This window comes from Lethenteron reissneri, chromosome 17 (genome assembly GCF_015708825.2).
Source record: "Lethenteron reissneri isolate LAM-NWPU_2019-01 chromosome 17, ASM1570882v1, whole genome shotgun sequence".
Taxonomy (NCBI): domain Eukaryota; kingdom Metazoa; phylum Chordata; class Hyperoartia; order Petromyzontiformes; family Petromyzontidae; genus Lethenteron; species Lethenteron reissneri.
In genome coordinates, this window is record NC_083795.1 from 7,649,200 (window position 1) to 7,921,962 (window position 272,763).

At 44.5% G+C, this 272,763-nt stretch overlaps 4 protein-coding genes and 1 non-coding gene across 11 annotated transcripts; 1 reads left to right on the forward strand and 4 right to left on the reverse strand.

Annotated features, from left to right (window-relative positions):
- The first annotated feature begins 7,976 nt into the window (after positions 1-7,976).
- Positions 7,977-55,752, forward strand: LOC133343418 (heat shock 70 kDa protein 12B-like). Its single transcript, XM_061553001.1, has 14 exons — positions 7,977-8,687; positions 19,383-19,471; positions 22,858-22,982; positions 24,690-24,876; positions 33,783-33,887; positions 34,497-34,613; positions 35,405-35,576; positions 41,127-41,219; positions 41,822-41,926; positions 43,866-44,124; positions 45,003-45,106; positions 45,722-45,962; positions 50,209-50,404; positions 52,403-55,752. Exons 1-14 carry the CDS (start codon positions 8,645-8,647, stop codon positions 52,616-52,618), a joined length of 2,052 nt encoding a protein of 683 aa, XP_061408985.1. The 5' UTR covers positions 7,977-8,644; the 3' UTR covers positions 52,619-55,752.
- Positions 55,753-56,240: 488 nt separating this feature from the next.
- Positions 56,241-105,546, reverse strand: ADISSP (adipose secreted signaling protein). 2 transcript variants are annotated; one of them, XM_061553003.1, is made up of 6 exons: positions 105,521-105,546; positions 90,858-90,980; positions 89,637-89,779; positions 88,740-88,878; positions 69,100-69,222; positions 56,241-58,171 (listed from the first exon to the last, which is right to left on the reverse strand). In XM_061553003.1, the coding sequence occupies exons 2-6, from the start codon at positions 90,874-90,876 to the stop codon at positions 58,071-58,073; spliced, it is 525 nt and encodes a 174-aa protein (XP_061408987.1). In that variant the 5' UTR covers positions 90,877-90,980; positions 105,521-105,546; the 3' UTR covers positions 56,241-58,070. The 2 variants fall into 2 exon arrangements, with proteins under 2 accessions (XP_061408987.1, XP_061408986.1); XM_061553002.1 differs by lacking the exon at positions 105,521-105,546 and adding an exon at positions 100,670-101,000.
- Positions 105,547-106,775: 1,229 nt separating this feature from the next.
- On the reverse strand, positions 106,776-109,967 carry ATP5MK (ATP synthase membrane subunit k). Its single transcript, XM_061553004.1, has 4 exons — positions 109,811-109,967; positions 107,984-108,078; positions 107,781-107,872; positions 106,776-107,393 (listed from the first exon to the last, which is right to left on the reverse strand). The coding sequence occupies exons 2-3, from the start codon at positions 108,068-108,070 to the stop codon at positions 107,783-107,785; spliced, it is 177 nt and encodes a 58-aa protein (XP_061408988.1). The 5' UTR covers positions 108,071-108,078; positions 109,811-109,967; the 3' UTR covers positions 106,776-107,393; positions 107,781-107,782.
- Positions 109,968-113,107: 3,140 nt separating this feature from the next.
- On the reverse strand, positions 113,108-113,211 carry LOC133343569 (small nucleolar RNA U13). Its single transcript, XR_009755260.1, has one exon. It is a non-coding gene; the product is annotated as a small nucleolar RNA U13 (small nucleolar RNA).
- Positions 113,212-119,461: 6,250 nt separating this feature from the next.
- Positions 119,462-190,247, reverse strand: LOC133343422 (RING finger protein 122-like). 6 transcript variants are annotated; one of them, XM_061553009.1, is made up of 7 exons: positions 182,369-183,145; positions 168,243-168,371; positions 142,947-143,103; positions 139,967-140,009; positions 138,737-138,778; positions 126,355-126,437; positions 119,462-124,571 (listed from the first exon to the last, which is right to left on the reverse strand). In XM_061553009.1, the coding sequence occupies exons 3-7, from the start codon at positions 143,054-143,056 to the stop codon at positions 124,457-124,459; spliced, it is 393 nt and encodes a 130-aa protein (XP_061408993.1). In that variant the 5' UTR covers positions 143,057-143,103; positions 168,243-168,371; positions 182,369-183,145; the 3' UTR covers positions 119,462-124,456. The 6 variants fall into 6 exon arrangements, with proteins under 6 accessions (XP_061408993.1, XP_061408991.1, XP_061408995.1 ...); XM_061553007.1 differs by lacking the exons at positions 168,243-168,371; positions 182,369-183,145 and adding an exon at positions 189,642-190,247 and having other exon boundaries at positions 126,355-126,434; XM_061553011.1 differs by lacking the exons at positions 168,243-168,371; positions 182,369-183,145 and adding an exon at positions 189,656-190,243.
- Between the last annotated feature and the right edge of the window lie 82,516 nt (positions 190,248-272,763).

Below are 272,763 nucleotides of genomic sequence, written 5' to 3' on the forward strand. Positions count from 1 at the left end.
TTCTATGTTTTCTCTCTCTCTCATCATATTGATGCTGGCAAAAAGTTCCCATAGATATAACTGCTCAACCTGAGATATGAATACGTTTATAACTACATTGCCTTTGTTCTGTTCGCCTTTTGGCGTTCGCTGGTCTCACACTGGTGAGACAACGCCATACAGAAGGCTGTCTCTGCTGTAGGCCAATCAGTCTCCAAGACATGAGGGCATATATTGTAAGAGCATGTTTCGTTTGCATGTTTTGCCACAAGTGTGTGTGGTTAATAACAGACTTTTTGCCTTTCAATAGGTATCTGTTTTGTGTTTGAACATCTTAACACCTCTTGTTTAATTTCCAGATAGGGTGAAGCAAATGCTTATATGTTCAGAAACTTAGTTCTAGATATTATTATCGCTTGTAGCTACGCTGTGTACACACACAGTTTTTCACTTCAGCTGGAACCATCCAGAACACTGCATCTGTGAATGATTCTGTCCACACCACATTCATCTCTCCCTGTTTGGCTCTAAACCTGGTCATAGGATAATGTGAATAGAGGGTACGGTAATGTAGGATCATTATGTCCAGGCGTTGTACTCGAGTGGTAGTGCCTCGATATCGAATAATGCCTCCTCCAAGGCAGCCAAGTCCCCGTTCTGGAAAATATTTAGTGAGCAGTTAAGTCCGACTATGCGTATACTTCTGCTTGGTTCTTTCGGTAAAGTCACGTAGAAGAAAATAATAAAATAAATTAAACATAATAATTTTACGTGACTTTACCGAAAGAACTAAGAAGATGAATTCCTGCAGTCACGAAAGCTTTAAATCGAAATTTATGCGTATACTGTTCCCAATGTAAATACTTTAGATGCTATTACTGTATTGTGTCCGAGAGTAAATTGTCATTTAAAAAGTGGAATGTATTCATCGCAACATATAGACAAAATAACATTCCTCAGTCCACGATCGATAAATATTTCCTCCTGTTGCTGTACAGCGACTTGAGAATGTGGTCGCATTTAGATACCATTTACATGCCAGTCGATGTGTATACAGCTTCGCAGAGACCCATAGACTCACGTAGAGGCTCATCGACTTACATAGAGACTCATATATATCTTAATTTTGGAGCTTTCGCAGAGTGAGTTATAAACTCCCAGAGACCTGTCACCGATTGCCTATACAAAAGGGCTTCCTCATGCCATGCCAGTTCGGTGGGGTTCTTCGACTTTTCTTCAGCATGCCAGTCGCTGTCGGGTTTGTTAGCGTGGATGCCCGGTTCATTTTCCGCTCGCCACTGATGTTAGCCCTGGCTGGGTTTCAAACTCGGGTTATTTGCGGCACGCGCGACCCACCGTGCCACCACCACTCCGCCCCTTGTGGAATGTTTATTTTTTTTTAACGAGAAGCACTAGAAGAATGTAAGATAGGTGAACATTTCAGCCAAGGTGGTGTCAATAGACGTTAAAATGGTAACGGGTGTGTTTTGGAAACCCTCACAATTTGTAAGACCTATGAGCAAATAATATTTGCATTCCCTTTGGCTGCCTCAATGTTAGTGCCAGTGTAGGGGTTGGCCCGGTATCAGGAATGCACAAATTTCGTCTCTGTTATTTTTTTATGACCTCAATAGGGAGTGACCTATTATGATCAGTCCCATGTGTGTTATAGACACGTACGTACACACACGCGGGCGCGCGCGTGCGCGCAGATGCAGAGTACGCGTATACACACTTAAGAATGTTATCAGATTAATACAATACTAGAGGGGGGATTGTAAGCGCGGTGACTTTTTTTCACTGCATGCTGAAACCAGCCGAACTAAGTTCAATTCGAGGCTACCACCCTCCACTGACCCATACTGATCCGTGTGGTGAAGTAGCAGACTGTTGGAGAAAGCGCTGTTAGCGAGCACCTATGAAGGCTGGCACGGTACACGAGGGGGTGAGTGGCCAACACCACGCCCGACGGCCTTTGTCTCCCCAGTGGCGATGTTTTTATACACCGCACCAGGTACTAATGTTTGAGGCTGAGCCGACCTAGGTGTGGCCCAGGACCAGTTCAGATAATCGTCGCTGGTGTTGGCCGTGAATGGGAGTCGAACTCTGGTCACCGGGTTCGTAGCGCAGCGCGCGAACCGCTACACAACAACTCTTATAACGCAGCATTATATTGACAAAGAGCTCTACGTTTTTTATTTATGTTTACGACACTAAACAAAATGCGAAGTAAAAGTGAAACCGATGAAACATTAATGCTAACGGTGTAAACCCATGCGTAAGGAAGTCATAGCAAAGTAATTGCATGAGTCATGAGCCATGATCTATCCACTGCTGGCTGATGGCCTCTCCCCCACACAGTCTCATGATGATGCCACTATCCATCTCACTCGAGCGGATAAACCGATATCATTGCTCAATCTCCCGATTAATCAGCACTCCCTCCTTGGGCTCGTCTGGCGATGTGCGTCCTGCCAGCCCACTCGCATCTCTGATCTCATTGATGCCTCTAATTTGCAATTATTCTCCGATCCATGTGCTGATCTTTCTGTCTTTCAACGTAAATCCAAGTGTACACGCGAGTGTGTGTGTGTGTGCACGCGTGTGTGTGTGTGCACGCGTGTGTGTGTGTGTGCACGCGTGTGTGTGTGTGTGCACGCGTGTGTGTGTGTGTGCACGCGTGTGTGTGTGTGTGCACGCGTGTGTATGCACGTGAGTGTGTGTGTGCACGTGAGTGTGTGTGCGAGTGTGTGTGCACACGTGTGTGCGTGCGTGAGTGTGTGTGTGCACGTGTATGGGTGCGGTGGTGTAGCAGTTAGCGCGCTGCGCTTCGAACCCGGCCACCCGAGTTCTATTTCCGCTGATCTTTCTGTCTTTCAGCGTAAATCCAAGCATGAACCTCTCCTTGCTTCTTCACATTTCAACTTGTGTTGTATGTATGTTGAACTTCTTTCGCACCATACATAGCCAACAGTGCTACTCGGAGGTGCGGGGAAGGAAAACAGACTAAACACGAGAAGCGTTTCTAATTAAATGAGTTTTCAATCTAGATTTAAAAGTGCATAGCTCAAGTGGCTTCCTAATATCGGAAGGAAGAGCGTTCCAGACGGCCGCAGAAGTGCATCTGTAAGCACGCGATGCGGTGACCGTCTTTGTTCGATGGTTTTACCCATTAATATTTCTAAAAAATGAACAAGTTGGTTTGCGTGTAATTTGAATCGCTCCGAATCCAACACGACGGTGGCCAACTTAATAGATTCTAGATTTGAAGCTTTCGTGACTGCAAGGATTCATACTCTTAGTTCTTTCGGTAAATTCACGTAGGTAAAACATGAAATTAAAATAAATAAATAAATTAAATTAAAAAATCACGACGATTTGGAGGCAACACAAGCTTTCGTCTTCAGGTGAAACTGTCACAGCAAAAAATCGGTATCAAGTGACGAAACGTCGTGCTTTTATTGTTTTTATTTTTTTATAAATTTTAATTTCATTTTTTACCTACGTGACTTTACCGAAAGAACTTAATAGCTGCCTCAGTCCCCCTACCAGTGGCGTAGCGATCGAGTGCACAGCTGGTGCAGGTGCACGAAGGCCCCACAAGGCCGCAGGGGGCCCAGGTGCTGGGCCATGAAGAGGCATTGGACAAAGAGGGCCCCTATTTAATCCCTTGCACCAGGACCCATGCCAACCACGCAAAGCCCTACTGGGCAAGACACAGCAATGCGGCGCACAACGATGCCGGTCAGCTTGTCCTAATACGTTACAGGCGCCAGAGGAGCTGGCGTGCTTGGCAGTTCGAGGTGTAAGTGCTGTTTGTGTGTTTGCCACAGCAACAACAACAACAGCAGCAAAACTTGCGCTTGTTGACGCGAACGGTTATTTAGATCGTTCGTGATGTTGCTTACGCAGTTTAACACGTAGGCTTTCGCGACCAATGTTATTCATAATCAACGTTTTGGGTTTAGATCGCGTTATTTATAAATGTGTCATAACCCTCCACCACCCGACACGGCCAATCAGTAAAAAAGTGTCACGTTGACAAAAGACAATTAGTTCACTGCTTTAGCCCACCGATGTGTTGAAGCCACAACATTTACAATTTGAGTACGTTGTGATGGAGCCCTCCGATGGTTTTGCAACGTCCGCTCTGATGTCCACGCGGGGTGTCAACAAAAGGGGCAACTTTCTCAAGCGGAGCGGCGATTTAGAAAGCGGTGCACCTCGTGTAGCCGCGTGGCCGCAGCGCGGCGAGATGGATCGAGCGTCCGATTTGTTCTCGTTTTGAAGCCGCGCGAGAGATTTGAATCTGCAATGAAAACGACTGTTAAAGGTCTCCCAACTCTGTCCTAAGTTCTCGTTGAAGGAGACTTGCAAAGAAAGGTTTGTTACCAATTGCAAGAGCAGAGTGGGGTTTTTTCTTCTTCACGTTTGAGCCCGCTCGCCTGCTCAGTGCGGAGCGGATCGAAAGAAGCAACCAGCCGTTTCGATTTAAAGCTTTCGTGACTGCAGGGATTCACCGACAGACCTGTTCTCCACCTGAAGACGGCTGCTTGCGTTGTGGCCGAAACGTCGTGAGAATTATTTTATTACGCTTTATTTTTATTATTTTATTATTTTCCTTCTACGTGACTTTACCGAAAGAACCAAGAAGATGAACCAGCCGTTTGTTGGTGGCGAGGGATAACGAAACGTCTGTCGAGAAGGCAACAAACAAACAACGACCAGCAATATAAAAACCTGCGGCAAAGACCATTATGCAAAGAGAAAAACTAAAGAGCGGGCAGGAAAGTGACACGCGAATTGGAAGTTGAGAAAGCTGAGGCGATGGGTTGCGTGAGTGCGCGTGTGCACGCGTGTGTGTGTGCACGTGTGTGTGTGCACGTGTGTGTGTGTGTGTGCACGCGTGTGTGCACGTGTGTGTGTGTGTGTGCACGTGTGTGTGTGTGCACGCGTGTGTGGGTGTGCACGTGAGTGTGTGTGCACGTGTGTGTGTGTGTGTGCACGCGTGTGTGTGTGTGCACGCGTGAGTGCGTGTGCACGTGAGGGTGTGTGCACGTGTGTGTGCACGTGAGTGTGTGTGCACGTGTGTGTGTGTGCACGTGTGTGTGCACGTGTGTGTGTGTGCACGCGTGTGTGCACATGAGTGTATGTACACGCGTGTGTGTGTGTACGTGTGCGTGTGCACGTGAGTGTGTGTGCACGTGTGTGTGTGCACGCGTGAGTGCGTGTGCACGTGAGTGTGTGTGCACGTGTGTGTGCACGTATGTGTGTGCACGCGTGTGTGCGTGTGCACGTGAGTGTGTGTGCACGTGTGTGTGCACGTGAGTGTGTGTGCACGCTGTGTATGGGGAGCGGTAGTGTAGCGGTTAGCGCGCTGCGCTTCGAACCCGGCGACCCAAGTTCGATTCCCGCGCACGGCCAACATCAGTGATGATTCTTTGAACCGGGCAAGGGCCTCCCCTAGGTCGACTCAGCCTCAAATGAGTACATCGCCACTAGCGTGAGACAAAGACGGTCGGGTGTGGTGCTAGCCACCCACCCCCTCATGTACCGTTGTGGCCTTCATAGGTGCTCGCTGACAGCACTTTTCCCGACAGTATGTTAAGGCTATACGGGGGATCGTTGTCTTTGTGTGTGTGCACTGAGTGAGTGCACGTGCGTGGCGCTAGTGAAGTGGTTCGCGAACCCAGCGACCCGAGTTCAATTCCCGCACACTGCCAACATCTAAACTGGTCCTGGGCTTCCCCTGTGTCGACTCAGCCTTAAGCGAGTACCTGGTTTCGATGTGTGAACATAGTCACGAGGGAGACATGGTGTTGGCCACGCAGCTCCTCGTGGGCCATGCCGGCCTTCGTGGGTGCAAGTCGCTCACAGCACTTGCCCTAAAAGTGTGGGGGGGTGGTGATGCTTCGTGTTTTGCATGTGTGTGCGAGCTGGTGCGTGCGTGTGTATTTTGAGAAGGAGGGGTGTGGTCGTGCGGGGAAATGAGGAGGGAGCGAGGGAGGGAGGGAGGCGGAGAGGGAGGCAGGGAAAAGTTTTACTGTGAAATGCAGAGGAAAGGGGAACACAAAGGGGAGTCTTGACTTTTGGTCGCGGCCGCATTTACGCACCTTCTGCAATTCGAACGCCTCTCCGGTGAACGGAATCGCGCCTCTCAAAAATTATTTTTTTTCTTCTGAGTGGCACAGCAATGCGCTGACCCGAATCTAACCCCGACGTCATCCGAAAAAAAATTTGCCGTGCCATTTAAAAATAAAATAAACCTTCTAAAGAGAAACTACTTGCGGTGAGTTTTGCTCAAAATAATATTAATTCGCACGTGTACGCTTGTTATGCATTGTTGGTTTATAATAATAATAAAAAAACACTAAAATGTACGATGAAAATTGTCCTGGCTTCAGTTCTTGAGTTTTGATCCAAAGTCTTTGTTCATGAAAGCCGGGCTGCACTTAATTGGATGAGGTCATGTCACAAGTATTACATTGCAAGATCGTGAGTTATGGCGATAGCTTAGGGAGGCTTTCATCCAGCGGTGGATTGATCATTGCTAATGATGCTGACGATGACAATGATGATGTCACAGATGGCACAGTGTTTGCAAGAAAGTAAATCCAAGCGGGGTCTCGATTATGTATGGATGACGTAATGGCTCACAAGTTTTCTTGGCACAGCTCCTGACTTTGAAGTAGAGAGAGGGGAAAAGGCAAAGAAATATGATCACGGAGAAAAATAAATATGAGTTATTGTAGGAAATACTGAGTCCGTGCTTGGGGCTGACTCCACACTGTGCATGCATAATCAAAACAAACTGTGTCTGTACATTACTGTTCAACAGCCGTGCAAAAGTTTCTAACAAGACACACAAGCGCGTAAAGAGCACACAGCCGTTGTGCATAATTTATTATGCAAAAAAAAAACCCCATCAGAACCGTAAAAATAAAAAAAAACTATTTTATTTGATGATTATCTAAGACAATATGACCACAATGTGCTTCTTCATGAAATTCCGATGGCCTTTTGCACAGTTCTTTTGACGCATGTTCGCGTCCTGCTTCAAAGTTGTGGTTTTACAACCGGCACCACGAAGCCCTTTTGATGCCTCCCTCATCATTTACAGCTTTGAGTTGTGCAAAAGAAGACAGCTTACTGTATGCGAAATGCAGTGAATTCTATACAACGCTCACATTTTTCTCATCAACTCACAGACAGAATTGTAATCAGTACGAACTTTGTTGAATGCACGTGTTATAACTGATATCGTTACTTGTTAAATGGTGCTAAGTGGATCGTTGCATCACGTGACCGTGATATATTGGTTTGCGACTCGAGGAGGCTTTCATCCAACAGCGGAGTATTGCCGATGGCTGATGAGGATTGATGACGACGATAGGTTTCACAAGAACATTTCCAAACGTACAATGTTTGGTGGAAGTAATACATCATCTTAAGAGCAGAGGAACAAAAAAAATCATGCGAAGCGGCAACGTCGCGTAAAGCTTTCCTGTAAATCAACATAAAACATCTGCCGGGAAGTTTTTTTTTTTGCACAGCATAAACAATGGCTCCTGAGACTATAACCGCCCTGTCGGTTATGATGCAGCGCTCAGCTGGGACAGACAGAGGAGCAGACCTGGGGGAGAGAGCGCGCAACGAGAGAGGTGTTTGTGCGGCTCTACTCGGGGGCTGCTGCAAGGATCCGTAAATAATGAGAGCCATCTGTACGTGGAGTTCAGGGAGCACAGAGCTTGGAATGCAAGACCACCCTTTTCCTCCCGCAGTGTGGAGCCAGCTCTCAAACCCCCTCCTGCCTCCCCCAGATGGCTTCCTCGTGTTTATAGTGGTGGTGGTAGTGGCCAATGCCCGATTCTACTGCACCCTTCCTTCTACCCAAAGTACCCCCACCCACCGACCCACCACCATCCCACCCATCACAATCCCTCTTCCTCTGCCCCTTCGTACCCTCTCCCCTCTCTCTCTCCCCTCTGCAGTCATCCCATCGCTAACCACCACCCTCATATCCCTTGCGTTCCCCACCCCTTCACTTGTTAAACACACAGGCGGCTCTGGGCATAAGTGTCACTGACATTATTATAGGTCTGCCCGGAGGTGGGGGGGGGGCGGGAAACTAAAATCAGGTGACGCGGTCGGTCATAGAGGAGGAGGAGGAGGCCCTGAGTAACGGAGAGAGGTTCTTGTTTTTAAGTGAACCACAATACACCCGACGCTACTACGTGTGCCGCGACACCGAACGGTGCGCTTTGAAAGCGACCCGTGACCAACAGCGGTTCCAAGACAAAGCGGGCAGCTGCGTTTAATCTGTACAGGAAGTTTGAGACCCATTTTTTCTCTCTCTTCTCTCTCTCTCTCTCTCCATTTTTCGTCATTTTTTTGGGAGGGGGGGGGGAGTTTGTAAACGTCTTGGAGTGGTCGGCTCACTTCCTGCCTCGGAGAGAGAGTTGGGGAGGGGGGAAAGGGAGCGTTTGCTGCTACTACTCGCGTCACACACACTCACACACACACACGCGCGCGCGTGCGCTGGTCTCTCTACAGCTAAGAGTAGCGCTTCTCTCGTCTGTCTGTCCACACCTCGGCACAAGTTCGAGATTAATCTCGGAGCTCCCCCCCCCCCGCCGCCCTGCACCCCCATTCTCCGACAGACGACATGAGCGAGCCTGAGGACGCCGCTTTAAAGAACATGACGTTGGGTAAGAAGTTTTGTCTTCAAGATTTTAATCAATTAATGACACAGCTATTATTGTGGGAAGTGGTAACAGTTTAATATATTTGTTTTTTGGTTTGTTGTATATTCATTCTCTGGAAATTCTGGCCAGATTGTGGTGTCCAACCCTCCCAACGATGAAGCAAACTTTTTTGTTGACCAAATTTTTGACGAATAATTATCAGCAAGGCGCAGATTAGCGCGGCATTCGTGCTCAACGCAGTAAATTTGTCGCCATCAAATCGTTTGTTGGACTTCAAAGAACTTTTGTTGATGAATTCTTGCGATACTTTTAAGAGCACGCGCAGGACTACGAGCGGCCACGTCCTGCACGGGGAAACACGTGGGAGGAGTCCATCCGCCCTGTCGGCTTGCGAGATGTTTACAATCTCAGAGGCCTTTTAAGGAATGCGGCCATGTAGATGGATGTCTTGTGTTTTCAGAGTTGTTTAGCAATTTGCCATCATCTAAAATAAGTCCTGTGCTTTTGAACGTCTTGCAATCAATGGGCTCAAAGCGTATTGAGATTCTAAATAGCATGGCTGTTTTTCTGTTGGGTTTTTTTGTTTTACAATCAAGCAGTTCCACGAATTAGGCAAACTCACAGTCAAATTGCATTAATCATGCAAATAATACATACTGGGTGTTATTTTCAAGGTAATTAACTCGCGTTTAAGAAAATATGGCTTATTTACGGAACACATCTATTATGAAACTCAATGGACCATTACCATCCTAGCGAAGGTGAAATAGTATTTCGCACGATTACGTCTGAAACCCGTGGTGCTTTATGAGCGTTTCTCCCTCATCAAGAGAGGTGGATAAGTTTTTTTCTATCCGAACCACAGTCCTGATTGGTCGACATACTAATACCCCGGTAGAAGAAGCAAATTGATGGTCAAACTCACGATTACCCACATCTCTGAAGTGTCTGAAATGTACGTCCAACTCTCGTAAGTGTCCAATTATGGAATTTGCAATCTGTTCCCAGTTGGGTTGTAGCTATTGATCCCGTCCCCCTGGTTTATCCAATGAACTGTCAATATTCAGGGGCTGAGCTTTTTGGTGGGAAATGTAGTGGACACTCGTGTCTACACGAAGCCCATTGCATCCAACACATACGCATCTAAAAAACATTGATTTTGACGCACTATTCCATTGCATGTATCATGACCATAAATATTCATTGTTAATCGATCAATCGATGGCTCATTATACCTTTTACTTCGTTGTGTTTCGATGATTGGCAGCTGTATTCGTTTGCTACATCAGTTAGCCTTGTTTTGATGTGCATTATTCATAAACAGATGATGCAATAATTAAGCCATTTTTCAGTCCATTGCAGGATTAAGTCTTTCCCACGCTATAGCGGCCATTGGGGTTCATTTGACTTTACCACGCTGGTCATTGCACATTGGCGAAGACCAGTTCAGATATCACTCGCCACTGACGATAGAGATGGTCAGGCAATTGAACTTAGGTCGCTGGGTTCATAGTGCGGTGTGTTAACCCACTGCGTCACTACTCCTCACTGATGTGCATTCACAGGAGTCATTGCGCCATCAATTGGAACGCGTCTGTTGTGAGGCTTCATTTAAACGATTGGGATTAAGCAAGAACTTCAGCTGATAGATTAGGGTCATGTTGACTTTTGCTATTGTTATACGCACACTGGTCATGTTGACTTTTTCCATTGTTATTCGTACCTTTCAACATGTCTAGCGCATTAAATATACTTGAAAATAATTATCGTTAGCAATGGTCCCACCAGTTCATAGCGGACAGCTCTTCTGTCAACCCACTGCTTGACAAGGCCTCGGCACGCCGTGTCGGTCACGGGGGATTGTTTGACCATACTTCACCACGTGGCTTAATGCGGGTTGGTTAAAGGCTTCAGATATCACCGGGCGCCGATGTTAGCTGTGTTCAGGAGTCAAACTCAGGTGGCCAGGTTCACAAGCACAGTGGATTGACACAAGGTCTGTACAAGTATTTGCTGGTCTTACGTTCCAAAGTTTTCCCAGCTGCTAGCGACAAGAGAAGTTGGGTCTTATTAACCACTGAGTAAATTGGCAGGCCTATTTGGTTGCATAAGCGCGTGCAGCCCTTTTGTCAATCCATTGTTGGCTAAGGGCCTCCTCATGCCGTGCAGGCTATGGGCTGTTTAACCATACTTCACCCAGCTGGTAAGTGTGAGTTGATGAGACCGGTGGGCATGCATGTGGTAGCATAGACATACGGTACAATCAGTGGAGTTTGCTGCACTGCGCTCAACATAGCACCACAGCCTATACCACCTATTACGCACAATGGTCGTTTATATACACAAGCACTCTGCAGGCTCCAGTGGGCTTGGCTTCTGATAGCTGATGATATCGCGTGCATTGTGGGCAGTGTCGTAACGACATTGTTAGCTCAGGGGGTGCGGCAATCGGTCAGGTGGGGCCCCAATATTTGATTTGTGCAATTTGCGGAAGCCGAACGTCACTGCTCTAATGAAATTGAAATAAAACGTAAAACGTAAATGAAAGCATTTTCATGAAAATACATTTAAATTCGTATTTTGTTGTTGTTGTTCTTTTACACTCTTGTTGAAAATTAAAATCTCATAGCTTTGGCGACCAGGGGGTGGGGGGGGGGGCAAGGCACGACATGCCCCCACGATCGTTACGCTCCTGGGAAGGGTTCATTTTGTCAAATTCTACATTGGTTGTGTGGCTGTAAAAATATATATATATATTTGGAAGACCCTCTTACAATTTTTTTACGGCAATAGGCGTGATTGGTTAATTATATCCCATTAATAAGGTCTCTTGTTCTCAAATGTCACTCAAGGAGAGGCTTTAATTGCGCTCGCAAAAAAAAAACCGGCGGCTTCAGTAAACACAAAACCCCAAACGGAACTGCAATTACGCTAGGATTTCCAAGGCCGGGGTGGCACTGTTAAACAAAGGTTACGTGTTTAGTTGTTTACAGCCCAGAGGCATTATAAACACGTGGAGAAGGTCAATTGTAATGATGCCGTATTCTCCGGATTACGACGTACTCTCTTCCACGTGCAAGTTGGTGGTTGCGTCTTATAATCCAGTCGGTGTTTGTGTGTGTTTTTGTCTTTTGGACAACTTTATTGACACCTGGCACATGTTTTTGGGGTCGGGTGTTTTTTTTTTACTTTTTGGAGCATCTTATACTCTGGAGAATACGGTACTTCAAATTGTGATTAATTGCTAATTCTGGTCAAAGCTAAGACGCCGTGGTCCTCAACGCCAGTGTCTGCGGGGACAAATGTGAATCGGGCAAAGATCTCTCGTGCCAAAACAGCACATGTTTTCCCAATTTGTGCACATCACATGCTACGTTGCAGAGACACTGCTTCTCGCAGTTGAAACGAGCGAAACACAAGCGCCTCATTGTGGCCACGTGGACTCGATTGTGGCTACGACGATGCCCTTAAATATTCCTTGTAAATACAATGGAGCACTTGTAATCGGGTACTTATCAAGTCATTGGATCCAATATAATGCAATCAACAGAATACACGTTTCCCCTGCAAAAGAGGAAATTATTCACATGAGCCTGGATTTTGATTTACTTTGTTAAATAAAGGATAATTAAGGGGTCGTAGCGGTGGCACTTTGGTTCGCGCAACGCACTACACACCTGGAAGCTTGAGTTCAGTTCCCTGCCATGGCTTACATTACACACATCCCTCCACCAGTCCTCACTGACCAGCCCTTTGAAATATTGTAAAAAAAAACTGCGAATTACCGACACTGCAGGGGAAGGTTTTCATCCAGCAGTGGATTGATGACAAATCGTGTTTGACAAGACTTTAATCTGTCCCAGATATTATGGGAATCATTGATAACATTTACATTTTTCGCACAATGTCATTTTATTAATTATTTTGAATTGTATATTTAAATATTTTAAAATTGTGCATTTTTAAACATGTAATTGTGGTTATGGAAACGAGTCAAGAAATATACAATGTGTACTCTCCAATTGCCTGGGTAAAAAGTGTCCTTGCCCAATCCTGGCCAACTGGCTCAAAAACTCAACAAACAAAAACGATTTTAACTCTTGTTATTATGACCATCATAGGCAAGCAGTGGGTGATGCGCACGCAGTGTCTGCATGTGACATGAGCCTTGTCTTGATTGATTCAAGGGATGCTGCGACCGGCTCGTAGCTCGCGACGGCCTGCGATTGACCCTTGCTTGGCACTCCGTGATCGCGCCTGCGCACGCACACACGCACGCACACGTACAAAAATAAAGATCCCCCGTATAGCCTTAACAGACTGTAGGGGAAAGTGCTGTTAGCGAGCACCTATGAAGGCCGGAACGGTACACGAGGGGGTGAGTGGCCAGCACCACGCCCGACCGCCTTTGTCTCCCTAGCGGCGATGTTTACACACCGCACCAGGTACTCATTTGAGGCCCAGGACCGGTTCAGATAATCGTCACTGGTGTTTGTCGTGAGCGGGAATCGAACCCGGGTCGCCAAGTTCGTAGTGCAGTGCGCTAACCGCTACACTAACCGCTACACTACCACGTACACACACACTCACACGCACACACACACACGCACACACACATACATACACACACACACATACACACACGTACACACACACGCACACCCACACACGCACACCTTGTCACCGATGCTTGGCTGGATCACATCAAGGCTCAGAGCCGAGCTCTCACTCCTCTTGTGCGCTCGGCTACATGTCCACAGTCCAGCATCATCCTTTACGAGACATGATTTCCTCCGCCCACGCGGCAGAGATCTCAGTCTCTGTGTCTCGCTGCCTTCTTTTTGCTCGCTTCGTGTTTTTTGACGTGTTCAGTTGCATGTGCATAACAACACCACCACCACCACCAACTACCACCACCACCACCAGCACGCATTGCCACGGCTCCCCAGGGCGGGACCCGCGCGAGGGGGCTGATGCTGCGCGAGGGGCCACACAATCCATCGATGTGTGCTCTGTTTACTGCCAAACTTCCAGGCCAATGCTCTCCGGACCGCCTTCACTAAACCCGCACAGACTCGCACGGTGAAATATATCACCAAATGATCAAATCGCCCCCGCAAAAGCGCGCACGATGTGTGGCGAGGCACTCATCCACCCTGCAGCGGATTGACAAGAAGGTTGTCCGTACGAGTCCACGCGCGGGGCAGGTCGGTTGAACCTTTTGTTCTGGCTGCGTCCGCGCCACCACAGCTGGAGAAGGGAAGCGAGCAGAATCAGTATCACCGCTCAACTCCACGTAACCCCCGAAGCTGCGAGCACCGCGCGCTGGGGATGAGTTCTGTGGTGTAACTGATACGGCTGTCATGTGTGAGCACGTGGCGCGTCCAATAACAACAACAACAGTGACCCATGTGCCTGTGCACATGGGGCGATGACAAAAGAAAGGCGCGGGGGAAAACAATCGAGCAGTGCTGACTAAATAAATATCCTTAAAGTGTCTTTTCAGCAGCGGCGTATGTCGACGTGATCCGTTTCAATCCCAGGTATCGTATCGTGGCGGCTTTAGTCCGAGCTGTTGTATCGTAGGGTCGCTAGCTCTGCTCGCGCGCGCTCTCTCATTCACTCTCTCTCTCTCTTGGTTCAGCGGGAAATGATTGCGGCACGGCGGTTTCGACTCGAGCAATCGTAGCACGGCGGATTTCGTCCATGGCTCCATCAAGAAATAAACCCGTCGTTGGGGCACCTCCTCTGCTGCCGATTCACAAGAACGAGAGGTGTCACTCAAAGTTCGAGTTCTGGTTGCGCGTCTGCGCATGGCCCTGCCCATAACCTCGGTGGCCCTCCGGAGAAATTTTTTTTTTCAGGACGTGGCTTTTTCAGAAGTTTCCTGTGGCCAAGGGAACAGGAGAACCGGTGGAACAAAAAAAATATGTATTCCCAAGCGTCGTGGCCGTCATCCGGTTCACTATGTGCTGTTACGGGCATCCGAGGCCTCACCCCTCCATTGTGTTTTGATTGCGATTGCCGTTGGAACAAAACAAAAAAGTAGTGTCCCGTGGAATTGGGATGGCCCTGCAGAAGCCGATAAAGAACGCGGATCGGAAATGAGCTGACGCTTTAACTTTTAAGAGAGCCGTTCGGAAATGTTTCTGAGCGAGCAACCTTGCCTGGGAGTTCACGGCCGTTGAGCAAAAATTAAGCTGCAATTGTGGAGTGCAGAAGTGAAAATTGCTTTTAAGTAAAGTGAAGTAACCCACTTTCTGCTGATTTCATTTTCTTGGGTGCTTTTATTCCACAGGAGGGGAGGGGGGAGTTTGTTATGATTAAACCATTCTACTTAAACTGGTCTGATGTTGCTTTATTTAAAGCAACAAATGCATGGCATCTGGAAAAATAAGCAAAAATAAGCAAAATGTGCAATTTCATTTTATTAGCAAAAATGCCATGCGCAAAACACATTACTCAAACAGTTTTTTTTATGAAATTAAATATATATTTTTAAATGATGGATTGAATTTTATGTACGCTTTTTTTGGCAGCCTTAAGAATATTGTTTTTTTCCTGCAAAAAAGATTTAAACATTAAATTAACAGCTGCTTTCGCATTAAATCCACATTCCATTTTCTGACGCAGTCACTTTCAGTAGGCGATTCATCGACGACTCGTGTTTTGCATAAACATACTCAAGCAATGAAGCGACTCGCAACATGCAGAATGATCAGCAACGTGTCTATATATACACACACACACATATTTATTTATATAAAGATTTTATTCAAATATTTCAGCTCATTCTTTCGCAGATCTTCGTAACAATAATAACAATTATTGCGTCGCATGCAGTTGAAGCAAACACGGTTTCTTTTACATCTCCATTCGGACGCGACGTGATTCAGAGACTGCACGATTAGAGAAGCCCATGGCCCAAAGATTGTCGCTGTTTAGCGTTAAAACGCTAGATCTTATTTTAATGCATCAATGCCGAGCGGATCGTATGAGTGCCCGGTTTATTAAAGGTTCAATCGGACCTGGCGGTGCTTTCGAGATACATTCCAGTATGATTGGCTGACAATTTACATGATTGGGCTTCTGGTCGTAAATTGTGGTAATTGCCGTGCGCTGTGATTTTCATCCACAGACTCTTTTTTTTTTGTGTGGAATATATGAGAGAGACCGTTATGGAATTCAGATGTGGTTTCCTGTTACCGAGGCCGCTCGTGAAAACTTTCACATTTCAACCTATAGCTTTTTGCCCTATTTAATGCGGCTAATCATTATCTAAGAAAAAAATATCTTCAAGGTATATTATTATTATTAAAACACACTTACGATACATGCTCTTTGTGGGTTTTATGCTGTGTGCGTTCCCAATATCTCTGACAGCTCTATGCCCAACCGAAGGGTTTCACCGTACTCTGATGTTTGCATTGTTGCTTGAGTTTGGCTGCTGTGCTATTGTTTTCCTGGCCGTGAACCAAAGGGGAAATGAAAGTGTAATGAGTTCCATACGCGCGTGAACGGGAGAGACTGAGTTTTTCATGCGATGGGATGCGAGGAACTGCTCTGCACGCGGTGGCGTCGTCAACTCGGCAGAGCGAGTGTCAACGTCATGTGGTCCTTAATCATCTTTCCTTTGAGGAGCTTATTTTCGCAATGAAAAAACAATGTTGGCTTCTACATGAGTAAATGCCTTCATTTTCTGGGCTTAAGTACAAAAAATCATATTGACACTCAAATTACAAGCGAAACTGGGATTTCATTCGAAACGATATTCGCTTTAGAACCTGGGTTGTAATTAAGTGGAAAGAATAGCATCCGTAGCATTCAATGAAGTGGAAAGTAATGGACATCTATTTCTCGCAGAAACATTAATTGTAGCATTGTAAGTTAAAACCACATTTAAGTGAAACGCATTAATGTTTCTAAGTACATGTTACAATATTGTTGGGTTTTTAAAAAAATATTCATCTCAATCATGAGAGCGCATCACATTCATTAAATGTGTTTTGCATGAAAGTGATACTTTACCAAATTGTGCATCAATGCCAACATCATTCAATATAGATGACAATACGCAGCATGGTGTCGCCGTGCAATACTATTTTGTGCGTCGCTACATCAGAATAAGAGCGCACACGAGATACCACCCACAGTAGAGACAGAGCAGCGAAATCAGCTGGCACGGAGGTGCCAGCTTGATTGTGGCATGGCTTTCGAAAGCCTTTGTGCAGCAGTGGATTGAACATGGCTGATGATGGTGAATAGGTCTGGGTGATTCCCGCAGACATTATATTCCGTTTTCACAATTCCTCAATGGGTGAGTCCCATTGATGCCGATTATGATGATGGTCGATATAATACTGATCATCGCAGTTATTGTGTTTGTTACCACTAAAGCCAATGTTTTCATAGTAATTATTATCCTCATCATAAATAATTGGTGTTTTTTTATTGAAGTACAGCCGTCGCCCAGACAAAGCACGATCATCCACCGTGATGTGTTTCATTTTTAAAGCAAAGCTTTGCGGGTTTTATTTTTTTAATCAGAGTTAATAAATCATTGCATGAAGTGCATGAATTGGAAATTGTCTTTGAGCCAGCTACACTTGTTTACATCAGCGAATGTAATGTCAGCCAATTTTAAATGCGCAAATATCAAGTGGAAATAGTCGAAAATATATGACAATTTTTTTCTGTCATTAAATCTTTTGCATACACTCACAGGGCTTAATTTCGCACTGACTATTTACGAGTCGTTTGCAGACTGATGCAGGCGAGTGACTGGTCGTAGCCATGGCTATAGCGAGACGTCGACTTGGATGTGATACGCCGTGTTGGAAAATATTTCTTGGGTCGCCGAGCCGGACAGATTCAGCTTGAAATTGAAGCCGTGTACACTCGTGACTCCACGTGACATGCGTTTCGGGATGTAATTACACGTAAAGCGCTTACATGCAACACATGGGACGTGTCTTCAACACATTACGTCGACTCACATCTCATCGACATTCACAAATGGATGCTTGCGACACAGCCTGATCGCGACATTCCACACTCCGCGTGATAATTCTCGACAACCGTTGATCCGGAACCAGAATCATTACTGATGCCGGAGAAATCCGATGAGCCATGAAGCTCTTCTTCACAGCTGGCCCAGTAGTCTCTCGTAGCTCGATTCCGGGGAACTCATCGCGGTCCCGTTTGGCACGCAAGCCTTCGAAACGTCCAAGTCGGTATCCTTGCAAATCGGGATTGTTGTTTAAATTTTGTATCGCGAATTTTCGCGAGAAATTGACGCCGAGTGCCGCCATGGAAAGCGACACCCCCCCCCCCCCCCATCTCTCACAGATGAACTCACGCGCGCGCAAACCGCCAGACGTGCAAACTCCTCGCAGGGAACGCGGGCGAGTGAGCCTGGAAGAGATTGTTTATTTGATATTGGTCAGTAATCTGAACAGCACAGTGGGTGTTTGGCCAATACGGATACCACCCACTGTGATCCCCGGGTCAGCCAACACCGTGGGATGTGGAAAGTTCAACAAAATGCCACTTTGAAGAATGTATGTGCAGGTGCATACATAGTCGAGATTAAGTTGACATTCCACGTATTTCTTTTCCCTTTTAAACACTTTAACCTATCTTATTTTCTCAATTGCTTGTACGAAACAATAAAAGGATATATATCTTTTTTTTCTGTTTTCCTCGACTCAAAACACAGGTGGAGCAGCAATGAGGCACGTGTATTGCATGTCGACACACATTATCTAGATCCAAATGTCTGCTCAATTTCTGACCCAACAGTAAAGATTGAAATCCAGGCGTGGGTGGAAATTGCTTGGCGTTTGACAGAGTGGATAACCATCGAGTCAAGACTCGTGGCGCATTCTCAACGTGATAACGTTGCTCTTTTTTTTTTCCTCGTCATTTTACTCTTGCAAAATGACTCCGCTCGCGCTGGCCCTCTTTGTGTGTAAAATGAGTTTGCTTTGTAAATGCCGCGTTCCCCCCTCTCAGTCTCTCTATACATTGTTCTATGGATGGTTCTATCTGTAAGAGTGGCGGTACAGTGGTTAGCGCACTGCACCACTAACGCCAGCCCCCTGGGTTCGATTCCCGTCAGCGGCGAGTTGCATCCGAACTCATCCTAAGCATTTCCTAGGTCGACTTAGCCTTAAATGAGTACCTCCCGCGGTAGGTACACGTCAGCGCTGGGGGAATCAAAGGCGACCGTGCGTGGTGCTACACCAATCCCTTTCATGCTGATCGTGCCCTTAATAGGTGCTCGCTAGCATGACTTGCCCGCACGAATTGTTAAAGAGTACATTGGGATCTTTGTCAATTCTAGATTTGAAGCTTTCGTGACTGCAAGGATTTATAGTCTTAGGTTTTTTCGGTAAAGTCACGTAGGTAAAAAATTTAAATTAATAAAATTTAAAAAAAATCACGACGTTTCGGACGCAACACAAGCTCCCGTCTTCAGGTGGAACCGTCACAGCACGATAGCTGTATCAAGTAACTTTACCGAAAAAACCTAACAATATTAATCTTTGTCAATGCGTCTATCTGCCTACTTACCCGCTTGCCTGTTTGCCTATCCGTCCGTTCATTCATCCACCTCTAGGTTTGTGCGCAGTTTCCCTTCCGCTATTTGCTTGGCACGGCGCCTCCTCGCTCACCTGCTCGTCTTCCCATTTGCAGGCGCTGAAGAACCCGAGCCGCAAACCCAGAGTCACCCGGGCAGCCCCGCCGGATGTGGCATCGCGCCTCTCACCCCGTCGATGCCCGCGGTGAGCTCAGCGATCTCCCAGCCCTCGTCGCTGGCGGTGGCACTGGGTGGTGTTGTTTCGTTTTAACGCCCTGGAGAAAGGGCGACAGTTTTGGGACCGAACACCAACATCCCAGATAATTATCGAGGGAGAACGTAAACTGCCAGCAGTCAGTGCCCGCAGAGGCTCCCAGCATGTGCAGCGAAACGTCGGACATCACTCCGGACGACGCGCGGCGTAACCGCAGGGCAACTGGGCAAAGCTACGCGGAGGCAGCTGCTGATCACCGACCACACTAACAGAAGCCCGGGTTTGAATCTACCTCGAAAAAACTGGGCCACTTGGAATCGAATCTGCACGCCTCGCGGCAGATCTGCCCCTAGACCACTTTGATAATATCCAATTGTGTCACTGCAGAAACAACGAGCAAGACCATCGACCCCACAGCAGTGAACCAAAGTTATACTCTATTCTTTGTAGGACTATGTATTCAGGGAAACCTCACCGAGTATCAATGCTCTTTTTTCAGTAGGGTCCTGTCAAGTTCTATTCGTAGTAGGGAAGCGATGTTTCGAAGTGTAAAATCCCAATTGAGGAATGTGCGTGTCACTTTTCAGCATTGGGATGACTGGCCAATGCTGACGTGAACACTGTGCGAGTCTGCGCGTCTCCAAGTGAGTCTATGGGCTCTCTATGTGAGTCCATGGATCTGCGTGTGTCAGTCACCGTGCGAGCCCACGAGCGAACTGGGCCACCGTGAGCTCAGAAAAGCCAACGCAGGGCTGCGAAGCAATCGACCGGCTCATCGACTGAAGCAATTTCCCGGCTAAACTCATCCGTAGACGTAGACTTTGTTGCGATGCGTTGTTGTCCATCCAGCCGTACGAAAGAGATTGGCGGCGGTGCAATTGGTGATGCTGCAAACCCCGCGGTGTGATTACACCCTGGGAGTGCCGGCTTTCTCTCCACTTTGCTTCCCGAGGACAATAACATCGGAAGGGAGTGGGGGGGTGAGTAAGTGGGGGCGGGGGGTGATGGCGGAGGTGGCGATGGGTCGGGCCGCGTCTTTCAGCCGCCGCGCATGTGCTGAGCTCATGGGGGTTGACGGTGCCGCGCCGAGGGAGGGGAGATTTGTCACTGCGATGTTTGCGACGTGCTGGGAAACGTCAGCGACAGTCTCAATCTGTGACCTGAATGTCCCCTGGCGGCCGGACGCGAACGCGCGAGGATGCAACAGCAACGGCGTGCGAGGAAGCGCGCACGCACGCACACACAGGCACACACGCACACACACGCACGCACACGCGCACGCACACACACCGGTACACACGCACGCGTTGCACGGGCACACACGCGGATACCCGCACACACACAGGCACACACGCACACACACACACGCACGCAATACAGGCACACACGCACGCGCACACAGGCACCCACGCACGCACACACAGGCTCACACGCACGCACACACAGGCACACACGCACGCACACACAGGCACACACGCACACACAGGCACGCACGCACACACACACAGGCACACACGCACACACACAGGCACGCACGCACACACACAGGCACACACGCACGCACACACCGGCACACACGCAGGCGTTGCACGGGCACACACGCGAATACCCCCACGCCCACACTCGCACGCACGCAAATGCACACACCCGCACGTACACGCGGATACACGCACACACCCACACGCATGCACAAAACAACATTTACTTTCCGATAGATGCATTTGTTTAATCTTCACCGATTTGCACTGCCCAGGGGAAGTGGGACGGGAGGGGGGAGTACGGTTGGGATGCGTTCATCCAATAGCGGATAGATCATGCCCACAATTGCTGCCGCTGATTGATGACGACGAAATGCATTTATGTTGGTATGCCCTGATCCGTTCGTGCAATTACTAACCTCAAAACTATTTCGAACTAAGCGAGAAAATACAAACTTTTCCCGCTGTATATCCTTGTTTTGTGTCTTCTATCAGTGGTTAGTTGTGGGGGGGGCGGGGGAGGATGAAATATGTATTCCCAATTCCATTCCATTTCCAGCCGGCTTACTCCTCACATCTGACAGAGATTATAACTTTGCCTATCCATCATCGCGAAATGCACGCAACAGGCACACCAGTTGAACGCGGCAATCAACGCGAATTGCCTCGCCAATTGCTACCTGCCAGTCGGACGCCCGCGAATGTGTATAACCACCAATTACTGGGAATAAATTGAAAACAGATTACCCTGACATTTGCAATGCATTGTTCCGTGCAATTTGCTGCATGCGCTGACAATAAAATGGCACTTAATGCTAGTGTTTGGCAATAACACGCAGGACATTTGCAACATCACTGTAATTCAGTGTTCTCGTACCTTGTATTAATTATGCGTGCTATGTCCCCCCCCCACCCGCCTTTTTTAATTGTAGAAAATGGCTTTGTATAAACACAAAACACATGCACGCGCGCGTAATCACATTCTCGTCGTCTCTCCTCCGTCTGCGTAATGGATTCGCTCGTTGTTTTCCTTCCGCTACTCTCTCTCTCTGTCTCGCTCAGAAGGTGCCCTGTTCGTCTGTCTGTCTGTCCGCTTGTCTGCCTCTGGTTGTCTTGTATGCCTGTCGGTCTGCCTGCTTGCCTCTCTACTTACCCATCTGTTTGTCTGGCTTTCTGTTTGCGTCTCTGTCCGTTTGCTCGTCCATTTGTCTGCCTGTCACTCTGTGTCTGATCCGTCTTTCTGTTTAACTCCCTGCCCATCTGCCCAGGTGTTCACTGTCTCACTCGCTCTCTCTCCCTGCCCGCTCACCTGCCCAGGTGTTCACCGTCTCACTCGCTCTCCATCCCTGCCAGCTCACCTGTCCAGGTGTTCACCGTCTCACTCGCTCTCTCTCCCTGCCTGCTCACCTGCCCAGGTGTTCACTCTCTCACTCGCTCTCTCTCCCTGCTCACCTGCCCAGGTGTTCACTCTCTCACTCGCTCTCTCTCCCTGCCCGCTCACCTGTCCAGGTGTTCACCGTCTCACTCGCTCTCTCCCTGCCAGCTCACCTGCCCAGGTGTTCACCGTCTCACTCGCTCTCTCCCTGCCTGCTCACCTGCCCAGGTGTTCACTCTCTCACTCGCTCTCTCTCCCTGCCAGCTCACCTGCCCAGGTGTTCACCGTCTCACTCGCTCTCTCCCTGCCTGCTCACCTGCCCAGGTGTTCACCGTCTCACTCGCTCTCTCCCTGCCTGCTCACCTGCCCAGGTGTTCACCATCTCACTCGCTCTCTCTCCCTGCCAGCTCACCTGCCCAGGTGTTCACCGTCTCACTCGCTCTCTCCCTGCCTGCTCACCTGCCCAGGTGTTCACCGTTTCACTCGCTCGCTCTCCCCCTGCCTGTCCGCTTGTCTGCGCGCAGAAGCGCGGCGAAGAGCAGCCGCCGGCTCGAGGCTTCTCGGTGGTGGTCGCCATCGACTTCGGGACGACCTCGAGTGGCTACGCCTACAGCTTCACGAGCGAGCCGTCCGCCATCCACATGATGAGGTCCCCAGACGTCACCGCGCGCTCGCCCCTCTTGTGCCGCCGGCGCGCGCGCGCGCGCGGGATGAGCAGAGGCGTATCGATCCGGGCGATGCCGACGGGCGCTTTAATTCACGAGGAAACAACCGGCCCTCTCGGCCGCCGACGCCGCGTTTCACAATCACGGCCTCGAGCGAGCTGAAGCGTCTCTCGCATAAGATCCTATTTCACCTCGAGCCCTCTGCTGGGCTTCTGTTGGCTCTCATCCATCATCAGCCAAGTGGACGCCCGCGTGAGAGTGCGCGTGTGTGGACGTGCGCTCTATTGACGCATCGGGTCGTAGCACTGCCCTGTAAATCCTGCAACCTGAGTTCTATTCTCGACGACAGCGAACATCGGTGATAAGGGATATTTGAAACCGGTCCTTGCCCCCACCACCACCCCCCCAATCTCTTCCCACACCTCAACTTCACCTTCCCACATTGATGAGCATGGTGAAGTTTGGTCAGTCAACTCCCATGACCGCCCCAACATGGAGAGGCCTTCATCCAGCAGTACATTATCAAAGGGCAGTACACTCTTAATAATCATTACCATTTGTTTTGTTGTCACAATTACAGCCGATGTTGTCACCAGCCACGGCTAACGTCAATGGCGAGTGATATCAGAAACTGTTCCGGTTCACCCCCTAGGTCGACTCGGCCTTAAACGAGTACCACCCGATGCTGTTTGTGGACATCAGCACCGGGGAGACAAAGGCAGCTAGGCATGGTTCCTGCCACACCACCCTATCCTTGGCCATGCTAGGTTTAATAGGCGGTCATGAAACAGTTCGAACGCAAAGGCTTTTGTTGCTGTTTGTTTCCACGGGAGATTCCCATATACACATTTCACTTTAATTGAATTTTAACAGCGTGCCATTCCCCCGGCTCTCCATGAGAAGCCATTACAGCAAGTGGACTAATTGACATATGGTTCCATCTGTACGGGGATAGAGTGTTGCCACTTTGTGCGCGTGGGTTTTCTCTGGATGCTCCGGTTCTGCTCTCACGCGTAAAGTAAACTCTCATTAATTGTCAAAAAAAATTATAATATAACAACAAGCCAATAAACGTAGCAGGACCCTCCTGAGAAACAGTCCTACAACTCAACGTTGCCCTCCTGGATAAATCACAGATTCGTCATATTTTGGATGTTTGAGCCACCGTGTATTGGCTGTTCTGGCGACGGGATTCCGTGAACCAGAGGTCGCAAACGGGTTTTGATTCCTTACCCGTACCCGGCCGCACCAGGGTCGCAAACGGGTACCCGTACCCGGCCGTACCCGTACCTTATCTGTACCCGGCTGGGTACGGGTAGGGTACGGGTATCGGGTACCTGATTGCGACCTCTGGGATGAAGCCATGTTGCAGGCGCGGATGGGTTGATTCTAGGAACTTGAATTGTGAAAAGAGACAAGACGTTGGGAAATGAGTAACAAACAGTTACTCACCAGTGACTCACGGTCCAACCGTACCCGTACCCGGCCGCACCAGGGTCGCAAACGGGTACCCGTACCCGTACCCGGCCGCACCAGGGTCGCAAACGGGTACCCGTACCCGTACCCGGCCGGGTACGGGTAGCCGGGTATCGAGTAGGGTACGGGTATCGGGTACCCGGTTGCGACCTCTGCCGTGAACGTGATGCCGTGCCTGCCGTTGACCGCGTGACCACCGCGTGACCACTCGGCAGGCGCTGGGAGGGTGGCGACCCGGGGGTGTCGAGCCAGAAGACGCCCACGGCGCTGCTGCTCACTCCGGACGGGCGCTTCCACAGCCTGGGCTTCTCCGCTCGCGACTTCTTCCACGACCTGGAGCCGAGCGAGGCGACGTCCTGGCTCTACTTCGACAAGTTCAAGATGAAGCTCCACGACATGAACGTAATGAGTGGTTTCATTGGGGGGGCAGGGGTTGCGTGCTAGACGCACGCACGATAAGCACGGTTGGCTACGTACGGTGCAAAAGAAGTTCAGCATGCATACAGACAGGGGTCATTGTCTGGGCAACCGTGGTTGATCTGTGGGACACGTGGCAAAAATCTGCAGGTCTGTCGGAAAGACAGCATCAGACGCTTCACCTGAGGACGGCTGCTTGCGTTGTGGCCGAAACGTCGTGAGAATTATTTAATTATGTTTTATTTTTATTATTTTATTATTTCCCTTCTACGTGACTTTACCGAAAAAACCAAGAAGATGAATCCCTGCAGTCACGAAAGCTTTAAATCGAAATGTTGTCACTTTTGTTCACAGCCAATATATGGATGGTGTCCCTGATTTGTGTGCGCTCTCTGAACCCACTGAGACAAGAAATGTCCTTTTTTTTAAGGGAGCGTTGGAGACCTGGTTTATACGCAGGTTTTGCTTAATCGTTCGCTGGAGCAGCCTTGTACACTATGGTCAATGGCCATATGATATTGTCCAGTGCGAATGGCAAGCAATTGTGCAGACGTTGACGGAAAGCGAGTGATGGTGCAGGCTCAGCGAGGACTAGCGTTCAATGTTTATTGTACTTTCTTTCCTGATTATCGTGCTTCCCCTTGGAAACACTGCGCACAAAATGGCCCGCGAGGATGTTTTTTTTTATTTGTTCCAAAGCTATCGTACCATCAGAGAGACTCTACAAACAGCGATTGTTAAAACCAGGGATTTATTTATCACTCGGTATTTTCGGGAACACCCTTGGGCTGGCTAGAAGTAAGGATAATTGTCGATGCACTGGTACTAAAGTACACGGTGTGCCTATTCAGAATAATACTATTGTTTTGCACCCTGTATTCCTGTAATCCTCCGATCAGCACGGTTGGCTATGTACAGCGCGAAAGAGGTTTAACATACACACAAAAGGCTTAGGACCAAATAAGGCGAGAGATGGACTGTCGCTCGCCAAAATGGTTCCTGGAACAGTGTTCCGGTTGAAATTGAGCTCTGGTTACAACCGTGACCCATGTTGTCTGCTTAAAGCCAAAGAACGTCCCTGCCTGCGACACTGGCCGGCACTGCAAACGCAGCGCTCCTGACCAGTGGCGTAGTGGCAGTTTGGGAGGGAGGGGGGGCCTCTCCCCGGGTAAAAATGTATACATTAAGAAACGTTCCCATTGTTTCACCCGCCACGACCTCTGGATTGTTTGCGAGTTCCGTGCGCTCAGCATTGTCCTCGAGAATCATCCCTCTTTGGAGATATTTTTTTTTTACTTTTAGTACGAACGCCGCGTTCACCACCGGACCGTTGAGATCGCTCGCCGTTGGCGTTCGAGGGGACGGACTGTGTCCAACGCCGCCAGTTTCTTCTCGAGATGGGGCTCCGTAGCGTGCCGTTTAAAGCATTCGAGCCGGAGTGGAAGAGAGAGGGAGTAGCGAGAGCAATTTGTTGCCCGGAGCTTCATTGGTCCTTCGCGGTCGCTTTTATAAAGACCCACGCTACGACCGCGGTCGATGCGCCGTGCGTGCGCACGCGCTCTCGCGAGCGAGGGACTCTGCAATTCCACACGAGGTGGGGAGCGGCGGTTGGCAGGGGTGGAGGGGGGTGGATGAGAAATGCAGTTGTAATGTTTTCTCCTCTTGTCAAACATAAGAAGGTGAAAATTATTCCCTGCTCAAATGAGCGTTGAGGCACTGGTGCTCATCTCCTGTTGACAACCCTGCAGGGCCAGTGGTGGAAATTCCACATCCATATGGCGGGAGCGAGTCTATCCATAGGATAACCGAGAAACAGTCACAAAAGGGGAAGGTCTTGAGCCAGGACTAAAAAGGGGCATACGGAGTCGACAGGCACCGGTGGCTGGGGCAAGGCAGTTCCAGACTGCGAGATGGTGGCTGGGGCAAGGCAGTTCCAGACTGCAAGATGGTGGCTGGGGCAAGGCAGTTCCAGACTGCGAGATGGTGGCTGGGGCAAGGCAGTTCCAGACTGCGAGATGGTGGCTGGGGCAAGGCAGTTCCAGACTGCGAGATGGTGGCTGGGGCAAGGCAGTTCCAGACTGCGAGATGGTGGCTGGGGCAAGGCAGTTCCAGACTGCGAGATGGTGGCTGGGGCAAGGCAGTTCCAGACTGCGAGATGGTGGCTGGGGCAAGGCAGTTCCAGACTGCGAGATGGTGGCTGGGGCAAGGCAGTTCCAGACTGCGAGATGGTGGCTGGGGCAAGGCAGTTCCAGACTGCGAGATGGTGGCTGGGTCAAGGCAGTTCCAGACTGCGAGATGGTGGCTGGGGCAAGGCAGTTCCAGACTGCGAGATGGTGGCTGGGGCAAGGCAGTTCCAGACTGCGAGATGGTGGCTGGGGCAAGGCAGTTCCAGACTGCGAGGGCAGGAGAGGAAAATGGGTGACCTCCCACTCAACAAAGTTTGACCCTTTGCTTCAACAGAAAGCATTGCTTGCTGGAGCGGAGAGTGGGTCGGAAAATTACAAAACAGCTCGTATCTACGGAAGCCCGAGTCCTCGGGGCGGCCAACTGCAGCTCAGGAGCCTATGCGACTCTTGAAGGACTGCGACGTGATGTTAGTTACTTAGCATCACCGTCTCATATTCACGTGCATTGCAGCTCTTGAAATCATGAGGTTTTTTTTTACCGAGCTCGAAAAAAATGGCTCTTTTTGTTATTTCGGTTAGCGACCCCTGCCCTCACCTAACGAATGCTTGCGTTAAGCGTTACTTTAAGAGCATTTTTGTTACTTTACGACAATAGAAATTTGTCATCGCAGAACAGAACCTGGGGGCAGCCAGCAATGGCACCGATGCAGCACGAGCAGAGTCAGATGTGGCACAGCAACAGCCGAGAAGGCCAAGGGATTAGAGACGAGAGGAGAACGAGAAGAAGAGGGCGGCCCCGTGGCTGATGGAGCGTGAGGACTCGCGCTCGATTCCTGCCGTTCATTCCCGGGCTAACGAGCCAGCTTAGCGATGGCCGTGGGGACGCAGTAGCGTCATGTTTCGAATCTTTATCAGATTTGTGAATTAGATTGGAGGAACTCGATGAGCGATGAAGCTCATCTGCGGCAACAGCAGCAGCAGCGTTCGTCTTCTGGTAGCGAGGCAGTGCAGCGAGGCTGGCGCGGTTGGGACTAAGCGACGGTCATTATTTCTCGATTTGAAGCTTCTTTCGTGACTGCAGGGATTCATCTTCTTGGTTCTTTCGGTAAAGTCACGTAGAAGGAAAGTAATAAAATAATAAATAATAAAACACATGAAGACGGCTGCTTGCGTTCTAGCCGAAACGTCGTGAGAATTATTGTATTATGTTTTATTTTTATTATTTTATTACTTCCCTTCTACGTGACTTTACCGAAAGAACCAAGAAGAGGGGTCATTTTTCGATTTAAAGCTTTCGTGACTGCAGGGATTCATCTTCTTGGTTCTTTCGGTAAAGTCACGTAGAAGGTAAATAATAAAATAATAAAAATGAAACATAATACAATAATTCTCACGACGTTTCGGCCACACCTGAGGACGGCTGCTTGCGTTGTGGCCGAAACGTCGTGAGAATTATTTTATTATGTTTTATTTTTATTATTTTATTACTTCCCTTCTACGTGACTTTACCGAAAGAACCAAGAAGAGGGGTCATTTTTTCATCGCCGAGTGCCGCATCTGTCAGCTCGGCGGTGCCGGCCATGCGGAGATGGATGCCGCCATCTGCAGCGGAGCAGCTGTCTGTCCCCCTCTCTCTCTCTCTCTTCCGCGATGCCAGCTATTGTAGGACGCTTTAACGACCGCTGTGCAACGTCAAAGCAGAAAAAGGCACACTCGCAACTCACATGGTAACCGGTGATGAAATTAGTGACGGGAATATTCGTCAATTGAGAGTGGTTTTTTTAGTCATTTTTATTTAGTCATTGATGACTTCGAGTGGATGTAAATGATCGAGCGTTGCAAAAACTAACGACTGCCCACTGTGACGAGACGAAATTGTTGAGTCTGAAACGAAGACGCAGACTAAGATAACGTCTCTGTGCGTCTATGTTGTGTGTCTCTCTCTCTCTCTGTGTCTCTCTCTCTGCTTGTGTGTCTGTCTGTGTGTGTCTGTGTTTTGTCTCTCTGTCAAATTTAGTTCGACCTGATGACGACTGTTTGTGTTGCAATCGAAACGTCGTATTCTATTATTTGATTTATTTTCTTTCTACGTGACTTTACCGAACGAACCAAAGAGTAATCCCTGCAGTCACGAAAGATTCAAATCAACTTTAAGATAACTTCGTCACGTGACGAGAAACTGCAGTGAGCCCAGAAAAGACCAAACAGAGCATTTGCCAATATTGACGTCTACGAATGAAATGTGCCTTACAAATGCACGTTATTATAATATGTATATAAAGAGGTTCATGAAGTACAATGAGTGTTTAACCTGATCAATAATGCTGGGTGGGAAATTTCACAAACCCTTTAACCAAAATCTTAATAACCACTACATTTGTGGACTAACTGTTCAACTGCCGTTTGTCGACTAGACCTTAAGATAATGCTTCGATGAAATGCGCAGAGTAGGACTTGACTAAAGCTCCACGGGTTGTCGACGACTCGTCTGAGACTGCGACTTCACGCCGAATCAGAATCGCTATTGAGACCGGAGGAATCCGAAGAGTTATGAAGCTCTTTTTCACAGAAGTCCAGTGATGACCGCATTCGCGCTTGCAGCGACCGACGCACGCGGCCCGGCTCGTTGAACGTGGTTCCGTGCCAAGAAAGTAAACCCAGCATGCAGTTGGAGTGTTCTAAACGCTCGGGCAAGGCTCAGCGTCCCGCATCAATCAATCAATCAATCGTTTTTCTTACGTGCCAATATCGCCCTCGCTAAAGTCGGCATCAGTGCGCATCGTAGCGGAATGGGACCGGTACACGGGGGCCAGAGAGTAGCAACAGGGAATGAAGAAAGAAACCCGTCACCACCCCAGCGGCAAACACCGGCTGAGCAACCGCGCACAAAAGAAAGTGCAAACGTGCGCAACGAATAGCGTAAGAGCTGTAAGAAGCACTAAGCAATTAAAAGTAGAGAGAGAGACAGCTTTAATGAGATTTTTTTTTGTGATGGGAAGCTTAGTCAGAATAGATGCTTCTTACACAGACCACGGAATTGAGAGACATTTGGCACGTTTCGGATGTCCGGTGGCAGGCAGATGCGGGAGGGGGGGGGGTCCAGATTGGTGGGGGCTGCGCTCCAGAAGGCTCCGTCTCCCCTGCGTCGTGTGAAGGATCCTGGGCTCAGCCACGTGTTGACTTGCGTTGTTAAGCGACTTGAACTTTGGCCCAGGCGAACGTACGATTATTTGAGTGCAATGGCCACAGAGCGTGGTTGACGGCCCAGCCGACGCAGGTTTGTACACAGGCAATGTGCAGAGATTACAGGTGACAATCATGTTAACGTATTCGTTGAGAGTTTATAGTTACGTCCGTTAATATTACCTGCTTCAAGTGTAATTCCCCCGGAATTAAATCAATATGTATTTGGAAAGTTAAGGTTGTGTTGAAGCAATTTTGTCTAAATTGTGATGATATTTTTTTCGTTGACCAATCTTTTGAGATAACAATTTTTCCTTCTACAAAACACCGAGTTACATCGGGAGAGAAGGTCGGTATTTTTACCTATCTCGATTTATAAGTTGGTGAAATTGTTTTTAATCATGGGCGAGCATGCTAGGAATTACGCTGAGAAACAAGAAAATGAGCATACGGTTCAGAGACCCAACTCCCCTTAAAGATATCATATTGCCTGTTAAGATTAGTACATTGACCAAGGCAGAACATGTCACTCGATGGAATGATGGCCATTGGTGGAGACAAATTGCAGAGTGGCAGCCAAGGACGGAAAGCGTCTGAACGGACATTCATTGCGAGTTGTAGTGATGAAATCGACTCAAGTGCATGATATAGATAGTTTTTGCATCACGGGACGGTAAGAAATGGCAGCGACTTGGGGAGGTCTTCATCCAGAATTGGATAAATCATGACTAATGATGATTGATGATGAACATTTGTAAAGACTGCATCTTAAGATGTTCCACGTGAGAAAACCTCACTTCTTGGAATACACGCGCCTCGATAGAGTGTTACATGCGGTAACAATTTCAGTCAGTGGGCTAAACACCCCCGTTTCGGGGGAGAGTGGGTTTTCGCCGCTCTAATGAACCAAGCGCACGGCTCATTGGGCAGAGGCCAATTTTACACGCGGTTCACTTTCAAATTGTGCGTTGGTTCCAGGCGAATCTGATGCTTCGAGGGTGCGTGTCAACATCAGCATCGCCATTATGCGTTTTTCTTTTCAAATTCCATCGAAAGGACACCTTACCCACTTTTGGGTAAAGGTACAGCCCTGCAATTCGCTTGCTCATGCCACTGCTGGCAGAGGGCCTTCCACTAGTGGGACCTCTCTCTCGACAGAGTCCCATATAGAGAGTATTTTTGGCCTACTCTTTAATGCTGATCAGAGGTCTTGGAAAAGGCGGTAGTAACCACGCGTTACTCCACTCCCTGTATACGTGACTTGCTGATCGACTGTGGTGTTCCGATTTGTACTGCTGGGTGGATAGAGGTGAGGGTGGTGGGGGGTTAAACAAAAATGTGTACATTGAGACTGAACTGGCAATCTCTGGGTTGCAAGTCCAACGTGCTAACCAGGACACAGCGGCAGTGTCTCCCTTATGTTTTAACACGTGGTTTATCGAAAACAAAGTTTCGGAGGTATGAGCGGCTTTGAACCCTTTGTGTTCACTTCTGGTGAAGGCCCAGCAGCTCTCCCCTACCCGACTGCCGCCCCTGGAGCACCTTGAGATGTTAGCCTGCAAGCAAGATTTTGACTTGCAACTTTCGTGACTGCAAGAATTCATACTCTTTGGTTCTTTGGGTAAAGTCGCGTAGATAGAAAAACAATAATAACAATTTTTATTATTTGATGATATTAAAAAAAAAATTGTATTCACTTTATTTTTATTTATTTTTCTATCTACGTGACTTTAACGAAAGATCCAAGGAATAGGAAGCAAGATGTGTAGGTTTAGTGTTATAGGCAGCTCAGGGGACTTGCATGAAAGACTTTGTTATTTTTTCATTATTCTACATTTGCAAAATCTCAATTCGTGTCAGGCCATACAAATAAATAAATAGCCATAATAATACCTTTTTTTTTATAAAATACATCGAAGCCTCAGGAAGAATGGTTTAGACAGCTGTGACAGATTGCATTGAATAGTAACCACAGTTGGACGCATGTTCCAGAGAGGGTGTATTCGCATTTTGACGTCTCGACTTGCCAAAACGTAAATGGGTAATTTTCATACGACCTAGTAAGCAAAGATAATCCCATAATACTTCATTCTTTTGTGTGTGTCGAGATCAAAAACACACGGGAAATTATGTTCCCTTCTTCGCTGCATTTTTTTTGTACATAATTTCTCAACACCTCCGTAAAAAATTACATTTCACGTTTACCGACCGCTTACGATGTTTTGCATTTGTTTATTCAATGCCATGAAATGGAAAATGAAGGGTGGTTCCTCACTCAAGTGTCGGCCTATGCTCAGCTAAGTCATCTATTTTACAGGTTATTTGGCAGAGTCCGTTGAACAATGGATAGCCACTGCTGAATTTCCACTTAGTGTTTCTCACCTTAGGATGATGCTCATGATTGGAGTGAGTTGACATGGGTACTTGAGCTCTGATGCTCGTGAATGGGAACGTTGCTGCTGCTGCACGAGTAACTTCATTTGTTGTCATTTTGAAATCGATAAACATGACGCATGGATTGGAGACATGGACACTGGCCAATACAACGAATGTTCAAAAGTGTGCTAAGGAGCGCAGAGATGTGCATGCTTGAAATTACACTGACATGCGGGAAGAGGAACGCATGGATCAGAGAACGTATGGAACGAAGTAAATAGACGTTAGAATTGACTGTTAATAAAATGAAGTGGGCTTGAGCAGCGCAAGCCGCGAGAAAGGGATGATGACCGGCGGTTGAGACCAACGACAGTGGAAGCCGAAAGAGAGAGCACACCCAAGAGGGGGTGTCCACCGTGGAGGTGGAGATGACATGTGTTCAAGTGGTGCCACGGTGATGTTAACTACCTCTCCTGGTATTCATATTCTTGGTTCTTTCGGTAAACAACTTCCCCTACTTCTCTCCTGCCCCCATCCTCTTCTCGACAAGGTGGTGTCAGTCAGGTATCTGTTTCACGTTGTGTATTTGCATGATTTGCTTGTGTTGCAGTCGAAACGTCGTGAAAATTTGTATTGTTTTATATTTTTATTATTGTATTATTTCCCTTCTACGTGACTTTACCGAAAGAACCAAGAATATGAATCCCTGCAGTCACGAAAGCTTTAAATCAAAATTTACCTCTCCTGGTATTCAGGAGGTCGTGGGTTCGATCTCGACCTTGACACCTGTATATTTGGAGTGCGCATGCTCTCGCTGTGGTCGCGTGAACGTTTTCTCCGGGTCCTTTTTTTACCCCTGGTAAAATTAAACGTAGTTTAGTTTAGTTCGTTCAGAAGCTATCCTGGATTGTAGCATCACGATACTGTGGTAGATGGTGACAGCTTGGGGAAGGCCTTAATCCAGCAGTGGATAGTTCAAGGCTGATCATGGTCATGATGAAGAATTCTAAAGATTAAGAGAAGCAAAGCTACTGCGTCATCTTATTACTCCTTGCCCATAACTCTTCTCGCAAATGTGGCCAACATGTGGGAGAGTTAGTTTTTACACATAACAATGACCGCTTTGTGGGAGGGCAGCTGTTACCCTAATTAAAGCTGTATATTAAAGAAAAGCAAGCTTTAAAACATCATCACTCCCTTCTGCAGGTCATCTCCTTGGACACCGAGCTGGAGGCAACCAACGGGAAGATGGTGAAAGCCCTCGAGGTGTTTGCCCATGCGTTGCGCTTCTTCAAGGAGAGAGCCTTGCAGGTAAAACAAACGCTTGTGCTGCTAAACAATTGAGCAAATCACCATTTTGAGAAGGCTGGGTGCAAGAGCATTGCATCGTTGCCATGGGCTATAGTGCAAGGAATTCCTAAGAGCCTCGGCCAGTGTTTCCCAAACCCAAGCGGAGCACAGGCTGTGGCGTGCATACTGTGCAGGAAAATGGCAGACAAGGTCGGCGCAGCATTGCAGCGGCAAATCACGCAAATACACAACGTGAAACAGATACCCGACTGACACCACGTTGTCGAGAAGAGGATGGGGGGAGGAGAGGAGGAGAGGAGGTTGTGGGGGGTGGGGTAAGGAGGATGGAGTGCTTGTGGGAAGTGGCCACCATAATCAAAAACATTGAAAACCATTGATCTGGGCAATCTTAAATTTTACCTTTTGACTCCTCCAGTAATCTTCTTTACTCCATTGACGAGCCCTATCATTTGAGGGTGACCTCTGAGCTAATTTCCTTCGTATGACAAATTTCTCCAGGTTGTGTTTTTTGAGTGCCGATGTCCAAATCCTTATTTTGAGAACCGCTCAAGCGTGACTCCTGCTGCTGCGCCGCTCTGCCGGATTTCCACCCATCTCCGGAACTCGCAGGAACTCTCGGATCAGACGGGCTTGCCGTACAACCCCGATGAGATCCGATGGGTGATCACGGTCCCCGCCATCTGGAAGCAGCCGGCCAAGCAGTTCATGAGGGAGGCGGCCTACGCGGTGAGTTGGGGAGGGCGACTGCTTGCAGATGGTCCTTTTTGGGTAATGTTTTTTTCAGTTTTTCTGCTTGGCATTTATGCACAGGAAGCTTTTACATCTTCTTTCTTCACCGGCATTCTCCTTACTCGTTTTATTCTTCATTCATGTTGTTTGTTATGATACATGGCTCAGGATTACCGCATCGCATCCATTCTGTCTTGGGCCATAGCTATGGAAAGATGGATGGAGGTGGTTTCCCTCTTGCCTTCTACAACAGTATCTTTTTTTTATGTCACACCATCACCAGATGTAGCTGAATGCCATACCCAGGACACATTTGATTTGACAGCCAGATCATGTCAAGTGTACTCTGCAGTGCTCTAAACTCCAGTCGTCACATTCCACCACAACCCAGGTTTACATTTTTATGAAACGCTTGCGTACAATGGATGGCAGTGGTTGACATCATGGCATTGGGCTGTGAAAGCCTGCATGCAGCTGGAGCAGTTGGGAGCAAATCACCGACAGTGAACATTGAGACAATTCTAACGTGGTTATGATTCTGGCACCTCAAAATTAAAGAGCACTAGACATGTTACACATTTAAGATCGTTTCATTATCCAAAGCCAGTCGTCCCTAACCAAAGTGAGGTCATTATAAATTGATTCAACCAGGAAAGTCTCACATCATCTCAGTAGATTTTAAAGCACAAGGCATTAGGATGTTTGGCTTTTTTTGCCTAACTCTCAGTAGGCCCGAAGGTGTCGCACCGATCTTCATTCTTTCTTTGTTCGTGCCTCTGCCCCGCCAGGCAGGGATAGCGACCCCACAGGCCCCCGAGGGCCTTCTCATTGCCCTCGAGCCCGAGGCTGCGTCCATCTACTGCCGCAAGTTGCGCCTCAACCAGCTCACGGAGCTCGCGGCTTCAACCCACGTCTCCAACGGCCACGGCGACTCGGCCTCCCCAACAGGCTTCTCCAATGGTGCGCGTGCGGCCTCAGTGGCAGGCTTGTCACTAGCTGGGCCAACGGTAGGGTTGCCACCTGTTTTGGGGGTGTTTTTTTCCAGGAATTGTCCTCTCTTTTGAAGTAGCTGCCCAGGGATTCTGTAAGTTTTTACCGTGACTTTAAAGGACTCGTTTTTTTGTTGTTTCGTCAGTCTATGGGACTCTTTTTGACAGTGCGTTGGTTCCAGGTGAAGCTGATGCTTCGAGGGTGGGTGTCAACACCAGCATCTCCGTTTCAGCAATAATACAGGAGGTTTTAAGATGTTCAAACACCAAATAGACACATATTCCAAGGCATTTAGTCTGTATTAACCACACATGCTTGAGGTAAAACATGCAAACAAATATGCTTTGATCATATATGCATTGTCTTTGAAACTGATTGTCTTATATTAGGAACAGCCTCCTTTATGCCCTTGTCTCACCAGTGTTAGGCAACCGGATGCCTTGCAATAGGTGTCTATTTGGTGTTTGGATATCTGAACACCTGCTTTATTGTTGTAAAGGGTAAAGCCTAGTATTCCCTTTTTATCATCTCCGTGTCGGTCTTTGCCCCTTTTGATACTGAATTATTATTCTTCCCATAATATTGCCCAGGTCTTTTTTGTATACCTCAGAGGTGGCAACCATAACAGTCAACCATTCCAGAATGTTGTGGCTTTCACGAAAAGAAACGGAAGCTGAATTTGATAATGAAAAGTAAACATATCAATGCATTATAAATACGTATGACGCGTGATTCAGAATCCTCGCCATTAACGAAAAATACAGAAAACCTTAACAGTTTGCAAAGAAGCACAGGGAGATGCATGCTTCCTCGTGGCACTGAGATAGAAGTAGGAACACATGGATTAGAGAACACAGGTTAATGACATTGTCCAAACCGTGCATAAAAGTTAGTGGGCTTGGACAGGACGCGTCATGGCTAGATGGGTTGATGGCTGATGGTCAAAAATAGAGTGGCAACCAAAGAATAGAGTGGGTCCAGTAGGACGTCCAATGAGATGGAGCCATGAAAAATCGATTTGTATGCAGAAGATAGGAGGACTACACTGCAGAATCATAAGAGTTGGTCGCAACCTAAAGAGGCCTGCATCTATCAGTGGATTAATCATGGCTGATTATGATTATCTAAAGGCTAAACACATCTAAAGCCAATCCCCGTATATGTGCACCTGTGGGTATTAGAATGTCCTGCACGAGATGGAGTGATGTGGTACAAGAGGATGTGTAGCTGAGTGGACTTGCGGATAACTGGCACCAGTGGTGTCAAGATCGTCCTCGGTGGAGGAGGCTCGTGAAGGGCGCTACTGGGCAGTCTGAGGCAGTCGCCCTCCAACTACAACGGAGGGCAGAGGAGCGACGCTCACAACAACGAGCGGAGAACCGGGTGGCATTTACCGCGTGCAGTGAGAAGGTCCGTGCAGGGGTCAATTGGATAGGGCGGGTCAAATGCAAATAAGTCCTGAGTGATGGCTTGTGATTGGTCAGAATTAACCTGAGATCGCCCCCCTAGACTACACCTTTAACAGTCAAATCGGCCAATGGATTTCTGACCAAGCATTTGCATATGATGACGCCCTCTACGAATAATTTCTTAAATATTGATTATTTTTCAATGGATCCCATTTGTCGATCAAATAGTTACTGAAAACAATTCTAGTTGAAGAGCAAATTTGTAGGTGGGGCACCACCCCAACGCTCCATATAAGCATAAGGAGAGTGTTTTTGTGGAGAGTATTTCAATGAGTGTTCGTGGTTTATTTTTCCGTAAAGCTCAGTCAGGTACACCAGGTTCAACACCCGAGTCGGAATCTTACTTAACACGTGGGGAAACCTCTGTGATGTTATCACTTCTCTGTAACTGAGCAGAGAGCTGATATTGCTAATGATATATAAGGTCAACGATTCGAATCCTGTATTTTTCATCGAATATAATTTCACAAATAAATAACCGCAACTACAAGTAACAATCAAAGCGAACGGTGATATGTATTTAATCATTATGAAACAATGCATTTAAAACAGGCACGGCAATCATCTCTCGTTTGCCAGAATGGAAAAGCAACAGTTGTGAAACGTAATGTAGTAGAATGCTACGTTTTTTTCCACCAATCCAAGAAGGCAGTCGACGCTGTGGAGGATCGCAGCGACACCACCAGGATGTGCATGTAAAATGATTTAATAACCGGAACATTCAACGACCTTCATCAAGGTTGTGAAGTGTATATATTCTTAGGTTGTTTCGGTAAAGTCACGTAGGTAATTTTTTTTTTAAATTAATGAAAGTAAAATAAAATAAAAATCACGACGTCACGGAGGCAACACAAGCTTCCGTCTTCAGGTGGAACCGTCACAGCCACGCTTGCTGTATCAAGTAAAAAAAAAAGCGTAGTGGATGATAGCACGGCAGATTCTGGAGCGAACATCCTGGGTGTAAATCCCGTGTATATGTTTTTGCGCCATACTTTAACAATACGGTACATGACACCGCGGTGATGTCTCGTGCACACTTCACGTGATGGCATCATCACTTCTCTATAGCCAAGTGGAGGGTGCACAGCAATGCCAAATCGCAGGGTCGCAGATTCCAAATCGGTAGAGCTTTAATTTAATATTATTTTGCAAGTGAACGCAATCACAAGTATTTAAAGGAAAGGGTAACATTTATTATTTCGTTTTACCACATTTAAAATAGCAATTTTTAATGAGGCAATTATTTATAAAGTAGAGCATTAACTGTAGCCACAAAAGGTATCTAGTATAATGGACATGTGTGCTGTCTCTGAAGCAAATAGCCCATAGCACAGAGCCCAGCAACGTTTAATGCAAAATCACAGCGAAGTCCGGCAAAAACAATCAAAACCTGTGCTGTGGAAACGGTAGAATAGTGGCATCCAGTCACAAGGGTGCTCATTTTCGTTGGAAAAACGACTTGAACATCGCAATTTTTTTCCATAAAATTGTTTTTATTTTTGCACATTCAAGCATTAACACGCGGGGTAAGAACGACAGGGAATTGCATGCTGATAGACTATGGGGGAAATTAAAGACACATTTGCTATTTTTAAATCCTTTATATTAAGTTCGCTTGCTTGCTTGCGTGCTTGCGTGCTTGCTTACGACCGTGCAAATCTTTCGGTCGTTTTTTAACCCACTTCCCGTGATCCAATCGAGCTGACATTTTGCACACAGACTCGTTGTGCGAGACAATTAATGTTCGTGAAATTTTTTCCCAAAAATTTACACTGTTTAGGGAAAAATAAATAAATATTTAATTGCCAATTGCTTAATGCTGCCAGGCAATCATCTGACTCAAAGGTGGCAGCCATCTCAAGCCAGAGGACGAGAGGACTCTAGCCGCCACGCATATAAAGGATTTATAGTGAAAAACTTTGTTTTTACGGGTTAATTTTTTTATTTTTAAAATGCTAATATAGGGGTTACCAATGGCAAAACAAAATGTCCAGAGACTAGCAATGATAAAACGGTTCAGGAAGATGATCAACAACAAAAGTATATAAAAGTGCACAAAGACGCATTGGGAGACGCATGGTCGCAATAACACGGAGAACTCAAAGAGGAACACATGGATCAGAGAACGTGCAGAGGATTCGTGACATCGTTCTGTTCATACAAGTGAGTGGGCTTAGACAGGATGATTCATGGCTGAACGGGGTGACAACCTCAAGAATGGTCCAAGACGACGTCATGTGCAGTTGCTAGGTCGACTATAATGTCGAGGGGGAGGGGGGGGGTGCCTGCATCCAGCAGTGGAGTAAGCATGGCTGATTATGATAATCTAAATGCACGTAAATTTCGAATTAAAGCTTTCGTGACTGCAGGGATTCATCTTCTTGGTTCTTTCGGTAAAGTCACGTAGAAGGGAAGTAATAAAATAATAAAAATAAAACATAATAAAATAATTCTCACGACGCAAGCAGCGTTGTGGCCGAAACGTCGTGAGAATTATTTTATTATGTTTTATTTTTATTATTTTATTACTTCCCTTCGACGTGACTTTACCGATAGAACCAAGAAGATGAATGCACGTAGCCAACCGTGCTAATCGGAGGTGCAACAAAAATGTCGAACGCTTACAAACCCGGTGGCGTATGTGTGTGTGTTTGAAAGTACCACGTGTTACTACTGATGAGTGCCGTGCAGCGGCGAAGGTGTCCCCGTGTGGCCATGGCTGGTGCCCGACTCTTTGGGGCGAGGGGACATGGGAAGGGGAGGGAACGGGAACGTTGCTCAGGCCTGGATTTTGCTGTAGGTGGTGTTAGTCTGCCACCTGCTGTCAGCTGCACGCCATCACACGCAAGCTGGTAAATACGCAGAGGCGTAAATGTTGCCCCAGAATTCGGAAAGGGGAAAAACGTTGAAGAGTGCGCAAATAAAGCGTGGAGAGGTACACGCTTGGAATTACACCCAGAGACGGAGAAACGCGTGGATTGGAGAGGGAATTTAATGCACCCATTTTAGTGACCGTTCAGAAAAATGGGCTTGTGCAAGACACGTCGCTAAATGGGTAACAAAAATCATCATTAGGAGCCGTCCATAAATGACGTCACGCACCTGGGAGGGGGGGGGGGGCAGACATTTGTGACGATGTGTGACGAGGGGGGGGGGGGTTTGAGAAATGTGACGTCGCATCAAAATGCGCAACTTTAAATAAATATAGACAACGCGTTCTACTTAATTAAATAGACTTTTTAATACATGTTTTCTCCTACAACATCAGAGTGCAGCGCCACATTAAATACGCACTACAATGACAATAGTTTAAAGCGATTTTAAGCATATTTTATTTTGGGGGGGGCAAGGGGGGGGCAGAGCTTTGTGACGTCATATTTGTGGGGGGGGGGTGTCTGACTTTTTGTGACGCCGTGTGACGAAGGGGGGGGGATTTAATAAATCGTCCAAATCGCGTGACGTCATTTATGGACGGCCCCTTACGTGTACCACTACCGTCTGAATAACTCGTGTTAAACAGGAGCGACGAAAGCCAATCACAACACGTTACCCACGAGCCGTGAGATACCACCAGCTATTTCGTCGAAATGATTGAAATCGTAACCAGATCCACTTCACAACAGAGGTCGCAAACGGGTTTTGATTCCTTACCCGTACCCGTACCCGGCCGCACCAGGGTCGCAAATGGGTACCCGTACCCTACCCGATACCCGGCTACCCGTACCCGGCCGGGTACGGGTAGGGTACGGGTATCGGGTACCCGATTGCGATCTCAGGGATGAAGCCATGTTGCAGGCGCGGGTGGGTTGATTCTAGTAACTTGAATTGTGAGAAGAGACAAGACGTTGGGAAATGAGTGACAAACGGTGACTCACCAGTGACTCACGGCCTACCCGTACCCGGCCGCACCAGGGTCGCAAACGGGTACCCGGGCGGGTACGGGTAGCCGGGTATCGGGTAGGGTACGGGTATCGGGTACCCGGTTGCGACCTCTGCTTCACAATCGATCGGCCTGTGCCACCGTTGCGATCATTCTCCCTTCTGCCCGCAGGTTGGGACGTGCCGCGCCGCTCCCGACACAGCCAGAAAGCAACCTTCGTCGTGGAGAGCAGCGTCGGGGAGCTGTGGTCAGAGCTGCAAGCTGGTGCGGCCCCCCCTCCCTGCCCCATCCCCCCCGCTAACCCCCCCACGTCTCCATCACCACTGCTCATCTCGAACATATCCAGCAGAGTTTCTCAAACACGTGTCTCATCACCGTCGTCAGCAATATCAATCGTCATTCATCATCAATAATCATCATCCGTTGTCTTCGTCATCATCGTCATCATCCGTACCTCCGATTAGCACGGTTGGCTATGTACGGTGCGAAAGAAGTTCAACATGTTCGTCAACATGTTTATGATCGTCGTAAACATGTGACTAGTAAATTGAAAATATATTTCTTTAGAACTGCTTTTAGTGTTTCGTTTGTTGTCATTCCACTGCACCTCCGAATAGTACGGGTTGCTACGTACGGTGCGAAAGAAGTTCAACACACATACATAGTAGCCGCAGCCAAAGCAAGATGAACACTCGATGTGGTATGCCAGGTGGGGAAATATCGTCTCGGTCTCCAAACCCAGACAGACCCGGCTGGTATTAATCCATGTTTACACGACATTTACCACCCAATATCTCCTGCCACCCTACATTTGTATGATGAAGTCTATATTTTTTTGCATCTTGGCCCGTCGTCCCCTTGCGCAGGGGACAAGTACCTGGTGGCCGACTGCGGTGGCGGCACCGTGGACTTGACCGTACACCAGATCGAGCACCCACAGGGCACACTCAAGGAGCTGCACAAGGCCTCAGGTAACGAGCTGCGGGGCGGTACCAGCCAGTCACGGCAGCCTGCATGGCATGGGCCATGGCCCAAGCAATGATACGGGGGCGCCCTGTCAAATATCCCCGTCCCGCTCCACCATCCGTCATCCCAGCGCTTGAGTCCCGGGAGCAGGGCCGAGTCTGCCTGGGCTCACGTCCGCGCAAATGGAGCGTGATGGGGTGGCGGTGGGAGCAGAGGCGTAGCTAGGGGGGGGCAGGGGGGTACATGTGTCCCCGGGCGCCAAGGTAAAGGGGCGCCAAAATGAGGCTTACAACGTCACATTATAACTTATTGCGGCGGGCGCGGCAGCCTGAAACTACTGCACAAATGTACACCTCAACCTAAGCGTTTATATATCCCACCACACACAGCCTACATGTCATGTAATTACATTTTGGTATGTGATTAAACGGGGGGGGGGGGGGGGGGCGCCAAGTTTATAGTTCGTCCCCGGGCGCAAAATATCCTAGCTACGCCACTGGGTGGGAGATGTGTTTTGGCGAGAGAGCGCCCAGATTAGCACTCTCACCCGGCACTGCCTTGGCACTCTTCTTGCCAAATGTCACGCCGACTGTTACCCTCCTCTTGTGAAAGCTTGCCACCCTCTCTCACCGACGCTGGCCATTCTCTTGCCAAACCTCACCACCCCCTCGCTAAATCTCACTACACTTGCCACCACTCACCCTCTCGCCAAAAACTCTCACGAAATCTTGCTAACTTGTCTCTCCAAATGTTTCCCCAACTCTCGTCACTCTCTCTCCGCTCTTTCGTCAATTGTCGCCACTCAAGTGTCATTCTATCGCCAAGCTTATGCAGCTTTTGGTTGAAACGGGTCCCTGTGTGCGAGTATGTGGATGTGCGAAGGTGTATGCGTGCGAGTTATGAGTAGTGGCGCAGTGGTTAGCCCACTACGCTTGGAATCAGGCGACTTGAGTTTGATTCCTAGGTGTAGTTAACTTTAACGGAGAGTGGTATTTGGATTTAAAGCTTTCGTGACTGCAGGGATTCATCTTCTTGGTTCTTTCGGTAAAGTCGCGTAGAAGGGAAATAATAAAATAATAGAAGACGCTGTCTTGCCGACAGACCTGTTCTTCACCTGAGGACGGCTGCTTGCGTTGTGGCCGAAACGTCGTGAGAATTGTATTTTATTATGTTTTATTTTATTATTTCCCTTCTACGTGACTTTACCGAAAGAACCAAGAAGGTGAGTGGTATCTGAACCAGTCTGGGGGGGTCCCGTAAGTTGACTTCAATGAGTACCTGGTGCGGTGTGTAAACATCAGCACCAGGGACAGATCCTGAGATGTCCGGGTGTGCTTCTGAGCACACGCTCCTGTCATGCGCCACGCCAACCTTCATAGCTACTCGCAGCGTGTGTGGCTATGAAGGCATCTTTGGGGCACACACAGCCCGTGGTGAAACAATTCACTATGTAACACAATTTTTGTCCCTGGGTACTAAGTGTTATTTTTGTATTGCTTATGCCTAAAAAGTATAGAAAATGGCTATTCATAATGAAGGCTATTGTTCCCCACAAACTTTACTTTTGTGACCAGGACTTTACGTGAACGAAAGACACAAATCCACACGTTTTCTAATTGGTCACAAAAGCAAAGTGTGTGGGGAGTAATAGCCATCATCTGTACTTTTGAGGCATAAGCAATTAGGAAATAACACTTACTACCCAGGAACATTTTTTTTTTTACACAGTGAATTAATGGGAGCAGCGATTCACTCCCTGCCACCGTAACCGCGACCACCCGAGTTAAATCCCTCACCACGACGAACGTGAGCGGTTCGAGCGGTACCAAAACCCGATCCCAGGCATCCCCCCCCACCCCCCGCCACACCGCCCGCTTCAACCGGCACGGCGGAGGCCTTCGTCCTGCGGTTGTGCGTGACGCGCCGCGTGCGTTACGGGCGCAGGTGGGCCTTACGGCTCTCTGGCCGTGGACCAGGCCTTCGAGCGGCTGCTGGGCCGGATCTTCAGCGCCGAGTTCATCGTGCAGTTCCGGCGGAACCGCCCGGCCGCCTGGGTGGACCTGACGATCGCCTTCGAGTCGCGCAAGCGCACGGCGGCGCCGGGCCGGGCAGGCCCGCTCAACATCTCGCTGCCCTTCTCCTTCGTGGACTACTACAAGAAGGTGCGCGGCCACAGCGTGGAGACCGCCCTTCGCAAGAGCGGGTGAGCGAGCCAGGGGCCTCTTCGATGCTTTGCGTCGCCGCGCGACCATTTCGCACAAGCGATCGTTTCCGCACCGTTGACGTCGCCGTCAGTGCCATTGCCAGTGTTGTCATCGACATCACCATCTTCATTGTTGGCAAAATAAAAGCATTGTTACCAGCAGCAGCATCATCATCATCACGGCCGCCATCATCATTATCATTGTTGTCGTGTTCGTCATCACAGTCGTCATCATGGTCATCGTCATCTGGACTTACAGGTCAGCGCTGGTTCGGTTCACTGAAAAGTCCGACGAGCTGCAAATGATCCAAATATAAAGAAAACCCTGTAAACCCTTGCACAAGTAAATAGTATTTAAAGCGCACGTTGTATGAAATTACATTTTTCCAAACACTTTGAAATCTACACGTGTCGAATACAAACTAAAAACTCAACGTGCCGTATCTGCACAGTGCGCTGCAACGTGTACTCACTGTTGAGCTGCGTAGCAATTCTCCGAGAAATAAAACAAAAAAACAAACAAGAGGCGCAGAAAAAAGGTGAGACACATGTGCAAGCAAGCTCCGTATTCTCGTCTAATCAAGAGACGTGAACACACGCGAATCGGGAAACAAAGAGAGAGCAACGTATTGTGAGAGCAAGTGGTGTCAGAAACAGTTGGGTCTAGGTGCAAGTAAGCACCTGTGGTAGGAACTGGAGGGTAAATTAGATTTTAGGTGGGGCTAAACGTGAAATCAAGACAAACCAGGGTTGTGGAATTAAAATACGTGAATAACTATAAAGTGAAATGCTTATTTTCCACTTGCTTATAACATTGAAATAACAGTACACTTTTTGAAACTCGTTCTAACGCCTACTCAATCATTTCTACGTACCAGGGTTGAGTTCGTGAAGTGGTCGTCCCAGGGCATGCTGAGATTAAGCGCCGAGGCCATGAACGACCTCTTCCAGCCGACCATCCAGAAGATCGTGCAGTGCATAGGTAGGTGGTGGTGGCGGTGGTGGCGATGGTGGTGGTGGTGGTGACGACTCCAGCACTGGGACCTTTAAACCTCGCGGGTGAGGAGTGAGTGGGTGAGCTGTCTGCTTCGTGTCATTTCTATCAAACAGTCCCCGAGAGATGTAAAAGGTGAATTCAAATGCAAGAACAAATTGTCCATCATGTGGTGGCGTCGCGTGGTTGGGATGGGCCCTGGTGCAAGAAATGACACGGGGGGACCCCCTGTCCAATTTCACCTTCTTTTCGTAGCTCGAGGCCTTGGCTCTACCAGCCCATGGGCCTCGGTGCAGGTGCACCGCCTGCACACTCAATAGCTGCACCACGGATGTGATGCGTCTTTTCACAGGCTTTGGTTAAGACCATCAAACCGGGTGTAAGTGATAATCCAGTTTGTGCTCACGTAGCAGCCAAGAGCTGAAAGGCGGATGTTAAGCATTGATGCGACAGTGCTAATGGTTGCAATGATTATGGCAGTGATGTTGTTGGTGATGGTTACAGCAGTGTTGCTGGCTGCTGCTGCTGCTGCTACTGCTGCTGGTTCTGCCGGTGGACATGCTGGTGCGTGCGTGCGTGTGGTGCGGTGCGGTGACCCCCCAGGCGACGTGCTCTCCAGGCCGGGCGTCGAGGGCGTGAAGATCCTGTTCCTGGTGGGCGGCTTCGCCGAGTCGCGCCTGCTCCAGCGCGCCGTGCAGGAGGCGTTCGCGCCGGAGTGCCGCGTGATCGTGCCGCACGGCGTGGGCCTCGCCATTCTCAAGGGCGCCGTGCTCTTTGGCCTCGACCCCACGGTGGTGCGGGTTCGACGCTCGGCCGTGGCGTACGGGGTCGGCGTTCTCAACCGGTACGCCGCGAGCGGGGTGGGCCCCGGGGTCCGGGTTCTGGCACGGCCGTCGCCGATCGAACCGTGGCTCGCGCGACCACAGCCGGAGCGAGCGGAGTGTTTTTTCCACGCGTTTTGGAATTTGTTCCGCCGGGTCGGTAGAACTCGTAGTGGACACTGAACGATCGGGGCTTCATTTCTCACCGAGTATTTTCCCGGGTTGCTGGGAGACTGCAGTAGGTGGCACGCGACTATTAGTAACCACAGCCATAGCAAGACGTATACTGGATGTGGTGTTCTGGGTGCGGAAGTATTTTCTGGATTGATGAGCTCTGGCAGACTCGACTGAAGTTCAGACCTGCGCATAGTGGCCGGTGCTGCTGCTACTTCAAATGTGCATTTACAGAAATCGATGATTGGCTCGGGCATTAAACAGAAGCAAAGCCACAAAATTGCCTGGTTGTTGTGTACAGTTGGTGACACCTTGCAACGGCTGACAATAAAATAGGGCATCCAAGGTGCATTTTTCTGGGTTAGGCTGCAGGTTCAGCATTTATTTTCCCAGGCTGTTGCCACGCGCCACTGCGAGCATCTTCAAAGCACACTTGGATTACAAGCGGATTCCAAAATCCCCCACGCGTGTTAAAACGGAATATTATTCAGCGCGTGCATCGGAGTCGCCTGTGGTCAGCAACGTCACCTGAAATAGATGACTCCGGAATCCTGCTTGAAATGCTGCGGGTTGCCTCTCCAACACACAAGCGGTGTGCTGAACTAGTAACTAATTGGCACGTTTTGTTTACGTGGCAAACTTTATTAATTGGCTGCGTTGGGTGGTGGCGGGTTTCACGACGCATTTGTGTTTAAGAGATCTAACCCAAAAACCTCTATTATGGATAATACTGGTCGCGAAAGCCTCCGTGTTAAATCCTACTTAAATGCAAAATACGCCACATGCCGCCGATCAACTGACCAACGATTGTCAGACGCGACTTAACATTTGCAGAAGAGGATTTGTGAAATTACTGTTGCAAGCAATTTAAGTTTGCACGAACATCTCCTTGATGATCAAATCACCCCGAACGAGCGTGAGAGAAGCAGGGCTGGGCCTGCTGACGAGTTGGATGGGAGACTGCCGGGAGAAGTCTGGTGATGCAGGATCTAGTTGCGGTGTGGCCAAGTAGAAGTGCAATGCGGCAATGGATCCTTGAACCTATCTCTGCGCAGGGGTTTCTCTAGCTAATCCGGTTTCCTTCCACATATGTCACTCATTTGTGGAAGTGGCTAAGAGAGTGAGTTTCGAAACCTCCTTTTTAAAAAAGACCGCTGTGCAAAGCACTTACGTGTCAGGGTTGAAGCTAAACAGGGCCGTGGCAAAAACCCAATGTCACGTTCACTTTAACGACAAAATACATTTTGGATTTATAAAACGACAAAATGTAGCCGCAGCTCAGAGAAGCTGTACAGACAAGAAAAATGGACGCGTTTATTTTTTAGAGAGGGGCAGTCAATCAAACAAACAAGTTCGGTCTCGAGCCTGGTTTTGAACAGGGGCAGGGAGTCAACAGCACGAATGTCTGTGGGACGGCAGTGGCAGACGAAAAGGCAGCAGAGGAGAGCGAGCGACCTTCCACTGAGCGAAGGTCGTCTGGGGACTTCGACATAAAGCCTTGGTTGCTTGAGCAGAGAGAGAGAGAGTGCTTGGAGGGAGAGTGGAGCGAGTTGAGAGGAGGGAGGTAAGGATACGGGGAGGGGGGGAGTGCATGGAGGCATCTTGAAGACGGAGAGTGCGACCTTGAACATGACCTGAGTTTTAATTGGGAGGCAGCTGTGGGATTTGAGTATTGTTGCGATGCGGTCTCGATTATGGGTGCAGGTAAGGGGTCCGGCAACGGCGCATGAAAACGTAATAAAAAAAAAAACTCAGGATGCCAATTACTAAATTTAGCAGAAATGTAAAATAATCATTTTGTCTCCATCCCCCAGAAGGAAATTGGAATAATTGCAACGTGCAATAAATCGGTAAAAAAAAATGCATTTCATTGAGTTGCGCTCCATGCTTCCTGTCGCGTCAATACGTACTGCTTCGAGTTGGCGACTGATGATGCGATAATTGACCTCTGAGAGGTTGACTCCGTACAATTTGAGAGCCTAATTGGGGGAGTGCAGGATTAAGTTTAAAACGTAACCCGTTCTGATCCACTCATGATCCCTGCTCAGACTGACTGTGCAGACGTCCATTTGTCTTTTTGATTCAAATCAATACGCAATGCAGCCCAGGCTATGAATCGCCCAGGGGGTTTATTTGCTCAGCTGTTTCCAAGGGGGTGCCCGAGCGGAATGAAAAATTGTGATTGTCGGGGACTGTGTCGTGAGCTGGAGTAAACACCAGACTCTTGAGTTTGTTGACAATTTTTTTTTCTTTAACAAAAAGAATATAGCCACAGGATGTAATGACCGCCTCCCCTTTATTGTAAGCCAGGGCAAACTTGGCAGCATCGCAACCTGCGAAACCATCTGCTTGTATTCTGATGGAAATGAATTTCAAATAGTTTCAACCACAACACTGAGTGCTCATTGCTTTGTTGCATTCTGTGTCACTTTTCCTACAAGGCCGGCATGGTTTTGGCAAAACTGTTTATCTTTAAATATTTTTTTACCAACACATATACGGAAAACAATCACAGCCCTTTGCCAATCATCAGCTGGTTGAAGGCCTCACCATACAGTATCGGCCCTGTGGGTTGTTTTTTATAATACTTCACCACCCTGGTGAGTGCAGCTGAAGTGCTTGGTCAGGACAGATTCAGATATCAATCACAAAGTAATGTATAATGTAATACAAATATACGAAACGTCAGATATATGCATACACATGTTGTAAATCCATTTTTTTTATTGCTATATAGTTTTCCACTAACGAACGTAAGTATTCATGGTGAACTTCTTTCGCACCGTACGTAGCCAACCGTTGCTAATTGGAGGTGCGGGGGAAGGACAACAAACTAAACACAAAAAGCAGAAGCGTTATTGACGAGGTGTGAGATCCCAAGAGCTGTTTAATCAAAATTATTTAAATCCTAACCAGATCCAGTTCATAATTGGCCCGTGCCACTGTGCAATCTCTCACTTCTGCCCGCAGTGTTTTCCATAAAACTTCAAACATTGAGCCATGCAATTTAGCTCAATTGCTCTTACACTCACCGGTAGCAATAGGACTATGTGCCCTCTTCCATTAGCTCACCGACTCTCTTGCACATACAACTACAGCACGTGTACAAACGTACACATTTCATGAATGGAACTACAGTACCGTATATATATGTTTTGTGCTTAGGAATAATAAGCCATATAAGGAGTGAGTCAGTGGCAGCTGGGCTCAGCTGTGTTGATCTGCGATAACCTCTGCATATGGCCTCATCCCAGTTCTCGTTGAAAGTAGCAACGTTGCTCAGAGTCCTTGGCAATTTAATAGATGGCCAAGATCCACGATAGGCAAAGTTGACTGGTAAGGCAGCCGAAATCTTGGATTTCTCCTCACTTGATACAGTAAATTTAGCTGTGACGGTCCCACCTGAAGACGGAGACTTGTGCTGCCTCCGAAACGTCGTGATTCTATTGATTTATTTTCATTTTTTTATTATTATTATTTTTTTTTTTACCTACATGACTTTACCGAAGCAACCTAAGAGTATGAATCCTTGCAGTGACGAAAGCTTCAAATCTAGAATTAGGGCAGCAGAGTTGGAAGGGTCGTGGGGGGTGGGGGGTGGGGGGTGGTGGAGCATGGTGGAGAAATGTGAACTACCTCACCTGGTATACAGGAGGTTGTGGGTTCGATCCCGACCCTGACGCCTGCTGTATATTTGGAGTTTGCGTGTTGTCCCCATTGTCGCGTGGATTTTTTCCCTGGGTCCTCTCGTTTTCCTTTCACATTTATAAACATGCGTTTACATTATTTGTCTGAGATACATGTCCACATGATAAGCCACTTCGTTGAGCTATCATTTGTGCCCGGGTCACTTCTGAAAAAGATCTGTATAGCTCAGTGGGCTTTTCCGTGGTCAAATACAGATAGTTTATCGGTGGATGAGTTAACCCCGGGGCCTCAGATTCGGAAGGGGCCTCAGAGAAGACGGGCAAGGGGGGGGGCCTTAGCTGTCAATTCTCACCGGGCCACCAAAAACCTTTTTTTGGCCCTCCTGGTGACTGCAAAGACTTGACCGGGCCGTTGAGGGGGACGTCCGGCTGATCCGTTGCCCCGCAGGTTTGTCGAGAGCAAGCACCCCGAGGAGAAGCTGCTGGTGAAGGACGGCGCCCGCTGGTGCACCGACGTGTTCGACCGCTTCGTGAGCGCCGACCAGTCGGTGTCGCTGGGCGAGACGGTGACGCGCAGCTACACGCCGGCGCGCCTCGCGCAGACCAAGATCATCATCAACGTCTACTGCTCGTCCAACGACGAGGTCCCTGCCTCCCTCCGGAACCTGGTCCCTCACTCCTCTCTCTCTCTCTTTACCTCTCTCGACCTCTTCCCTTTGTCTCTCCTCCTCACCCTCTACCTCTTGTCTCCCCCTCTGTCTCAATCTCTCTCACGCTCTTTCTCTGTACCTCACGTTCTCTTTTTGCCTCTCCTCCTCACTCTCTTCCTTCGTCTCTTCACTTTGTATTAATCCACTGCTGGACGATGGCCTCGCCACGTCATAGAAGTCAGTGGTTGGTATTTGACCATACCTCATGCTGGCCTTCGTGGGTCGGTGAAAGTGTTGAAAACTCAGATGTGGGAGCGTAGCACAGTGCTGCACTGCTCTGTGCTGCCCCACCACGTAGCCCCACAGACCTATGACAACCTGCTTGTGCATGCCGGTCACCCATCCAAGCACTGTCCAGGCTCAACCCTGCTTAGCTCCTGAGAAATGGGCACATTCCAGGCGACTGGATCGCGCATCCGACATGCTTCCACATCGTGCCGAGCTGCGACGACTTGACAGATGCACGGGAGATCAGATAAGACATTCATGTTATCCGTCAATGCGCACCAGATGCCATTTGAGAGCAATTAAACAGCATTCGCGAGGTTAGTTCACAGGTCTTTTTCACGGTGAATGTGGAGTCGTAAACAGAATTGCCAATAAGGCATTGGATTGCAAAGCTTCAGCGGTTACACGTCCAGCATTCATAAACACTGCGATGATCAAACAGCAACATGCACGCGCACGTTTATGTTCTCATCACACCATACGTAAGAGGTTACAGCGTACACGTTGCTCCGCCAAGGCAAAATCTGGACAATTACTCAAAACACTGTCGCGTACACGTGCAGCCCCTTGCGTCACTCCACTGCTGGATGCGTCGCCTCCCCCAGACCGTGCAGGTCAGTGCGGGTCGACTAAAACTACCACGACAAGATAGTCGACATTCCTCGTCGTTATCAGAAATCATCAAAGTTAAATGTATAAGCAGTTGAGACTAAAAGTGTCTTTTTGGAGACCTGGGTTAGAATAAAATAACGGAAAGGCAATGTACAAGGTAATGTAAACAAATGTGAATCTTTGGAATGTAATAAGACGAATGCTCTTCACCGAGGAAAGCCCCACGGAGCCTCGTGACTCTTCGTCAGGAGGACCCTGCAGCATTGGGTTGTTCCACCAAGTCCCGATAATCGAGCTTGGCACTTTGGGAGGAGATCGACGCATCCAGAGAAAACCCATACATGAAGCGAGGGGGTCACACTTAAAAAATCTGAGTCTCCCAACCGAGTACTAACCAAAGTTAATCCTGCTTACATTCCCAGATCCGGTCCATTCAGGGGGATTTTGGTAAATGTTTACGTTTGGTTACTTGTTCTATGTGTAAATATGTGCAGGCTAAGGAATGGAATTGACTTAAAATAAGTGGCCTTGGGCAGGACACGTCAAGGCGAGACTAACCACGGAGTGGCAGGCTGTCAGAGGGAGCGTGCCCGAGAGAGAGAGAGAACGTACACCACGGAGAAGGAACGCCGAAATCAGCTGTTGTGTAGCAGCAAGATCGATTATTGCATTGCGACACCCTGGGGAGGGGCCCTTTGTCCAGCAGTTGATAGATTATGGGTGATGTTGGCGATCAATAGAAGTTGCACAAACAACTCAATCTCCTTACTCTCTGCGAGGCAAGCGATCCTGCCAGAATAACAATGATAAAACTAAATTTGGGTTAGGTCGCGTCAATATAAATGTTTTTTTTAGCCCACCACTAATCTGACACAGCCAATTAGTAAGTTTCGTCACTTCAGCACCACCGGTGCGTTGGAGGGTAAACCCACAACATTTACAATTTTAGTTCGACGTTTTACAACATTTCTCCGGTGCTTACAAACCAGCTTCATCGGGCGAACTTTGCCAGAATTGCGTGTCGTAAGAACGCGTCGGCTGACAACGACGACGATGACAAAAGCGAAATCGGTGCCCGTCTCCGCCACACAGGCGCGGTTCATCACGGACGAGGGCGTGCACAAGTGCGGCACGCTGTGCCTCGACCTGGGCGCGGAGAGCGCCACGACCCCGGGCCAGGCCCCCCCCCGCCGCCGCCGTGAGATCCAGACCCACATGCTGTTCGGGGACACCGAGGTGCGCGTCACCGCCGTGGACGTGCGCAGCGCCAAGAGCGTCAAGTCCAGCGTCGACTTCCTCAGCGTCTGAGGCCACCACCTCCCCCACCACCACCCACCACCAACGCGTCGACCGTGGGTGCCCAGCCCAGGGGGTCGGGGGGGGGGAGAATCGCGCGCACGGATTGTGTCGCTCGCGGCTCTCCGGCACGCGCGCGTGGTGTCGTCGTAGGGGGTGTTTCGTTAGCGGTGTAGAAGCCGACGGGAAGCTAGCCGTCAGGGCGAAATGCGAGTGTGTATTTGCAGAAAGTCGGGTTTTTATATACGGATTGTGTCTTCAAGCTTTGGGCAACCGTAGGATCAATTTGGCTGGTTTTCGATGGGGTAAATGTCTGATAGCAACGCAAGTTTATACTATGGATTTGTTTATACTGACTGGATCGTCTTAATGAGAGTTATCGTGTCCCCTGTTGCGGATGGATGGACAGGTGGAGTTACCGCATGAACACTTTCAACGTTAGTTGGAAAGCGTTGAAAAGAAGAACATTTTTCTCAACTTGTAGATACATCGGCTGTGTGATCTCAGGCTGTCTCACATGAGCCTGCAGCTCTCGTAGTGAATACAATACTTTCAAGTATTTCATTTGTTTTTAGGAAAGTGGCATCATTAGAATGCCATAGTAGTGAGCTTGACAGTACATTTAAAATATTATTATAAACTACGTTTCTATAAAAGCTAATTGTTGAGTATGTATTGTGTCTTCTTTAAACGCAAGTGCTGTATGTATGAAGGGCTTTTTCATTTTACAATATACATAAAAAATATATATCAAGTAACACACTGGTATCAAACAGCCATGATCAGACGTGGCTCAAGATTGTTCTTTATAAATAAAACAACGTATCGTCGGAGGGGGTGGACCAGTGGCGCAGTGGTTTTGCGCACAGACTATGCAGCGGGAGACCTGAGTTCGATTCCCAGCCAAGACTGACATCAGCGACGAGAGATATATGAACCAGACCTGAACCAGACCTGGACATCCGAGTCTAGTCAAACAACCCCAAAAGCTTGTGGATGCCTTCGTCCAACAGCGGTTTGACAAAGGGCTGTATATCGTTTGAGGAATTAATTACAAAATAAAACGAACGCTTCATTAAAACCAGACTTTAGTTTCAGCCGGGATAGATTCGTATCCGTGGTTTTTCCCATGCAATGCCTGATCACTCTCTATCATGCCTTGTGTGGGAAGTTTCCCGCAAGAGATGACGGTTCTCTACGTGTGAATTTAATTGGCCATTGTCAAGAGGATCAATCATTGCTATAAGCAGACAGTAGGCAATTAAAAATGTGGCCAATGGCGATACGCGTGGACAATCTTGGCACAGCGTTCAAAGCAAGGCCATTGTTTGATAAAACTAAAGGCTTGAACTTGCACGATGGTGATGGTGTATGGAATGCCATGTTTCATTTTAAAGCGATCACAGATTCATTTCGGGTAGAGTTGGCAAGGATGGTGGGTGGTGCAGCAGTGGCGACAGCGGTTGAAGCACTGCGCTACCAACTCGGAGTCCCGAGTTCGATATCTGAACATCTGCGCTGACCATCGCGGGTGATGTTTGGTCAAATAACCCCGATAGACAAACGAGGCGACAGGGGAAGCCTTCGTTCAGCAGTGGAGATTGACGAAATGGCTGCAACACGATTACACTGGTCAACACACTTTTTCTGGCATAAGGTATTCCAACGGTTTTAATGTAATTTTTGGGGTGCTGATTCCAAATCTGGCATCAGTTTTTGTATATCACATCAGGTTTTTGAGATATCAAATATTGCATTTTCAATAAAAACTGCAGAAGAAAAAGATTAAATAAATGTGGATATCTACATAAAATGATATTATAAACACACTATCCTAAAAATACAGCACCATATTTTAACACTAAAGCAGTCATTGACTCGCAACAACTTGCACTCATAAGTGACAGAGTTAATTTCGGGTAAAATAAATGAAAATGGGGTATGCCGATAGCATAAAATTGAGATGTGATAGAGCAAATCTGAGATCAGATTTGGAATCAGCACCCTGAAATTAGTCTAAAACAGCTGCAAAAGTCCAGGCCAGAAATAGTTTTTTTGTTGTTGACCAGTGTTATTTTAGCAAGGGCTAAAAGGGGGGGGGGGGGGCGAGTCGCACAGCTTGAAACAACGAGACGATGAGAAGGCACAGGCAGAGCCATCTGCCGTAACCGAAGCGATATTGATCACACAACACCTTGGGTTGTGAAGGAGCCGAGTGGAACGTGAGTGATGAGCCAAGTACTTGCTCTGGGAGGGTGCAGAGAGGTGTGATTTGACGTCGCGCGATTTCCCCAGTTGTGCTTAGCCACTTGTCACCGTGTAATTGTGGTAAGCCACTCCACCCCACCACGACCCCCCCCCCCCCACCCCCCTTCTCATCCCAGACTCAATAATTCTGCACGCAACCTCATTTTACAAAAACCTCAGCGACACACAATGCCACTCGGCCTCACAAACGTCTTCTTTGCCACGTCAAGGCTGTGAGCCCAGTGACTAATGGGCCGTCCATAAATGACGTCATGCACCTAGGGGACGGGGGGGGGGTCAGACATTTGTGACGATGTGTGACGAGGGGAGGGGAAGGTTTGAGAAATGTGACGTCACATCAAAATGCGCAACTTTAAATAGACAACACGTTCTACTTAATTAAATAGACTTTTTAATACATGTTTTCTCCTACAACATCAGAGTGCAGCGCCACTTTAAATACGCACTACAATGACAATAGTTTAAAGCGATTTGAAGCATGTTTAATATTAGGGGGGGGGCAGAGCTTTGTGACGTTATATTTGAGGGGGGGTCTGACTTTTTGTGACGCCGTGTGACGAGGGGGGGGGGGTCAAAAATCGTCCAAAATCGCGTGACGTCATTTATGGACGGCCCCGAAGTGTGATAGCGCCGTCTGTATAGTGCCATTTATCAAAGTGTAAAGTTTCTCTACTATTTTTATACGTTTCAAAAGCTAACTCTAACATTGTATCAAAAAATTGCATATACGTTGACTATATATTTTAACGAGCAACGCCTTGTATTTTATGTCGACAAGTTGGTGGTAATTTGAAAAAATGAGCATTAGTGTTTATATGTTTTTTGCTTATTTTGTGTAGCAATTGAAACAATAGAAATAAAAATACTGACAATGGAAACCTGCTGTCCTCATGAAGTGTTCATTTATTACGCACAACTGTCTCTAACTGTATCATTTCCGAATATGTTAAGGCGTTCAGTTTTTTTTTGCTTGAGCACTACTGCCAATTAAGTATCACCAAATCATATTAACCGAATTCTCGACAGACCTGTTCTCCACCTGAGGACGGCTGCTTGCGTTGTGGCCGAAACGTCGTGAGAATTATTTTATTATGTTTTATATTTATTATTTTATTATTTCCATTCTACGTGACTTTACCGAAAGAACCAAGAAGACGTTTTCAATCTGTCGCGGGTGACAGATGCAGTCACGAACTGCCAATAATAATCGGCAAATTACAGGTATTCACCGATTATATTGCATGATTGATTATAATTATTGGCCTTCTGCTGTAAACTACTTTATTAAATGATTCGATACATGCTTACATAAAGCGAGTGATGATGAAAACACATTCTACTCGAGGAAGAAGTCACCAAATAGAGCTTTCAAGTCAGGACATTTATTAGCGGTAACATTCAGCAAAACGAGTGAACGAATTCTTACAGCACGTGACCGCAGCCCATTACCACACAACCAACGCGTGCGCGGAACCTCGACGACGCAAGCGGTTTGTTGCAGCCAACAAAGCGGACAGCCAAGCACACCCTTCATGGGGTTGCAAAATTGGAACCACAATGTGCCGTTAACTGAAAGGGTTGAACTCTAGCCAGAACTGCTTTGCCAATAAAACTGAAATTTTTGAGTTGACATGAATGCAAATGTTATCTAAATGCATCTTCACACCCACATAGCAATGTTTGTTGTAACCCTGAGGAATAGCAATCGGACGTACAACAATAATTTTTTTTTTAAAGACAATAGCATAGTATAGATGGACGGGAAACAGACTACTTTAAGGCAAGTGATTTCAGCAGTGCAATGCAATTCATTTGGCCTAAATACACAAAACAAGGTTGTATATGCAATTATAAAGCTTTGGACCTTTTGGGTCAAATCCTTGCTGGCTAATTGTTTGAATGCACAAGGCCGCCGAGCTACTCTTTAAAGCCAACAGTGATGGTCGAGGTTTTTTCTTTTTGAAGAAGTCAAAAGAGCATGCCATTTGCCTTGTCATCTGAAAGACGTACCCCATGCATGGATGTTGAACTTCTTTAGGTGAGGGATGTGGCATCGCGACTTGGCAGATGGGAGTGTGGGTAGGTTCTTTTAGCAGAACATATATCAAACGTTATGCACATGTGTGTGGGGGGGGGGGGGGAAATCCAAACTAAAAACAAATACCATTCAATGTGCATGCACACACTGCTCAAATAGAGCGGTTGCGACAAATATTTTTTCTTTAAAATAGCAAAAACAAAATTTCACGACAGAAATGAATTACTGAAATTGGTTAATTCAAGGCATTTCGAGAGGATGGTTGAGAGTCTCCTGTGCCCAGTGTTCTACAGCCTAAATAGGCCATCTTGGAACCGATAAAAAACGATTTCTTGGAAAGTGCGATGAATAATATATATCAATAAGATACATTTCCATGGCAGTAAAAACAGAAACAACTTACACACGCCGCACACATTAGTAGCCAACAATGTTCCTCAAGAGGAGAGGCCCTATGTGTGTAAACTGGTAAGTGGCAATTTCAACTTTACCCCAACAGTAAGTCGCTACTTTCACCAAGTAAAACGGACGCACGTTCAAAACAACACCAATTCTCACCCCACCGGCACGTGTAAATGTCATGTCTTGATTTGTGGAGTAATATTCAATTGGACCGATGAGCAGACTCGACATTGATCCGAGGCAAGTTTTTTTAAAGAGAGCAGACCAGGGGAAGGCCAACTCAAGCACGGCAAACTGGCTCAAATGTTTTATTTTAAAACAATTAAGTAGTGCCACACATTTCGGAGTTACAATCATTTGAAAATGGCCAGGACATGTAGACTCGAATATTTCTGCTAAATGTTAATATGAATTAAATGTCCCCGTTTATTGTTAAACGATAAAAAAAAAACAAATCTATTAACATCACCCACCCAGTTGTTAGTGATATGACCTAATTAGGTCAACGCCTGCTGTTACGAGCCCTAAAAAAAAAACAGGTGCGGTTTTTCAAAGAAAGCGTGGCCGACCTGCTTTGACAACAAGATGAGACTGATGGTTCAGCGTTGAAACAAGCTGCGACAGTTGTAGGTGGTAGAACGCCCCAGATGCACACCATCTGCTGCTTTGCATCTCCCCCCCCGCCCCCGAAAACTCCCCCTAGCTGCTCTCTCCCAGCAACCCCTAGACCCAGCAAACCCCGTCGCGAGCTGCCACTCAGTCAAATCCGTGCCAGTCGCTTTGCTCCGAGTCGTACTCGGCCTCCATGCCCACGCATTTCACTCCTTCCAGCAGCATGGGGGTTCCCTGGTGGCGCCCTGCAAGGCACCGACGTCAAAAAAACACAGACACCACGACATGAGCCACGCACAAGTACTGGTAACAAACGAGGAGGGCCCCCCCCCCCTTTAATCTGCTGCTGCACACTTTGTGGCTCGTGAAAATCAGCCGCTTCAAAAGGCAGGCAACAAAGCGTGCTACATATACGCTGTTAAGTATTGCTGTGAAAAGAAATATCAGTAAAGTATAGTTTGGCCACATGCTGCACAAGGCCACCACCCGCTTACATAACGATTCTGAAAATCATCGCTGCGATGAAAAAAAATTGTGCAGGGTCCCCCACCAGGGTCCCCCCTAAGGGACTCCCACAGGGACGTGGGCACACGCAGAAAGAACTGCACACAGACTCAAGCGTCGTGTGCGGATTAAGGCACACGGAGGCATGCGCGTCTCCTTACAAAAGGTCTTACAGAAATACATTTCACAATCAAAGACACGTCTGTGTACTGGCAGTAACAAGCTTACACAAGTACAGCGCCCATATTTGATACGCATGAGCCACGTACATCTATTTTGTATTTGGCCAATCCGCTATTGGATGAGGGACTTCCCACAGTGTGCAGGTTGTAGGGGTTATTTGACCATACTTCACCATGCTGGTCAGTGCGGGTTGGTAGATAGTACAGTATATAAATGCATTGTTCTGCACTGCTCTTTGCTGCCTACCCTGTAGCTTACCCACAGACAAATGCACATCTGAATGGCTTGCATGGACTTGTGTTACAATAAAAAATAATCAATTCACATACAATTACTCTATTTACAAAATACACAGTTCAATGATATGTTCTTTGTAGCTTGGTGACAATACGCTGTCAATTAACTCGAAATTTATTTGCATTTATAAACGTTATTTCACACTGCAGACCGCACGCCATGGCATGCCGATGAGCCACCATGCGAGCCAGGCCAGTCGCACAGACTTTGAAGTCTCGCCGAGTGACCTTTGTAAGTGAGACTGATATTTTATGAAAGCCACACTGCACACAAAGTCGATCATTGAAAGGAAACCAGAGGTGAGGGAAAGGTTCAAGCACGTTTTTTTAAAGCGTTTAATCTTTCTGACGTTAACTGATCAGCTAAAGCAGACACGTTTTTTATTTTCTTTTTTTGCGCGTCCCATTCTGTCGTGAAAGAGCCATGGCCCAGTGCGGCGCAGCAGTCACCAAAATAAAAAAAAAATGCTCTCAACAACTGAAGGATGAATTTCGATTTAAAGCTTTCGTGACTGCAGGGATTCATCTTCTTGGTTCTTTAGGTAAAGTCACGTAGAAAGGAAATAATAAAATAAAAATAAAACATAATAAAATTCTCACGACGTTTCGGCCACAACACCTGAGGACGGCTGCTTGTGTTGTGGCCGAAACGTCGTGAGAATTTTATTTTATCATGTTTTGTTTTTATTATTTTATTAGTTCCCTTCTACGTTACTTTACCGAAAGAACCAAGAAAACTGAAGGATGATTATCCGAACCAGACAATCATTTATTGCCAGCTCAGAGGTATTCGCTCTTTTTAAGACGTGAACCTTGCCATACATAATAGCGCGTTGAAGTGGCTTACATCACACGTGGGAATTTATAGCGGCGGCCGAATAATCTAAATGCATGTTTTATAAATGTGGAGGGCTAAACGGGAGGAAGTGGAGGAAACCCCACGTGATCACGGGGAGAGAGATCATATGAACTCCAAAAATAGAGGCGTCTGAATCGAGATGGGACCCACAACTTCCTGCGTATTAGGCAAGGGAGATAACATCTTACCACCGTGGCACCCCATCGAATTCACAACACATCGTGGAATTCACCAGTATTGGTTCATGCAAAACCTGACTGCTGCTGGGGCACTGATCGTCAAAAACCGGTCCAATGTTTTCTCATATTGAACCGAAGCTGCTGATCAGATGCACTCCCAGAATGCCATGCTGTCGATGGGTTGATTAAAAAATATATATTTGCAGACATAAATATGGGAAGGTTTTTGTTTTGTAATTCATGATACGAGTTCATCACCTTGCTAACACCCATCCTCCATTCATAACTGCCTCAGAACGGGCCTTAGTTTATCATAAAGCATCAAAGGTTTTGCATTGTATGATGGCTATGACCATATTGAGACTAGAGCCATCTGGTATGCTTATGCTTCTTATGAAAGTTACATGGATTGAATAAACAAATTAGAATTATGTCAATACTGTAATTTTACTGTTCGAGATAACAATGTAACACAATCTTTTTAAAATCCACCAATGTGATAATCGTTTAAAATTAATCCAGATGTACCTGTGTTCCACTTGATGGTTGGCCTTAAATGAGTATCTGGAGCAATATGTAAAGAACGGGAATAGGGAACTAAAAGCGGGCGGGTGTGGTGCTGGCCATCCACCCCCCTGTGTGCCGTGCCACTTATGGTACTTGTCCCAAAAGTCTGTTGAGGCAGTACAGGGGATCTTTGCCTGTGTCCTTCAATAACTTCATAACCCACAAAATCTCATTGTCAAGAAGTAGAGCTTATCAAGTGGATGGAAAAGTGAATTAATAAGTTAATTGTGTGGCCATCTGCGGGGAGATGATACAATTGAAGCTATCAAGTGGACTGCAATGAGCTCCTAACAAGCTAGCATAGGTTATCTGAAGCAAAAAGAAAAATCTGAAAAAAATATAAATGTGAATTATCAGGTTTTTCCAGGACACCCTTCAATTAGACTACACAGATGCTTCCACGCTCGTGGGCGAGTTATCGGGACGTGTCTGGACGTGCATGTGTGAACCTCGACCACAGAACACAGTGCGCAAGTGAGTGCATGTGTGTGTGTCACGGTCGTGTAGTGGTTCGCGAGTTGCGCCACGAAGCCGCTGACCCGGGTTCGATTCCCGCTCACGGCCAACACCAGTGACGATAATCTGTACTCGTCCTGGGACCTCCCCGGAGGTCGACTCAGCCTCAAATTAGTACTTGGTGTGTAAACAACGCCACTGGGGAGACAAAGGCGGCCGGACTTGATGCTGGCCACCCACCCCCTCATGTGCCGTGAAGACCTTCATAGGTACTCGTTAACAGCAATTGCCCCAGCGGTCTGTTCAAGGGGGGTCTCTTTGTTCTATGATTAACTTACACAAGCGTCATTCGCTTGCACCCAGCACAGGCGTCTGTCCAAGTGCGTACATCTCAACAGTTGCGTCTACGTGTCTCGTTTCGGGTTTGTGTTTTCCGATGTGTTTGCGTGCGTGTGGGTGTGTCTGCACGTAGGCATTGGTTAATTCGTAGCGGGCTATGTTAGAGAGTGGGTGGTATTCAGGAGGCCCTTGGGGTATTGTCCATAATGTTGCTCTAACTATACAAACCTTCTTCATCATCGTCATCATTATCTCTCCCTTGACCGCAGTGGTCGTGGGGGCACCCACTTATACCTCAGCTGTAAAACCTTTCCACTTTTGCCCATCCCTGTGCAATCTCTGTCGAGTGTCGTGTCTGCTTACAATCACGATACAATACCAACAATGCGAGCTATATTATTTGCACGGGTTTATTATGAAAAGCGCACACTATTTGTTCAGCTTAAGCTCACATGCTTAAAAAGCATGGGTTGTACGTAGAGAATGTGATGGGTAGGTCTCTTCGGCCGTTCAAAATTAGTTTTTTTTTTATATATAGTCAGGTTTAAATTGTGCATGCATAATGGAATCTTAAGTGCTACTCCAATAAAGCATTACAAATTCCAAGCCTACAGCTATTCAAGGAGGGCAAATACCTGCCCTTACAACCGCCCACATGCAGCTGTTTGTTTAAAGTGCCACACTGCTCAGGACAAGCTGGTTTAGTGTGCATTTATGGGAACCTTTGGAAAGCAAAATAACAAATACCAAAAGTATTAAAAAAAGCAGAATTTATGAAAATAAATGTTACCCACAATGCATTACAGACGTCCCGCTACTTTCTTTACCAAAGCACACATTCTTGGCTAAGTTACTCTTCAAAAAAATCAGTTTGGGGCAAGTGCTAACCTTCACTGACCTGCACTGACCAACGTGGTGAAGTATGGTCAAACAACCCCCATGACTGACAACAGCATGGGAAGGATATCATCCAGCGGTCAATTGAGAAAAGACTGAAAATGAGTACTGCAGTATTATGATTTGATGACAAGAGTGGTGGGATATGGTATATCTGGTCTGCCAAAGTAGCTCCTAAGTTTTATTTGAAAACTATTAAAAAAAGGCAGAATGGAAATATGTACAACAGTAGACCTAGATGTACAACAGTAGACACAAAATTATCACATATCAACTTGGCATCATTACTGCCTAGAGAGAAGCAAGTTGTTTCATTTATATTTACAAATGCAACTTGTCTTCCACAATAGCCATGAACCATCCATTGTTGGATGATGGTCTCGCCAAGCCGTCACCATTTCTCAGTCTTGCGCTGCAACAATAAATGTACTAACTGCACACAAGCTGATCTCAAATCTCCATATCTGCGGTGGATGTCTTTTCTGGCGTGTTCCCTTCTTTGACTTCCACTCAGTCGTTCGTTTTGACCATTAGCCGCCATCCGCTTCGAACGACATGTCCAGCTTAAGTCTGTTTACTTTCTTCATAGTCAATAGGTCTCCATAAATGTTCTCCAAGTCACGTGTTCTTCCTTCTGTCTCTCAGTGTAAATTCAAGCACGCATCACGCTTTACTTGTTTGCGCACATTTCAGCTTGTGCTCCATTTTCATTGTCTACGACCCACGTGACATCGTAAGTAACATGCAGTTGGGAAAACTGAACTTCATGATGAAAAGCAGAATACTAATGTGCCACCCGATATGCCAAATCAAATCAAAATAACTACCAAAAGTGGACTCAACATGCCCCCTTTGAGCACGGTGCCCTTAATTATACCTCTGACGTCTGGCGCTCACCTGTGCCGCCGTGTGCTCAAATCGGCGCGGTGGAAATTACCATCGAACAGACGCGAGTGGGGCCGCGCGACAAATCAGATTACGCCCTCCAGGCCGCACGTACGACTCGCTCGATGAAACGCAAACTGTGAGGAGCACAGGATTCACCGTTCAGAGGGGATGCAACTGCCGGTTTTTTAAAGCTGCCTTGTTACACAGCCCGTCACCATATTATCCGGCACACATCCGATCTCGCCAGATCTCCGAATCTAACCACAGGGTTGAGAGCCAGGACAGTGCTTGGATAGGCAACCAACGTGAATAAAAACTGGGACGCCGTTGTGTGGGCAGCAGAAGGCAGAGCTGCAAAATCCATCATTGCGCATACTTCTATGCTCCCACATATATATATGCTGCCAGCCGTTATCAACCAACACTGACCAGTGTGGTGAAGTAGAGTCAAATAACCCCCAAGACCAGTGAATAATCCCCGTGATGGGGAGGCCTTTATCCAGCATGTTATAAAGCATTATACACACTACTGACCTACCCAAGCAATAAGCCTGCTTAACCCGAGTGCCGACTACATTATCACAACGCAGCACAACCAACAGCGCTGATAAGATGCCCCAGGGAATGCCCATTACTGCTGTTGCAACTTTCGGCAAGGACATTGGCCTTCCTATCAAGGGAAGGTACCTTTTGTGAGGCTCACATATTTAAATGTGTCGGCACATTGCAGGGTACACATCCATCACCATCAATTAACTACTACTGCCACTGGCGGCGGCAGCAGCAAGAGGAGGAGCACGTGAATTACGGAACACAAGCATGTAAGAAACATCACATTGAACGTTGAGAATAGTGAGCATGCTTGAGTCGGACACGTTGCGGGAAGGGACGAGACGGTGGGTTGGTCGTCACTAATGAAGGAGTGGCATATTCTTAGGTTTTTTTGGAAAAGTCACGTAGGTAAAAAATTTAAATTAATAAAAGTAAAAATAAAATAAAAATCACGACGTTTCGGAGGCAACACAAGCTTCCGTCTTCAGGTGGAACCGTCACAGCCCGACAGCTGTATCAAGTAAATGAGAGATTACAAGAAATACCACTCCGTATATATAATGGTTGAGGGGGGAAGGGCCAGGAACGGCCCACTTTTTATTATTATGGTAAGGTGCGGCTTGAGACTATGAATGGACTGCATAACAAATGACTGAGCCTTTATTATGGAGAGGTGCGGTTTGTGACGGAAGCTTGTGTTGCCTCCGAAACATCGTGATTTTTATTTTATTTTAATTTTATTTTTACTTTTATTAATTTAATTTTTTTACCTACGTGACTTTACCAAAAAAACCTAAAAATATGAATCCTTGCAGTCACGAAAGCTTCAAATCTAGAAGGAGTGGCAGCCAAAGAAAGGACCATGCCTGAGAGGGCATCCACTGTGGCAATGGAGCGATGGCATCAGCTTGTGTCCTGGTGCTATATGGATTGTTGCATAGCTAGACTGTGAGAGATGGTGATAGCTTGGGGAGATAAATCTCATGTCCTGTAAGAAAAGCAAATTTATTTTCTCACAGGACATGAGATTTGCTTTTCTTACAGTGAACGCCATGGTAACTGAAAAAGTCACTAATTGTATAATGACCTGTAGAGTAAATAAATCACGGGATTATAAACACGTGTACAATAATTACCCTGTAGTGTATATAAAACTGTTTACATGACATACAAAAAAAAAGATGTTACTACTGCCCATGGGCTGACAGGTCAAAAGTTCATATTCATTAAATAAACACAAAAGCCACAGGACTGCAAGGCATAATTACAGCATCGGACTTGTGTTCATGACCCGTGGCCTTTTGAAAATTGCTCAAAGGACGTCCCCCGAGGCAGTGCATTGTTGGCTTATGGAATTGATCGACGCTCAGCCGTGAGGATTTTCAAGTCCTGCGCAAAAGAACCCCAATTGCCTTTAGCCCGTGACGATGTATGTTATCATCCAGTGTTATCAGGTGGATGATGGCAGGTTAGCTGGAGAGGTGTGGAGCTTTCATGTGAGCTCACCACGGCACCGGTCCGTACAGTGGTTGGTTTTGTTTTTGACGCTGCGCTGTGATCAGTGCGGGTAACAACTGAAGCACTCCGCTCTTGATGAAGTGGTGATTAAGTACCGTGACACCATTGGCCAAGAAGTGATGGTGGGCAAGATGTGTTGGTTTCCATGACCAAAATATCAAATTTGGACACAATGTGCAATTAGGCTGTCATATTTAAATGATTTTATCAACATAAACGGATACTTTATCAACATAACACCAACTACTTAGGTTTTCCTTGCAAAGTAAAGGAAAAAAACTACATTTATGGACATTAATCAATTGAAGACTGGATGAAGGCCACCCAGAGCCATGTTGGCCATGGGGGTTGTTTGACCATACTTCACCACGGTGGTCGGTGTAAGTTTGTGAAGGGGGCACCCATGATTGGTTCAGATATCCCTCGCCACTGATGTTAGCAGTGGCCAGAAATCGAACCCAGGTCACTGGGTTCATAGCGCAGCGTGTAAACCACGAGGCCAACTCCGGCAAAATAAAAACTGAATTTTAATAAGCTCTCTCACCTGCCTTTCGACATTAATTTAACAACAACCTAGTGATTGCCATGGAGGTCGGATACTGCTGTGATGTAATGATTAACACACGGGACTTGTAATCCAGATGTTACTAGTTCAATCTCACAGCACGGCAGTTGAAGCAGTAGGCAATTTTTATTTTTAAAATCTCCCTGCTTCTGTCCTCCCAGCAGTATAAATAGGTCCACCGCAAGTTATTCGACTGACATCTTGCGTGTGGGTAGGGTAAAGTGTTGGCAATGCCAACTCTGAAAGTATGGAAGAGTCGGTCAAAAATACCCCACAGAGAGAGGGTCTCTTTATAGCACCCTTAAGTGGAGGCCCTTCCACCTCTACATAACAAAAGGCTCAGTCCCTTTTACACGCCCCTTTACATCATCCGCACCTAGTTTACACAACAAAGGCTCATTCCTAACAGCGTGCTTCAGCCGCACCGAACCTCACAAAAATAATGTTCAGGGCCTACCTTGGCTCCTCCCACCCTCAACCAGTATATATACAAGGACTGTTTTCTTGGAATTTCTCTCACTTGATACGGCTATCGTGCTGTGACGGTTCCACCTGAAGACGGAAGCTTGTGTTGCCTCTGAAACGTCGTGATTTTTTATTTTATTTTTATTTTACTTTTATTAATTTTAATTTCTTACCTACGTGACTTTACCGAAAAAAAACCTAAGAATATGAATCCTTGCAGTCACGAAAGCTTCAAATCTAGAATTGAGTGAGGAAGTTTACCTTTTACTACGGAGGTGTTAAGCGCTTTCTACTATTCAGAAAAAAACGGCACTCACACACAACTGCAGTAGTATCATATATGAATAAAATGATTAACAGCACAGGAAATTAAAAATCATTCTTTTCAAACAAATCTTGTTTGGCAGTGCCGTTTAAAGGATGAGACAGATAAACCATTTGAGATGGTGAAAAACACGTCATATATCATTTGAGGCTCTTACATTTTCAATATACTGCAATGTCAATGCCATTTAGTCTCAAATTGAACATGCCATACCCACGAGACAGCCCTTTCCATTATAAATTGGCACAACTTGCCTTTTAGAGTGTGCTGTGCTGTGCAACCGACACTAACAAAAGTACACACAAATACAAGTTCACCAACAGAGGCACAAAAACACAATATTCATACGGTGCCTTTCAGGATCAACACCCGCACCAAGCATTTAGCAATCTAACCCTCATCAACACGCATTAAAATTTGAAGGGATTTTTTTTTTACCCTACAGAGATTTCCAATCAGCTAGCTGCCATTTAGTTGTGCACCACAAAAAACAAATGTCAGCGGTATTTATGCTCAAAATAACACGGGTCAATGCAATCCAATAGAATGTGGATTCATATAGCAGTTAAATAGCACTGCATTACAAGATGTTGTACAGAAGCATTGCGAGTATTTACGTTTATAGAGATATAGGCAGTGAGCCATAGTGAGAGACAAACAGGATAGGTTTTGAGCCTCAACTTGAACAGGGAGTAGATGGCACGAAGGACTGGGGGAAGTCAGCAGAGTGCAGCACAATGGTCATATCCCGTTTCCAGTCGTTGAGTTAAAGCTTTCGTGACTGCAGGGATTCATCTTCTTGGTTCTTTCGGTAAAGTCACGTAAAAGGGAAATGATAAAATAATAAAAATAACAAATAAAACATAATAAAAGAATTATCTTTTCTTTGTATTACTTTATTATTTCCCTTCTACGTGACTTTACCGAAAGAACCAAGAAGATATGTAGAGCCCTTTTGCCAGTCCACTGCTGGATGAGGGCCTCCCCTCATGCCACGCAGGCTTGCAGGGCCAGCATCGGTTGGTCAACGTGGGGAGCGCACATACGTGGGAGCCTAGAAGCACAGTTCAATGGATTTTGCTACACTGCCCCCTGCTGCCCACTACATTGCAGTTGCACAGCAACCTATGACAACCTGCTGTACATGGTGGTCACCCATCCAGGCACAACACCCGCTTAGCTTTTGTTCATTCTTCTTCTTCGACCTTTACATGAAACCAGCCGAGAACTAGTTGTTTATTAGGAAGCCAATGGAGCTAAGCACTTTTCAATATAGATTGAAAACTCATTTCTTTAGAACTGCTTTTTTGTGTTTAGTTTGTTGTCATTTCCCCGCACCTCCAATGAGCACGGTTGGCTATGTTGGGTGTGGAAAAAAGTTAAACATGCATTATAAAAACCGTAACTGCAACACACTGGCCACATGCTGATATTTGTGTGTAAACAGGAAACAAAATAACTAGAGCTCAAAGACATTTGTTTAAGTCCTGAATAGTGTGTTGTCTGTGGTGCACAAACATAAATAACAAACAAAAAACCTCACATTCATTAATAACATTGCTTTAAAGAGGAAAAAATACACCATAGGTGATGTAATGGGCAATAGACCTCAAGTCATAAGTACTATGAACCATTGCCCAAAACGTCAACCATTCTAGAAACTTTTCCTGTTATTGAAGTGTTAATGATGAACGTGGAGGTTTTTTTGTCGAATCAATTTATCTCTTGCATAGACACATTGCATTTGCACTGTGCAATTTAGCAGCAATTGTGCAGCACAAAGAGGCAGCGTGTAAAGGAATAAAAAATGATTACCACGAAATCTAATTGACTAGAAATGTAGGCTGCTTAAGTGGATGAAAAAACTGATTTATAAAATGCATTGTGGCACTGTAGGGAAATGAAACAATAAAAATGAATAAAGTTGAATTGTAAATTATTTTAATGAAGCTTGCATGGGTTATCCTCAAAAATATATACATGTGGTTTATCGGTAGAACAGTGGGTAGCTCAGCGGGTGGCACACTGCACTATGCACTCAGCAACGCGAGTTCAATTCCTGGCCATAGAAAATTCTGAGGGGCTCTGAGGGGTATCCGAGCCATTCCTGGGCACCCCGCAATACGAACCTGCACTGGCCAGCCACTGAAAGCATCGTCAAACAACCCCCAAAAACCTGAAAGGCCTCCATTATAAGGCCTTCACTCGAGGTATTTTGGCCCACTCTTCCATGATGAACAAACATTTTAAAATATGGCAGTACCGACGGTTTACACTTCCACACACAATCTTATTTGAGGTGGATTATGACTGGGCAATAAATACTCATTTCCCACGGAAGACCTGGTTACACCATAGAAACCTGTCATGTGGATGGAGCGCCTCTCATCTGAATGTATGCATGTAAGTTGAACTTATTCCGCACCGTACGTAGCAAACCGCGCTAATCAAAGGTGCGGCGGGGGGATACAACAAACCGAACACAAAAAACAGTGGATTGACAAAGTGGCCGCGCACGTACACGAGTGCTGTCAAGATGTGTTTGTCCAGGACACCCCCTGGAATGTGAAATGGGCTTACCCATGACGCGGGCTTGCACGGCGACGCGCGCACAGGTGCGGTCGTTTGTCTCGCTGGCCAGCGTGAACTCCTCCCGCAGGACCCCCTCCTTGTGAGCTATGTATAGGCACTCGATGACGTGACCTAGGAAGACCAAAGGTGGACACAGCACACATGCCTGTCACTGGAGGTGCAATCGGGGTGGGGGGGAAAGGGGCCAGTTCCACCACCACACCCCCCACCTAACATTTGTTGATGGTTGTTCCAAGTCATCTGTGGTGGAAGTGGTGGTTAAGCACGTGCAACAAATCATAATCAGAATCGTTATTTAGACTGGAGGAATTCCATAGGCTGTGAAGCTCTCTTTTCCCACCCAATGTCCACTAGCTACTCGGCAAGTGTGTCAATACCACTGCTCATTGAACCATGCATACCCTGGTGAAATGCAACTTTTAATTTGGGACAACAACAAAAACGATTTCACTGTATACAGCGTCGATATGCAACCACAACACCTCCGATTAGCATGGTTGGCTAAGTACGATGCGAAAGAAGTTAAACACAACATACGCACGCTTTACATCCGCCAAGAATAATATGAAGGTTAAATAGGAAAGCGGTGGGGGGAGGGTTGGGGGAGGGCTGGGACACATTGGGAGAGGGGACCGAGAAAGAGACACCGCGGGTGGCCCAGGACCAACGAGGCCAAGCACAGGGAGGGGGGCTCAGCAAACGGGGAAGGGGGGGGGGAAGATGGAACAACAACTTCCAGACCCAGAGGGGTTGGGGAACATCAACAACAAGTCGTAGGGGGCAGCCGCTACATTTATCACGAAGGTCGACACTTTATTTTGTATTGATCTGGCTACAGGCTTGTGACAAATGCCGCTCCCCCTTCCACAAAATAACAAAAATACAAAAAAAAGTATGGCGATCTTATAAATGCATCTACAGCCTCGCTTCTGAGTCTACCTTATGTCAGAGTCCACTCCGCTCTCTGTTGATAGAACTCATCACTGCAATCTGTACATTAACTCAAATCTATATCCACTGGATATCCGGACTTAGCATAACTTGGCTGTCTTCATACTAAAAGGTCCTTTTAAACAAATCTGACAATTATGTAAATTACTACTTAGTCAATCTAACTCCCTCTCACGGCCTCAGAAGTGCCTCCTTATTCCTACAAAAAAAATCCATTTGCGAAAACGTTGTTTGGTAAAGTATTTCTGTGTTGCTGCTCCAGTTTCTGGAATACTATTGCCACTCGGCTTCAGCTTAGTCCCCTCCCTTCACTCCATCTCCCCAGTAAATCAAAACACAAGAGCATGTATATGTATGTTTAACTTCCTTTGCACCGTACACAGCCAACCGTGCTAATCGGTTGCACCAAACTTGTTTTCTGGCACCTCTTGGTCCCACGTGTGCGCAGTCTGTTTCGATGTGCGTGTGTTTGTGTCATATGAGACTAAAATGTAGGGCTTACTTGCACCTTGTGCCTCTTGCTCTCATATTACATTTGCACAGTTTTTTTTATTCGCATGTTTGATTTACAACAGCTAAATACCTCGTTTTTGTTGTTGTGTAATACTCCTTAAGGATCCCGTACTCATCTGTAATGTTGATGTATTGGTCATTGTATTGTTTTTGCTGTGCTCATGCACCACAGATCTCTCTTGTAAAAATAGCAGGGTAATTGGATAAATGTTTTCATTTGTGTAACAAATAAAATAAACTCAAATGCAGATGTACAAAAACTGAACACTACTTGCATGGACCTACGAAGCAAGAAACCCTTTCAGATCTTCCGCTGAAAGGTAATGTAGCAAATGACAGATCAGTGTTATCAACGCTGCATTCAATCAACAAGCAGATATAAATATGATTTGTTCGTGTTATTTAAATGGTGCACGTTTTTCAGTTTTCTATTATTTCCATGCTACAATTCCACAACAGCGATGGAGCAGTGGCACTGTGATTAGCGCACTGCACTATGAATCGAGGGACCTGTGTTAGATTCCAGACCATGGTAAACATCAGCGATCAGTGATGTTGAACCAATCCTAGTCCCCCTCGTCACTAACCCACACTGACCAGTGTGATGAAGTATGGTCAAACAAACCCCCGCGACCGAGAGACGTCATAGGGAGGGGCCCTACATCCAGCAGTGCATTGACAATGAGATGTCCATTATTATTAATCATTATAGCTAAACCCTCCGTACAGTATGTGGCAGAGGGCTCTGTTGTATGGAATTCGTCGTGGTCAGAGGTCAAACTAACATGATATGTTATCAGTAAAACCCTAACACTCACAGGGTAAGAGTGCCGAACTGTGAATTGTAATCACAATTGCCACACAGCTGCCAGTGATGATTAACTGCGAGGCAGACAGAACGGCAGGAAAAAAAAATCTATATTAATGTGTTGATTCTAGATTTGAAGCTTTCGTGACTGCATGGATTCATACTCTTAGGGGTTTTTTTCGGTAAAGTCACGTAGGTAAAAAATTTTAAATAAAAAATAATAAAAATAAAATAATAAATCACGACGTTTCGGAGGCAACACAAGTCTCCGTCATCAGGTGGGACCGTCACAGCTAAATTTACTGTATCAGTAAATTTTTGTAAATTTTATTGATATAGTAAAATTTTACTGATACAGTAAAATTTACTGATACAGTAAATCTAGCTGTGACGGTCCCACCTGATGACGGAGACTTGTGTTGCCTCCGAAACGTCGTGATTTATTATTTAACTTCTATTATTACTTCTATTTTTTTCTACCTACGTGACTTTACCGAAAAAACCTAAGAGTATTAATGTGTTGCTCCTTGCGCCAGTTAAGTCCATGGTGTGCGACATCTTTTTACTTCACAACGAGCAGCAGACGTAACTATCATTACAGTAACATTTAAATTTTTTGTATTCTATGCTTATGCTCAATATTTAAATTCGGAGTGCCTTGCGCAGCAATCACGTGTGCAATAGCACACAGGAGACAGAATAAAAAAAATAACCTTGAGGATTCTTCAGGTTCAGTGTGAATGTCCGAGGCTTAAAACTTCAGACTAAGGCACAATTAAAACGTGTGCGATGATAATGTACAGCTCTTTGTCAACCCACTCCATGCCTTAATGGTCGTGGGAGTTGTTTGAACGTATTTCACTTCCCTGGTCATTGCATGTTGGTGAAGGACTGGTTTGGAAATCACTCGCCACTTGTGTTTGCCTTGGGCAGAATCAAACGCAGCTTTTTGGGTTCAAGGCGCAATTAAGATAACGGTTTTCTAAATGAAACTGCTTTTGCCCTAGGCTCACAGTTAACCTAATGCACCCTTAAGATTCTTAGGGTAAAATATTAACAGCGACAACTCAAAAATCCGTTATCTCGAGCGTAAACCCATGCATCTGAAACACCCTCCTGAAACACACTGCATTAATACTCTGCTACCAGAGGTCGGCAAAGTGCATATACCCAGTGGCATATGATGACAGAGAATGATCTCACAAGGCAAAGTAAAGCAACCGTCTGGGCAGTGTGTCACATGCACACGTGAAACAGCTGTGAGGATTTTATTAGCCAAGTCAAAAGAAGTCAGCTTGGTGACCTTGCCAAACGCATCTCAACGCCCATGCCAGCTGACAAGAGCATGTAAACCTGGCTCGAACCCGCCATGCGATGCAGAGTAAAGTTTTGCTTCTTGTAAACTCTGCGTGCTCGAACCCGCCATACGATGCAGAGTAAAGCTGTGCTTCTTGTAAACTCTGCGTGTAATGTATACATTTGGGGCCGAAATACAGCTCCATTGACAGGCAGAACCTAAGCTGTTATGTACACAGATGTTTCTTCTTGGTTCTTTCGGTAAAGTCACGTAGAAGGGAAATAATAATATAATAAAAATAAAACATAATAAAATAATTCTCACGTTTCGGCCACAACGCAAGCAGCCGTCCTCAGTTGAAGACCAGGTCTGTCGGGGAGACAGCGTCAAACGCGTCTGACTATGTTTTATTTTTATTATATTATTATTTCCCTTCTACGTGACTTTACCGAAAGAACCAAGAAGATGAATCCCTGCAGTCACGAAAGCTTTAAATCGAAATTTACACAGATGTTAATTATAGCAAGAATTATTGGCTGTGTATTATAATTAAAATGAATGGTGTAGAGGTAAGCACGGATATGCAATGTTGTGGGTAAGAAAACAAACGAACGGATGAATGTATGCATATAACACCAACTCAGGGAAGCAGTAAGCAATGAAGCCAGTCACCCGAGTTCCAATCATGAGCAGGGCATCGCCACTTCACCAACCCAAAGTGGCAAGCGTGGTAAAGTTTAAATCACAAACAACCCCAATCACCGACGGCACGTGGAAGCCCTCAATTAGCAGTGGATTAACAGAAGACTGTGAATTATTAATGACTATCTACTACTATAATGAGCCAAGAATGTCTGTGTGTCCTGCGCGTGACGTCACTCCATGTCGGCCAGCCCCCCTCATTAATAATCATGAACAGGTGACGTCCTCCACATGGACCCCCCTCATTAATAATCATGAAGGGTGACGTCTTCCAAATGGACACCCCCCCCCCCCATGAATATAAATTAGCGGGTGACGTCACTCCACATGGGGGGGCGAGGTGCCTTCTCCCCCCTCCTCGGCGTCAACTTACAACCCTCACTACAAAGGCAGAACCCTCACGTCACGCGATCTCCGTAACGCTGTTGAGACATCAAAGTAAAAAGGACGTCATGATGAACAAGGGATTATAACCTTTAGATTAAATAAGTCTGTGTCACCACGGCCTTACAAATTGCACGCGAATTGATGCAATATCACGTCGCGATCTGCTTTTCACTTGCAAGTTTCAGATTTACTGAAATACACCCGTCCTTGGATGGGCAAAAGGCGAGTTGATATGACAGTCTTGCATACGCAGTGGTCAAAATGGGCTGGTATATGATGGGTACGCCATATCGGCACTTTTGAATACACAAAACGTGCCTACGGGCACATTTTAAGACGGTTTCTCTTCTCACATTATGCTTCCTAAGTGGGGAAACGACAGCGAACACGGGTTGCAAGACAAATAGATTTCAGTGGCACCTACATTTCCACTTCGACCATTGTGTACACGTATACGATAGGGGCTTTATGCATTATGTTCGATGAGCGATGCTACACAATAATAAATCAGATACAAAAGCGTTCTTGGATGACAGTATCAATATTTATAGCGCACTACCTTAAGCGTGCACACTGCATCTCTTCAAGCATAAGTGTGGCATCAAACAAACATGATGTCAAAACAACATCGAAACCTGGCTTGAACCTTCTTTTATGGTGCAATCTAAGTTTAGATAAACTTTGCACAACCACTTAAGCATTTGGAATAAAAATGAAATACGGCTTCTATGAAAGGCAGAACTGAAGCAGTTTTTATAGTTAGCGTCTGAGAAAAAATTATAGCAGGAAGTTTTATTGCAAGTGCATTATAATGAAAGCGAATGGAGTATTAGTATGCACCGTTTTGGAAAGAGGCAATCTCGTATATGCAATGTTATGGGTAATCAAAACAAATGAACTGCTGAGTGTGTGCCTATAACTTCCTTTCTGTAATCACGTAAAAATGTTAATCATTGTATTTCATACACCATACTGGGTGGTGCATTGATGCAGTGGGAAACCCATTTTGCTGCAAACCTGGCAAATAGAGTTTGATTCCTATACCACGACTATCAACATTTTTAGTCATAGCAGAACTGATTCTGGGCCCTATCCTCAACCTCCCTGATTCACCATCCTGCACGAACTAGCATGGCGAAGTCGGATTAGACAACTTCAAAGATGGACTCATTGTGCGAAGGCATTCATCCAGTAGCGGATTAACACAGCGTAGTGAATTATTAATTGTAATTTATGAGATAAATCCTCTATGCATGTATGAGTTTAATGCATTTTATATTTGACAAGCACAGTAGACAACGGTACAGCCCTGAAATTGTTTGCTCAGGACACTGCTGGCGGAAGAGGCTCCATTAGAGGGAGCTCGAAAGGGTATTTTGGCCACCTCTTTCATGCTGGTCAATCATATTGGATGAGGTTGGCGTATCCCCCCACTTGACACCACTATACACGACCTGCCGATCGATTAACTGTGGTCTTTCCAGTGTTGCCGCTGGTTCGAAGTGGAGAGACCAAGTACTACGAAAGCACTTGCAAATGGCAACATCGCCCCTCGCACTTTCCTGTTTTTTCGCCAGCCAGCCCAGGCCTCCCGGCATACTGCAGCTGGCTTCTCATTATTGCTGGGAACGTCGAATTGAATCCAGGCCCCGTTTTTCCCTTCTGGCGGCTGCGGCAAGAACGTCACTGCAAATTCTATCCAATACAACGGTTGTGAAGCTTGGTACCACAAACGCTGCACTACTTTAGCCTGCATCCCCAGTTTAAATCCGGCTGGTTCTGCAAATATTGTACATCATCCACTCCAACAAATCCATCGTGCACAACCACACTAGCATCACCACCTCAGCCATCGCAACCACCGTTTCAACCACAACAAAACGTCCACAACAAAAACGACCTAAAAATCCTTCAACTAAACATCAACGGCATCAACAACAAATCTCTTCAACTCAGCACCTTCCTCCAACAAAACTCCATTAACATAGCTGCCATCCAAGAAACAAAATTAAAATCCACTTCTCGCCCACTCAACTTTAAAATTTTCACTTTCCTCCGTCGAGACCGACCAACAGCTGGTGGCGGTCTAGCTTTCCTTATCCATAACAGCATTCAATTTGAAGAAATTCAAATCCCAATGCCTCCTTCTGATATCACCACAGAAGTCTTAAGCGTCCGTATCAAATTCCATCTAGGCCCACTCACTATCATCAACATTTACATCCCACCGACCAATTCTTGCCCTCGCAACTATCAATTAAATATAAATGGACTCTTACCAAACAACTCAACTGTTATTGGAGATTTCAACGCCCACAACAAACTTTTGCACTCTTCCCTTTCAGATGCACGTGGTGACCTCATTGCCGATATCTTGAACGGCTCCCTCTATGGGGTACTCAATGAAAAGAATCGAACCAGAGTTCCGTCACCTGACCCTTCATTCTCACCAGATATCTCAATAGCGTCAGGAAACATCCTTTCATCAATCAATATTGAGATCACAAAGCTAATCAATCAAGCCAAAACAGAATGCTGACACGAGTTTGTTAAATCTTTTGACCACCGCCAAAACTAATCAAAACTTTGGAAGATCATCAAAGCCTTAGACAGACACTCCAAACCGCCACCCAATTGTGCAATCACTTTCAACAACAAATGCGTCATAAACAACAATAACATCGCCAACCACTTCAACAAACTTTTCTCATCAGCCGTCCCACACTCTTCCAATAAATCCACCCGTCAAAAAATCCGTTAAATCAAGGAACTACCTCTGAACGACGCCCCCAAATTTAGCCTGGAAGAGGTGAAACTAGCTATCAAAAAAGCCAAACATCACCACCAACTTACCTCCATCATCTCACCAACATGGCTTTTGCCCTGCACACTCAACAACAGCTCTTCTCAACCTAACCACCCAAATTGCAAACGGTTTCAATGAGCAAAAGCCCCCATCTCACACTATTGTCGCTTCCCTTGACCTTACAAAGGCTTTCGACACCGATAAGCACCTCACGCTCATCATCATCCAGGGTTCTACACTTCCATCAGGCCTTGTTTGCTGGCATACAAATTACCTAAGAGGCTGTCAATCATGCACTCTCTTTCGTGATATTCAATCCTCCTCACGAAACAATCATGCAGGAGTACCACAAGGTTCCATAATACCCCCAGGGCTGTTCAACGCCTACCTCCACAATCTACCAACTCCTCCAAAAGGAGTACAAGTAGTCAGCTATGCCGGACGACATCACAGTTTACACTTCTAATCAAAATATACACAAAATGGAAAACTCCATCAACTCCTATCTAAAACGGCTCGGCACTTTCCTAGCTAATAGATCGCTTCAACTCTCAACATCCAAATCAACAGTCACCCTTTTCACACCTGATCCTCATCAAGCCAACTTACATCTCAACGTCATAATAAACATCCAACGCCTCCCACTGACAAAACCCCCAAAAATTATAGGTGTAACCTTTGACACCATGTTCAGCTTCGCTCAACACGGCAGAAACGTCCATGCAAAAGTTAACAAACGAAATAACATCTTACGAGCTTTAGCCGGCACATCTTGGGGTCAACAAAAGGAGACTTTACTCCTAACCTACAAAGCCATTGAACGTCCCATCATCAACCGTGCCAGTCCCATTTGGTGCCCAAACCTCTCCTCTGGAGGTTACCAAAGCTCCAAACCGCCAAAACCAGGCACTTGACCTAGCTACAGGATGCCACCTCATGGCGCCCATTGACCATCTCCACCAAGAAACCAAAGTCTTCCGATTCAAGAACACTGCAAGCTTCTCACTGATCAATATCTGGCTTCATGCCACTCAACAACGCATCCTTGCACAAAGCTACTCAAAGCCCCTGCACCTGCTAGGAAAATGAAATTCACTTTACTATCCTGCAGCTCTGCCAACGTGCAATCTACTTTAAATGCTCTTCCATCAAATAGCACCACCAAATAAATGTTGAACCACTTGCACTCCGCTGCCACCTTGCACTGCCTGAACGCCTACAAGCCCAATGTCGTGCTAGGGGGTTGGTCCCCACCCATATCAGACAACGAAAAATCCCTGACCCGGGCAACTCGCACAAAACTGGCTCAACTCCGTTCAGGTTACTGCTCCATGCTAGCCGATTACCAAAATCGAATCGACCCAAACGCCCCAAACTGCTGCCCTTTGTGCCAAGCAATTCCAGAAGACGTCTCTCATTTTCTCAGTTGCCTTAAACGAGGACCAAAAATGTAATCGATTGATCTCTGGCTAAACCATTCCAAAGTGGCGACACAACGCCACCTATAAACAGAAAGTGCGAGGAAAACAACAACAACATTAACTGTGGTGTTCCCATTTAAACTGCCGAGTAGATAGAGCTTGGTGGATTTAAGAAACGTGCAGCATTGTTTTAACTGCCGTGCCAGGAGTTCAGTGTTCTTACTGTGACATCGTGGCAGCATAGAAATCGGATAGATTGTTGGATAATGTCCGTATCAATATTTAACATGCACTGCCACGCCTTCGCCGTTTTAAGTGTACACAGTGCAACCTCTTCATGCCAAAGTGCGGTGTCAAAACAACTGCCTAACGTTGCCCATGTCCACATACAAACGAGAGGTGGATGCAGTTCGCTGCAACAAACACCGCGAAACGTGCGGCAGGGGGGGGGGGGGTTATATTAAAAATATCATCGTTCGTGGCACCACCACCGAAGGCAACCACCTCTCACTCGGTATCACATGATCGTGCGGTAATTTGACAATTTAAGAAGCTAAATCCAGCTGGAGTCTATTAGCGGTTTATGCTTTGAGCAAGGGGGCTTAGAAAAAAACAGACGCACTGCAATAAGCACAGAGACCCATCACATGCAATGTCAGCAGTCAAACCCATTTTTACAATTATAGATTTTTACGAAATAAGAAAGTTAAAAATATGCCTCTTTCACATATCTGTGCCTCTAGGCAATACAATGTTTCTGCAGCAATGATTCGACAAAGCAAACTATGGATTAGTTTCAATTTTCATTGTCTCATCAGCAGAGATGAGGGGCCTTCCATTGAACTGGCAGGTGTTTATCGGCAAGGACCCCAGCTGTTAGCTATGGGTCCTAATTTTACACAAAACTATGCAATGCCCGAAACATTTTGCCACAATGACGCCCATGATTATTTTGCGTCGTGCATTTGTAAGCAATGGGTTTTCAACTCGTAGCTTTGTAGAAACACAACTGTGGATAGTGATATTTAAATGTGAACCCAGGAAAATGCATGCAGCAAGATGGGAAGTAGAGGTCATGTAGAAATAAGCCCTCCCTTCGGTTAGGAATTGCTGGAGGGATGCAATTAGTCTGGAACGTTTCTACTGTACCCCACACTGTTGCGTGTCTTCGCTAGGGCTTCGAGCTCTGCTGCTTGCAGCAGCACACTTTACTGGCTTTCACTTGTGTCCATCTCTCTCAGCTGCTGTTTTTCACGAGGCGATACTATTTTTTTCCAAAATGTTTATAACACAACTCCACATCCGTAAACTTTACAACTTACTTACAAAAATAAAAATCTATTCTTATTCGGTGTCATGTCGCGAGACGAGGAAGCGCATACCACAGAGGTATCTCAGAGATCCCTTCGAGTGACCCCTGGTACAGAATAGAGGGCAGAATTTTGTGACCAGCTCTGCCACCAAAAATAATCATGTTCGCTGAATGACACATAGGCCAATATGTTTTGTTAATTTTCAGCTAGAAAGTAGCCAAATTAGGATCAGAAGAATACGAAATGTCACGATTCTTTTTCAGTGATTGGTAACCGAGCTGAGCGTATACATCATCTATACCCAGTTTTAATCACAGGCGGATATCAAGATTGAAACTCAGGTTATCAGTGGTGCTAGCTTGGCCCTCTGACCTCTGAGCCACATGGTCTTTGCAATTTCACAATTGTCACAGAATGCAAGCATTGAGGTTGGAACAATGAATGGATTAATTGATTATTAATCTCTCGATATATGCACCAAATTGAGTGTATAGCTGATAATGCTCCCGTATCCACTTTCCCGCACCTCCGATGAGGATGGTTGGCGACGTACGGCGCAAAAGAAATTCAACATTCATAGCGATGCTAACATATACTGCAATTTGCTATGCCTAGCAAGCATAATATCTTGATTAAGGCTGACACCCCCAGAGGTACAAAAAGCCAGGACATATCACCGTAAGACAAATACTATCTCACGATACTAGAAAACGAGAGAATTACGTGGACAGGCATTGCCTTGAGTGGTGAATCATCATTATTATTATGATTGCACAACTGATCAAAGAAACGAGACTTTTCATGTCCTAGGAAGACTTACAAATGTCCCAGGACAGCTGCTTCAAAAACAGGATAATCCTGGGAAAATCAAGACAGATGGAAACCCTGATCCGAACATTACAATCAAGGTTTCCATATAATGAATACATATGGGATGAAAAATCGTCAAATTAAACTTCATGACATTCGCAAGGAAGGTAAAAGAGCACGGAATATAAGGTTGTATCATCATCATCATACATGGCTGGGAATGATTTAACAGATGTTCTCATCGCAGGGACACTTCATTATGTCACCCACGTTGGCCTGCTAGACAACCAATTGCTACAATACGTTATAAAACTTCGGAGGATTTAAATGTATTTAATCGTACAAGAGATTAAGGGATGCCTGGGCTACCGTTTCAAAAATAGAAAGGACCAACTTCTTTTCAAAGGATTTTCCGTGAAGAGTGAAGCATGCATGGCCAGGCAAATGCAACTGCAGTCCGCACTTTTCAGCGGTGAAAATTCTTCTGAAATTGAATTCCTATGTGCATCAACTTTAAACTATCCCCGAGCAGGGACAGCGACACATCTTAAACACACACAAAGACAGACACACAGACAACTCGTAATAAAAGAAACATTCCCCATATGTAGCCTAGACAACCTCCTGTTAGGGAAAGTGCTGTTCGTGAGCACCATTTTAAGGGTGGCACAGTCTAGAAGGGAGCAATGCAGCCAGCACCACGCCCGCCCGTCTTTGTCTCCCCGAGCGATTAAGGACACACTGCACACCAGGTACTCATTTAAGTCGAGCTAAGGCCGGCCCAGAATCGATTCAAATGGCTCTTACCACTCACGTTAGCCGTGAGTGCAAATCGTACCGGTTGACCATCTTCATAGCGTGGTGCGCTAACGGCTCTGCGCGCATGCACAAAGACACGAGTGTAAGGTGCACACGCTCAAACAAATCATGCAGGAGTTGCAGAAAACGACACCAATGCAACTTATCTCAAATGCTTCCAATCAATAAAATGCACACCTCGCATGATGCGACAAACGCTGTGGTATCGCCTGCTCTGGCTAGACAAGCCAAAATAAGCCTTGTAAAACATTTTTGGCGCCAGTGAAAACATATCGTTTGGTATTCTTGTCAATGTTTTTTTGTAAAAACGAAAATTTTGACTTAGTTGCCCATAAGAGGTTTTTAGGTTAGATGTCGTAAAAATAAATGTGTCATTAAACCTGCCACCACACCACACAGCCAATTAGTAAGGTTTGTCACGTAAAAGAAACATGCAAATTCATTACTAGTCCAGGAGGTATGCGGTCAACAATGCTTGACTCAGGGAGGAGGACGCCCCTGCCACGCATAGTCCCATGGGATGTTGGCTATCTACAACAAGGCAAATCCTATGACTAATTGGGAATGGGACACAAGCGTAGGATTGATCACCCTGTCGCTGGCCGCCTTTGGGGAGGGTGTATAGTGTGAAAGGCCGAAACACCCTAGGAACCAAAGGTACACTACTGACGATGCGCTCCCCAAATTTCACCAGGCTCGCTGTTCATGAACTCTTGGAAGTGCTTGCACAAAGGATAGTAACATCTCATCCTGTGTTCTTGGAATCAGCAAACCGGTGTGTTCGAGAGTAAAGCCAACAAGATTTACAATTCGAGTACGACGTTTCGCCAGTAATTACATCTAGCATCATCAGGCGACAGCCAGAGTTGTGGAGAAATCCTCCTGTTTCGATCTTAAAGCGGGATAAATGTGATATCGACACTTGTGAGCCAATCGGTTGCGAAGGCCAGAGGGGGAGGGGGGGTTAATGTATGCATATAAATTATAATGGATACCCATTACCGGCTGGGTTATTCATCGGATATTCAACATACATTATACATGCACACCATGCATGTACATCCTGCCATTTTTGGGTGAAAGAAATCGCAATACCAGTTATTGTCTGCTCACAGTTAACCACCATCGACATATTGTGACCTGCATAGGCATGCCGTTAATCGGTTTATTACTTCATAATTCGCTCCCAAGGAGCACTAAGCCTGTAGCTATCAGAATGGTTAAAATATTTTGTATTTCTCTCACTTTCGAAATATTCTGTAATTGGTCTTGGCCAGTGGTAATTAGTTGTCTTTACATATTATTTCCATTTATTTATCATGGAACACATAACTAGTTATTATGAATAAGCTCACAAATCGTTGCATATATACCTAATAATAATATATTGATAGGTCTACAGTGGAACACATTTTGTTGACCGATTCGGAAATGTAAAAATGTGCTCATATTTACTACTATAATTAGCCAAGATTGTCTGTGTGTCCCGCGTGTGACGTCACTCCAAGTCGGCCAGCCCCCCTCATTAATAATCATGAACAGGTGACGTCCTCCACATAGACCCCCCTCATTAATATATAATCATGAGCGGGTGATGTCACTCCACATGTAGTACCCCCCCCCCTCATTAATAATCATAAACAGGTGACGTCACTCCACATCGAATAGCCCCCCTCATTAATAATCATGAACAGGTGACGTCGTCTAAATGGATACCCCCCCCTCATTAATAATCATGAAGATGTGACGTCTTCTAAATGGATACCCCCCACCCAACATTCATTAGCGGGTGACGTCACTCCACATGGGGGGGGCGAGGTGCCTCCTCCTCCCCCCTCCTCAGCGTCAACTCACAACCCTCACTACAAAGGCAGAACCCTCACGTCACGCGATCTCCATAACGCTATTGAGACATAGAAGTAAAAAGGACGTCATGATGAACAAGGGATTATAACCTTAAAATTTAATATGTCTGTGTCACCACAGCCTTACAAATTGCACGCGAATTGATGCAATGAATATCACGTCAAGGTCTGCTTTTCGCTTGCAAGTTTCAGATTTGCTGAAATACACTGGTCCTTGGAAGAGCAAAAGGCTAGTGCTTGCGAAAACAGTGGCAGTAGCAATCATAAAGGAAATGTCAATGCTAACCCTAACATCGTTAATGTTTAATCACAATACACACTGGACCTTCTGATTCCCAAGGTTTCAGATCAAGGTCACACGCGGTAATACAGCAGCAAATTGTGTCTGTGCATTAAACACGCGTCAGTAAATCGGAAGCTTTATGTACAGCAAATGCCCAGTTGTGACCAGAGACTCGGTCCTCTCATCAAGCCTTTCTGTCTGGTGAGATTCCCATCATTTTACTGTTAGAATTGGTTTAACACACAGGCTGCTTTCGTGACCAATATTATCCATGATAAAGGTTTCTTCAATTAGATCATGTGAATAGGAATGTGTCGTGAACAGAAATTGTTAGAGCTTTTCTCGGCATAAACCATCAGCTTTTGGCTAATCATCAAACAAAGACAGTCACTCTATTACCGCGCTCTTTACGATGTGCATCTGAAATGCTCTTCCTTCCGACATTAAAAAGTAAATTGGGCCATACACTTTTAAATCTAGATTGAAAACTCATGTCTTTAGAACTGCTTTTTGGGTTTAGATTGTTGTCCTTCCCCCACACCTCCAATTAGCGCGGTTGGCTACATAGTGTGCGAACGAAGTTCAACATACATAGATACACTGTGAGCAGTGCGTAATTAATCCCAGTGCAGCAGGAACCAGCAGGGCTGTTGGCCAGTGCACTCGGGCACACATCACATTTAATGGCGCCATTAATACTTCAGGATACCATCCCCTGAAAGCAACGGTGATGGTTTAACATGACAGCCAAGGATGGACCAACTGTGTTCTCATACTCAGATCGGTGAAATTTATGGTGCACGTTTGACACTGAACTCATTACGATGCTTGCACTACTGATAAATAATAATAATAAACATGCCAAGGAATAACATTTCCCTTAGAGGTTACGAAACACTTTATTGTTACAACTCTCAGTCAGTGCTATCCTTTTAGCTTGCGTCTGCAAAATACAACGATAGAACAGGCAGCATTATTTATTATAGTATGTGTGTACGTGTGGTCACGTAAACTGGTAATGGACATGATAGGCTTTTCTATCGATGGAAATGTACACCAACCATTACAGGTACAATTTTGTTCAAGAGGATCGTCATTTTTAGCCACCTTGGCCCGTAAAATTCTGCGAAATGAGTAATATATATAAATATTTTCCGAACATGACATTAATTTAAAACACTTACGCACATCAAAAATAAAACGTAACACACACAGCATATATAATTAAACATTTTACAACTTCATACATTCAAATTTTGTGCCAACCCACGACATGTTATTCACCGATTGCAAGTGAAAACAATATCAAGAATGACAAACCAGTCCATCCCTGTTCCTAGTTTCTTTGAGTAAAAATGTTTGAAAACATTGGGCAGAAAGATATTGAAGCTAAGTTTCACAGATATGGATATAAACTACTGCCAAGTGCCTAGACGCTTAATTATTATGCCAGTAATGATTCACACTCCTTGCAATTTAATTAATTGCCACAATTCTGGGTTGTGATTTCATTCCAGAATCAATGAGATTTTTGCCATTACAGTGCATGTCGGGTCTCTAGTGGCTGTCAGATTTAAATACAACCATGCCTGCAAGATCATTGCTCTAAACGCCCCATGAAACTAAGCATGTTTGAGCCTGGTTAGTACTTGGATGGGCGAACACCCGAGGTACTGCGCTTTCTTCCCACGTGAAGCCAATTGGCATTTTTATTATTACACATATGTAAGAAAATCAATTCATACGTAGATTGATGTGCCAATGAGCATAAGAATCGATTTTAATAAATGAATCAGTGCTGTATTAAGTAAAGCTTAATTTTAGTGGTGACCCAAGAATAATTTTGTTCACCGCCTGTTCTTGCTGCTGGGACAATCTTGGGAATCGATGCTCGGCGAGTGATTCACCGAATCTAACACGGTTACCGACAATCGGCACCAAGCTGCCCATAAAACTTGCCAAGTCCCTGGCCATGGGGGCGAATGACATTGACAGGTTTTCCCACCCCCGCATTATCGCTCTTACAGAACCGTTGGGGGGGCGAACGGTGAAGAAACTATTTGAAAAAAAATCCAGTGCGCAGCCTGCACATGGTTAGAGCTCGAGCAAAAAAGCACTGCAAGTCTTCTGGGAACTGAGCTATGATGTTAAGCTATTAGTATTATATTACCAAAATATACCATATTAGGCATATTGCATATATAATGTGAAAGGCTCTAAGTGGAAACAGACAGCATTACCCTTTAGGTTTTCAATACAATGTGTTTATACTTTTTTTTTGACAATGACAAACTACACATCAACCAAGACCTCACCTCACCGTCAACTAAAATCCCGATATGCTGTCACCATCCTAGAATCTCACCCAGATCCAGAATAATACTGGCGACAGTAAGCAATAAAACACGACTTTTTGTAAGCCAATTAATTTGAGAACCTTGACAGTTTAATAAACCTTCTTTCATTTAGCAACTACGAACAGGCCACATGAATGTGAACGTGTTAAAAACCGACAGCATATGGGAAGATATCGCTTAGTCAGCATTCAATCAAAAGAAAATGGCTCGTGCCGAGAGCAAACAAAACTATCAGATTTTCAGATCGGAGTTCAAACGGAAAACACAATGCCGTGATAAAATAAATGCGTACGGAAGAGAGACGGGAACACACACACACACCCATGCCAACGTTAATGGCCTTGTGCAGATGCGTGGCCATGGCTCCCACGTGGCCTGCTACGTGCCGATCACAATCACGTGTGCCACCACTCCCAGCCCCCACCACCAAGGAGGCTCCTTCGGTGCCCTGCCCCGTGGGTGGGTTTCCTGCAGTCGACGTATACGCGGCGGCGTTCTGGCAAGCGCACGAAGCCCGGCTCGGGTTGTGTTCACTGGATCAACACGAGCGTAACGTGAAACTGCCCTCATTGTAAACTGTTGAGAGGTGGTGGTCCGCCGAACGGTAGCCGGTCTCAACATCGCGTGCCTAAAATTACTTTTAAGGAGTGCCCAAATTAGGTGTGGCCACTGTGTTTAACAGCTTGATTTATATTTTCCCACGGTTTGAGGCATTATTATGGGTATATTATCCACGCTATTTCATTGGCCCCATCACGACATTTTATTAAAAGCACCAACGTTGCACAAGGCCAATGTCTCAATAACAACCACAGGGCTTATGTCCACATGTACAGCCAATTTGTTAATCCACTGCTGAATGAAGTGGTGAAAGTAGCTTTTCCCTGCAGCAAATCTGGCCTTGCAATTGACAAAGCACGACTTATACAATGTAAAGGTGGTACTTCTCTACTCTTACACATGTATATAACCACTGTCATGCTCGCCAAAAACAATTATACGCACTTGCTGTTTGGTGCACTTCTTTCCCTATGCATTGCTGTTGCCTCAACCATCTGAAAGGACGCTGTGCAAAAACTACACAACTTACTTATTACGTAAACTCTGGAAACTGACAAAAGTATAATTCATTGCAGGCTTGGTAAAAAAAAATAATCCAGTTAGAGTCTGGGGCTGTATAATATAACATAAAATATTGCAGTGCACAAAGCCATTAAGCAAATGCTTTCCTTATGAGGCTTCAAGCCAGGCTATGTTCTTTCTTGTGCGATCATTTTTAACACCAGACTTAAAATAACAAAACCTCAAACAGACCGTGTGGGGCATGTCATGAAACGCCTTGACCAAATTTAGAGATCACTTTTTATGAATTTTCTCACCTGCAGCGTTCACAGTGTTATGCACTGGGGTGACGCAAGATACACATATGCAACCAACTAAATAAACTATTTAAGATACACGGACACTGCCAAGTTAAAAATATGTTAAAGTAAAGAGCTCCTTGAATGAAATTGTAAAAAAAATGTGAAATACATCCAAATAGTGCCATGTATATATTTTTTGCTTACCGTTATGTTCTAATTGACACTAGGGATATGGCAAACTGCAGTGATATAACTCATAATTGTGGCAGACTTGATTGTTTCTTCTTAATCTGGTCCAAATCAGCCTACTGGTTTCTCTTTTCAAAGCTTGTAGACACACATTATTAAATACAACAATAATTATAATTAGAGATGGGAGGACTAGTCATTTAACTGACATATAAGTGTGGTAGAGTGCTTGGGCCCCTCTAAAAATGGCAGCCTCCCTGACAGCCTGCCCTCGAAGGTGGAAAACCCCACCAAGCAGACACCCAGTGACACGCCTAATGACGCTGTCGACTTCGCCAAGCCCTGTCCATCGCCTCCCATCCAACGGCACACGTGACACTTGTTTTTTTTTTACTTGTATTAATGTGACCAGATTAGTTGACTAATACAGCTGCCAATCGGTCGAATAATTTATCACTTAAATAATCGGAAAGCCCAACTCTGATCGTGATCAGATTCAAAGAAAAAAGAAACACCATCATATGCTTCCTTCCAACATTTGCTGCACTCAAGTGATAACAATTGCTTTTGTGAAAAAAGTGAATGTGGTCTGATTGTTGCTACAATCCCATTGAAAATGAAGCTTCATTGAAATATTCACCCTTGCTGATGTCAACAAACTGAGGACATTTCAATAAGTCCAGTGACTCATGGACTTCAAAGATCATGTAAAGCCGAACTCAAGAGTCTGATGCTCACTGGTGAATTACATTGTTAGTAGGTTTCATCTTTCAACGGAGAAAGCATTCCATAATACACATCAATGCACTGTTAGTTAATCTGAATCTCACATTATTTATCTGATACGTACAGCAAACGTGTCATGGCTTGAAGAGCCCGCGCCCAGCAAGATTGAACCCACACAGATAATCAGCCTAGCTCATGCGATATAATGACAACACTCCAGGATATAGGAACCCACCATATGTTGGATCCAAACTGTCTCTATGCAAACCAAGGCAGCACTGCCACATGGTAATTGACGTGCCAATATATATACTTTCCAACACATCTCAAATTTGATATAACCTTCCCTCCTGCCCCATCATGGTTGTCAGAAGTTATTCACCTTAATTTAAGAGCCAAATCATTTTAAGTGCTATAACATTACATATGTATCCAAATCCCATTTATTTAACATATTCTTTCGATGGAAAATGTCACTTAAATTTAAATATAGATGATATATTCACTCTCATTTTAAATAACTTAGAAGAAATGTAATTGCGCACATGTGTTTCAATGGGTCATTATTTTTATAGAAATTCAGAGGGCCTCTATTAGAGGCATAATACTACAAACAATAATTTTAAATAAATATTGACGACATCACGGGGGACCCTCTCTGTATCCTCAGGAGGCCAAATTCAAATCTTCAAAAAAAGCTCTGTAACACATGGGGGCTTAGTAAATTTGCTCCATCGTTGGCTATAGAAACATTGCAAGGTCTTCGCAAAAAGCTGACAAAAACAAACGTTCGTAAAAATGTGCTACAAAGAAGGGTCATTAACCAGAAACAACACCAATAGTTTTTTCATGTGAAGGCAGTGTTATTGACAAATGTGTTGAGGGTTTTTGTTATTCATGCTCGTGCCCCACTGCCAACACAGCATCACCACATGATTAAACAAGACGAGAATCTGGCCCTGGATGAGGAAAAGACAGTGGACAAAAATGACTCGGACACAGCGGAGAAGAACTCACCAACGGCAGTTGCCTTAATGCCAGTCACCTGCAGAAACAAATTGTGTTTGGAGACCACGCACACATCCTGGCCAAGACGCTCGCGGCTTGGAATCTCAAACGTGATCTCGTACTTGTGGCCAATCTTCAGGAAGCCAACCTGCCAGACACACGCCGCAAAAACAGAAGCATCGCCATTCAACCACGCACTGCAGGCGTCACCTTACAGCAAAGAAAAAAATCCTTCTTGAAGCCATAACAGACTGTTGGTGCAAGTGCTGTTAGCGAGCAGCTACGAAGGCCGGTACAGCACACGACGGGGTGAGCTGGCCAGCACCACGCCCAGCCGCCTTTGTCTCCCTAGTGACAATAATTTACACATTGTACCAGGTACTCATTTGAGGTCGAGTCGACCTAGGAGAGCACTAACCACTGCACCACCATTCCCCACAGGCACACTGTTACACACACATGGTATACAGTGTGATCTCGAAACACCGGGCTATTTAAGGGGTGAGGTGTCCCGATATATGTACTTTGTGAACAAAACTCCATTATTTGAATGAAGACCAGCACTTCTCATTCACATCTTGTTAAAAACAAACCACTGAAACCACGAGCCATTCCTGAATGGAACGCACGGTACAAATTGCTGCACAGTGCAGCACTGAACTGGGGTTCCCTGGTTTGTGATGTTTCTGAGCATCGTGGAGCGACAGCAAATGGCAAATCAGCATTGCTTTTCACGCTGTTCAATCATTGAGCTTCGGGAGTGCGATCTATTATTCCTTTTTTTTAAGGGTCCTCTCCAACATGTGGGACACGGTATGTAGTCGGCCACGTGGGGAGGTGAAGGGAGATATGGCCCATTGGCAGGGACGAGGCCTGCATTATGATCCAACCATCAGGGGTTCAAACCTTAGTGAGGAAGCTCCCGTCCGTCTCCTGCGTGACCATAACGATCGAGTCGTGCAGTTTATCGTCAAAGTGGACGTGCCCAGCTCCTTCGGCTCCCACCTCCTCCCCAAAGTGCACTCCTCCAGACCGATGCTTTGCTGGAGCTTGACGAGGACACACACGTACGTGTGCGAATAGTCACACAGGACACAAGTCGGTCACGGGTCTAGTTGTAAAATTTGAAATATAGCCCAATTTTAATGGAGCAGATAGTCCCTTTATTGCAATGAACGGGGGACATTTTGCCTTTCCATCTGGCCGAATGACCGAGGACGCTTTATACTTTATGCTTTCACCAAAGCTGCAAATCCCCAAAAGTAAATGCTATGAAACCTATCACACACAGCGTAATTATATAAATGCCCAGATCTTTAATACTGGCTGCGAAATACTTTCAAGAAGCATTTCAATAAACCTGTTAGGGTGCGTATCAGCGCACGTACATTACAACACAAGCGCGTGGGTGTAAGCTCACACGTCTACAATGTAAAACCACTGGCATACATGTTTGCATTTTAAGTGCAAAAAATATCTTCATCAACAAATAGCAAACCTAAACACATTAATAAAAAACACTAGTTGGAATGGAAGAAAAATATAAGTAATATTTTGAGCATTGACCCTTAATCACAGCACATTATTGCCCAAAACGTTGCCAAATATATATAGCTTTCCTTTTCAGGCACTGTTATTGACAAATGTAATGGATTATTTGTACATTTTTGCACGTGCATCACTGGCAATGCAGTATCACCAAATAATGTGTTTCATTTCATACAGTTGGATCTCCTAGCAAAATGGACGCACCCTAAATGTACCGGCGCGCTACTTATAGGTAGCAATGTTTAGTAGTAGTAATTCCTCTCAAGGCACATTCCATCTTTCACAGCATTGCCATGCACTCAATGCATTTCACCAAATATATTTTTGTGGATTTAGCGACTGTTGACATTTTATAAAGTCCATGTTACACACATTTATCGGGAGTGACATTTGAAATGCACGTCGAGAAAAAAAAAAAGCTACGACATCCTTTCCTACTGCAATTTTCACAAAACACATAAACAAACACATGCAATAAAAGTAAACAACGCAATTATCCGTAAGAAACAGATGTCATCTCTTGTTTGGTCAAATATTTACAAATAAATATTGTGAAAATCACAACACAGCCATGTATACCTTTCTTTGCAGCTGCCATGGTTATCTTTGTTCAGTCGATGCGTCGTTCCAAATGCCAAAATTCTCATCAGCCTTTAGCTCACAAGCGCATGCCTTGCAGAGGTCTCCTCACCTGAATATAGCCTAGGGAGAGGATACATCGCAGTTGACTGTACTGGAACTAGAAAAAAAACAAAGCAACATAAACCTCACTTAACAACGTGCATTGCAAAGTGAACATGTACTGATCGTAATGACAACATAGATAATTACAACAGCAACTAAAATAACATGCATGCGACGAAAAATGCAAATAAAAAAACTGATATATGTTATTGGTTATGGCTTGGGAAGGGAGGCCTTTATCCAACAGTGAATTGCTGGCAATAATATTGTATATGCATGCTGCATAAGCAGTAAGAATATGAGGTTTAACAAATAAGAAAAATTCAATTAGAATTTTGTAAAATAATTTTATAGTATATATATTTATTTTCATGTCAAAGCCATGAGTCATGCATTTTGGTTTCGCAAACGAAGACCTCTGGTGATGCATTTAATATAAACCAATTTGTCAAAGCATAAATGAAATTGCCAGCACAACAGAAGAATAATTCTAACAAAGAGCAAAGAATAATGGCTCAATGCAACATCAATGATCGAGCTGGCAATTGCTGATACGTGGCAGAGAACTGGGAAAAGTCACACCACTAACGGAAGTTAATATGCTCTTTAGCCCATCTCTCGTTGTTCATCATGTTCACGTTCTTTCTCAGAAAGCCATGACATTCTCTAAATCATGAATGGTTCATCATTAGCAATTTCCCAAATCACCCTGTAATGTAATGAAGTTTGATTGTGTTTATTGATTGGAAAACTGGCTTTCATGTTTTTTTAAACCTTGAAATTGCAGTAGCAGGTTGTATTAATATTTGCACGAGTGCAGTTGATACGGCATAAGAAATGTTTAATAAAAAATAATTCCGCATTCAAAATCATTGCAGTACAAGAAACGGTGACAAAGATACCATCTATTTTCCACTATCGGTTCGATTTTCGGATGTTCAGAAAGCCAACAAAGTTGTGCTAAGCTGGAAAGCTTGAATGCAGCATGAGATTTTTCAACAGAGGTAATTTTCCTAACGCAATTTCCTCAATTAGCAGCTGCGTTATTATAACAGTACAGCCTGACTTGTGCTTGCACCTGCCAGGACAAAAAAATATAACAATGTTTCAATGACTGCAAAACTCCACGTGAATTATTATTAATTTACCTGTGAAAAAAAGATGACAAAAAAGTTGTAAAAGTGCCTGGGTCAACATTGTAATGGTCACATATTTACCAAATAATTAATACACATGTAAATTTGCGCAACATAAATATGTTAAACTACCATTCATTAAGAAGTATTAAAATAACTCGGATGACCAAATCACCATGAATGCATCCTATCCTGCAAGATCTGTGAAGAAGGTTTGAGTAGTAGTACTTGTATGGGAGTCTGTCTGGGAACACATCGTGTTGTAGGCTTGACATGTGTTGTGGCCGGGACATAGCAGTACAGCAATCGAACCTTGAATCTATCTGTGTTAAGATTTCAATGCTAATCCCTAGCATGCATGTTAGGTTTTTTTCCTGTAAAATTCCAAACACTCATAAGTGGAAATAGCCAAACATACCAATGAAGGACTCTCTTGCAGAAAAAAGTATTGAAACTCAGTGAATATTTCCTGGTTAAAAAGGGCATCCTTTTTAAATCATTTATATTAAGTTCACTTGCTTGCTTGCGCGCTAACGACTGTGCAAATCTTTTGGTCGTTTTTTAACCCACTTCCCGTGATCCAATCGAGCTGATATTTTGCACACAGACTCGTTGTGCATGACAATTTATTTTCGTGACATTTTTTTTCAAAAATTTAACACTTTTTAGGAATTTTTTTTTATATTTAATTACCAATTGCTTAATGGTGGCAGGCAATCATCTGACCCATAGGTGGCAGCCATCTCAAGCCAGAGGACGAGAGGACTCTAGCCGCCCGTTTCAAAGACCAATGTGGGCTGGGTTGTGGCCCACTGAACACGCATATAAAGGATTTATAGTCAAAAACTTTGTTTTTACGGGTTAATTTTTTTATTATTACTTTGTATTATACACAATGTAAAACAATGGTGGAGTAGTGGCACAGTGAGTAGCACGATGCAAGCAGAGGTCAATTCCTGGCCATGGTTGACGTAAAGGGGAGTGACATATGAACCGGTCCTGGTGACCGCATTTTTACCAAACTCGAGAAGTCTCTGCCCATCGGCAAATGCCACTGACAGGTTTACCCACCCCTGCCTCATCACTCTCATAGTGCTGTGGGCTATGGTGAAAACAATCTTTGAAGATAATCCACTGTGCAGCCAGCACATGGTTAAAAGCACTGCGAGGCTTCTGGGAGCTGAGCTATGCTATTTGTATTAGATTGGCAACAGATACCTTCTTAATTTTGGAGCTTTCGTGACTGCAGGAATTATTCTTTGGTTCTTTCGGTAAAGTCACGTACAAAGATAAAATAATAAATTAAATATTTGCGTACTACGACTTTTCGATTGCAACACAAGCAATTATCATCAGGTATAAAATAAATAGCAACAAAAATCTAACCAGAAAACTATAGACAGACATATAAGCAGACAGACATCATAAACATACACAGAGAGAGAGAGAACACGTATCGGCACAAAGAGAGGGGTCGTCTCTGTGACGGGGCCTTACACAGATACCTTATTAGGTAGATTTCACTGATAATGCAAAATGTTCTTAATGTAAACAAGGGGACATTATACAATTGCTATCTCAATGTGTTCATAGAATTAACAGAAAGGTGTTAACGTTATTATCAATCATAATATGTGGAAGAAGCAATGATGCAGTGGTTAGAGCACTGGGAACTCGGTTCAATTCCCAGCCACAGCTAACGTCAGTGGCGAGTCATATTTAAACCGGTCCAGGGTGCACCCTCCACCAACGCATGCTGACCAACGTGAAGTATGGAGAAACAACCCTGATGAGTGCCATGGCGTGGAGGGGCCTTTGCCTGGAATGGTCTGACAACGTTCTGTAAAATGTATTTATTGTAAAATGCTTAGTTTATGAATTTCACTATTTTTTCAAATTTACTTTTTTTCCTGCGTGAAGGAGCTCAATTGCTTACAAATAAATTCACAGCATGCACCACAATAATCCGCAGTAATCGCAGCTTAATGCCCATCTACTTTCAGCCGACATCACATGATTTAACAATAACATAAGCAGATGAGAAGGAACGTTTTCGTTGACAAATATGTCTGAAGCAATGAAGGCTAATGGAAGAGTGTATTTGAGTTTTGTAAAACAAGACTAGTTCTTGACCACCGAATTGTCCTGTAAGCCAATAAAAATGCTGCTAAGATTAAACTTTCCAAGTTAATTTTACATGGCTACCATACACACAAATACTTCTCCACGAAATTGCTACCATACGTATAATTTTGCAGAAAGAGCCAACGGCAGTATCTAGTTGACATGTAATGATGCATCGATTCACCAATTAAAATTGATTCATAGGCTCATTATATGAATCAGACTGATTTATGGTTATTAAACAGAAACGGCATGTGCATGTTAGATTTTGATTAAATGGGGTTATAACTGTATTATGCAAGCAAGACGGAAAAAGTAGAACAAGTACAAAGGAAATTGCAGACGTGACAAGAAGAATCGATCATCGAATCCAATCGCTCCCACAAATGCTGACAATTTAATGAATCGCTCGGAAGGGTTCAATTGACCGCATGTGTTGCATCAAGCAAGTGCTATTTGCCATCTTTAATGGTCAACAGTGCCCATCTGCAAGCCCTTTCACGCGTATCCATTCAGACACACACAGCAATACTGTAGTGGCACTGCAGCCGTTAACGCTGCAGTATGTGTGAGAATATTGGCGATTCAGCCCGGCTACCACACATAAATGCATTAGACCTCTGGCAATGCAGGGAAACAAACAAACAAGCCTGCCCAGCTTTGTGAACATGGCTGAGCCAGTGGCAGCCAGATATTACAACTCTAAAGGATAGCTTAGAATGAAACTGTACAGAATGATATTACCATCCACTAAAAAAGGTGACATTCATAATATGGTACAGGTGCATACATTTTTAAGACGACAAAGCTGTCATTATAGAGCAGCGTGGGTTAACATTGATCTTAAAGCCCCTTTGCTCCCAACGATTAATCAATGTGTTGCTGTCAAATTGCTCCCCTTCCAATTGAACTGCCACTAAATGGAGATGCTGCACTTCAGGAGAATGCAGAATTCACAGCTTTTCACGAAGGACAGCTAAGCAGCTATTACTGTCATGAGTTGCCCCACCTGTTTGAGACAAAAAAAATGTAAATGTCCTTTAGGTTATAATCTAACCGAAGGGAAGGGCAACCTAAGGTAATATATATACAAGATTTATATACACAATCTGTCTACAGAACGGTGTGTGGTCATCCTCTACTGTTGACCCCTTGCTGGCTTTATCATATTTTCCCATTGTGCATCCTCTGCCAGTCAAGGTTCCTTCTATATATTTACTTATATTTCTTTTGTCTCCTCCGATTCTCTTTCCTGTGTTTTTTTTAGATCCATTCATCTATACAGGAGGCGGCAATCCAATTGTACCCTGGTTCTCATTTTCTACGTTTGCTTTTTGAAAATATAAATAATAAACAGGTATTCATTATACATCACCAGCCAATTATTTGAAATGTCCATCACAACCATGGAGAAAACACGCGTTGCATTTATCTCAGAAGGGTTTTTGTTTTATATAGAAAAACTTTCACAACGTTGAGTACCAATACAAAACCCACCATGGATCTATTAAATCCCTCTATAAATCAGTGTTTCCAGTAGGGTAAGAAGAGGCCAAACGAAAGCTACACTCAAATATTGCACGGAAGAAACACTGTCTATAATTACACAGCGTGTGAACGCTCCACATTTGAATTTTCAAAGTGCCACCATACGGTGTAAAATTGATAAAGGTCATATCGATATACATAGTGAAATAAGTTAAATAATACATACTGTCATTTAATGCAGCTCACATCACAGACATCTATTAAGGAGATGTTTGAAAAATAATGCCACTATGCTGACTGAAGCTGTCAGCTGCTCTGAGAATAACGGTTGACCTTTATGGAGCTACAGGACCTGCAAAGTGAACATTTATAGCTCTTAGATGATGTTAGAAATGTTGGAGCAACAATGCATATGCCCAAAGCATACTGAAGCCACACACTGTTATCACCATAGCTTGTTTAAACGTTAAAGTGTTATGGCCACTTAAACAGGCAAAAATGCACAATTATTCACAAGCTGTGAAGTTAGATCTGATAAGTGTTCGGATCTTAACCTCAGAGAAAAGCGGGCTTTATTCATTCAATACACTCCTATCAACATTAGCATGCCGTTTGAGATCTGAAAGGTAAAAGATTGAAAACAAAATATTTTTAATGCATGTAATTTACAAGTATAAAAAGTGTAATGTTGAACATTTCCAAGTAAAGTATTTTTATACATTTTTTTAATCCTAATAATACTGCCATGTTGGTCTGTATAGCTCTCCCTATTTTGGGAGATTTTTCTGAAACCGAATAAAATTCCTCAGGAAATGCATTCATTTCCTAAGTTCAGGTGAGATGAATATAGTCCATGACGAAGCTCCCAGCACACGTAGTGTAACATCGGACATCATGCCAAACAACACGTGGTGCAGGCCAACAACACACCGGAGAGCCATATAATGTGTTTACAATGAGAAGCATTCCAACAAACTCATGAATAGCAGGCAACAAATGGGCAGTAGCTCCGGGAACAGGTGTCACACCATGTTTCAAGATGCCACACTGCTCTAAGTAAACGTGGCTTGCTAGTGTCAGGTTTTCAGATTGCCCTTTCATGCAGAATGGACCTCAGTCAGAGAGACCACCGCTGGTATGACCTTGGGTAGCAATAGGTTGCCTTTTCTTAGCATTTTTTAAAAAGTCCTTGATTATTTGCTTTGTCGCTGACCCCGTGATGAACCTTGGGATCACCAATAAGATTGGCTCATGTTGTACAAATGTGTTGCAGCTTTTTATTAACAATACAATGCAAGGGGCTGCTTTTATTTCATTTCAATCCGACGCCAGCCACCACACAGGCTCTTCTACAACGTCCTCTAGTTGGGACTCATTCCACCAGCAAGTGTGAACAAGCAATTGCAGGACTGCGCATTTACCTTTTACATATGCCAGAGCGCACTAATTGTGACTGAATTTGCGTCTCGTTAATTTAACAAGGCTGACTGACACTTGAGAGCATTCAGCTCTGCTTTTGGCGTCCAAAACAACCGTAAGCCTAATTAAATCTAAAACACGATCCTCAAAACACGTGGCAATAAATATTGACCCAGAGTGATAATAGACTGTTAATGGGAATTTGCCAACACAGCAAACTGTGTTGGACATGTCTTGCTTACACTTTGTACGTTTGCACAGTATCTATTCGTAAGTGTGTATCCTGTGCTGTATTGTGTGTAGCAGTGTCTTGTGCAAAATGTTGTTGCACAGTTTTAAATATGAAATGAATGTAAATGTACCTAGACATGGAGTAGATTAAGTAAATGGAAACACCATGTGTGTAAAGTATACGCATATTACATATTTATCATATTCTGTGTTGTCTTGAAGGAAGTTTCACTGTTGTAAGTTATTTCTTTGTTGCCAGGTATGATCTGGCTATCTACTAATCCGCACTGACCAGGGTGATGAAGTATGGTCAAACGACTCCCACGACCAGATGTATAGACCCATCATCCAGCAGTGGATTGACAACACAGCACGTGTACACGGCACACTCTATACACTGCTGCTGCATGTATGTCACCAGTGTACGTGTCCACATCTAAAAATACATCTTGACGATAATACAGTGAAGCATTTAGGGGGGGCATGACATCATTTGGGGTTAAAATAGACTCGACAAAAACTAAAAAAAGCCAATATCGGGAAACAATGTGCGAATAAATGGGCAGCAACATCTGCATTGGTTTCCGTCGTCGATTAAACAACGAGAATGTATCACTGCTTTGGTATAACAACCGCACACACACAGATAAACTCTTGCACTATTGGTTAGGCATGTTTAACATCGGTGGTTTAAACTTTGGCACAGGGTCAAGGCCAATGCATTCCGAGAACTATAAAGTCCGAACCCGGGTCGTGGTACAAATGTCTGTTTTTATTCTTGAGAATCTTCCACCAGATCTTATGTTGTGCGCATTTACATCGCGGTCATCATCGGTCATCATCTATCCACTGCTGAATGAAGGCCTCCACAAGCCGTGACACCATCTCTCACGGTTTTTATTATGAGTGATTGATGGTTTTTTGCTGTTGTTAAATTGCATGCGCACATGTGAAATATACCGGGCTTTGACACTATGAGACCTCCTTTACCAGTGGCAAAATACTGTATAGTAATAGGTTTTTACCCTTTCAACTGGTACAAAAACTGACACCTTTATACAAGGCATCATGTTTGCAATAACCACAACACAAGCAGTCAAAATGCAAACAAAAAGAAAACACCAATAGAGACTAGGCTCTAAGAAAAGCTGTCTCGGGTGTGGACTTATCAACTTCAAGGACAGTGCATATCATTATCATCATCAGAGTTGTTTCTTTTTGTTTGCATTTTGACTGCTTGTGTTGTGGTTATTGCAAACATGGTGCCTTGTATAAAGGTGTCAGTTTTTGTACCAGTTGAAAGGGTAAAAACCTATTACTATACCGGGCTTCTTTGCCTTCGTGTGAGCATCTAAAGTATCCGTAGTATGGCCAAGTACTGTACTGTAGTCAGTTAAGGCTGAGTGGACCTAAGTTCCTGCCAGACGGGTTTAAGATGTGGTATATTTGGCAACGATGTGAATGACGGATGAAAATGAATTTCTTACAACACACTCTAAACACTATTGATGGATGTATGTCACCAGTGTACATGCCAGACATTTAAGACAATTCAAATTCAGCCATTCATTTAAGACAATTCAATCAAAACACTCTTAAGAGTATCGACTACCTTTAAAAGGCAAAACATTGCTCTCTCTCCACATTACATTGGCAACTAAAATAATACATCCGTCTCTTAAGACTACGGATAATATCCTTGGTTCTTTCAGCAAGAACATTTCCTTGCTGTGGTTTTCACACCTGGTGATGATTGCTTGTGGTGTTGCAATCGAAACGTCGTGAGAGTTGTATAGTTTTATTTTTATTATTTTATTATTTCCATTCTACGTGACTTTACCGAAAGAACATGAATCCCTGCAATCACGAAAGCTTTAAATTGAAACTATGGATAATGTCCGTAACAAAGGATCGCCTTATAATAGTAATGGTTAAGCATGCTTAGCAATCGGCCCTTCGTAAGTGAATAGACATACTGCATGAAGGCTTGCTTGACCATACTTCACCACGCTGGTCAATGTGACGGGTAAGAACTACATGATGATGATGATGATCACCCCCCTATGATGATCACCCCCCCCCCCCCATGATGATGATGAGGATCACCCCCCCATGATGATGATGATCAACCCCCATGGTGATGATGATGATCAAACCCCCTATGATGATCAAACCCCCCCCCCCCCATTGTGATGATGATCACCCCCCCCCCCCCCATGATGATGATGATGATCACCCCCCCCATGATGATGATGATCAACCCCCATGGTGATGATGATGATCAACCCCCATGGTGATGATGATGATCAAACCCCCTATGATGATGATGATCAACCCCCATGGTGATGATGATGATCAAACCCCCTATGATGATGATGATCAACCCCCATGGTGATGATGATGATCAACCCCCATGGTGATGATGATGATCAAACCCCCTATGATGATGATGATCAACCCCCATGGTGATGATGATGATCAACCCCCATGGTGATGATGATGATCAAACCCCCTATGATGATGATGATCAACCCCCATGGTGATGATGATGATCAAACCCCCTATGATGATGATGATGATCAACCCCCATGGTGATGATGATGATCAAACCCCCTATGATGATGATGATCAACCCCCATGGTGATGATGATGATGATCAAACCCCCTATGATGATGATGATCAACCCCCATGGTGATGATGATGATCAACCCCCATGGTGATGATGATGATCAAACCCCCTATGATGATGATCAACCCCCATGGTGATGATGATCAAACCCCCTATGATGATGATCAACCCCCATGGTGATGATGATGATCAACCCCCATGGTGATGATGATGATCAAACCCCATGATGATGATGATGATGATCAACCCCCATGATGATGATCACTCTCGCCGGGTTGACGGCGCACTGCACTAACCTCAGCGCCACACCACCGACTAAAGACACAACTCTGAAACACGTTACAGGACTACATATTGAATCCACGAGGACACGACGGATACTCAACTACAGACTTCACAACGAATGCTACTAACAGACCTAAAAGGAGCAACGTTAAATGCTTACGATGCTATGTATATATCCTATCGCCTAAACGCTGAATAAATTCATTCTTGCGGACAAACCCCACCGATCAATCCTACAGGCGCAACGCTGAATACTAACAACACATTCTTTAACTCAACACACGAATCACACACACATATACTGTGTGTATATATACTTCGTGGCGGAGTAACAACCAACTGTGCTACACACTAGGAACAGGAACAAGGAATGGTCTTTGTTGCATTCACTCACCACCACTCACCCACCGCCGCCGCCGCCTCGCACTCAACTCGTGAACACGCCGCGTGGTGCTGCTCCTGCTGATGCTTGTTCCCCGACGCCGTGGAAGTAGCCTCAAGTTGCCCTTCGATAAGCGCTTACAGCTACTACTTACAGCTACTACTTACAGCTACTAGCAGCTACTTACAGCTACTACTTGCAGCCAACACCACCACCGCCACCAACGCCGCCGATGCTCAATGTGATTGTCCAGCCAACACTCAACGCACCCAACGCAAAAAGCCACTCAGGCACCCCCCAACCCCCTTTAGCCGTGGCTACGTCTCTGCTCCTCCTCCTCCTGCTGCTGCTCCCTCCTCCCCCTGCTGCTGCTCCCTCCTCCTGCCCCAGCTGCTCCCTCCCCCAGCTGCTGCCTCCTCCCCCAGCTGCTGCTCCCTCCCCCTGCTGCTGCTCCCTCCCCCTGCTGCTGCTCCCTCCCCCTGCTGCTGCTCCCTCCTCCTCCTGCTGCTCCCTCCCCCTGCTGCTCCCTCCCCCTGCTGCTGCTGCTCCCTCCTCCCCCTGCTGCTCCCTCCTCCCCCTGCTGCTCCCTCCTCCCCCTGCTGCTCCCTCCCCCTGCTGCTCCCTCCCCCTGCTGCTCCCTCCCCCAGCTGCTGCCTCCTCCCCCTGCTGCTGCACCCTCCCCCTGCTGCTGCTCCCTCCCCCTGCTGCTGCTCCCTCCTCCCCCTGCTGCTCCCTCCCCCTGCTGCTCCCTCCCCCTGCTGCTCCCTCCCCCTGCTGCTCCCTCCCCCTGCTGCTCCCTCCCCCAGCTGCTGCCTCCTCCCCCTGCTGCTGCTCCCTCCCCCTGCTGCTGCTCCCTCCCCCTGCTGCTGCTCCCTCCTCCCCCTGCTGCTCCCTCCCCCTGCTGCTCCCTCCCCCTGCTGCTCCCTCCCCCTGCTGCTCCCTCCCCCAGCTGCTGCCTCCTCCCCCTGCTGCTGCTCCCTCCCCCTGCTGCTGCTCCCTCCCCCTGCTGCTGCTCCCTCCCCCTGCTGCTGCTCCCTCCTCCTCCTGCTGCTCCCTCCTCCCCCTGCTGCTCCCTCCCCCTGCTGCTCCCTCCCCCTGCTGCTGCTGCTCCCTCCTCCCCCTGCTGCTCCCTCCTCCCCCTGCTGCTCCCTCCCCCTGCTGCTCATTCCTCCTGCTGCTCCCTCCCCCTGCTGCTCCCTCCCCCTGCTGCTCCCTCCCCCTGCTGCTGCTGCCTCCCCCTGCTGCTGCTCCCTCCCCCTGCTGCTGCTCCCTCCCCCTGCTGCTGCTGCCTCCTCCCCCTGCTGCTGCTCCCTCCCCCCCCAGCTGCTCCCTCCCCCTGCTGCTGCCTCCTCCCCCAGCTGCTCCCTCCCCCAGCTGCTGCCTCCTCCCCCAGCTGCTGCTCCCTCCCCCTACTGCTGCTCCCACCCCCTGCTGCTGCTCCCTCCCCCTGCTGCTGCTCCCTCCTCCTCCTGCTGCTCCCTCCTCCCCCTGCTGCTCCCTCCCCCTGCTGCTCCCTCCCCCTGCTGCTGCTGCTCCCTCCTCCCCCTGCTGCTCCCTCCTCCCCCTGCTGCTCCCTCCCCCTGCTGCTCCCTCCCCCTGCTGCTCCCTCCCCCTGCTGCTCCCTCCCCCTGCTGCTGCTGCCTCCCCCTGCTGCTGCTCCCTCCCCCTGCTGCTGCTCCCTCCCCCTGCTGCTCCCCCCCCCTGCTGCTGCTGCTCCCTCCCCCTGCTGCTGCTCCCTCCCCCTGCTGCTGCTCCCTCCCCCTGCTGCTGCTCCCTCCCCCAGCTGCTGCTCCCTCCCCCAGCTGCTGCTCCCTCCCCCTGCTGCTCCCCCCCCTGCTGCTGCTGCTCCCTCCCCCTGCTGCTGCTCCCTCCTCCCCCTGCTGCTCCCTCCCCCTGCTGCTGCTGCTCCCCCCCCCCCTGCTGCTGCTCCCTCCCCCTGCTGCTGCTCCCCCCCCCCCCTGCTGCTGCTCCCCCCCCCCCTGCTGCTGCTGCTCCCTCCCCCTGCTGCTGCTCCCTCCCCCTGCTGCTGCTCCCTCCCCCTGCTGCTGCTCCCTCCCCCTGCTGCTGCTCCCTCCCCCTGCTGCTGCTCCCTCCCCCTGCTGCTCCTCCCTCCCCCTGCTGCTGCTGCCTCCCCCTGCTGCTGCTCCCTCCCCGTGGTCTCCTCTCAACCCTGGCGACAGCAGCAGCGAGCCAGGGGATGGCTCGGAGCGATTCCTCGACTCTCGCCACCCACCCAGCCACCACCACCCACCCCCACCACCACCAGCCACTCACCCACCACCACCACCCACCCCTACCAGCCACCACCACCCACCCACCACCACCAGCCACCACCACCACCCACCCACCACCACCAGCCACCACCGACTCACCCACCAGCCACCCACCACCACCAGCCACCCACCACCACCAGCCACCACCACCCACCCACCACCACCAGCCACCACCACCACCCACCACCACCACCAGCCACCCACCCACCACCACCCACCATCACCACCAGCCACTCACCACCACCAGCCACCGCCACCCACCACCAACCACCAGCCACCCACACCGCCCTGCCGACACGAGCACGGGCAGGGCGATTCGATTCGTTGCCATCCGCATGCCGCTTGTTTTACATTCTTAATACAAGGGGAGGTTTTGTTGTTGTTTGTGGGTTAGATCGCCTAAATGTAAGTGGCGTTAACCCACCACCACCACCCACCCGACACAGTCAATTAGCACGGGGTTGTCACGTAAACAAAACGTGGCAATTAGTTGACTACTTCAGCACAGCAAACCAACATTTCATTTGAGTACGACGTTTTTCGCTGGTGGTTGCAATCGGCTTCATCAGGTGGTTTGTCAGAACACTTGGACATCGTTACAGCTGTACACTGCGGTGCAATCGATGCCTCGTGGAGCTAAATAAGCAGTGGGAATTCAAAGGTAACATTTGCAGAATCGATAATTGGTGACAATGCTCTGCAGATGAGTTGTCCAACAAGGACGAAACGGTCTCGCTGGCTCATTGCTGCCCGTGTCAGTCGGGACACGTTTGATGAAAATGTATTTTCATGCCGACCTGTGGTCAAGGGGACCACAAAGCACTTAAGGAATTGTTGATGGTTATTGTAAAGTGCACAACAGCCACGTGCTCACGGCTCTTCACGTGGTTTGCAACTTCAGAGCCAAGGGTGGCTTCAGAAATCTGTCTCTGCTTTGCTAACCTTTCCCCAGCTTCCAATGCACTTACCATTGCAATGCTAATAATTATGTAAAGTGACATTTAATCAATTGCCCCGCTAGGAATATTAAGTTGATGCTGACGAGTTAATCTGAACGATCTATATCCGGATCTGAAATGTGTGTTAGCTTTGTTGCTATGAAGAACAGCCATATAGTACTAAACCTTTGATATACACCGTAAAACCGTGTCCTTTTTAGGGCAGCGTTGATGTGCTTTGGTTCAAGTTCATTGATTAGGTATGGCCCTGTGAGCCATTCGGCTCTTGAATCGGGTGCAACTGCAACAAACAAAAAAATTAACAAAAAAACATCTTGAAGTGAATATGCGACTTTGTGCAAACAGCAAATCCAAGAAAAGACAGCAAAATATTGCAGAAAAAGCTCCGTACACCAACACTGTGTGCAAAAATCCCAGTGGGATGCAAGTCAAAAAACAACAACCACAAGACAACTTAGATTAAGGCCATCAGTCTTACTCTGTACTACAACAAACATGGCTAAACCAAAAAACTTTTCTAAATCACCAAAATAAAGCCATGAAAGCAATGAAACAGTGGTAATGGGAACTGACGAAATTTTCACAATAAACGACATAAACAACATGTACTACCAAAACCCTGCAGCCATAGCTGGCTGCACGAGTCACTCCACAACAGCAGGAGGCGCATCAGTCGGAGTATCATAATTTTTCAATGCACCTTTAAGATCAGCACACTAAATCAAAACACAGATCATACTTTGCAGCGATCATCCGGAGCGAAACATTGTATTTTAGGCCACTGAATTGCAGTGGCAGCTAGGGGTGTACAACTCCTCTCGATCAGTTTTGAGTGAAGATCTCATAGGTAGTGATTCAAGTTGAAGTTTATTGGCAATAGCATTCCAGACCCTGGGGGCATCAATAGCAAAGGCCCTTCCTCCAGTATTTGTACGGCAATAGGGAATGTGAAGCTGGTAAATGAGCGAAAAACCCTTCAGCCATAGCTGGCTGCATGAGTCACTCCACAACAGCAGGAGGAGCATCAGTCGGAGTATCATAATTTTTCAATGCACCTTTCTAAGATCAGCACACTAAATCAAAACACAGGTCATACTTTGCAGCGATCATCCGGAACGAAACAACGCAGTGTCAACACGAAACACGTGTGCCAATGCAGTGTCAACAAGAAACACGTGTGCCAATGCAGTGTCAACAAGAAACACGTGTGCCAATGCAGTGTCAACAAGAAACACGTGTGCCAATGCAGTGTCAACAAGAAACACGTGTGCCAATGCAGTATCAACAAGAAACACGTGTGCCAATGCAGTGTCAACAAGAAACACGTGTGCTGACATCGTAAGGGAGGGCTCGCTGGATTTGCGACATTGCAAGATCTCGAGTTGGCCAAAGCTTTCATCCAGCGGTGGATAGATCCTGGCGGGTTGGTGGGAGCGGTGACCAACTTCAGTGCCGCGTCTGCAGGGATGTGAAGATTTCGTGGGTTTTTTTTAAAGAATGCACGCACGGGGTCGTTTCGTGCCCACAAATTGGTTAGTTTGGTACGTCTTGCTGAAGTTTTCGTTCGTGATGATTACGGGATGAATTGAGAAGAGTAAACACGGCGGGGGAAGTTAAAGGGCAATACGTACAGTTCAGAGAAGTGGGTAATCGATTCCCAAATCGAGGTGTGACGCGGAATAGTGAATATCGACCCTTGGGAGGGTCGAGTTGAAGATGCGCCAGTTCGATGGTTATTCATGTTTCAGCGATAAATCGTCGCAATCGCGCGCACGATTCGATCACAGAATCGATTACCTGTAACCCCTTTTCGGAGTCGCAGCAGTTTTATACCGTATAAGCGTGGAGATGTCGTGGCGTAAGACGTGCCGTATAAAACGTCGGCAACGTTTGTCAGTGATACAGGCACGATACGTAAAGTACAAATAGCATCGCTGTTGATCGATTAAATCCTTGCAACACGCCCGGCTTTGACCCACTCCATGCGGCACGTTCATGAACGGCCGCCATCTTACGTAGGGAGTAGTCTTCACATTTCCGCGTCATCAAAACGCAACGCATCTGCCGAGACTCCCTCCCCCCCCACGTAAGATGGCCACCATGGATTCGGCATGTTCATGGAACGGACGCCATCTTACGTAGGGAGTAGTCTTCACATTTCCGCGTCATCAAAACGCAACGTTTCGCCAAGACCCCCCCCCTCACGTAAGATGGCCACCATGAATTCGGCATGTTCATGGAGCGGACGCCATCTTACGTAGGGGTTGCATCACGCCACGAACGCGTCATCAAAATGCAACGCTTCCGCAGAGGACCCCCCCCACACCCTTACGAAAGATGGCCACCACGGGGGGGGGGGGGGGGGGGGCGGTCTGTCGCTTTGGTGACCTCCAGCCAATTAGAGGTGGGCAAGGCACGTGGGGTACCCAACGTTACGCTTCAGCGGACCACCACGGGTTTGAACCAATCACAGTACCGTGTCAAACAATACGGTTTACCCCGTATTCTTGCACATGGAAATGCAGTTCTGAGGTCCATACGGCGTACAGCCGTTTCAATACGGGCAAAATGACGAAAAAATGTTTTTCCTCGGTAAAGTCACGTAGGTGAAAATAATAAAGTGAATTTAGTTCACTTTTTTATTTTCACCTACGTCACTTTACCGAAAGAACCAAAGAGTATGGATCCTTGCAGTCACGAAAACTTCAAATCTATAATTGTTTTTTTCTCCCTCGTGATGAGACTCTGTAGGATGCACGTTGAGATGTATAAGGGCACGGGTAGACCAACAAGGTTTAAATTAGTCTGTAATAAGGTAGGCCCTGATAAGGGGTTGACAGGTATGAATGCCGGCGTTTAAGTTTGCTCATAGAAAAAGAAAACACGTTTCAGGTTCTGCATGGTAGCTTTTATTGTACGGTTACTAGATTGTTAAAGGTGCAGTACAGTATTATTCTATTCGGTGCCACGAGTTTAGAACATCACCAGCCACCGCTAGAGGCGGTGACGTTAATACGGTGTTTGTGCTCGGCTGTGCATCTTGGGGTGGGGGGGGGGGGTCACGTAACGCAACCCAAACCACGCTGGTAGGCCATGGGATAGACCCAGGTGAATTTACAAGCACATCTGTGTTAAACCACCGCACTTCGTTTATTCCTCTACCACACTCCCCTCCAAATAAAGTATTTTTATTAGCTTAAGGTGGTAACAATTTCTGCTTTGGCCCATTAAATAAAAACCATCGGGAGGAACCTAGTTCTACTGCAAATTCATGACACGTTTTGGCTGCAATGCAAGAGCATAAACATCAGGTAAATCCATTGGGCATGCTTACATTTAAAAACATACCACGAGTAGCAAATTAATGATCAAATGCACAGTTGTTTTAAAACTTCCTTTATTGGGGCATTACACAGCAGGATAAGAAGCTGTTACTTTAGGAACGCAAATGTCTTCACATCCAAGTGTTGAGTTGTTGGATGGTCCCCATCTTCATAAAGTTTCCTGAAAAACAAAGCATGATTTTAGATGGGATGCTGCAATACAACAGCTTGATACTACAAAACGTGTTTTTCTTGCTGTAGTTGTCCCACCTGATGAAGATTGCGATGGAAACGTGATTTATTATACTTCTACCGATGTGACTTTACTGAAAGAACCAAATAGTATGTTTAATAAACTTATTTTTAAATATGGGTCAGGACGTCATCTGTGAAAACATTTTCATAATCCATGTGAACAATTTGTACACGGCCTTCTGGAGTGAATATTAAAGCAATTAATTGTAAATCCATTTCACTAGCCTACTGATGCATGGCCATACAACCCATCATGTTTTCAAGAGGCCTTTTTCTTGCAGATCTTTTAAAATGCAGATTTACTTAACGTCACCTTTAAGAAGCTTCAATCTGCTTGGGCTTTTTTGACTTCAACTTGAAAAACAGAACGATGCCCGCAATGGTTGCATATGTGGCGAGGACGCACTGTAAAAACAAATATACCAACCAGCTCAGACACTGCATACTGTAGTCAAACAAGATACAATTTTACACAGAAACAGCCATATACAAAACATGCCACAAACATATACTTACATTGCGTCTGCCGATCAGGGTGTAAGCATTAAAGTATTTCTGGATGCCTTTGAACTGGTACTGCACACCCGAGTCGTGACCGGCCATGGCGACACCTGGGGGAGGCCAGAGGAAGAAAAGACGCAGACAAGACCCATGCCAGCGACTTTAGTACCCAATTACGGCCCTGGTGGAGCGCATTTCAGTATAACAGCATGCTCCTCTGACCAAACAGACATTAATTATAGATTTGAAGCTTTCGTGGAACCGTTACAGCCAAAGTCACTGTAACAAGTCCTCCAAAACGTCGTGATTTAATGGAGTTGTTTTCATTTAAAAAAATTTACCTACGTGACTTTACCGAAAAAAAAATACAAAAGACATTTTTCATTTCATTCTTGAAGATCGAGCAGAGTCTTAAAATTGTAATTTGGATTCGCATAACTACCAGTCAACTGTGTTCTTTGTTGGAATTTGTGCATCATTACAATTAAAAATGATCGGCACATTTGAGAGCACCACCTTTGGGGGGTCGTGAATAGTTGTTTATTGCAAGATTAATTTCACAAGACCTGCCGTGTTATACGAAAATAGAATGTAAACTCGAAATCACATAGGTCGAGAAATTAAATTTGGTGCCGTGTAATATCACTGCCCCAGGTTTATATAAAACAGGACGTACGTTTTTAAGTTGCCAAAGGATGCTGCTCTCCCATATTGAACACGGTCCTCTCAACAAGGGAAACCGAGGCGAAAGTGGTCCTTGGCTGAAGGCGCGAGGTGGTACGGATTTCCGTTGACAAGGATTCAGCGGGAAAATATATACAGCAGGTCTGGATGACAGTGGCCAATAATAACTGCAAAGATCTGCTCATTTCCTAACAAAAAGTAACTTTCAAAGGTCACCACAGCCAATTTAATGGTTAAAAAATAAGTCCATTGTTAAAATCAGAATAGCTATGTAATTCACTTAAAGTTTAGACTTATGCAACTCAAATTTCGTTAATCATCGAAAAGCTTATGGAAATGTTCACACTTCCACTTCGGACGACTCTTTTCATTCCAATGAGGCTCAAACATCTCCCAAAGCAGCTCTACACGTCCATAATTCTCCAAGGGGCTAAAAGACACACAAGTTAAACAATACTGTAGTTCCCGCCTTTCAGTACCAGCGAACACCATACCAATTGGAATTGTCACTTATTGACTCGACCACCTATGGCAAAAATCTGATTTCAAAAGTCAAACAGAATCGCATGCCCATCGTGCACTCCTTTAAGGTTGACCGTCATAGGCCACTGCGTGATGGGCATGCGGAAAACCACCACTTGCCCAACCGTCTACGCTCACAGGTCTATGTCCATCAGCATTCAAAAGCGCACAGAGCAGCGTGGAGATGGTAGAATTAACCCCCGCGACTCGCGGGGAAGAGGTCCTCACTGCCAGCAGCGGATTGAACGCACGGACTGTACGCGCGCACTGTATAGCGGCTACGACCCTGTCAGATCAGAGCAGAGCCACCACAAGGCAATTCGACACGAAAAAAATCTCACTTATAAACGCGTGCAATCGTGACAACTAAAAAAAAACTACTTAAGAAAACACACGTAGCCGATGTTGCAAAAAAAAAAAACCCCCGCAACGCTGTTTACATCACCACTAAATTAACGACGACCCGGTGACACAAGGCGCAATCCGAGCAAGGCCCGAGCGAGTCCGACGCTGAAGGTTAACGCGGGCGCGCTCGCGGCGTCTCTCGTCCTCGCGCCCGCCCCCTTGCAACACACGACTCTGGTTGCGAGCCTCGGAGGGTGACGTTGCTGCCATTGCGAGCTGAGCTCGCCTTACCGTAAGCTGCGAGGACGAGGAGGAAGGTGGCGGTGGTGGAGGCGGCAGTCGATGTCCTTCTGCTGCTGAACCAGGCGACTTACGAGGCTGACGTCACTGGTCAACCTCACCGGCGGCGCGGTTTTATTGGCTGTTCGCTGGTCACGTGACGGCAAATCTTGGACCAATCGCACGAGCCGGTCGGGTGGCGGCGGCAGCGACGGGTGCCCGCGAGGCGGCACACGGAGAACGCGATTCGAAATCAATAAAAATGGGCGAAACGTCGTAAGAATTATTTTATTACGTCTATTTTATTTTATTATTTCCCTTCTACGTGACTTTACCGAAAGAACCAAGAAGATGTGACGCGTGATAAAGGTTTTTTTTGGAGGCTTTTGCGACCAATATCAATAGAGTTTTTTTTTGGATTAGATCGCGTAAATATAAGAATGTGTCGTTAAATACGCCACCACCCGATAGCCAATGTGTACGGTGTGTCACGTTAACAGAGTAAACCCACGACATTTACACCGCGACGTGTCCATTTAGATGCACAAGAGGGGCGATGCTTTTACGAATGAAAGTTTGTCTACCACCGTGGTGTAACGATTGCTCTGTCATCGTAATCTATGCATCACTTATGGAATCGTACCTGTGACAATATCGCACACCTGTGAGACCGCGTTCATGCCGTTGTCATCCTGTTGAGTTCCTGTGATCACTGTTTCATTGCTTTCATGGCTTTATTTTGGTGATTTTCGAAAAGTTTTTTTGGTTTGGCCATGTTTGTTTGTTGTAGTACAGAGTTAGACTGATGGCCTTAATCTAAGTTGTCTTGTGGTTGTTGTTGTTTGATTTGCATCCCACTGGGATTTGTGCACACAACGTTGGTGTACGGTGCTTTTTCTACAATATTTTGCTGTCTTTTCTTGGATTTTCTGTTTGCACTTGGTCACAAAGTCACTTTAAGATGTTTTCTTGTTCATGTGTTTTGTTTGTTGCGGTTGCACCCGATTCCAGAGCCGAATGGCTCACAGGGCGATACCTAATACATGAACTGTTAACTCCAGACTGCTGAGCAAAAGACTTTAAAACCCACCATGTCCCCTCCGTTCCGTCACTCGGTCCGCTGTTTCACGTGTCAGTGGTTACTTACCTGTGGTGGCGTTGCTTTCGTGGTTCTGATGTCTTTATGTGGCCCACAATAGTGCATTTTGTGGTATTTGCGTGTTATATATTTGTAAAAATTGTAGCCCTTATCCGTATAAAAAATAAATTGGCACTACTAAGCTAGCTTAGGTGGTACCAATTTATGCTCTGACCCATTGACTTATGAGTCGTAGTCTCTAAATGTCCTGGATTCGTCTCGCCACCAGTTTTCATTATCCTCAGCTTACTTTGCTTTGTCTCTGCATCCACTCTGTAGTTAATGTGTCAATGCTGCAGTTCATAAAATTTTATAATGCATCTAAATCTTCCTTTTTCAATTTTATATTGTAACAATATAACTTTATATTGTAACAAAAAATTGACAAAGGAAGATTTAGATGCATTTTAAAATTTGATCAACTGCAGCATTGACCCATTAACTACACCTTATCACAGAGCAATTCAGAGACATTATTGGTCACCCCGTGCCCTTATACATCTCAACGTCATCCTACAAGGCACGTTTTGAAACCGCTGTACGCCGTATGGACCTGAAAACAAATTTTTTCTGTACAAGAAAACGGGCAAACCGCATGGGGTGACAGCTATGGATTTGGAATGTTGAAAGGCAACATTTTTTTTACTATTCAAGTTTTGCTAATAAACTAATACAATCTTCTTGGTTCTTTCGGTGAAGTCACGTAGAAGGGAAATCATAAAATAATTAAAATAAAACAATAAAATAATTATTTTAGAAATAAAACAATAAAATAATTCATGTTTTATATTTTTATTTTATTATTTCCCTTCTACGTCACTTTACCGAAAGAATCAAGAAGATGAATCCCTGCAGTCACGAAAGCTTTAAATCGAAAACTTTTTGCATATTTGCCCACGTGACAAATTGCTTTGATTGGCTCTGTCGGTTGGAGGAGGGTCATAGTTAATACAAAAGTGCACGTGTTAAACTGAAAATTGCATTATACCTACACGATCTCACCTAAAATAAATGAATTATGATTCATATGGGTCATGAAATCCTGCATGTAAGTTAAATGTTTACAACTCTCAGCCCTTTAAACAAAACACATGCAAATCTCGCTGTGCTGAGACTTCAATGCAACTCGCCACACTTGAAAATCCGGTTTGACCACGGGGCAAATGTGTTACATAAGATTGCAAATGACAAGATAGTGAACCCTTTGCGGTTGTGAATGATACAGAACAGAGTAATTTAGTTTTAAAGTAATGGTTGGGGCGCTTATTGCCGAACAATAATACATCTTATTCACACAGTACTCTATTCCACAATTTAGTTAATGTAACACATCTTAACCCTGAACAATTGCGCTGCTATTGTCATAGAGTGAGTTCGATTCCCGGGCGAAGTGAGTGATGTCTGAAAAGTTCCTGGACCCGACTGCACTAACCCACAGGATCTAGCTGAACTATGGTTAAATAACTATTTGGGGCCGCCTTCGTCAGCCAATGGATTTACAAAAATATAAAAACTGTACAATAAATCCACACAAATTGATAACATGTTCGTTAACCTCCCTCTCAGAGGGGATAAGAATAATAAAAATAATCAGGTAAAGGTAGATCCTATTCTATGGTTATTTCGGTAAAGTCACGTAGATAAAATAATAATAAAATAAAGTGAATAAAAATATCACGACGTTTCGATCGCAACACAAGCAATCGTCATCAGGTGAAACAATATAGCGGTAGACCTGCCTCAGCAGCTCTCCCGTTACATGTTTTTAAATTATTTTCTACCTCCGTGGCTTTACCGAAAGACCCAAACAAAATTATTTCCTCTACAGTGCATATCATAATCATCATCAGAGTTGTTTCTTTTAGTTTGCATTTTGACTGCTTGTGTTGTGGTTATTGCAAACATGATGCCTTGTATAAAAGTGTCAGTTTTGTACCAGTTGAAAGGGTAAAAAACCTAATACTATAAAATTATTTCCTACGAAAGCTTTAAGTCTAGCCGGTTGCTTGTTCATTTTTATCATTATATTTTTTTATATCTACGTGACTTTACCGAAAGAACCATAGAATATGAATTCCTGCAGTCACGAAAGTTTTAAGTCAACATTGAAATCGACCCTTTAAACACAATTCCACAAAGCTGATAATGGGAACCGAGATCCTTCCGGATTGAGTCAGACGGGTAATGTGCCATCGCGTAACAAGATTGAGGGGAGGCACATCTCACGCAGCTCGCGAGATTAACCCATTCATCATGTTCAATGACCAGGAAGGATCTAATTAAATTGGAGGACACGTCAACTACTTGTATAAAACCTTAATACATATACGCTATTGGCCAATTCTATATTTTTTTAAAGAGGAAAGAAATCATTGTTATAAACATACGTATTTGTATATACACCTTTACAGAAGTTAATCATGAACTCATTCGTAGACACAACCGTATCTTCTTATTTGCATATCGCAGATAAAATATCGTAACATTTAAACATAGTCTCGCAAAGGTTTATGGGAGCCGGATGTTTATTGTGACAATCTCAGTAACTTCCACTGGAGGGCGCCAGTCCCGCATTCTGGAGTATTAACACTTGGCAACAACGATTTAAAGTGTGGAAAATACATTAACATAACTTTGTGTAGTTGACTTAATCTACGTAAGTTCAAGTAATCCTGATTTTGCACATGCAAGCCAGGGTCTACACGAAATAGACTATTCCCTGCCTAAAAATTACCAATTTCAAAATTGGATTACGTAAGCATATTAGAGGCGCTACCAATCACTGCAATGCTATAATAGATCATCTCTACTCGTGAATTACAATGTAATGACAATTCATTACATTGTAGGGGACTGGCAGTGTGAATCGTACCACCCCTAACATAAGATAAATGTACAGTCCTTTGTCAATCTGCTGCAAGCTGCAATCCTCTCCATGCAGTGTCGGTCAGGGTATTGTTCGATCTTACTAGGGAGGGTTTAAGGGATCGAACATTGTTCAGATATCACTCGCCACTGATGTTAGCTGTGATTGGGGATCCAACTGGGGTGGCCGGGTCCACAGCGTAGTGCTGCATCATATGCCACTGCTCCGAGAATGCATGTGTACAGGGTGGTCCAGATGTCTTGCGACCCCCGTTTGAGATGTATTAAACACATTCCTGCGGAGGGGGCTGGTGGGAACGTTGGGTTGCTCGGTCAATGGTTAGGGTCAACGGCGGCGTGGTGTATTCCGCAAAAATGGCCGACTGTGAGGGTGGGCACAAGCCGGCGTGAGTAGGTTAAACGTTGAGTTTTATAAGGGCACCACGGGGTGACCAGCCCCTCCCCTCGCAGCCCCACCCCTCCCACCACCCAGCCCCATCCTCCCCACCCAGCCCCTCCCCTCCCCACCCAGACCCTCCCCACCCAGATCCTCCCCACCCAGCCCCTCCCCACCCTCCCCTCTCCACCCAGCCCCACTCCTCCCCTTTTTTGATTCACGACGGACGGACACAATAATCCCCTGTGGGCTGCTGTAACCAGGAGGTTCCTACCAGTACAAGACAAATGAATATTTCAAAGTTAAAAAAACTTCGGGGTCAATAAATTGGGGGTCACAAGACATCTGGACCACCATGTACGTGAATTTGCATGAATAGTGTGCACGTGTTCCACATGGAACACGTGACGCCGATAGCGGAAATTACGTAGCGCGTCACGTGGGATGTTTAACAATCATCAGGCGCGTGCGGCGTGAAACGAGTAAATTTCTATTTGAATGGGGGGTGAATTGGTAAGCGCGGAAAGACGGAGCGTGGTGAGTTGCGACGACTCGGGTCCGTAAACCCTGGCTGCTGCAGGTTTCACACGCCTTGCAAACGGCTCATTGCTCCGATACAACACCTGCGCATTTGTGCCACCAGCAAAACAATAAGTAAATTATTGTGTAGCGAAAGGTGGCTGCTCTCACACGCCTCCATTGTTGTATTACCAACAAAAATTACAATCGTGATTGCCAATACGTGCAGCATGAGGCAACAACATCTATAGAAGATTAATGACATTTTGCATTCACTTTCCGAACAGGATGGAGGAATTATGAAGCACGCCTCTCATTGCTAAGTTTCCCTGTGTAATGAGCGACTCTGAATGCATAAGTCATGACAACTCCACTGCTGGATGAAGGCTTTACCACAATGTCACCATCCCTCTCGATGCCATGATACAATCCATTTTGTTCCTACACATGAGGTCATCTTGTAGCTCCACCGATACCTCCTTTGTCTGGCATTCTGCCTCTTCGTCTTGTCAATTTGCCCTGCCCAAGTCTACTTAGTTTTTTGTTTTTAAACATACTGCAACGATTTACCAAAGTGTCCAGTGAGTGCTTTTCTCGACATATATTGTCAACATCATTTTAAACCATAGCCTGCCAGCAGTATTTTTACTCTCTTGCCAGAGACCAATCTTCAAAGGAAAATCTGCATTCAAATTTCTCCAAAAACATAGCTTTGAATATCGATATGTTGAACTTCTTTCGCACGAAATGTAGCCAACCGTTCGAATCGCAAGTATGCGGTTTAAATAGTTTAAAATCGACAGCAGACTAATTAAATCCGTTGGGTGTGCAAATATGTCCAGGTACATCATCAACAAAAGTCGAGACACGAAAGAAAAACAAGCTGTTTATTAATATTTTCATATTTATTTGTATTTATGTCATGTACATTTTAGTCTGTAACAATAATCGATTGCATTTGTATCAAATACCATAATAGGGCTTGTAGTGCCTGGGAAACGTCCTACGCACTACAAAGCAATCTAGTTTATGGGCACACACACAGAACGATTAGGTGGGTTATGTACAAATGTATGAACTCCGAGCACTTTGAATAGTCGGCACTAACTCTACAACAGTACAACTGTTTATCCTAGATACAAGCCGATGGGAATGCACGTGTAATAATCATCATTCAAGCTACAGGAAGTGCTAGAATTGTATTTATGACCACACACAGGGCAGCAATAATGTTAAAGGTAACACATTAAAAGCAAACTTTGTCTTAAACTTTACGTTGCAACTCTGATTCCAAAGAACACAGGATGAGATGTTACTATCCTTTGTGCAAGCACTTCCAAGAGTTCATGAACAGTGAGCCTGGTGAAATTTGGGGAGCGCATCGTCAGTAGTGACCCTTTGGTTCCTAGGGTGTTTCGGCCTTTCATACTATACACCCTCCCCAAAGGCGGCCAGCGACAGGGTGATCAATCCTACGCTTGCGTCCCATTCCCAATTAGTCATAGGAGTTGCCTTGTTGTTGGTAGCCAACATCCCATGGGACTATGCATGGCAGGGGCGTCCTCCTCCCTGAGTCAAGCATTGTTGACTGCATACCTCCTGGCCCTCTCACTTTGGGGCCCAGCTGGGGTCTTTGGGGCCCAGCTGAAAATGAAATTCCATAACGATTTAAATGAAGAGAGCTTTTTACAGAATTTTTATATTTCCCAACACTCCTTTTCAAATGCATCCGATTCTAAACAATGCAATTCTCCTGCTATCCTTCAAACTCAAAACGGGACGAAGTACATTGCATTGCCGATTTAATTTTCACCCGATAAATATCACAGCCCCTTTGAGAAAATGTTAAGCGTTCCCTTTTAAAAATGTACAATGTGTTTAAAAAATTGCTATTTAAATGAAAAGTGCCAAAAAAAACCAAGCATAGCCCTATCGTCATCGAGTTCTGAAAGTAATATTTGAACAGTTAACACGCAGGAGCATTGCTAATGTATGCCTTATGCATGAATAATTGCCTATTTCGCAAGTGTATCCTGGATTCATAACATGTGGTTAATTTCAACGTTGATGTTCGCAATAGCAACACGCAAAAGAAACGCAGCATCGGATTACATTGAAAGTACGTTACAGAAAAGCTGGAAATAAAACGAGATCTGGTGGTTTCATTCAACTATGCGCATTCATGTCAAGAAAACGCCATAATACATATAGCATAGTCGACAACACACTACCAACAGAAACAATGTGGACTAGCAGTGGTATGACATTAACATTTGAGTTGTCGGAGTATAGGTGGTAGAAGTGACCACTTTATAGAACGCAGCCTCTCTCTGAAAAGGTAACCAATGCACCGAAAACCCAACATCTCAAGCAAAAGCAGGATTAAGCAAGACTTTCCAGTTGTCCTAGATGGTAGAGGAAGCTGTCACTAACCAACTCTGCCCCATACGTGTGCCAACTAGCCTGAGCAATACTGCAGCTGAAAACGTCCACACGCATGTCTGCAGTAGAGCATAGTACAAGGGGTGAAAACAGACGACACTATCACACTACAAGGTTAACATGCCCCATGAAAGAGTTTCTCGAAGCAAAATGTCACCGGCTGGAGGCTGGCATCTCGCATCAGAATACACGTTCTCATATATCGGTATATTGCTACGTTTAACTATATATATCGGCCTAAAATATGTTCACGCAGCTGTAAAGGCAACGGCAATACGGATAGGTTTGGAACATTAACAAAATAATGTACAAGGTACTACACCAGTTCTTCAGTTCTTCCAAATTTGAGCTTAAACGCCCTCTGTTGGAAAGTTACATTATAGTAGGTGCTGCATTACATGTCTTCGAGGTGAATTTTGGCCACATCCTTGAATTCACGCTGAAGTCAATACACATTTGAATGTTTTTTTTTCATTCACAACAATGCTAAATGAGTTTTGTTTAGGGTAGTCGGTATTTGCTTAAATTAAGATGATGAGTGACTTAATAGTATTTTCACACAAAAAAGTAAATGTAACATTGAATTTGCCGTTTTGAAAATATGTTTAAGCATCTCAACAAATACGCGTTATCTTGTTCAAGGGGGTTCGTTTCTTAGAATGTGTTTTTTTTACTTTTGACGAACATCTTTAGACCAATTTAAAGCTTTCGTGACTGTAGGGATTCATCTTCTTGGTTCTTTCGGTAAAGTCACGTAGAAGGGAAGTAACAAAATAATAAAAATAAAACATAATAAAATAATTCTCACGACGTTTCGGCTGCTTGCGTTGTGGCCGAAACGTCGTGAGAATTATTTTATTGTTTTTTTATTAGTTTATTATTATTTTATTACTTCCCTTCTACGTGACTTTACCGAAAGAACCAAGAAGATCTTTAGACCACCAACACAATCAACCAATGGTAGTGTCCCGAGTTGATTCCCACTCTGGCTAACATTATCAGTGTCGAGCGATATCTGAATCGGTACCGGGATTCCCCCTTCACGAACCTGCACCGAGCGAAATAGTGAAGTATGGACAAACAAATCCCAAAAATAACATGGCGTGGGGCGTCATCCATGCAGCAGGGGGATTAACAAAATGATGAAAATTACTATCACTGAGGAAAATAAAGAACGCCTGTGCAGCTTCTCTTGATTGTTCAAGCTCGGTGTGTGGCAAATGTAGCTGTAAATACAGTGGTTGTTGTTTACAATTGTGTTTTCAGACCACCCTAATTTTATAAAGGATATTTGTGTAAAATGGGGGTGCAATCTTGACTTAAAGCTTTCGTGACTGCAGGAATTCATATTTTTGGGGTATTTCAGTAAAGTCGCGTAGATAGGTTCAAAGAAAAGAACAGAAAACTACGACGTTTCGATCGCAACACAAGCGGTCGTCATCAGTAAAAGGGGGTTAGCTTCTAAAGGCAAACTGTTTATAAAGGTTTAAAATGGGCATATAGCCCAAATGTCAACAGCATTGGCGGGACAGCAAATATTAATGATGGGCAGCGACCGCGATTGGCGGTGGGTTTCCACCAATTAAAGGGCTGCCAGGTAACAATTAGCATGTTAATGTAACATCGGTGAGCGGCCTCCACGGCGAGCGAGCTGAGGTGGCTATGCTAATGTGAGAGATTAGCATGTTAAAGTAAGATCACAGAGCCACGCCACCTCGAGGTGGCGTGTGAGAAATTTCACCTGTTAATGTAAAATCGGAGAGCCGAAAATAACAACTACGTTAACAGGTTACATTTCTCGCGCTTAATATTGGCACCTTCGCGCGCCGTACCTCGACGTGGCGTGGCTCTGCGATCCCTCATTAACATGCTAATCTCTCACATTAGCATAGCCACCTCCGCGCGCTCGCCGTGGAGGCCGCTCACCGATCTCACATTAACATGCTAATTATTACCTGGCAGCCCTTTCATTGGTGGAAACCCACCGCCAATCGCGGTTGCTGCCCATCACTTACATTAACATTAGCTGCCCCACCCATGCTGCTGACATTTATAAACAGTTTGCCTTTAGGAGCTAAGCCCCTTTTCCTGATGACGACTGCTTGTGTTGCGATGGAAACGTCGTAGTTTTTTTGTTATTTTTTGTTATTTTCTTTGATCCTATCTACGTGACTTTACCGAAAGACCCAAGAATATGAATTCCTGCAGTCACGAAAGCTTGAAGTCAATCGAAACGTCGTAGTTTTTTGTTATTTTCTTTGAACCTATCTACGTGACTTTACCGAAAGTCCCAAAGAATATGGGGGTGCAATATTGTTTCATTAATGTCTGTGAATCACCGGTCACTCGTATTTTTGGACGATATTTTTTTTCCTTTTAATCTTTATTTTGCACATTTCAAAAACAAAATTAATACAATCTAAAGCACAAACCCAAAAAAACAATTGGCCATCATTCTGGTATGAATGCAATAACTTAAAATACAACTTAAGATGTAGGTTTTCGCAGCCAATATTAAGATCGTAATTATTTTCTCGGTTAAGCCACATCATCATGACAAAATGTGTCATGAAACTCTCCACCATCTTCACTTCCTGGTTTCTCATTATTGACACCTGGGAATGTTTCCCTGATGTTTGGTGCAATTTCCAAACAAAATGGTGTGCCTATCACCACATTTCGTTATGAAAATTGCTCTACAACTTGCCGGTGAGTTGAAACAATTGGTGCAAATATTTGGTCGGATCATTACGTGGCCAGACCCAAAAATGAATTACTAATGTTCAAACGCACAAGCAGCAGCAGCAGCTAGATTTGAATTCACTACATATTTTGTGAGTTAAATTAATGCTGCATCAAACAATAGCAGTTATAAGAACATCACCTTATTAGTTGACATTAACACGGTGTTCTTGAACAAAAAAATAGTGCATTTCGACAAAAGCTGTGTAATACGTGTAATTATCATGATTAAATAAACTCTCAACTTTCTAACACCAACACAAATTCACTAAATAAAATTAAAACTACAAAAAAGAAAATGTATTTCATCAATGGTATATAATCTGTATAAGTGTTATTGTTTAAGGGGAAAATCATATCACTTAAATAAATCATTGGCATTTTATTAAATAATATTCAAAGCACAAATAAAAAAACCCTTGCAGAAAACACTCAAAACTAATGGTTCCAACCTTGTGCATATGTTGTACAGCACGGCTATTTTATTTCCTTTAATTGCAATTCACCTTTGACACTTTGAATAAAATGAGACCAGCATTTGTTCTCTTTAAAGCTACCCGTGGCTGCGAGATCATTCATATCTGCAAACGTCACTGAATTGATTTATTCAATTGAAGCAAACAGCCATTTCTGTACCATTTTAATCTCCATCCCAATGTGCCACCCGGTCTCATTTGGCAGACCGCAGCCAGCAGCAGCTGAGTCCCCAGTCAACCGTCATTCAGTGCGAGGTCACTCCTTCTCTTTTGCTGCCCTCATGGTCTGGAACTCTCTTTGCTCCAAGCCATCCATGCTGTCCACTCTCTACCTCTGTTCACATGAATACTCAATACCTTCATTTATAACTCCACCTATGACCGTCCGTCTCTTACACTCTATAACATAAATATGCCCAGTGTTCTGTACAGTATCATGAGATGTGGTTGCATGTAGACGCTATATAAAGCCAGATTGAGTTGTAATGAATCACAATGTAGGCCATGCTCTTTGTATAAGCCACCTCACATAACCAATGTGCTCAGACAGAATAGAGGACAACCCAAGGTAGGGCAATTTATCAGAAGTGGATAAGGAATGAATGCTCATTAATGGTCAAAAGAGTCAGTATTAGCAGGCAATCATATAATGGTGTTTAGCCTCTCAACGTGAACCTGCCTTTATTTACAAAACTTTACGCTTTTGTTCTGGTAAGTCCTAAATGGTGTTAAATAAGTGCATGGTTACTATTTAATAACTCAAATTAAGTGGTTGAAACACTGTGGGATTGTCCTTTCCTTACAGCCAACACCGATAAAATAAAAAAGATTACCCTTTGTAAGTGCATTGCATTAATGTAATGGGGAAATAATACATATACAACGTACAAAAAAGTACTTATATTTAATTACAAAAAAGAAGTGCTTTTTGGAGATAACTACTACTACACGCATTTGTCATCATAATGTAAATGTACGTGTTATTTGAATCACCTGAAAATATGATTATCAAATACATTGTTATTATTATCAAGCAATTATGTGTTTTGTACGCGAGATTAACCAATTTCAAACAGCTGAACTAAAGCAAAGAACTGAGACAGGGTAAACTGTCAACTCTTGATCAATTTGGGTCCCGAGTACATTGCTTCTATGTCCAGTAGAAAGTGTGCAGTTTCTAGGCTGAGTCAGACAGCAATTTCTTTCCATGGCAACCCATCATGGTAAAACGAATTCTGCTTTACAAAGCTGGGCCCTGACTCACTCCATGTTTGCTAATATCAGTGGCAAGTGAAATCTGCACTGGTTCTCGGGCCAGCTCTTCACCAATCCACACTGACCAGCGTGGCAAAGGACGGTCAAACAAGCGCCTTGACTGACGCAGTGTAGGGGATGTCTTTGTCCAGCAGTGAATTGACAACAGCCTGCAAATTTATTTTGTAATCCTCCGAAACACAACATGATGAGTTGGTACACAATAATTTTAAACAAAACAAGTCTTCCTAACCATCGCACTCCAGCTTGCAGAAAGGGAAAGCGATGAAGCTGGAGCAGCTGAGCTCATTGGGCCTCATTTCCATTTGCTTGCTTAAACAACACTGCTGGAAAGCCAATGAGTCAATCGGGCAATAGATTAAAACATATACAGTACACATGTTGTATCATTAATGTTAGGAGATCTAGAAAGGAGATTTGATTCAACATGCTTTTACTCCTTTCACATCGACCATGGGAATCCAGGCCATTATTCAGCAGGGTTGTGCCCGGTTTTCATTGGTCATGGAAACAAAGTACATCGGCCCACCACAACAATTCTGGTCACACCACCATGAAGTCCCAAATCCAAACAGTTGACCAGAGGTGAAGTATGGCAAATTAATAAAAGTAAAATATCGCTTAAACTGCTAACCACTTGCAATCCTTCCATGAGCCACTAGTTGTCCACAGGCCGCAATCCATATGAAGATTGCACCACTGCCATCAGTGGCATCGTCAAAAATACACGCACAAAATAAGAAAAAGCCTCATGTCATTATGCAGGCAGCCATGTTTAAATGGCGTGACTCAAGAATTCGGCTAAATGCAATAAGACGAACCTAAAGAAACGAGGATGCTTTCGTATGATTCCGCTTGCGTTCTTCGTGCAATGGTGAACATATCCTACATTTCTGGATGCTGTGAAAGACACTGCCTTGTTTATATAGTATTGTTACACAAGTGCCAAACACAAGAAACTTCAACAATGACCTTTCAGCATTTTAACCAACAGACGGCTGTCCATTGTGATGTATTTACTCGGCTTGCCTAGTGGTAAACATCAGCCCAATATTTTGAATGAGCGATTTGCTCTATATAAATGTATATGTGGGTTAGGCATGGATGTTAAATAAACAAACAAAAATTATAAGAAAAGTGCTTTTAAAAATATCTTAATACTAATTATTAACATGCATTTTAGTGTTAATATTTTATACAAAATACAAAAAAAACTATGTACAGTTTAAAAAGATTGTTTACAGTTCGGTTATTATCTGGGACAAAATACAAGCTGGAAACTTACCAGCCAATACGTCAGCTATGGGGTAACAATGGTTGAATTCATTTAAGTCGGCCCATTACGGCAAGCGAGCCACCAATCACACCTAAGTGGTAAGTAACTTCAACAACATAGGCACTACCTCGCCAACTAGTTTAACCGCTCTTCAAAGTTATAACAAGAGAGAATACACTTCAACATGGGATACATTTTTGGAAATTAACTAGTATGAATATAATGAACAAGTCTCCCTTCTCACAGTGAGCTTCAATGAAGGTAACATTGGCATTTTACCGGGTTAGCATTGTAATAAGGTATATTTGTGGCAGAATTATGTATTCCCTGCTCTTCGTGTTGCACTTCAACAAGTACAATAATTTCCACACCACCCATAGGTTTCCCTCCAAATACTCATCATGTGCAATTGGCCAAACATCCAAATGCAGCATCTGCCTGGTACAGAGTTTTGAGACTCGGTGAGGATTTCTTGGATAATAATGATGATAATAATTATTTAAACTTTTAATGTGTCGCACATAATCCATTCACTCTGGAAGAGAAAGAATCAGAGGTTCACGAGAAACCACAGGCAAGTGGGGTAGGCAACCAGGCAGTAAGCCGGAGCCAACACATGTCTCAGCTCTGTGGTCCTCGACATATTACCAAGTTTTCAGCTAATTAATGAGTGTTTTCAAGTGGGAAGCGCTTGGAGAAAACCCACAGAAAATGTATCATCATTATTATTATAGATACACACCATAACAGAGCTGGATTAAGGTTTCCTGGGGTCCTAGACTCAAGATGATGAGGGCTCCAGCTGCGCCGGGCAAAGGTGGTGCTGTAAGTGGCGTTATGCTTCCTGAAGGGTCTGTATCCCAGTGGCAGACCAAATATTTTGGCTGTAATAGTCGTTCATGAAAGGAAGCGGGGCGTTCTGTTGCATGTGCATGAACTATAACACTGCTTGGCAGTTAAGCAGTGTACGCATTTGCATCACTGCTAACATGACAACATCGCTGGCTTCCATATTGCGGTAGAATTTAAATTAAGGAGATTAGTAAGCTCGCAAAAAAGGCCAAAAGCAGGTGGCATTGTTCTTACAATTCCATCAAATTCACAATAAAATGTGCATCAACTAAATCCCTGCAGTTTACACAGAACCATAGTGGACCCGTTGGGAAAATCATAATAGGGACCTTGGTCTCAGACCACGTGGCCTGCACCTTAATCCAGCACTGAATACATCACCATAGGAAACCATGAGCCAATTATTCAGTGACTAACACATGCCTTGCTCTCTCGCTTCGTCACTGCCCCCCTCATCTCCAGTCCCTCAGGGGCACAGGCAGGACTGGATTAAAGCGCAGGCCGTAAAGGCTCGAGCTCAGTTTTCCCCGGTTTAAAGGGGGCCCCCACTGAAAGTAAATGGGTCCCCTCAGGCACACGCCCCCACCCCTGATTTCGGCCAGGTCCCTGGCCTCACGAGCGATGTGCCCGTTGCCCCAGACGACGTTGACGCGGCACGGGATGTAGGGCGGCGACACTAGATGAGCTCCTCGGCCTGCGCCAGGCTCACGGGCGTCTGCTCCACGTGCTGGGCCACTGGCTTGTTGCACATGGGGCAGGCGTTCCTGATCTCCAGCCACTTTACCAGACACCTGCGGGAACGCGTCAAACAGCCAGCGGCATTATTTCAGACCAGCGTCGGCAATAGGGTTGCCACCTGCAGAGGTACAAAATGCAGGGAGAAAACACGAGAAGAAGGATATCTCACAACACCGGATGGGGGCAGACATAAATGTAACTGCGTTGTCTTTAACGGACTAGTATTATGTCAATGACAAAAACTTGGAAAGAGATTTCAGAGGGCAGCAACTACCTCAAAAGAAGATGATCCTGGGAAAGCCGAGACAGGTGACTACCCTGACACAGCAACGGGTTTTGAAGTTCTTCTACGAGGTAAGCTGTGCCATCATCATTTGGGCTGTTATTGTTCACGTGTCAGCTGTTGTGAACGAGGGCAGCAGTGGCAAGTTTTACGGGTTTCAAATAAGTGGTAAAATGTATTCAGATTTTTTTTCAAAAAGGTTTTTTTCTAGTCAAGATATGCATAAAAAAAGATAATAAGCCAATATATCCAAATTATTAAATCCATCAATTTCAATGTTTTTTATTACCTTAGCACATTAAGTTGTTTTTTTTATAAATAGATTTAGTTATAAACATCAAAACTATGTTTACTAACAAACTTCTTAATGAGACCATGATAATTATCTCCCAACTGATAGGAAGCTTGCACGGCACGTCAATTAAAACTGCTGCGCTACTGCACAGCAGTGGTTTGAATATCTCACATTGCCCTGGTACTCGCCAACAAAATATGTTCATGATTACACATCTCGGTCATGCTTGACTGCTTCACCAGTGCAGACAAATACTGCATTACACGGAAGCAGGCAGACACAATGTTTTCCAAGCTGAAACTGTGCAGGAAAGGAAAATTAATCTCTTTAAGTTCTCAAACCCAATTATCTTGCCAATAATTATCACTCAAAAAATTATAAAGATGGTGAGGGGTGTTAATTGCCAATAGGACAAAGGGACGGTTTGCTTCTTGACTTAAAGCTTTCGTGACTGCAGGAATTCATATTCTTGGGAATTTCGGTAAAGTCACGTAGATAGGATCAAAGAAAATAACAAAAAATAACAAAAAAACGACGTTTCGATCGCAACACAAGCGTTCGTCATCAGGAAGAAAAAAGAAGTGGAATGAAAAAAAAGAGGGGATGACGAACGCTTGTGTTGCGATCGAAACGTCGTAGTTTTTTTGTAGTTTTTGTTAATTTCTTTGAACCTATCTACCTGACTTTACCGAAAGGCCCAATAATATGGGCGTTTGCTTGTTGTTGGTAAAAAAAAAGAAAATCCACTCCATTATTAATATGCATTTTTTGCCAAAGGGAATCCACTTGTGTTTATATAACTTGTAAGGTGTTAAATCTTCTGATGGCAAGTCCTTAACAATGAGATGTAACCATGGCCCAAGATGAAAAACAATTTTAAAAAATTCAGCGTGCTATTTCACCATGGCAGCATCCCAACACTGTGCCAAGGCTTCATTTCCACCTGGTCTGTCCAAATTCGGCAACCCAGAAGATGTACTCACCTGCCACCCCAAATCCAGCTTACCCCTCGCTCTGGCTGTGGACACTAGTCACGTGACATCTACTCCAGCGTATCGGGAGATATTCAGTGAGAGACATTAATCCCAGGGCCGTGCCGAACCAGCTCATAGCACGTGTAGATTAGCCAAGTCACTCTGACCCTCTGGCACGTGTGCTAGACATATAGAGGAGGATGTGGAAGGAGTGCTTTTTGGACATTGCACTTATCAAAGAAGACAGAGTGAAAAGTTGCGATAGGCCACCGAGAACGACTTACTTTCTGTGGAAGGCATGCTTGCAAGGGCACACAGCAAGCTCGTCCTTTTCTCGGAAGTCTTCCAAGCACACAGCGCACGTCTGCTGCAGTGGACAGTAAAATAGTACCGCCATTGAGAAACACTCGAAACAGAAACCACTGTGGCGCTGCAAAATTGAGCACACGATATCCTCGCCGTAAACAAGCTGTGCGTCACGTACCGTCGGGGTCACGCCCTGGCGAAACGGGCGCCTAATTTAATTCCGAGAGTGAATGGAACAAACAGGAATTCCAGCTCGACTTGCACGCAACCCACCAATTTCAAAATGAACTTTGCAACATCGGATGTAACACGAACAGAGGAAGTCGGGTCTCAATTTTCCCCCGCTGTTTTTGTTCCCCTGTTCAAAGTTCATATTTGTAAACACGAGAACGTTTTCTTCTCAACGGAAATATGGCTGCAATATTTCAGTGTCACTGCAGTGAACTAGTCACACGAGTTTAACCGCTGTGGGAGCGAGTGAGCTGTGGGCAAATGCTTCCCGTGCAATGTTGTTTTTGCTACCCGGCTTAATTAGGTCGGCTGTAGCTCGCGAATAGAGGCCAACACGTGCGATGGTGATAATTGGCTATCACATGCGCAGCGTATGCATTTGCTCCTGCAGCCACAGAAAAAGGCTTTAAAATAAATCGACTGCGATGATTTAATTGGGAAACACAATTCAAAAAAAGACAAAAGGCCTCACTGTAAAAGACAGAAATAGAAAGGCTCGTCCTATCGTGGGATTTCAGAGCAATACAATAACAGAAATCATCGCCGCCTGACATTGTATAATTTTCATTATTCGTAAATGTTACTGCGTTTCACATCAATTTTGCCACAATTATTTCCCTTCACAACCAAACCCTTCCTAACAGTGGATAATCATAGTCTTAGCAATTATCTACCACGCCTCGAACACAAATCACATGGAAACAGTTCCACGTATTTCTGTATGCATTATTGCATTTCCAGACAATTACATTGCTTGGTACAAAGGCCTGTTTGGCAGTATGAATGATGAAATGGTCTGCAAATCTGAATTGCAGTGTGTCATTAGCAGGAAAGGGCCACATCTGTCCCCTGAGAGTTTCTATCCTTCACCAGAGAATGAAATTACTAATATGATTACATTACATATCCTGTATATTTTGTACAAGGTATACGCTAGTCATTGCTACAATAAATGCCATTACTGAGCTTCGATTGCTACTTGGCACGTAACAATCCACCACACTTTGCGAATCCAAGAATGATACCGTGTCACAACCTGATTAAAGAATTGATATATATTCCTCTTATTGTGGCAATTGTAGCGCCTCTAATGGCTGCCCATTGCCAAATAAACTAAATATACTGGGCATAACATATTCAGATCAAAGTTAAATCAAACCATCCGTACAAAATTTGATGTGTGCATCGCTAGCCTACGAATCGATTTTAATCGTTACAGGCCTAATTGTTACTGCCAGTGGTAGCACGAGGCAAAAACAAACCAAGTAAATGCTCAGGGGCCCAAGCGGCTCAAGGGGCCCCAGATTCATGAAAAACCATGGGGGGCACCAAATATCAGCTCAAATGAAAATCCAAATGCACGTGAGAAACAAAATTAGCTCAAAAGCGAAATAACCTCTCTCATCTCTATTGTCTCCTCTTTTCTCTCATCTCACCCTACCTCACTACGTAACTCTCTCTTGTCTACTTCTGGTGAGGGTCCCCAATGGGCCAGCACCACCAGTGGCTACTGCTGTCAATTGGGAAACTCAAAGTGGCTGTGGGGATAGCTCCATGTGTGAACATCTTGTGTTCTAAGCACTGGGGGTGAAACACTGCGCACCAGGTACTAGACTAACTTCACGATTAAGGCGACCAAACTATCCGGGGGTACTGAGCCATTGGCGGTAAATAGATATTTTATCCCAGTTTAAAATGTCCTGGCCTGGGTGCTTGCCAACATCGTCCACTACCTACTCAGTGGGCGGAGTTGACAGAGGAGTGGCCGGCCCTATGAGCATAAGGCGTGTGGAGGGGGCTAGTGATTGAGTGGGCTTAGCGATTTATGAAGCGGGCAGGGCTGACGGAGGGGCCACCAGGGTGGTCACCTTGTGTGCCAGTTGTGGGCACCAGGAATCTGCTCGCTTTATTTAGGCTGGGGGTTTAACCGAAGAAAGTCCGACATAAGCTCAACACAAAATCTTCACTGAAATACATAATCAGGAATCAAACTAAGGTCTGTATCGATTGCAGCAGAGTGCACTGACCTGAACACTATCATTTACACATGTACTAAGCTATTTAAAAGCTTAGGCGAGCAGGAACACTGTAAAACATTGTCAGAGTGAACAATCTTCTCATCAGAACATTGATAAATCAGACTACTTTTATCCTAGGGAGATAGTAGGTGAGGATCAAAGGTTAGGGTGTTAGATTATTAAATCATCATTTGAGTGTTGCTTCTCAAATAAGAAAAGCTCGTCTCCACTGGCAACCCAGAGACAGTGGTGGAAATTCCACATCCCAGTCTATGCACAGCAGTGGGCATTCAAAATGTGTTAATTATCATTAAACAATAATAATTAGGCAACAGTTTCAGCTAGGTCCATAAAACTGAACACACACAAACTGGGTACTATCGTATGAATTATATCCATGTGTAACACCAGGTGCAGTGTTGGTGGTGCATGTCATATGGAGATTTCAGAGTCCGAGGTGTTTTCGCCATCATCTCCACTGTGATTTCTTTACATTTTTCGGTTTGTGAATGAAACGTAATGACTAGAATTCAAACAGTTCAAAATTTGGTTTTATCATCCACAGCACTCGACATTCTACAGGGTGTTCATAAAGAGTGAAAACTTCCCACTTCAATCCCAGCTGTCGGTGCCAACATTGCAGGGAGGTAACAGTAGCTAAAGGTTCATAGTCAAATTGGTAATATAGCTCAGAAAATTATATGGATTTAACAACGCACAAAGATGAGAATTGGTTTTCCCCTTTTTTTCTGGCAACAAAACAGGTGTTAAGATGTTAAAACACCAAAATGAAACCTTACAAGGAATCATGTCTGCATTAACCACACTACTTGTGGTCAGAATGCAAACAAAAAACATACTCTTATAATAAATGCATTGTCTTTGAAACCGATTGGTCCACACCAGAGACAGCTTACTTTGGAGCCTCGTCTCAAATGGTGTTGAACGAGAGGATGCCAAAAAGCGTCCTCTGACCACAAGTATTGTGGTTAATGCAGACATGATTCCTTGTATAATGCGGGCGTAAACGGCCCTCCGGAGGTGACGTCATGAGGGGAGGAGTTAGGTCACGTGGGGGGAGAGGGGTTAAGCTATAGAGGGAGGGGAACCGGAAGAGGATGGGGAGTGACGGGGGACCAGGAACGAGAGAGGCCACGAAGGGCGAACACGGAGGGTGGCGAGATCGCCACGAACACAAGGGAGAGAGGATCGGCACCGTTGGCCAGCGGTGACCGACCCGAAGCAGCGAGGAGGCTGCAGTCAGCAGCGGGGCTGCATACAGAGTCAGCAGCGGGTCTGCACACGGAGTAGCAGCCAAGAGGGTCTGCACATAGAGTAAGCAGCGAGGTTCTGCATAGAGAGTAAGCAGCGAGTCTGCAGGGAGAGGACGGAGGTTACAATAGAGAAAGGAGAGAGTCTGCGGGGAGAGGAAGGAGGCTACAATAGAGTAAGCAGCCGGGGGCTACAAATACAGTGTCTATAAGAGAGTGCCGTGTGGGAGAAGACAAGAACCCAATAAAGGACACGAAGTCAGAGAGAAGCGTCTGAGTCCTTTTATTACACTGGAGTCAGAAGTGAAACGGCATGGCGAAACAATTGAGGAAAAAGAATATTCCATCTCCAGCGTCGGCTTCATCTTCCGACGACGACGATCTTCCTCCTGCAGTCGGCTTGACTTCGGCAGAGGAAGAGATCCGTGAAGGTCCGGGTGTCGAGGAGGTTGCCGCGTCGTCGGACCCATCTGCTCCAAAGGACGCTGATTTAAGATGGACCCAGATGGCGGAGCAACTGGCAACTCTCAAAAACGTCATCACACAGTTGTGTGACCTTGTTACGCCAAGGGCGGCGTTGGAAGCTGATGGTGGTGATCGGCAGGAGCCCGGGTCGTCTTCGATGGCGCCGCCATCGGCCACGCGGCGCGAAGACGCCATCTTGGGCGTGGCGCACCACGGAAAGCGGGAAGCCGCCATTTTGGGACCGCCGCGACGGTCGTCCGCCATCTTGTCGACACCGCGTTGCGACGCCTTGTTGAATTTACCACCGGAGGAGTCAGCGGCGGAAGGAAGCAAGCCAAGGAGTCGCAGTCGTCACCTAACAACCGTCAAAGAATTCTCCATCGGGGGCGATTGGAGTGCGTTCGCCTGTAGATTTTTGGCGGCGGTACGTACAGCAAGGTGGACGGACGCTGAGGCACTGGAGGTGCTTCCGACTCTTCTTGACGATGAGTCCGTTCGTTTTTTTCGCTCCATAAAAACTGCGAAGAAGAAGACTCTGCGAGGGGTGTTCGACGAAATGGCGGACGCGTACGAGCCACCGGATGACGCCCATCGCCGATTCGTGCAACGGCAACGCGCACCTGAGGAGTCACCAGTGGCGTATAGGGGCGCCGTGTTGGAACTTGCTATGGCCGCTTACCCGGAGACGGAGCCTGACCTGCTGGAACCTCTCATCCTGGGGAAGATGTTGGAGTTGTCCCGAGATCTTGGCATTCCTATGCCGGCGTGCGGTCACGAAAAGCTCACGTCCCGGACCGCGGCCAAGTGTCTGGACGCCCAGTTTAATCTCCGCCGCTGGAAACAGGTCACGGCGTGGACGGGCGGTCCTGTCGTCGATGGGGGTGCCGTAGGGTGGGACCCTACAAAGGCCGTGTACGTGCCGGATGGGAGCGGGCAGAAGGAGTTGTCGGCTGCCTCTGCTCCGTGGCCGGCCCGAAGCGGGCCGGGGCCACGGGCTGCGCCGCCGGTGCGGCCGCGTCGGGACGGGGTGCCCGCTGCGCGCCGCTCCGACGTCGAGTGCTTCCGCTGTGGCCGTCGGGGCCATTATGCCAGGGACTGCTGGGCCCGTGTTCCGGGTCCGCCCCAGCAGGAGGCCTCGGCAGCGGACGCTCCAAAGAAAGATCCTCCAGCACAGGCAAGTCGGTGCGCACCAGACACCCGGCAAGGCCCGACACCTCACTCATCGCCGTTGTTGTGTGACGCGGATGTTGTTAAATACGGGAGGCCAGTATCTGCGCCTTGTCGCTCGATAACGCAGTGGCGTAAGCTGGCTCGGCGGGTTGTCGCGGCCGCTACCGGTTCGTCCACTGTACCTGGGTCGATCCAAGGGGTGGACGTACGTATTTTGGTGGATTCCGGTGCGTCCGCGACCATTATTTCGGATGTGATATTCCATCTTTTGAACATCCCACCGGGGGCCGTGAGGCCGGCTTACGCTTCCTGCATCGCTGCAAACGGGGGTAGTATGGGCATCGTGGGCCAGGTGGACGCTAACATTTCTATCGGGGGAGTCTCGGCCTCAGGCGTTGTGTTAATTTCGAGGTCCCTGGCGGTTCCTTGCCTGTTGGGTACTGATTTTTTGGCTAAGATGCCCATTCTAATTCGAATCAATGAAAATTGCATTGAACTACCGGGGGGCCGGAAATTGGCATTTGTACAGTCCGCCTGGGGGCGACCGGCTCCTGTTGCCCAGGTGCAGGCGTTATCGGAAGTTTCGGTTGATATTCCACCTGGCTCGCAGATGCTCATTCCCTTACGATATCGGAAGCCGGTTCCGGGTCGGCAGGGTGCTTTTGGGATTTTGCTGTCGCCATCCGCCGCTGTTACGGGCGGATTGGCGCTAGTGGGGGCGCAAACTATTGTCCGTCCAGATCAGCGGCCGTTTTTGCAGGTGCTAAATGCGAGTACTGAAAGCGTGTGTGTGCCGGCTGGTACCGTTGTGGCACATGCCACTACGGCGTTTACGGCTCAGAGTGATCTGCCGGACGGAGGGCTGGTGGGTGGTGTTTCACACGATGGAGGGGTGGATGATCGTTGGATCGCTGAATTATGTGGGGAAAATTCGGCCCTTTCCGCCGAGCAGCGTTGTGCGATTCATAAATTATTATCGAGTTATTCGGATTTGTTTAGCTCCGACGATTTGGACTTGGGACGCACCTCGCTGCTTTATCATCATATCGACACAGGGGACGCTGCCCCTATCCGCTTGAACTCGCGTCGGATGAGTCCGGCTGAGCGTGAGCATGTTCGAGGGGCAGTGGATGACATGTTGAAAGCGGATATTATATCTCCGTCTAATAGCCCGTGGGGCGCGCCTGTTGTGTTGGTTAAAAAGAAGGATGGTAAATTGCGATTTTGTGTGGATTTTCGGAAGTTGAATAAAGTGTCGGTGGCAGATGCGTATCCCCTGCCGCGTATGGACGATTCTCTCGACGCCTTGTCAGGGGCTAAGTTTTTTTCAACGCTAGATCTCTCTTCGGGCTTCTGGCAGCTCCCCCTTGACGAGCCCTCGCGAGAAAAGACTGCTTTCCGTACGCCGCAGGGGTTATTCCAATTTAACTGTCTTCCGATGGGGTTGAATGCGGCCCCTGCCACTTTTCAGAGGTTGATGGAGTTGGTATTAACGGGGTTGCAGTGGGAGACATGTCTGATTTATTTAGATGATATTATTGTCTTCAGCCGCACATTTGATGAGCATTTACTGCGGTTGGAGGCTGTATTCACCAGAATGCGTTCTGCTAATTTGAAATTCAAGCCAAAGAAATGTCACCTACTGCAACACTCCGTTCGATACTTGGGACATATTGTTAGTGCGGACGGGGTGGCCACGGATCCGGAGAAAACTGCGTGTGTCCGTGATTGGGCAACCCCGGCCACGGTGGGTGATGTGCGTCGGTTTTTGGGGTTCGCCTCGTATTATCGGAGGTTTGTTCCGAATTTTGCTACTATCGCGAGGCCTTTGCATCTCCTTACTGGGAAGGGACACAAATTTGCTTGGGGACCGCCGGAGGAGGCGGCGTTTCGGAGCCTGCGCGATTTACTGGCTACTGCACCGACGTTGGATTATCCGGATTTTGAACATCCTTTCATTCTGGATACTGATGCAAGTGACACTGGTATTGGGGCGGTGTTGTCCCAGTCGAAAGGTGGAGTTGAGCGCGTGGTGGCGTATGGGAGTCGGGTTTTGTCTCCCGCGGAAACCCGCTACTGCGTCACTCGCAGGGAACTTTTGGCCATTGTTTTTTTTCTCCGCCAATTTCGACCGTATCTGTACGGTCGGTCGTTTATTGTCCGCACGGACCATGCGGCCTTGCAGTATGCTCTTAAGATGGACCAGCCATCCGGACAATTGGCGAGGTGGCTGGACACGCTGCAAGAATTTTCCTTCCAAATTCACCATCGGAAGGGTGTGCGTCACGCTAATGCGGACGCACTTTCCAGGTTGCCGCAACAATCCCCTTGTGCGTGTGCGTCGGGGACGCATAGGTGTGGACCGATTCAGCTCCCCCCTCAGCCTGTCGCGCTGGCGGTGGATGTTCTTGAAACTCCGCCTACACCGGGACCGGTTGATGGGGGACCGGCTGATGGGATTTTGCGTCTCCCGCGGTCTGTGTGGATTCGGGAGCAAATGTTGGACGATTCCTTGGTGACGTTACGAAAACAAACGGAGAAGGCAAGTAAGGGGCTCGGTGCGGGGGGTGTACCGGAAACTGCTCTCAGAGATGGGTTGCTGATGTGGAGGGAAGGGATACAGGAACACTGGCGTCTCGTTGTACCTGCGTCATTGCGGTACGAATTGATTAGATCTCTGCATTGTGACACACTTTTACATCTGGGGGTGCAGAAAACCCTATTGACGCTGCAGCGAGACTATTATTGGCACGGCATGACGACAGATGTCGTCGGTCACGTTCGCGCGTGTCCCGATTGTGCCCGCCGTAAGCCGCCTAAACATCCATATGTTCCGCCGATACAATCGATTCAAGTATCTCGGGTTAATGAGCTGGTGGCGTTAGATATTTTGGGACCCTTTCCGCTATCCGCTAAGGGAAATAAGTATTTACTGGTGGGGGTGGAGTACCTCTCCCGCTGGCCGATGGCCTGGCCTTTGCCTGACCAGTCAGCGGCGTCTATCACTGACGCCTTTCTATTTGGGTATGTGATGGACAAGGGGGCGCCGGAGAGGCTCCTTACAGATCAAGGGCGTAACTTTTCGTCCAAATTGTTGGGGGAGGTGTGTGCGGCTCTTGGAACTAAAAAGATACGGACATCCCCCTACCACCCACAAACGGATGGTATGGTGGAACGGTTGAATCGGACTCTGTCCGCCATGCTGTGCCATACAGTCGGGGAAAATCAATCTGATTGGGATTTGCATATCCCTGGGGTGCTTTCGGCGTATCGCATGACGCCGCACGCGGCTACTGGATACTCGCCGTTCTTTCTTATGTACGGCCGTGAAAATGTGCCGCCGATCAATGAGCAGTTGGGAACCGGTGCGAGGGGACCTGTTAAGCCTCTTCCTGAGTATATTCAGGACAACGTTCGCCGTGTCACTGAGGCGAGGGAAAGAGCCCGCATGGCTACGGCTAAAGCCCAGGCCAGGAATGAGCGGTGTGCCCGACGTTCAAAGGGGGAGTGCCCCTGGAAAACGGGGGACCTGGCCTGGCTTCATTGCCCACAGGTGCGGCCAGGTACCTCCCCTAAATTACATAAACCATGGCAAGGACCGGTCCGCCTCATTGAGGTTCCCAACCCACAGTCGGCGCGTGTTCGGGTTGGTTCGCGGCGCTGGTTCGTGCATACATCCCGGTTGAAGCCGTACATTGCCCCGCGACCGGATGCGTCATCTCCCGAGGTTGCCTTGCCGGGGTCTGTTGCTGCCGACTCGCCCTTGCCTGTGCCTGCTGACCTTGCAAGAGCGCCTGTCGTACCCTTTACAGACAAGCCGGCCGTGACGCCGCACGAAGGAGGACGTTCCGCTCGTGGGATGCCGACCGGAGCCGCAGAACCTACGGGACCTGCAGCTCTTCCTATCCCTCCGCGGACGCGATTACGGGACGTCTCTGAACGCGACCGGGACAGTGGCGGGCCTCCAATGGCAACGGACGAACTTGCTCCCGTCGCCCTTAAAACCCTGCCACGTTCCCGCTCGGCGGGTGGGCTGCCGACCGTCCGGGACGGCCCGGCTACCCGTACTCACTCGAAATCCCTCACGTTTCGTTAAATTGTGTTGTGTTGTGTTCTTGTTATATTGTTGTTGCATGCTTCGTGTCTTTTTACGTGTTGGTCCTTTACACCCGCATTGCTTGTCAAGTTGCATTTCAGCCGAGGTCGGCTGGATTTTCTTTATGGGGGAGGGTGATGTAATGCGGGCGTAAACGGCCCTCCGGAGGTGACGTCATGAGGGGAGGAGTTAGGTCACGTGGGGGGAGAGGGGTTAAGCTATAGAGGGAGGGGAACCGGAAGAGGATGGGGAGTGACGGGGGACCAGGAACGAGAGAGGCCACGAAGGGCGAACACGGAGGGTGGCGAGATCGCCACGAACACAAGGGAGAGAGGATCGGCACCGTTGGCCAGCGGTGACCGACCCGAAGCAGCGAGGAGGCTGCAGTCAGCAGCGGGGCTGCATACAGAGTCAGCAGCGGGTCTGCACACGGAGTAGCAGCCAAGAGGGTCTGCACATAGAGTAAGCAGCGAGGTTCTGCATAGAGAGTAAGCAGCGAGTCTGCAGGGAGAGGACGGAGGTTACAATAGAGAAAGGAGAGAGTCTGCGGGGAGAGGATGGAGGCTACAATAGAGTAAGCAGCCGGGGGCTACAAATACAGTGTCTATAAGAGAGTGCCGTGTGGGAGAAGACAAGAACCCAATAAAGGACACGAAGTCAGAGAGAAGCGTCTGAGTCCTTTTATTACACTTGTAAAAGGTTTCAGTTTGGTGTTTTAACATCTTAACACCTGTTTTGTTGCTAGAAAAAAGGGGAAACCCTATTCTCATATTTTGGTACTGGCAAAGGAGGTCCCATGATGAAACACACAAAGATGTGTTTTTTAAGTACAAAAGCACTCTCAGCCTTGGTGCAGACGAGCTATCAGCTTCAACAAAACTGTATGTATGACCATTTTGCCATTTAGACCACCAACTCAAGATGTCGAGAAAATGTGACCAACAAGAAGTCAAACAAAAATACAATTGTAGATTGGTTTCGTTCTTATTAGGACTCATCAGTGCAGTAGGGTCATCAATGTTCACTGCTGTGATATGCCTCCCTCTGACAGCCTCGCATACGGAGAGGACTCGTAACTTTACTCTCAGGGGACACTCAATATCACTTGCCTAAAGGCAATGATTGAAATCTGTAAATGAAGACTAAATCCATCGGATCAGAAAACTGGCTACACACATGCAGTTCTTTTGCAGTTGGCGGTGTGGATATGGGCGCAATGCATACCTTTACGATTTATTACATGCGTTTGATTTGCCAAGCTGTATTGCCAATAAGAATTTTTAAAGTTACTGCCTCCTCTCTGTGATTTTGTTACCAGCTGCCAGGACTGAAGTGGCATTTGCTCACTCTTCATGAACACCCTGAACAATGCCTCGTGCTGCAGATAAGTAGACACGAGTTTAAACTGCGTGTGGTTGAAATATTTTTACTAACAAAAAGTTTGTGAAACAGAAAATCTTGAACGATGAGCTTTTCTCAACATTTACAGCGGATTTGAATCAAATTAAAAGGGCAAAACATCACGGTGCCAGAGTCACGTGAGTTGGCATATTCTTGATAACACACCATGAAAAAGCAAACACTTCGTTTTTATGTGAATCGAGCTGAATAAATGGAGGTGGCGGCTGGCTGCCTTTGCCAATTAGCAAGGCTATCGGTGAGCATGTGTGCACATCGAGCGCAAATTAGGAAAACAAACTACAGCAGAACCTACATGGAAACTATGCACCGGGTCTGTCTAGTAAAATAATATTCTTACGCTCATGCTACAGAACAGATATGTAAGTAATTATTCATAATAAACGTTTTTGGGTTAAATCGCGTTATTTATAAATGTGTCGTAACCCTCCACCACCCGACACGGCCAATCAGCAAAAAAGTGTCACGTTTTTGAGTACTCAAAAATTGTAAATGTTATGGTTTCACTATTTAACACACCGGTGGGCTAAAGTAGTGAACTATTTATCTTTTGTCAACGTGACACTTTTTTATTGATTAGCCGTATCGGGTGGTGGAGGGTTACGACACATTTATAAATAACGCGATCTAAACCCAAAAACGTTTATTATGAATAATATTGGTCGCGAAAGCCTATATGTAAGTAATTATATTTGATTCTTATATGTTATGTGTGAATGGCTTTAATGATCCACGTAGTCACTAGAGGCATTCCAAACATCACAATGTAAAACAAATAATAATAAAGACATTGATTCTTCAGTTTGAATCGTGACTCCGAATGGGTAAAATTAATAAAATCACAATGGGGGGATGAACCGTCACGTTCCGTTGCACAGCTTACAAATATAAACGATGACAAAGTGGGGAGCATTAATACAACAGTGGAGGGAGCATTGCTGCTGCTACTATTTTCTGATAATAAATTAAGAGCAATTTATCAATTGACTACTGGATGAAGGCCACACTGTGTCGGTCATGGGATTTGTTTGACCATACTTCACCACACTGGTGAGTGCAGGATGGTTAAAGATGAGGTGCAGAGGGAAGCCAAGACTGACTGAGATGTCACTCGCCACTGACGTTAGCAGTGATCGGGACTTAAACTTTGGCCATTATGCAAACCACTAGACTACTACCACTTAATCCCAGCAGAAAATTATATCGGCAATTGGAGCGGATGACGAAAAATCATACATGCATATGCAAATGCATGTATGCATGGCGAATAAGCACAGAGGTAAATATTAATCTCCAAAAATAAATAAAACTAGGGAGTTGAGCATCATCATCATCACCATCGTCACCATCGTCATTATCATTGGTCACTGCTGCCGGCATTGTTATTATCGTCTCAGATATCTTTGAGGTCACGCCGGCCTCGATCAGGGTTGGTCTGACTTTATCGGCACCACGTCCAACTCGGGAGGAACTTTGTTAATCTCACCGTGGAAACAGCCAGGCGTTGCGAAAGCCTTTAATTTAAACGTCTGCCATGCACTTACCATTTCATTAGGCACACGCTAACTGAAATATGAGTGTGGCTGCTTTTATAATAAAGGCCTCTGGGGAATAAGCCAATGCTACGAATGTAGAGGGCTTGTCAGGGATATGCTAATACGGGACGTGTTACACTGACTGTGTGGCTCACCTCTTGCAGGCTAAGCTTCTTGGCTTTTCCCTTCAGTACAACCTGGGGCACAAGGGCGAAAGGACGCGTGTTATACGGTGGACATTAAATCCCGGGTCAGGGTGATGTAAAAAAAAACATCAATACGGACACTGACGAAGGATGCGAAATGGAGGTGGCTATGATTAAATATGATTAATATTGTGCCCTTGTTATGCCGCCACATTTATAGTTGCCTCAGAGCCTGTCGATAGCAGCTCTGAAGCCGGATGTTTTGATGAGTGTAAAAATGGTAAAAGTGCAGCCCTGCAATTGCTCACTCATGCCACTGCATGGCAGGATGCCATCCGCTAGAGGGAGCTCTAGAGGGCTGCTCTGGAAGGTGCGTTAGCTGAATCCGATGGCCAGATGTCTCAGAAGAGGAGTATCTCCCACACTTTAAATACTAAGTGATGGAAAGGGCCAAGCATCTCTCACGCAGGACTCTCTTGAAAGAGAATCTGGAGAATCAGCGAGGCCGTCCTGGATAAATAAATCACCTTGCTACACTATTATCATTACAATTATTAATTCTGTGTGATGATACCGGCATACGTATATTTTCTAAAGCGTTCAAATCAATAGGGTACGCATTCAATGCTCATCAAGTGTTTGTGTTCTTTTTCGAACGAGCTAATTTTGCAACACAGTACAATGCCATAATGGAATACTAAGAGAGACACAGTCACAGTGAGCACATGTCACCTACAGCGTAACATATTATTAGGTTTTTTCGGTAAAGTCACGTAGGTAAAAAAAATCTAAAATAATAAAAGTAAAATAAAAATAAAATAAAAAATCACGACGTTTCGGAGGCAACACAAGCTTTCGTCTTCAGGTGGAACCGTCACAGCACGCTTGCTGTAATCAAGTAAATGAGAGATTCCAAGAGATACTACCCCGTATATATACTGGTTTAGGGGAGGGGGATGGGCCAGGACTGGCCCACAGCGTAACATTTGATGTACAAGTTTACTTAAAGGGACTTGAGACCAGGGGAGGCTTTTCTGCGTATACAAGCGTATTGATAATAATAATAATAACTTGGTGCAGAAAGCAATTAAAATGTAATCGAAGGAGATTGCAATCCACCCCTTATCACGCACATCATTGCTCAAGCCTCACATCTTTAATTTGCCATCACAAAACAAACGTGGCCTGAGATTGTATTCGAATATCGAGCGCAGTGTTGCGACCGCTGTGGAGCCTTACCTCTTTGTAGCCATAGAGCTCGCTCTGTGCTTGCCGGCGTAATCTGAATTGGTGACACGTGACGACAGCGCCATTACTTTAGGTCGACAGATGCAAACGTGATTAATCAGCTTATTACACATGCATCGGAACTTTTAAAATATTAACCACAATCTGTAAAATAGATGTCGTACAAAGGACCTTTATCAATCCACCGCTGGGTGATGGACTTCCCATGCCGTGTCGGTCATGGGTGTTGTTTAACCGCGCTCTACCACGCTGGTCGTTGTAGTTTGGAGTATTTGGCTGCTATACATTTCCAAGTGACAAGCCACTTTGTTGAGCTATCATTTGTGGGCAGGTCACTTCTGAAAAACAGCTATGTAGCCTTCGTGAGCCTTACATGGTAAAAAAAATAAAAATAGTGTAGTTTTAGTTTAGATTGGTGAGTGAAGGGAGGGGGGGGAAGGACTGGCTCAGATATATATATTTGCTATTGATGTTAGCCGTGGTTGGGAATCAAACTTAAGACAACCGGTTTCATAATAAAGCAGCACATTGACGACTGTATCGCAGCTCCTCATCGTATGTGTCACATGTCATATATCAAATAACAGTAACATATTACTCCATCTTTCGTGTCATAAAAATACATCAGGTAAATATAGTTAAATATGTGCCAGTGAGTGATGGATGGAAATTCCAATGATGCTCTAAAGGGCTACACTTACAAATGTACCATCCCTATGATCAGTGAATCAACTACTGCCTCCCATGCTGTGCGATGCAAACAAGCAATCGCAGGCAAACCCGGCACTGCGTGCAAGTTAAAATAAATGTAAAAATTCTAACATTTGAATTACATGGAAAAACACAATTATCATATAGGTGAGTCTGCATATTATATTCCATCCCAATTTTATTGCCTTTATTCAGAGACCGCTCCTTCATTGTCAAGACACACAGTGTGTTGTGCAGAACATAATCAAGAGTGTATTGGCCACTGAAAAGAACACAATCAATCAAAAATAGATAAACTTGTGAGCAATCGATTCCAAACTCAGCAATACGTTCAGAGCCGGGACAGAGAGAAAGTTTCAATTGGCTTCAAGTGCAGAAGTTCAAAAACATCAATTTCAGTGAACTCGATTACATTCGGCGCAGATACAGCACTGGGTCTACAGTGCTGTCCTGTTGCATTCAAATTCCACACGCATGCAGCGTAGGATCCGAGTGGCCTTGCACGATCCTCCATTGTTAACATGTTGACACAAATAGATACGGCCCGACTATCAAAATTGAGAAGCAAATCAATTTTCCACTTTCACGTGAACCCAAGGCTTGCAATTCATCCCAATAACTAGTTCATGTAAACAGTGTTCATGGGATACCACATCCTAAATCATCAATTGCTGGCAAAATTACTATTATTGTCATTGTGTATGCAATCATGTGCAACTGGGTGTAAGCAGAATATAGATTGAATCTTCAATTTTTGTATTAAGTCAGCCACTGAATTGCACCTCAATGCTGCAACAGCTCTGGCCTTCAATACTCAAGGACAATAGAGACAGTAGTATCAACTGCCAGCAAATCATTTTCTCGTGTAAAAACATGTGCATATAGAGGGAAAATGTGGGAAACCGCGTTAATAAAATCCATGGACACCTGCCGAAGAGCAGAGGGGTCAACATGGCTCTGGGAATAACCCCGGTGAAAATATTTTCAGTGGAAGATAAATTAATGAATGCAATCTATTCATGTTGGGCCTATTGACTCATGCCTTCCGCCAATGCACTTAACATAGGCAGGGTTGGGCGCTCACGTAGAGATGGAGCTTGAATAAGGTTCTCAACATTTAGGCCCAATTTTCAGGTTAATCCAAAAATTGGGAACACATCCTTCGTCTGTGTGACGTTTGAATGTTATCGCTACACATATGTGGGTTTTTAACAATCCATCGATCACTAGGGATGGGGGGGGGGGATCATATCAACCCGACTGGAAATTACTTTTCCTGGATAAACAATGAAAATATGTCCTTGGATGTTCCAGAAAACGCCCGTGACCAAATCACCTGGAATCTGCCCAATTTCGGCAGATCTCAGTCGCTTAGCAGGGTTGATTCTAGATCAGAGGTCGCAAACGGGTTTTGATTCCTTACTCGTACCCGTACCCGACCGCACCAGGGTCGCAAATGGGTACGCGTACCCGTACCCGGCCGGGTACGGATACCCGTACCCGTACCCTACCCGAAATGAGTGACAAACGGTTACTCACCAGTGACTCACGGTCTACCCGTACCCGTACCCGGCCGCACCAGGGTCGCAAACGGCTACCCGTACCCGGTAGCCGGGTATCAGGTAGGGTACGGGTATCGGGTACCCGGTTGCGACCTCTGGCCTAGATATACAACAGGTGTTATAAGTTAATATGGGCTACGCTGCGGGCAGCAGTAGTAGTCAGTGCAACACGATCCATTGTTGCACTCGACTTCTATGCTCCCACATATAGTAATACCCTCTGTCATCACCCACGCTGACCAGCGTTGTTAAGTGTGGTCATATCATTCTAGATTTGAAGCTTTCGTGACTGCAATGGATTCATTTTCTTTGGTTTTTTCGGTAAAGTCACGTAGGTAAAAAATAAAATAAAATACATGAAAACAACTAAATAAAATCACGATGTTTCGGGCGCAACACAAACGTCCTTCTTCAGGTGGGGACAACGTAGCGAAAGCACAACCGCTTAAGTGTGGTTGTGCTTTCGCTACGTTGTACCCACCTGAAGAAGGACGCTTGTGTTGCGCCCAAAACGTCGCGATTTAATTTAGTTGTTTTCATTTTTTTTTGCTACGTGACTTTACCGAAAATACCAAAGTGTATGTGGTCATATAACCCCTATGACCCTGCAAGGTGTTGGGGCGGAGGCCCTCAACCAGCAGCGAAATGATAAAAAGAGCTGTGAGTGCAGATGTGCGATGCTAAAAAAGGGGGCAAACCTGATGAGGTAACAGCAGAAAATGAGGCTGAGGATGAAGGCAAAGATGCCCGTGCCAAACACCACGACGTAGATGTTGAAGGGCAGGTCTTGGAACCCAACAGCAGGCATGACGCACCACCTCTGCTGGCTCTCGGGGAAGCACACGTACACAAGACCTGCGTGTGTATGACAGTGTGTACACGTGTGCGTATTTATGAGCGTGCGTGCGTGAATTAATAAATGTGCATGTGCGTGTGTGCACATGGATGAATGTTTGCGTGTGCGATATGTGCATGTCGTTGAATTGTGTGTGTGTGTGCATACATGTATGTATGCGTGTTGATGAATTTGTGTGTGATTAAGTACACATGGGCGTGTATGGGCGTGCATGTTGTGAGTGTTTGTGCAGCCTCAGGTGTACAGGAAAGTGTTCCGTTGTGTACACGGCAATGCACGTCGGCGTGTCGAATGTGGAAGACAGAAAATCAGCACAGGGAGAGGAGGATGATGCATGTATTTGTTAGCAAAGTTTAAAAGTTATCTTACTAATTTATAGTTTCACGGCATGCATATTATGTGTTACTTCATGCACACGGCTAATCTCATTCCAAAAAAAACTGGAACAGATGACGATAGTGTTCATTTTATGTTGCCATTAAATGATGTTGCTGTCAAAGCTGAGTACGAGCAGATCCATTGCTTTGATGTAATATTGGGTACTACACATGTAACGGACACACTACTTTCAATGGAAAACAACCATCTACCGCTCAGAAAGCATTTTTTTTTTTACCCTCAAAGCTCTGTGATAAATTTCACTTACATCTTCCTCTGGGGTTCAAAGCCAGAACCCTCACAAGCAGAGACAGAAGGTTGTTCAGCTTCTTTCATCAAACAAAGCAAGCTTATAGCTAAACCCAGACACAACATAGCAAGGTTGACATGGACCCTGGTACAAATGTCGTGACATCATTGGTCACTACGTTGCTGGCAGAGAAGGGGATCTGCAGTTGCAGCAGCCGACTGACTCACAGCAGGTCACGTGATAAACCAGAAAGAGGGATGTAGGAGAAAGGTTACAGAGGGGGCACGTGAGGGAAGCCAGGGAACTCGCTAGTAGGTTCTAGAAAGAGGGTGGGACTGGGGTGATAAAAGGGGACCCCGAGCGGGAGCTCGGGGCTGTTGCTTGGAGTGGGATCCCATCGCCGCCATCCACGTCTTCACCTGCTCGTCGTCGTCAGACAGGCAGTCTGCCAGCTGTCCTGAGCTGTAGTTACTCTGTGTGGACTGGGAAGGCTGTTAATAAATAGAGTGCCGACTACTCTTAGGGTCTCTGAGTCAGTCACTACACAAGGAATTAAATTAGGCAAACTTGTCAAAATCCTACCCCCTCTTTATAAAGTCCACGAGCCCAGACCACATATTTAACTTGTCTATAGCACCCGAGGTGGCATAGCGTCAACAGTTCCAATTCCATTGTGTGACACTTGAAATGAGTAATTTCCTCATATTTGCCATATAAATCCATCTGTGCAACTATCGTCGAACGAAACCTTAGATGGGGTACAAATGTATGCTCAGGCCCATGGACACATAGCCCAGGGCCTGGTCCCGTCCGGCCCATGGACCCATGTGCCGTTGCACTGCCTGCACACTCGCACCTCAGATTAGCACAGTTGGCTATGTATGGTGCAAAAGAAGTTCAACATAGATTGTTCCCATCATCTTCACCCATTAATTCCCCCACCCATTTGGGGACTGCAGGTCACAACAAACACTCACCCCACTCACCCACTGATCCACTCACCCACCCGCTCACCCACTCACTCACCCCACTCACTCACCCGCTCACCCACTGATCCACTCACTCACCCGCTCACCCACTCACTCACCCGCTAATCCACTCACTCATCCGCTCACCCACTCACTCACCCACTGATCCACTCACTCACCCGCTCACCCACTCACTCACTCACTCACCCACTGATCCACTCACCCACCCACTGATCCACTCACCCACTCACTCACCGCATTGCTACACTTTAGATTCCCTCCAATTGTCCATTTTTTCTAAATTATAATTCAAGAAATGTATTAACGTTTATCTATTACACCTTCAACAGTGTTGTTCGTTGATGCCCGTTTGGTATTTGGGGTTTTGTCAAAATCGCGGTAAAGAAAAGATACTAATATTTCTGCATAGAGAATTTTACTATATTTAATCACGTAACTGTAACCATCCACGTTGCCACTAAGCAATATCCCTGGCAACGTTCAAACTTGTTTAACAAAAATTATATATATATACAAACTCACTTAAAAATGAGTTCCGTAAGGAGGAATGTTTCAGTATCACAGTCCTTTGCATTTTAAACACACTTTGGACATTTCACGCTCAGGTCAGTAATTTTACACCAAAGGAGATGTGCCCACAACCTCTCCAAACAAAATCCACGTCCAATTCGCTTGGACATCACACTCGGTTTGACCAAGTGTTAATTGCATCCATAAAATGCAAAACAACGTCTCTACAGCACACTGTTACAACATTATAGATAATAGTTGCCTTATTTAAACAGCATCTTCAGAGTGCATGGCAATCGATGACTGGGTATTTACTTTACAAAGCATGCTCATTTATGCAAAGGGCTTTAGGAAGATACCATATAGTATGCACCATTAGGGCATTGCAGAGTCTTGGCGGTGATATTCACAGTAGCTGCACAGGGACTGAATGTGAAACCTTAATTGTGAGTTTGAGGAAAACAACGATATTCATCTCATCTTCTTGACGTGAAAATGTCAGGAGACCAATACTATTTCACGATGTATGTTTGGTGTGTATATATATATATACACACACACAACATATATACACACAAACAACAAAATATGTATGTGAATGCAATAGATTAAAATGCAGAACTGTATGGAGCATTCATTAAATCCAGTTTTCTAAAGGAACTCCTCCAACCTGCACTCTTTAGCCTCACTTTATTCATGTTTTTATTTATCCCAATCTACCTTCACTTAAGTGCCTGAATGTGTTTTCCATCCGACATATGTCCTCAATTGCCAAGAACATTTGTTGTACTGAACATTACTTTTGTTTCCTCATATTTATCTTGAGTGCCACTTTGCAGCTGCATTCATTACGTTTCTCCGGTATTTAATTTGTATTGGGTTGCAGTCAAGAAAAATGTCGTCAGAAAATGTGAGGTGGTGATTATTTTTCGATTTAAAGCTTTCGTGACTGCAGGGATTCATCTTCTTGGTTATTTTATTATTTCCCTTCTACGTGACTTTACCGAAAGAACCAAGAAGGTGGTGATTATTATTTCCATTTATATTCATCCAGTTCTTGACAAGCATTATATAAAAAAAAGATCGTCTATCACTACAACGTTTGACAAAAGCATTTCTCCTTGTCTTGCAGTGGATAGAACATGTTCCAATCACGATGATGTTGCTGCAGCATTCAAGTATACGATGCATGCAGTGACAAAGAACATTCTAATGTTACCTGCTCACCTATAATTATTAAAGAGGGAAAGGTGCAGTCCTGAAATAGCTCGCTCATGACCCTGCTGGCAGAAGGGCCTGCATTAGAGGAAGTTCTACAGAGCCCCATCGAGAGGGTACACGTTAGCCGACACTTCTGTTGGCCACGCTTCTCAGAAGAGGTGGGAGTGCCCACACTTTACCCCACCACAAGCCTCGGTCTGCCCATCGACTAACTGCTGCTGTGTACCCCTTCACACCGCTGAGCAGACAGAGGCGGCGGGTGGGTATAAGAAACGTAAATCGACTGCTGCACTGGGAGATCGAACTGGCGACGTCTGGATTCCAAATCCAGCGTGCGAACCATCATCATGATTTATTATAATAACTGTATAAGACAAACCTCATAGCGTCAACACATTTCAGAAGCATAATTGAACTGATCATTTCACATGCGTTGGACACATTACACCGCGACAACATGATAGAAGAATAATAATAACAACGCAAGCAATCACAATGCAGTACTTTGGCAAATGTAAGTCCATCAGGTTGCAGACGTGTCTCGTCTGGAGAAGCTTGCAAACAGAATATCAAATGTTGTGGCTGTTGGCACAAAGAGCCCCCCCCCCCCCCCCCCCGTGTCATTTAGAGCCCGTGAAAGCTGAGAGACTCCGTCAATAAATGATCACAAGGGAGCAGGGCCCGACCGAGTGCTCTTCCTCCTCGTGTACAGTGCCCTCTCGGTTCATTTCACGACCGCTGTTGTTTTCTTTTTAAGAAAGAAAAAAAAAATCTCAGTTGCTGAACACAGGCCCAAAGGCCCCCAACATTCTAAACGGCCACTGGGGATAAAGAGTTGATGCGTTTCTCGAATCGAGCGAGGTTGTCGGAACTTGGGCGAAGATAAAATGGGATGGAGATTCCAAAGTGGAGCAAGTGCGAGGAGAGAAGCAGAAAGAGAAGTGGTTTTGACCTGGAGCATGGTGGTTGATGACGGTGTGGACGGAGGCGAAACCGGTCAGTCAGGCTGGAAGACCGAGTCCTCGATACCAATGGGTGGAGGAATCAAAGAGTGACGTTCATGGGAACAATTACCAGTGTGGTAGCAACGATAAGAGTTCAACTTGTTTTAGTCAACAATGAGATTTAACCTTATTTTAACAGCCTAGTCATTCTTACCCCTTCAAAAGTGGGTTTGTCTCAAACGTGATTTTATATGTTGATTTTTCAATTCATATTGCGCAAATAGATGCAAGTGGGGCTTTAAATACCCGATGATTAGATGGACTAATTATCAAATCAGCCAGCTTTGCACGAAGGTAATGGTTAGATCCCCCTATGCACCTGAGAAATATGAAAATGTGGACGGTTCGAGTCTGTGACCATCATTTCCAAGAATAGAGCACTCTCCACTGGAATAAAAAAAATTCCTGTAACAATCTTAAAATATTAAAAAAAACATTTAATACACAGAGACTGTTCAAAGTAATGACTGTTTTTACTATTTATGGCCACACAGAGTTACACTGCAGAAAAAGTAAAGATAACAAAGCCAATTTGGCTCGCACTCAATTAATGGAAAAAAAGGATCAATACAACAATCGATAAACAAAGCAGGCGTTAATTAAATTTAGCAAACGGACACAATGTGCCAACTTATTAATGTACTACTAGATATATATGACAATGATCAAGAGGCTGATCAAGGGGCCGTGGGAGATGGAGCAATAAAATCGGCTCGTGCGAAGGTGCTCTTTGGATTGTTGTATCGCAGGACCATGTTGAGAGTTAATCCCAACTTGGGGAGGCCCTTTGTCCGATCGACCGAGACTGACGATGACGACCATACACAAAAGGCAGGTCCGAAACAATCGCACATACGCCAGTTGCTTTGCAAGATATCTCAAAGAACACCTAAGCATCGTCCTTGATCTCGAGTATTCCTGGACTGTTGATAACTCCGAACCCGTTTGGCCCTAGAACACGAGGTAACAAACCATCACCAGATAAACGGCAACGATCGTGCCAGCTTGACCCGGCCTCAGATTTCCATTGCCAGGCTCCTAAATGTTAACTGCTACAGGGTTCACCTAACCCCCCATAACCGTCTTGAACAGGTTCCTACCCTGATAGGTGAACAACCGGTACACAGTATCATACTGATAGTGTATCTTACTCTCGGAAACTATCCTTTCATTGATATGAGGCTGCAGCGAAATATAAATACTTACGTGCACCCACAATCACCTCGTAAAAGTTTGTATGTTATTTTAAATGTACAATAAAGGTTTACTGATAAGCCCCGGTAATTTAAAGGGGAGTCATAGATAATGGTAGATAATGGTAAACGGACATCAACACTGGGGCTTTCATCACCGTACGTAGTCATGGCCATTCCACTGCTGGATGACAGCTCTTCTCCAAGCTGCCATATGATCGTGCGATGTAATGACCCACCCAGGTCCTGCAACAACCCTGACGCCTTTCTGTATATTTGGAGTTTGCATGTCCCCCCCCCCACTCCATGTGGTCGCGTCGATTTCTTTTCTCCAGGTCCTCCAGATTTTCCCCTCCACATTTAGAAACATGTTTTGTGATTATTTAAATTATTTTGGCGCTGTAAATATCCAAATGATGGGCAACTTTGCTGAGCTATCATTTGTGGCCAGGCCGCTTCTGAAAAAGAAGTTAACACCTCAGTGGGCTTTGCCTGGTAGACTGGGGATGGTTTAGTTTTATTTGTGTGTGTTTTGGGTGATTTGTTTACCTTTCTTGTACTTTGCACTACTGCCTTGTTTTTGTACTGTCTGTTGTTGTAACGTTCTGACCTGCCCCTACTGGACATCTGTGAAAAAGAGCTTTACAGCTAATCAGATTCCTCCAATATAAATAAATGTTCTTATTCTGATTCTGGCAACAACTCATTTCATCGCTCTATGCTCCTTCGGTGGACAACCTGTTGGAAGCTTATGGTCCTTTAGTTACCGCTCTTGTCATTATTATTCTTGAACGTTGACCATCATCCCTTCTGGCTTGGCTTACATGTCCTATCCAAGCCACTTTTCTTAGGGAATAGCTGACTAATGTACGAGCTTATTTTTACGCTAAAGACAACAATGTTTGAATTCTCAACCGTTTCTATCCTTACACCATCAACTTTTTCGTTTGGTACCTTATAAGCAATACCCTTTTACCGCTGTGATTTGTATTCTTACAGCCCTTGCTTGATGAATACGAGATAATTCTGAGGTTCAGTCTTTTGTCAGTCCACTTCTGGATGAAAGCTACGGTTGCAATCTTTTGATGAAATAAACCATCAAAAAAGATGATGCATGAAAGCATTGTATTTTATCAGAACATCAACACAGCAAATGCAAACATCTCCTTCATGAATGGAAAATAAAAAAATAAGCCACGGTGCGATTGTGGCCAAGCAACTCAAGCTATGGACCATGTAGTGAACTATTGTAGTCCGCCCTCCTTCAATGGAGGAATAGCAAAAGGACTTGAATTCTTACATGAAGCCTTGTCATGGCGAGCAGACCTCACATTGGCACCGAGCTTCTGAGAATATTGCCATACGCAAGATTCGAATGTTTCAAAGTTGATTTTATGCTGGTAGATACGTGCTTGGTGAAATGTATGCAAAGCTCTTTAAGAGTCAAAAGGTGCAGAATTTACACAAAAAAACTCTCCAAAAGCGATATCCAATTTGCACTGTAACTACTGTATGCTGTACAGTTCAGTGAACACAAAACAGCTGAGCATTATGCACTGATGCATGACATATTTACCATAAAATACAATTTGGATTCGCCCACTACTAAATAAGTTTGTGTTTATCAGATGCTTAAAAAAAAATTCAGATCATTAAGTTAATAATAAAATGTTTATTAGATTTAATTTGGAAATTAAGGCCCAGAGGCTGTTTCTCAAAGGTGAAAATAACCCTTGGCACAGTCATTTTAATCGGGAGAAAAGAAATCAAACGTGTAAAAAATACCCAACGCCCTTGAGATATGAATATTGCATAAACATGATTGACTAAAGGCAAAGTGAAATATTGCATATATAAAGTACACACACCCATGGCCACAAATACACACTCAGGCAAATACAAAAATTGTCATGTGACCTTAAAGAGTCTGTTGGAGCACGTGCTGTTTGCGAGCACCTATTCATGTCAGCACACCACAGGAATGGGTGGTGTGGCTTACACCACTTCTAGCCGTCTTTATCTTGCCAGTGCTGAGGTTTACACACCGCACCAGGTACTTATATTTAAGGCTGAGTCATCCTGGGGGAGGCCCACAAGACTGGTCCGGATTTCACTTGCCACTGACGTTAGCAGTGTCTTGTAATACAACTCTGGTCGCAGTGCCAAGTATGCTCATCGCATTGTCACTGCTCCTCCACAAAGACAAAGATTCCCTGTATAGCCTTTAATAGACTGTTGGGGCAAGTGCTCTGATCGAGCAACTATGAAGGCCGGCACGGCACACTAGAGGGTGTGTGGCCAGCACCACGCACGGCAGCCTTTGTCTCCCTCATGCTGAAGTTTTTACACCACACCAGCTCTCGTTTTAAGGCTGAGTCAACCTATATGTGCATGTGCGTGTGCTTGTCACAAGACACACACATGCGCGCCTGCACATGTGACACGCGCACAAAGGCGCCAAGAAAATGTAATCAATACATTTCACCACAATGTAAACGGGACAAACAATGAACACAGCCGTGCACATTCCGCGTCAAGCCACGAATTTATGTGCTCGTATCACCGTCGAAAACAAGAAACATGGCGCCACACGCATTACAAGATGCACCAGTCCAAGGAAGAGCCGAGCAGTGGTGGTTCGTCGCTCAACGTTGACCAGGCTACAAAGTCTGACTCAGGATTTCCATTCTCTGACAATGGCTCGTGCAGGTGGACTATTTGATGAATGGGTCACAAAGGCAACGCGTGGTGGTGGTGGTGATGATGATGATGCTGCACCAGTGCTGGACTCTAACCAGACCACTGCAGCTCCTGGCAAGCCACATGGGGCTGCATGTGGCTGCATGTGGCCATCTGGTGCAGAAAGTTCTGATGGCTGAAGCCACCGCCAGCACATTGCGGTTTAAGAGCCTCTACTCTGAGTCTATGGGTCGATGTGACTCTATGTGGTTCTATATGAGGTCGGGTTTCTTTGAGGGTTTCTGGGTCTCTATGCAAATCTATCGGTCTATGCAAGTTTATGGGCCTCTGTGTAAGTCTGTGCGTCTCTCGGTGAGTATCTGGGTCTCTAGGTGAGCGTATGGGTTTCTCCTGTTTATGATAATCCTGCACAACCCAGTTTCTTCATGAATCTAGCCACAACCATTATTACCCATCACTGGAAAACCTGAAATGGACTTTACTGCATCCTCAACGGGAAGCTAGAAACTGCCACTGCAGCTCAGACAGACCAATTCTCCACGAGCAACCTGTGCAGTAACCTAGACAGAACGAGATCGAATTTAACCGGCAGTGGCCGTAAACAAACTGGTACAATGGTGGTGCCTTGCCTGAGAAGCTTCTGCCTTTTCAACTGACAGTACTGCACTATAGATTTAAAACATTCTACTCTGGCGTTATCAACCGTGCTTTGAGTGCTTAAGAAGCAAGCCCCCGTGCAGAGGAGGCAAAAAATGTACGACTGCAAACACTGCATATTACGCGCAGTAGCTGCAACCGCAGCTGTGATTTGGTGACAGCTTGCCGAGGCTGGAGACCAGGGTTAGGGTTTAACATGAGCCCACAGTCAATTGGCCTCGAGGAACACATGACAAGCCTACACCTTTACCACAATCAACAGGTAAGGATGCTGACCTCGCAACTTATCTGTGAGACAGAGGCTGACCAATGAGACCTCCTCACGACAAATGAAAAACTGAAATTTGTATTCTCGTTTCCAGGTTTAAAGCAGGGGGCAGTGCAGCAGAATCCATAGTTGTATTAAGATGGAATGTCTATGCTCCCAGCCTTCACCAACCTGCTTTGTAAGGTGTGTCAATTTACCCCCCACGAAGTGCATGCTGTGGGGGAGGCCCTCATCCAGCAGTGGATTGACAAAAGAGGGCTATACATGTACATTTCAGGAAATGCAATCTTGGTCGACGCATCAGACCGATGCAACCGACGTTAACCTTCCGAAATATTAAGCTACTTTTGATGAATACAAACATGGCATCCATTGTTGTTTAAATTCCTAGTGGAAGGCTATTGTTCTCTCCGGATGTCACATCCCCTTGTCTACCCCAGGGGGAGATGCGAGGAATTCATGGTTAGATCAGAAGGCCGTGTGAACTCTGCTTTAATATCCCTAGCAACAAATTACTGCATTGAGAACTGCATCATAACCATGACCAATGGATCAGACCAATGATTTGCATTTCATGATTTTATATAGCTAATTACTGGAATGCATATGCGGATAAATTACACCAGAATTTATTTTATTTTATTTCATTATAATCAGCCATGATCAGTCAACTGCTAGATGAATGCTTCTCCAAGCCATGTCGGTTAAAGGAGATGTTTGACCATACTTCAGCCACAATGGGCGGTGTGGGTTGGAGAATAGGAGGGAAGGGGAATGTGGGGGGAATTTGGAATTGAATTCAGCTGAGTTCATAGTCCACTTTCTCATGCGATTAGATACATGTGTCCTGCGCTTAAAGATTTATATCAGAGGGTGATTCGATGCATCAGTCTTCCCCCTATTCCTTACTCAAATACTGTCATATAATCCTTTCAAATGTGTTTTTTTCTTCATTTGACTAAAACTCTAATTCAGTTTTTGCAAAACAGTACATACAGTTTACAACCATGATTTCAACATCTCATTTGGCCACAATCCAGACTGACAACTCCAATGGTAAGCTCACAAAGCCCCCTTGCTGTCACTATACAGGATTTGCTGAAGATCAATATCTCTGCAGTCAAGGCAAAACATCTCACGACAACATGGCTCATGGACAAAAACCTAGATAGTATATTCTTAGGTTTTTTTCGGTAAAGTCACGTAGGTACTTGATACAGCTGTCGTGGCTGTGACGGTTCCACCTGAAGACGGAAGTTTGTGTTGCCTCCGAAACGTCGTGATTTTTATTTTATTTTACTTTTATTAATTTATTTTTTTACCTACGTGACTTTACCGAAAAAACCTAAGAATATGAATCCTTGCCGTCACGAAAGCTTCAAATCTAGAACCTAGATAGTACTTTGGCCACAGAATATAATAATTATAATATAAAGCCCTTTTCTAATCTGCTGACAAAGGCCTCCACTGCACCATGTCGGTCACATTGGCTTATTTACTTAATACTTCCCCACACTGGTCGGTGCAGTTTGGTAAAGGTGGTGGTGGTGGGGGGAGCAAAATACAACCGGTTCAGAGATCACTCACCACTGATGTTAACCACGGCCAGCAATTGAACACAGGTCACCGGGTTTATAGATAGCGCAGTGCGTCAACCTCAACGCACCCCTGCTGCAGTCCACGTGGTGTGTGTATGATAATGATTTACAACACTTTGTGAATCTACTGCTGGATGAACGACGAAGGCCCCCTCCATGCCACGTCGGTCATGTTTAGACCATACTTCACCACGCTGGTCAGTGCGTGATGGTAATAATATACTATTGGTCCCTTCACCTACTTTTAAATAGATACACCACTAAAATAATCGGGAGAAATAATCGAGAAAATAACTAATATTTCAAAGCCTCTACTTGTGTGTTCACCAATATCACTAGACGTATTACATATTTCACTCTTCTCTGTAAGATATGGCGCAATCACTTTTACAAAATTAAATAATCTCTTAAGAGAGTAAAAGGGGTTATTAAAACTCAAATCAGTGGAGTATGTGTAAATGGATCATCACGTGATTATATTGCATATTTCATCATCGTCATCATTTAGCCACGGTCAATCCACTGCTGGATGACAGCCTCCCCAAGCAATTAAATAACCATTCTCGCAGCAAGAGTAAATGCAAAGCAACTCACACTCACTGAAGGCATGGGGAGTAGACAACGCAGGAACAGTACAGTGTTGTCGTCACAAGATAGGAAACCGATCGTGTTTAACGCTCCGGAATATTTGCATCTATCTGCCAGGTCATGTGACCACACACAGCAAACAGAGCCACCCAGGCAAAGTTGGCATTGCAGCTGTACGGCATACAGGCCCTAAAATGCTCGACCAATTTGTTTTATGTTTGTGACCGAACTCTGCGCTCGATCTAGGCAAATCTCAGAAGCTAAGCATGTTTGAGCCTGAATAGTAAATAGATGGGTGATCAATATGCATAATAGGTGGGATTACGTGGATGGCAGCAGATGGCTAATTGTGTCTTGTACGTTTCATTTTTTTTATATACACAAATTAACACCGTATTGTGAGATGAAGTTACAAGTGGATTAATTATGCCCATTATTCCCCAAACGTAGGGATGGCCCAAAGGCAACCCGTTCCCACTTAAACGCTTTGATGAAAGACTCTCACACACAAATACAAAGGGTAAAAAAAGAAAAAAGAAATGGAAAATTAAATGCTCTTTGGTAAGAAAAACAATTTTAACGCGGAATAAAAAAAAAACACATCGAAAAAGCACACGGGACTTCTCTCACACTCTTATGAACGGTGTTCTATATTGCGGACAAAATAAAGGCACAGTGTGACATTAAATGAATGCTCTTGAATTTAAGTCGCTGCCTTGACACAGCCGATAGTAATTAAACAGACACGCAAGGAAAGTAAAACCAGACTCAAAAACATTGTTTCCCTTTTCACACGAAAGGGAAAAAAAAGGTTAAGCAAATGCTTTTTTTTACGAGACAATGCTCAATTACACATTTTCTTTATCTGCTGATTTGGTTCTGGTGATACGACTGGTATTTTCACACACACAGAGACAAACCCCCCCGCGCCTTATAGAGTGTTCGGGATAACGCTGTTAGCGAGCACCTGTTAAGGTTGGCACAGCGCACAATGGGGTGGTGTGGCCTGTCCCAAAACTGGCTGCCTTTGTCTCCCCAATGTTGCTGATGTTTGGACACTTCACCGTTTCATTTAATGCTGCATAAACCTAGTGGAGGACCAGGACCGGTTCAGATATCACTCGCGAATTGTGTTACACGTGGCTTGTAATTGAACTCAGGTCACACCAGGTTTGCAGTGCGGTGCATTAACCACTGTGCCACTGCTTTACATTTCACACGTGACAAAGATCCCCCGTATAGCCTTTAACAGCCTGTTATGGCAAGTGCTGTTAGCGAGCACCTATGTATGTATGTATGTTGAACTTATTTTGCTCCGTACGTAGCCAACCGTGCTAATCAGAGATGCTTGCATACATGCGTACACACAGAGAGTGAGGTGTGAGTGAATGGCATTGATGCTGCCTGAACTTGGCAGTCACATTTTTACGCCGGACAGGCCGGCAGGGAGTGTCACCCTCGACGATGTGTGGAAGTGTGCGGTTCTATCCAGAACTCGGGTCAGTGTGCTCTCTCATAGGAACACTCGGCACATGAGCGCCACAATGATGCGTCGACTCGGTGACCGTGTCGAGTGGGAATCGGTGAGGATTTCGTGGGTAAATAAGGGCCCATCAGCATGATTATTGTTGTTACTATTCTCTCCACCGGATGTGAAAACACAGCACTGTAAATCATGTGACCTGAGAGCTCGATTCCGGCCAGGACGATGCTCAGTTGAAAGTGATATCCGAACCAGAAACTAGCCCCTTTTTCAGCAATCCGTATTGACCAGCAGAGTGAAGTATGGTCAAACAACCACCGTGGACTTCCAAATAGTTCTTCATCCAGCAAATAATTGACAAATGGCTGTAAATGATTATTGAATGTGAATGTAAACAGAACTTAAATAATTAATGTTATAATACTACCATCTCAGCATATGCACATGAAGAATTCGTCTCATTACATAATTCTCACGACAAAGGCCTTAACCCCGAAAACGCAATGTGGAACGTTCAAGCGACGGTGTTGGCAGCTATCCGTTGCAGTCGTAAATAGAACATTCAGTCAAAGCAGATCCTATTTGGTAATCAGACACCAAAAGCTAGTGGAGCTTCTTCTTTCAGAGCCTGGCTGTCTGTTGAAGTGCTGAACGCAACTCGTGTTTACAAGCACAGCTGTGCATAATAGGCACATCCATAACTCCAATTTCTGACACCGATAATACTCGTGGTAAATCATGATCATCATCATCAGCAGCCATGATATACTCTCTGCTGGAGGAAGGTCTCTCCAAGCCATGCTGCAAAGTCCCACGATTCAACAATTTAACTTGCTCCTGCACACCAGCTGATTGCCTTGCACCATCTTCATGGAGGATGGCCTTCCCAGGCACATCACCTCCTTTAGCTGCCACTCATCCTGCGAGTCTAGAGCAAGCGCGCTCACTCTTCTTGACGGTCGGTGTGATATCTCTGATTTTCCTATGCTCTCTAATCTGCGTGTTCCTCTTGCCATCTGTCAATGTAAATCCAAGCAGGAATGAATCTTACTACGTTTGCGAGTGAAAACACGTCCGTGAAGGGAGGGTTTCGTAGCTCAACCATTTTCTCCCGTATAAATATCATGATTCCAGAGTCCCACGTAATGCACTACGTGTGTGCTGAACAGCGATTCGTGAGCAACACGCCGAGTTGAGATGTCACTCAATGGTGACACAGGCTGTGGCTGGTTCATTGCGCAATGGACAAACACCACAGCCCCACTGCTCTGACCCAGTAAAACCGTAAACACGAATATATGAATGTTACAAGAGAGCACATTAGCCATCAGGCAATAAACCACCTTTTCCTGCCAGATGGCCCCCTTTGTCATTTGCAATAATGCAGTGGATTACAATAAGGAAATTACATAGAAATAGACAAAACGCAAAGCGGCGAAGTTTGTCTGCGGGCCTTTGTGTGCGACCCGACATGACCACACGACTTCCCCGTCCGTTGCTCCGGACAGCTCCGCTTCTTGTAAATGAACATGACACACGCCGCTTGACACTGCATCACGCGAAGGGGCAGAGAAGACAAAGAGAAAGACACCTCTCGCCCATGGCCTACACGCACTGCGTGGGCCAGTTGCTGTCAGTGAGCACCGATTAAGACTGACAAAGGGGTGCTCGATGGGCGGCAGTGTGACCGGCAGCACGGCCGACGTTTACGCAGTGCACCAGGGACTGCACTGATTTAAGGCTGAGTCGACCTAAGGTAGGCACTGAACCAGCTTTGATAGGACTTGCCACTGATGTCTTCCATGTCCGGGAATCCAGCTCCGTTTGCCGAGTACCACCCTAACTTTAATTGAATTTCTAGTAATTATTTTATTGAATCACAAGCCTATGCCATGTAAGCCGAGGAACTTGGATCATTTTTCAAAAAACAATTGTTGCTCCTCAGCAGTCGCTGCTGTTGCTGCTGCTGTTGTTGTGCACTGTGACTAAAGCATTGTTTTTACAGTAGCGTCCTGTCTGTACTTGCATACAATCCGTCACATGTAGCTTACATTGACTCAAAACGTATTTACGGTATCCAAAATACAATTATACAACTACATGTAATAACGTCCTATCCATTTCCAAACAAGTTTGAATCAAATAACAACCACTGACCCAGATCTATCTAGAAAAACGTAGTAGATGCACAGTCTGGTCCATGCATTTTTTTCACATTCCTTTATGAATTCACTGCTGGATGAAGGCCTCTCTCCACGCCATGTCAGTCCAGAGGGTAACTTTAGCATACATAACTACCCTGGTCAGTGAAGGCTGGCAAAGGTGCAGAGGTCCAAGACCGGTTGAAATTTCACTCGTCCCTGATGTTAGCCATCGACTGAAAACGAGCGTAGGTCGCTGGGTTCATAGCACACTTACACATGTGACTCAATGCACATGTCCGGAGCTGAATAATCAAAATGAATGAATGAATCGATGCACCATTCCCCCACTACCTTCACTGCACATGACATAGCCCAGCAAGCCGTAGGAGAACCTGTTTGTGTATGGTGGTCACCCATCCAAATGCTATCCAGGCTCAAACCGGCTTAGCTGCGAAACCCAATTCCAAGCCGACTCATGTTCCAAATAGCAAAAAAAATGTACAGAATCTTTTAAAAAGGGTCAACCTTCAAATGTGTTTCTACCTTTAAAAAAAACTCCCAACACATTCAAAAGCACTGCCTTCTAAAGTATATAATCGGTGACGTCTTGGGTAATGCCATTTATTTTTCATAACACAGAACCAGGTCAGAGAGATGTAGAGCGGTGTGTTTTCAAAGGTGTTTTATATGCAACCGCGAATAAAACTTATGTCTCTGGGTTCACATCGTGCAATGCACCAGCTATTGTTACCCCACCAATCCATTCGACATGCGCATTATAGTCGGGTCCAGCAATTTGTGTCCACGAAGCAATGCGTGTCCAATGGCTATACCTCTCGAACTGCAGGAACCATGCGACACGGCCGTACGTTATCTCCAAATTAGAAGATGGCTTCTCAGCGATTCGAATCGGTGCCTGACACGCAATGTTTTGTTCATAAGCAAACTGAGATAATTGATTATCTTGCATGCCAGAATGCGACTATGTAAAAAAACCACGAGTAAACACCGTGGGGAATATACATTGGAACATTAAGCCGACGATACTGCACACGCCGCCACGAATGGGCGGCCGCGGTTTGGAACAATGAACGTATTTCACTCCGAGCCGTGTGCGAGGAATTCCCACTTGAAGCTCGCGAAATGAGCACACATTTCAAGATGCCCTCGACTGGGCGTGACACACTGCATGCTGATGATGGGGGAGCGGTGGCGTAGCGGTTAGCGCACTGCGCTACGAACCCGGCAATCCAAGTTCGATTCCCGCTCATGGCCAACACCAGCGATGATTATCTGAACCGCTCCTGGGCCTCCCCTAGGTGGACTCAGCCTCCAAATGAGTACCTGGTGCTGTGTGTATACATCGATACTGGGGACAAAGGCGGTTGGTGGGCGTGGTGCTGGCCAGCCACATCCTCGTGTACCGTGCGGGCTTTCATAGGTGCTCGCGAACAGCACTTACCCCAAAAGTATGTTAAGGCTATATGGGGCATCTTTGCTGATGATGGGTAGGTCAGCCCCCCTTCCGGGGGGGTGGGCCTTGCGGGGGCCAACCCCCCCCCCCCCATTGCTGAAGGCTCCCGTTGTGATACATTCTTAAAGTCATGTTCTTTTAAGTCTTCTTTTTCATATGGCTGATGTAGATGCAAAGCAACAATTACAATGACACATTCAGCTGGTCAAGCCGGACAACAGCGTCAGGAGCACCGGAGTGTATCGCTGTGATGTACCCTTCGTATTTCAGGATCGGGCATTGCGTCATATGTTGTATGATCTATTCTGGATGACCACAGTCGCACATTGGAGTTTAACATTTTCCATTTGTGTATCAGGTATCCGCATCTGCCATATTTTTTTGCCGATGCGGTTTTGGGTGGACCATGAACTTTATGGAAGATCAAAGCCAGGGATCTTCTGCATTGTGTCTTTCACAAGGGTTTTGTTTGAGATTTCTTGTCAACTCCATTCAGCTCTCCAAGCTTCATCGGGGTTGAATTTGCATTTTTTAAGGTTAAGCACATGGGTCCAAATGTTGGTAAAATATATACATAGGGAGCGAGAGAAAGCTGGAGAACTCATGGCAGACAAAAGAAGATTGTATCGTTACTCATTCTGTTTAGCGTTTGACATTTGTTTAAAATCTCTTTGACTGTGTTGTGCCACCATGCTTATTTCTCACCACGCTAATCTTTGCATGCGCCCCCCCATTTAAATAAGGTCACGCTACAAGGCTGGGGTACGTAACGAAGCCTCAATAATGTGTTTTGTACATATTCATTTTCCACTGTATTGATTAGAATAATTTCATAGTAGTACTATCGTAAAAAAAAATGAAACCGATAATTAATTATGGTTACGCTGATGATTACACATACTTACAGCCCTTCGTCAAGCTATCTGCTGCATGAAGGCCTCCCCGATGCCATGGGGGTTGTTTCTTTGTTCATACTTCTCCATGTTGGTCGGTGCGGATTGGTCGAGCGGGCTAGGGGGGGGGGCCAGGACTGGTTCAGGTATCACACCCCACTGATGATAGCCATGGCTGGGAATCAAATTCAGGTGGCGGAGTTCCGCGTCCAGTGCATCAACCGCAGTGCCACAGCTCCACCCTGTATTTAAAATACTGTCGTCATAATAATTTGGGTATAGCCTTTTGTCAATCTACTACTAGACGAAAGCCTCCCCATGCTGCGTTGGTCCTGGGGGTTGTTTCACCGTACTTCACCGCGCTTGTCGGTGCAGATTGGTGAAGATGGCCAGAACCGATTTAAAGCTTTCGTGACTGCAGGGATTCATCTTCTTGGTTCTTTCGGTAAAGTCACGTAGAAGGGAAGTAATAAAATAATAAAAATAAAACATAATAAAATTATTCTCACGACGTTTCGGCCACAACGCAAGCAGCCGTCCTCGGGGAGACGCGTCTGTCTCCCCGACAGACCTGGTCTTCACCTGACAGCATCTCCCCGACAGACCTGGTCTCCCCGACAGACCTGGTCTTCACCTGAGGACGGCTGCTTGTGTTGTGGCTGAAACGTCGTGAGAATTATTTTATTATGTTAATTTTTATATTTTATTACTTCCCTTCTACGTGACTTTACCGAAAGAACCAAGAAGATGGCCAGAACCGGTGCAGATTTTACTCACCGCTGATGTTAGCCATGGCCTGGCATGGCATTTAAGTTGACTGATAGCAGTGTGCGCCCCACTGCATCACCGCCCCACATCATTCACAAATGGCAGTCATGAAATTAGCACGACCTTTATACGCTACCGTAATATTCAGCATTCGCACACTATTTGTATTTCTAAATGTTCATATATCACATATTCACGTCGCTTTGTTTTATAGTCACTTTGTGTAACATTAAAAGTACCGCGTCTATCTTGCAGAACCAGTTTTCTATTTGCACTGCAACTAAAATTTAAGGCCAAACAATTTCTGCTTAAAATCAAATAAATGCATGTAAAAACATAATCAGATTTTCAGAGCCTCAAAGCGGTGGTGGCTATACACGCCTGTAATCCGGCACTGTGGAGGAGAGGGTTGGTGTATCGCACAAACGTCGAGGTGCTATATCCTGACTCACCACAAGGCAATACAGCAAATGTGGACTTATCGCCATCTGTTTCCAACTGTACGGGGATAGGATGTTGCCCCTTCACGCACATGGGTTTTCGCCGGGTGCTCCTGTTCCTTCTCGCACGTACGTAAATACTCAAGCATTGGCTGAAAATATCTTAAAATAATAACCCCAAAAAAAACTGTCAATGTTGTGGATTCACTCTTCAACTCACCGGTGGGCTAAAGCAGTGAACTATTTGTCTTTTGTCAACGTGACACTTTTTTACTGATTGGCCGTGTCGGGTGGTGGAGGGTTACGACACATTTATAAATAACGCGATCTAACCCAAAAACGTTTATTATTAATAATAACGCAATGCAGGACCCTCCTAAAAAATACTCGGAAGACTCAATGTGGCTCTCCTGGATAAATGAGTTAAAAACTGCAATTGAATGGGCCTAATATTCTAACGGGTGGAGCGGCGGTTAACACATTGTGCTGCCAACCCTCTGACCTCAGTTCCAATTCCCGGCCATGGCTAATGTCAATTGCAAGTGATATCTGTCTGAATCAGTACTCGGCACTCCCTCCGACAGAACATGGGGAGGCCCTCATCCAAGCAGTGAACTGACAAGGGGCTCTGCATTGCTACAGTCCAGTACAATTCTCTTAGCATGGCATGAGACGCTGTTTTGGCAGTGCGAAAGTATAAGGAAACAATTATATGAGAATGAAAGCATTGTGCACACACCACGCTGCTAATATCATTAATTACAAACCTATGATTTGAGAAAATAGCCAACAGCTGCCCCTTTCAATGGCCAGATTCCATCTGCATGCACTTGGGTGACCCTATGGGTGGTTACATGCATGGGTGAAATTATTATCAACAAGAACATTAGCATACTACATTGCATTGTACATATACACAGTACTGCATATGCTTTAAATATCAAATACAGTACGACCAATGCCAATAAATAAATAATACCACTAAGTTTATAGTTTGTGCAATAATATGAAGCTTGCTTTTTTGTAATATTTGTTGCAGAACATTGTGTAATATCAAAAGTGTATTTTTTATCACGTGTGCATTTTGTTGTATGCATTGTCAGCATAGTAGAGTTGGGTTAGGTACATGGTAGTGAAAGGTTATGAACATCAAGAACAGCAAGGGGGGCCTCGGACAGGACATGCCGCAAGAAGGAATAATGGCCAGTTGGCCGAGACGAACGACAGTGGCAACCAAAGGAAAGAGCACGCCCATCCACCACGGTGATCAAGCACCGAAATCAGTTTGTGTGAAGGAGTTGGATGGATTTTTTGCATCGTGAGAATGTGGGAGATGGCGGCGGCTTGGGGGGGGAGGCCTTCATCCAGCAGTGGGCAGAACACGGTGATGATGCAGGTTAAATTAACACGGGAACCTCTACACTATACATACACACTTTTTACTGCGATGGATGTTCCCTGTAACGCCATGCTCACAAAAATGGAAAACCCAAGTTTGTCAATGGTAATTGTCCACTGCATGCTCGGTTCCACCCTACTGCTGCGAGAGACGAAAAGCCTCCATTGTCCAATAATTTCTACGCCGATTATTTCTCTACGACCAGAAATTGAGTCCGTGCTTTGTAATTTAATTTACAAGAAACCGGTCGGTCTAAGACCTCCACAAGGAGAGGAAGCAGCGCATTTAGATGTGAACTTTGTGCCTCATGTACTAAGCGGTCTCTATGATCTGAAACTGCCAATAAATATACACAGTACTCCATCAGACACAAGACATTGTTGAAATTAGACCACCATACACTGAAGGAATAAATGGGTAGCATGGAATAAATATATTTTAAAAATAATAAATGCAGCTTGTGTACCGTAGGTACCATTAATCTGCCGCATGATAATAGCAGGCACATGGTTTCATTACAGTAATTGGTATCAGAAGGCACACTCGCCAAGAACGATTACAGGGGAATGACAGTAACCTCACAGCCCAATTTTGCACTTTGCAGAATTTAATACATATTTGGTTTGACCTCATATTCACTTCAGGAAGTTTCAAGAGCCAATTTTTACCCTGCGCATAAAATAATATATCTATTCAATCCTTTTCGACGTCTAACATTTCTGAAAACCGTATTTTCTTTATTATGACAGCATGTATATAAAAAATCCCTGTATTAATCACAAAACCGCACCTTCCATCAGAACGGAAAAATAAACTCTCTGTTCTTACTGGACAGGCGATGTTGTATAGAAATATCCGCTTAATAAAATGCCGTGGCAAGAAGTAAACCGCTATACTGTACGATGCATCCCTTACCAGCTTCATGACGATACAAGCTGCATACTGAAAAACCCTGATATTTACCAGAATCCAATTGCAAGGCGCAGCTTCCGCAGAACCACAATTACCATCGCACCTTTTCAACACACGAGGCATATTGCAAATCATTCCGATGCCACTCGAGACTTAAAGCATGAGAATTATCTACCCTCTGTGTACTTGGGATGAGCGGGGCGAACCACATTCCAGTGTCCACTGAAGACTGCTAATGTGAAACGGAGGATAACAATCCCAGTGGACAATGTTCCGCGTCAGCAGACGCTCTGAATGTGACACGTTAGCGACATGCTGCAGTTAATTAAAAAACATGTACACCCCCATGCTCATGTTATCCTTCGTGTAGGAGTAAAAAACAACAATAATAATATCAAAATAATGATATCAGCCGCTTGTCAATCCATTGCTGGATAAAGACCTTCCCATGCCATGTTGGTCATGAGGGGTTGTGTGACGACGCTTCACTGTGCCTGCGAGCGCCGGTTGGGGGCCGGATGCCACTCAGCTGTGGGTGGGAATCGAACTCAGGTCGCTGGGATCACATAGTAGTTTGATAACCACTGCACCCCCTCCCACCCCCCAACCACATGATCAATAATTATTAAAGTAAATTATAATCAAAGAGTATCAAACTAATGCCAATGAAACATAGTGTTGCTCACATTTAAATGAGCCTTTCTTTTTTTGGTTCCTTCATAAACGTGTTTAGGAATTCAATTTCTGTAAATAAATTACACGTCCAGGCACATATTCTAAAACACTTGCAGCTGTGCCTAAATAATTAACTCAAAACATCAACTAACACACACACACGGGGCTTTTGGGGGCACGGTGATGCAGCTGATTGTCGTAAATGTTTCACTGGCAAACGATTAAAATTTCACGGCCGTGGCTGGGAGGTGGCTTACCCTATACTGATGAGGTTATCAAGCCTTGTGCAGGATGGCTGGTGCACAGAGGCGCGAGAGAGCAGTAGGCAATGACGGCTATACTCTACTGATGAGTCCTAAAAATTACGAAAATGGAATACGATTGCACCATTGTTCGGCCATTGCTGCTACCACCTAGGATACTATGGCCAGAATTTTCAAGCTAAACGTGAATAGTTTTACATTGCGTCGTCGTTCATACAAATTGGCCCTTACAATTGCCGATGAATCACATACAAGCTGGAAGGCATCCAGGCGGCAATCCGGTGTCAACAATTGGCCAAGCTCTGCAGTTTTCTCTATATTAAGATGTTCATGGCCAATTAGTAAAGATAGGTTTATTTTGTTTAACCAGGTGAAAACTCAAGAGATCAGGATGGTCTGACTTGTGAGTGATCTGGATCACATAAATTACAAGAAGTACATCAACGAAGCAAAGAAAAATTAGAGCAAAATAAGTGTGTCATTGACAATATTGCACAAACGTATATCAATGTTGAATAATACATTCCCTGCTTGATCCCTTTAAAGTTGTTCTTCTGAAACTGTGCTGTTTGCATCATACACACACAGTATGGTGATACCACATGACATGCAAGGCATGATGGGAGGATCGATCCAACGGCCGCAAGTGTGCGACCGTTGGTTGAGAATGTGTCGTGAAATCACCTTTTGCAAATCACCTTTTGCACGTATAACGATAGCGTGGCAGCCGAGAGAGGGAATGCGTTTGCAGATGCTGGGTGGATTATTAAATTGCAGGATTTGTAAGAGATGACAACAATCAGCAGTGGATCAATTGTGGCTGATGATGCCGACTCAAATTTGTTTCCAGCCTGCATGCATTTTGTTTTATATTACATGAGTTTCTCAAAAATGTGCAGACAGCGTAATAATTGCCATTAAATATACTGTTCGTGGGCCAGGCAGTAGCGTTGCTGTTCAGCCTCTGCGAGCGTGCCGTCGGCTGGAGCCAGACGTGCCCAACGTCAATAAGCATGTCCGGGTTTATAAGGTTAACAAAATAATGGACTAAGTGTTCGATCATACACATTGATTGGCTCTGTCCGTGTGGCTTGGTACACTGGGCCCCACTTCACTCTTTATCCGTAACTCAATGAAGCGCTACGAGTCGTCCGCTTGCTAACTGCTTACTCTGAATTGCTTATATTTGCGTAAGGTCCTTACAAACGATTTAACGAACACAAATACGATGTTAATATTCTCTCGTCACATTGTTCAATCTATCACTGGATGAAGGCCTCCCCATGCTCTGCTGACTGGTGGGGGTTGTTTGAACATATTTAACCACCTTCTTGGTTCTTTCGGTAAAGTCACGTAGAAGGGAAGTAATAAAATAATAAAAATAAAACATAATAAAATAATTCTCACGACGTTTCGGCCACAACGCAAGCAGCCGTTGTGGCCGAAACGTCGTGAAAATTATTTTATTATCTTTTATTTTTATTCTATTACTTCCCTTCTATGTGACTTTACCGAAAGAACCAAGAAGATGAATCCCTGCAGTCACGAAAGCTTTAAATCGAAATACTTAACCACGTTGCTCAGTTGGGGGCTCGTGCAAGCCAGGCTCAGATATCACACTCCAGCTGATGTTGGCCGTGGTCAGGAATCAAACTCGTGTCACTGGTTTCACAACGCGGCGTGCTAACCCATGCGCCACCACTCCCCAAATGCCACGTTCAGGAGTTATTCATGTGACGAATGATACTTCATTGCTCACAAATTACTTGTATCATTAGCGGTGGAAAACCCACCACCCAAGGCGAGTTGATTAATTGTTACAATATATGGTTACGATTCAATTGAATAAACTATTTTTGTCGGTTAACATTGCTGTGAATGTACTCGTCACAACTGCATGATAATCAACGGTGATGAACAGAAATTCATTAAAAAAACATGGATGCTTACACAAGTGATTCGAAGCATGTATACAGAGCTTAAGAGTCGACTATAATCCACAAACTGTCGTGTGGTTTCATCGTGAATGATTTGATAACGAGTGTGTATTAATGTAGCAGATGTACATGCAGCGGAAGACAATCTATAATATTCCAGAGGCACCATGCCGGTAATGTTGTACATGCAAATCTTAAATTAGTTTCTTTGAAGGCAAAGCGATCGCCATGAATGACAAGTCCATTTGCCACTATGGAATTGTACAATTTACTTGCATGATTTCACCACGTCGTTTTTTTTCTTCCCTGGATGTAACAATGTTTTTTCACGTTAAAGTAAAAAAAAGTACGCGACGCGGGATGAAACGCAGCCTCTGCGAAAAATAATCGCGAAAAAATGTGAATGGCAGCCAACAAAAGTGACGACCCTGTAGGTTGACCTTGTGAAATAAGGGAGGCGCACAATAACTCAATATTATGCATACTTTAAACCACTGTACAAGATCTTCTTGGTTTTTTCGGTAAAGTCACGTAGAAGGGAAGTAATAAAATAATAATATAAAACGTATTATTATGTTTTATTTTTATTATTTTATTACTTCCCTTCTACGTGACTTTACCGAAAAAACCAAGAAGATGAATCCCTGCAGTCACGAAAGCTTTAAATCGACACTGTGCAAGATTTTAGAAAGTGCACTTTTATTCCCTGCCCCCAGCCCCCTTCCTGCGACATGCTCCGACACTGACGGTCCTACAGCACTCGCCCCCCCCCCCCCATCCGATGAGGGGAGAGTGTAGGGAACTGAGCACCGCAAATTCCATCTCTTCGTCTCTCGGAGCGTTGTTACGCCAAGGATGACATTTATCACGTGAAGACGTGCAAGTTAATGGGGGGGGGGGGGGGGAGATCAGGTTGAGCGCAATCAAGCGGGATTGTTTAATGGTGGAATAGGGGGGGGGGGAAGCATGGATACACGGGGCGTGTGCTTGTTTAGTAGAAGAGTGATAACATTTCCTAAAGGGACAGACAGGCGGGAATGCTTTGCGAAGCCATGCTGAAATAACAAACAAATCTATCGTTAATTTGGACACAGAGTACACGGGCAGCCCATTACCCTCGTTGTGAGTGCTGTCGTGAAGCTTCGGGGGCACAGTTGTATTTGGATGACCACCTCTCTCTCTTCAGGGCGGGATGCAAACTTTTTTTTTGTATCAGGGGGAGTGTGGGGGAGGCAATAATAGGGCAGGTTAAGGGGGAAGTAATGCAGTGACCCCATCTAACAATTTGTCGTGAGGGCCGTTTCGAAGTGGTAAACAATAGACGTATTACAACTTAAAATCCCCGTGTAAAGGAGGGTAGAAGCAGATTTTATTGATGTGTTATCGGGTCGTACCGCTTGTCAATTGGCGTGATGTCCGACGTTTCGCTCCACGTGCTGGGAGCTTTTTCAATATCTCAGTTCAGTTCCTCAATTCAGTTCCATCGGAGAGAGCTCTCCAGCACAGCCCTGAAAAAGCCTAACCTACGCAAAAGTTGTGAAAAAGTACGTTGTTATCTTTCACACAAACGTGTTACCGCTCAGATCACATTCATAGAATGTTAAAATGGGCGTCACTCAATGGAGGGCGTCGGTTAAAAAACATTCTGTGAAATCCGAGGCGGACATTATAAGCTGCAGATTTTTAAATGGCCTTCACGTATTGAATGACGGTTCTGGATGTCTCTCGCTGCTCTGCTGCAGCTCCTCCACACCGTAGAACCAGCAAACACAGATACATATATTTATTTCCCCCCCACTTAACATCTCCAGCATCACCTCAACCCTGCGCCACTCCTCCCCCAACTGCAGCCAGTAAAAATTAACCCGTGAAAACAAAGTTTTTCACTATAAATCCTTTATATGCGTGGCAGTTAGAGTCCTCTCGTCCTCTGGCTTGAGATGGCTGCCACCTATGGGTCAGATGATTGTCTGCCACCATTAAGCAATTGGTAAATAAATATTTTAAAAAATTCCCTAAACAGTGTAAAATTTAGGAAAAATTTTTTGACGAAAATTAATTGTCACGCACAACGAGTCTGTGTGCAAAATGTCAGCTCGATTGGATCACGGGAAGTGGGTTAAAAAACGACCGAAAGATTTGCACGGTCGTAAGCAAGCAAGCAAGTGAACTTAATATAAAGGATTTAAAAATACGACAAAATGTAAGAAAGTGCCACAAGGCACACAAACATTTGAATGAGGTCGGCAATATTAAAACTTACCGTAACAGCAAAGTATATGCGCGCAAATGTAATGACCTACACATGTGAATAATACGTACATCATCACATGGGAATGGAGGCTTTCAATGCCACAGCTAACTCAATGTGTCATATTTTTGCAGCCTCTGCACTTTGACTAAAGTCAAATGAGATACAATTTCCTTGTATACAAGTTGGCCCTGAATCTCATGGCATGATTTGAGCATTCACAGTGATAAACAAAATTCCACTGCTGGCCATGGGCTAGACTCCATCTTTATAGCTTTTGCTCTATCATGGGCTAGACTCCATCTCTATAGCTTTTGCTCTATCATGGGCTAGACTTAATCTCTATAGCTTTTGCTCTATCATGGGCTAGACTCCATCTTTATAGCTTTTGCTCTATCATGGGCTAGACTTCATCTCTATAGCTTTTGCTCTATCATGGGCTAGACTCCATCTCTATAGGATGCTCTATCATGGGCTAGACTCCATCTCTATAGCTTTTTCTCTATCATGGGCTAGACTCCATCTCTATAGGATGCTCTATCATGGGCTAGGCTCCATCTCTATAGCTTTTGCTCTATCATGGGCTAGACTCCATCTCTATAGGATGCTCTATCCACTGCTGACCGAGACTCTTGTGTCCCGCCCACTCCGTTGTGACACTTGGGCTACGCACACTTTTAAACCTTTATAAACAGTTGCATTTAGAGACTTACCCCCTTTTCCCTCCGCCTGATGACGACCGCTTGTGTTGCGATTCAAACATCGTAGTTTAATGTTTATTTTATTTTTATTCATTTGAGCCTATCTACGTGACTTTACCGAAAGACCCAAAGAATATAAAAATTCCTCTCTTGACTCTTCTAATTAGTTTAGCGAATAAAAATACGACACCATCACACAACGGGGATTCCATAGAGTGAGAAGTGATTTTTGAAAAATAATTCATGAAAAGCGTCAGAGAATTAAACCAGGCCTTTATTTACAACTTGGTGAGAGACTGTCCAGAAATAATTCAGCACAATATATCGAGCAAAGGACATGATAGCAAAACAAACAAAAAGATACCACTGATGGAAATTGTTTTAAATGTTTCATTTGTGTTCTGACACAAGCACACAGTGACTATCTACACTCAAACGATGTCACCGCAGTCTCTCAGCATCAGCGTGAATTAAAACAGATGTAGTGTGCAGTAAGTAAATGTTGCACAGCAGAAGACATAGCTCAAGTTTGAAACTTTACAGCCTTTTAGATTGGCAGAGGTGCGAATGCTGAAATGTATGTCCGTATCAATTGTATAATTAACTCATCAACATCAGCCACAATACATCCGCTGCTGAAAGGAGGCATCCTCAAGTCACTGCCGCCTCTTATTATCCTGTGATGTAATCATCCACCAAACACCTACATCAAGTCGATCTTATGGCTCTATTACACGAGGTGGACGTGCTCTTGGACAGGCTCCGTTCCTTGGCTTCCACTCCGTTATTTTTCTGGACAATCAGCCATCGTCCTTCTCGTATCGTATCCTGCCCAAGCCCACCAACTTATCTTAACCGTTTGAATTATGTCTTTAACCGACATATATTGCACTGCATTCTCTGATCCATGTTACTATTTCTGTCTCTCAGTGTAATGGCGAGCCTTTTGTACATTCTACAGTTCTGTTCCATGTTCCTGAACCATATTAGGATAAAATGCTTTCAATAAATAAAATACATTTTTTATTTGGGCATGGTTGTATTACAATCCATTACTGGCAGTGGGGAGCAGTAGTGCAGTGGTGAGCACGCCGCGCTATGAACCCAGTGACCCGAGTTCGATTCCCACTCACGGGCAATACCAATTACAATTATCTGGACCGGTCTTGGGCCTCCCCTTGGTCGACTCAACCTCAAATCAGTACCTAGTGCAGTGTGTAAACATCGCGTGGTGCTGGACACTCAGCCCCTCGTGTGCTGTGCCAGGCCTTCATAGGTGCTCGCTAACAGCACTTGCCCCAACAGTCTGTTAAGGCTACATGGGGGTATTTGTTATTGGCATTACGCATGACTCATATTCGTTTTTTCAAACATCTATGATTTTACAGATGCTTTTTTTATAATGATAAATATCAATATGATGCAGTTCACAGAATTCAAGTCATTGTTCGATGTATGTGCATGTGCAGCATTTTACACAGCCTTGAAATGACAAAGAAATAAAATATTATCGACAAGAAGTCGTTATTTCAACAGCGAAACACTGAAATTCCCACCCTTGCCCCATCTAAAACATGCAAGTCTTTAGATATTATTTGAGCCAATTATCTACAAAGCCAAAACTGTCTTGTATCAAGGACGCGTCGCTAATATATTTTCTCCAAGGGCCACGGGGACACATGCGGTTAGCGGGCACCATGCCTGACCGCCTTTTTCTTTGCAAACGCAGCAATAAGCTCTCATTTAGACTGAATCAACTTTGTTGAAAAGCTCTTATCCATCGGCATCAGCAACCCTTGAGTGCAAAGGACAAAGCTATATAGATATTTTATATATAAAATTTCTATTAAATATATGCTTTAGCCACTAACTCATTGAGACAAAGGCCTGCATTGCAGTGGACACCTGGAAAAAAACTGCAGGATGAAAAAAAAACATTGCACTTTAATAACAAAAGTCTGCCAGCCAATATTGATGTAAAAACAGCATAGAATGCCATCCATGGCATACTCAAACAATTTTAACGTTTTTGCACTTAAAGTTTGGGATGTTCAATAACAGTACCCTCATCTGAATTTACAAAATGTATGCAAAAATTTGTCAAAAGTCATGGTGAAATGTATATATTTATTTAGTTGTTTATTTTCCCCATCCCATGTAGATTGTTTCAATGAAGGCTCGGTCTTCACCAGGTCCGGAGATTCCAAATTTAAGTCGTGTTCCTCAGATTCCTTTATGATGTTCCGTCAATGTTGCTTTGACATATTTTGAATCGTGCGACAAAATGGTGGTGTTTTTTGCCACTGATACGAAAAAGGCATCCAGTGAAATTTTAGAGGTTATTCTTTTGTATGATAGAAATATTTGGCATGCAACGATTGAAATGATACATTTAAGTATTTCTTACATGGGAAATGCCAGTGAAATGGCAAGATTTTAGTTCACACACTGTAACAATTCACAAGACACACCGCAGAGATTTACAAAAATTCAGACAGCATTCATTGCCTTAATAAGCTCAACTTCGTAATTCAAGGTGTTACATTTTGGCCTTTGGTTTGACAGTTTAAGACTTTTAACTTAATTCCTTCACATCTACTATACATTATAATGGTGCCTTCAAACAAGGAGATAGTAGGACTCAAAGGATTACATCATTTGTGGGAGATATGGTCAATATGACTGAAAGGTTTTCACTGGGTCTTCAAAAGCCCATCTGTTGGCACAAGGACCACCAACTAAATATTAATTTCCAGCTTGAATTAGAATCGCCTCACCTCCCCCAACCTTTGTAAGCAGTTTTCAATGAGTAATGTATGTCTCCTGCGCAGGTTTTCAGATTGTGCTGTATAGTTTTTCGACATGTTGATACCTACAGTTCCTGACTGAGCTCTCAGCATGTGGAGTGGAACGTCAGACATGCTGCTCAACATGCGGTACAAACCAAAAATAAATCTGACAGGAAAGTGCTATACGTAAACTTGAATGCACATGAACTTAAAAGACTTTGGTAGCATGCTGGTATATTGTTTTATCTCAACCATTTCACTCCAGACACAATGGAGTCTTTTCCAAGGCATGCGTGATGTCACTAATTCATAAATGAATTCTCCTACACTCCTGGGATTTTTCTGCAAACCCAAACCTTCATTGCAATCATAATAAGGGCAGACCATAACACACAGAACGATGAATTCGACTGGCCAGCGATGATTGTCTTGGTTGGGCTCACGTCCGCTTAATGTTCCCTTAATGGAGGCATTCTCGTGTTTTTAATCCAACCTACGCTTCCTGTTTTCGGAGTTTACAGGAGGACAGTGTCATCTGGTCGTCATGATACAAGGGAAACAAAACAATGGACGACTTTGATGTTCCTGGGCCAAGCTGACTCACAGAAGTAACATTTCCCCACAATTTGCAATTCAGTTTGTTATTTTCCAATGAGGACTTCATACAGACTTAACAGGAAAGCACATGTACATAGGCTTATCGGGTTATGGGGGTTATGGCACCAATACTGCACCATACTGATCAGTGTGGGCTTATGAAGTTGGGGACCCAGGGACCGGTTCAGTATCAGATGGCAATTATGTTCGCCGTAACCACTGCCGAGATATTCAAGTCAGGTCTCAGCAGGTTCATTGTGCAGTTCGCTAACAACTGTGCAGAAGTAATTTAAATTAATTGGATATAGCTCACAAAAGACGACATATTTATCAAACACAAAATAACTTTTACTGAATTTTATGTCTTAAGAATAGAATAAGTTACTTCCCCCCCCCACCTCCTTAAAAAAATCTTCATTTCATATATGCTCTTGAATCCCTGTAACACAAAAAAAAAATCTTACACGTCCAACACAAAGAAAGGGCTCTTTTTTGGGAACGTTAGCTTTATCCACCAGTTAACTAAATGCTCGAAACAAAAGCGGATAACCGCGTGCACGTTCAATCCAATAAAGAGCATACTCACAAGCGCTGCCATGCAGAGATCTTCAATTGACAGTCTTTTTTTAGGCGGGGGAGGGAGGGAGGGGGGGCTGAAGCAGCACTCACAGAAAGACAGTCGCGGGGGAGGACAGCGAGCGCGATTCTAAAACGGGGAGGTGAACAAACCTTCCCGTGCAGCCTTGCTGCCGCACTTGTGCTGCGTTTGCCACGCGGTAAAAAGAGAGAGCACATCTCGAACAAAATGTCTTTGGAGAGATGACAGCCACGAGACACGTGATCCACGTGACATTTTCAAATGTGCTAATCTCACAGAGGTGGCTCGACACACAATGCCTTTTGTGTGTGTCGTGTTTGTGGGGATTGTCTGACTGTGGCTACAATTAATCTTTCGGATTTTTTTTTAAAACAGGAGAAGAAAAAACAGCACAGTACCAGATGCAAACCTAAAATTAGGCGGATTTAAAAAAAAAATCAGCAAGCTGATACTACAGAGAAGTATTTTAACAGAAATTGGCGATATTCCTCAGGATGCTGTACTCATTCTCAGCAATATTGACGTTTTTCTCGCTTGCATTTGTTGCTGCTGTGCTCGCAGCATGGAACTCCCTCGTCAAAGTGGGGGAAACTGGCTAAACCGGACCATCTGTAACAAATCAAATCCGCTCAAAACTCAGACAAAAATGATTGGTAAAAAACTACTATTTTCAATGTACACACTTTGATTTGCACTCAAAAGCTGAAAATTAAGTATGAGCCCAGAATTCATGAAGTTGTATGTGCTTAATAAAAGCGTGTGGCTTGCATAATGAAAATTAAACATATAGAAAGGAAACCACCCACTTTTATTCAGCACATCAAATGTGATTAATTCTGGGGTCAAAATAATTTATTTCCGACTTCTGAGTGCAAATAAAAGAGTGTACATTGAAAAACTTTTTTTTTTAACTAATTTGTGTCTGGCCAATTGGAATATATTTGAAATAGTGCAATTTTTTTTTAAACACGAAGAGGCCCAGGATCGGCGGGACCTGGGCCAGTGTTTGTAATGAAATATTGAATTGCCACGCGAGAGACGAGTCTTTGTTCAACATTTCAGCTCGTCAGGGTTCGTAGATCCAAAGACATTAAGCGTCAAAGATTTGAAAGAATATAAACAGTCAACAGGGCAAGTTAACTAAAAGTGTGTAAAAAAGGGACATGCCTGAAATTCAGCTGTGCCACAACATAAGTGTTTCCCCCGAACAAGTTGAGGTGCGGCCCTGCAATATTTTTTGCTCAAGCCAAGTGCAGAAGAGCCTTCACCAGATGGAATTATAGGGGTCACTTTACCTGACCATAGACGACCTGCTGATCGATTAAATGTGCCACGGTGGGTGGACAGCGGCGGAGATTTAGGAAACTCGCACCGTTGTTCAGAAGCAGAATCTTTAGACTGGAAGAATCCGATGAGCTATGAAGCTCTTTTCCACAGACGTTCACAGATGTGTCTAACGGTCACGCCAGAAGATAGAACCGGTGACCTCTGAAATGCAAACAAGTCCAGTGTACTAACCATTACACCACAGTAGCAACCCACTAAACATGTTTCCCAACCAAAAGCAAACATTACAATAACCTGTGCATTCTTTTTCAAAATTCAACATGCCTCAGCGTTTAGGGTTCAATTCACACAATCAAATCGTTTGTTGTACAGCACTGCAGTGTGGGCATATATACTCTTCTGTTGGGCGTTTGAAAATTACTAATCCCGTGGCTGAATATCAGCACATCTGTCAGCACACTGATCGCTGCTTTATGCTTGCCCTTTGATTTGACGCACGCCAAAATTCAGCCCTTCGTGATTGCGCGTCTATCAACACGTTTCTCGATTAACAGCCAAAGGGATATCTCTTTCATTTTTTTCCATTGCTTTTTCCAGGATGTATAGTGCACCGATTGTTGCATCGCAAGACTGTGAGAGATGGCGACGGCTTGGGGAGTCGTTCATCGTGGGTGATGACGATGACGAAGACAACTACATGTGGAAGAATTTGAAGCCCTTCGCTGTCCTTTCACTAAGGAAGTCAACTTACAGTACTCAATGGACAACTGGTACAAATATAAAAATAGTGACTGAGTACAGGAATATTTTTAATTTGTAGTTTCACATTGAACTAAATTTAAAGTCCATTTATCTGCTCTGATGTGGTGGGGTGATAGTGGTGGATCCTATTTAAAGCACAAATTACTGCCTTTTACAGACCTGTACAGAACAATTTGTCAACACTTCAGTCACTCTGCTTACAAGCGTGAAGGCTTGCACACCAGCAAGAATTTAGCACTTCCAGGAGACCACATCCACAAGTCTCGCATCGACAAATATTCATCGGTAATAGATTAAATGTACAACCACTTCTGAATCACTTCCTCTTATCTGTGATAAGCCCTGCATAGTAGGATGCATTTTCCATCACTTGTCGATAATTTATCTTACCTGCGAATAAGTGTGGATAATCGATTAAGTTCAGGGTACATATAATATAACTAATTCTAGATTTGAAGCTTTTGTGACTGCAAGGATTCATACTCTTTTGTTTTTTCGGTAAAGTCACGTAGGTAAAACAATCAATAAAATAAATGAAAACAACTAAATTATTTTATTTTATTGATTGTTTTACCTACGTGACTTTACCGAAAAAACCTAAGGGTATAATATAACTAGTGGGTAAGAGCGGAACAGATGGGAGTAATTTCACTGCTCAATGAATGCCTCCTCCAAGGAAGAACCAAGAAGATGAATGCCTCCTCGTGCAATGTTGATCATGAAGGTCCTTCTATATTTCCAGGAATGATATTCTTGAATGCCTTTAAGAAACCATCATCAGACCCTATTGCATTGCAATGATAACCAATGTTATTAACATGACAAATGACTTCTTGCTATCTCATGAAAGAAACGTAACTTTCTGGTCGAAGAATATACTTTACATACTGTGCCAGTGCTGTACTTGCTCTTAGGCCAAAACTGCCGGATATACGAAGCAGTCAGGGGGCTCAGGGCACGGCTGTGTTTGGCGCACACACGTGCATGACAAATGCGGTGCCAGTTTTCATGGGAATCTCTTGTGATCACACAGCCTCCTGACAGGCTCGAGGAAATGTCTCAAGTGATATCATCAATTCAGGAGAGTGCCAAGTTAAATTAAACCAAAATAAGGGGCCTATTCAAATATTGGTATAACTACTTAGAATTCATCTTCTTGGTTCTTTCGGTAAAGTCACGTAGAAGGGAAGTAATAAAATAATAAAAATAAAACATAATAAAACAATTCTCACGACGTTTCGGCCACAACGCAAGCAGCCGTCCTCAGGTGAAAACCAGGTCCGTCGAGGCGACAGAGTCTGAATGAAACAGCACACGGGCTTGGAGCATATATATAAGCTGGGCGCATTGACAAAGGAATTTGCATATCAACAGGAATTTAGCATATTTATGGGAAATGCAGGAATGTAATTAGTACTGCATATGCATGTGCATTATGCAGGATTAACAGCATCAAAGGGAGCTGTAGTTACTGCTGCTGCAGTAGTTGCTGCTGCTGCTGCAGTTTCTGCTGCTGCTGCAGTTGCTGCTGCTGCTGCACTTGCTGCTGCTGCTGCACTTGCTGCTGCTGCTGCACTTGCTGCTGCTGCACTTGCTGCTGCTGCTGCAGTTGCTGCCTTATCCATTTTAATATAACACTATGTATTATTCTACCCACCCTAATGTGTATCATACTGCTATATGTTTACTGTACAATTACGACACCATACATTAGAATTCATGATTCAGGCTTTTTTTGCAGTATTGGACTATAAAAACCATGGCTGTAAAGTGTGATCTAGTTCCAAAGCTGGCATGTGACATTAAAAGCTGGGTTTTTATGCCATACATTATTAAAGCTAGAAATGTCCACTGGTTAGACTGTATTGGGGAAAAAAGTGATTATTGTAGAAATGTACACGAGTTAATGTTTACTGCGGGGTAAACCTCCCAGAAGTTGAGGCATCACTCACAAGAGCATACGTTTGTACACATGTTGTGCTTTAATTTGTTAACTATATTTGTATATTCAAAACACTGTAAATTATAAAATAATTTGTAAATTCTAAAATAATTTAGATTATTTTGTACGTGTCAAAGTTCAAGTTTAATTTACATTATTTTATCAATCCTCTGCTCGATGAAGGCCTCCTCATGCAATGTTGATCATGAAGGTTCGCTTGACGACCATACTTAACCATGTTGCTCATTGCGGGTTGGTGAAGTGGGGTAAGGGGGGTCACAGTACAGGTTCAGATTTCACTCGTGACTGATGCTAGCCATGGCCAGGAATCGAACCCAAAAAAAAGCTGCTTTCAATATTTTTGCGTATTTCATACTTATCAAGTAATGAGGACATTAAACAGCGTAGCATGTTATCGAAATTGTGGAATGAGAGTTTTAAATTATTAAATATCTTGCGCACTTCGAGCCCCGTCGTTCATAACCTAAGAAATAAAATAGAGAAGTGTCAGACTTGCAATGGTTAAGTCACAACCCCTTTCCCACTGGCACAGCCGAGCTCACTGCAGGACCCTCACAGTGCCGGTGGTTTTCCACTGCCTATTTTCCATATTGAGCCAGAACCAAACCATGCTACACCAGCCTCACAAGACATTTGAATCAGGCTCAGGGCCAAATAGGCCCGAGAGCGGGGCTATCGAGGCATGCATTGCGTGCGACGTCAGTTCCGTATACTATGAGTGCACAGCGTTGGTGTAATCTACATTTTGTCTCGCCTCCTGCATTGCATAGCGATGTCGGTGACACGACTCGGCTTCTGCAGTTGGGGAAAAAAAACCCAACGCCTCCTGTGCAGGCTCGGCCCCAATGCGACTCGCTTGCACAGTGGAAAAGATGTACAGGACTATCTTAGGTTTCGTAGTGGCAGCCAAGTAAATAAAACAGATAACCACCAAACAAGATCACAGCCGTTACCACAGCATTACCTGTAAATAGCCACAACAAAAAAGTGCTAAGTCATGCTAAAAGCATCGCTACACTTTATTTGCGTTGGAATTCGATGGCATTTATAAATAATTTTACACTGGTCAAGCAGTTCCTGCTGCTACCCGCAGCGAGAACTAGCCTGTAAATAACCACCTGCATTCATCCTTTCCACATACCTGTCTGCCACGTGGACACATACAATATTATCCATTCTGTTTCTATTACGGGGGGAGCAGAGTGCAGTGGTTCACGAACGGCACCGTGAACTTGGCAACCCGAATTCAATTCACCGCCATAGCTAATATCAGCGATGAGTGATATATCAATCTGTCCTGGAAACCCCCCCCCCCCACCAACTTTCACCAACCCACAATGACCAGGCCATCAGTGTGAATTATGGTAAAATCTCCCCCATTGACCGATCTGGCATGGGGAGGCCTCATTCATGTAGCAGATTGACAAAGGGCTGCAGATGGATTCATATATTTTATAAACAACTTTTATTTGAATAAATGGCTCTCATTAGAACGTAAGGGCAGTGAATTGGAAATCCAGTGATGAGCCAGAACATTCGAGGACAGATGCTGGACTGCATAAACAAGCACGTGTGGGGTCAATGATTTGTCTCAGCACAGAAACATTAGCATCAGCGGTTAACGTGCAAATAATGTACTTTTTTATTCTATGCAATTGTAAAAAAAGTCGACATTATGTATACATTTTCATTGTATTTATTCTGACTGCCACCTACAAATTATTACCTGGATTCGTTATTATTCCACACAGTCATGCAAATAAAGTCGTTATGCGGTAGAATACAAATATGGAGTGCATATATGGATGAGATACGGGACCGGACTATATTTCATCAGCAGCAGCCACAGCCATGAGCTATCCACTGGTGGATGAAGGTCTCCCTAATCCATTGCCATCTCTCAAGGTCTATATTTGTGAAGCTCAAAAAAGTCAATGTGATTTCCCACTCAAATTCACGTTTATGTTTACCATCTTGAACTAGCGGAATAAATAAAGTTCATATGGTGCAGTGATGGGACACTCACGCAAAACACTTTGTTTCCAAATTTTGATACTTGATGACAGATGTACCGTGTGATCAAAAATCCCGGTGCCCTTGCACAACTGCACATTTGAAAAGCAGAGAAATGTTACTTGTTTTTTGTCCTCTCAATGTATAAAGAGAAGTGAAATTCATCAACCAATGAAGTTGTAACGTGATGAAAAACTAGACGTTGAGAGAAAAGAGTGGGTGTTTCAGCAAGACAATGTATGACCACACTCTGCATGAGGAATGAAGATATTGTTGGGAAAGCATGGATCGGATGTTCCGGAACATCCAGCACAAAATCCAAGTCCAGCGCTGTAAAAATTCCATCTATTTAGACCTTTGAAAGAAGCCAGCAGCATAGAAATAATTATATACCCCCATGACATTCGGAAGTTTGTGGGCAGCTGAAACAAGTGTATTCTAGCAACGGTTGACCACGTGGACTTCCAGCGTGGTGATGTAACCAAGAAATCTGCTCATGTGTAGGCGCTAGGTGGATTTTTGCATCGCGAAACCGTAAAAAACCGATGGCTTGGGAAGGCCTTAATCCAGAAGTGGGCAGATCATGGCTGATAAGGACTACAGTATGCAGATAACTATATCGTTTGTCATGTTGAAGTTAACAAATGTTTTATGAAAAATACTACTTTTGTCTCATTACATATTGAAATACCATCGTAAAATATAATGTATATGGAGATGTCACGTTGAAGATAACTTTACTGCTCATGTTGATGACACAAAAAATCTAATGGGTGTGTTTTATGACAACATTGAGCGCATGTAGATAAATCACACGTGTTCATGTAATGTATGCTCCCTGCATCCAGCTGGTTAGTGCCTCACAACTCATCTGTCATGCCAATAAAGCGCACTTGCATTACTGCACTTTTATACCTTTGCAAGCCACTGCTGGATAAGGGCCTCCCCACGCCGTGTGGGCCATGGGGGATGTTTAGCCACACTTCACCACGCTGATCAGTGCAAGTTGAAGGTGGAGAGCGGAGACATGGGGGCACTGAAATACGGTACAACAGATTCAGCTGCACTGCCCTCTACTGACAACGTAGCCCCAGGTTATGTATTACCTGAACGTGATTTTTTTGTTAAATGTAAGATACTGAAGCGCAGTTTGCATGTATTGTGTTGGATAGTCTAAAAAGCAGCGGCTTCTCAAAACTCCAGCTCTCATGACCCCCTATTGTGCAGCTTTCCAATATTACCAACGATCAGATGAGTGCAGCGTGCATTGAATACATTTTCACATAATTGGAAAAAGTTTATCATGGAAAACTGTATTGTGGGGGTGGAGGGGAGTTTGTGAAGACTGAGGTTTGAGAAGCACCCAAGATCATTGCACATGGGGTCCGCGGTGGCACAGAAAAACAACACAGCCACTGCATCAACAACTGCAAGCTGCTTACTCGAAGCCAAGGATTTATAGCACAATATCTGTTACGTCATAATCTGTCGCAAACATGTGCTGGCAAATGGTTAGGTTGTTAGCAGATGCGAGTTTGACTTCAATCAAAGGGAACAGGCGAAACAAAAGTGACCACAGATGACGGCGTTGGGTGGTAATTCCAGGTTACACCTGCGGGTTTCTAATGACTTCATTTCTCTCCTCGTTTTGGCAAAGGAAATAATTGCTTTTCCCTTGGGTGGAGACCAGTGTCTAAGTCACCTCGCTTCTAAAAATAGAACCGTACGACTTCACGGCGCGTTTTCGCACACTTTCTCGAATTTGTACAACTGGGTCAGGTTTTTGCTGAAACGTAAAACTCCACACAAAAAAATTAGCCATCGCGACTTGAAGAGTAATAAGATCAATTTATGTTAAACCAGGTCACAATGACCCACTTGAAAAACATCTACTATATACAGAAGGCAAGTATTTATAATAATTTGCGGCACTTTGTCCAATCCCTTGCTGGATGAAGGCCTCTTCACATCACATCATGTCTGTCGTAGAGGTAATTTAGAATAATTTACCACTCTTGTCACTATGGGCTGTGTGAACTTGTGGGTGGGGGGACAGATCACAGAACCGGTTCAGGTATCACTCGCACCCCTGATGTCAGCCATGGCCAGAGGAATCAAATTCAGGTAGCTGAGATCACAACACAGAACATGAAACAACAACGCTACCCCCTCAACACAAGTATTTACACTGTGAGCTCCCGCGAAAGGAATGCTGAATAAGTTCACCATGCTCATAAATCATTGACATGCTCTGCTGCTACCTTACAAATCGCACAGTAAAGTTGTAGAATGGACAACAATATTAAAAGAACGTTTGCAAGGGAATGCCAGTGCTTGTCAAGAAGTCAATGATTACACACGATAGCTACGTGGAAAGAAATTAAAACACAATCCACAGTTTACCTCCCTTACCTTGCTTGCTCTGTCACACAAAGCGCCGCCAGTGTGTATGGGATGTAACAAACAAAAACAATTCAGATATTAACTTGAGAGCCGTCTCAAGTAAAACGGTGGCAAGCTTGTGTAAGCTAAACACATGGTGGTGGTGGGGCATTGTACCTGCTTCACTGAATACGACGACGTAAAGATACACTCCAGCAGCAGCAGTAGAAGCAGCAGCAGCACTGTGATGCTTGATACGAGAGAGGAACCCGGCGGGCAAGTTGACACACGCTGCTATACAAGCCCCGGGTAGTAGGGAGGGTGGCTTCCACCCCTCTCTCTTCTCCGACAAAACTCTTCAAAAATCAAAAGGCAGCAGCTGCGTCGCACATTAACGCTCCACAGAAGCCACGTGCTGTGGACCGACGACGAGGGCAAGGCGAGGAAGGGGACATCATCCGACGGAGCTGACAATGCCTGGGCTGGGAAACGCCACGGAGTGGAGCATCGCTTTGAAATGGGATGGGCTGTGACGAGAGAGAAGCCGTGCGCTGTGGTGTGGTGGTGGTGGTGCTGGTAGGGGGGGGGGGAGATTAAGCAGCGTGGGACGGAACCACCAAGAAGGAGATTGGCAGTCCTGCCCAGCCGTTCGTTCTCCCTCTGTCTCTCTCTGTCTCTCTCTCTCCTCCCGTCTGATCACCTCACCTACAATTTCGTGGCCGAGCTAAGGTTTGCGTAGGCGAACCTGAAAAAAACCGGCACGTTGCGCAATAATATTGGGTGGGAATTTGGTGGGTTTTTTTTAGTTTGTTAGCGCCTCCAACACGGATTCGGTGAATCATTCGAAACAGGAGGGGCTGGAAACACACGGCATGTGACTCAATGTTCACGTGTACGTTTATTGTTAAAGGGTTTTTTTTAAAAAATGCCATCAGTTTCTTTTACACGCACAGGGCTCCGCCAGACTGGCAGATGGAAATAAAAAATAAATAAAACACGACAGTCGGCAAAGCAACCAAACAGGTCTATTTTAATGCGTGTCATGCAGCAAAAAAAGGCATCCGATTTCTCACAGACACGCCGCATATAAGGCGCTGCATCACAGCGCGTTGTGCTCGCCTTAGTTTCAATTAATAGTCACTCCAATTCAAGAACGACGTCGAGAATGAGTAAAAGGTTTTCCCTCTTCGCCACTGTGATGTTAAAAGGTGCCTCGGGTCGCAACCATCGCCCAACATCTTTGGCGCTGTGCCCATGGTCATTCTGAAACGTTTGTGTTTTTCTCATGGCAGGCCTGGGACCATTAACGCAGGACAATACTTCTCGGGGCATCGCACCGCCATCGTTCATGCTCACAAAGGCACGTGGGGGGCTCGATGATTGCGACTAAAATGAAAATAAACGTGTTAGAGTTCAAGTCTCCCAATCATCCACAACAAATGTCGAATGTAGACAACACATATCAATCGCTTCTACGCGAGGCGCACAATGAGAATCAATGAACAAATGCAGGCACTGCCCCATGGAACATTGTAAATGTTAAAACCCACCTCCCTCCCCCTACTATATATAAAAAAAAGTACTGTATAATTCTTGAAGTGACTGTCCGACTCCTGTGCCATGCAGTATCAGCCACTGAAGCATCACGCCTGTTGCATCCTACTAAAATAACATTCCGTTTTGAGGAGTGACTTAGTATTGTTGACTTTAAACCAGGAGTGGGGAAACTTTACTTACAGAGGGCCAAATAAGACTTGTCAAATACCTTTGGCCCGGCCACACAATTACACAACTCACTTATCCAATTGTAATAAAGGTCGTTGAAGCGACCAAAAGATACCCATGTCGACCAAGTATAAAAAAAGCCATTGCAGTGACAGAATTTACTGAGCTATGCTAAAATTAGAAACATTGTTGCATGGTCAAAAGTATTTCCATCTAGTACCCGACTAGTACAGCTAAGATGGTTGTAGTGATGGATAAACATCGTTTTCTGGGCATTTTTAAGTGGTTGCCCTCATTTGGCCATGGGATGTATGTAAAGTGTGTAATGAAATCCGTCTGTTCCCCCACCACTTCTATAAACTATTTTTTAACAGATCCGAGTGAGGCCCGTCTGGGAAAATCCCACTATTTTCTTCATTGGCACACTTGAACAAGGAAAAATAAGTTAAGTGAGCACGAAAAATGTAATCACATCATCGCCCACAGAAGCACACTTGCCAATGACGTGGGCGTAATCTAACATTTCCATTCAGCTCTGAGTGGCATAGCAATGCCGATGCGTTGGAAGTGGAGTATGAGGACAGCCAGATTGAGATGTCGCCTACGTTATTGGTTTGCTACTGATGTGTAAACATAGAAATATTCACCCCCTTCCTAGTGATTCCATGAATTGCTACAATTTGTGGTGTTGGTTAGGTTAAAGAACCAATAATTTTTTAATCTTGTTTTTTCTCACATTATTTACGTTGATTCTCCTTTTCGATGTCTTGCCGGTATAGTTTTGGTTGCTCCATTTGACTAAAATGGTACGTTATTAGCACATAATTAGCAGAATAAAATAATATCTTTCATTCTTTTGTCAATCTTTGATGGATGAAGGCCTCCACACTTTGGTCTCCAACTGTCTGGGTTTGATCCAGGCAGGCGTCGACCGGACAGTCTGGGAAATTGACATCGTGTTCCGGTGGCAACAATTGATTTGTACCGAGGTCTGGTGGCATTGTGTTGAACTTTGTTACGGTAATGTATAATGCACAGTTTTGATAGCACTAGGCTGAGAAATACAGATGGCAACCCGACTCCACACGTAGCTTTGACTTTGGCAGTTGTACAGCTGATACTTCACGACGCTGATCCGTACCGGGTGGTGAAAGGGGGTGGCCCAGGACCTGTTCAGACAGCACTTGCCACGAATATCAACTGTGGCCAGGAATCAAACACAGTACATTGTGCTAACGACAGTGCCAAAGCTCCAACCCGAGTCTAAATTATTTGGTGATACTGCGTTTGGCAGTGGGGAACAAGCACAGTTAACAAAATAAACGCATCAATTAACACTGCCTTCAAATGAAAAATATCTAACAGACGACGTTTTGGGTAATGGACCTTCTTCATAGCACATAGAGACTAGAAAGAGAAGATACGAGTTGGGGACTGCACCCTGGTACAGTGCTGTATACGACTAATAATATTTGCAATGATAGTAAATGCGTACAGTAAATAATACATTTCGATTTAAAGCTTTCGTGACTGCAGGGATTCATCTTCTTGGTTCTTTCGGTAAAGTCACGTAGAAGGGAAGTAATAAAATAATAAAAATAAAACATAATAATTATTTTATTTTATTATGTTTTATTTTTATTATTTTATTACTTCCCTTCTACGTGACTTTACCGAAAAAACCAAGAAAATAATACATTCTTCGACACACAATTCGATGCGTGTATCGCAAGTGTAAGGTATAACCGATTTAGATCCATGCGTCGTTAGATACTTCACTGGTTTGCTTGACATAAAATGCAGGTGCAAGTCTCCAAAATGGAAGGTGCATGCATCTCTATCGATGCGGTACCTCCACACGGCCCTATCTAATCACATAATCGGCAGCAGACCGTACATTACCACACTAACAGCACAGCTGCTGCCACCGTGCCTGTCCCTTCATAATATTGTTTGAAAGGACCACATGTGTTGTTTTTGGAAATCTTTTGTTTATACTGGACTGTAATATGTGTATTGCAACCACATGGCTATTTCTTTAAACTCAAACGCAAATGCTTATAGTGGACTGTATATTTTTCAAACAGATTAACTCCCACTGTCTCAACTATGGTACGTGCAATTTGTTGAAATGCACGACTTATTGTCTCTTATCTCGCTGTTATTATGGTGCTGTAAAGCAGCAATTATTTGCCCTAATTATCTCTCAATTATCTTTCAATTATGTCGAAATTGTCTTCAGGATCCACCCACTGCCAATTAAATGCCTATTCAACAGGTTTTCTGTGATATATTTTCGCGGGTTGTGGTCATTTGTAGCTTTTAGCACCAATTTACATAGAATTCTCACTCAAGTGTAGTTATTTTGAAGCTTGGGGCGACTTTAAACACAAACGAAATCCACTCACAGTTGTATATATATTTTTTAACCAAACTCTAGCCCGAGCTACATGTGTTGCATTTTTTTTTCACATGCAAATATAAACTGGCATAATGTAATTGGAAGCTAAAAAAATTAAGGACAACAATCAGCACCCTTTTATCAGTCCACTGCTGGATGTAGGCCTCCCTACACCTGGCAGCAATGGAGGTTGTTTGACCTAACTTCACCATGCTGATCATGAGGGTTGGTGATGGGGTTGCCCAGGCTTCGTTCAGATGTCACTCACCACTGAAGCTAGCCCGTGGTCAGTATCAAACCCAGGCCACGAGGTTGCCATAGTGCAACGCACTAACCACCGCGCTTCTGATCATGTACACAAACAACACCATCCAACATTTAAAACGTTTCATGGTTTACAATCATTGTATTTCCTCAAAATGAAAGTGAACATCGACTTATTACTTATTTTCAGTCATGAAAATTCGATACTCCTATGGTAGGTACCAGTTATTCCAAAGGACAGCCACTGTTGCCTTTCCACAAAGTGGTACTGTACTCATTCATTGACTAGAGAGGGACCTGGATTTGAACTCACAACCTGCTCTAACCACTGCACCATCTGGTCACACAATTCTATTTACCTGCAGAGTACCATATAAGTAATTACTGTAAATGGCTCCAGTTAAGTGTGTGTATGCTAGGCACATTTAAAATGTATTGCTCGTTTAAAAAATGTCATTTTACTGTAATGTGTCTGGTCTCGTAGCAAATATGACAATCGTGGCAGTAAAATATTAATTTAAACAAAACACCGGCTACACCGCGCCGCAATAACTTGACAGACTAGAATATTAAACATCATCTTGTGTCACTTAAAATTCAAGCGTCTGGAAAAAGGCCACCCACGACCCATAAACATAATTAATGAGCAAGCACATTTGAGACTGACTGCTGGATACTGTATTACAAACAGGAAGGCATAAAGAAGGACCTCATCTTTCCATTTGCCAGCAATCATTTGTTCTTTGGCAAGGGACATGGCAATGGGTGTAAAGCCAGCACCAACCGGGGGACTACGTTTTTGTTCCTCATTCCTCATGCAAAAAAATAGCACACGGGTTGCACTGACCTGTGGGATCTTGCTGGCAGTTTTGGGGTGGACTGGTATTCAAACACTTGTGCTGCCTGTTACCTACTTCTGTGGCCCATGCTTCATAACAATGGTAATGGGGCTGCCAACACTCAAGCCGACAAAAGCGAGGGGAAAAACAGCAAAATATGAAAATGATTGGTTGAAAATATATATTTGCTCATATGTCACCCTGTTGCTTTATTGATCACGCTGATTTAAACTAGATGGTGGATTTGAGTGCTTTCCATTGCATCCACACCCCAATTCAAATACTGTAGTCGTATCGTGAGTTAAAATTGGGTGGAGCGGTGGTGTTGCAGTGCCTTTGAACCCAGTGAACTGAGTTCAGTTCTGGGTCACAGTGATATATCAACTAGTCCTGGGCACCCTCCCGGCTTCACAGCTCCACTTCAGGGCTGATGGGAAAGGGAGGGAGTCAGTGGTGCAGTGGTTAGCACACTGTGCTATGAACCCGGTGGCCCGAGTTTAATTCCTGCCCATGGATAACATCAGCTGCCATTGATACCTGAACTGGTCCTGCCTCCCCCACCACCATGCCCACCTCACCCCCACCGATGTCACTAAACTCTCAATGGTCAAGTACGGTGGGACAAAAAAAATATCCAGCAGTGGATTAACAACGATCTGTATTTGTGTTACTTGTATTACATAAAGTAGTCTCGTGTCCAACAATAGGTAAACTCACGCTGCGTTTTATTTACCAAAAAGCTGTCAATGCCGTCAGCCTCAGGCATTCAGAAAAATAAGGCAATAAAAACAGCTGAGCAATAAAGGCAATCCACACAATCATTCGTTATCAGTTGAAATGATTCAACTTAGAATTATTTTGACGATGTACGTTTGGCATATGCGACGGTCTAAGCGAGGAAGATGAAAAAAAACTGGCAGAGTGAAACTGAGAGCTCCGTCGACCATTTAGCAGCTATTATGAGCTGTAAACACAGCCCACCAATTGTAGATTGAGCCTGTGATGCCGACTAGACAGCCAATGGCTGAAGAATGTGCACACTGGCAGCCAATCACAAGTTGAGAATGCATGGCATATTCTGTTGTCAGACGAAACCCATGTTAGACCAACCAAACAATGCCCTTTCACGTACAGCAGTGCTGCTGTTATGTGATTATGGGAGCCCTTCGTCCAGCAGTGGATTGATTAATGTTGCTGATGATGTATTCATCATCATCATCAATACAATAATCCCCAAATAATGTGCTCTCATATTCCGTTCTTTAAAGATTGGGCCTGTCATCCAGCAGTGGATTTAGCATGGCTGATGGTGATTGTGACGAATAAAGTATATTTTCTATAAAAAAAAATATGGACAAGTTTGATCATCAGTGCGTATAACTTAGGACGGTAATGTGATTGCGTGTCATCGTGTTATTTTGAGACACTCCTGAATCCACCGTTGAAGCCATACACGTAGACCATAGATTTTTGTTAAATAAAATAAAACCACTATCTGCATAGACTGCAATCAGTGGAGTGAAATTGCAACAATAATTATCCCATTATCCAATGGACTCATCAATTGAGTGGCTACACAGAACTGCATTGCCATATAGCTGAACATACGACACACAGACTACTGCATTGGGAACGACACGTACTGAATTTGACATGAAGGTGTACAGTACTGTGCTGTAATGTAGTCGGCATTACACGTGAGCAGACTAACATCACTACGGCACCTAACTCTCAAAACGCAGCCCACTATCACAAGAGGGACGAAATTAATCGCTGTACAAAAATGTCAATGCTGTGGGGCACAGTGCTGTAGTAACCGTACAGTGCATGTAAACACACTGGGATTACATCATGCCCCAGTGGCCTTCCCTGCTGATGTGTGTGGGAGCACAAAGCCCTGCAGGACTTGCAGTGACACACACACACAACATGACATGCCAACACACGACAAACAACGATAACACAACAACAGTGGCATTGTCGCAATCAGCTATGAACACCACCACCACCATGAAACCCAACATCATCAACCAGCAACAGAATTCGCATTTAGCAAGAAGCGTGTTGTTATTTTTTTTGTTGCCAAGACACTCAATGATATCTCAAGTCACGTCAATGTCAAGGGGTGGGGTGGGTGGGTGGTGGGGGTGCAAAACAACAACAACAGCAACAAATCACAACAAACATTGAGCCGTTTGCACCGAACATGTTCTCGACTCACGGTTCACGACGCACGTCAACGAGGCGTTCATGAATGACGATTCCCGGCCAATGTCTCCCGCCGTCTTCTTGATGTCTCTGGATGGTTGCTGGGGGTGGGTGGGTGGTGGGGGGAGAGATTCCTTCTCCTCCTCCTCTTCCTCTGCCTCTCTTCCTCTCTCTCTCAAGGCAGCGCCGTGGGGAGGTTTGCTACGTCTGTGACGGCTCCTGTCACAGGCTCACTGCACCACCCCCCTTTGTTTCCCCCACAGTGCGCGTAGATTGTGAATGTTGACACAATGCGGTGTCTATAAACAGAGGAGACACGAGCGCACTCCGGGGTGTATTGCTGCTGATGTGATGTGGTGGTGGTGTGTGGTGGTGGTGATGGTGTTACGTTGTTTTTGTTGTGTGCGACTGGCTAGAAACGCCGGCTAAGCTAAACGTGCGCTATCCGGACAACGTTTTGTCATCTCTCGCGGAAGAAAAAGGGGCTGAATGGATTTGTGTGTCTGCAATATCTGGCTGTGTGTCTGTGTGTGTGTGTCGAGGAGGGTTGAATCTTGCTGCTTGCATGGGTGATGATGATGATGGCTGTGTTGCCGCAAAATCGCGAGACGGATCATGCTCTCCGTGCGCCCCATGTACGATTCTCAGAGGGCGCGACACCTGGCGAATTGAATGCGTCAACGTCGTTTCTTTATGGCCAATGTGGGAACGTTGGGAACGGAGAAAAAACCACCGACCCACGGCTGAAATTCAGCCTTTGTTGGGGCTGAGAGTATTTGCCGATGTTCCTGCCTTCCACCCCAGCCCAGCGTCATCCCTACTCGGGGCTTCAGGGATGGTTTGCGTCTCCCGAAAAATATTCCATGAGATGTGAAAGCGAAAACCGTGGGGCAAATCCAATGTTTAAACTTAAAATCAGGCACCATCTCTGCCATGGGCTAATCGACTGCTAGACGAAGGCAATTCGACAACCATGAACACAAAACGAAATGAGTGAAGGCTTGCAGCATGTGTGGCATGACATTTGCAAGAATGGTACGTAAAGTATTGTATTGTGTGATGTGTATTGTTTTGTTATTTAAGGCATTTTTACTCGAGGGTTAACATTTCCAAGCATAAAAGCTTAACCCAAAAGAATGGATGTGTTTGTTTTTTCAACAGCTTTGACCAATGCCCAACCGGGGCTTGGCCAACAGGCGAAAAGCCAAAAATAAAACTTGCCAAACAGGACAAATAACTAAAACAGGAAATTAATAAAACCTTTTGGAGGCGCGGACGAACGGACAGCAAAGCCTGCCAAATAGGGGCATCCCAGCCAAGTGTCAGAGACACAGATAGCCAGGGCAGGCAACTAAGAACAAAACAAAATTCCACCGAGACAACCTCGGACATTCGGTCTGGGAGAGAAGTACACAACACAGGGTGCAAAAACAGGCAGTCGAATCACACGCCGAGCGATCAATTGTAGCACAAAATACAGAGTGATGACGCCAGATACTTGGCAGTGACCTGAGGTGTCCAGACTCTCAACTCCGACCCATGCATCAGCCAGTTGCTGCCAGACCCAGGCTGGTGACAGCTGCACTGTGAGTGGGTGTCACAAGACAGTCGTGGGTGGGCAAAACTGTGACTGCTATGTGGATTTTATGTACGGTATGTTGAACGTCTTTCGCACCGTACGTAGCCAACCGTGCTATTCGGAGGTGCTGAGGGGAAGGACTACAAACTAAACACACAAGCAGTTCTCAAGCAATTAGTTTTCAATCTAGATTTAAAAGTGCAGAGCTCCAGTGGTGTGGTAACATCGGAAGGAAGAGCATTCCAAACGGACGCAGAAGCACATCTGAAAGAGGGCAATTCAGTGACCGTCTTTGCTCGATGGTTAGCCCAAAAAGTAAACAACGGTGCAGTGTCATACTCTAGCTCCACGTGGGTTCAACGTCAGAAGCTTGTGATATCCGAATCGGTCCTCCGATGAGCACAGTTGACTACGTACGGGTGCGAAAGAAGTTCAGCATACATACACACATAATGGGTAGTCTCTGCTCTCTCCCACACCCCTCGCCAACCTGAACTGATGAACGCCGAGTAGTTTTGCCCATGACCTAGACAGCATGGGCAGGCCCCAATCCAGAGGTGGATAGACTAAGGGCTGTTGATGAGTTATTTTTTAATTACCGAGACATTGCTGGCCACGGCTGAAGTCAGTGATGACTGATCTCTAAACTGGTTCTTGGTACCCTTTCATTTAACCCATAATGACCACCATGGTGAAATATGGTTAAAAATCAACAGTCGTGACCTGTCCAGCCATAGGGATGCCTTCATCCAGCCGTGCACTGACAAAGGGCTGTAAATATTATTTGAATGATGTTCTCATATCTTAATAAGCAAGAACAAAAACATCTCACGTGCGTAACTTAAAGCATGTCGGGCAATTCTTCGTACGAAATTTATGACAACTTAATTTTAGTTTCCACACCAAATTCCCCTTTTGATGGGCATGAAGATTTCATAGAATTGTCAAAACTGTTCGACACGCACTGATGGTTAAGCGTTTTCCAATTCAACGTTAATAACGTGAAAGATATTGGCTCGAGCACAATTTTAATGTTGACTGACATGCCGAGACAGGAGATACATTCTCGTGGAGTTATGACCTGCACGCCAATTTGCTGATGTTTCTGTTAAGCTGGGTGTGGAGGCGATGCAAGCTTGTAATCTAGACACGTATCATGATTATAGCATCTATATTTCCAGGAAAGCCTCGCTGTAGAGTCTTCGAGACTCTTTTAAGGAGAGCTGTGGATTGGGATGATTAGGACACCAGAGTACGTATCTGGAGAAAGTGCACACATGCAAGCAGGTAGCAATCAAAGCCACGCACAAATATATTAAAGCTCTTTCTGCACTGCCATCATTTGGCCATTCAGAAGCCCTGTACTATGCTCCCAATTTGTATACATCAGATTTGAAGCTTTCGTGACTGAAAGGATTCATTCTCTTAGGTTTTTTCGGTAAAGTCACGTAGGTAAAAAATATAATTAAAATTAATAAAAAAGAACGACGTTTTTTTAATTTTACTTTTATTAATTTTAATTTTATTATTTACCTACGTGACTTTACCGAAAAAACCTAAGAGTTTGTATACATCATTTTTGTTTCTTACATCATGATGCACATACAACTTCATAAATAAACATAACCTGGTCGCTCATGCTCATTAGTCCACACAGATGGATTCAATAAATGTAATAGTGTACTGCCATCTCCTGGCCACTTCTCAGGCTACCACGTTCGGGACTTCCACAAAGCACTGTTGAAGCAACTTGCCTTATTATTTTTGCTGTCTATATGACTTGTTTTTTTTCATTCCACGTCAAACCCTCAATGTTCAGGTTAACGCAGAATACAATTTACAATCCATACCAGTGGCTTGATAGTTTTGTTCATGTATATTCGGATTCCCGTTGCAGCATTTTGTTCTGGCTGAACATTGCTTTACCCATAGGTCCAATTTCAATGGAGCTTTTGCCATCTGCTATTATGCTCCTTAAATGTTTAAAACTGCTTGACCTGCCCCAGCTGTTTTCCTTCAACAGTGATGTTAAACTTTCCGCAGCTGTTTAATAATGTAGTTAAACATGCATTGCATGGAGGGGGGGAGTGGTAGGGCATGCTTTGAACCTAGCCATCTGTGTCACACATCAGTGGCATATGCCTGATTGACATGGGCCCTGGCACAAGGAATGAAATGAAGGTCCCTGCATGATCTCCCCTTTATTCGTAGCCCGGCACCTGTGCCCCTCTGGCCTGTGTCCTGCCCAGTGCAGTTGCACAGCCTGCACACTTGATAGGTTGTTGTCCTTCCCCTGCACATCCGATTAGCACAGTGGGCGACGTACGGTGCGAAAGAAGTTCAACACACAGCTCTCACCCAGGGCTTAATTTCTGCCAGGTCTCTCCCGATTGGCGACCCCTGGATATAATTCTGCACCTTGGCACACTACATCCAGTCAGATGCCTGGTCTACTTGCGTCCTGCAAAACATTCGGTGAGATACGAAGTCCTTGGCTATGCTCACTGTTGCACACACCATGTTGTGCCTTGAAAGCATAAACACCCCTCTCTTCCTCGCCATTGTACACAAGTACTGCATTGTCTTAACCACCTGTTGAGGGTTGAGGAATATAAATAAATAGTGTGCATCTGGGTGAACATCTGGCAGCTTTGCACAACCACGTGTTTACTCAGGAAAGGCACAGGGAGGGGGCAGGGTGTTGTGGACATGTCGAGGATCATGCTGTTTTTAAATCCTTTATATTAAGTTCGCTTGCGTGCTTGCTTGCTTGCGTGTTTGCTTGCTTGCGTGCTTGCTTGCTTGCTTACGACCGTGCAAATCTTTTGGTCGTTTTTTAACCCACTTCCCGTGATCCAATCGAGCTGACATTTTCCACACAGACTCGTTGTGCGTGACAAAATTTTTAGGACAAAAATATTATATTTAATTACCAATTGCTTAATGGTGCAATGCAATCATCTGACCCATAGGTGGCAGCCATCTCAAGCCAGAGGACGAGAGGACTCTAGCCGCCACGCATTTTAAGGATTTATAGTGAAAAACTTTGTTTTTACGGGTTATACTTGTTTCACGATCCACTTCCGAACTCCAGCCTGCGTTCATCCACCCTTCTTTCACCGTTGCAATCCCATTCGCCTTCAACAACTCCCCGATGCATACGCGCCCTGAGGCGTGCAGGAGCTCGGTGGATGAATTGTTGCGTCTTGACATCTGTGAGAGTTGGAAATGGCTCAAGGAGACCTTCAGCCAGCAGTGTGTAGATAATAGCTGATTGCGACGATAATGAGGATCACGTATTGATAATGTTCTCAAGTGATGACAACTGTTCACACTGCATTAAAGCATGCGCTTAGTTCTTATGCCCCAAATGCAGTGCACAATTATGCGGACGTTCATAAGGTGAGGTATCAACTCTCATGCCCCCTGCTGGTAGGTTTAAACTAAAGTTTTAAATTGATTTTACCAGGTAAGGCTCACTGAGCTATATAGCTTTTTGAAAAATCATTTATATTAAGTTCATTTGCTTGCTTGCTTAAGCGCTTACGACCGTGCAAATCTTTCGGTCGTTTTTTAACCCACTTCCCGTGATCCAATCGAGCTGACGTTTTGCACACAGACTCGTTGTGCGAGACAATTAATTTTCGTGAAATTTTTTTTCCATAACTTTACACTTTTTAGGAGTTTTTTAAATATTTAATTACCAATTGCTTAATGGTGGCAGACAATCAGCTGACCCATAGGTGGCAGCCATCTCAAGCCAGAGGACGAGAGGACTTTAGCCGCCACGCATATAAAGGATTTATAGTGAAAAACTTTGTTTTTACGGGTTAATTTTTTCAGAGGCTACCTGGCCACAAATGAAAGCTCAACAAAGTGGCTTATCATGTGAAAATGTAGAGCAGCCAAATACGCGAAGCGCATGTTTCTAAATGTGCCGGGAGGTTGAGTAAAATTCACGCGACTATGGGGGAAACATGCAAAATCCAAATATACAGCAGCAGGCGTCAGGGTCGGGATCAATCGCACGACCTCCTGCACACCAGGCGAGGGAGTTAACATCTCGCCACTGTGGGTTTAATTATCATACGAAATGTACTTATCACTGTTATTGTATACATGCATATTCTACTTAAGTACTGTACGGCATATGAAATGTTATAAGATATAAACATTTACAGCCCTTTACCGATCCACTATTAGATAAAGGTCTTCTCGTGCCGTGCCAAACTTGGGGTTGTTTGACCATACTTCACCACGCTGGTCAGTGCGGGTCCGAGAAAGCGCCACTCAGGACCGGTTTAGATATCACTTGCGACTGATGTTAGCCGTGGTCGGGAATCAACACGATGTGGGGAGGCCTTAAACCAGTAGTGGATTGATGAAGGTCTGTAACATTATTGCAGCGTTGTGCAATGTTCGTGTGAAGGCAGGATGCAATCTAGACTTGAATCTTTCGTGACTGCAAGGATTCATATTCTTAGGTTTTTTCGGTAAAGTCACCGAAAAAACCTAAGAATAGGATGCAATCTTATATTTTTCCAACAGAGGGCAATATGGGACAAAGTATACATTTCACACCATGGGACCTTAACATTGTATTCAGATCTACGTGTCTTTTTTTGTCTCGTGCCCTATGACCTTAATAATGTTGGCAATTATTTTCTATTACATGTCGGGACACCTCCTCAAGACTGAACTTTACATTTAAGGTTCTATCTTTGAAAAATTGCATCGTGACATTAAAATTAGCATTCTCTTTGTTGCCTTGCACGTGGCCACAATCCCATACCAACGTGTCCTGCCCAAGCCCACTGATTGTTCTTGAGAGCAAGCATGATTTATCTTGTGTACGTGTTATTCTTTCTGTCTTTCAATGTCATTCCAAACCATCATGTATTCGTGCATCTTGGCTTCTGTTCCATTGTATTGTTCAATGTCCATGTTACTGATTCACGTGTCATAGCAGGTGATATATGCAGTACTAATTTAATATACAGTATAGGATGTTAATGCATCCATCCTGGTGACTCATTGGCAGAGCGAGCGGATCACAATCAAATGGTTGTGAGCTCAAATGCTGGTTTACTCAGCCCATCATCCTTCAGGGGTCATTAAAATTGGTACCACTGTGTGGGAAAAATCAACAGTGGTTTTCCTATAGATAGATTTGCTCCTGTCATAGGAATAAAGAAATTTCACCACTGGTTCAGGGTTGTAAATAGGAACTGAGCACGGATTCAATGCTCATTTGAGCCACAGACAACTATCTTTTTTTAGTAGGATTTTAAAACTACAGATAACAAAGCGGCAACCAACATTGGCTCTGTTGGCGTCATGACAGGCGGCGATATGAATGCACTACTGTATTGGCACAGTGATGTGTGAGATATAATCACAAAATTACTGTGTTTATCGTCAATGGGGCTTTCTCTCAGTGGGTAAAGCACTATGCAGGCATAACAAATAAATAATGCTGCATTAAAGTAATTTAATGTAGTGGCTAGGTTAGTGTATTCCATTACCATAATGCAGCATTTTTAATTGGTGTACAGCACTATGCACAGGGAAGGCAAGCATTTGGTTGTAAACACATTAAAGCAATTTCATGATTTTATCTTGCTAGCACCATAAAATATAAAACTGTTGTCCTCTATCATTTAAAATGGCAATATTTGCTTCTATGTTCAGTATATATTGTCAAGTAAAAGTACAGCACTACATTTTCTTGTTCACGCCACTACTGGCTGAAGGGCCTTTACAAAGGTATTTAGCCTACTCTTCCACAGTTGCCAGACATCTTGGAAGAGGTGGGTGTTCCAACACGTTGCCACAATTAATGTGTCAATTGACTAACTGTGGTGTACTGCTGGTAACCAAGCATGTAAATGTATAATCATTTCCTTTGGTTCTTTCGGTAAAGTCACGTAGATAGAAAAAAAAATGAAGGGAAAAAAAAATAAACTACTAATGTAGACTGTAGCCGAGTTCTTAATCGAAGTGAATGTACTGCCAATCTTTAATGTAGACTGTAGCCTGGTTATTAAGTTTGTTGAGTGTACTGGTAGTCTGTAATGTAGACTGTAGCCTGGTTATTAAGTTTGTTGAGTGTACTGGTAGTCTATAATGTAGACTGTAGCAATGGTTATTAAGCTGGGTGAGTGTACTGGCAGTCAAAATGTAGACTGTAGCCTGGTTCTTAACCTCGGTGAGTGTACTGGCAGTCTATAATGTAGACTGTAGCCAGTTTGTTTAGCTGGTGAGCGTATTGACAGTCTGTAATGTAGACTGTAGCAATGGTTATTAAACTGAGTGAGCATACTGGCAGTCTATAATGTAGACTGTAGCCTGGTTCTTAACCTGAGTGAGCATACTGGCAGTCTATAATGTAGATTGTAGCCTGTTTCTTAACCTCGGTGAGCGTACTGGCAGTCTATAATGTAGACTGTAGCCTGGTTCTTAACCTGAGTGAGCGTACTGGCAGTCTATAATGTAAACTGTAGCCTGGTTCTTAACCTGAGTGAGCGTGCTGGCAGTCTATAATGTAGACTGTAGCCTGGTTTTTAACCTGAGTGAGCGTACTGGCAGTCTATAATGTAAACTGCAGCCTGGTTCTTAACCTGAGTGAGTGTACTGGCAGTCTATAATGTAAACTGTAGCCTGGTTCTTAACCTGAGTGAGCATACTGGCAGTCTATAATGTAGACTGTAGCCTGGTTCTTAACCTGAGTTAGCGTACTGGAAGTCGATAATGTTGACGTATTATTGGTTGGGTGCTTAGCAAAGTGCACTCACCACTGCGGCACACCTCCACAGTTGCCTTTATTTAGAAGTTGGTAAATTTTCTTCATACCTCTACACCTACATGGCCTGTTGTAAATGTTTGTTAATTGGTGAAGCAACTATGGTCAGTTCACAATTTTTTTACGTAGGATGCAGTGCGATCAACAATCTTAATTATCACTTAAACTTTTGAGGCGTTTTTTTCTGGCCGCTCAGCTACGAAAGCTCGGGAGTGGATTCCATTTCCACAGACCTTTAACTGGGATGAACATATTGTCAAATACATTCACATGTGTGCTCACTGAGTTTGGAATGTGTGATGCATTCCAAGTGGCTGCGGTGGAATACACAAGGCAATGCATGTTTCTGAATTCTTAAAATAAAGTCCGTATATGAACTTCATTTTTCGCAAAATAAACTAAACTTCAAACAGATTTTAGTTTTACTTTTAGGAAACAATCTATGCGTTGGAAGTTCTCAAATGTTATTATCCTGCCAAGTCAGATTAAAAGCCATGCTGCATGAAACATTGTTGAGACTCTCCAAAGAAAGCTATGATCTTCGTTATTTGCATTTATAATTTAAGAGTTTGATTCAAAACAAAGGACTGTATTATGCATTTAATTTAAAATGATCATACACAATTAATTTACAGCCCCTTTGTTAATCCACTGCTGAATGGAGGCCTCTCTATACGCTGGTCATGAGGGTTGTTTGACCATACTTCACCACAGTGATCATAATCGGTTGTTGAAAGGAGAAGGGGGGGGGGGGCAGGGAGACCAAGACCCATGCTGATATGATATCACTCACCATTGATATTATCGATGGCTGAGAATGTAATGTAGGTCACTGAATTTATCGTTCAGTGTGCAAAACGAGTCCACCGTTCCATCCCATATGATATAATACATATACTATTTTTCTGGTAACTCAGCTAAGCACTGATGTCTTTAAAATATAAGCAAACCGTAGATTAATTTTACAAGACAGCTCCCTATTATGCCATTCCCGTGGCATCTCGTGGGAACTTCATGTAAAAACGACAACAAATATTCACCACGCATACACAATACGAAAATAACTTACTCGCTACAAAGGGCAGATGTCACGCATTATCATAAAAAGCTAGGGCTTCTTGCAGCCAATTTCTACAAGCAAATCTAGCTCAATAACGAATGCCTGCACTGACGGTTTCTTTGATGAATGTGAAATTGCTGGTCAAAGGCGATACACGCAATTTGCTAACCTGGAATGGACTCATATCAAAGGTCACATCTGTGTAGTGACGTTTGCGTGCCGAGAAGTTGTTGGCTGCACCATGCCACTGCAAAGTGTTCCATAATAAGGTCACAGCTTGCAATGGACACCGTTTGAAGCACAAACATTAAATTTACAAAAGTGCAGTCATATTGCAGACAGCCTTCGGTAAGACGCGTGTGATGACCAGATGCTCATTTATAATACATTGTTTTTTGTTATATTTTTAAAGCATTTTATTTGAAATGTGTGCAATTGGCGTCAAGATTTGAGATAGAGAAATGTCTGTTTGGAACGCTCAATGGTAGATAACGGCCCATGGAAGGATATATCACAGAACTATTGAAATGCAAAAATTGACCTCTTAGCCATGCTTGGGATGCTACACTTCCCCACACACCCTGCTGTCGAGATGTTTGTTCTAAGGCAGTCAAACAAACATTTGAAAATTTCTGGTGGAATTTTTGCGACATTAAGCGAAAAAACAACTTTAATATGACGTGTTTTTGCAGTATTTTGTGACCAGAGAGAGACCACGGACTCACTATAAAGCATCTGGCAATCGCAGGCAGCTACCTGAATTTACGATTTACAATTCTTAAAAACACATTTATTTTATCATTACCTATCACTGTTTTTTTCTCTAACCCGGAATAAATCCACATTTCAAAACACTGTGTCGCTGTAAGGAATATTTGGATTCCTGCTATGGCTGCAACTGTGATAATGATTAATGCCTCTGGCTGTTTGCACCCTGCAGGTTGGGATTTTGATATGATCTACCTGCCTTGATAAATCTTCCCAACTACTCCCTTTGCGCCACGGGGGCCAGCACCCCCACCAGCTCGCATTTCCCCAAACATCAAATTGACCACGGATAAAAAAAAACTATTTCAGGGGATAGATAACATAATATTGTGATATTGAACAATTAGAAGGTAATAACGTCGATCGATCATCTTGTGTCGTTATCATATTTACCTATTCTTGTGCCCTTTCAGCTGATTGGAAAATGGTTATAAAAGTTGAAAAAATTACGATCATAATATCCATGCTCACCTGTATACTAATCGTTATCATCATCAACCATGACCTATCCACTGCTGAATGTCTGCCCACATCATCGACATCCATCGTGGCCCCATGATGCCACAATCCACGTTGCTTCTGCACAGGAGCTGATCTCATCGCTTGATTTTCTCGGGCATGATCCCTCCCTTAACTGCTATTCCATCTCGATTTAAAGATTTCGTGACTGCAGGGATTCATCTTCTCGGTTCTTTCGGTAAAGTCACGTAGTAGGGAAGTAATTATTATGTTTTATTTTTATTATTTTATTACTTCCCTACTCTGTGACTTTACCGAAAGAACCAAGACGATGCTATTCCATCACCAGCCTTAATCATCGGCCATCATCCTTTTTAGCTGTTTGTCCTGCCAAAGTCCACTTTCTTCTCTTAAATCATTATGATGTATCTAATTTGTATTTCTTCTCTGATCCACACGTTCCTCTTTCTCTTAGTGTGAATGATACAATCAATGCATTTCTGCATGCTTCTTTGCACATTTTTAGGATTTTGAATATTTTTCATGCAATGTTTAAATTGTCACTCGAAAACCTAAAGTGGTAAAAGGATTATCAATACACCAAAAAAATGGCAATTTATTTTTCCATTTTATAAAATGCTAGTCTGTTTTTGGAGAGGAAACTTCCTTTTCTGATCAGAATGAATGCTTTGGAGTGAAAATTATTTTTTGTCGCCACTAGGGGTCACTTCTCATCGGCCTACGACACAGTCTGGATTCAGGGCCTGATGTTGAAGCTCGCAAGGACCATTCATTCCCTGCCTCAAAACAATGCGTCTGATATGGTCGATGCTGAGCAATAGGGTGCGGCGTGTCTGTATAGGCAACAAATCCAGCTCAGCCCGGTTCCTCAACAATGGATTTCCACAAGGTTCAGTACTCGTGCAAACGCTCTTCAATGTCGATACGAGCAACATGCCACCAATCGGGTCACGCACATTTATATATGCGGATGACCTTGCCCTGGCAACGCAAGCAGTCACTTTCAATGACATCGAATCCACTCTGAATCAAGATCTAAACACCATGGGGGAATATTTCCGGAAATGGAGGCTCAAGCCAAATCCCCATTTTATCTTGATAATTGGAGTGCCTATCACACTCTGAAAGTGACCTTCTGTGGCAACACTGTGCTACATGACCCCACTCCAACCTACATCGGAGTGAAGCTGGACCATACGCTAACCTTCCACGATCACCTAAAATAGGTAGCTGCCAAAACCAAAATAATGGTCAACCTGGCCCAACAATTGGCAAGCACAAGCTGGGCAGCATCAGCACCAGTGCTACGGACATCAACGATGGCAAATCGAGAAAAAACAGGGGCTTACCCATTCACCGTCGCTTGAAATCACGCAAGCCATTTTGGACCCATGCCCTTAATCTTCAACAATGCGTTGAAGTTTAACCTCAATGAAGCTTGGAGAGCTGAATGGAGTTCAAAATAAGTCAGACAAACAACCTTGTGAAAGATCCAACGCAGAAGATCCCTGGTTTTGATCTTCCACGAAGCTCATGGTCCACCCTAAACCACATCCGTACGAACCATGGCAGATGCGGATACCTGGTTCACAAATGGAAAATTGCCAACTCTCCAATGTGCGATTGTGGTCATCCAGAACAGACCATTAAACATATTTCGAAGCAATACCCGATCCACAAATACGACGGAGACATCACAGCGATATACTCCGCCGCTCCTGACGCGGTTATATGCCTTGACCACCTGAATGCGGAATTACAGTCGTTGCTCTGCATCTACATCAGCCATACGAGAGACGAAGAAGAAGAACGGGTCACGAGGGGCGCAAATTGCGAAGTCTCAGCTCCAAATTGCAAGGAGTCGGACGGGGAGGATGAGTACCTTTATATTCGTTCTAGATTTGAAGCTTTCGCAACGTCACGCGGAGGAGGATACCACGGATATTCGAAGTCGCAGAGGTGGAATTTAGGAAATTTAAGTTTGCAGAGCCGAATTTTATTCCGTCGGTTTTGTTGTTGTTTTTGTGTGCAATCGTTGATGAACGGGTTGAGACCAATGAAGTCGCCAACACTTGAGACCCCAGTTTTATGACAGGCAGCAGCTGCCCGTATTGGAACCCAGGACCTCATCGGAACCAGCTCAGCAATCTGACCTTTGAGCCACCCATTCCACGTTCAGCTCGAGAGTGAAACGTCGACAAGAATGAGTCGCTGTTTACATGGTCACTCACCTGTGTACATGGGGCAAAACAGAACGAAAATCAGCCGCTTAAGCTGGTGCTAAATATGTATTTACATTCATGAAGTCTCCCGAATGGTAACGATTGAAAACATACTTCTTTAAACAACCCTGCATTGTTCCTTTTCGTGATCAAATTTAATCTTCATTAGGGTCCTGACAGATGCATTGGACATATGGACTCTGAAATGGGACAAAATCTGAAACGTGCTGAAACTAGCATGGAGAGATGCATTCTGAAAATTACACTGAGAGATAAGAAGAGGAACACGTGACTCAGAGAATACGGACAAATTCGTTACATCAAAATTTACTTCCATAAAAGTAAATAGACTTGGGCATGATTATCCAGCAGTGCGTTTATCATGGCTGATGATGATACGTGTCAATAGATAATTGACAAATGACTGTGGCATGGTCATTGCTGGTTGGTGAGGACAGCACATCTTGTCCCGTGTCTCACAGATTATCAGACTGGTGTGGGTGCGCTGCCCCTATCCAACATAGTTACTCAAATCAACAAGGCTTCCAAGCTTCTTTGCAATGTCAAGGCACTACCCCATTGGAATATCAATGGTTACTGCATACTATTCATGGGCACATATCACCCACAATGACACACGAATCAGAGCCGTGAACACTGACAAAGAAAATACTGTATCGCAAATGCTGAAAAGTGCACAAAAAAGCGTGGATAGATGCACGTTTGGTATAACACCGAGGGACAGAAAGAGGAACGTATGGACCAGAGAACAAACGCAAATCAAAGACATCACAAAAAAGGTGAATGGGCTTGTGCAGGAGACGCAGGTTCAATTGATGATGGCCAATGGTCAAAACCACCGTAGAGATCTTCTTGGTTCTTTCGGTAAAGTCACGTAGAAGGGAAGTAATAAAATAATAAAAATAAAACATAATAAAACAATTCTCACCGTAGAGATGTATGTATGTTGAACTTCTTTCGCACCATATGTAGCCAGTCGTGCCAATCGGAGGTGCGAGATGTAATTGCTGTGCAAGAGTGAGGTGCGTTGTGGTTTTGTAGAACCATGAGGGATGGTGGCAACGTTCATTCAGCATTGGGTGAGCAATGATTGGTAAAAATGGTGTGGGCATTTACGAAAACATTGTTACACTTATGCAAGCTACGTATTTGCAGGACATACAAAATGTAAATGTTATATTTATATAAATACAATTCAAATGGTATAATCTTGGATACATTTTTTTAATCAATGTCACTGTTCTCATAATAATAACAACCGAAATGTTATTCTGTGTACTGCTGCATACATTGAAATGCATTTCCACGAGTGGCTTGGGTTTTAACAAAAAAATAACAAACGAAATTACATGTTTCTTTCTTCATTGACAAAGGATGCTGAATACTTTGAAATGCATTTTCACAAGTGGCTCGGCTCTTAACAAAAGAGGAACAAACGAGATTACTTGTTTCATTATTCATTGACAAAGGATGCTGAAAACTTTGAAATGTATATTCACAAGTAATTTGGCTGTTAACAAAAGGAGAACACACGAAATCACATGATTGACAAAGGATGGCAACGATGTGTTCTTGCAAGGGGCTATATCTGTTGCATGTCCTATCGTGGGTACAGAAGGAGGAGACGTCTGAATACCAACGCACAAAAGACTGGGATTTTTCCAAACGATATACAGTACGATGAATGTGTTTGTAACTTTAAACATCTGCGTGGAGTAATTCAGATTTGAGAACTGCTTAGTTGTAATGAACGTCACTCTGCTGCAAATTTATGAAAGGAATTAATGTGCAAAAGTTGGCAGACTTCAAAATTAATGTTGTGTAAAATTTTAAATAAAATGTCTTTACATGACTAATCAAGCTGTCGACGTGTCACCAAAGCAGCCTGCAAAATGGAACACTGCTCTGTGCGAGTCGGAACATGCGCATATGATTAACAGCTGCTATCTTCCGCGTGAGCCGTTATAAAATATCTAATGCATCTCTTTTTTCTTTCCACTATAGCATCTACTTTACATTGGTCACCCATGAAATAAATGTTTTATAGTTCGTAAAAAAATAGTTTTTTGTGAACCAGACATTCTGTGTGTCTGCCTTTAACAACGGTGTCATGTTTGTCGACTGTATTTGCATGAATAATAAATACTGTATTCTGTTATTTTTACTAGAAACATGATGAACAAATACATGTACAGACGGCCATGCTTATGAGAGAGCATCCATGCACAAAAGATCCCCTCTATCGCCTACATATAGTTTTGGGGCTCGCGTAGTTCGTGACCTATTCAGGCTTTTACACCATTGGAACCTCATTTGCCAGTAAAAAATATGATAATTGTTTTTTTACCCTTCTATCTGGCAACAAAACTGACACCTTTTTTTTACAAGGAGTCATGTTTGCATAGACCACAATACCTGCAGCCATAATGCAAACAAAAACACAACTCTGATAATATATGCACTGTCCTTGAAGTTGATTGGTCAATCAACTATGCAAACATGACTCCTTGTAAAAAAAGGTGTCAGTTTTGTTGCCAGATAGAAGGGTAAAAAACCAATTATCATATTTTTTACTGGCAAAGGAGGTTCCAATGGTGTAAATGCTTACCCCGAGCTCTCATACTCTGATGGTGCATTGTCTTTGAGTTGTGCGCCTTTTGGCGTAATCTGGTCCAACCCATGTGAGACTAGGCTCTAAGGAAAGCTGTCTCGGGTATGGACCAATCAACTTCAAGGACAGTGCATACATTATCAGAGTTATGTTTTTTTTGCATTATGGCTGCAGGTATTGTGGTCTATGCAAACATGACTCCTTGTAAAAAAGGTGTCAGTTTTGTTGCCAGATAGAAGGGTAAAAAAACAATTATCCTATTAAGGCTTGTCGAGCAGAAAATGCCATAGTGTGGCCAGCACCAGGTCTGGCCACTTCAATCTCCCCAGCGTTGATGTTTACCCACTGCACCAGGCCTAGGACCAGTTCTGATATCACTCGCCACGAGTAATAAATGTTGCAGGGAATTGAACTCAAGTCGCCAGATTTGTAGCTACAAGTGCGCCAATCACTGAACCACCGATCCTCATGCACGTGCATTTACATGCAAATACACTCGTGCACCCCACAATATTTGAATAATAATAATAAGTGTAAATGCCTGACCAGATTCCTGCTTATTGTGGACAGACAGTGACCATACTCCTGTGTCAGATGCATGATTCATGTAACGCATTGAAATGCATTGTCATTTGAAGGTATATCAAAAGAAAAATCATCAGCCGCAAAGTGCCACGTTGCTCAGCCGATTTCCACAGCACGATTTTGTTCAATCTTACAATAATATTTCAGAGATATTGTATATGGAATGTTCGTGTTCTGGCATATGCGCAAAAACATTACACCCGTTGACCTGGTTCAAGACCATACAGCTAAAACCATTAGGTCCTAATGGGTGCTAATATGTCTGCTAATCCAGCCTGACATATACACTAATTACCCACGTAATGTCCCTCTCAATGATATCAGAGAAGGAGCCTGGTATCATTTAACATTAGCCAAAAATAATCACGAAAGATAATTACGGTTGTTGGCCATCTTGTTCAATTTTGCTCTTGGAGTTCTATATCTACTATATAGTATTTCCACTTACCCATAATGTCTGTAGCGTGTCTGGATGAAGGGTAGCTTTGTGATTTTTTTTCTTATGCAATGCATGCTGTTTCAATGGCGCGTGTGTGAATTCCAGCGTATGCGCGATCGCATTTGCACTGTAGGCAAAGATAATTGACCCATCGCTTACGTTAATCATTGTATTTGTGTGTAGCATTGCATGGTATTGAGGATATATATGTGTTCTTTATTTGAGGTGTAATGATTCACAACACTCCCAATCAACTTTACTCTTTCCAGCGATTCAATTAATTGTCGTGATATGTTTTCCATTGTGAGAAGCAAGACTTCACGATTTCAATCCTCACAATTGTGGGAGATGGCAGGGTGGCTCTGGCGACAGAACCCTGAGCTTGGCACCGCTGAGATTCTGGATTTGAATTAAAGAGAGTTTGATAATTGTTTTTTTAATCCTTTTTTCTGGCAACAAAACTGACACCTTTTTTTACGAGGAGTCATGTTTGCATAGACCACAATACCTGCGGTCATAATGCAAACAGAAAACATAACTCTGATAATGTATGCACTGTCCTTGAAGTTGATTGGTCCACATCCGAGACAGCTTTCCTTAGAGCCCAGTCTCATATGGGTTGGACCAGATGACGCCAAAAGGCGCACAACTCAAAAACAATGCACCATCAGAGTATGAGAGCTCGGGGTAAGCATTTACACCATTGGTACCTCATTTGCCAGTAAAAAATATGATAATTGTTTTTTTACCCTTTTATCTGGCAACAAAACTGACACTTTTTTTTTACTAGGAGTCATGTATGCATAGACCACAATACCTGCAGTCATAATACAAAGAGAAAACATAACTCTGATAATGTATGCACTGTCCTTGAAGTTGATTGGTCCACACTCGAGACAGCTTTCCTTAGAACTTAGTCTCATATGGGTTGGACCAGATGACGCCAAAAGGCGCACAATGCATACATTATCAGAGTTATGTTTTCTGTTGCCAGATAAAAGGGTAAAAAACAATTATCATATTTTTTACTGGCAAATGAGGTACCAATGGTGTAAAAAGAGTTTATTTAGTGTCGTGAGTTGATCGTCAAACTTGATTTGGCGCTTTCGTGACTGCAGGAATTACTCTTGGGTTCTTTCGGTACAGTCACGCAGAAAGATAAATAATAAATTAAATAATAGCATACGACGTTTCGATTGCAACACAAGCAATTATCATGATGATTGCTCATGATGATTGCTTGTGTTGCAATCATGATGATTGCTTATGTTGCAATCGAAACGTCGTATGGTATTATTTAATTTATTATTTTCTCTTTCTACGTGACTTTACCGAAAGAACCAAAGAGTGAGTTGATCGTCTCAGCCGGGTCGCCAATGGTTGCAAAACCAACCGTCACATTACATTTAGTCCCGAGCTTTATTTAGTTAAATTCCAGCACCGAGACATGGATACTTCTTCACATGACATGGTGCCAATAATAACAATGGGGGGGGGGGGGGGGGGGAGAAGAAAACAAAATAAGAAAGGATTCACCACAGTAGGTGATTTGATGAATTGTCATGATTTAGCGCCACGATATTATTCACGAATCAATCCGTTTTTAAATCCTTTATATTAAGTTCACTTGCTTGCTTACGACCGTGCAAATCTTTCGGTCGTTTTTTAACCCACTTCCCGTGATCCAATCGAGCTGACATTTTGCACACAGACTCGTTGTGCATGACAATGTATTTTCGTGAAAATTTTCCCCCAAAATTTTACACATTTTAGGAAAAAATAATAATATTTAATTACCAATTGCTTAATGGTGACAGGCATTCATCTGACCCATAGGTGGCAGCCATCTCAAGCCAGAGGACGAGAGGACTCTAGCCGCCACGCATATAAAGGATTTATAGTGAAAAACTTTGTTTTTACGGGTTAATTTTTTTTACAGTGATGAATGTGGGTGGCCATCAGCGTATAGGTTGTAATACATACGCCAAATCATCATTGTGAGTAATGATCACGTGAGCTGGCTTAATCTCTCCATCTACATGGTCGACATCCCCTCAGACGTGTTCTCTCCCTTGGTGGCCACTCATTCGTCTCGACCACCGCCCATGATCCCTTCTAGCGGCCTGTCCTGCCCCAGCCAACTAACCTTTACGGACAATCAATATGATGTCTTTAACTCGTGTATGTTACCTTCTTGTCTCTCAACGTAAGTACAAACGAGAACCTTTCCACGCCATTCAACGCATGTATCGCCGGCTTAAAAATCAACATTAATCTATGTGTCTTAACATCCCTGATATATATATCAACACATGCATTATGTGCAAGCAAGCATTTTGCCCATTACAGCCACACAAATGGGCGCAGATGGTTCACAATGCCAACATATGAGCATTTGATATTTGCAATTATAGGGTTAAAAGGAAAATAGGTCACAGATGGATTCCGAATTTGTTTTTCCAGACACCGGGGGATGGTGGTGGGCTTAGCCGCGTCCTCGCGGGAGAAAGTCGACGGGCGAGCGATATGAATTCTCGGCCACGTTTACACGTCAGGCGCGGGGTTTAGGTCATCATCGCGACGGCTGTTCAGGGACGCCCCCCTGCCCCTCTTGACCCATGACCTGCGAGCTTGTCAGTGCCCTGAACACTGCGCAATACAACCGTTGAACCAAATAACCTTCGTCTGAATTGTTACCGTGGGACTGCAAAATAATTCATTAAACCTGGCCTTCCAGCGCAATCGCACATCCCCACGAGGACTTAAAAGGTGGAAAAGAATACTATGGGGGGAAAAAAAACTTTTTAATGAAAATTCACCGTCAGAAACAATTTGTCTTGCATCGAGAAAATACATTCAGGCACGGGGTACGTCATTATCATACCTCGTGTGTAATTAAATCAAAATAGTATATTCATTTTGCTTGTTTGGAATTCAGTTGGAAAAGTGCTCATCCATGCCAAACCAACAAGAATAGCCATGTCATTGGGAACTGCGGACACATCAATTCAGATCCTGAATTTATTTGTCTGTCACGGCAAAAGTTCGGTACATATTTGGTAAAAAATAATAATCCAAGTATAGTACAGTTTCTGTTCTAAATTATTTCTAGACGTTTAAATCTGCAGATCAAAATGATAAAAAAAAACATGAATACTCCATTAAATAGGTCTGCATATCATTGAACGTAAAAAAAAACATGAAAATGTAGAAACATTTACCACTGTATGCAAGTGGACATTGGAAATATACGCGGTGCCGTTTCCTTTGCGAGCCTCACTCTGCCAGCATCTATTTACGTATTTTGGAACCCTGCATTCAACTTTTTTTTTACAACTACACGAGGAGGAACAATTCTTGCGTGGACATGTTTTCAAATCCTGTGTCCGACAAGAGCAAAACACGCGTATGAAGTTTGCACAGATAACATTTGAAGAACTAGCTTAACACGTGACAACAAATAGCCACACACACACTTATTTGTCTCATAACGAATGTAGGCGAAAGCAACAACTATTGTTTTACGTTTAGGTGGCTGAGCTAGAATATTGCGTTGCATTGCTGTGACGCCTCCTTTGTATTTATGTATATGTACCACGGCCCGTTCCGGGTGACCGCAGTCACACATCAATAAATGCCGCTGCAAAGTTCGGCTCAGACATAATTGTGTCATGTACACTAGGTCACTCAGCAAAAAACATCATTATTGGAGGGTCACAACAAGAAATAACATACATAGGTGAGTGAGAACAGATTGGAGTGCTTTAACAAAATGTGACAGTATTTCAAAAAAATTATAAAGAAAATTATATAAATGTTCCTGAAGAAAGCTTTCAATCACTGCATATTGTCTGCTATAACAGCATATAAGTACGTTAAACTTCCATGCCACCATACATAGCCAACCGTGTTAATCGGAGGTGCGGGGGATGGACAACAAACTAAACACGAAGCAAAGATAAAGGAGATTATAATTGTGGCCGAGAAGACCTAGAGCAGCGGTCGGGAACCTATGGCTCGCGAGCCATATATGGCTCTTCCATTGACGGCATATGGCTCCCAGACAAATTGTGAGTTGAAAAAAAATAAAATAATAAAAAAATAAAAAATCAGTTTGGAACTGATTTTAAAATACTTGTGATATTGTTTAATAATACTGTGTCATTTTAAAGTAAACAGAAATTAGTTTTGAAGATAAATTTCACGGGTCACGCCTGCATGAAGCTCAACCTCACCACAAGGCCATCAGCAAAACCATATAGCACCAGAAGTCGCATTAAAAGTAAGACATATTTAATTTATTATAAGTTAAAAATACTATATGGCTCTCAATGAAATATATTTAGAAATATTTGGCTTTTATGGCTCTCCCAGTCAAAAAGGTTCCCGACCCCTGACGTAGAGCTTCGTACGACGTGACAGACCAGATAGCTTCCACACTGCGTGATGCAGCTGATGAAGAGATAAGGCTGCGCGACTGATTCGGAGTGAGACTTCGTCTACCAAACCGGAGCTGGTCATAATCAGGAACGGAAACACGGACACCGACAAAGAAAATGGAACAAACGTTGAAAAGTGTACAGAAATTTATTGGGAAATGAATCCTGGGAATTACATTGATTAGTAGTATGACGCAGGACCCATTGCGAGGAGGGCTAACGGCTGATAAGAATGGATTGATGGAATGTCAGCCAAAGGAGAGAACGGGTCCAAGAGGGTGACCACTGCCAAGAGATTATCCCATGTCTGCAAGCGAGATGGATTGTGTCATGACGGGACCCCGAGGGATGGCGATGGCATGGAAAGGTCTTCATCTAGCAGTGGGTAGAAAATGACTGCTAATGAGGGTACTTTTAACAACATAGAAGACTATTATTCACTCACGCCTGCCACGTAGTTTAGACAGACGAACTGGGCATATTCAATTTCGATTTAAAGCTTTCGTGACTGCAGGGATTCATCTTCTTGGTTCTTTCGGTAAAGTCACGTAGAAGGGAAGTAATAAAATAATACAAATAAAACATAATAAAATAATATAATAATATACTTGATACAGCTGTCGGGCTGTGACGGTTCCACCTGAAGACGGAAGCTTGTGTTGCCTCCGAAACGTCGTGATTTTTATTTTATTTTACTTTTATTAATTTAGATTTTTTTACCTACGTGACTTTACCGAAAAACCTAAGAATATGAATCCTTGCAGTCACGAAAGCTTCAAATCTAGAATTATTATTACTTCCCTTCTACGTGACTTTACCGAAAGAACCAAGAAGATGGGCATATTCAGGTACACATCCATACACTTTATTTCCATGCAGAGAAATTCAATCTTCGCACGTGCTAAATTTCATATTTTAATATGCGTATGCCACATAGCCACTTGGGTATCAATGGTTCAAGATCTCTTGAATGTCGAGAACACACTGAAAATAAAGTTGGAGACTTTGTTGTCGAAACTCAGTTGCATCGGTGTCCGGGTGGCTCAGAGGTCAGAACATTGAGCCAGCGTTCGAAAGATGCCAGGGTCAGACACCAGGTGTCAGCCACCTGTGATTACACTTCGTTCTTAAATGTAATGATTGTATGGTCTCAGTCCTGTTTCCAATGACAGTAAACACAACAAAAACCCTTAACACTCAATTTGATTTTCCAAAAAAAAATGTTTCTGAGAGTCTGAGAATTATTTATGTATGAGATTTGCATGTCTTCTGAATATCGATCTCACAGAAGAGTGTGGGAAAACGAAGAGGTCCTTGAGCCATTCTTTTGACATGCGGTGCACTCTGCTCTTCAGAGATTTCCGAATGGGTTCATCCCCTCGTGACGTTACGCTTTTTTGCGCAATTAAAATAAATTGTGGGGAGGAAATATATGTAAACATTGGAAAAAAATAAACTTCGTGGCCACGTTTTGCTCCTACCCTGTTGTAATTAATACAACGTATAACGTAATGCATTTGTTTCATTACAATAAAATATGGCTATGGAGATTTTTGCATAATCAATGATACCGTTGTTATTATCTGCAGTAAAGTACGATGAAAAGTTGTATTTACGAGGCTAATATTAAAACAATGCATCATCTTTTTATCAAGCATAGATGCGAGATAGAGCAATTGAGGTGGTATTCCAAAAAAGTAGCTGACAATGTTCAACAAACTTTACAAATAAAAGATTGATGTAAATAAGTCTATCTATAAAACTAACATTTTAAGAGTGGTATGATGTGTGGCACTGCCTTAAGCCATCAATCTAATACGAGCATTTTCGTCTCTTTTGGCAAACATGTATACACAGGTCTGTTTGTTGATTGGTCAAACGCATTTTTTCCCTCCAAAAACATTAATAAACACCGGAAATTATAATTTATCTAATGTTCTCACAAGCCAACTTGTGTGCTTGGAATTTCCGAACTATCTTTAAATAGCAAAAACAAAAATATATGATCGTAATGATACAGAATGAATCATTCGATATGCCAAATATATGTGCAAAAAACATCGCTCTGACATTCTTTTTGATCTTTTGCGAGACATTGACGTCACTGATGACAAACCACCAAAGCGAATACACATGAAGAGCCTCAACAGAAGCCACTGAAGGAGCACTTAATATAAATATCAGGTCATATAAGCCTCGCCTCGTACTGCGCAGATTACTTCCAATGGAAAAGAAAAGGCATCTATTTCATCTTCCTCAGCCGGTTAATTACTTATTACCCATGTCATTGTTAATGGATATATATATTTTTTTTTAACGAGCGCATACCGACGGTTAAACACGCAACGTTTGCCCAATTGCCCCTTTGAAGCCATGTGCACTTGATACGTTAACAACCAACGAGCGTACGTGTGGAGTTTCTCCCGGAGATTCCACCATTTGCCATGGATCTGTGTGCAACGCATCGCTTCATCGCAATCCCCTACCGTTGCATCAGCGGGTACGCCACTGTTTGTACCGCGTCCAAAAAAATAAGTAGAATTGCTGAACCAGCTGACACAAAAAAACGACAGACCAATCTCCGACCTCGCATTCATGTCCAGAGTTGTTGAGTTCGTCTGCCGTCGGCTCGTAGCGTTCCTTTCTACCTTCACAGTTAGCCTCCCGTCAACATCAATTCAACACGATCCGCATGACGCACTCAAGGTCGTTTCCGATGCGTCGTTAAGTGTCTCATCGTGGAGACGTAACACCACCTTGGTCTGCTCGACGTCTGCTGCGTTTCGACACGGGTCGACCGTGAGTGACATCCCCGTCGGCCAACTTTCACAAAAGCGTTCGGAGTCGGCGGTATCGATACTGTCGTGTCGCGGATCAATCGACAGCGGACTATAGAAGTTAGCAGTCGCTGGTTTAGCAATGAAGCCGAGTCAGCAGTCCACTGTGCAGTGCCACGAGCAAGGGGCTCTGGGTCCAGTGCTCTCTTCATCTACACGGCTGACATCACAACCATCACGGCCTTGGCGTGCAAAGACAAAGATCCCCGTATAGTCTTCACGGACTGTCGGGGCAAGTGCTGCCAGCGAGCACCTACCAAGGCCGGAACGGCAACGCGAGGGCGTGGGTGGCCAGCACCACGCCCGGCTGCCTTTGTGTCCCTAGTGGCGAAGTTTACACGGCACACTAGTGTACTCATTTGAGGCTGAGCCGACCTAGGGGAGACCCATGACCGGTTAAGATAATCGTCACTGGTCTTGGCCGCGAGCGGGAATCGAACTCGTGTCGCCGGGTTCGTAGCGCAGCGCGCTAACCACTTCACGACCGCGTGCGCACAGACACAGGCACGCACGTACACAAAACACGCACGCACACTACTACACGACCGCGTGCGCACACAGACACAGGCACGCGTGCGCTGATCCACACGCGGCTTTACTCTCATGATAAAGCGACTTCACGTGTCGCATCGGTTTCGCGCCTCAGCTCCTGCATTTGATGACATTGACCAGTGGACGTGATCAAACCAGCTGAAGTTAAAAGCTGAGAAGACCCGGTTCACTAAATTTCGCACAGGTTCAGTGTCGGATCATCACTCCGCGGAGCACACACACATCCCACTGACTGCTGATGTTAAGTTCCTGGTCGTTGGCATTGACCCTGAACTGATATTCTCTACACACATGCGGCGTTTGGCGGGCAGGTGCTATTACCAGCTACAGCAGCAATACAACTATGAACTATTGAAACTTATTTTTTATTTTTCCAGGAAAGGCCCGCTGAGCTATGTAGCTCTTTTTCATAAGCGAACTGGCCACAAATGATAGCTCAAAGAAGTGGTTTTTCACGTGGAAATGTATCCAAAACTATAAACTGAACGATGTTAAAAAAAATTACTTGACCAGTTACGGCCAACTGAGCTATGAAGATATTTTTCAGGAGCGACCTCCTCGCCACGAATGTTTGCTCAACGAAGTGGCCTATCACGTGGCAATGTATCCGCAGTCAGGTAATTTAAACGCCACCGTTCATTGACTCTTGCCGCAGCGAGGACACGTGTCTGCGCGTTCGTCGCTAGCCGCGTAGAGTATCCCGAATCGCGCCTTCAGACGCGCCAGCGCCATCCAACTGCTTCCACCCCAGTCTGCCCTGAACTCAGCGGCACGTCTGCTCGTGCAGCAGCGGAACTACGACCGCATCCGCACCGACCACTCGTGATGGTCTGCACTGGCTGCCAATTAAAAAAACAAAGTATCGATTGCAAGCTGTGCACATTGGTATACGAGTGTCGACACCGATCCGCTCCGCGCTATCTGATGGGCATGTGTGTAACCGGTGCACTCCATTGGCAATCGTCGTTCGGCAAAGTGCTACCGTATTCATCGGAGCACGAGGTGCGCCTTCCACTCCTGCGTTTGCTGGGGTGCGTCACCAAATCCAGCAGGTGGGCGCGCGTGCCGTGTGTGTGTGTGTCACACGAATTGTACACACGTTGAGACAGGCACACACGCGTTCACGCTGTCCCTTACTATCTTGGAGCATCTTGTAATGCGGGGAATAGGGGCGATTCGTTTTCGCTTTGTTCAATATCATGAGCTCAACGTGTCTGCCATGGTATTAGTAACACACGTCGAATCAAGATTACAGAGAGCCTCCAGGTGTTCACCGAGGTCTTGGCTCTGATTGTTTTGAATGCTTCTGTCCCCGCGCCGTTGACGATCACTCAAGCTTTTTGTTACTTTGACATCAACTTGAACTTGCACATGACGTATGTTGAACTTCTTTTGCACCGTACGTAGCTAATAATCCCAATATTCCGCCGTGCAGTTCAGACCGTTGTCTTTAATAACGGATGATATCTTTCTGGACATATTGTAATTGTTCACACTTTACGTATACATAGTACATATAAATATTCCTTCTGTATAAAAAAATGCGAATATTTATTTTCAGTACGAGCCATTTGATGAATTGTGAAAGCTCACGGACACAATACATAATATTTTATCCGAGAAATAACTCCGTGAAAACGTAATTAAAAATAAAATAGTAAAGGAATGGTGCTGAATAACATTACAGTATTACCCGAGAATACAACAAACACTCCACAAAGCCTAATATGGAATACGTGTCTGGAATGCTTTTGCGACAGTGTTTTGCAATAGCGCCAAAGTGGCAGCCAGTACACGTTTAATCACAAAGCGTAGCCAAGATTCGTGTTCTATTAACATCAAATTCATTGCCACACATCATTTGAACATTGGAATACAGAATTTCACAAAATGTTCATAACAACCACCTCGATTGCTGCATGAGGCCTTAATGAGATGACCTGGTGACGCAGAGGTCAAGGATTGGGGAGAGCGCCGTTGAGATTCTGCATTTGAGTCTGCGTTCAGCCACCCGCAATTGAATTGTGTTCACAAAAGTAGCGAGTTGTTGACCTCGGCATAGTCACCAATGACGGCATAAACAAAACACATTACATTTATTTTTTTGACCACATTGGCTAAATCCCACCGCTGAGAATTAAACAGATTGGTTGGACTTCTTTGCGCAAAGCATTTCTCTGGAGCAGTGTGTGGGGGAGTGCATCAACTCCTTAGCTCGTTTTTTTTATTTAAAGCTTTCGTGACTGCAGGAATTCATATTCTTGGTTCTTTCGGTAAAGTCACGTAGAAGGGAAATAATAAAATAATAAAAATATAAAACAATAAAATTCTCACGACGTTTCGACTGTAACACAAGCAATCATCATCAGGTGTGGATTTCGCACCTGATGACGATTGCTTGTGTCGTGAGAATTTTATTGTTTTATATTTTTATTATTTTATTATGTCCCTTCTACGTGACTTTACCGAAATAACTGAGGTACCTCAGAAGTAGTTCTGTGATACCTGCTTCTGAGGACAGTTATTTAACACGTGGGGAGTTCGGCCCGGATATAATACCAAGAACTTGATAGCGCAACAAAAGTGTGAAAAATATACGTTTTATAATGAGCCATTAACATGCCTTAATAATAATGTACTATGATTAAGAATGCGATGTTCAAATCTATGAGCGTATTTGCCATTTCTTAATGATAATGCATATAAAACACATGTGAGATTCAGTTGCAATGTTTTAAGATTGTTAATAATAAAAATCTAATTATTACATCATGGGACCTCCTTTGCCAGTACCAAAATATGATGATAGGTTTTCCCCTTTTTTCTGGCAATAAAACAGGTGTTGAGATGTTAAAACACCAAACTGAAACCTTTTACGAGGAATCATGTCTGCATTAACCACAATGCTTGTGGTCAGAATGCAAAAAAAAAATGTTTCAGTTTGTTGTTTTAACATCTTAACACCTGCTTTGTTGCCAGAAAAAAGGGGAAAAACCTCTTATCATATTTTGGTACTGGCAAAGGAGGTCCCATGATGTAGATGCTCACCCCGAGCTTTCATTACTCTGATAGTGTGTTGTCTTTGGGCTGTACGCTTTTTGGCGTTCTCTGGTCTTACACCGTTTGAGACGAGGCTCAAAAGAAAGCTGTCTCTGGTGTGGACCAATCAGTGTCAAGGACAATGCATATATTATCAGAGTATGTTTTTTTTGCATTCTGACCACAAGCATTGTGGTTAATGCGGACATGATTCCTTGTAAAAGGTTTCAGTTTGGTGTTTTAACATCTTAAAACCTGTTTTGTTGCTAGAGAAAATGGGAAAAACCTATTATCACCTAATTACGAGTTTTGTATAGCGACGTTCATGCAATTGGCATATCACAATCGCTGAGGAACCCCAGACAAAGCTGTAGGGCCTGCCCGTGTGATAAGCCGACACCAACAATTGCTCTGCAGTTCTCTATATATTGAGATGTTTTCAGCCAATTAGTGAGTGTTTATACATGTGGGAGGACACCGGAGTACGTAGAGAAAACCCACGCATGCGAGGGACCATGTTAGGAGCCGTCCATAAATGACGTCACGCGATTTTGGCCGATTTTTGACCCCCCCCTCTCGTCACACGGCGTCACAAAAAGTCAGACCCTCCTCAAATATGACGTCACAAAGCTCTGCCCCCCCCCCAAAAAAAAATAAAACATGCTTCAAATCGCTTTAAACTATTGTCATTGTAGTGCGTATTTAATGTGGCGCTGCACTCTGATGTTGTAGTAGAAAACATTTATTAAAAAGTCTATTTATTAAGTAGAACGTGTTGTTTATATTTATTTAAAGTTGCGCATTTTGATGTGACGTCACATTTCTCAACCCCCCCCCCCCTCGTCACATATCGTCACGAATGTCTGACCCCCCCCCCCCCCCCAGGGCGTGACGTCATTTATGGATGGCCCCTTAGGTTTCGATTTAAAGCTTTCGTGACTGCAGGGATTCATCTTCTTGTTTTTTTCCGGTAAAGTCACGTAGAAGGGAAGTAATAAAATAATAAAAGATAATAAAATAATTCTCACGACGTTTCGGCTACAACAAATTATTTTATTATCTTTTATTTTTATTATTTTATTACTTCCCTTCTACGTGACTTTACCGGAAAAAAACAAGAAGATGGGCCCCTTAGGTGTTGTGGCATACTTCTGTGGTCCAGCACTTTGGTGACAAGAGTTTGTGGATTACGTTACATTTTCTAAACTCCTGAATATGCTGGGCTATGAGATGGCAGTCAGATAGAAGGACAGAAAATAGGTTCAGGGACCCATCATTGCAGGCCCTTGAGTGCTATCTCCTGACATGGGGAGCGCTAGCGTAGCGGTTAGCGAGCTGCGTTAAATAGCTGCCCGAGTTCGATTCCCGCTCAAGGCCAACACCAGTAACGATTATCTATACCAGTTCTGGATCTCCCCTAGGTCTACTCACTCTTATATACGTACCTGGTGTGGTGTGTAAACATCGCCACTGGGGAGACAAAGGCGGCCGGGCGTGGTGTTGGCCGCCCATCCCCTTGTGTACCTTGCCGGCCTTCATAGGTGCTCGCTAACAGCACTTGCCCCAACAGCCTGTTAAGGCTATACGGGGGATCTTTGTCTTTGTCCCCTTCAAATGCATGGGTTTTATTGAGGTACTCTGGCATTTCCCCAAAATGCAAACGTCCCTTAAAAAATAATTGGCGTTGCATCACAATACAACGCCCTGGTAAAACAAAAAAAAAAACACTTATTTTTTTCTCTCCAGATTCTACCAACAGAGGGCAGATGTGTCACGTGATGAAGGATGGTAGGACCATTGCACATCTGCACATTAGAAGATCTGCAAGTTGTTAATTGTTTGTGTTTTTTGTTTTCTAGAGCATGTTCCAATAACTAATTGTATATGATCAATACTGATCAATTATATAATAACTTACAAAACAAAAACACAGTCGCGTGACTTCACTTTAGCCCAGGATATAAAGGAGGGAGATGTTTGTGTTTCTGACGAGCTAAAGACGATCAACAAATGGGAGGAGAGCAGGAGAGTCAGATGACCTCGCCCACCTCTCACACCTGCATTGATTAAAAGAGGGCCCCTCTTCAAAACGACAGCGGCTGAACCAGAGTCTCACATGAAGCTAAACATGTCAAACAGCTTTGCACTGCAGAAATGTATGGCTCTGGGACATAAATGTCACTCATTTCGTAAATGCCCTTGAACGGTAAGAACTTTGTCCAAAGCTATTTTGTTAAGGAATAAGAAAGGGAGGACAAATATATCTACATGAATAATTTTCATTTACATCATACCAATAGGCAGTGCCTTTATGGGCCTATGATGATTCATTGGTGCTTATGATTGCTCCTTGGCAAAATTAAGAGTCAGCATGAAAGACTATCAGATGCTATGCATCATAGTGATACTCATTTCTTGAGAGCTGCTTTTGTGTTTGGTTTGTTGTCCTTCCCCCGCACATCCGATTAGAAAGTAAACATACATACGTACAACACAGATGAGCAAATGTAACTTGTTATGTGAGACTGAATGCTCGCTAATGCTTATATTTGCCGCCTTGCATGCGTGGATTTTCTTCGGGTGTGACAGCCTCCTGCCACATGTATAGACACCCATTAATTGGCCGACAATATTTTGTATATATATAGCCGATCTTGTCCAATTGGTGGCGTTTGGCTGCCTTCCAGCTTGTTTGTGGTTCTCCGGCGATTGTGAGATGCAACGTGCATGAACAATGCTCTGTAAAACCAAATATGATTATATGTATATATTAGAATTTAATGTCGTCAACTCTCTTTTAACAACATAATACATGTTGACTGATTACATTTGCACAGGGAGGTGACCATATACACACCGACTCATCCTTGTCATATTTGGCTCTCGGGATAAAAGTGAAACGGGTGGCTCGGAGATCGAAGTACACGCTCCATCTTCACTGCCACTGCATGAAGATGTGCGATACACCTACGTCAGATATGTGACATACCTATCAAAACCTATCAACGCTCACCAAAATCAATATTAAACTGTCATGTAAAAAATGAATTTCCTGTATTGTTTGCAATCGGCACATCCCATAGGGGCACATCGATTCCCAACGAAAATATATATATATTTTTTACCTGGGAGCAACAGATTTAGATTAGATGAGACATGACGTATCATTTGATTGATTTATATCAATTCTTAAACTCACGATACATGCACTGACACTCACATATGACGTTTAACTCTCCGATGTGTGTTGGGGTTGTAACGCACGTTGTTCGGCATGATGTCTGACGTTTCGCTCCCGACCAGTAATTTCCTTAAGAAGCTCCCAGTATGCGGAGTGGAACATTGTACATCACGCTGAATCACACGCGGTACAACCAGAAAACAGAGAACTTCACGACAGAACCGCGGCGTCTGACATAGCAAGAAGTCAAACGTTATTAACTTCGTATATGTAAATAAAACAATGGGTTCACACCATCCCTGCAGCCACTGTCGTCTCTACGACTAGCTGCAACGTTAGGTTATAAAGATTCTTAAACCAAAATCACGATCAAATCACCAGTTGGGTGAATCGTGTATAACTTTGAGAATCTTATTCTTGTGCTCACGTTGCCATGCCGATCGATGTCACTCTGACACGAAAACAAGGTCCATTTCCACCCACGAAAGCGACTCCACGTGATGTGTTCATCATGGTCAGAATCAGAATGTGTATTTAGACTGGGGGAATCCGATGAGCTATGAAGCTCTTCTTTTCACAAATGTCCAGCATGGGCGGGTTAACAAGTTACGACACCGAAGAATACGGGGGGGGGGGGGGGGGGGGTAGACAACCCCGATAGGAGAGCAAAATAGAGAAAACGGTAAGCAGGTCAGTAGATGTAAATACACAATTAATTGGAACAATGCACTCACTGCCTGCTTCGTGTAAACACTTAGCACCGCCGCTGCTGTAACACCGTCAACACTGAGCAATGACAATGGTTTACTTTTCCACGTGGGGGGATCACGAATATCTGCTTTATTTGTTGTAACGGTACATTCCTGACTAAGCTGTGCACTGTGGTCGCCACGGATTATCTCACTGCCCCCGGGTCTCACAGTCCGCGTGAATGTAAAACAATTATCCCACTGCCCTGTCATTGTAACCGCAAAGGCAAATTTGTTCTTCTTCTTGAAAAAAAAAATCAGAAATCGACCGATTCGACGTGCGGCCAGTATGTTAATAATTGCATATGTGCATTAAGTAAATAATTAACATCCCATGTTGCAATGCAAAAGCCTCACCGAAGGTGCATTAGCCATAGAGCTGGGTTGTTTGACCATGCTTCACCACGCTGGTTCGTGCAGGTGGTTGAAAGGGAGCTGGCCAGAAACCGGTTCAAGTTCATTTATTAGGTATAGTCCTGTGAGCCATTCGGCTCTTGAATCGGGTGCAACCGCAACAAACAAAAAACAAAAACATGAACAAATAACATCTTAAAGTGAATATGTGACTGAGTGCAAACAGAAAATCCAAGAAAAGACAGCAAAATATTGCAGAAAAAACACCGTACACCAACGCTGTGTGCAAAAATCCCAGTGGGATGCAAGTCAAACAACCAACAACAACCACAGGACAACTTAGATTAAGGCCATCAGTCTAACTCTGTACTACAACAAACAAACATGGTTCAGATGTCATGGTTCAGATGTCACTTGCCACTGATGTTCGTCGTAGCCGTCAATCTCAGCCAGTTCAGCGGGTTTACAGCGCAAAGAATTGCAACATTGCTCCACTGCATGTCGTTACGTTACTGTAAGTACTCTAAATGAATTCCATACTTACATTTACGTATACAAAATTGCATATGGACACGAGGTAGATAAGTTCCACATTAAGTGAATATTTGTGGCAGTTGAACACAAAAAGACACGGTCAAAATGTTCGCAAAACGACCAATTGCCACTTTTTTTTTGGTTAACCAGCAGTTATTTGAGACATGGGTTCAAATAGACTAGCATCTTCTCTCGCTTCTCTTTGTGTCATGGATAGTTTTTCGTCGTAAAAAAAGAATTATTGATAGAAATGTACGAACTGAAATGATAAAATGAGTGGTCAAACTGTGCTACATATATCGATTATTGAAAAAATAAAGACGAGTCAGTCAGAATGACGTAAATATTAATTTAAAGTTTGACTTTAAACTTTCGTGACTGCAAAAATTCATATTCTTTGGTTCTTTTGGTAAAGTCACGTAGATAGAAAAATAAAAATAAAGTGAATAAAAATGATAAAAATGTAATAAAAATAATAAAAAACCAAAATCCATTAATGTAGACTGTAGCCTGGTTCTTAATCGGAGTGTGTGCACTGGCAGTCTATAATGTAGATTGTAGCCTGGTTATGAAGTTTGGTGAGTGTACTGGCAGTCTATAGTGTAGACTTTAGTGATGGTTATTAAGCTGGGTGAGCATACTGGCAGTCTATAATGTAGACTGTAGCCTGGTTTTTAAGCTTGGTGAGCGTATTGACATTCTATAATGTAGACTGTAGCCTGGTTCTTATGCTGAGTGAGCGTACTGGCAGTCTATAATGTAGACTTATTCTTGGTTATTTCAGTAATAAATCAAATTAAAGTTATAAAAAATGAAGATAAAAATGTAAACCACGATGTTTCGATCACAACACAAGCGATCGTATTCAGGAGGAAAGAGGGACATGGTCACCGAAGGCAACCGTTTATAAAGGTTTTAAAAATTGGCGTGGCACAAGAACAAAAGCTCCTTGGGCCGAACGAAGTGGGCGGGGCCTAAGTGACCTGGGGTCAGAGAGCACCAATGTGAAGCACGGAACATGCAGTGCCACAAAACGTCTCGGTGTCAGAACGAAGTGGGCGAGGCACATGTGCCCTGGGGCACGACAACAAGAAAACGATACAATGGCTTGACCTGAGTTCCCCCAACAAGAAAACACAAATCAAGTCACGACCCAAAGTGGTTGATGACATCTTTCCAATGATTGCTGAGTTTATAGCCATCCTCTCGGTTGAAATTGTGTCTGTGTCTGTATATATGGATGGCTTCATGAACGAATCTTTGTTGATAGCCAGTGGGCTTGCAAAGTACCATCGCCTTAGAGAAATACATTTCGTGTGAGCCGGCCGCATTAAAATAATGATCAGCCACGGCAGAAAAAGAGGGATGATGTAGCCATCATCTCAGCCGACAAGGGCAATGCCACGGTCATCATTTGTCAAAACCGTGTACAATAGCAAAATTCAGGACCTACTTAATGATGGCAGCTACACAAAAATCGAAATATATCCCACCAACAGCCTCGTTATAAAAACGAACAGTATCATCACTGATTCAGCTTCATTAATTGAACAGAAAAAACGGTTTTCCTTACAACCTTCTGCTGCTAGACCACCCAGATGATATGGCTTACCAAAAATCCATAAAGAAGGTACACACCGCTTCGTCCCATCGTCTCCACCATTAGCTCACCCACCTACAAATTGGCCCGATATCTGTCTGAGACCTTGCAGCTATTCACTGGCAAGACCACCTCTTCTGTACTTAACTCAGCTCCCCTGGTATCGTCAATTAAAGACATCTCACTGTCCCCAAGTGATTTGCTCGTGAGTTTCGATGTAGTTTCTTTGTTCACCAAAGTTCCTGTGCCCGACGCCATTGCAATAATTGAATATTTAGTCCAACAAGGATTGGATGCTGATGTACCAGCCCTGGTGAGACATTGCCTGACCAATACATACTTCACCTGGAATGGAGCTTTCTACAAACTGAAGGCACCCCAATGGGTTCTCCCTAATCTCCGGTTGTAGCCAATATTTTCATGGAAAATTTTGAGATGGACGCCATCCAGGCATCTCTCTACGCCCGTCCTTGTGGAAGAGGTACGTGGATGACACGTTTGTCATCTGGCCACATGGTCGACCGGCTCTGAACCAATTCTTCAACCACATAAATTCCATACACCCATGGCATGCTACCTTTCTTGGATGTCCTAAGCAAAAATAGACCAGATGGCTCAATGAGCCATTCTGTCTACAGGAAAGTAACCCATACTGACGCCTACCTAAAACCTGATTACCACCACCATCCATCCCAGAATAATTTCCTCATCAAAACGCTACACCATAGAGCTCAATGCATCTCCGACCATGAACACCTAACCAGTGAACGCAAACACGTACACCAAGCTCTTAAGGCGAATGGATATTCTGACTACACATCCACAAAGCCATCACCCCAACTGTGAGGAAGGAGCCATCTGAGAATCCAATCAAAACCATCACCTTGTCATACATAGCAGGGGTAACCAAAAATATTTCCAAAATCATGACTATACACAAGATCCAGGTCCGATTTAACACAGTACATAAAATTAGTGATCTGATCCCATCTGTGAAGGACAAGATTCCTGACATGCAATATCCCGGCGTCTACAAACTAAGCTGTATCTGCGGCAGCAGTTACATTGGAGAAACCAAGCGATATGTCTCGGACCGTGTTCGTGAGCATAAGGCAGATTTGAAACACGGTAGGACCAATACTTCTGCCGTGGCTGATCATTATTTTAATGCGGCTGGCTCACACGAAATTGATTTCTCTAAGACGATGGTACTTTGCAAGCCCACTGGCTATCAACAAAACATCATTCATGAAGCCTTCCATGTATATAATACAGACACAGACACAATTTCAACCAAGAGGATGGTTATAAACTCAGCAATCATTGGAAAAATTTCATCAACCACTTTGGGTCGTGATTTGATTTGTGTTTTCTTGTCTCATGGAGCACAGGTCAAGTCATGGCTTGATTCGTGTCATTTTCTTGTTGTCTTGCCCCACGGCACATGTGCCCCGCCCACTTCGTTCTGACACCGAGACGTCTTGTGGCACTGCATGTTCCGTGCTCCACATTGGTGCTCTCTGACCCCAGGGCACATAGGCCCCGCCCACTTCGTTCTGACACCGAGACGTTCTGTGGCACTGCATGTTCCGTGCTCCACATTGGTGCTCTCTGACCCCAGGGCACATAGGCCCCGCCCACTTCGTTGCGCCGCAGGAGCTTTTGCTCTTGTGCCACGCCCAGTTTTTAAACCTTTATGAACGGTTGCCTTAGGTGACCATGTCCCTCTTTCCTCCTGAAGACGATGGCTTGTGTTGTGATCGAAACGTCGTGGTTTTTGTTTTTTCATTTACATTTTTTCTTTTAATCCTTATTTTTTATTATTTTAATTTTATTTTTTATTACTGAAATAACCAAGAATAAGTCTACGTTATAGACTGCTAGTACGCTCACCAAGCTTAAAAACAAAGCTACAGTCTACATTCATGTCTTTTTGTTTTTTATTTTATTTCATAATTTTTATTCACTTTATTTTTATTTTTTATATCTACGGGACTTTACCGAAAGAACCAAAGCATATTGATGTATTAAATAAATAACATTCAATGATGAAGGTACATTTCTCTCACCTCTTAACATCTGACACAATCGGAAGCATAGACGATGAAAGTGACTCGGAGTTTCCCTGCTTAAAACCAATGTTGCTGTAAAACATTAGTGTGGCACGCCAGCAGTCTGTTAAACACATACAATACCTGTATTCAACACGGAGACACATCCTAGTTGTCTGTTTAATAAGCATTATGTCTAGAGAAAGCTCGTGGTGGTGGTGACGTTATGCACCCGGCAACCAAAGTTTGATTCCCGGCCCGTGACTAATCGGACCGGCGAGTGACATTTGAAACAGTTATTGACACCATCCCGCATTAACCGGTGTGGTGAAGTATGATCAAGCACTCCTTTTGACCGACACGGTGTGGTGAAGCCTTTATCCAGCAGTGGATTGACAAAAAGAGATATCAATCATCATTATTGTTACGCAGTTGTGTAACCGAGCACCACTGGGTCGGTGACGCCTGTTGCAGAGGCTCACAGTTCGACTCCTACGGCTGCCCTGGTTATTACTGCGGGTGTAATAACCACGGTAATACGATGCGCCGTCTGCCTCACAGTCGACGGTAAATATCCCCCTGACGCCAATGGCACGAGTAGGCCATTGCGTACCCGCCTCGGGGTCCAAGTTTGGCAATTTCCAAAATGACACTTGCACAATTACTCAGTCTGGATTATTTACGGCAATGGTTGCTCTGACTGGTAGATACAAGCCCCAGGTCACTCTTGGGCGCGAGATGAGCCTGGTCTCCTGATGCCTCACACGGTTGAACAAAGTCAACTTGAAACTTGAACACTGGGTGTGCCTGCTTATGGATGCCCTTGCTACGGAGCAGGAGGGGACAAGGAGAGTGGTGTGCGCTGGGCGAAGGCAAATGCACATTGAACACATGCCGTAGTCCCAGAGAGAAATGGGTATTACGGATGGACATCATGTGACTGCGATTTAATTGGATTCCGTTCCATAAAAGCAGCCACTTCCGGAAATCCGAGATCACGTCCATGCTCATATGAGCGGCTTGAAGCGATGGAATCGTTATGGTGTCCGTAATAACATAAACGTTCCTCTGCCCTTTGTCAATTCATAGCTGGATGAATGCCTTCCCACGCCATGTCGACTGTGGGGGTTGTTTGACCATACTTCATTGATTAAGTGGTAGGGGTGGGTGAGACGGGGATGTCTGTGAGGAGGGGGGGGGGCAACAGGGCTGGATCAGATATCAGTCTCCGAGCACAGTGCGCTAACCATTGAGCCACCACTCCTCCCATCGTTATGGTTTACTGCAGTGTAATTATGGTGGAGGCTGGGACTTATACGAGCTTGCTGGAGCAGCTGGCGGGGCTGAAACGCCCTACTTATCTTTAATGCGAATGTGGCCATTCAATAAGAAGGTCTAACTTGCATTTACTTATGCAGGTGATGATCCCGAGAATGTATTTTCTTCAAAGACAAATCAAAGGTTGGCTGAGGAAAGTGCTATTAATCCACATCAATTCTGGTCATGTGCAGGAGACAAATACTTGCCGCAGCACGAGATCACAAGAGATGGTGGTGACGGCTTGGGGAGGCCTTCATCTAGCAGCGGATATAGATCGTGGTTGGTGATAATGATGATGACGGCCCCCTGATGGAATTCCGTTTCTGTGGGATTCATTGGGAAAGTGTTTGTCGTGCATTTGGACCCCATAAAAAATCCGTTACTGTGGGAGCTTTGGTTACATGCTGCAATCTCTCATTAGTGTTTGAGAGATAATTTACTTTTAATTGGATTGCAGCACTCAAAGGCGTACACCGGCAACACTGGCTTCCAGTAAATAGTTTTTTTTTTTAATGCACACACGTGCCTCACGTAAGCAATGTACATTTGTGTGTCAAGGTGAAATGTTGATATATCCGATGCGATCGGATGAATAACTGCGAGGCACGCACGATGCCGTGCGAATCCCGTGTAGCAAAAAAAACATTCAGCTATTTTACATATTTATGTGGAGAGAAATATTTTATATGAAAGACTTAATGATGTTTTTGTGTTACAGTGATACCACAAGAACTGTTTTTTTTTGGGGGGGGGGGTGAAATATACGAACCTTGCTCTTGTAGGAGCAGGGTCACGATGAATCCCATGATTAAAAAGCTAACACTGCTATCTCATGTTTATAGATTGACATTATTGTCCTGTCTTGTGAACTACAGCCACCCAAATTGGCTCATTTAACACATTAAGATTATGATGCATCTGGTGGACCCAATGGAGCACAATATATATAAATAAACCAACTTACAGCCCTGCACAGCCAGAACGTACTATTCTTGAAAGAACAAAAACATATCTGTAAACATTTCCGAAATGGCTTTTTGCAGTTGAAATCTATCATGTTGATTACATTTGGAAACCAATATGAAAGCATTAGCGTGTGAGGTTTATCGGGTAAATGTAAAGCCCTATTAAAGTGACATGCATCACGGTGAATTCTGGGTAATATGTCGGGGGGAGAGTGCATAAAAAACATCTGCCCTGGCTCTGTCCATCGTATTGATCGAGGGCACCACATTTTTTAAACCTGATGCATCATTTCACCACAGCACCGGAGTGCCGTCCACATTTTTAAACTGGCAGCAGCTATCGTTTCCATTCACTGTCGTCGTCATACAGAGCTGCGCTCGATTCGCTGCCGGCTGGAGGGGTCCCCAGGTCACCGCCCTCCACGCGGGATGCTGTGATGTAACACGGGCGTTTCCCTCGTCGTTCGCGGACTCGCTCTCCGCCGTCTGTGGCTATCCGCGAATCGCATCTGGAACTCGACACGGTTCCCGCATCGAGAGGCGGAGCGAAAGAAAGTGATGAGATAAAGTGACGATACGCAGCAGCATCACAATTATAGGTAAGCTCATTTATAAACGATTATTTTATCCTTTCATATTTATTTGTATTAACTTTATGTTTATTATAACCAATTTTTTTTTAAATATTATATTTTTCATGTATTTAACAGCGCATTTATATATTCACGTAAGGTCATTTAAATATTTTTATCTGCAAATTTTGCTTTTCAGGAGCATCTCCAGAACGTATCCCTCGCGAATAACGAGGCAATACTGTAGTCTACGTAGCAGTATTTGCAGTACGCTCCATTTCCTCGGGACATTCCTTTCCTTAGCTGCCACTCCATCATTATTATTATTATTGACAGTTGGCCATCACCCCTTCGAGTGACGTGTCATGCCCAAGCCTACTTATCTTAATGAACAGTTTGAACTAGATCGGCGTTCTTCATTGCAAGGCCCGCGTGTCACTGGCAACCCCTGGTGGGCTTCGGTGCGGCTCCTGACGACAAGACACGAGGCGTGACAACGCCCCTTGTAGGCGGTGTGGCGGCATAACACTGATGTCTTATCGGTGAAAGTGCAACCCCCCCAGAGGTCGCAAACGGATTTTGATTCCTTACCCGTCTGGGTACGGGTAGGGTACGGGTATCGGGTACCTGATTGCGACCTCTGGGATGAAGCCGTGTTGCAGGCGCGGGTGGGTTGATTCTAAGAACTTGAATTGTGAGAAGAGACAAGACGTTGGGAAATGAGTGACAAACGGTGACTCACCAGTGACTCACGGCCTACCCGTACCCATACCCGGCCGGGTACGGGTAGCCGGGTATCGGGTAGGGTACGGGTATCGGGTACCCGATTACGACCTCTGCCCCCCCCCATACCCCTCTGAAAATGAGTGAAGAACTATAGCATTAAATTTCGATTTAAAGCTTTCGTGACTGCAGGGATTCATATTCTTGGTTCTTTCGGTAAAGTCACGTAGAAGGGAAATAATAAAATAATAATAAAAATACATAATGAAATTCTCACGAAGTTTCGGCCACAACGCAAGCAGTCGTCCTCAGGTGAAGAAACAGAGCTGTTGGAAAGACAGCGTCTTAATGAACACTGCTAAGCTTGGCAGCGTATTTTAAGCTGGGTGGGAGGAGGAGAGAGCCGTGACAAAGGAGTTTACATATCAATAGAGGAATTTAGCATATTGATGATCTGCATTTGTCATCAATATGCTAAATTCCTCTGTTGATAAAGGAGTTTAGATATCAATAGAGTTTAGATATTAATAGAGGAATTTAGCATATTGATGATCTGCATTTGTCATCAATATGCTAAATTCCTCTGTTGATAAAGGAGTTTAGATATCAATAGAGTTTAGATATTAATAGAGGAATTTAGCATATTGATGATCTGCATTTGTCATCAATATGCTAAATTCCTCTGTTGATATGTAAACTCCTTTGTCAAGGCTCTCTCCTCCTCCCACCCAGCTTAAAATACATGACTTTACCGAAAGAACCAAGAATATAACTATAGCGTTACTCTGCGTACTCTAAGTCTGTCGCTTAATGTAATCCCACGCATTTTTATTATTATTGTAATTATATGAATCCAATCAAGTTTAGGCCTGGACGAGCTGTCGTACGTGTACGAGGGCAAGAGGAATATTTCATTGCGGTATAGATTACATTTATAAACGTGACGTGTGTGAAATCCCAACTTCTTTTGAAACATGCCGCAGGTTGCGTACAGTATTTTGAAAACACTGCAGTAAATTTAAAGGGTGTCAAATTTTATTATTTTACCAGTGCCTCTCATATATCATTTACCATAGCTGTTAATTGATTCGCATGCTTCAATTTGGCCCTAGGCATGTTTGGGAAATGGAAAAAATGGCCTTTAATTATGCATTTTTGAAAAATAAATGTTTTCAATTTTACACGATGATAAAAAAAAATTGTAAGAGAAAATGTGGTGGTCGAGGACAGAAAGCTAAATCTTCCAGAGCGCAGATAGTATGTCCGCTACATATTGAAATAATCATGGCGAGTGGCATTTGTTTTATTAAGTAATTTGCAGGGTGCTTTTTTATACAGAACATATATTTTGGTTATATTTATAAAATACCATGGGTTCCTTCTCAAATTAACTGCTATAAATTTGCACAGCATGAACAAAGCACCACACTGGTCTCAAGGTGCACTGATTATTTTTGGTTGTTAAATTGCAAGACCATGTCAATTCATTTTTTTTCTTCCCAAAAACAGAGGTTAATTTGGCAAGACAATGAACAAATATTTCCATACTGTCATTTAAACATTGACACCGACAACTCAGGTTCGCAGATGATCAAGAAGACATCGCTGATCAACACACTGCCATGTATATCTGCCAAACGCCTTGTGCAAATGAGCCTTAACATGCATATCATTCCACTTGTGTGAATTTCTCATGCATGTTCATGAGAAGCGTGGATGCATAATGCATGCACATGGTCTGGGATGTCTTGAAATGTCCTGCTCAGTCGTATGGTTGGTTGTGTTCACTTTACAGAGAAAACAGCTTATTGCTGATTAAGACGATTAGTCATTATTGGGTGTTTAGCACTCCTCAAATAAATGTATTTAATATAATACGTGAATATGTCGCATGTTGCATTACGCAGCAATTAGGGTACAACCATGCAATTGTTTGCTTTTTGCGTCATTGTTGGCAGGCCTCCATGAGATTAAGCTCGAGAAAGCCCGTCTCGAGGCTTCGAGGGTATTCTAGCCGACTTTTCCACCACAGGTGTCTTGCAATAGGTGCAAGTACGCACACTTTACCCCACCACACGTGACCTGCCAATCGACTAATTGTGGTGTACCCATTCACATTGCTGTTTGAACAGCAGCTGTGCCACAACATAAGTATGTTTCTCTAGGAGGGAAAAGTGCAACCCTGCAGTTGCTTGCTCATGCCACCGATGACAGCATGGCCTTCATGAGATAGGGCTCACGAAAGGGGTATTTTGGCCTTGTCTTCCACCCTGGTCACACTTTAACCCAACACATTCGGTGGTGTAGCAATTTATGCCGCTGGGTGAACAGAGGCAGAGGGATAATTGTTTTTTTACCCTTCTATCTGGAAACAAAACTGACACCTGTTTTTTACAAGGAGTCATGTTTGCATAGACCACAATACCTGCAGTCATAATGACTTTGAGTTGTGCGCCTTTTGGCGTCATCTGGTCCAACCCATGTGAGACTAGGCTCTAAGGAAAGCTGTCTCGGGTGTGGACCAATCAACTTTAAGGACAGTGCATACAGAGTTATGTTTTTGGTTTGCATTATGACTGCAGGTATTGTGGTCTATGCAAACATGACTCCTTGTAAAAAAAGGTGTCAGTTTTGTTGCCAGATAGAAGGGTAAATAATATAACTCGTAAAAACAAAGTTTTTCACTATAAATCCTTTATATGCGTGAGGGCTAGAGTCCTCTCGTCCTCTGGCTTGAGATGGATGCCACATATGGGTCAGATGATTGCATGGCAGGATTGAGCAATTGGTAATTAAATATAATATTTTTGTCCTAAAAAGTGTAAAAAGTGGATTTTTTTCACGAACATTAATTGTCACGCACAACGAGTCTGTGTGGAAAATGTCAGCTCGATTGGATCACGGGAAGTGGTTTAAAAAACGACCGAAAGATTTGCACGGTCCTAAGCAAGCAAGCAAGCAAGTGAACTTAATATAAAGGATTTTAAAAAACAATTATCATATTTTTTACTGGCAAATGAGGTTCCAATGGTGTGAGAGGCAGAGGGATTTAAGAAACGTTTTCAAGTGCCCCACCAAGCGATAGAACTCACGATCTCTGGATTGCAAGTTCACTTTAGCACGGCCGAATCCCAACATACATTCATACATCTCGACATAGTACCGTCTGCGATACAGCATCATGATGAAATTGCTTCTGTGATGAAAAGAGGTAACACCGATAAGAACATGGGAACTTTTTCATTTGGCTAAAGTTAATACGTATGTTTTGCGGATTGGAGCAGTGGTGCTGGGGTTCATGTACTGTGCTATGAACGTAACAACCTGCGTTTAATGCCTGGTCATGGCTAACTTCAAGGGAAAGTGGTTTCTGATCTGATTCTGGGACCTCTCCCGTTGGGAGGCCTTCATCCCGCAGTGGATTAGCAAAGGGCAAATGTTTTAGAAGAACAAGTCACCCATATTACCAATCTCTGTGGTTCTTTGCCAGCATCATTTAAACTACAGTAGTTATTTTGATAGTAAAACGTCACCTATTGGTGCAACGTGTTTCAGTTTGCTGTGTGGATAGAGCATGGAAACTAGGCAATATAATTGTGCTGATGGCTGAAGTTATTCGGTTGTTGTAGAGTCGCATGCAAACAACACTTTTGAAGTGTATTACTCTCACAGAATTCTATTCAGTTGCCTCTGTATGCACGCCATTCGAGCCACTCTTTGGAATAATTATAACTACAAAGAACAAGCAATATTTGTGGGCTTCATTAATTGTCTGCACACTGTGAAGGGTTGTTGAAAGAGGTGCCTGGGCTGGATGAAAGGGTTGTGCTCATGAGTTTGAGCTTACTGGTTATTAACCTAAAGTTAACCCTTGGCACTAAGCCCTGAGCACCAAATAATGAACCCATAGTGTTCAGACAGAGCATTTGTCAGCCATGTCTTTCACACGCAAGCATTGAGTGGTCTATGCGAGGGTAGAATTTATGAATTTAAAATACAGTTTAGTGGCACGTAATTAATTTTTTGATGTGATTGTGTGTGCGTGCGTGCGTCTGTGGGGAGTGGTGGCACGGTGGTTAGCGCTGCACTGCATTTACATACCCCACCACAATCGAAATTCAATTTCTAACATCACTGGTGAGTTATATCTGAACCGGTCCTAGGTCAACTCAGCCTAACCCTGGACACTCTTGCAAACGAGTTGTTCCATTCAAGATATTATCCAGATAAAAATATTTAATAAATAACAATAAATGGGTATCCGGTGCGCTGTTTAAACATCATTGCTGGGGAAGTAAAAGCAACTGGATTTGGTGCTGTCCACATTCACCTACTTGTAGTCTGCACATACATATGCATGCAACACGACATTTCCACCAGTCTATACTGTGCAGGCCTCTGTCAATCCACTGCTGAATAAAAGGCTCCTGGTGCCGTGTCGATCAGTGAGCTTGTTTGACCATATTTTACTAAGCTGGTCAGTGCGGGTTGGTGATGGGGGAGAGGGCATTTGGCAGGACTGGTTAAGATAGCGCTCGCCACTGATTTTATCTGTGGCTGTGACTTTAACTTAGAGCTGCTCACTTCAATACACAGCGCGCATAACCACTGGCACGATGACTATTGCTATTGCGTCAACGGTTTTCCGCGATGTTGTGATCCTACGATATATCAGACGATATAAGATCGACTATAATCTTATCGTTTGTTTTGAAATATGTTCATTTTATTTTTCTGATGTATTTGAAGTCATGAGAAAATATTTACGAATAACAAATAAAAAAACTAATACAAGTTTAAGTTCTAAATCACAATAGATTTAAATCTTGACTTAAAGCTTTCGTGACTGCAGGAATTCATATTATTTGGGTCTTTTGGGGAAGTCACGTAGATAGGTTCAAATGAATCAACAAAAAACTCCTTTAAGTCAATTTACTAAAATAAAAACTACAAAGGTAAAGAAATGACATCGCAGCAGTTGTCATCGGCATAGTTATACTTGATATCGTATGGCATTGTCAATAATGACAATGTAGGCAACCCAATATATTTCCAAGACAATTCATTATTTTGTATTTACTTTGGCAATGCTTACCGGGGGCTCAACGCACATCACAATGTAACGCCCAAATAGGAATCAGCATTAAACCTTCAAACAATTGTTGTACTTTCCCGTGTGACAAACTGTGCCAGCTCCCTTTCAGAGCCTTCTTCCAATTCAAACATAAACATGATTGATGCCACCATGAATTCCTCAAACATTAAACGAGTGAAGAGATCGGTGACTGACATTAAAACGGGAACATTTAAACACATTTTAAAACATGAGCATGTATCAGTTATGTAATTCATTAAATAATAATAAAAGACGGTGCTTTGTTCACCCACTGCTGCTTATATAGAATTATATAGTGCCTTATTCCAAGGCGCTTAACAACAATGATCAAATTGTACGTAAGATGATAGTGATTGAAATAAAGAGTGGGGTTATTATTAAAAGTAGTGATGTAGTTATGTTGAAAGGATAACAGGTGGGAGGGGTTAAGGAGGGGTAGGGGTCGTGATAGGGGCAAGGGTAGTGATAGGGGTTTGGGGTAGTGATAGGGGTTGGGGTAGTGATAGGGGTTGGGGTAGTGGTAGGGGTAGTGGTAGTGGTAGGGGTTGGGGTAGTGATAGGGGTTGTGATAGTGATATGGGTTGGGGTTGTGATAGGGGTTGGGGTAGTGATAGGGGTTTGGGTAGTGATAGGGGTAGTGATAGGGGTTGGGGTAGTGATAGGGGTTGGGGTAGTGATAGGGGTTGGGGTAGTGATAGGGATTGGGTAGTGATAGGGGTGGGGGTAGTGATAGGGGTTGGGGTAGTGATAGGGGTTGGGTAGTGATAGGGGTTGGGGTAGTGATAGGGGTAGTGATAGGGGTTGGGGTAGTGATAGGGGTTGGGGTAGTGATAGGGGTTGGGGTAGTGATAGGGGTTGGGGTAGTGATAGGGGTTGGGGTAGTGATAGGGGTGGGGGTAGTGATAGGGGTTGGGGTAGTGATAGGGATTGGGTAGTGATAGGGGTGGGGTAGTGATAGGGGTTGGGGGTTCGTGATAGGGGTTTGGGTGGTTAGTGAGGGGTTGGGTCGTGATATGATGGGGTTAGGTCGGATAGGGGTTGGGGGTAGTGCTCGGGGTTGGGGTTAGTGATAGGGGTTGGGTGGTGATAGGGTTGGGGTAGTGATAGGGGTTGGGTGGTAGTGACTAGCGGGTTGGGTAGTTGATAGGGTTGCGGGTAGTGATCGGGGTTGGAGTAGTGCATATCGGGGTTGAGGGTAGTGATAGGGGTTGGGGTAGTGATAGGGGTAGTAGGGGGGTAGTTATAGGGGTTTGGGGTGGTAGTGATAGGGGTTGGGGTAGTGATCGGCGGTTGGGGTAGTGGTAGGTTGGGGTAGTGATGGGGTAGTGATAGGGGTTTGGGTAGTGATAGGTCGTGATAGGGGTGGGGAGTGATAGGGGTTGGGTGTGATAGGGCTTTGGGTGTAGTGCTCGGGGTTGGGGTTAGTGATAGGAGTCTTGGGTTGGTGATAGGGGTTGGGGTAGTGATAGGGAGTTGGGGTAGTGATAGGGGTTGGGGTAGTGATAGGGTTTGGGTAGGTGATAGGGGTTTGGGGTAGTGATAGGCGGTTGGGTAGTGATAGGGGTTGGGGTAGGATAGGGGTTGGGTGTGATAGGGGTTGGGGTAGTGATAGGGGTTGGGGTGGTGATAGGGGTTGGGGTGTGATAGGGGTTGGGGTAGTGATAGGGGTTGGGGTGGTGATAGGGTTGGGGTAGTGATAGGGGGGGGGGATAGGGGTTGGGGGGTGATAGGGGTTGGGGTAGTGATAGGGGTTGGGGTATGGTGGGGTAGTGATAGGGGGTAGTGATAGGAGTTGGGGTAGTGATAGGGGTTGGGGTAGGATAGGGGTTGGGGTAGTGATAGGGGTGGGGTAGTGGTAGGGGTTGGGGTAGTGATAGGGGTAGTGATAGGGGTTGGGTAGTGATGGGGGTTGGGGTTGTGATAGGAGTTGGGGTAGTGATAGGAGTTGGGGTAGTGTAGGGGTTGGGGTAGTGATAGGGGTAGTGATAGGGGTTGGGTAGTGATGGGGGTTGGGGTTTGATAGGAGTTGGGGTAGTGATAGGGGTGGGGTAGTGATAGGGGTGGGGTAGTGATAGGGGTTGGGGTAGTGATAGTGGCTGGGGTAGTGATAGGGGTTGGGGTGGTGATAGGGGTTGGGGTAGTGATAGGGGTTGGGGAAGTGATAGGGGTAGTGATAAGGGTTGGGGTAGTGATAGGGGTTGGGGTAGTGATAGGGGTTGGGGTAGTGATAGGGGTTGGGGTAGTGGTAGGGGTTGGGGTAGTGATAGGGGTTGGGGTAGTGATAGGGGTTGGGGTAGTGATAGGGGTTGGGGTAGTGATAGGGGTTGGGGTAGTGGTAGGGGTTGGGGTAGTGATAAGGGTTGGGGTAGTGATAGGGGTTGGGGTAGTGATAGGGGTTGTGGTAGTGATAGGGGTGGGGGTAGTGATAGGGGTTGGGGTAGTGATAGGGGTGGGGGTAGTGATAGGGGTAGTGATAGGGGTTGGGGTAGGGGTTGGGGTAGTGATAGGGGTTGGGGTAGTGATAGGGGTAGTGATAGGGGTTGGGGTAGTGATAGGGGTTGGGGTAGTGATAGGGGTTGGGGTAGTGATAGGGGTGGGGGTAGTGATAAGGGTTGGGGTATGACTGGTCGTAGCTGGGCGATCGGGGGCAGCAGTCGCAATTGGATGGGCAAGGGAGAAGAGACGTTTGGTGATGGGGGTAATTTCAACATACTTCACCATGCTGGTAGGTTAGTGGAGGCCCAGGATTGAACTCAGGTATCATCGCTGATGCTACATTTTTTGCCTGTGATCGCGCAGTGCATAAGAGAACACGTAAACAATTATAATTTAACTATGTTTTTTTAATATTTGTACAACGTTTCATGTAGTTTGAAGGTTCACTATGGCACGGCATGTTACCGTTCACGTGGGGCATACAAAAAGGCAATTTGTCTCCTTGAAAATGTATGAGGGCACGCCATCGCTAAGAATGTATCGCCAGCACTGCCAACTTCCTCTTGGCGACAGCTCACCCGAGATACATTCCTCGCACGTATTTCAAAAATTAAGTAGCATTAAAGTGAAATTACGGATGGAGCGGTGGCGCAGTGGTTAGCACGCCATGCTATGAACCTAACTAACACAGCTGAAATGTTGCTGGGTCCCTGTCCTCATCACCAATTCACACTGACCAGCATGGTGAAGTATGGTCAAACAGCCTTCATGACTGACACGGCATGGGAAGGCCTTTTTTCAGACGTGAATTGAAAAAGGAAATGTGGATTACTGTTGTTTTGATTATTTCTATGAAGTAAATATTAAAATGTTTTTATAGACATGTCATATAAACCATAGCGGTGTTGACGGCGAAAAAAAAACCGTACATATTTTCCTACACGATAACATTGGATTTTGCTTTGCGTCACCCCGAGCTCATTCTCCTCTGCGTGCATTTCCGTTTTACCGCAATTCCAACCTGACATTTTTCATACATTTTGAGGCTTGTCATCCAGTACGGTACAATATGAAATGCCACCAAGGGGAACGAACTTTCAATCGGCACGCCGATCTCATTAAACTCCCCTCTCACTGGGAAGCCTGTGGTGGCAACCAGACACCCTGAGACGGTGGAAATGAACTTAACCCCACAGCAGCAAAGCATATACATTTCTGCAGGCACAAAATGTGATTTAACTAGAACCATGGCTTCAAAGTACAAAGTGCAAGAGGAAACTATGTTCAGTGCGATGAGGAAATATGTGGCACGGGTCACCAGAGCTGGCTTTGCGCGAGTAGAGATTGTGTATGCATTGGAGCTGGATTCTCGGATGATAAAAGTGACCGATTGTTCCACCAATTATTGTTTTGATTACCTGACGAATTACAAAAAAAACAATCTAAACCTCTCTTCCCACGTGTGACGCTGGATGAGAGGTAGAGGGCGAGGCTGAGAACGCCATTGGCATCATCAAGCGAGCGTCATGCTGGGCGAAGCTGGCCGACACTTTTTTTCAAGGAGCCAAGAGACGGACCACAGAGAGATCCTAGATTTGAAGTTTTCGTGACTGCAAGGGTCCATACTCTTTGAGTTTTTTTCGGTAAAGTCACGTAGGTAAAATAAATAAATAAAAACAAATTAAATCATGACCGTCATAGCAAAATTACAGTAATATTGCTGTGACGGTGCCACATGAAAACGGAAGCTTGTGTTGCCTCCGAAACGTCGTGATTTATTTTTATTTTATTTTTTACCTACGTGACTTTACCGAAAAAAAAACCCAAAGAGCACAGAGAGATCATTGATGTAAATGTTCAGTCGATTCTTCAACCTAACCGAATGCTTGTGACCGGCTCAACATTGAAACCACCTCTGTGCACAGTGGCAAGTTCTGCGTAGAAAAGTTGTATGAAAGTGTCAAAATGTTGCCTGCTTTTCAACATTCGGGTTTGTTGACTAAGCAAATCAATTGGCATATTTGCCCACCTGACAACTCAATGTCATTTGGTCGGGTGGCGGAGGGTTATGGTAAACGAATTTGACATTGCACCTACACGATCTCAGCCAAAAGAATGCAATCACGAATCAAGCACGTTCTGAGGCAAATTTAATTGCAGTAAAAATTTCCTGTCGTATTTCTGAGGGTTCTGCATGGATTAGCACCGAGTTCGCAACCCTAAGATTCTGGATTCAGAATCAGGTTTCAGCCACCAATGTATAAACTGGGTTCTCAAGTGTAACGAGTTTATTCGCAAATGAATGTACGAAGAACATAAATATTTGTAATTTTTTTTAACATTTTCGGTTGTGAAATTTTAATTTGTTAATTCATGTGCCTTGCGCTGAGCATCTCTATAGCAGGCCAAGTGGGAAATTGTAACTCGTCCAATATGAAAAAGAGGCAATTGAAGTGATCTCGGAAGACATTCTTTTTTAATCACCATCAAGACGCCATTCACTCCTGTCTGTGGACAATTCTTTATCTCGTGACGTCATACCGAAGAGTAGAATTGGAATACAATCGAAGTAAAGGAATGCAAATAAAGACTCACCAATGCTGCAATGTAATAAAGAACAACGCTCCTTCATGAGAACTTCACCTGCCAGCCTTCCCTGGCAAGACTAACTGGGCTGTTGCCGATGGCTCATTTTTACAATCTTGTTAAATGTGGCCTGACAGCAATTATTCCTCATGAACCCCTTGCCCCATCACAATCACGTTTCATAATAAAACACATTACGGGAAGATATTATTTGTTGATTGGTCCGCGAAGGACAGGGTGGAACTGAGGACGCCGAAATTGGGGTCCTGGGTACGTTGTAAGAACACTGCTCAAATGACATTTCTATATTTATCGAAGAAATGTTAGTGTTCGGCCACTGTGAATTTACACCATCCGTTGAGGTGTTAAAGTGCATGGCTCAAAAAAAAATATTCGCGTGCACAAAAAATTGCACGTTTTTTTTTTCATCCCCTGCTTACATTCCATTCAATGTGACATATACAAACCATTTTTCTAATAAAACGCTGCCTTTGTTTTTTTCATCTGAAATGCGTTTCTTTGCATGACATGGTATTAATAGTTACTATTACTAATCGTATTGCTAACCATTTGCCACCCTTTGTCACTGAGTTTGTTGTCCTTCCCTGCACCGCCGATAAGCACAGTTGGCTACGTACGGTGCGAAAGAAGTTCAACGTACATCCATACAAGCCGCTGCTTGTCAATCAGCTGGGGACCGGGCCACACTTACGTTGTCCGTCTGTTTATTCAAACTTTTACTGCTCTGGTCTGTTTGGGTTTGTGAAGTGGTGGCCAGGGGTGAGGAGCCGAGTCAGAAATCACTCGCGCCCATGCTGCCCGCAGCCGGTAAACAAACCAAGGTCGTTGGGTTCAGATCGTCGTGTGTCAACCACTGTGCCACTGCCCCCCTCCACACCTCATCCCACTGACAATTCCTGTTTTTATATTTACCAGACTTTCATATAATTAGCATGACATGCTAGAAGTAAACACTATAAACGCGCCTGTATGCGAGAATGAAAATCACATCTGGAGCGCATTTTCCACGTGAGCGAGATATTAAAATACTCAGGCGACCACTTTTTTCCCAAGAGGACAGTTATTTTCCGAGCCGCGGCACTTCACAATAAGCCACCACACACACACTCAGGTGACAAGATGCAATGTTTATTGTTTTATGGGCCTCCGATGGAGAGTGCACGATTGTCTCGAAGTGCACATAACTGCCGCATTGATCCTCGCAGCATGCTACTCCATGTGTCATAGGTTGTGGTGGATTATAGGGGAGGGGGGGGGCTATCGAACACAACATCTAAGTGCTACACCTATTAATTTAAATGTTCCATTTAACTGGCAGCTGAAGGAATGTGACCTTTATATTTACATTGCAATGCTCCTGTGGTTTTACACACAGCCTAATAGAATTTGAAAAAAAATGCATGCAGGCTATACAGTACCGCATTCACTCGTGAGCCGGTATGATTTCAGCAGGATCAAATGCGATCTGTTACATAATTAAAACGCAATCTTTCACATCGTTGTTGAGAATATAAATAACACGTAGATTATCAGACAATGTCCCCTTCATATTTCCATCTCAACCTTTTTTTTTTCACACAACCCATAGCTCGACACCCACGGACTTCTGTGTGAGTGCTTAATCATTTCAGAAGCATTGGTCCCATACAAGCAAAACTCTGGACGAGTTTCGACATGCAGTGTCTCATCAGCCAGAGTCAGGCTCACTTGAATCAATGATGGTTAACTGATGCTAAAGGTAAGAAGGATCCTCTCTTTGAGATATATGGGTCCTGTTCCGACAAAAAAAATTATATCGTCACGTACGATCTTCAAGATTAAATGATACGTGACGTTTATCATGCTTACAAACGCGCAAATATCATCCCGAGCGTGAGCTTCCGCACTCTGTACCATTCCATGAGGGAATTAGTGGCCGGTGGATAGTCACGCATGGATGCACGTTAGCTCATTTTCACAGCCAAATACGTTGACACTTTTATATAGGTCTGCACATGCAATTTCAGTAAATATGCATGACATTTGTGATCTGAATAATTGGGGAGTGCAAGTGCAATATCTGCTCCCAAATGAGAAACGCCACTCCACTCCCGTGGCCAGCTGGGAGGGCACGCACTTTGGGTTAACATTTGGCTGGGGATTTGGTTCCATCTGCCTCTTCACACCAATAAATCTTAACCTTTTCACACCCGCGATGCAGCAGAGAAACAGCAACGCCACGGCGCCGAGCTCAAATGAACGTGGAGTGTGTTTGTGACGCACAATTCAACACTATTGCAACAAATAATAGTTTTAATTTACAATTTACACCCCCCCTTTGTCAAGCCCAGTGTTGAATCACCGTGCAGGTCATGGGGGTTATTTGGACATCACCACGCTGATCGGTGAAAGGATGGGTTAATGCGGGGAGCATAGACGCGTGATCATTAGTACAGTCCAACAAATATATTTTGATGAACTGCTTTCTGCTGCCCACCATTGCAGCCCTTTCAGCAGGATATAGCACATGTTAGATATTCGGTGGTCACCCATCCAAGCACTAACAAACCAGGTGATGTGGTCAATTTATTTGTAATTCAAAATATGTCCTACATATAAAAGGAAAAAATCCAATAAAAAAACGTCAATGCTGTGTTGAAAGCGGTTTTCATCACGTTGTAAGCCCACCGACAACAAAACCTCTGATTTACCACCGCTGCAATTCAGTCAGTGGCTACCGTGTGATGTTACAGACCGAAACCTCAGCGGGGTTATTGATTACAAGTGGAACCTGAACTCCAGATGTTAGCGCCCTCACACTTGACTAGCAACCGCGTGATGGGTTCTCTGTGTTCTCGTTTTGTACATTAACACGTGCACAGCACGGAACGTTTGACACATTCACACTGAAATCTAAATATAAAACTACAAATATGTGTGTGTGTATGTGAATTGCACAATAATTGCCAAGCTGTGAAACATCTTCTTTAAATCAACTGGTTATATTTTTTGTATAATCCCACTTACCTTGTTAAAAGATGTAAACAAATACAATAATAAAAAAGTGCAACTATTATTTAAAGGTAGGTATTTATTTTGAATCCTTTTGTGTGAAACTCTGTGTGTGTGAAATATTCCTGTGTGTGTGAAATATTTGTATCTGCTTTTGTGGTGGTTTACTCACTCTTTGGTTCTTTTGGTAAAGTCACGTAGAAAGAGAAAATAATAAATTAATTAATAGTATACGACGTTTCGATTGCAACACAAGCAATCATCATCAGGTACAAATGAAAGAGAAAACAGAACCTAGTAAACTTAGAAATATTATGCAATTCAAAATAAACTAACTAGTTAAAATGCTGTATTAAAACAAATTAACGATACATGTCTTTAGTTTTTTTTCACATCTCAACATTTTATTATCACAGCCGAGACGAGTGGGCGAATATCTAAACCAGTCCTAGAGCTCCCCTAGGTCAACTCAGCCTGAAATAAGTACCTGCTGTGGTCAGTAAACATCAGCACTGGGGAGAGACAAAGGTGGCCGGGCGTGGTGCTCACTAACAGCACTTTCCCCAACAGCCTGTCACGGCGAAACGGGGGCGATGTCTTTCTTAGTTGACTAGTTTAAGACGAATGCGGCATTGCAAAATAACAAAACATTTGAAACATTGTGAGATGTTTTGTTAAACTGTCTACGAGGCTTCCGTTTTGATATCTTGCGCGAAAATGTTGCATTTGTGTTTGCTAATGAAGGCGTACACAGACAAATCACTATGGCGAGCAGAGCGATAAGTTCAATTATCAGAATAAGCAGCTGAGTTAGTGGTTGTTCCAAAAGCTTGACCACCACATGTTTTTCCTGTCCCTGCAGCTGAGCGATAAGCCACTTCTATAAATGTCTCTCGCCCTGGACTTGTGTCGTCTTTGCAGCGCTTTTTCAGCAAGGCATTAATTCACCAGCAGCTGTATTGCCCGGCCTCTTGCCACATAACAACTTGCATGCACCCTATGTCACGGGTTTACAGCCAATCGCACAGAAGTGATCGTGCTGAGACGGGCTTTGTGGGGTTTTTTTTCTCAATGTGTACATCGCAATGCAACGCTATCGGTTTTCTGTTGTAGCGCATTCGAGTTAGTTTAAATATTTGCTGCGAGCTCGAATGCAAACGCGCCTACACGTGGAGCCCTTTGTTGTCAATCCACTGCTGGATGAGGGACCTTCCCATGCCTGTGGTGGGGTCAGGAAGGGTATTGGCCATTGTGCAAGTCATTGTGGTGATTTTATCGTTTTATTTTTTATTAATTTTAATTTAATTTTTTACCTACGTGACTTTACCGAAAGAACTAAAGAGTATGAATCCTTGCAGTCACGAAAGCTTCAAATCTAGAAGTCATTGTGGGTTTTGGCGAAAACGGGGAAGCATAGATGGGAGCAGAGTACAGTACAGTAATTGTTTTTTTTACCATGCTGTTACTCTTCTGCTCATCCTATACAAAACCCGCTATGAATTGGTGGTCGTCAATTTAATCGCGATTCAGGGCTCCCCAAACCTGCTTGGCTTCTGAGACCTGATGACATTTAGTCGCATTCCGAGCGATTGTGTCATCAGATAAGTGTGTGTGTTGAATGTGTGTGTGTGTGTCGAATGTGTGTGTGTGTGTGTTGAATGTGTGTGTGTGTTGAATGTGTGTGTGTGTTGAATGTGTGTGTGTGTGTTGAATGTGTGTGTGTTTGTTGAATGTGTGTGTGTTGTGCAATTGGCTTTATGCCATACATGTGAACAATGAAGTCATTCTGATGTGCACAATTTTGAAATGTGGTTTATATAGTTTGAATATGATTGGAATTGGAAGTATTGCGTACATTTTTTAACGTTTTTTTCTCCACTCCCAGCCACGTATTTGATAATCTAAGGCCATGTAAACACAGCCAAAAGAATTGAGGTGAGTGACCTCAAAACCATGCTTCCTGCAAAACTACAAGTGACTTTATCACCAGTTTAATCATTAAGCCTTTTTAGATTGATGTCAAGAGCTGCCATCAATTATTTATGTATGTCTCACCCAGAACCATGACTAACTAATAACCCATCTGCTATTTTTAACTCATTAAACCCTGCATTTAAAATTAAAGCGATTTCCTGCTCAAGTGAGCATTGAGGGAGTACTCACCCCCTGTTTACAGCCCCAAGACAGTCATTGAAATTCCACATTACTATGGCCAGGGAGACTTTCGCCCTCGGACAACCACTGTTAGTACCAATGTTATGGACCCCCAAAGTCATGATGGGTTGAGTCAACCCCTGACCAGGATTTGAACTCGGATTCGTCTGATTGCAATCCGTTCACCCTCCCCCACTGAGCCACTTGGCTGGATTCTATGTTCGTAAAGTTGTCAAACTTTGATTAGTGAGCGTTTGTAAACACGCCGATTCATCAATGCTGCGTGAAGTTGATGGTGTTCACGGCACAGTGGTTGGCTAACGTCAGTGGCGAGTTATATCTGAACTTGTCCTGTGCCATCACTGCACCAACCCACACAGATCAGCGTGGTGAAGTATGGTCTAATAACCCTCACAATCCGAACGATGTGGGGAGGCTTTCATCCATAAGTAGAATGACAAAGGGCTGTGAGTTAATATAGTATTCATTTTGATTTAAAGCTTTCGTGGCTGCAGGGATTCATATTATTGGTTCTTTCGGTAAAGTCATGTACAAGGGAAACAATAAAATGATTGCTTGTGTTGCAGTCGAAACGTCCCTTTTCTAAGTGACTTTACCGAAAGAACCAATAATAGAGTATTTATTATGAATATATCCCAAATGCAAACTTTAAAACCTTGCTTCTAGATGTGACTCGGTGACACAGACTGATAATACGATGTCGGATCACGAAGGCAAAATGGCTGAGATTCTGGGTTGCAGCAACCTGTCATTAAACAATGTTCAGCCTTGTGACCAGTGATTGCTGAAAACCCCCATCAGATTAAATTAAATTACTATATCATATCCCAGCTAGCTTGAAGGCAAACATTTATGAAAGTATCAGACAAGAGTCTGTCGCTGCATGAATGAATAAAATAACATATTTGTCAATCAGCCCTTGGGGGCTTAGAATAAGATTTCCAATTAACTAAAACATTTCAAGGGCATATAAAATGCGTGACCCTCGCGTTGCTAATTAGACCTTATGAAGAGACCTTTGAAGTAGTTCTTTGACATCATATTCCGGGAGCCTTTCTCAGACACAAGAACCTGCACTGCCTACCTGCAACGCTTGCGAATGGAAATCGCTTCACATCCGGACATCACGCTGAAAGCACAAGTGGAGCATTACTGATGAGAAAAATCTTGCTTTTTCAATGAATGAGTCAATACTTGAAAAATGTCAGCTAATTACAAGATCATCCACTGAGTGGACAAGGATGTGGGCGCAGAAGTGGGTGAAAGGGTGAGGGGAGCGGTGGCATAGCGGTTAGCACACTGCGCTGCGTACCCGGTGATCCCGGTTCGATTCCCGCTCGCGGTTGACACCAATGACGATTATCTGAACCAGTCCTGGGCCTCCCTAGGTCGACTCAGCCTCAAATGAGTACCTGGTGCGGTGTGCAAACATCGCCACTGGGGAGACAAAGGTGGCCGGGTGTGGTATGGCCGCCCCCCCCGTCCCCGAGTGCCGTTTCCTGCCTACATAGGTGCTCGCTAACAGCACTTGCCCCAACAGTCTGCTACTGGCTATACGGGGGGTCTTTGTCTTTGACTGTGGTGAGGAAGAGTTGCAAGTCTTACCATTTCACCGCACCCCCCATTGGCACCAAATTTGTTTGATTCGTGCACAATTGCAAAAAATTGCATCCCAAAAAAAGCTTACGTTTTTTTCCCTTTCTCAGCGGGACCGTTTCAAGCCTCGAGTCGCATTACGCGCGGAGAGAATGTGGTCCTTCGCACAATTGTGGGGCGAAGGGTCGCCACGAGGTTCCGCGTGACATTGTCAACACGTCGCGTGTCAGAGCCGCCCAGGGATGTGACCGACACAGTCCTCCTGTGAAATTGCTCACATTCTCTTCAGAAGCATGCCACTCCATTTGCCGACACGTAAATATATTCGCCTTTTTTAGAAAATTAGTTACCAATTGAACTGTTGAAACAAAACAGCGTTCTCAATCGCTAAGATTGTGCAGACCGATAGCACCGCCCGTACATGATATAATGCACGCTGCATGTTACAGCCCGTTGCTGGACAAGGGCACCCCAATCATGCCATGCGGGTCGTGAGCGGGGTTATTTGACCACGCTGGTCAGTGACGAGTTGGTGAGTGCGGAGAGCATAGGTGTGGGAGCGTAGTGCAGTGAAACGATGGGTGTTGCTGCGCTGCTCTTTCTGCTGACAAGGCAGCCACGCAGCAGTAGCAGCCTTCAGCACTCGCTGACTTGTGTAGTGACATAGAATCGGTCACGTAACAGCACAGCGCTGGCTGCTGGTAGGGAAGGGGATCTGCAGCTTACAGCAGCTCTGACTGACAGCAGGCCACGTGATAGATGAGAGAGAGGGATGTAGGGGAAAGGCTACGGGAAGGGGCACATGGAGAACCCGCTGGTAGGTTCCAGAAGGGGGGCGTGTCCAGGGGCGTGGCCGGGGGGCGTGGCCAGGCCACGCTGAGAGTAAAAGAGGGGCCCCGGGAGGGGAGCTCGGGGCTGTCGTGTGGAGTGGGGGGGTCCCCGTCGTGCTGCTGCTGGAGTCTTCATCGTCGTCTCCGTCTTCACTGTCTCGGCGTCGTCAGCCAGGCAGTCTACCAGCTGTCCTGACTGGGAGCCGTAGTTACCAAGTGTTAACTGCTAAGTCCGTTTAATAATCAGAATGCCTCCTATTCTTCGTGTCTCTGAGTCAGTCACGACACATGCATGGTGGTCGCCCATCCAAAACAGCTTCCAGCCTCAACTCTACTTAGCTTGCGAGATATGAAATTGGGCACAATCCGGGTTAGTTGGTCGACGGCCATGATACCCCACGTCTATTTCCCAATATTATACACAATTTGTAATGTATCAGTTGATGCGGCACAATTAATGCACTCAATTGACAAAGGCTTACTCTACGGAAAACAAAGAACAAAACACATTGATTATAATAAGAGACGCCTTCAAAGGCAATCATTCAATTCACCCGAGCAGACATTTTAATATGAAATACAGATCAATTGGCCATCTATATGCATTGAGGACTTCATGCTATTGAAACAACAATTAATGTGTAAAGTGTGAATCATGAAGTACAAATGTAATTATCTGATACAAATTCAGTCGTACGACTCAGAAGTGGATGCATAATTGAAATTGGCGCATCGTGCCGCTTAGTTATTTATCTATTTATTTATTTCGTTCGTATAATTCTCTGATATATATTACCGGAATGCACAACTGAGGTGCAACATCTCATTAACACTGTGGGCCTGGGTGTTGTCGTCAGGTCACATGGCATTGCAAACAAAATGCAGGGCAAATATTAAACAGGCATGGACTCCACGGGGGAACGTCATACATATGGTGATCCATTTAGGGATACCCCACTGATGTCCAATGACCCTCTTAACAAGGTGATTGAATTTTGTGAAAGTGTTGGCTCCATAGCTTAGAGGAGCATGTTAAAATATTCCATAGGTGTTTTGAGATCATAAAACGTCTTCCTATTATTTGAGTGGGGTGTCCTTAAATGGATCATCCTTTATTGTGGTCATTTCTCGGAATAATGCAAAAATGCACTCTAAATGCATTCATAGCCCGTAACTGACATACGAGGCGATGACAGTGTCCACCCAGTAAGGTGGACCTAAGACTAAAGCTCAGCAACTATAGTGAAGAGACCAGATGAATAGTAACGAATCCTTTGTCAATCCACTGCTGGATGAAGGCTTACCCACACCATGTCATTTGTGGGAGATGTTTCACCCTACTTTCACTGCGGGTTGGTAATATGGGGTCCCAGGGCTGATTCAGAAATCATTCGCCACTGATGTTAGCCGTGGCTAAAGCTCAACCTCAGGCCAGTAATTTCACTGAAACAATGCACTGAGCACTGCATTACAACTACCACCACATCATGTTAACAACAAATTTCGAACATGAATTCACTAAATGGACTGAATTGATTTAAAATAAAAAAGGAAGACTGCCCACCATATGAGGATGTTTAAATACAAGTTGTATCTTGAATCTGTGTGATTTATCATCTCAAGAAATAACTTCTCAATCTATTATAATTGGTTTTTTACCCTTCTATCTTTTTACAAGGAGTCATGTTTGCATAGACCGCAATACCTGCAGTCATAATACAAACAAAAGACATAACTCTGATAATGTGCACTGTCCTTGAAGTTGATTGGTCCACACCCGAGACAGCTTTCCTTAGAGCCTAGTCTCACATGGGTTGGACCAGATGACGCCAAAAGCCGCACAACTCAAAGACAATGCACCATCAGAGTATGAGAGCTCGGGGCAAGCATCTACACTATGGGAACCTCATTTGCCAGTAAAAATATGATAATAGTTTTTTTACCCTTCTATCTGGCAGATAGACGTGTAAAAAAACAATTATCATATTTTTACTGACAAATGAGGTTCCCATAGTTCTCAATCTATTGTCGCACTCAAGTCTAGATGTTACACCACATCACCATGGGGTGCCACCGTGGTGAGATGTCCACCACCTCATCTGGTATGCAGGAGGTTAGGGGTTCTATCCCAACACTGGCGCCTCTATATTTGGAGTTGTCATGTTCTCCCCGTGGTCGCTTCTGAAAACGAGCTATAGAGCTCAGCGGGCTTTACTTGGAGAAATAAAAAAAATGTTTTTTTCAGTTTAGTTTACATTTCTTTGAAACCTGCATTTGAACAGACATGGCACTATCTCACAGGCAGATTTCATATACGTTGGTTTACTGAGCTCAGTGAACACGTTCATATCTGTCGCTTTCATCTCAAGCACATGATTACGTCGAGAAACACGGCAACCAATTACGAATATTACACTTCTGCTTCCTGAGTGAGTGTCAACATTTGTCCATCACGAATGCACCACGCTGACCACACAACAATCTCTTTGGAAGAAAAACAACACCACTTTTTTTTAAGTCTGTTGCAAAACTTTCTCAGACTCAAGGATGGATTATGAACATCTGCCACCGGAAACTGATTCCAGGTCTTTGGGCCCGGAGACCCTGGTGGACGTATCGCTGCACAATGCTCCGTGCGCGGGTAACGGCAGTAGATCGTCGCCACGGGCTCCGGATCGTAGCCAGTGTTGATTTGGAGTCCATTGAGGCTGGTACTCCACACTGCTAGGATGAAGCGGATTGGTGCAGACGCTTTGCAATCTGTGTGTGGGTGCCACTGACGCTGCATTAGAATCGGGGAGCGGTAGTGCAATGGTTTGCGCGCTGTGCTACGAACCCGGTGGCCCGAGTTCAATCCCCGCTAAGAAGCTGCCCCAGTTTGATTCCCGGTCACGGCCAACACCAGTAGCGATTATCTGTACCAGTTCTGGATCTCCCCTAGGTCGACTTAGCCTTAAATGCGTACCTGGTGTGGTGTGTAAAAATCGCCATTGGGGAGACAACGACGGCCGGGTGTGGTGTTGGCCACCCACCCCTCGTGTGCTGTGCCGGCTTTCATAGGTACTCGTTAACAGCAATTGCCCCAACGGTCTGTTAAGGCTATACAGGGGATATTTGTCTTTGCATCATAATCTATCAGGATGTGGTCCAAAACAACAGCGTCATTCTCTATCAACTCGCAGATGGAGGCCTCCCCGTGTTGGTTGCCTTACCTCAAAGACTATCTTGATGATTATACATGGGATATTTCAGGCCGAACGAAAACAGGAGTTTCCTGTGAAGTAGGAAGCGTGAAAGTGGTGTCATTTTCAACCGTCCTCTCGCCTGAAATAAACCCCGAGCTCGGTGTCATTTATATTTTGACGATATGTGTTCAATCATTAAGCTTTGTGCATTCATTGTTAAACATGTTTTTTTTTATAGGACCACGTGCAACGGCATCAATCGTTCATGCAGGACCTACACCGCCATGGATAAAGCATTAGGACATACATTTTCTCGCACCCAAACAACAAAATAAAATCAATGCTTAACATAGATAAGAGGCCAACTGCATACGACAAAATACAGGCAGCCCGGCATATTCTATTTCTATTACGCTCGTGCTGCTTGTACACCTGAAATATTCACGATCTGTGTCATTAGGGCTATTTGCGAGCTCGCTGTCGGCCGCGGGGCTGGTTCAAACCAGAAGAATTAAGGAAACTTCCACCAAAGCAGATCTGGTTTGCACCTGACAGCTGGAGTGTGTTTACGCTGTACGTCGTTTTAATTTCTGAAGCATGAATGATGCATCCCCTGTTACCAACAATGACCGCATGCAATCACTCATCTGTCTGCCAAAACAAACACGCCGTGCTCTTCTGGATGTTTGCGAAGGTACAAACTGGACACCCCCACAATTTGCGGCAACTCAGGCACCATATGCCACTTTATTGCTCGCCGCCGCACAGAACGCACCGCATGGGGCGCCTATCTATATGCAGGAGCTTGCAATTGGCTTGACTTTTTTCGTCGCGAAATGAAAATATTTACCATTGTAAATAAAATCGTTGCGGTTGTTTATTAGCCACGGATGTAAAATGCCCTCGCCTGTCTTCTATGCAACCACTGTGAACCCTCCCCTTATCCGTGAAAAGTGCGTGTCAGCAATCATAGCCGGGTTAACATTGAAAACTTCGCTTCTCAGCTCAATGGGCCTGACCCGAAATAAATTGACTTGACCGAATGAAATTAAACAGCCTCTCTAGGTAGTTCTTGCATGCATTGTACGTATGTACGTTGAACTTCTGTCGCACCGTACGTAGCCAACCGCGCTAATTGGAGGTGCTGGTGGGAAGGACAACAAACTAAACACAAACAGCTAATTTGCAACGTGAATATAAAGCTGCCGATTTCTTTTGGGCTGTTAAAAAAAATTGATGTGGTGTGAGGAGGGGGTGGAAAGTTTACTCCACGTGGCTAAGCTATTGTCGGTGTGGGTGGCGCATTAGTGGAGTGGCAAGCTATGAACCCAGCGACCTGAGCTCGAGTTCCAACCATGAGTTGATGTTGCGTTAAATCCATCCAGAAGTCGATTGACAAAAGAGCTGAAAATTATTACTTAATGTATTATTTTTAATACAAATGTGGTCTAAATCCCACTTAAGTTGGGTTGCATAAAGCAATTTAATCAGTGTGTTCTTCATTCGCATATTTTATTTTGACCAACCTTTTCACAAACACAATTCGTTTATACCAATAATTGTGCCAATAAAATGCTGTCAAGATATATTCATCAAATATAATTAGCCACAATAGTGTTACATAAATAAGAGGGATAAAACACTGTAATTGCACGAATAAATCCTGCCTCTAATGACAGAAAGAATGTCCGTGGTGCCGTGCCAAACTTCTTGAACCGGCGACTTCTCTCCTACGTGGAGCACTTTCGTTCCGTCGATAAATCGAGAAATATGACACCTATTGAGGAGTTTGCGTGTTGTTGAGGGCAAAATAAGTACCACCACCAGTTCACCCCTACCGTTGGATTCATCTTTGTCATAAGGAACTGTGCTTGCAAACAGGTTCGGAAAAATCGTGCATACTAATGGTTTACCTATCGCTTTACATTGCCTGTGTGTGCTAAGATGTATGTTATGATCCGTGGGGAGCGGTAGTGCAGCGGTTAGCGCGCTGCGCTATGAACCTGGCGACCCGGGTTCGATTCCCGCTCACGGCCAACACCGCCAGTGACGATTTTCTGAACCGGTCCTGGGCCTCCCCTAGGTCGACTCAGGCTCAAATGAGTACCTGGTGCGGTGTGTAAATATTGCTACTAGGGAGACAAAGGCGGTTGGGCGTGGTGCTGGCCACCCACCCCCTCGTGTACTGTTCCGGCCTTCATAGGTGCTCGCTAACAGCACTTGCCCCTACAGTCTGTTAAGGCTATACGGGGGATCTTTGTCTTTGTTATGATCCGTAGAGAAGCTGAAGGGCAGTTGTCAGAGCAAAACATGTTGGAGTTTTTGCAAATTGCCTTTTCTTTGTCTTCTCGTTTGTGTCTGAATTAGTGGGGCAAACATCTGATCTATTTGGTCAGTTTTCAAAAGGGTCAGTCCCGAATGGCAACACAAAGTTTCGAGTTGAGAGCATGCTAGATCACGTTGATTCGAGACCTCCACCCCGTTATGGACGGATGGAATGGACAGAGATCATGCAATGAACTCTTTCCACCTGAGCTGGAATGCGTCAAAATGTCATGCTGGGCACTGTTCAACTTGTCATGCAGTTTGGTGGATGATTTCATCTTTCTACGTCGTATATAGTATGCGTAGCTCTCGGGCCTCTTGGATAGGGACCCAGCCCTGTCAGGTGTTCCCTGGGACTCATCTGTGCCACTTTGGCTGCCCTGACAGCCCCTGGGGCTCATTGTTGCTGTGGGCCCCGTTTGATTCATTATGGGCTGTGCAGCAGTGTCGTCTAAGTCTTCATATTCTTAGGTTTTTTCGGTAAAGTCACGTAGGTAAAACATTAAAATTAATAAAAGTAAAATAAAATAAAAATCACGACGTTTCGGAAGCAACACAAGCTTCCGTCTTCAGGTGGAACCATCACAGCCCGACAGCTGTATCAAGTAAATGAGAGATTACAGGAGATACCACTCCGTATATATAATAGTTGAGGGGGGGCAAGGGGCAGGGATGGCCCACTCTTTATTATTATGGTAAGGTGCGGCTTGAGACTATGAATGGACTGCAGAACAAAAAAACTGAGCCTTTATTATGGAGAGGTTCGGTTTGTGACTTTACCGAAAAAACCTAAGAATATGAATCCTTGCAGTCACGAAAGCTTCAAATCTAGAATCGTCTACGTCTCCCACGTTTCCCAGTGCTGATGATCCCTGTCCCCGCCACCTCGCTACCACCACCTCATCTATTGGTTGCACTGTTCTAAAGCGACTTGAGCCGCAGTTGCATTTAGGAAAGAAAAAAAGGGGTAAAGGTGCAGCCCTGAAATTGCTTGCTTACGCCACTTCTGGCAAAAAGTGCCTCCGCTAGAGGGAGCTCTAGGTGAACCCCTCTAAGAGGGCTCTTTGGCCTACTCTTCCATGCTGACAGTATATCTTAGAAGAGGTGGGTGTAACCCACCATTTACCCCACCCCACGTGACTTGCCAATCCTGCACCTCCGATAAGCGCTGTTGGCTACGTATGGCGCGAAAGAAGTTCAACATAGATGCATGCAATCGACTAACTGTCACGTGCCAATTTATGCTGCTGGGTGGGCAGAGGCGGGTAAGTTAATAAAACTTGCACCATTATTTCAACGACCACGCCAGATGGCAGAGCCGGTGACCCCTGGTTTGTAAGTCCAGTGCGCTAACCGTGACGCTACGGCAGCATCCTCTCGCATTTAGATGCTGCATGGATTACAATTGTTGTTGCTGTTGCCGTTCTTACTTGAGTGAGACAAATGGAACACTTTGACCATTCGTGACACTCTCGTCACGGCGTCTTCACGGGCATGGGTCGTGGAGCACATTGTATCCTTGACCCACATTCTGAGTTCCGACATTGCCACCGATTAATTATTGCACGAGATATGTAGTTAATGAATGAAGGGAATGTTAGGGAGAGTAAATTATTTAAGAAATGCTTGGTGTGTATTCTTAGCTATAATTCGTGAAACGTATTCATTGCCTTGACTTAAAAAAACACACACACACGCACACAAGCTATGCCATGGCACGTAAGTTAAATATATTAAATATAGAGGCAAAATTTCTTCTTTACTTCATGGCCCGTCGTCAATTCACTGCTGCACGAGGACCTCTCCATGCCGTGTCAGTCATGGGGTTTTAAAAAATAACATTTCACCGTGATGGTCAGCAAGTGTGGGTTGGTGAAGAGGCTGGAGGGACACAGGAACGGTGGCGAGATCACTGGTCCCCGACGTCAGCCGTGCTTGGGATTTGAACACAGGGCATCATAGTGCACAGTGCAGTGTGCCAAACGATGCTCCACCGTCTTCTTGGTTCTTTCGGTAAAGTCACGTAGAATGGAAATAATAAAATAATGAAAATAAAACATAATAAAATAATTCTCACGACGTTTCGGGGAGACAGCGTCTGACGCTGTCTCCCCGACAGACCTGGTCTTCACCTGAGGACGGCTGCTTGCGTTGTGGCCGAAACGTCGTGAGAATTATTTTATTATGTTTTATTTTTATTATTTTATTATTTCCATTCTACGTGACTTTACCGAAAGAACCAAGAAGATGAATCCCTGCAGTCACGAAAGCTTTAAATCTAGATGCTCCACCGCTTCACGCCCTGGCATATCAGGAGAAGTAAAACAAGAAACGACACGCAATGCAGTGGCTTTACTGGTGGTGCCACTGGTGGTGGGACTTGCCCTGTCCCCATGCCCATATTTAAAACAGGAATGGAGACACAATGACTGCAATCAGAGCTGTGGGCGTCAGAGTGGACAATTGGTCACGTGTGACATCGGCACTTCACGGTGTGGGTGTAAGGAAGAACTTCAAACAATGGCACTCAGACGCTGTCTTCCCGACAGACTTGTTCTTCACCCGAGGACGGCTGCTTGCGTTGTGGCCGAAACGTTGTGAGAATTATTTTATTATGTTTTATTTGTATTATTTTATTATGTTTTATTTTTATTATTTTATTATTTCCCTTCTAAGTGACTTTACCGAAAGAGCAACTCCCCACTGCGACTCATTTCCTCGAAACATCTCTGAAGATCGCTCCGTAATTCCCGAAGCCTTTGGCTGAATATGGAAACTTGACTTCAAACGACATCTGTTGCTGTTCCTCTATGAGTCTATGACATTAGCATTTAAAACAGGTTCCTTCTGTGCTTCATTCACATTCATTGGCGTGTGGGTTATCACAGCAGCAACCAAGGTCGCAAAGTCGTGAATGGCGCCGATTATTTATACGTACAAATAACGTTGTACCATTGGTACCTCATTTGCCAGTAAAAAATATGATAATTGGTTTTTTACCCTTTTATCTGGCAACAAAACTGACACCTTTTTTACGAGGAGTCATGTGTGCATAGACCACAATACCTGCAGTCATAATGCAAACAAAAAACATAACTCTGATAATGTATGCACTGTCCTTGTTTGCATTATGACTACAGGTATTGTGGTCTATGCAAACATGACTCCTCGTAAAAAAAGGTGTCAGTTTTGTTGCCAGATAAAAGGGTAAAAAACCAATTATCAAGAATGTTGTAGTTTGAAGCATTGTAAGAATACGTTTTATGATATTTCAAGACAAGTCAATAATTGTGTAGCTGTACACCCATTAACTGAAAATACGTGTCTTACCAATACATGATTGTCAGGAAGAAAATAAATAGACGTTTTTATTTTATTGGTTTAATGTTGAGATACTTTCAAAACTGAAAAACCATCTGCATTGATATTTGCATCGGAGGCACGAGCAATGCACATTTCTGATAAATGGATCTGCAAGTTAGCGCAGAACGATGTTGGAGATTGTGGTAAGCGAGATTCATTGCTAAAGGATTTGAATGTGACGCGCGACATTCATTGAAGCACGCGCTTCAGTTAATGCACATTCATACATTGGTCTGCTGTGAGTTTCAGGATTTAGATTAGTGTAGCAATTGGGTAAGATTACATTTTTTTCTTAATGCGTGATGAATGCAAACTGCCCAGAACATTTTCTGAAAATATTTTTTTTATGTCAATAGAATTCATCGGTACATCCACTTTTTACGCAATATGCCTTTTTTCTTTACACATTTAGAATTCATAGCAAGATGAACTCGTGAAATAAGCACCGTGAATTGTGTCTTGTTCGGCATCATTTACTTGTAACTTCAAAGCACGCTCAATGAAAGCAATGATAATCAAACAAGGTTCGCCATTATCATTCGTGATCAATTCACCGCTTGATGGAGGCCCCCGCAAGCCGTCACCCCCTCTCACGATCCTGCAAATGTAATGCTGCGTCAAGCGCCTGCACACGAGCCAATTTCGTCGCTCCATCTCAGTGGACGTCCACTCGGATGCGTTCCATCCCTTAGCTGTCACTTCGTTGGAGCCGTCGCCCCCAGTCGACTTGCTCAGTTTGTTTCATGACATTCATCTGCGGATGTTCTCCAATCAATGGTTTGTTCCTTCCGCCTCTCAATATAGTTCCAAGCAAGCATTCCGACACGCTTTTTTGTTGTTGCACATTTTATTTTTGTTTGTTTCATTTGTGTTGTTGTTTGCTTATTGTTAATGAGCGCGTTTATGAAGAATATATCATAGCATGTGGTGTGTACATATATGTATACATTTTCGCTGAATTGCCTGAATTAAAAAAAATAATGTAAGAGAAACATCACGTCCCCTATTACCTTCAATTTGCACACTGTTTTTTTTAATCTGCAGGAATTTAAATTAAGGCCAGCAAGTATTAAAATTAATGAGTTTTTTGTTGAAATTTATGACATGTAAATAGCTAATAAAAATGTTAATTACCTGGCGGCATCTAAACCTTCGATTCACATGGAATAATTAACACCGTCCCATTAAAGATATGTTTATGCATTGCGAATTGTTTTTATTCCAATTTAATACATATTTTATTGAAATTAACTCACAATTGATTTGTTTCAAATACTGTCGTTAAACATGAAAGATCTTTTTTTGTTGTTGATAGACATCAATTAAGTTCGATGTGACATTGCACTGTGCTTAATTACCATTTGGGGTAAATAGAAAGGCTAAATAACAAGCAAAAAACAACAGCGAAACAATGAGATCGTACAGCTAATCGTTTAAACGTAATCTGTGTTCAGCTGTTTGGCAGAACGAAACATTGGCTAAGTCGTGCAGAAAGTCTTAATGCTGTATTGTTCTCTACAATTCAAACGTAAAATATATATTTCTGGAGAGATGGTTGGGTGGCTGAGAGGTCAGAATGCTGATCGCGAAGCAGTGAAATCCTGCGTTTTAATCCAGGGCAGCTTACTCGTGATTCACTGGAGTATTTTTGTTGTTACGTAGCAAGTTTTTACGCGCCAGTTTGGTTACGAATTATTACACGGTGAAACACAATGGCCTATTGTGTTTCACCGTGTAATAAGTTGTGAGAATTAAAAATATCAGTTTGACTGTCATGTGACCGATATTTATCACTGCATTGGGGGTTGGGTGGTGAAGTGGTGTCATTACCTCCTTCCACGGGCCATTCTCTGACAGACAAAGTGATCCACCGCTTTAAGATATTTGCTTAATGGACCCTTTGTCTCATGATATGATGCCAATAGCACAACTAAAATATTTGTAAAAAAATGTACAAAAAAAACATTTGTTTTGGAAATATCACTGTTTCGATTTAAAGCTTTCGTGACTGCAGGGATTCATCTTCTTGGTTCTTTCGGTAAAGTCACGTAGAAGGAAAATAATAAAATAATAAAAATAAAACATCTTCTTGGTTCTTTCGGTAAAGTCACGTAGAAGGGAAATAATAAAATAATAAAAATAAAACATAATATTATGTTTTATTTTTATTATTTTATAAAACATAATATTACGTTTTCTTTTTATTACTTAAATAAAAAAGAATATAATATATTATGTTTTATTTTATTATTTTAATAAACGTAATATAATGTTTTATTTTTATTATTTTATTATTTCCCTTCTACGTGACTTTACCGAAAAAACCAAGAAGATGAATATCACTGTTATTTGAATTACCTTAAAATACCTTCATTGTTTAATTTAACACAATTAGAACGAACTCAATTTGTTCAATGCACAGCTGGATGAAGGCCTTCCCATGTCATCCCACTCCTGGAGGGTTGTTTGACCATACTTTGTCGGCCCATGCCTGGTTCAGACATCACTTGCCGCTGGTGTTAACCATGCCTGACAGCGAGGTGCACAATCTCTTGTACGACTGTTCTACCTCTTACATTTATTTGCCTTTACAAGTAAAACATGAAATGTGTAAAACATATGTAATAGATACACCACTCATTTCTAATTTCTTCTCAAAAGGTGACTGAATATTGTCAAAGCGATGGCTCCATGATTTATAGTGGAGAGTGTTCAGCGATCTGACATGCGGATTGGAATTGGTCAGAGACGTGTAGTGGCTTTGAAATGAAAAAAGTGTTGTTTTTATCGATATCTTCCTCTTATTCTTGGGTCTTTCGGTAAAGTCACGTAGATTAGTAAAAAAAAAATAACAAGCGGCTGCTTGCGTTGTGATAGAAACGTCGTAGTTTTTTGTTATTTTCTTTGAACCTATCTACGTGACTTTACCGAAAGATCCAAGAATATGAATTTCTGCAGTCACGAAAGCTTTAAGTCAAGATTTATATCTTCCTCGTGTTTTATCTATAAACGGACCAGCAAAAGGATTCTATACGAAATGGAAAATATTAACATTTCTCATTCCTGCACGCACATCCTTTATGTTCTCGAAGCTAGATGATTAAAACCCCCTAGAGGGTTTCTGACAATTCTTAACAATCATCTGACCCAGGCTTTTAGAACAACATTCTGTTGATGATTTAGTTGGCAAGAACAATCTCAGCTGCATAATAAGAGTTCACAGATTAAAGCCGCAATTTGATAACGTTGCAACAATCCAACCAGCACCTCGCACGAGCTGATATCATGTATGTACTATGTATGTTGAAAAATGTTCAATTGTATTTAAGACCTTCACATTTCTGGCTAATCGTCTGATAAAGCTGGTTGTAATCACGAGCGAAATGTTGATATACTCTCCTTAATATAGTTTTTTTGGGTTAGATCGCATAAACATAAATGCGTCGTTAAAACCGCCACCACCCGACACAGCCAATTAATAAAGGTTGTCACGTTAACAGAACGTGGCCAATTCGTCACTCGTACAGCACTAACCGGTGTGTTGGAGAGCAAATCCACAACATTTACAATCTGAGTACGACGTTTCGCCAGTAATTACAACCAGCTTCATCAAGCGACAACCACATTTGTGCCTGTCGCCTGATGGATGATATCGGTCGCGAAAGCCTACGTGTTAAAATTCTGTCCTATATTTGATAAATAATTCACCACTTAATATGGAAAAAAACACGTATAACAGCAACACCCTCTCCTCCTGGCAGACTATTTCCCAAATGCAAGGCTGAACTGCATATACGTTGTGCCACGCAGGGACAGCTGCCATGGGGGGCGGGGGGGGGGGTCCTTTATCCAGGCTGCAGTCTGGCATTCGAATAGTCGAGATGAGATGTGAACTAAAGCAATTTGGCTTCATAAGACGTTTATTGAAGCTCTCCATAAATGCAAATCCCTCTCCTTATATAGAATCCTTGCCCATCCGTGTTAAGCTGACAAACAAAACATTCGCACGCCCATTCCCGGCTGAGTCATGGAACTCGCCTGAGACGTTTATGAGTGAACGACTGAGTAGACTTGGTGTGGCAGGTCTCAGCGGACTTCAAAGGCTTTCAGATCTATTCCCTGCAGGCGCACAAGTGCCCTGAAGATGTCACGAAAAGTCAGCATCGTTTAGGCGGTATTTTTGGAAGCAAATTTTGCAGCAATTATAATCCCTCCACGTTCTCGCCGCCTTCGTGGTCGTCACTGCGAACACACGTGTGAGAAACGTCAGTGAGAGGAGGTCACACGCGAGAAGCAAAGCAGCGCCGCTCCAAAGACAAAGATTCCCCGTAGAGCCTCACCAGACTGGTGGGACAAGTGCTGTTGGCGAGTAGCACCTATGAAGGCAGGCACGGCACGCGGGGGGGGGGGGGGGGGCTAGCAAAACGCCTGGCCGCCTTTGTCTCCCCAGTGGCGATGTTTACACCACGCACCAGGTACTCATTTGAGGCTGAGTCGACCTCGTGGTGGTCCAACGACCGTTTCAGATAATAATCGTCACTGGTGTTGATGGTCGTGAGCGGGAATCGAACTCGGGTTCCCCGGGTTCGTAGCGCAGCGAATGCCAACTGCTACACTACCACTGTTTGCGATACCGCAAGCGCGTATCCACACACTCGTATATGTATGTGTGTTGATCAGAGGTGCGGGGGAAGGACACCATCACTCCATCTCCGCGGTGGGACATTCTCTCAGACATGTTCCATTGCTTGGCTGCCATTCCACGCACTTCCGCAACCCGTCATCCGCGACCGCTTGCAGATAGCGCGCTGAGCGATACCAGATCGAGCTGGCACGCTGCCGGTGGTGTAGATCACACAAAACAAACAACAGAGAGAGAGAGAAATCATCTCTGAGCAGGAAGCGATTTTCACGGTTGGCTACGTACGGTGCAAAAGAAGCTCGGCATATGTACATACACCGAGGCAATGATGCTCATCTCTTTACAGCCCTGCGCAGAGCCAGTAGTGTCAATTCCACATTGCTCGGGTGACGGACGAATCTCTCCATAGGTCAAGAAGAGTTGACTACCCCACAGAGTGGTTCTAATTTTATCGACGTCGGAGGGATGATGGGTTGAGTCAACCCCCCTTCAACCAGGATCTGAACTTGCAACCTTCTGACTGTGTGTGGCTCACTCTACCGCTGAGCCACTTGGTCGGATTTCTATGAGGGAAGGGCACATTTGCTGAAATGCATTTCTATTTTTAACTTTGAGGGCAGCATTGTTGTTGAATAGTTTAAGTTTAAGTTTGTGTTTTTTTTTAAAGTAGCTTTTTTTCTCTCGCATCATTGCAAACGCAGTATCAAAGAAATGTTGTTTGAACCAGTGGGAAAATGGTTTGCACACTGGACTTGCAATCCAGAAGTTTCTAGTTTGACCTCCTGACTAGGCCCTTGAAACAATGGTTCAAGTTTCTTAAATCCGCGCCACCCGCCTGTCCACCAGTCGATGGGAAATTCACAAGCGGCGGGGTAAAACGCGGGTACTCCCGCCTCTTCCGAAACAAACGGGTCAGGGTGGAAGAGTAGGCCAAATACCCTCCAGTGGATTTCTCTAGAGCTTCCTTGAGCGGAAGCCCTCTTGCCAGCAATGCTGTGAGCAATAAATTTCAGGGCTGCACCTTTTACAGGATCCATCAGATCTCGGAAGCTAAGTAGGGAGTCTGAATAATGCTCGAATGGGAGCAATTTATCAGCAGGCGTTAAATAATGCACTCAGAGCAATGCAGCGCCGTCTCCTCCGTACGTCAGGTCGGTGACAAAGGGGATGATGGAGCTTTTGTTTTTACGCTGATGTTACGATGATGAGTCGAGAGCAATGGTTTAGCACACAATGTGATGCACCCGGTGACCTGGGCCTTATTCCCATAAATGGCCAGCATCAGTCGGCCACCCACCCCCCTCCATCCCCCCTGTCAAACTTTTACCAAGCCACACTCATGAACACAGTGAAGTATATTTCGATTTAAAGCTTTCGTGACTGCAGGGATTCATCTTCTTGGTTCTTTCGGTTAAGTCACGTAGAAGGGAAATAATAAAATAATAAACATAAATAAAACATGAAAAACGTATTTTATTATTTCTAGATTTGAAGCTTTCGTGACTGCAAGTATTCATATTCTTTGGTTTTTTCGGTAAAGTCACGTAGGTAAAAAGTTAAAAATTAATAAAAGTAAATTAAAAATAAATTTTATTTTACTTTTATTTATTTTAATTTTTTACCTACGTGACTTTGGCGAGGCCCTCACCATGTAGTTGATCAACAATGAGCTGTACATGATTAGTAATTTCATTCTTCTTCTTCTCTATTATATCACCTCAAAAAATGTAAATAACACGCTCTGTAGAGTACTACAAAGGGGTTTACATTTTGTATCGCGTTGAAATTCCGTAGCATCACAACGCACCTAACGTAAAAAAAAGAGAAAACACGTCCTTCAACTATACAACTACATACGACGTTGCTTAATGCAGCAGCAGCAGCAGCCTCCTGCCGCGAGGCGCGTGCCATTCAGCAGTGGAGTGCTCAAGAATGAACATTCCCGGCCTTGCCAGGCCACGGTGCCTGACACGTGGCGCTAACACCACATCAGCACGCTCGGTGGGTGCGTCAGAGAGAATAAACATTTAACTTTTGTGATGTATCCTGAGCCTTGAGGGTCAGAGTTTGACTCGAATGTGTGAGTGGACCTGCTTTCAAACGCGCACTCTATGTCGGGAAATGCTATTCCATCATCGTCATCGTAAACAAAAAACCGGTCAGTGCACAGCTTAAACAGGACACGTTGGTAGAAGGGGGAACTTCTTTCGCACCGTACGTTGCCAACCCTGCTAATCGGAGGTGCGGGGGAAGGACAACAAACTAAACGCCACGACCAGGGGAGGTGGAGTGTCCCAGAGGACATCCACCCGGTGGTGCGGGGGAGACGGATCGATGGAATCGGCTTCTGTGCAGGTGCCAGGTGGGTTATCACACCGCAAGATCGTGAGCGATCGAAGCGGGTTGGGGACGCCTTCGTCTCGGTCATGGTCGCTGATGACGATGAATCGCATCGTAGAAACGCAGCTGAATATAAACGTATTGTGTTGAGATGAAGAGAACATGTCAACACATGGCATGCTGATTGCGCCACACAGTGAATGGTAACAATAATTTCGATTTAAAGCTTTCGTGACTGCAGGGATTCATCTTCTTGGTTCTTTCGATAAAGTCACGTAGAAGGAAAATAATAATAATGAAAAAATAAAGAATTATTTTATTATGTTTTAGTTTTATTATTTTATTATTTTCCTTCTACGTGACTTTACCAAAAGAACCAAGAAGATGGTAACAATAATTTACAGCCCTTTGTCAATCCACTGCTGGATGAAGGTCTCCCCACGCCCTGTCGGTCATCACCCGATTTGACAATGCTGGTCAGTGCAAGTTTGCAAAGAGGGAGACTTTCCACTTCTGTCAGCCATGGCTGGGAATTGAACGTTGATGGCTGGGTTCATACTGCGGTGGGCTCGCCACTCTCCTACCAAATCCATATGTAAGTATGTACGTTGAACTTCTTTAGCACCGTACGTATCCAACCGGGCTAATGTATACCTTATCTCTTTTGCCAGATAAAAAAACTCTTTCATTTCTGACTTTTCCAGTTAAATTTTTGCGTTCTCTACTCAGTGGAATAACATGTTCAGGTATGGTGCTGTCATTTCTTCCTCATTGAGCAATGGGTTATTTCCATTCTGACACACGCAACACTCACAATGAGTGTTGCGTTGAGTGTGCTGTAATGCAGTCCTGTCATTTTCTTACGCTTCCAGTAGCCTCAATGCGCCTTAAAATCAATGAAAGATCAGTTGCCTTCGTCTCATTGACAATGCGCTCATGACACATGCGTTGGCCTTAAATTCCCAAAGGTGCTTTTCAAGATGTGAAAGAATGCAAAAACAACACTTTTAACCCCCCCCCCTCTCTTTGATTGCCAGCTGAGACGGGCTCGTGACAAAAGGTTTGCGCTCATGGGCGACCAGAGCGAGTACACCAAGGAGCTTACGTCATGCCTCGCACAGAAGGTCAGCAGCTGCGATGATTGGAACCGCTCGAAGTGGAATGGGCAGGGCACAGGGCTAATCATCCATAATAATAGATAGAGCGATCAAGGTAAACCTAACGCGGTGTTACTGTGACAAAATACAAACAAAACAATGGGCAAAGCCATCATCATTACCAGCCATCGTCAATCCACTGCGAGATGAAGAAGTCCTCAAACCGATGCCGTCAGACAAGATCCTGCGATGTGATGATGAATCGGGGCTGCGAAAAAAGAAATATAAATGTTAGTTTTTTTTACTGAATGAAATTGATTTTTTTAAATAGATCATTCATATCGCTTTCAAGAACTGTACGAGTGAATAATATTCATCAGTAATTTACAGGACTTTGTCAAGCCACTGCTGGATGAAGGCATCCTCACCTGATGGCACCTCATGAGGGTGGTTTGACCATACTTCGCCATGCTGGTCAGTGCAGGTTGGTGAAGGGGGGGAGTGTTCAGGACCAGTTCAGACCTCACTCACCCCTGACGGTGTTAGCATTAGCCGGGAATCAAACTCAGGACACCAGGTCCGAGGTTAAAGTGTGGCCCTCAAATGTCTTCATCACGTGACTGGCGGAAGGGCCTCCACCAGAAGGAGCTCGAACGAACCTCTCAGAGGATTACAAGTATTGTGGTTAATGCAGACATGATTCCTTGTCAAAGGCTTCAGTTTGGTGTTTTAACATTTTAACACCTGTTTTGTTGCCAGAAAAAAAGGGGAAAAGCTATTCTCATATCTCAGAGGATATTTGGCCTGCTTTTCCACACTGAACAAACGGCTTTGAGGAAGCGTCCACCACAAGCGATCCACACGTGGACCTGCCGTTCGACAAAAGCTGCAGTGACGATTTACGAGTTTCTCATTGTGTCAACTGCCACGACTTCTGGATTATACGTCGAGTGGGTTGACCATCACACCACAGCTACATCGGCATGTCTAATGTACACTTTAGAAAAAAATCATAGTCGAGAAAAAAATCATAATAGTGAAATTAAATCGACTCATAAATTCTCTAGGCAAGGTACGAATCCAACAGAAATTCTATTGTGTTACATCTTGCTAAAAGTTGTTGTGTCTTTTGCACATGCACATCTCAAAACTGACAAAAGTAACTACGTACACATTGTATTCTAAAAAAAAAAAATCCAAAATAACTGCAGGATATTTCATACCACCATGATCCCAGAACTCTGAAGACTTGAAAATAGTTTTTTGTCATAATAACCTGCAATTATAAGGCGTTGGGGCAATGTGACCTTACAAAAACATATTGTTAAACAATTTCAAATGTTATGTGGCTAAGATAAAAGACAGACTCATAAAAAAAAACTATACTGCCACTGAAAGAGCCTTTTATGGGCATACTTGCACAAAGGCATATCCTAATTGACCACAATTAGATTTGAGAAATATGATTACAAATGGTCAAAACAAACGATATGAACTTCATCATATCCTACGGGAATCTTTAACAAGCCCTCGTCAATCTGCTGCTAGACGTGGGCGTCTCCACAATGTGTTGGTTCACATGGGTTGCTTGACCACACTTTGCCATACTTTGCCATACTTTACCATACTGTTAGTTCTTTCGGTAAAGTCACGTAGGTAAAAAATGAAATTAAAATTATAAAAAAATAAATAAAATAAAATAATACAATCACGACGTTTCGGAGGCAACTCAAGTCTCCGTCATCCATATTTGCTGCATCACTTGATGCAGCAAATCTGGCTGTGACGGTCCCACCTGATGACGAAGACTTGTGTTGCCTCCGAAACGTCGTGATTTTATTATTTTATTTTATAAATTTTAATTTCATTTTTTACCTACGTGACTTTACCGCAAGAACTAAGAGTATGAATCCTTGTAGTCACGAAAGCTTCAAATCTAGAATTTACCATACTGGTCAATGCGGGATTGTGAAAATAGACGTGGAGGGGTTAAGACTGGTTCCGAAATAAATTTCCATTTGGGTTGCCACGATATAACGTTTCACTGCACGATACGATATTAATTTCACAATATGACGCTGATCAGTTTCCCTTAACTTTGTATTTAACGATGGTATAGTCTGCTTTGGGGTTTTGTTGTATTTTAAAAAAAGTTTAAAATCTATTCAACTGCAGTTCACTCAACATAAGCCTTAAGTGTTATGATTGTTGTAGCTTTAGAGTCTGCAATCTATATAACGCACGTACTGTCGCTTACACAAGAAATAGGTAATTCATAAAATTAACCACAGAAATTACGACATAATTTAACAATCATAAAGTAAATTACTCCGAGAAACGTTTAACAAATTATGAGGGAAATGGGTAACAGCTGGGCAAAAAAAACACTTTAATGATTAGATTGAACTATTAGTATTGTTATGCCATAACTAACTCATCAGGAAATTAGATCATTCAACATATAACGATAATTACGATGTGGCTATACTTTGAAAAACAGACAGTACGTTAATTGTGGATGTCATATCGTACAACATGTCAAACTATCGCATTATCGCGGCAGCGTCACTTGCTGTTGATGTCCGCAGTGCCCGCACTCAAACTTAGGTGGCTGGGATCGTGCACGCACCCATGGACATATTGCATTCAACAAACATCCCAGAAATGTTCAATTAAATGTCTCCCCACTGAAGAGCATCTGGCAATGATTTCAGAAGTTTTATGATGTTTTGTTTTTGGATAGCAAATTGGAAGCAATTTATGAGTACGAGAACATTTATCGTAGCACAGGTATAATTCGTATTTTTGAACATAAACATGTGCTATTCATGCCCAAAGCATGATTACATTATCGTTTTGACAGCTGTGGGTACATAATTATTGGGGGGCGACGGGGGGTAGAAAATAATTCACCGTTCCGTGTATTGTTTAACGAACCTGCTTTAAATTGGAGTGGAATAAAAATTAACATTATTTACAGACCTTTGCAAATCCACAAGTGGGTGAATAACCTCCCCAAGCCATTCGGTCATGGGGGTTGCTTTGGTCATACTTCTGCTGATGTCGATTGGTGCGTGATTTCACTCGTTACCAGTGTTAGCCATGGCCTGGAATCAAACCTATTTCGCCAGATTCATATTGCAGCGCACAAACGACCACCGCTCTACCCAAATGTGGTGTGTATGATGGTCTCCCATTCAAACACTATCCCAGGCTTAAACCTGCTTAGCTTCGAATATATGATGAGATCAGCCTATTCTGGGTGATTTGGTCATAGGCCCACCCAAACGGTAATACATATTTTACATAAATATTGATTCAGTCAGGCAGAGTGTTTTACTGCGTAATTTCCATGCCATTCGTGTTACCACCATTGTGTGGTTACGTGATTAGAAATGCCGCAGAGAGCGCATTTACATTCCGAATGAAGTATTGCCAAGATTGAGTGCTACTTGTGACCTGTTATAATACTGCACAACACCATCGACCGGCGTGCATGAGAAACCAGCAACAAGCGGCCGCATCAACGCAATCGAGAGAGTGCGCTGCTCAATTCAGCGCCTGTAAAATCTCCCATCGCATTGAGAAAAACCTCGGATATCGTTGCCGAACAACACGCGGTAACAACCCAAAAACACAGCAGAGAGCTGTACGGCACAACCGCGAAAACCTACGCAGTCATAGAATAACCCATTGCTGTAAATATCATCAAATTGATATCCTGTAAGGGGAGGGGCCATGATGAATACGATTGTAATGACACTGTTTCTAGGAATAAATCAATGTGTACTCGAAGGATTAATTTTCCTCGAGCAATTGTGCAGGAACATGATGTTTTGTGGTCAGGGTTTAATGTATCACTGAATATTTTCTGGATCACTGGTAGTCTGGAGTAGGTACATTACTAGTAGCCATAGAGAGAGGTAAAGTCAATTTCGTGTGCCGGTAGTGGAAATATTTTCCATTGCCTGCACAGACCTGTCTGGAATTAAAACACATTTTCTGCATACTTAGGAGGATTTACGCACGACAATAATGCTAATTCACAGTCATTTGTCAATCCACTGGCGAAAGAAGGCCTCCCCATGCCATGGCAGTCGTGGGGATTGTTTGAACATGCTTCATTACACTGGTAAGTGCGGTTTAGTGGCGTTTATTACAAATCATATTTGAGGGGATAAAAACATAAAATGTTTTGCTTGAATGCTTCATAATTTAGGAGAACAATGTTATCTGTTACCTAAGATGCAATCGGGCCTCTGAGCATATGTTTGAAACAGCCTCAAGTAATTTCTTTGCAAGAAATCCTTGGTGGCACTGTCTTTTCTCCGAACAGTAATGAGTATGCTTTATCGCACAGCTGTGAAATGCGGCACTTCCGTGCTGAATTTGGAAAGGTACGACACCGACCTAAGCGCCCATCCACGTTGATCCATGCCCACGAAACTAATGTTAAAATGAAGAGTGAAAGTACATTTCAAAAGCAAGTTACAGTAAGACGATGACATTTCATTATTTGGGGGAAATTCTTTTTTTGGAAAATAAATAGCTTAACACGTAGGCTTTGGCAACCAAAATCATTCATAATAGAGGTTTTTTGTTTTGGTTTAGATCGCGTAAATATATGCGTCGTTAAACCCGCCACCACCCGACACAGACAACTCGTAAGGGTTGTAATGTAAACCGCACAATTCGTCACTAGTTCAGCAAAACAATTCGTCACTAGTACAGCAGTGACGACTTGTTCGTTTACGTGACAACCCTTACTCGTTGGCTGTGTTGGGTGGTGGCGGGTTTAACGACACATTTATATATATACTTACGCGATCTAACCCAAAAAAACTCTTAGAAATAAATAGCTGTAAACATGCTTTGACAAATATAGTAAGATTTAGATTCCAGCCATTCTCAATCCACCAATGGATGGTCTCCCCATACTATGCCATATTTTTTTTAATCATACTTCACCCCGCCGGTTTGTGTGGGTTGATGAAGGTGGGGGAGGGCAGCGACAGATTAATAAGTCACTCGCCACTCAGTTCGTCGTGGCCAGGAATCGAACTCGGATCGCTGGTAACTCATAGAAAGCAGCGTGCTTATCACACTGCATCGCCAGCTCAAAATTACATCATCAAATGGAACGTGATCCAATTGAGCAACTATTCATTGAAACGCTTCGATAAGAATTAATTAGTGAACATAACTTTGGTGGGTAACATTTCAACAAAATAGGCCATTAATCACGTAAATATTTAACTTTTTAAGACAGGGTAGAAAAAAAAGAGAAAGAAAGAGGAAAGAAATAATGATTCAGATAATAAAAAAGGCGAGCGCTAAATTGTTACAGATGCACATATGAATCCTGTTAAGAGTCTGGGTGCTTTCAGCTCCCTTGGCAAAACACGCTGTGCTCCTGAAAAACACACACACCCAGGATTTCTCCCCTCGGCTCATAATGATCACCGCCTCCAAGTTTCCATTTGAGGCCACGTTTTAGAGCAGTGCAGACTAGGCTAGACATGTTTAGCATACTTTCCCCAGGTGTTTCAACTCCGTTACAGTTTCTGCTGAAAGCAAAATTAAGACGAGAGTGGGCAGAGGAGACCTTGCCATCCCTCTGCACCAGATATTTCTAAACAACGACATTTCCCCGTGCCTGCAGAATGTCAGCCACACCGTTGTGCGGTGCCTACGTAAGCCGAATGCGTATGCACGTAAACGTACACCGAATAAGAAATAGTTTTTAATGCCAAACCGTGGCCTGTAACCAATGCGTTATCGTTACATAAAAGATACGCACCCCGAAGTGGTTCAAAATCATTTTTTGAACGTGCAATCCTAAAAAAAGAAAATTACGTCAAAATAAACTCCTGTGGTTATAACGTTAAACAACCGTTTCTAAGAACTGTATTAAAATGCCAGTTGCAGACTTTTAAGAGCAAATAAATGCATAGTATATAATTGGATTAATGGTGAGCAATCCAAATGAAAAGTGGGTTCCTTATTTTGAAACCGTGGTGACACATGCCTGAAATCCAACACGTCAAACACAGGAGTTGGTGTATCACACATAGATATCGTCATGCGTGTTAGACATATGCAGGCTATGAGGTGGAAAGTAGATTACAGCATATCAAGTAGGTTGCTGACCTCTCTATGGATAGACGTGGTGGTGTAACCGGTTAGCACACTGGACTTGCAATCCAGAGGTCGACGGTTTGAAATCCATCTTCCGCTGCGGCGGTGAAAGTAAATCTGCCTCGCCTCTGTTCATTCCGCAGTATACATGGGTACAGCGGTACCTTGACTGTCGTCCACTTGACTTTCGTCGCTTGGCTCTTTCGGCCGTTTTCAACAGTAACCACATTTCAAATTTCGTCCGATTTCATCCCCAAACCTTCCACGACGCGAACTTCGTGGAAGGTTTATTTCTATTTTATTTGCTTATTTAGGTTTCGCACGCATGTGTTATATAGTTACTGGAGTTATTTGCACGTACGTTTTTATATTTACTGTAGTTATTTGCATGCACGTTTTTTTGCCGGCCAAAATAAATGTGCGAGCTAAATGAAGGCTCTGCTTTGACATTCGTCCATGCTCTGGTTCCTAGCCAGGCGAAAGTGCGAGGTGTTGCTGTACATCACAATCGATCGGCAAAGTCGTGCGTACCGGGGTAAAGCGTGGGCACGCTCACCTCCCTTGAGGCACTTGGTCAAATACCCTCCAATGAGTTCGCTCTTATCGAAGCCCCTTCCATCGGCAGTGGAGTGAGGATGCGATTGCACGGCTGCGCCTTTACCCCTTTGCAGAGGTCGCAAACGGGTTTTGATTCCTTACCCGTACCCGTACCCGGCCGCACCAGGGTCGCTAATGGGTACCCGTACCCGGCTGGGTACGGATACCCGTTCCCTACCCGTACCCTACCCGAAACGAGTGACCAACGGTTACTCACCAGTGACTCACGGCCTACCCGTACCCGTACCCGGCCGCACCAGGGTCGCAAACGGGTACCTGTACCCGTACCCGGCCGGGTACGGGTAGCCGGGTATCGGGTAGGGTACGGGTATCGGGTACCCGATTGCGACCTCTGCCCCTTTGGCATCCGCTGGAAGAGCGTTGCCGTGAAGGCATCCCACGTGAGACTCCTGCCTGGGAATACCCTTGCGAGTTCACGCGAGCACGACGGTGTTCAAGGTTGTGAAAACTCAGAGTGTGAGAAATAAATAATTCAACAGTGGCCACTGCTGCATCCTAGATTTGATTGAAACATTATATATTTTTTATGTTGTGTACTTACAAACATATAAATATTACATGTCCATTATGTTTGAAGAATAACCGTGAAAGGAAGGCCACGTAATATTTCTTAATGTGACATCTGGAACCGTGTTTCAGACATAATATGGATTAAGTATGGCAAAATATGATATTAACATATCCGCCGAGACTCGCTGTGACATATTAGGGCTGTTATTGTGTAAACAGCTCTGGGCTGCATGCAATTTAAAAACTTCAATTTGTCATTTAATTTATATGTAAAATGGATTATCGTTTCTGGGACTGAAATTCTACAAGGCAGTGCACATAACTTGATTTATTTGTTTCGATAAACATGAAGCTTGATTTTACAAATCGTTACGTTTATTGTATATCATGCAGAAAAATAAATACTTGTATGCGTCGATCAAAGGTTTTCTCTAAACGTTAACTTATACAAGACTGATGTTTTGCCAGCACATAGACAACATAGAAACAGAATGATTTAAGAATCAATAAAATATGAAGGAGCACAGTGTATAAAGAGCATATTCTATTCCTCTGAGTAAAATGATTTGAGGCATTAATCTCTGAGAAAAAAAAAATCCTTCTGTACAGACAAGGACTCAAAAAGACGTGGAAGAAAACGATCAAAAACCAATGGTTTAATGTGCCCTAATTTTCTCTCGAGATGGGGAGAGTTGATTTCCTGCCATCACAACTGCCATGATCACTTCATAATTAGGCTCTGAAATGTAATTTGTTCTCCTCAGGAGGTGACAACTAGAGATTTGAGCAAATTGCCAAAGGATTTATCAATTCAAATCTGGCGTTATTTAAAAAATAAGAGAAGAGCAGCATTACCTTTTCTGTCATATTCCCACAACAATTATCTCCCCCCTGTGCTCGGCAATTAGACACATTTTATATTATTCATAAACAGTATATAAATATGTTTTATGGTCAGATAATTAATGCGGTCAATCACTCAGAAATTGGTCTACAGTGCAAGTTTTAATTAGTCCCTTCTCTCACATTTTGCCTCATATTTATTAGGGAATTAATGCAAGGCGAGATCTGCTGGGTTTTCCCATTATACAGCACTTATCAAAAAATAAAAGCAATGTTCAAGAGGCAGTTACCGTCGTCGCAGCCTTGATGCTAAGAGGCATACGAATTGGATATGGAGCCATTGTGTCTGTGCATTGAAACCAGTGGGATAGGGGTGGCGCGGTGGATCAGAGGTCAGTGCACTGTGCTAGCAACCGCTGAGGGCCTGGGTTAGAATTCTGGCAGCCGCCCATAATTAAAACTGGGATTTCAAGTGGAGTGCGTTGATGGGCTCAGGCTGATTACCAATCACTGAACAATGCAAGTCATCATATTTACCGTATTATTTGGCGATCCTGCATTAACAGTGGTGCACAAGCACGAACAGCAACAACTCTAATGTGCTGCAAAGAAGAACCGTTGCCCGGATCGTAGCTCATTACATAGGGCTGTTAAATTCGGATTTCACTTTTGTGTGTGTGTGTGCAAAAATTCAAGTTTTGAGAATAAAAACAAATGCGTTTGACTGTCACGTGGCACGCTCACGGCAAGAGCTTTGGGAAAAGCGTGTCCCTTTTAAAATCCTTTATATTAAGTTCACTTGCTTGCTTGCGCGCTTACGACTGTGCAAATCTTTCGGTC

What these genes read in the sequence shown, in the direction of transcription:
- LOC133343418 (XM_061553001.1), top strand. Translation starts at nt 8,645, where the DNA reads ATGAGCGAGCCTGAGGACGCCGCTTTAAAGAACATGACGTTGG. An exon ending in CCCAACAGGCTTCTCCAATG is followed by an intron (nt 35,577 to 41,126) that starts GTGCGCGTGCGG and finishes TTCTGCCCGCAG; the next exon opens with GTTGGGACGTGCCGCGCCGC. An exon ending in GGGGTCGGCGTTCTCAACCG is followed by an intron (nt 45,963 to 50,208) that starts GTACGCCGCGAG and finishes GTTGCCCCGCAG; the next exon opens with GTTTGTCGAGAGCAAGCACC.
- ADISSP (XM_061553003.1), bottom strand. An exon ending in ACGGGAGCTTCCTCACTAAG is followed by an intron (nt 88,879 to 89,636) that starts GTTTGAACCCCT and finishes TGTGTCTGGCAG; the next exon opens with GTTGGCTTCCTGAAGATTGG. An exon ending in CGTGCAAGCCCGCGTCATGG is followed by an intron (nt 58,172 to 69,099) that starts GTAAGCCCATTT and finishes GGTGCCTTGCAG; the next exon opens with GGCGCCACCAGGGAACCCCC.
- ATP5MK (XM_061553004.1), bottom strand. Translation starts at nt 108,070, where the DNA reads ATGGCCGGTCACGACTCGGGTGTGCAGTACCAGTTCAAAGGCATCCAG. An exon ending in CCCTGATCGGCAGACGCAAT is followed by an intron (nt 107,873 to 107,983) that starts GTAAGTATATGT and finishes TTGTTTTTACAG; the next exon opens with TGCGTCCTCGCCACATATGC.
- LOC133343422 (XM_061553005.1), bottom strand. Translation starts at nt 189,672, where the DNA reads ATGAACGCCTCGTTGACGTGCGTCGTGAACC. An exon ending in GTTGACGTGCGTCGTGAACC is followed by an intron (nt 143,104 to 189,641) that starts GTGAGTCGAGAA and finishes ATACACACGCAG; the next exon opens with GTCTTGTGTACGTGTGCTTC. An exon ending in AAGCATGCCTTCCACAGAAA is followed by an intron (nt 124,572 to 126,354) that starts GTAAGTCGTTCT and finishes GCGTTCCCGCAG; the next exon opens with GTGTCTGGTAAAGTGGCTGG.